Source organism: Primulina eburnea, chromosome 9 (genome assembly GCF_022965805.1).
Source record: "Primulina eburnea isolate SZY01 chromosome 9, ASM2296580v1, whole genome shotgun sequence".
Classification (NCBI taxonomy): Eukaryota; Viridiplantae; Streptophyta; class Magnoliopsida; order Lamiales; family Gesneriaceae; genus Primulina; species Primulina eburnea.
In genome coordinates, this window is record NC_133109.1 from 31,958,230 (window position 1) to 32,232,226 (window position 273,997).

General features: G+C 34.5%; 34 protein-coding genes and 2 long non-coding RNA genes across 61 annotated transcripts; 21 read left to right on the forward strand and 15 right to left on the reverse strand.

Moving 5' to 3' along the window:
- The first annotated feature begins 2,115 nt into the window (after positions 1 to 2,115).
- Positions 2,116 to 15,713, forward strand: LOC140841719 (callose synthase 5-like). Its single transcript, XM_073209357.1, is given in 43 exon segments — positions 2,116 to 2,264; positions 2,399 to 2,684; positions 3,147 to 3,247; positions 3,624 to 3,745; positions 3,839 to 3,935; positions 4,026 to 4,136; positions 4,247 to 4,375; positions 4,466 to 4,558; positions 4,837 to 4,928; positions 5,030 to 5,156; positions 5,310 to 5,447; positions 5,520 to 5,596; positions 5,682 to 5,760; positions 5,835 to 5,960; positions 6,051 to 6,165; positions 6,331 to 6,668; positions 7,419 to 7,471; positions 7,562 to 7,622; positions 7,709 to 7,790; positions 7,863 to 7,912; positions 8,040 to 8,126; positions 8,640 to 8,762; positions 8,857 to 8,951; positions 9,062 to 9,146; positions 9,208 to 9,368; positions 9,778 to 9,901; positions 9,983 to 10,077; positions 10,174 to 10,273; positions 10,351 to 10,502; positions 10,963 to 11,072; positions 11,185 to 11,307; positions 11,381 to 11,449; positions 11,747 to 11,936; positions 12,030 to 12,141; positions 12,219 to 12,338; positions 12,417 to 12,532; positions 12,617 to 12,700; positions 13,158 to 13,270; positions 13,336 to 13,565; positions 14,075 to 14,872; positions 15,078 to 15,128; positions 15,217 to 15,430; positions 15,433 to 15,713. Coding segments are annotated over 42 exon segments (5,736 nt in total). The 5' UTR covers positions 2,116 to 2,264; positions 2,399 to 2,491; the 3' UTR covers positions 15,633 to 15,713.
- Positions 15,714 to 16,284: 571 nt separating this feature from the next.
- LOC140841720 (NAC domain-containing protein 82-like) lies at positions 16,285 to 21,217 on the reverse strand. Of its 3 annotated transcripts, XR_012120260.1 has the most exons (7): positions 21,092 to 21,217; positions 19,927 to 20,406; positions 19,002 to 19,276; positions 18,293 to 18,676; positions 17,325 to 17,732; positions 16,757 to 17,216; positions 16,285 to 16,673 (listed from the first exon to the last, which is right to left on the reverse strand). XR_012120260.1 is itself a non-coding variant. In XM_073209358.1 (5 exons), exons 1-5 carry the CDS (start codon positions 20,081 to 20,083, stop codon positions 17,097 to 17,099), a joined length of 1,344 nt encoding a protein of 447 aa, XP_073065459.1. In that variant the 5' UTR covers positions 20,084 to 20,157; the 3' UTR covers positions 16,285 to 17,096. The 3 variants fall into 3 exon arrangements, 1 of the variants encoding a protein (XP_073065459.1); XR_012120261.1 differs by lacking the exon at positions 21,092 to 21,217 and having other exon boundaries at positions 17,325 to 17,723; positions 19,927 to 20,157; XM_073209358.1 differs by lacking the exon at positions 21,092 to 21,217 and having other exon boundaries at positions 16,285 to 17,216; positions 19,927 to 20,157.
- A 5,649-nt stretch (positions 21,218 to 26,866) lies between these two features.
- Positions 26,867 to 28,733, forward strand: LOC140840576 (probable pectinesterase/pectinesterase inhibitor 51). Its single transcript, XM_073207757.1, has 2 exons — positions 26,867 to 27,837; positions 27,931 to 28,733. Exons 1-2 carry the CDS (start codon positions 26,898 to 26,900, stop codon positions 28,614 to 28,616), a joined length of 1,626 nt encoding a protein of 541 aa, XP_073063858.1. The 5' UTR covers positions 26,867 to 26,897; the 3' UTR covers positions 28,617 to 28,733.
- Positions 28,734 to 32,415: 3,682 nt separating this feature from the next.
- On the forward strand, positions 32,416 to 36,908 carry LOC140841721 (pentatricopeptide repeat-containing protein At1g03100, mitochondrial). 3 transcript variants are annotated; one of them, XM_073209359.1, is made up of 5 exons: positions 32,416 to 35,040; positions 35,597 to 35,753; positions 35,835 to 36,005; positions 36,424 to 36,623; positions 36,879 to 36,908. In XM_073209359.1, the coding sequence occupies exon 1, from the start codon at positions 32,627 to 32,629 to the stop codon at positions 34,952 to 34,954; it is 2,328 nt and encodes a 775-aa protein (XP_073065460.1). In that variant the 5' UTR covers positions 32,416 to 32,626; the 3' UTR covers positions 34,955 to 35,040; positions 35,597 to 35,753; positions 35,835 to 36,005; positions 36,424 to 36,623; positions 36,879 to 36,908. The 3 variants fall into 3 exon arrangements, with proteins under 3 accessions (XP_073065460.1, XP_073065462.1, XP_073065461.1); XM_073209361.1 differs by lacking the exons at positions 35,597 to 35,753; positions 35,835 to 36,005; positions 36,879 to 36,908 and having other exon boundaries at positions 36,424 to 36,501; XM_073209360.1 differs by lacking the exons at positions 35,597 to 35,753; positions 35,835 to 36,005; positions 36,424 to 36,623; positions 36,879 to 36,908 and adding an exon at positions 35,231 to 35,588 and having other exon boundaries at positions 32,416 to 35,173.
- On the reverse strand, positions 35,583 to 37,464 carry LOC140840900 (UDP-glucuronate:xylan alpha-glucuronosyltransferase 1-like). The gene is made up of 3 exons (XM_073208052.1): positions 37,452 to 37,464; positions 36,746 to 37,369; positions 35,583 to 36,610 (listed from the first exon to the last, which is right to left on the reverse strand). Exons 1-3 carry the CDS (start codon positions 37,462 to 37,464, stop codon positions 35,583 to 35,585), a joined length of 1,665 nt encoding a protein of 554 aa, XP_073064153.1.
- A 4,534-nt stretch (positions 37,465 to 41,998) lies between these two features.
- Positions 41,999 to 45,915, reverse strand: LOC140841723 (uncharacterized). The gene is made up of 9 exons (XM_073209362.1): positions 45,891 to 45,915; positions 45,213 to 45,695; positions 43,929 to 44,884; positions 43,752 to 43,842; positions 43,486 to 43,643; positions 43,343 to 43,394; positions 43,174 to 43,250; positions 42,985 to 43,078; positions 41,999 to 42,897 (listed from the first exon to the last, which is right to left on the reverse strand). The coding sequence occupies exons 3-9, from the start codon at positions 44,841 to 44,843 to the stop codon at positions 42,356 to 42,358; spliced, it is 1,929 nt and encodes a 642-aa protein (XP_073065463.1). The 5' UTR covers positions 44,844 to 44,884; positions 45,213 to 45,695; positions 45,891 to 45,915; the 3' UTR covers positions 41,999 to 42,355.
- Positions 45,916 to 63,276: 17,361 nt separating this feature from the next.
- On the forward strand, positions 63,277 to 67,609 carry LOC140841724 (probable nucleolar protein 5-1). Its single transcript, XM_073209363.1, is given in 10 exon segments — positions 63,277 to 63,364; positions 63,489 to 63,614; positions 63,715 to 63,756; positions 64,207 to 64,386; positions 64,494 to 64,658; positions 65,434 to 65,634; positions 66,250 to 66,747; positions 66,835 to 66,969; positions 67,048 to 67,393; positions 67,396 to 67,609. Coding segments are annotated over 9 exon segments (1,710 nt in total). The 5' UTR covers positions 63,277 to 63,364; positions 63,489 to 63,536; the 3' UTR covers positions 67,461 to 67,609.
- Positions 67,610 to 70,146: 2,537 nt separating this feature from the next.
- LOC140841725 (uncharacterized) lies at positions 70,147 to 74,614 on the forward strand. The gene is made up of 11 exons (XM_073209366.1): positions 70,147 to 70,372; positions 70,699 to 70,742; positions 71,027 to 71,108; positions 71,989 to 72,096; positions 72,534 to 72,625; positions 72,737 to 72,811; positions 72,902 to 72,971; positions 73,152 to 73,253; positions 73,442 to 73,550; positions 73,841 to 73,903; positions 74,286 to 74,614. The coding sequence occupies exons 1-11, from the start codon at positions 70,355 to 70,357 to the stop codon at positions 74,372 to 74,374; spliced, it is 852 nt and encodes a 283-aa protein (XP_073065467.1). The 5' UTR covers positions 70,147 to 70,354; the 3' UTR covers positions 74,375 to 74,614.
- A 707-nt stretch (positions 74,615 to 75,321) lies between these two features.
- LOC140840901 (uncharacterized) lies at positions 75,322 to 77,392 on the reverse strand. The gene is made up of 5 exons (XM_073208053.1): positions 77,347 to 77,392; positions 76,912 to 77,139; positions 76,726 to 76,814; positions 76,320 to 76,397; positions 75,322 to 75,905 (listed from the first exon to the last, which is right to left on the reverse strand). Exons 1-5 carry the CDS (start codon positions 77,390 to 77,392, stop codon positions 75,834 to 75,836), a joined length of 513 nt encoding a protein of 170 aa, XP_073064154.1. The 3' UTR covers positions 75,322 to 75,833.
- Positions 77,393 to 78,338: 946 nt separating this feature from the next.
- LOC140841727 (acetylglutamate kinase, chloroplastic) lies at positions 78,339 to 80,131 on the forward strand. Of its 4 annotated transcripts, none has more exons than XM_073209368.1 (2): positions 78,339 to 78,499; positions 78,945 to 80,131. In XM_073209368.1, the coding sequence occupies exon 2, from the start codon at positions 78,975 to 78,977 to the stop codon at positions 80,013 to 80,015; it is 1,041 nt and encodes a 346-aa protein (XP_073065469.1). In that variant the 5' UTR covers positions 78,339 to 78,499; positions 78,945 to 78,974; the 3' UTR covers positions 80,016 to 80,131. The 4 variants fall into 4 exon arrangements, with proteins under 4 accessions (XP_073065469.1, XP_073065470.1, XP_073065472.1 ...); XM_073209369.1 differs by having other exon boundaries at positions 78,948 to 80,131; XM_073209371.1 differs by having other exon boundaries at positions 78,356 to 78,538.
- Positions 80,132 to 80,810: 679 nt separating this feature from the next.
- LOC140841726 (autophagy-related protein 13b-like) lies at positions 80,811 to 84,977 on the reverse strand. The gene is made up of 3 exons (XM_073209367.1): positions 83,092 to 84,977; positions 82,835 to 83,019; positions 80,811 to 81,586 (listed from the first exon to the last, which is right to left on the reverse strand). The coding sequence occupies exons 1-3, from the start codon at positions 84,472 to 84,474 to the stop codon at positions 81,214 to 81,216; spliced, it is 1,941 nt and encodes a 646-aa protein (XP_073065468.1). The 5' UTR covers positions 84,475 to 84,977; the 3' UTR covers positions 80,811 to 81,213.
- Positions 84,978 to 88,121: 3,144 nt separating this feature from the next.
- LOC140841728 (ubiquitin carboxyl-terminal hydrolase 26) lies at positions 88,122 to 101,987 on the forward strand. 4 transcript variants are annotated; one of them, XM_073209372.1, is made up of 14 exons: positions 88,122 to 88,392; positions 88,876 to 89,472; positions 91,416 to 91,671; positions 91,995 to 92,752; positions 93,131 to 93,239; positions 94,423 to 94,625; positions 95,492 to 95,776; positions 95,850 to 96,054; positions 96,414 to 96,485; positions 96,740 to 96,967; positions 97,438 to 97,701; positions 99,150 to 99,291; positions 100,311 to 100,490; positions 101,660 to 101,987. In XM_073209372.1, the coding sequence occupies exons 1-13, from the start codon at positions 88,307 to 88,309 to the stop codon at positions 100,424 to 100,426; spliced, it is 3,321 nt and encodes a 1,106-aa protein (XP_073065473.1). In that variant the 5' UTR covers positions 88,122 to 88,306; the 3' UTR covers positions 100,427 to 100,490; positions 101,660 to 101,987. The 4 variants fall into 4 exon arrangements, with proteins under 4 accessions (XP_073065473.1, XP_073065474.1, XP_073065475.1 ...); XM_073209373.1 differs by having other exon boundaries at positions 100,311 to 100,480; XM_073209374.1 differs by having other exon boundaries at positions 88,123 to 88,392; positions 94,444 to 94,625.
- Positions 101,988 to 102,610: 623 nt separating this feature from the next.
- LOC140841729 (uncharacterized) lies at positions 102,611 to 113,932 on the reverse strand. The gene is made up of 15 exons (XM_073209377.1): positions 113,684 to 113,932; positions 113,141 to 113,371; positions 111,776 to 112,090; positions 110,723 to 110,830; positions 110,177 to 110,366; positions 108,865 to 109,127; positions 108,405 to 108,534; positions 107,676 to 107,755; positions 106,032 to 106,280; positions 105,892 to 105,968; positions 104,988 to 105,079; positions 104,177 to 104,259; positions 103,771 to 103,842; positions 102,984 to 103,109; positions 102,611 to 102,892 (listed from the first exon to the last, which is right to left on the reverse strand). Exons 1-15 carry the CDS (start codon positions 113,822 to 113,824, stop codon positions 102,860 to 102,862), a joined length of 2,190 nt encoding a protein of 729 aa, XP_073065478.1. The 5' UTR covers positions 113,825 to 113,932; the 3' UTR covers positions 102,611 to 102,859.
- Positions 113,933 to 115,099: 1,167 nt separating this feature from the next.
- LOC140841730 (fibrillin protein 5 homolog) lies at positions 115,100 to 117,156 on the reverse strand. Its single transcript, XM_073209378.1, has 7 exons — positions 116,556 to 117,156; positions 116,345 to 116,460; positions 116,129 to 116,251; positions 115,901 to 115,999; positions 115,785 to 115,829; positions 115,433 to 115,506; positions 115,100 to 115,345 (listed from the first exon to the last, which is right to left on the reverse strand). Exons 1-7 carry the CDS (start codon positions 116,827 to 116,829, stop codon positions 115,273 to 115,275), a joined length of 804 nt encoding a protein of 267 aa, XP_073065479.1. The 5' UTR covers positions 116,830 to 117,156; the 3' UTR covers positions 115,100 to 115,272.
- Positions 117,157 to 122,276: 5,120 nt separating this feature from the next.
- Positions 122,277 to 124,799, forward strand: LOC140841731 (uncharacterized). The gene is made up of 2 exons (XR_012120262.1): positions 122,277 to 122,373; positions 122,464 to 124,799. It is a non-coding gene; the product is annotated as an uncharacterized lncRNA (long non-coding RNA).
- A 4,875-nt stretch (positions 124,800 to 129,674) lies between these two features.
- Positions 129,675 to 133,535, forward strand: LOC140841732 (uncharacterized). Of its 2 annotated transcripts, none has more exons than XM_073209380.1 (2): positions 129,675 to 133,244; positions 133,339 to 133,535. In XM_073209380.1, the coding sequence occupies exon 1, from the start codon at positions 129,869 to 129,871 to the stop codon at positions 133,190 to 133,192; it is 3,324 nt and encodes a 1,107-aa protein (XP_073065481.1). In that variant the 5' UTR covers positions 129,675 to 129,868; the 3' UTR covers positions 133,193 to 133,244; positions 133,339 to 133,535. The 2 variants fall into 2 exon arrangements, with proteins under 2 accessions (XP_073065481.1, XP_073065480.1); XM_073209379.1 differs by having other exon boundaries at positions 133,343 to 133,535.
- A 1,544-nt stretch (positions 133,536 to 135,079) lies between these two features.
- On the forward strand, positions 135,080 to 137,382 carry LOC140841733 (pentatricopeptide repeat-containing protein At1g62260, mitochondrial). Of its 2 annotated transcripts, none has more exons than XM_073209381.1 (2): positions 135,080 to 137,215; positions 137,325 to 137,382. In XM_073209381.1, the coding sequence occupies exon 1, from the start codon at positions 135,104 to 135,106 to the stop codon at positions 137,090 to 137,092; it is 1,989 nt and encodes a 662-aa protein (XP_073065482.1). In that variant the 5' UTR covers positions 135,080 to 135,103; the 3' UTR covers positions 137,093 to 137,215; positions 137,325 to 137,382. The 2 variants fall into 2 exon arrangements, with proteins under 2 accessions (XP_073065482.1, XP_073065483.1); XM_073209382.1 differs by having other exon boundaries at positions 137,329 to 137,376.
- A 4,208-nt stretch (positions 137,383 to 141,590) lies between these two features.
- Positions 141,591 to 143,817, reverse strand: LOC140840902 (protein FAR1-RELATED SEQUENCE 5-like). The gene is made up of 4 exons (XM_073208054.1): positions 143,719 to 143,817; positions 143,416 to 143,509; positions 142,744 to 142,802; positions 141,591 to 142,628 (listed from the first exon to the last, which is right to left on the reverse strand). Exons 1-4 carry the CDS (start codon positions 143,815 to 143,817, stop codon positions 141,591 to 141,593), a joined length of 1,290 nt encoding a protein of 429 aa, XP_073064155.1.
- Positions 143,818 to 144,074: 257 nt separating this feature from the next.
- Positions 144,075 to 145,098, reverse strand: LOC140841735 (histone H1). The gene is made up of 2 exons (XM_073209383.1): positions 144,737 to 145,098; positions 144,075 to 144,640 (listed from the first exon to the last, which is right to left on the reverse strand). Exons 1-2 carry the CDS (start codon positions 144,845 to 144,847, stop codon positions 144,170 to 144,172), a joined length of 582 nt encoding a protein of 193 aa, XP_073065484.1. The 5' UTR covers positions 144,848 to 145,098; the 3' UTR covers positions 144,075 to 144,169.
- Positions 145,099 to 149,051: 3,953 nt separating this feature from the next.
- On the forward strand, positions 149,052 to 152,368 carry LOC140841736 (uncharacterized). 2 transcript variants are annotated; one of them, XM_073209384.1, is made up of 6 exons: positions 149,052 to 149,144; positions 149,307 to 149,396; positions 149,498 to 149,585; positions 150,937 to 151,025; positions 151,484 to 151,595; positions 152,013 to 152,368. In XM_073209384.1, exons 1-6 carry the CDS (start codon positions 149,109 to 149,111, stop codon positions 152,225 to 152,227), a joined length of 630 nt encoding a protein of 209 aa, XP_073065485.1. In that variant the 5' UTR covers positions 149,052 to 149,108; the 3' UTR covers positions 152,228 to 152,368. The 2 variants fall into 2 exon arrangements, with proteins under 2 accessions (XP_073065485.1, XP_073065486.1); XM_073209385.1 differs by having other exon boundaries at positions 152,031 to 152,368.
- Positions 152,369 to 155,429: 3,061 nt separating this feature from the next.
- LOC140841737 (RNA demethylase ALKBH9B-like) lies at positions 155,430 to 162,526 on the forward strand. Of its 3 annotated transcripts, XR_012120264.1 has the most exons (8): positions 155,430 to 155,770; positions 156,754 to 157,416; positions 160,649 to 160,734; positions 160,826 to 161,136; positions 161,235 to 161,306; positions 161,385 to 161,620; positions 161,652 to 161,813; positions 162,196 to 162,526. XR_012120264.1 is itself a non-coding variant. In XM_073209387.1 (6 exons), exons 1-6 carry the CDS (start codon positions 155,626 to 155,628, stop codon positions 161,662 to 161,664), a joined length of 1,557 nt encoding a protein of 518 aa, XP_073065488.1. In that variant the 5' UTR covers positions 155,430 to 155,625; the 3' UTR covers positions 161,665 to 162,526. The 3 variants fall into 3 exon arrangements, 1 of the variants encoding a protein (XP_073065488.1); XR_012120263.1 differs by having other exon boundaries at positions 161,385 to 161,813; XM_073209387.1 differs by having other exon boundaries at positions 161,385 to 162,526.
- A 676-nt stretch (positions 162,527 to 163,202) lies between these two features.
- On the reverse strand, positions 163,203 to 168,214 carry LOC140841738 (protein ANTHESIS POMOTING FACTOR 1). 6 transcript variants are annotated; one of them, XR_012120266.1, is made up of 12 exons: positions 168,144 to 168,214; positions 167,936 to 168,027; positions 167,512 to 167,612; positions 166,803 to 166,903; positions 166,663 to 166,729; positions 166,474 to 166,573; positions 166,280 to 166,393; positions 166,044 to 166,181; positions 165,860 to 165,944; positions 164,553 to 164,602; positions 163,782 to 164,093; positions 163,203 to 163,403 (listed from the first exon to the last, which is right to left on the reverse strand). XR_012120266.1 is itself a non-coding variant. In XM_073209389.1 (12 exons), exons 1-11 carry the CDS (start codon positions 168,148 to 168,150, stop codon positions 163,950 to 163,952), a joined length of 999 nt encoding a protein of 332 aa, XP_073065490.1. In that variant the 5' UTR covers positions 168,151 to 168,214; the 3' UTR covers positions 163,203 to 163,403; positions 163,925 to 163,949. The 6 variants fall into 6 exon arrangements, 4 of the variants coding, with proteins under 4 accessions (XP_073065490.1, XP_073065489.1, XP_073065491.1 ...); XM_073209389.1 differs by having other exon boundaries at positions 163,925 to 164,093; XR_012120265.1 differs by having other exon boundaries at positions 163,319 to 163,659.
- Positions 168,215 to 169,353: 1,139 nt separating this feature from the next.
- Positions 169,354 to 171,769, forward strand: LOC140841739 (uncharacterized). The gene has a single exon (XM_073209392.1). It carries the CDS (start codon positions 169,635 to 169,637, stop codon positions 171,579 to 171,581), a length of 1,947 nt encoding a protein of 648 aa, XP_073065493.1. The 5' UTR covers positions 169,354 to 169,634; the 3' UTR covers positions 171,582 to 171,769.
- Positions 171,770 to 172,549: 780 nt separating this feature from the next.
- LOC140841740 (uncharacterized) lies at positions 172,550 to 175,493 on the reverse strand. The gene is made up of 3 exons (XR_012120267.1): positions 175,324 to 175,493; positions 172,802 to 174,471; positions 172,550 to 172,671 (listed from the first exon to the last, which is right to left on the reverse strand). It is a non-coding gene; the product is annotated as an uncharacterized lncRNA (long non-coding RNA).
- A 761-nt stretch (positions 175,494 to 176,254) lies between these two features.
- LOC140841742 (ferredoxin--NADP reductase, leaf-type isozyme, chloroplastic-like) lies at positions 176,255 to 179,620 on the forward strand. The gene is made up of 9 exons (XM_073209393.1): positions 176,255 to 176,502; positions 176,591 to 176,825; positions 177,405 to 177,538; positions 177,642 to 177,720; positions 177,814 to 177,905; positions 178,002 to 178,079; positions 178,269 to 178,331; positions 178,947 to 179,181; positions 179,411 to 179,620. The coding sequence occupies exons 1-9, from the start codon at positions 176,395 to 176,397 to the stop codon at positions 179,476 to 179,478; spliced, it is 1,092 nt and encodes a 363-aa protein (XP_073065494.1). The 5' UTR covers positions 176,255 to 176,394; the 3' UTR covers positions 179,479 to 179,620.
- Positions 179,621 to 180,319: 699 nt separating this feature from the next.
- LOC140841743 (uncharacterized) lies at positions 180,320 to 184,076 on the forward strand. Its single transcript, XM_073209394.1, has one exon. It carries the CDS (start codon positions 180,377 to 180,379, stop codon positions 181,340 to 181,342), a length of 966 nt encoding a protein of 321 aa, XP_073065495.1. The 5' UTR covers positions 180,320 to 180,376; the 3' UTR covers positions 181,343 to 184,076.
- LOC140841744 (thiosulfate sulfurtransferase 16, chloroplastic-like) lies at positions 183,998 to 189,105 on the reverse strand. Its single transcript, XM_073209395.1, has 6 exons — positions 188,816 to 189,105; positions 185,909 to 186,028; positions 185,051 to 185,124; positions 184,866 to 184,936; positions 184,609 to 184,662; positions 183,998 to 184,254 (listed from the first exon to the last, which is right to left on the reverse strand). Exons 1-6 carry the CDS (start codon positions 188,968 to 188,970, stop codon positions 184,180 to 184,182), a joined length of 549 nt encoding a protein of 182 aa, XP_073065496.1. The 5' UTR covers positions 188,971 to 189,105; the 3' UTR covers positions 183,998 to 184,179.
- Positions 189,106 to 197,505: 8,400 nt separating this feature from the next.
- On the forward strand, positions 197,506 to 199,366 carry LOC140841745 (2-methylpropanoate--CoA ligase CCL4-like). The gene has a single exon (XM_073209397.1). The coding sequence runs from the start codon at positions 197,547 to 197,549 to the stop codon at positions 199,209 to 199,211; it is 1,665 nt and encodes a 554-aa protein (XP_073065498.1). The 5' UTR covers positions 197,506 to 197,546; the 3' UTR covers positions 199,212 to 199,366.
- Positions 199,367 to 215,558: 16,192 nt separating this feature from the next.
- Positions 215,559 to 217,850, reverse strand: LOC140841746 (2-methylpropanoate--CoA ligase CCL4-like). The gene has a single exon (XM_073209398.1). The coding sequence runs from the start codon at positions 217,693 to 217,695 to the stop codon at positions 215,794 to 215,796; it is 1,902 nt and encodes a 633-aa protein (XP_073065499.1). The 5' UTR covers positions 217,696 to 217,850; the 3' UTR covers positions 215,559 to 215,793.
- A 7,140-nt stretch (positions 217,851 to 224,990) lies between these two features.
- LOC140841747 (protein LEAD-SENSITIVE 1) lies at positions 224,991 to 227,816 on the forward strand. Its single transcript, XM_073209399.1, has 2 exons — positions 224,991 to 225,282; positions 226,928 to 227,816. The coding sequence occupies exons 1-2, from the start codon at positions 225,111 to 225,113 to the stop codon at positions 227,647 to 227,649; spliced, it is 894 nt and encodes a 297-aa protein (XP_073065500.1). The 5' UTR covers positions 224,991 to 225,110; the 3' UTR covers positions 227,650 to 227,816.
- A 1,975-nt stretch (positions 227,817 to 229,791) lies between these two features.
- On the forward strand, positions 229,792 to 230,685 carry LOC140840903 (uncharacterized). The gene has a single exon (XM_073208055.1). It carries the CDS (start codon positions 229,792 to 229,794, stop codon positions 230,683 to 230,685), a length of 894 nt encoding a protein of 297 aa, XP_073064156.1.
- Positions 230,686 to 230,722: 37 nt separating this feature from the next.
- Positions 230,723 to 235,593, reverse strand: LOC140841749 (subtilisin-like serine-protease S). The gene is made up of 11 exons (XM_073209402.1): positions 234,962 to 235,593; positions 234,774 to 234,868; positions 234,569 to 234,666; positions 234,262 to 234,420; positions 233,261 to 233,372; positions 232,638 to 233,166; positions 232,452 to 232,546; positions 232,113 to 232,355; positions 231,924 to 232,038; positions 231,544 to 231,730; positions 230,723 to 231,443 (listed from the first exon to the last, which is right to left on the reverse strand). Exons 1-11 carry the CDS (start codon positions 235,055 to 235,057, stop codon positions 230,881 to 230,883), a joined length of 2,292 nt encoding a protein of 763 aa, XP_073065503.1. The 5' UTR covers positions 235,058 to 235,593; the 3' UTR covers positions 230,723 to 230,880.
- A 2,254-nt stretch (positions 235,594 to 237,847) lies between these two features.
- On the forward strand, positions 237,848 to 239,345 carry LOC140841748 (HMG1/2-like protein). 2 transcript variants are annotated; one of them, XM_073209400.1, is made up of 8 exons: positions 237,848 to 238,010; positions 238,101 to 238,154; positions 238,235 to 238,351; positions 238,445 to 238,502; positions 238,585 to 238,629; positions 238,716 to 238,796; positions 238,887 to 238,976; positions 239,094 to 239,345. In XM_073209400.1, exons 2-8 carry the CDS (start codon positions 238,108 to 238,110, stop codon positions 239,115 to 239,117), a joined length of 462 nt encoding a protein of 153 aa, XP_073065501.1. In that variant the 5' UTR covers positions 237,848 to 238,010; positions 238,101 to 238,107; the 3' UTR covers positions 239,118 to 239,345. The 2 variants fall into 2 exon arrangements, with proteins under 2 accessions (XP_073065501.1, XP_073065502.1); XM_073209401.1 differs by having other exon boundaries at positions 237,886 to 238,016; positions 238,107 to 238,154.
- A 3,773-nt stretch (positions 239,346 to 243,118) lies between these two features.
- LOC140841750 (2-methylpropanoate--CoA ligase CCL4-like) lies at positions 243,119 to 245,413 on the forward strand. The gene has a single exon (XM_073209403.1). It carries the CDS (start codon positions 243,400 to 243,402, stop codon positions 245,050 to 245,052), a length of 1,653 nt encoding a protein of 550 aa, XP_073065504.1. The 5' UTR covers positions 243,119 to 243,399; the 3' UTR covers positions 245,053 to 245,413.
- A 10,864-nt stretch (positions 245,414 to 256,277) lies between these two features.
- On the forward strand, positions 256,278 to 266,557 carry LOC140841751 (uncharacterized). 3 transcript variants are annotated; one of them, XM_073209404.1, is made up of 16 exons: positions 256,278 to 256,518; positions 256,610 to 256,693; positions 259,345 to 259,485; positions 259,600 to 259,670; positions 260,932 to 261,025; positions 261,736 to 261,848; positions 262,007 to 262,056; positions 263,179 to 263,264; positions 263,370 to 263,420; positions 264,025 to 264,072; positions 264,312 to 264,432; positions 264,510 to 264,690; positions 265,562 to 265,699; positions 265,785 to 265,897; positions 266,033 to 266,101; positions 266,199 to 266,557. In XM_073209404.1, exons 1-16 carry the CDS (start codon positions 256,336 to 256,338, stop codon positions 266,309 to 266,311), a joined length of 1,656 nt encoding a protein of 551 aa, XP_073065505.1. In that variant the 5' UTR covers positions 256,278 to 256,335; the 3' UTR covers positions 266,312 to 266,557. The 3 variants fall into 3 exon arrangements, with proteins under 3 accessions (XP_073065505.1, XP_073065506.1, XP_073065507.1); XM_073209405.1 differs by having other exon boundaries at positions 261,736 to 261,813; positions 261,990 to 262,056; XM_073209406.1 differs by lacking the exon at positions 261,736 to 261,848 and having other exon boundaries at positions 261,990 to 262,056.
- Positions 266,558 to 268,133: 1,576 nt separating this feature from the next.
- Positions 268,134 to 272,863, reverse strand: LOC140841753 (protein ALTERED XYLOGLUCAN 9-like). Of its 3 annotated transcripts, none has more exons than XM_073209410.1 (2): positions 270,328 to 272,863; positions 268,134 to 269,593 (listed from the first exon to the last, which is right to left on the reverse strand). In XM_073209410.1, exon 1 carries the CDS (start codon positions 272,522 to 272,524, stop codon positions 271,421 to 271,423), a length of 1,104 nt encoding a protein of 367 aa, XP_073065511.1. In that variant the 5' UTR covers positions 272,525 to 272,863; the 3' UTR covers positions 268,134 to 269,593; positions 270,328 to 271,420. The 3 variants fall into 3 exon arrangements, with proteins under 3 accessions (XP_073065511.1, XP_073065508.1, XP_073065509.1); XM_073209407.1 differs by having other exon boundaries at positions 268,134 to 269,677; XM_073209408.1 differs by having other exon boundaries at positions 268,134 to 269,715.
- Positions 272,864 to 273,997: the final 1,134 nt, after the last annotated feature.

Consider the following 273,997-nt stretch of genomic DNA (forward strand, 5'->3'; position numbering starts at 1 on the left):
AACATTTTAATATATAAAAAGTGTTTTTTAGTTTAATATATTTATCTATTTGTGATTTTGGTCGTTTATGATGTCAAATTTTCATTCCAGTCTTATATTTTTTTTTTTGTAATTTTAGTCATTTTTCATTGACAATGTTGATGTGACACTGCATATAACAGTGTCATATCAGCACCACATCATCTCTATATTACCGTCATGTCCAAAAAAACTAAAATTGCAACAAAAATAAGGTAGCGGACTAAAATTGAAATTTGACAACGAAAAATATAGATGATCAAAATCGAAAGTAAATAAATATACATGACTAAAACAATTTATAATTTTATTTTTTTAAAATATTTCAAATATATTATTTTTAAAGTAGAAAAATCTTAATAAACTGAATTTGATAGAGTATTCAATTATCCATATTCTACTTATAAGTTTGTAAATCTAATTGAAAACAATTAAAAGTTGGGATTTTAAAAAAATATCACATTAGCAATTTAAAATGTTTTTAAATAATAAAATATATTGAAAAGTATCTCAAAACAATCTAAAAAACTAATAAAAGATACACACTTTGCATTTGTTATTATTATTATTATTTTGATCAAATAATACTAAACAATTAACAAGAAATTATTTTCAATTTAAAAGAGTTTTTCGATTTAAAAAGAAAGCTTTGTTTATATTTTTTCTATGTAAAATATAGAGTGGTTTGAGAATGTTTTTAGTAGGGTCAGAAAGATAATTATGAAATTAAATATTTTGGTATCTTCTATAGTAGTTAACCTAAAAGTCTAGCATTTAATAAGATAAAAACTTGTGTGAGACGGTCTCACGGGTCGTATTTTGTGAGACGGATATCTATTTGGGTCATTCATGAAAAAGTGTTACATTTTATGCTACAAGTATTTATTTTTATTGTAAATATGAGTAGGGTTGACCCGTCTCACAGATAAAGATCCGTGAGACCGTCTTACAAAAGACCTACTCAATGAGACAAAAACTTGTATGAGACGATCTCACAGATCGTATTTTATTAGACGAATCTCTTATTTGGGTTATCATGAAGGAGTATTACTTTTTATGTTAAGAATATTACTTTTTATTGTGACTATCAGTAGGGTTGATCCGTATCATATATAAAAATTCGTGAGACCGTCTCACAAGAGACCTACTCAATAAATGTCCACATAAATTTAAATATGAAGAATTAAATCCTTATTAATATCATATTTATACTATTAACAAAGCAAAATTCCCCTAATTACAAAAGGTGAAGCTTATTTTATTATCCAAAATTCTCATTCCCACGTTTAGCTTTAATAAATATTTTTTTTTTATTAAACTCGATCTTAAAAAGGAAAAAAAACGTCATTTTTTCTAAGATCTTATCATATTTAAATTTTATATATCAACATTTTATTTATCGAATTTTCATTGATTTACACCTTTATTTATTGCAGTAGAATGTGCTTGGATTTTCATTATTTTATGATTAAAATAAAATCTTACTAAATCTCATGTCTCATTTCATTTAATTTGTAAAATATTACAATTAAATCAACAAGTTTAAAAACAAAATCTTTATAATTAATACATAGTATTCATGTGATTACATTACATATATATAATGTATGTACATAATCACTATAAGTATAATAATATTTTTTGCCATATAACTCGCACATTTTCATAGTTTGTCATGTTATCAGTCATTTTTTTATTTTAGTACATTAACTTGCACTATTTTATCACGTGTAGTTTTTTTTTATCAGAACTCTGACTTAACACTAGAAAATGCTAACGTATTTCCGGTGAAAGATGACAAAAAACGAGAGGGAAAAAAGTTATAAGTTAGTGAACTAAAGTGGTGAATCGATCCATAATAAGATCAAAGATTAAAAAAAAAATATTGGTAAAAAAATGTTATTTTCCCTTATTATCATGATCTATATAGTGGAAAGCATATTTAATATCGTAATCCTTGAATTAATCTGCTTAAAGCAAAATAAAAATTGTCAAAATGGAATAGACTGTATGGAGAGGGAAGCAATAAATAACGGATTGCCATTGATGTTCACGAGCTTCTTCTAACCGTCAATTCACTCCACCAACAGAGCCAACCAGCTTCAAAAATGGCGCGATCCATGTATAACCAATCCCTTCTCTCGTTTCTTCCTTCTACCATTGAAAATGCTTCGAATTCCAGGCTCATCCGCGTAGACTAGTTCCTCTTCTTCTCCGATTTCAACTCCAAATCCATTTTGATTCATGTAAGTATCGATCATTCATCACTCCGATCTCAATTCCTCATGCATGCATGCATTTTTCACTTTTTTTGGTTGGATTAATCAATGATGTTGATTTTGTTGTTGTTGATTGATTGGTGTGCGTGGTGATCGATCAGACGAAGGGAGTGGAAGAGATAGAGAGTGGAGGAGAGGGAGGGTTTCTAATCGAGGCGGTGTTGCAGCTCGGCTAAGCTGAGCAGGCGGAAAAGATGGCCTCCGCGGCGGGGAATCATGATCCGTCGGCGCTGACTCGGCGGCCGTCGCGCAGCGCGGCGACCACGACGTTCTCCATGGAGGTGTTCGACAATGAGGTGGTTCCATCCTCGCTACAGTCGTCCATTGCCCCCATCCTCCGCGTCGCCACGGAAATCCAAAACGAACGCCCCCGTGTTGCTTACCTTTGTACGTTCCCATTCATTTCTCGCACTTTTGGCTTTCTTCTTCGATTATGATTTTATCTCGAAAGGACGTAGACTTTTGATCATGAAATATAAAAAAATTTACAGAATTATATTTTTTTAAATAATGTAAAATAATAATATATTTTTTAAAACCATCAATAAATTTCTTCAGTTATAAATTGGCTCGTACAGTCAATCGATCAAATATTTATTATTTAAAAAAAAGAATTAAATTTCATATGACGTCATTTGAAAAGGTATACTTCTTTACAATTTCTTAACATATGTTTTGACTTATGTAAATATTTTCAAAAAATGAAACTTTAAATTAAGAACATTCTAAACCTTGTAAATTTTTTAAGATTTGTATCTATTTCTTATGTATTCATTTTTATAGAACGCTTACTAGTATTGATTCAAAATATCCAAATCGAAATTTCTTATCGTTTGGATAAATTTACAGGTCGGTTTTATGCGTTTGAGAAGGCACACAGATTGGACCCAAATTCTAGTGGACGTGGTGTGCGACAATTTAAAACCAGTCTCCATCAAAGGCTAGAAAGGGTGCTGACACTAATTGACTTGCTTCAAACTACTGTTTACATCTTGATTGTTCGAACGAAATAATCTTTAAGAATTTAATTCTTCATCGTCAAAAAACTTTGGGTGATCCCCTGTCAGAAAGTTTAATTTAATCCTTCGAACGAAAATTTTCCAGTTGTGCGTGTCCCTGAATCAAGAATCAATAATTGGTACTGTGAATGGTTTTCTTGGATTTGAATGTATAGTATGAGTGTTTGAGAAGTTTGATCAAACTCCTTTTTTGCTGGCATTTCCTGCAAGACCGGGTGACGAAACCGTGGAGTTATCTGATATATGTTCATGCTATTTATAACAGAAATTAATAGAACAGGCTGTTTACATTTTTCATGCTATTCAGGACAATGCATCAACTCTTGCATCTCGGGTCAAGAAGACCGATGCTCGGGAAATTGAGAGCTTTTACAAACAATTTTATGAGCACTATGTTGTGGCACTTAACAAGGGAGAGCAAGCTGATAGGTATCACATTCTTCTGAGTTCTGTGGAGAGTTATGTTTGAAATTTACTTGTTTCTAGGCTCGCTAATGTTTCATTTGGCTGTTGATTTGGTAGAGCTCAGCTTGGAAAAGCCTACCAGACAGCAGGGGTGCTCTTTGAAGTCCTTTGTGCAGTTAATAAGACAGAAAAAGTCGAGGAAGTTGCACCAGAGGTTGGTTTATTAAATTGATGATTAACAAATAGCAACACCTTCTTTATGATTTATGCATTTGACTAGAAATTGATTCTGTAAATTGAACAGATTATGGCTGCAGCTAATGATGTCCAGGCAAAGAAGGAAATTTATGCTCCATATAACATTCTCCCCCTGGATTCTGCTGGTGCATCACAATCCATAATGCAGCTGGAAGAGGTGATTTGTTCTTAGAATCTGAGCACTGACATGCGTACTTAAAGATATATTTCTAAACATATGTAGCGAGTCAAAATTTATTAAGACATTCCACTCTTTAATGCTGGCAGGTTAAAGCTTCGGTGGCTGCCTTACATAATACTAATGGCTTAACTTGGCCATCCTCATTTGAGCAGCAAAAGCAAAAAAAAGGGGAGTTGGACCTCCTTGATTGGCTGCGAGCCATGTTTGGGTTTCAGGTATGTTTTGCTGATTGTTATGTCAAAGAATGAGATAGTCAAATCATACTCTCACATAAACAATTTTCAAACACTGGATTCTATCTACAGAGGGACAATGTCAGGAACCAGAGGGAGCATTTGATTTTGTTGCTCGCAAACATTCATATAAGGCTAATCCCCAAGCCCGAACCACAAAACATAGTATGTCTTCTCATTTATTTCTTCTTGGATATATTGGAATCTAGGGTATTTATCTTATGTACACTCTGGACCTCTGTTGTCACAGAAAAACTAAATATCACATGTTTACCGCTGTAAATTAACTCTATTGAAGTATGTTTCTTTACTAGCCTTGTATTTGTTTTCAACACATATAAGCTGGATATAATAATGGGTTGTAACTCCCATAGTTTATTTTGTGGTTGAATGCAATCAAATTTAGGCTGCATATGTAACCTGTATCAAAAATTTTCTCGTAGCTTGACAATCGAGCAGTTGATGCTCTCCTCAACAAACTCTTCAAGAACTACAAGACATGGTGTAAATACTTGGGGAGAAAGCACAGTTTAAGGTGAGATGATGGGGTTTTGTGGTATACTTTCAATATAACTGATAACATTCAAGGATCGGCCTGATAGTTGATAATCAATATTTTCACCTTAATATCCATAGGCTCCCTCAAGGGCAGCAGGAAGTGCAACAGAGGAAGATGCTTTACATGGGCCTTTATCTTCTTATCTGGGGTGAAGCTGCTAACCTGCGGTTCATGCCAGAGTGTCTATGCTACATTTTCCATAATGTTAGTGGTTTGTTTTTCCTTTTTATTTTCAGCGAAACAGTGTCATGAAATTGATTAGATATTTATCAGAGGAGTATCACGTCCATCAAATGAAGGAATTATATGTACTTTATTTTATAGAAATAAATTTTTAATTTATGAATTTATGTTCAGATGGCATATGAACTGCATGGACTCTTAGCTGGAAACGTTAGCATTGTCACTGGAGAAAACATCAAGCCCTCTTATGGTGGGGACGACGAATCTTTTTTACGAAAAGTTATAACCCCCATTTATCGAGTGATTGAAAAGGTACCATATCGCACCGCCGAAAGCTTAAATATAGCTTATTGTTTTTGCTTCATGGTGTTAATTGTGCAATAGGAATCCAAGAAAGCGAAAAATGGGAGAGCCCCCCACTCAGCTTGGTGCAATTATGATGATCTAAATGAGTATTTCTGGTAAAAAGTGAAATAAAAGATAAATATTTTATGATACATATTAACTTCTTTATTTTTTCCAGTATGATGTGGTAAACTTTTGTAGGTCATTGGATTGCTTTTCTTTGGGTTGGCCTATGCGTGATGATGGTGAATTTTTCAAATCAATACGAGAGGTACCACAGGTAAGATCAAGTTTATTTGGGTTGTTTACCTAATTGGAATGAGGATTCTTATCATTACATTATTTGTGTCTCAGGGAAAACACGCTCCTCGAAGAAAGCCTGGAAAATTGGGAAAATCTTTCTTTGCTGAAACCCGGTCATTTTGGCATATTTTTCGAAGTTTTGATCGTATGTGGACATTTCTCATTCTTGGTTTGCAGGTATCTCATGAAAATTGATATATTGATTAATCCTGGTTTCCTTCACTACTTTAGGTGTTTATGCTAAAGTTCGAAATGGTTGAAATGCAGATCATGATTGTCATTGCTTGGAGTAATGTCTCGGTGTTTGATATCTTCCAGAAAAATGTCTTATATAAAATGTCCAGTATTTTCATCACAGCAGCCTTTCTTCGCTTCATCCAGAGTATGTATTTCTTATCCTTCTAGCTGGTATAATGACATCCAGGATTAAACTTTAAATATGGAATTATTTTTGCATTCGTGATTACAATAAACTCTTTTAAATTTGAATTTTGGTCTAGAAATTTATTCCTCATTTAATTAAAAATTGATAAAATTGCTTTTTTAGGTATGTTGGACCTCATATTGAACTTCCCGGGGTATCTTAGATGGAAGTTTACTCATGTCTCAAGGAACATTCTCAAGATTATTGTCAGCCTTGCGTGGTCAATAATCCTTCCCGTATGCTATATGCACCAAAACAATTCATTTTCGCTTGGAAAGTTCAAGGATGTCCTCTCATTCCTTGATAAAATTAAGGGTGTGCCTCCTTTATACATCATGGCGGTGGCTGTATACCTGCTACCAAATTTATTGGCAACAATGTTCTTTATTTTCCCAATGTTGCGTCGCTGGATCGAGAACTCTGATTGGCTTATTGTTAGATTTCTTCTATGGTGGTCCCAGGTGTATATTTTGCCTCATCTACTTTTGAGCTAACATAGTTTTTTGTCCAAGACTCCTGGTAAAAGCGTTCTTTGTCAAAATAGCTTGATTTTTCCCTATCTGCTAAATGTCTTATATAGGAAACTAAACTTTGATATTCGATGATCAAGTGAGTACACCAAGTATTAGTTTCCACACTTAGTAATCATAAGATGGAAAACGGTGCAGTTAATTTGTTTTATCATCTAATTTTTTTGATGTATCAATATGAAGACATCTCAAGAAAAGATCAGAAACATCAGATAACACGTAGGCTCATGAACAAAGGGAGCTCAATTCTAACTAGTACAAGCTTAGCTCGGATTTTTGCATGAGAAAATTTTCCTCAAAAACCCCAGTCTTCCCCGTTTCGATAAGCACATTTTTAGTTGACTAGAGTGTTAGAATATGTACTTCTCTGCATGTAAAAATGAGGCTTTGAAGCTTTCAGACTTTCATGCGAGTTACTATTGCTGGTCTAGCAATTGGGTAATGTTTAGAGAATATTTTTTATCCCTCCGGAACTATTCTTTTAAAATAGTAGGAAAAAGAGCTGATAGTGGAAGCGAGATTGATAAAGACAAATATTTGAACAGTTGATCTTTTTTTCTTTTTCTTTTCTCTTGAAGAACAATCATCTTTCTCCATGCACCTTACCGTCCTTGATCATACTCCCTTGTCTTGAACTTTGATCGTATAATTTATCATAAGAGCTTGCCTATCATTTTGCAGCCTAGAATCTATGTCGGGAGGGGAATGCATGAAAGTCAACTTACACTCATCAAGTATGTTTTAAACCAACTTTTCTATTCCTTCGTTCTATTCCATCATTAATATTTACTGAACTTTCCCTTTGTTATCACCCTCAATAACAGATACACTTTATTCTGGGTGATGCTTCTGTGTTCAAAGTTCGCCTTTAACTATTTTCTGATGGTACTTTCATATCCTCTTCCATTGGTTTATAAACTAGTAGATGTTGTGGTGGTTTTTCCATAAATTCATTTTGTCATTTGATCCAGATTAAACCTTTGGTGAAGCCCACTAAAGATATAATGGACATTCACCGAGTTGAATATGCTTGGCACGAGTTTTTCCCAGATGGTATGTGTCCATTTCTACAAATTCTTTACAATTTCTTTGTTTGAACATGTGACAACATGTACTAAAATACAGCTAAGCACAACTATGGAGCTATTGTTGCCCTATGGGTACCCGTCATCATGGTATGGTTTATGATTCCTTGCAATATTTCTCATTATTTGTTCCTATCCAATTTTGCTTCTATTATCTTCATTCAATTTTATACTTTTTGTATCGAAATTTTACCTTTTTGCCATTATTTTCGTGCAGGTTTACTTCATGGACCTCCAAATTTGGTATGCTATATACTCAACCTTGTATGGAGGCTTCATTGGTGCTTTTGATCGTCTTGGAGAGGTAATTTCCAGTAGTGAACTCACTCATTGTTGTTTCATATCTCTATTTTTCTCTGGCCATGGTGCCTTTGATCGTCTTGGAGAGGTTTCAAATTATTTAATTGATTCTCCTTTTATCACCATACCCACGGTAAAATATGAGTTCATAAACACAATGTTTTTCAGCTGCAAACTAGGCTGAGGAGTAAACTTATGGAAAAGAAACAACTTTATTATATGACAGTTGTCTGGAACAAGCCATGGTTAATTATGTCTTCGAAATTATAAAATATTTTTTTATTCTTATTTTGAGTTGTGTTGTCGTGCAAGATGTCATTCAGTTACGGAGAGTTCTTGAGCACTTATGAAAGTCAAGCTTTTTTTTCTTTTTGATTGTTGTGGGTGTATTAATTATTTGTTAATGGAAACCCTCCATGGAGGCGGTGTTGATTTAATTTAATGATTTGATAGTTTTACTATTTGTTCACACGTACTCGCTATTTTGGGTCACTAAACTACCACCTTGTCTCCACAGATTCGAACTCTCAGCATGCTCCGGTCACGTTTCCAGTCCTTACCTGGTGCATTCAACACTTACTTGGTGCCTTCTGATAAAACTAGGAAAAGAGGGTTCTCTCTGTCTAAGCGCTTTAATGAGGTTTTATTCACCCCTTAGCAATAGATTAAATTTGTTGTAGCGGTGGTGAGTTTTCTCCCCAGTCTTTGACTGATGCATTTCCTGATTTACGTAGGTTACTGCAAGTAGAAGAAGTGAAGCTGCTAAATTTGCTCAACTGTGGAACGAAATCATATGTAGCTTCCGCGAAGAAGATCTCATAAGTGACAGGTAAATCTCACATAAATAAGTTGATTCTTTTCATCCTATCATGTTTCTATTTCACAATTCAACTTTTCGGTTATAATAGAGTTATCTGATATGTTTTTATTTACCTCCAGGGAGATGGATCTGCTATTAGTTCCTTATTCCTCAGATCCGAGCCTGAAATTGATTCAGTGGCCCCCTTTTTTACTGGCTAGCAAGGTACAGTCACAATTGCGTTCTATATTTCTCTGAGCTGTCCTTTTACTGCCTGCATTTGCAGATCCCAATTGTGTTGGATATGGCAGCTCAATTTCGATCAAAAGATGCTGACCTTTGGAAGCGTATTTGTGCCGATGAGTATATGAAATGCTCTGTCATAGAATGCTACGAGTCATTTAAACTCATTCTTAATGCCTTGATTGTTGGAGAAACTGAGAAAAGGTTGTATTTAGTTTTATTCATGGAGCTTATAGGCTACTCATTCATATTATTTTGTCCTCTAAAAAATTCTGGCAAGTCTATTTGCCTTTATTTCCTATCATGGTTAATAATATATGGTTTATTGGTCCTCTTGAGAATTTATGATCAATTCTTCTATTTATATTCTTTGAAAGAGCCTTTCTTCCCCTTATTTCATGCACGATGTTATTTTAGCTAAAATATTTACTGAGGTGTCCACCTAATATTCTTACACATGTATATTCTCCAACAGATTCATTGTTTGAATACCAATTTATAGTAGAGCTTTTTACTTCTGGAATTAACTGACAAATTAGTTGTTTAATATATTGTTTGATTGTAGATCACTGCTGGCTTCAACAAAGTTCTGACTTCTGTGTCCGTGTAACAGGATAATCGGAGTCATTATAAAAGAAGTTGAAAGTAACATTTCAAAGAGCACATTCCTTGCAAATTTTAGAATGAAACCTTTACCGGATCTTTGTAAAAAGTTCGTGGAACTTGTTGAGATATTGGTAAGAAGTTCATGATATAGTATTTCATGCTTTGATGTCACGACTAAGTCTCTAAATTTCTACCTTTTGGCTTATTTGCAGAAGGATGTTGATCCATCCAAGAAAGATAGTGTTGTTTTGTTGCTTCAAGATATGTTAGAAGTAGTTACCCGTGACATGATGGTGAACGAGATCCGGTTGGTATAATTTGTAGTCACTATTTAGAGATAGGGAATTTTGATGTATCATTATCTGGTGAGCCTTGTGAAATTTATCATCTTTGTCGGATGCAGCGAATTGGCCGAACTTGTTCATAACAGCAAAGATACAGGAAAACAACTTTTTGCCAATATTGTGTTCCCTCCCCCAAATACAGCTCAATGGGAAGAGCAGGTGCACATAAATTCAGTCTTACCAAGTTCTAGTTCTTATACATAAATTGAGCACGGTCTCGTGTGTTTCTTTAATAGATTCGACGTCTCTATCTTCTCCTAACTGTAAAAGAATCTGCAATGGATGTGCCGACAAACCTTGAAGCACGCCGGAGGATAGCATTTTTCTCAAATTCACTTTTTATGAACATGCCACGTGCGCCTCGAGTTCGCAAAATGCTGTCATTCAGGTCCAATTTAAGAGCCATGGTGTATGCATGCACACACAGTTTGTTCATGACCTATTCTTTTTGCTGATGCTGAGCAACAGTTATAACTTCTCAAGTTATGTTATTTTTCTAGTATAATTGTCTTTTCTTTTGAAAAACACAATTAATCCACTGTCAGGTGAGCAAATATAGGTTTGGTGTTACGAAAAGTATTGACTGTTAGTTAATAATATCAATGCATGGTTGATCTCAGCTCTCAACCATTTCATTATATCATTGTCGTCGTCTTAAAGGGAGTTTGAACTTCTATTTGTGAGACAATATTTCGTCAAGAAATATTGGGTATTATATTTTTGCTGTTTAGATTGATGAAGGAGCGTATTTGAGTCTCTTTATAGTTTGTAGGCTTCGATGAATCTTCTGTTGATTCAATGAAATGTCTTCTGCTGGAAGTTGTTAACCTTAACAATTTACATGGCAGTGTTATGACTCCGTACTACAGTGAGGAGACTGTCTATTCCAAGAGTGACCTTGATATGGACAATGAAGATGGTGTGTCGATCATATATTACCTTCAAAAAATTTATCCAGGTTTGCAAATTTCTAGGTCCAACTCTGACACAAATTAACTCTTGGCAATGTTATTCGGTCTGGTGTTTTTCAGTTTTTAATCATCAATTTTAAATATTAACTCTTCATTTAGATGAATGGAATAATTTCATGGAGCGTATAAATTGCAAAGGATATGAAATTTGGGAAAATGAAGAAAATGTCCTTCAATTACGCCATTGGGCTTCTTTGAGAGGACAGACCCTATGCCGAACAAGTTAGTGTCCCTCCCCTCACTGGTCTTCTTTTTTGCTTTAAGCTTTAGTGTGACAATAATTATTTTTACGCAGTCAGAGGAATGATGTATTATAGAAGGGCCTTGAAACTTCAAGCGTTTCTTGACATGGCAACAGAAGATGGTAAGATGAAGTACTTATCAAATTTGCAAGGGGGTCACACTGTCGAATTTTAGTTTATATAAACCTGAAAATAGTAAAAAATGATTTTCTTATTTGTTGGACTCTGAGTACTTAAAGTAACTACTACTTATTTATACTTTTCAAGAAACAAATAGCATGAGCAAGATTCAGTTCTTTGTTTATTTTGTTTCTTTTTTGAGTTTTCTTTGATAATAAGTATCTTCAATTCATTTTTAACTATAGCAGCGCTATGGTGTTTCAGGACAGTTTCTAACCGTTCTTTCCTAAAATCAACAGAGATACTTGAAGGCTATAAAACTATCACAGAACCATCAGAGGAAGATAAAAAGAGTCAAAGATCTGTCTACACTCAATTAGAGGCTGTTGCTGACATGAAATTTACTTATGTTGCCACTTGCCAGAACTACGGAAACCAGAAGCGAAGTGGAGATCGTCGTGCCACTGATATTTTAAATCTCATGGTTAAGTAAGTGGTAGAAAGAAAAAATTCCGTATTAAAAAATTTCATTATACTTAGGCCGAACTCATTCGATTGCAAACTTGTCCTCTATTATTGCAGTAATCCATCTCTGCGTGTAGCATATATAGATGAAGTTGAAGAAAGAGAAGGTGGAAATAACCAAAAGGTTTACTATTCTGTGTTGGTAAAAGCTGTTGAGAATCTTGATCAGGTGAGATTGTTTTCTGCTCTAAATTTAACCCTATTGATTTAGTTTGGACTTTAGAGTTAAGTTATTTCCTTCTGTAGGAAATCTATCGAATAAAGTTGCCTGGGTCGGCAAAGATAGGAGAAGGGAAGCCTGAAAATCAAAATCATGCTATCATTTTCACTCGTGGAGAAGCTCTTCAGACCATTGATATGAACCAGGTAAACTTGGAAGTCTGAATTGATTAATTTACCAACAGGTCTTCCCATTCTAAAACTGTTTATTGTCTTCGTTTTTAGGACAACTATTTGGAAGAAGCCTTCAAGATGCGCAATTTGCTTGAGGAATTTAATGAGGATCATGGAGTGCGACCGCCAACCATCCTGGGTGTTCGCGAGCATATTTTCACTGGAAGGTTGGATATTAATTAAAGTTCCTATCAGTTTTGGTTCTGTTTCAGATTTTTGCCCTCTCAGACCCTTCACATATTTATTTTCAGTGTGTCGTCTCTGGCTTGGTTTATGTCGAATCAAGAAACAAGCTTCGTCACCATTGGTCAGAGAGTTCTTGCAAGACCTTTGAAGTACGTGATATTCTTTTCACACCCTTCAGAAAATGCGAAATTTTTTTTGTCTATGATTCTGTGGATAGGCTGAGAAATTATGTACCTTGTGTCATTTCAATGGGGGCATCACTCATTGTCTTCAACTCAGTAGTGCAAATATCTTACGACTGCTGCTGAATTTAGAATTCACTCTATAAATTTATTGGCACAATCTGATACTAACAACTTGCATCGTAAAGGAAAAGGTGTGAGTTCCTTCTGTAATGCGAGAAAAAAATTATTGCTCCCTTCCCACTAATGCTTCTGTTAACTTATGTGATAACACATCACTTATATTAGATACTTTTTGCTTCCATAACATTAATTCTTGCTCCTGTTACTTCATTTCAAATACAACCATGTATCATATTTTTTTAGTGTTCTTCTTGGGGGTTGGCTTTATATGATACCCTTTTCTCTAATTGGTTTTTTGTAGGGTGCGATTCCATTACGGACATCCAGATGTTTTTGACAGAATTTTTCACCTTACTCGTGGGGGGATCAGCAAGGCTTCCAAGGGCATTAATCTTAGTGAGGATATATTTGCTGGTGAGTTTTTAAAACCACAATCAACTTGTTCATTTCCATGCAATCTGAAATTTTTCTCTTTGAAGGTTTTAATTCAACTTTAAGACGCGGAAATGTTACTCATCATGAATATATCCAAGTCGGCAAGGGGAGAGATGTTGGCCTAAACCAAATCTCACTTTTTGAAGCCAAGGTTGCTTGTGGTAATGGGGAGCAGACACTCAGCCGTGATCTCTACAGATTGGGTCATCGTTTTGATTTCTTCCGTATGTTGTCATGTTACTATACTACCACTGGGTTTTATGTGAGCTCAATGGTAATAGTTTTCTCTTTCAGATCTCATACATAAATATTTTTGAAAAAGTGACTTATAAAAAGCAAACTCAATTTCTTTGAATCTCTCATTGGGAGTAAACATCTGTTGAATTGTTAGAGAAGGGCTCAACTTGGAAATTTAATCTTCTTTGTTCTTTTTTATATTGGTTAATTCATGGATTTTATTCTGACAAATCCAAAAGGCATTTTGAATTTGTTATGATTCATTGTTTATTAAGATTTTTGTCAGCTTAAATATTGATTGATTTACACTAATATTGTCCATCGCTAACAGTGTACTAGGTTGAATCTTCAATCGATAATGCTTTATGAAAATCTTCCTCTGTGACTTCTGATACAGCTAGAAAGAACAGTTTATGTGAATACTGTTAGGTTACTGCATGACATTTTGATGTTCATCGTACAATCTCAATAGTTGAGAACATGTTCTGGTAATATCCATCCTAGAATAATTTGTAGTAAAACTTTAGTGTTTTTTACGCCATGCAGCTGGTGGTCCTTACAGTGTATGCGTACTTGTATGGCAAGCTCTATCTTTCACTGAGTGGACTCGAGAAGACCTTAGTCAGATTTGCAAGATCCAAGGGAGATGGTGCTCTGAAGGCTGTCATTGCATCACAATCTGTTGTGCAACTTGGTATACTGATGACACTGCCAATGCTCATGGAAATTGGACTTGAGAGAGGTTTCAGAACTGCGGCTGGAGACATAATAATCATGCAGCTCCAGCTGGCATCTGTTTTCTTTACTTTCTCTCTTGGGACAAAGCTTCATTACTTTGGGCGAACGCTATTGCATGGTGGAGCTAAATACAGAGCCACAGGGCGTGGTTTTGTCGTGAGACATGAGAAGTTTGCTGAGAACTACCGAATGTACTCGCGAAGCCATTTTACTAAAGCGCTGGAACTGTTGATTTTGCTCGTATCTTATCAAGCTTATGGCTCAGCAGCTCCTGACTCAAAATTTTACTTAGTCCTCACCTTCTCCATGTGGTTTCTCGTTGGTTCTTGGTTGTTTGCTCCTTTTCTTTTCAATCCCTCCGGATTTGAATGGCAGAAGATAGTGGATGATTTTGACGATTGGACCAAGTGGATGAGTAACCGAGGTGGTATTGGTGTTCCTGCAAACAAGAGTTGGGAATCCTGGTGGGAAGAGGAACAAGAACATCTCCAATCCACGGGTCTGTCGGGACGGTTCTGGGAAATCATCCTCACTCTTCGCTTTTTCTTATACCAATATGGGATCGTTTATCAGTTGAATGTCACCCAACATAACAAAAGTTTTATGGTGAGCATTTGAACTAAATATATACATATGGTTGAGCTTTAATAATTTTAAAATCATTTATTTATAGAAGCTGAAGTCAAGAAGCCAAAAAAAAAAATTTAAGGCTTCTACTTCAGCTTCGCTTTCAAGTAAACATTTTTAACTATCATATCCACAAAAATATTTGCATTTACATTTGTCTTCTAACTTCATGTCATGGTTGCAGGTTTATGGTTTATCTTGGCTAGTCATTGTTGCTGCTATGCTCATCTTAAAGGTCAGTGATGAAACAGACAATCGATCTTTCTATCCGTCTTTTCTTTCAGCTTAGTACTAATGTGACGGTAAATGTTTTTCTTGTTCAGATCGTGTCGTTGGGGAGGAAGAAATTCAGCGCAGATTTCCAGCTTATGTTCAGACTACTAAAGCTATTCCTATTCTTCGGTTTAGTTGCCACACTTGTGATAATGATAAAATTCCTTGAGCTCACGCTTGGAGATATATTTGCCAGTTTCGTAGCCTTTTTGCCAACAGGCTGGGCCCTTCTGCAGTTATCGCAAGCTTGCAGGCCTTTAGTGAAGGGTTAGGAATGTGGGTTTCTGTTAAAGCTCTAGCAAGAGGGTATGAATATCTAATGGGATTGGTAATATTCACTCCGGTGGCTGTCTTGGCTTGGTTCCCCTTTGTGTCCGAGTTCCAAACGAGGCTGCTTTTCAACCAGGCCTTCAGCAGGGGGCTACAGATTCAACGTATTCTGGCTGGTGGAAAGAAGCATAAATGATGTAGTCTCAAATGTATCTTCATTAATTTAGGTAAAAGTTCAAACCATGTCATTACTTTACTATAACAGTCATTCTTGAGGTGATGTTGTCACGAAGATACTTGCCTGCCCTCTATTGTTCACTGGGCACATTGTATAATTTCACCATGTCAATGGATTTGACACTCAGCTTCTGTCAAATTGTTATTATCACTAAGAACATTGCTTTGTCTCATAATTCTGAAAGAGATTCGCATGAGATAACGTCCAACGGAATGTTATGCTAATAAAAAAATTGCATTTGAGAATCGGGCAAATTGAAGCAAAGGCTTTTCTTGAGGTAAGGAGATGCTTTATTCATTACCAACAATACTTGTCTCCTATGAGACTTGATGCATTTATGCTCACGTCTATGTTCAGGTTGGTAAGTACACAAACTTTTAAATGTAAAACAAGAATGATGATCTATTTATAGTAGCTGAGCATATCTACAACTTTGCAACAAAAAAACTTATTTTTTAATATTTTAAAATGTAAACTAGAAACGAATTCGAAGCTTCTTCAGAAGAAAGCCTCTAAAAATAAAGGGAAGAGACGAAAATTTGAAGTTGAAAGGAGCAGATGAATTATGGCAACTGAGATTTGCCTTTGCCCTGAACTTTAAGCAACTAGATCACAAGAATCGGATCGTTTATTGTAAAACAGAACAAGAATCCTTTACAATCATGATTCATGATCCAATGTTTCTACACAATGAATCTAAGAGTCGGCAAATAACTGAAATAAAGTTGCAAATTAACATGTCTTACTTGCTACTCACCCCATGATAAAACAAACATAATATCAGTACAACAGATCAATCCGGGGAATTCTCAACCCACAACCACCTCGTTTGATATCTGTCCAACAACAATCTAATCATGTGTCTGACTTGAATGTGATATGTAAAGAAAAGACACTAAGAGCATTAACAACGAGGGCGTGACTGCAGTCGATAGTCAGCAAGCTGGATGGACTCCACCTTGTGGCATAAGGACACATGAAATATTTTCTTATGTCTTCCTGGAATCGTTAAGACAAAATAAACGTAAGAGCAGATTGGTGATTTGGAAAGTACCACAAAAAAGCCTAGCAGAAGCACTCACCGAATAAAAAGGAGAGCCAACCTCGCCAGATGACTCCACAGATTTCACATAAAACAAGAGGCAAGTAAATTCGAATTTCTTTAATTTTCTTTTGAATGTTTTTTTTCCATTTCTTGATGATCACGAAATGAGATTAATACAATGACTAAACTACAAAGATTAAGAAAAATGATCATCCCATGCATTTTGCAAATAGAATCCCGAATTTTAGCAAAGGTATGTTATGTTCTGGAAATATTTGCAAGATGCAATTTATTCCTTCCACATCGTCCAAGTTCCAACCATTTAAATGAACGCAGAAGTCAAAACCTTTCCAAACTTCCGAGGGTCAACACCATGATTATATACCATCACTTCTACCACTTCCCAAATCTTGAGTGAAATCTCCCACATTCTCTGGTTGTCCGTAAGTGGAGTTGAAACCTATTGAAGTATACCTCCCATAAAACTGATCATTCACCTGCAATTCCAAGTTTAAACAATAAATGCTACAGAAAAACACGAGAAGATCAATAAAATCCATATATAATACTTAAAATTTGAAAAATAAAAATATTATAGGACTCACCATTTGATTTCCATCCGAACTTAAATATTCCACATTAGCTCCTTCTGGTAGCACAGGAAGCTGACTTACAGAAGAATCATAATGAGCCATACCCGCAAAAGTGCCTTCAGGCATATTTTCATGGGTGAAGGATCCAAATATGTCTGGACAAATCGACTGCTCAGACACATTAGGATCAACAGAGCAGTTCAATGGGACCATAAAATCATCAAGTTCTATATAGAATAAATCATTTAGCGGAGGCATGCTATTCAGAGCGTAGCTATCCATCCCTGCCACCGGACCAAAATTGCCTTCATTGATTTGAGCCCAACAATCCAATTCACCAAGACTGTTATACATCTCATTCCCATCAGAGTTCAGCAAATCTATATATTTTCCATTGCCAATAAGATCATCCTGACGATCCTAAATCAAGAAAAAATATACTCGAGTTAAAGCATGGCAAGGAAAATTACAAGACAGTAACAAAACTTATCGAAGTATGTGTCGACCAATCCCAAAAACCTGGTTAGATTTAATTAAAAAAATATATAATAGATAACAATAAATATATCGATTGGATTGCAAAAGGAAAATATGCATTTCTACACATAATTTCTCAAATGCTCAGAGTTCCTAGACATAGACCAAATAATAAGATGCAAGCAAAAATTCCAAACTAAGTTGCCTCAACTCAACATTCACTCACCAAGTGGTAAATGTGATAAAGAGGAGATGACATAAAACATAAATCTGGAGTGAAGAGGAATAAACAAACCTCATATCTTAAATACAAGGAGAGCATTAAAGTAAGATACAGAAAAACAGTGGAAAGCCCTCATTCACATTTGCCATTGTTAAAAATTGGCATATAAAAGTAGTTAAGAATATCCATATGTTTTCAACATTGGGCTTGTTTCATGATTTCATCCAAAATAAAGGTATAATCAGGGTAGAAAACAGAATTGACTATTAAGGACACTTACCCTGTGATTTCCATTCTCATTGGAAGTCAATGAATGGTCATCTGTAAATGGCGCCAATAAACGAGAAATTTCATCCATGGAATCATTAACAGGCACCTCATTATTTGACGGACCAGATGAGAACGATGGACCTGCCTCGGTAGACGTCAACCTAGGTGTACTTCCAAGATGAACCATTCGAGTTATGGCAGAACTACTCTGCACATCAGGTAAAACTGATGCAGTACCCAAATCATTGGCTGATGGAAAGGTCATCACATGATTTTGAGCACCGTCAATATCATCATCAGCCCAATCATCCTCGTTAAATGGTGCTCCATACTGCGCACCATTTTTGGGCCCTAGACCACTCTTCTTGAAGACTTTACATAAGACATACAGGTCCTGCCAAAAAAATCGAGAACATAAATACGATATAGAACATTCGCGGTCACTCAAAAAAAGAGAAGCATTAAAAGTATTAAGCACCAACATCATCTTAAAGAATTGCTTATTAACCAAAGCAACCAAAGAACAAGGTTGAATAAGTGTACTAACTGTACGAGTTCATACCATCTCCGTCTTATGATCAAAGGTATATAAATGAAGGGCAACTTGATCTCAAATAAATTTGACCTACTATTTCGAATGATAACAGCATAGCTCAAATATCTCAAGAAAGTTCAAAATATAATACAAATGGGAAAAAAGATCTTATCTGTGGATATACCTGAACAACTGCAGCAGCCAACTGGTCATCTAGAATTCTGTATTCATGTATCACCCAGTCTGTTCTCTCCCCTTGAGGTGCATGTCCTATGTGGAAAACCAAGGTTTTCACCATTCCGACGGTTCTGCCGTTATAACGGACAGGCCTGTCTTTTCCTGTGGTTTTCCAGAATCCATTTTCAGTGGCACGTTTCACTCGAGCTCCACTTGCATACTTCTTTTCCCTTGGGCAAAAGAAGAACCACTCCAAATCCTTACTTTTCAAGCAAGATTTATCTAAAATTAAACAAAGACTGCTTAATGCCCTTGCAATAAACGAAGAGGTAACAATTGGAAACAGTAAATAAAATTCAAAGATTCCTCTCAAGAGAAGGCCCCCTGGATCCAACAAGGGATGTAAACGAACCGAGCCGATTCGCGAGCTTTTTTGAGCCGGCTCGAAATTTTTTTGAATCATATTCGAGTTTACCGAATTCGAGCCAAACTCGAACATGCTCAAACTTTTTTATAGCCGAACTCGAGCCCAAATTATTTAGTTTCATAGTTCGCGAGTTGCTCGCGCTTCAGTATTTTATAAAAATAATATAATTATATATTATAAATAAATTTTGATCCTCTCGAGTACTTATTTTCGGGCAATAATTCAAATAGTTCGCGAACATATTTGAATCTTTCGAGCCGAACTCGAAATTGTGCTTTAATTCGAACTGAATTCGTGCCAAAAGTTTTAAAATTCTCGAATTTCAAATCGAGCTCAAACTCGAATAGAAGTGTATAACTAATTCGAGTCTTCAAATTTTCATCATTTTCAGCTCGATTAGGCTCGTTTACACCCCTAGTTCCAACATATCAGTTAGCTCATACTTAACAAAGAACTAAATGCCGCAAATAAATAAATGTAGAAAAAACCATGCATAAATACCAACCAGGGAGATCCCATGGAGAAAATTTGTAGATGTTGACCTCTGCAATAGCTTCAACATGAAGCCTCTTTCCCATTACCTTTCTCTTCAGAAAATACATAACCAGCTCCACATCAGTAGGATGAAATCGAAATCCTGGAAGGAGGGACGCCTTCGCCATCAAAGAATGACAATAGATCGCCCCACGTTCAAGTATTGAAAGGCCCACCAACAATGTTTGTGAACACCAATACTCCAGCCGACCACACTGTACTTCAAAAGCAATAGCCAACAGATTCAAAAATAAAGAAGAAAATTGATGACGACGAGTATATACACCACCTCCCACTCAAAGCTACAAGCGACTGTTGTCAAGTCCAATGCCGAAATAAAACCTTTCGAGAGCACCAAAGCCTCCCCCGGTTCATCAAACAGAAAGTAAACCAGACAAGCCAATGATACTTCTTGCTAGAACCAAAAGACATCTGGTGGGCAATACAGAACCTAGCATGTTGACCATATAAAGTTATTGTATCAAGACCATTCCGGACTGCAAATCACGGCTTTAGAGAGAAAACACAACACATAACAAAAAATGAAGTAATAATCCGCCTGAGATCCCAAAGAATCTTTCGTGGCCCTTTCCGCAGATCAGACCGAAATACAGACAGAAGGGCAATCTGTAACACACTTGTAATATCAATGTAACATAAAAAACCAGAGAAAAAAGTAGGTTTACTGAAGATCAGAACAGATTGAACAACCCAATACAATTACGACCCTAAACCAAAAGCCCACAAAAATCAATTTTCTTGGATTTCGAGCAATATTAAACACAAAGTCACAAACTACTCAAAGAAACCGAAAATCAAAACCAACCCTATAATCAAGAACCAACAAAAACCCCCCACTAACCCTATAATCGACCCAAGGAAAGATCTAAAACAGAAAGAAGAAATTAATCATTTTTCATATATTAAACAGCACCAAACAACAGCAGACTAGTCAAGAAACAGGAAAATGAAAGCAACCCAGGAATCAAAAACAAGAAACAATAAACAAAATAAACATTCCCAGCTCATCCGACAACCAATCCAATAAAAAAAACACACTCACAAAACCAATTCATCGCAAACCTTTAAAAAAAAACCCCAACACACCTTAATAGGAAAGGCACAGACGAGCAGACCTGGAGGAGAGAATCGACCAAGAAAGAGAGAGATGAATTCTAGAGAATGAAAATGGAGGCGCAAATGGCGAAGGGAGTAGGGGTTTTATAGAAAGAACAGTGTTGTGGGAGAGTGTTGAAGGAAGCTTGTTTGGAAAGTAAGACACGCTTCCCATTGGTTCATTGACGCGTTTCATCGTATTTACAATTACAACCTTAATTTAAGGTTAAAAAAGGAAATAAAAAACATTCGTAACAGATTATTTTCTCTTTTTTCTTTACAATTTTTTTTCCATAATCTAAAATCATTTATTTAAATATTTAAAATTATTTATTACATTTTATTTTTAAAAGAAAATCTTCGTTTTAAATTTGTTTTAGTTCCATTATATAAAATAAATAAATAAATAAATACTACTCCATAAATGATACATTTATTCAAGTAAACCATGTCATGGAAAATATCAAGCAAGAAATCCTAGAAAACTGAATAAATGTAAAATCCATAAAACATCCAAATCAAATCAAATCCATCAAAAAATATTTTTAAAAATTTATAAGATGAATTGGTCATTGAATTCTTATGACATCTCCAACCCGGTGAGTCCCGTTTTTAGGTTGATTTCATCCTACATATAGGGGCACTACTCCATGATAGAATCAAGGCCCAAATTTAACCACACATACACGGGATCCATTAATTTTTTTAAAATCACATATGTGTATGAATCTTGTTCATCCAAATCATGTAGAGGTAATGCTCCCATATGTAACATCGAAGCAACTCATTTTGGTTCTATGCGCCAATGCCCCATTTTCTCTACGTCAAATTGGCACATAGCTTCTATTTTTTATTTTTAAAATTTCTTATTATAAATAATTTAATATAAATATAAAAAATTAATATAACAATATAATTCATAATTAAAAATATATTAAATAAAAATAATAATTAATATATGTAAAATAAAATGAATATTTCGATAATAGTCTTTTTTTTGTAAAATTTGAAATAAATGTATTGAAGATGAATGTTGTATTTCGTGCAAACATTACACTATTTTAATATAAGGGTGTATTCAACGTGGGAAATTTATTGACTTTTAATGACTTTTGTAGATTTTAAAAATCTAGAGGTATTCAATCAAGACTTTTGCATACTCTATAGAAGTCTTGTGGTATTCAAAATAGACTTTCATGGAGTTTTAAAAAGTCAAGTGGTATTCAACATTTACTTTTATAAACTCTATAAAAGTCTACAGGTATTCAAATTTTCCATGGACTTTTAATAACTTCATGGAATTCATTGACATACAAACATTAAAGCCTAAGGTACAACTACAAATTGTAAAAAAATGTATTTGGTTCACCCCAAAGATTTGAATGGATTTTTAAAACTTCTAACTCTCTCTCTGTCGCTTCACGTCACATATCTTCATATCTTCTCTCCTCTCATCTATTTCTATTACTCTCTCAAAGTTTCGAAGTGTATTTCTATATATATTTTCATCTTTCTTTTTCAAATTTTTCATTTTTTGGCTGATTGTTCATTTAATAATTTTTTATTTTAATAACACGGGGAAATTTTGAATTATAGAATTGATTTTGTGACTTTTAATTTATGATTTATACAAATTAATGTAATATTCAATAATATTAAAAGATGATCAAAAAAAATGTTGTTTAATTCTTAATATTGAATAGTTTCGTACAACAATGATTTTTTAAATTCATTTCGTATTTTAATTATTATGTAAGCTATGATATTTTTATACAAAATTATATCACACAATAATAAATAATATTATTTTTACATTTATATTATCAATTTAAAATAAGATTACATGTTAATCAATTGATGTATTTTAAAAAATTTACAAACATGCATATAAACCCACATATATATACATGTAAGGATTAAACGATTTAACTTTTAATAAGTAAATGTATTTATTAATATAAATATTAAAAATAATTTCAAATTGAATATGTTATATATGTCAATTAATTATTGGTTCAAAGAAATTAATAAAAAAAACACATGTTATAGTTAAGTACAAAATTTATAAAATTCTATAAAAAAGAATCTACAAAAGTCTATAAAAATCTTGCAAAAAAGTCTACATAAATCTGTTTATAAATTTGTGAGATTCCATAAAAGTCAATAAAAATTTATCAAATCCATAAAAGTCTATCATTTAAAAAAGTCATTAAAAGTCATCAAAACTCTGAATTGAATACACGTTTATAAAACTCTATATATATATATATATATATATATATATATATATATATATATATATATATAAGCAGAGTTTTTGCCAAAAATAGTATTTTCCCGTCAAAATGTCATTTCTAAAAAAAAAAAGATTTATCATGAATATTGACATATGTGTACTGCAAAGATTTATCATGAATAAAAAAAACACATATGTCAATATTCATGATAAATCTTTCTTTTTTTAGAAATGACATTTTGGTGGGAAAATACTATTTTTGGCAAAAACTCTGCTTTTATATATATATAAATTTACATCAAAATAGATTTTGTGGTTGAAGATCCTCTTAAAATCGCATTATTTCATCTAGGTCAAATCGTTTTATCCAAATATAAAAACTTAAAATCGCATTATTTATCTAGACATATACGTCAAATCGTTTTATCTAATTATAGAAACTTATATCGATTGAATTGATTGCTGAACTTCTTGAAATGGAATTGTTCCAACCAAAGAAGTCCATTTCCAAAATTACAATCAATCGAATTCTGGAAAACAAGAATGATTGCATGTCTTTTGAATCAAATCATTCCATCTATTTGTCCAAATCAAACCACAAATAATTCCTTTGCAAACAAAAATAGAAAATCCACAAATCCTTAAACGAATTCTCGAAGCACTTGTATGGGCGGGTGTGAGGTTGGTTGGTGGAATATTTTTAAAAATTCTTTAAATATCATATTTTTTATAGGTTAAAAATATATTATAAATTTAATTAAATATCATCTCATATCTTATTTCCATCCAATTTAAATTACAGCATCCCTTTTAATTTTTTTGCCCAAATAAAATAATCAACATCCCAAATATCTACATCTTGGATTTATCGTTAACTTTAATGTATACATGTCACATAAACTCTCAAATTTATATCCAAATGATATCTCAAATTATTTTCTTAGACACTTCTCAATTAATATTTCCAAAGCTTGGTATATGGAAACATGGTCTTTTAATATATATATATATATATATATATATATATATATATATATATATATATATATATATATATATATATATATATTTATATATATATATATATATATATATAGTATGTGTCTTATGAGACGGTCTCACGAATCTTTATATGTGAGACATGTCAATCCTACCGATATTCACAATAAAAAGTAATACTTTTAGCATAAAAAGTAATATTTTTTTATGGATGACCAAAATAAGATATCCGACTCACAAAACACGACCCGTGAGATCGTCTCATATAAATTTTTGTCATATATATATATATATAATATATATATATATATATATATATATATATATATATATATATGGAAACATCATGTATAAAACATATTAAATATTTTTCTTCCAAAAAATTAATATTAAATTAAATTGGTTTAAAAGCCCAAATAATAACTAAATTATTTTTTACTAAAACAAAAAATATCTCTATTTTTTTTGTTGTAAATGAACATTATTTTATAGTTTACTATAAAATAAAATTATGTTTGCAAATAAATTTCTTTCATCTACTAAAAAAATAAATTTATTTCATTTAAGAAAAAAGTGTTTTTAACTTTTGAGTACGTTTAATGGGCTTTGTGCTTTTATGTAGCAAGATTGGTAAGAATTAGGTGATTTTAGGCCCACTAGAACTAGATAAATGGGTAATAGCATTGGGCTGTGTGTTATTAAAAAAAACAAGTAAACAAACTCAAAACTCCATGAAATATAGTAGTTTTCAACTGAAGAGTTACAGTCCTTCCATGATGATTGATACTTACTGAAAATTTAGTGTTCAATTTTTGTAGATAATGTTAATTTAAGAGTAGACTTCGAATTTACTCTAGGCCTGAAATCACGAAAAAGACCGTGAGAAGGGAGTCAGGAGGGTTTTGCATATAATGAGATATCAACTAAAGGTGCTGATTAAAGTCAATATAGTGAATGAATGAATTGAATGCTCAAACCTGATATTTATAGGAGGATAATGGGCATGTCATGAGCCTTCTACTTTGGCTAGGGATGGGCCAAGGGTCCAAAATCCGGTTTCGGCCTGATTTTGATACCAACATTTTAAGAATCTAAGTACTTAAATTTGGAGGTTCTGGGTTCAAGTATTGGAGGAGACGAAAAAACCACTTTCCAGTTGTGGGATGTTATATGAGTGACGGTGCATGCAAATGGGCTATGGTTCATGTTTGACCATCCTGACGATCCATGATCAGTAGTGGTGCATGAGTATAGGCCAAAACCCATGTTAGTTCAACCTAATGATCCGTGGTTGTTACAAAAAAATGTTGTTCGTTCGTGATAATTAGTTATGCTAACAATTTGAGTCTCTAATTATCGTACGGACAACAAATTATCTTTTTATATATTTGTTTGGCAAAAACTTGTGTGAGACGGTCTCACGGGTCGTATTTGTGAGACAGATCTTTTATTTGGATCATCCATGAATAAGTATTACTTTTTATGCAAAGAGTATTACATTTTATTGTAAATATGAGTAGTGTTGACCCGTCTCACAGATTAAGATCTGTGAAACGGTCTCACATAAGACTCACTCTATTTGTTTGTAGCCATGAATCGGTTGTTTGTTTGTAGCCATCAATCGGGATAACTTTTTTCCATATATAAATTTTCCATAAATTATCAAATGAGCATATGAAATTATTAAAACTGGCCTAGCTAAAAAATAAATAAATTATAATTTACCTAATCAATGCATCTTAATTTGAAAATTGAATAAAAGATTCGATATTATTTTAGTGTCAGAATTTGTCATTTAATATCAGATTTGGAGATTTATATTTATAGATTTGTTTCTAAGTACATCGACTTATTATCTCGACACACATCACATGTTTGTACAATTTTTTTTTGAATAATTATTTTTGCAATTAAGTTGATTTTATATAAAACAATGAACTATTAGATTGAAAATTTTTGTAATAATTTTTGTAGTTAGTAATTATTGTGTTGGATGATTTGTGATTATTTTTTAAATAATAATCATGCAATTATACTAAAAATATATTAAAATTGCGTAAACAATGTCTGAAGTTTTTTTTATAAATAATTTACCAATTGTTTTTATTTTATTAAATAAATGTATAACGTGTCACTCACATAATAGATGTGATAAAACATAAAAAAAATTGTTCATCTAATATATGAACAATGAGTGAGTCTCATGTGAGACCGTCTCACGGATACTAATCTGTTATACGGATCAGCCTTACTTATATTCACAATAAAAAGTAATATTCTTAGTATAAAAAATAATATTTTTTCATGAATGACTCAAATAAGATATCCGTATTATAAATTCGACCCTGCGAGACCTGTCTTATACAAATTTTTGCCATAAACAACATATTATCGATGTTCATATAAGTATATGCTATAGATATACAGTATTTCAAAATTATATAATTTATTATGGTCCAATTTTATATAGTGCCATATATGCAATAAATTTTGACTTTATTTTTACAAGATTACGTATCTCCTTGAATTCGATTTACTGTCACACAAATAAAACCAGTAAACTAAAATTTAAAAACGATAATTCCATTTCAATGGCGTCTGCTCTTTTTGCCATCACACTCCTCGCTCTTCTACTTTGTTCCTCTACCGCTCGTCACCACAAACAGCCGCCCTCCGCCGGAAATCCAGGCCATGACACCATCCATGAAGCCTGCAAGGGGTCAGGTGATCCGGTGACATGCGAGTCCTTCTTGTCCAAATCCATCCACCTGCCTCCAAACGCCACCGTTTCCCAAGTGATCCAATCCATACTGGTGGTTTCCTCCGAGGATCTCGAGAAGGCTAAAGGAATGGCGAAGAATATCTTGGACGCGTCCGGAGGGAATCTGAACCGCTCCGCCGCGGCGAGGACTTGCCTGGAGGTGTTGCATTACTCGGATTACCGAATCAATCTGACGAAGGACGCGTTGCCAAGAGGCGAGATCAAGGACGCGCGTGCATGGGCGGGCGCGGCTTTGGCGTACCAGTACGACTGCTGGTCGGCGCTCAAGTACGTGAACGGCACAGATCTGGTGGACGATGCGATGTCGTTTCTGAACTCCACCGTCATCTTTCTCAGCAGCAACGCGTTGAGTATGATGCAGAATTATGACGTTTACGGGGAAAAAACCGGGTCATGGGGTCCGCCGAGGACGGAGCGAGACGGGTTCTGGGAACCAGTGTCGGACCATTCCGGGTCGGGTTTCAATCTCAGAGTGCCGGCGGGGCTGAAGGCAGACGTTACCGTGTGTAAAAGTGGAGGGTGTACTTATAAGACGGTACAGGAGGCGGTTAATGCTGCCCCGGATGATATCGACTCCGGTAAGCTGTTTGTGGTACATATCAAAGCCGGAGTTTACGAGGAGACGGTTCGGGTCGGGTTGGAGAAAAGGAACGTGGTGTTCTTGGGGGATGGCATGGGCAAAACGGTCATCACAGGATCCATGAACGTCGGCCAACCCGGCATGTCAACGTTTAACTCTGCAACCGTGGGTAAGTGTTATTCATTGTTCGAAGAAATAATCTGTTTCACTTTGTGTTACACGGTTTAAGCTAGAGCTTAACGAATATAAATCTGGTTTACAGGAGTTGTAGGAGATGGATTCATGGCAAGTGATCTCACAATCAAGAATACAGCAGGTCCTGATGCTCATCAAGCAGTAGCATTCCGCTGCGACAGCGATCATTCGATCATACAAAACTGCGAATTCGTAGGCAATCAAGACACTCTCTACTCCCACAGCTTACGCCAGTACTACAAATCCTGCCGTATTCAAGGCAACGTGGACTTCATATTCGGAAACTCGGCAGCAATCTTCCAAGATTGCTTGATACTCGTCGCCCCTCGACAGATCAACCCCGAAAAAGGCGAGAAGAACGCCGTGACAGCACACGGCAGAATCCACCCCGGACAACCAACGGGCTTTGTCTTTCAAAACTGTTTGGTAAATGGCACCGATGCATACATGGCTCTATACCATAGCAATCCTAAAGCACATAGGAGTTATTTGGGCAGGCCCTGGAAAGAGTATTCGAGGACGGTTTTCATTCGTTGTAGGTTGGAGTCCCTGATAAATTCAGATGGATGGATGCCTTGGCAAGAAGATTTTGCTTTGAAAACTCTGTATTACGGCGAGTTTGCTAATTCAGGGCTTGGTTCCGATTCGTCGAAACGAGTGGATTGGAGTAGCTTGATTCCGGCCAAGCATGTTGAATCGTACTCGGCTCGGAATTTCATCCAAGGGGACCAGTGGACTCGTGCATTTTCTTGATTCTTGGTGCTCAACTTTGAGCAAGTAGAAGCTAACAATCTCCATTAGAACAAGATTAGCTTATATTTTTGGTTTCAAGGAATGAAATTAATCATATAATAAAATTTATAATTAATTCTTAACTTTTTCACAAATATAATTCTCATCCAAGCTTTGCTGATGAATAATTGAAGTAAAAATATTGTTATTTTTCATGAAATATGGGTGAGTGTATTATTATATACAAAGGCTGCGGTAGCGTCTGTTCACCTACTCTGATACCAGCGCACGCCCCACTCGTGATAGTTCGTTTTAGTTTCTTTTGGATCAATTCAAGGAGTTGGTCTCGAGGTCCTTTCAAATTAAAAGTTTGCATTTGCATCCAAATATTTGAATTCGAAGAAATATTTTAAACGACTTTGTATTGTAATATATTTGAAAATATTTTAACTATCAATATATTTAAACAAATAATTAGTTGAGGTTTTTGTTGGTATTTATTCTTTTTTTTCTTGGAAAATCTTATCTTATGATAGAAATGAGTGAACCAAAAGTCTACGAGAAAATAGTAAACGATATTGCCAACGATATTTAAGCAAGACTCAAGAGTTCGACTATTTTCCTTAAACGATATTTCCTCTCCCCAATGCTCATAATTGTTGGCAATTCGTTTCCCAAGCTATAACGACTATGATTTTAAAATAGTAGCACTACAAATTTTAAAGTCACTCGAACTTGAAATATTTAGAACGCTATGAAGATGATATACAAACTTTCTAATTTCGAAATCTAAGCGTTAAGCTTAAAAATCCAATTCTAAGAGTTTAAATATTGCAAAACTTGGATTTAAGCGCAAATGCTTAAAAAACTCAAAACTAGAAGACAACTCTCGAATTTAATTTTAAAGTTCTAGTTTAAACGTAAAATCAAGATTTTATATCTTAAAAATTTGAACTTTAAGCGCTAATACTTAAAAATTCACATATAAAACTAAACCTTTATAGAAGATAAAAAGCCTTGAATCAAGAGATATGTCTCTGTTGGGATCGGTTGGGGGATCATTGTTGAACTATAATAGCTCGGTTCTTGAAATATTGAACACCGATGAATTAATCGAGTTTGGTGTTCAAACCAAGCGGAAAATACTCGAAATAATCCTTCGTAGAAACCGATTAAATATTTTGTAAACCATTTAAAATATATGCAAGTTGAATGAATAAACATATTTCAGTTGAAGCATTTTATCAAACACTTGGTATACAATATTTTGGTATTTGAAGAACACATAAAATGCTTCAACAATACTTCTTTAAAACTATGGAAATGATAAGTAAATACAATAAACAAATAGACACGAATTTGTTTATGGATGTTCGGAGATTTCAACACTCCTACGTCATTCATTAGAAGACTTTGATTTATACAACACCTTGTACAAACTCATTCAGCTAGGACTTACTCCTACTGCCTAAACTGAACTCCTAGCACTCAAGATTGTAGGCAGCACCTCACAATCAGCATATTGTTTAATGTCTCATATGCAAAGACTACATACACAAGTTTTACGTCTTTGTGCAAGACTCACTCAACTAATCTTTGAACTTCAACTCTCTCGTATATGTGTGAGTGATCGTGTGTGACGAATATATTAGTTACAGTGTACATCTCAAATGTATCCTCACACAAGGGCTTGTGCTCTCAACTAGCTGATTTCTTCATGCTAACTGCCTGTCTGCCCATGCTTTGAATCTACTTCAAAAGCTCTTGTTTGATCTTCAATATGTTGTATTTATAGGCTCCAATACTGATATATACGTTAGACACAAGAAATATGATCGTTGGAAAGTTTCTGTACTGTTTCTGGAATTGCAACGGTCAAATTCGTCTTGCTGGACATTTTCTCGACTGGTCAACTCTGGTCAACTCAACTGGTCGTTCAGTTCAACTGATCAGCAGCTGGTTCAGTTCAGTTGGTCAGCAGCTGGCTTCAGTTTCAGTTCAGCTAGGTCAGTAGCTAGTTCAGTTGGTTCAGTTTCAGCTGGTGTGCTGAAATCAGCCTAGCTGATTTCAGTTTGTGCAGAACCAGTAGCTTCATCGTCATTTATCAGTATCGTAAGCTTCGATTCAGACTTTGACTTCTAAGAATGATTTGTAGATCTTTGTATTATCTTTACAACGCATACTGAATTGCTTCGTTTCAATAATCGAACTGAGAGATATGACCAAAATACCACAGCTGCTCAAACCCAACTGATTGCTGTTTTCGTGTGATAATTGAGCGATCAGTTGGACCACGATAATATCCGATTTTGCCCAACTGGCGTGAAATACGATTTGTTCCAAATTGAGTTTTCTAATCAGTCCAATTGGAGGATTGTCATTTGAATCCTCCAGCTGGGAGATATCATCAAAACACCGAAGCTCGCCAGAAATTTAGTTTGTGCAAAATTCAGTTTCAGCTTGCTTCTTGTGTTTGCAACTTCACACTTGAGTAAATATGTTAGAAACACAATAACAAGTTTTGTTAACATCAAAATCAAGATTGCGAACTTAAAAAGTTCCAACAATCTCTTCATGAAATGATGCACTCTTTCACTAATAAAATGACATATTGTTTGGATCAAATTATGGCACCTCTTCGGCCACGTCCATTGATGTGCCAACTTCATTTTATATATATATATATATATATATATATATATATATATATAAAATTTATATTCAATTTTTTTGTTCGATAAAATTCGAGCTAAATTAATTTCTCATTCACTCTAATTAATATTCGTCATCTAGCTTGTTCGAATTATTTTATCGATTTTAAATGAGTACAAATCTCATTTTTTCTAACAGTTTGAAATTTATTGTCATATGCATTATCCAAACAAATCAATGGATTTGTCAATTCAAATATAATTTTACAATTATGTCGGACCTCATGTTTAAATTGAAAATCATGCCCTAGATTCCTAAGGTAAAAAATTACAAACCTCAAAAGTAACATTGTTATAGATTGCGCGAACAAGAAATGTTATTGAACTAGTATGATGTTAAATAAATGTCACATAGAATGGTAGATTTTATTACGACTCACATATACTACTAGCATGTGGATGGTAATTTTTCCGATTATATAGCTAAGAATTTTAAATGAGCTGAACTATTAACAAGTTGTTTGAACCGAGCTGGGTTTGTCGCGAATCCAAACTGGGTTTTGCATGAGTTTGAGTGAGTTCGAATACTCTTTTGAGTGATAAAAACTTGTGTGAGACGGTTTCACGTGTCTTATTTTGTTACAAAGATCTCTTATTTGGGTCATCCATGAAAAAATATTACTTTTTATGCTAGAGTATTACTTTTTATTGTGCATATCGGTAGAATTGACTCGTCTCACAGATAAAGATTCATGAGACCGTCTCATAAGAGACATACACCTCTTTAGTTAGGCTAAAGCTTTGATGTCTCAATCCAACATCGAATATTAAGTTTTCGTATTAAATTTGTTAAAAATAATAATTTTTTATTATAAGTTACATTGTTTGATATTTAATTTGTAACCCAAAAACTTTTGTGAGATCATTTTAAGATCAATTTTGTGATATAGATTTCTAACTCAAACTAACTCATGAAAAAAAAAATATTATTTTTTCATGATAATTATGCATGAGATCAATGCATATAATGAGCACAAATCCTTAATTTACAAAAAATATCTTATGAAGTTGAAACTTTAAATACCCCAACTTTGATTTCAAAAAACAGTGTGTATATATATATATATATTAAATATATGTATCAAAACTATATATATATAATTTTTTTTTTTAAATCTTTCAGCCCAATTCACTGTTCAGTTTGGCCTACGTTACCTGGTGAACTTTGATTTCATCAGATTCCGACAATCAGCCAGTTGTTTTGGCAGACGAGGACGAGTAACGATCAAGATTCTTTCAAAAATTCAATCTTCAGTGATAAATTATATTATAATACATTTGTTGCACTTATGGTGTTTGACGAATAGTCCGATTGAGGAAATGGCAATTCTAAGAGGAGTAAGCCACATAATAACGAATTATTCCTCGAAGTTTTTGCTTAGTTTCATTGGAAGAATTTCTATTTGGGGTAAGGAGGCAGGAAGTGGGCACAAGTGTTTTACTTGTTCATACAGGCGAACGAGCTACTCAAAGATGTATCATGGCTTGATGCATTTGTCGTGCCATTTTTCAACTGTCGCTGGGACCGTTTTAGTCCAGGCTCGTGACTTGGGTAAACTTCATGAGGAGTTGGAGAATGCAATTGTTGAGCGAAGACTTAATGATGCATGGGACTTGCATGAGAAGCACATGCGGGTTGAAGGGTTTGCCAGGAAATCTACCGTGACCAAGTTAATTTCAAGTTTGACTGAGAGTTTAGAACTTCAATGGGTTGAAAGAGCTTATGGTTTGGTGGAGAAAGCTTTTGGAGAGAACAAGCACACATTATTTGACAGGGAGATTTTGATGTTTCTCTCTTTGGGTCTTGCTAAATGTGGATTATCGGTTCCTTCATCGATCCTTTTGAGAAAGCTGATTGAAATGGAACACTTCCCCCCTGTGGCAGCTTGGTCTGCGATTATAGCTTATATGGCAGAAAAATCATCTGGGGCTTACCTGGCAGCTGAGTTGACTCTTGAAATAAGTTACTTGTTTCAGGACAATAGGATTGATCCTCGAAAAAAGACTAATGGACCATTGATTGCTATGAAACCAAATGTAACCGCATTCAACATTGCTTTGGTGGGGTCCCTTCTGTTTGGCACTACTCGAAAAGCTGAACAACTACTTGAGATGATGCCTCGGATAAATATGAAACCTGATGCAACACTGTTGATCGTCATGGCACATGTTTATGAAAGAAATGGTCGAAGAGACGATCTCAAAAAGATTAAGAGACATATTGAAGAAGCTCATAATGTAACTGATATTCAGATTCGGCAGTTCTACAACTTCCTGCTTTCTTGTCACTTGAAATTTGGGGATCTAGATTCTGCATCAGGCTTGGTACTGGAGATGCTTCAAAAGGCAAAGAAAGCTCAAAATTCTCTTGGTGTGGCTAATTTGATATTTGAAACTCGTAAAAATGGCAGTATGCAATCTCATCGAGATTCTTCTGATGGGGATTTGAATCAAATAAAATCTGATCAAGCTGAAAAACCTGTATTACTTGGACACCATTTCTTATCTTTTGAAGATCTTTTAAGGGACAGAAAATTTTTGAGTCTTGAAGCTGAGACGAAAGGCATTCTCAATATGTTGATTGCCAAGTTACAAAAGCATGTTGAATTAATTACTAGTGAAAAAGGTATTCTCAGACCTACTGAACAAACTTATGCGAAGTTAGTTAAAGCTTTTTTACAAGCTGGTAAACTTAAGGATTTGGCAGATTTTTTAATTAAGGCAGAGAGAGAAGATGCACCCGTGTCTGTTGATAATTCAGCTTTGGTTACTGTTATCAACTCGTGCATTGCCCTTGGATGGCTAGATCAAGCGCATGACCTTCTCGATGAATTGCGATTGGCTGGCATTAGAACTAGTTCCTCGGTGTATGGATCCCTTCTAACAGCATACTGTAAAGAAAATCGAATGGGGGAAGTAACATCATTGATAAGAGATGCTCGTAAGGCTGGTGTGCAGCTAGATGCCAGTTCTTATGAGGCAATGATTCGGTCCCAGGTGCTTGAAAGGAATACAGAAGAGGCCCTTCATCTGTTCAAGGAAATGAAAGAGGCTAAAATACCCAGAGGTGGTCATCGAACATTTGATGAGTTAGTCAAAGGTTCTACTAAGGTCAGAGAAAGTGGTTTAATGGGAACGCTATTACAGGAAATAAAGGAAGGGCAAATGGTGGAATCTGGAGTTCACGAATGGAATAATGTGATTCACTTTTTCTGCAAGAAACGGCTAATGCAAGATGCTGAGAAGGCTCTGAAGAAGATGATGAGTTTAGGACATTCCCCCAATGCACATACATTCCATTCTCTAGTAACTGGGTATTCTGCTATAGGTGGGAAATATATTGAGGTGACCGAATTATGGGGTGAGATGAAAGCTTTTGCTTTTTCCAGTGGAATGAGATTTGATCAGGAACTCTTGGATGCTGTACTTTACACATTTGTGAGAGGTGGATTCTTTGTTCGAGCGAATGAAGTAGTGGAAATCATGGAGAAAGGAAATATTTTTGTAGACAAATACAAATATCGCACTCTTTTCTTGAAGTACCATAAAACACTCTATAAGAGCAAAGCACCACAATTCCAGACTGAATCTCAGTTAAAAAAGAGAGAAGCAGCATTGTCATTTAAGAAATGGGTGGGTTTATGTTGAAGAGGCTGCTTCTCACTTCTGGCCACTTTATTCAATCAACCACTATCCAACTCAGCACTAGCAAACATCTCTTCGTCTCATCTCATGTAAGAGCAGAAGCCTATGAAGCTCACCCTCCTACTTTTAAAGAGTACCAACTCGACTCGTGCGTAAAATCATGCTCAGAAGTTTAGGAACAACTTAATAGATCATAGACTCTTGTAATGCAGTTAGATACCGGTGAAAGATTATTAATAGTTGTGGACATATGCAATTTAGATTTTTCAAGGAATTTAGTCTTTCAGCTATACAATCTTGATTGCTCCAGGAATTTAGTCTCGAGCCTGTGGCTTAATTTCTCAACTTTCTTAATGAATGTTTTTGTGTATTGGATATGTTGAAGAAGTAAATACTCAAGTATTCTATTCTTCTAATCTTGTTTGTGCTGAAAAATATCTTAATGTGAAGTACTATTTTAACAATAAGTTTGGTTTCGCCTCAATAGTTATCATATGCCGCAGCCATGTTTATCAGTTATCAACTTTTCTTTTTGAAGTATAAGATGTTTTAAGAAGCACACAGTAGAATTTACTAAGATCAGATGCCGAACAGCTTCTATAGTCACTTATGTGTTGATAAAATGATCTAATCATAAAATTGCAGAGCCCATTTGCATTGCTGGTGGTGTAGGAACTTGGAATTCACTATCAGTCGAATTTATCTCCCCCCAATGCCGCAACATTCCCTCCCAATTGCAGTGATCATCAATACATCTCTTCATTCGAGTATCTTGTATTTTGATCTTCCAATGTCCATCGGAGTAATTTCCTTTCTCTGCCTGCCGTCTATCCCATTCTATCTGTGCCTTCTGTCTTGATCTCAATAGACAAAAATCTTGCAGGTTTTCAGACATGGCATCATGCACTTTCCACCACCTTTGATGGGCAACATCACTGGCAAATTCTTGTAATATCTCAACATTCCAGTTGCAGTCATAGTCCTTGTAGCACAACCATGGCTTATAACCCAAGTAGTGAATACCATAAAGAATAGGTGGTTCTGCCTCAAAGAGGTGAGTTTTTTTCTGCTTTGCTTCTTCATCATCATGAACCCAGAAATGTTTGAGGAAGTTCACGTGCCTGGGTATGCGGTGCCACCATGTAAATATTTCATTCAAGTAACCCTGGTCTCCACCATTATAGGATTCTATTTCGTTTATATGATCAATTAAAAGCATGAATGTTTTATTTGATGGTTCTATCACCATTACTCCTGAGTTGAAGAGGGTTCCAGCGTTGCCTGTCGCAGAAATTTCTGGCAGTCTGAACAAGAAATCAATGTTTTTGAGAATAAGCAAATCAGCATCGATAAAAATTATCTTATCATAATCTGTTAGCTGCCATAATCTGAACTTGCTGTAATTCCACTCATTGTACGCGTCCTTTTCTGCTCTAGGATTTCTTATTCTTTGTATTGTGCGAATTTGCCAGCCTGCCGATGCAAGACCACTTCTGTGGTGATCACTGATTGTCTCATCAACGAGAATGACAAGATCTTTGCTGGATCCTGCCATTCTGATGCTCTGAGCTGCAACTATGGCCCCACAAACATAGATATGATCTGAATGCAAGATCGTGGCATATGCCTCTCGTTGCCTTTTGCCAGAGTAATCTTGTTCTGTTTTCATGAGGTTGCATTAGCAGCTTGTCAAGCACTTGTTATGAACCGCATAAATTTCAATTTCATTTATAATATACATCATACTATATGTCTTGCTTACTGAGAAATAAGTAAAGCTTGGTTTGAGTTTACCTATGGCTCCAGGAGGTATAGCAATTTCACATGATCCTACTGGAAGCCGAAGCTTTTCTCTCAGTCCATTCAGCTTTGGTGTGTATAACCATGACGTTCCTTCATGTGCGACAAGATCTTTTCCTGTAAACAGATTGGGCACTGGAAAGCCGGTCGACAAAAAGAGAAAATGCACGGGGTAGTTGCCTTTGCTAGAGACAGCTAAAGCAGCAGCAGAGATCTGTATGTGCAGTCGAGCAACATCTCTAGACCAATTTGCATCATTTCTACCCGGAAGTTTAACAGCAATGAGGTCAAGTCGTTGTCTTGGAACTACGAGTTTTGGTAGAGAAGGGCAATCTGGAACATCAATTTCTTGTCCTTCATCGATCCATTCAGGGTACAAGGACTCCCATGTAACGTTTTCCCCAGCAGGTTGCAGGTGCAGAACTGTGTGATTGGCAGTGGGAATAAACTGTCTCCATCGGCGAATTTCGTTCTCATTAAAACTAAGAAGACCAAGTCCTTGGATTCTGCTATCTTCAGGTAATTGCTCCAACACTTTCAAAATATCCTCCCAGTTGATATCTAACTCTGATATGTAGCGAGGATCTGGCCCACCCCATATCCACCTGTTCACAAGGACTGGCTTGCATTATATTTGTCCATTTAGAAAAACTGACAGTTGTTTCTTAAAATGTTGTATCAGACTGCAAACTATAAATACTGTAAGAATCCATAATCGGTGCTGGGTGGAACCAGGATTTTGATGTAATGAAAACAAAACATGTTTCTATGCAAGTTTCCTGATTGAAATAGAAAATTGTGATGAAGTTACATATCTAAATGAATCGCTGATAAAAACTGTTGGCCTAGACTAATCTTTTTCAATAAAAAATAAATGACGAGGAACACCAAAGAGCTTGTTTAATTAAAAGTTCACGTGTTTGGTAGAGGCTAAGTACAAGGGCCGAGTTTCGTTATGCCTTGGGCTTAGATATACATCTCGGGGGCTTTCAGTAAGTATGAATGAAAGACTTACTGGGAAAGTGTGCGAGATAAAGTCTTGTGATGACAAACTGTTGGAGAAGAAAGAAGGATGAGAATAGTGGCAATTAGAAGGATAAGCAGCACCAATTTTGGTTCAAGGAACTTAGATCTACTGGTCTTTCCTGCAGTAGATAATTTCAGCCTCTGCCACTTCTTTTTGTGTGTGTCGTCCCTGCTAACAAGAAACAGGAATATAGAGTCAGAGTTTGATTGATTGCATTCTCACTTCAGAGGTCTTAATAACTAATCTAGTCCATTTAGAGCACAAGAATGAAGCCCTTCACAAATCTAGTCTAGCCTCCGATTCTTCGACTTTGTTTAGCTAGGTGATTTATTGTGTGGTAAAACAATAGTGGGACAACAAGAGCTATTCTCAATTCGTGAATTAAATTATTCTTAAGATTATTGTTTGATTTTTTTGGAGAGGTATTAATCTTGTTCCATAAACTTATTCATCTAGAGTCTAGACTCATGAAAATTCTCGAGACTTGCCATACTGAAGATCAAATTACATAATAAAAATGTATCTCAAGTAATACAGCTATAAATCAAACAAATAAATGTTCTTACATTCGTTTTCTGGTATCCATAAACTTTAGAAACAATGGATCAATAATTTGTATCCTGTTAGTAAAGAATGAGAGAACAAAATAGAATAGATTTTCCTGAGATACAAGCCCAAATGTGATCTGCCTGAATTGACAGATTCTCAGGAAATGATCAACTTTGTAGAATTCTGCTTTAATGTTTTTCAGTACCTTGAGATGAAAAAGGGGTATCCCAAGATTGTTTGTCAAATATCAACTTATAAGCACAGAATTATTTCGAAGAAAACGTGCAATAAATAGCTTTGGTAAGCATTAAAAATATTGGATGTAAGTGTACGTCTTGCCATTCTGTGCTTATGATTACTGTCACACAAACAAACCAATGTATAACAGGGCAAATCTTCTGCAATATTTGGTGCTATATCATTTGATATACTACCTTAAGAAGCAGGAAGAGTGATCAATTTTTCGATTAAAAAAAATAATTGTTGAAACCAATTTAATTTGGAAGTTGGTTCGGTTGGTTCGTTCAGTCAGTCAGTTTTTTTTTGGAGAAATATATATTTAATTGTCTCGGTGTCGATTTTTTTTTACTAAAATTGGTATTTGGAACCTTTTCAAGAATGTTTTTTATATTTATCTGTTATTACATCAGTATGATAGTTTGAATATGATTATACATTTTCGTGATTAATTTCTTAGACAAATTGTACTAAAAGATAAATATGTCATTATTTTCTAAAAAAATATTTATTGTATTCTTATATATTGTTAATTTTTTTAATACAAAAATATCAATTACTCGGTTAATCAATCGAAATAATCGATTTTAAATTATTTTGTTTTATTCGGCTCTTTTTTTGAAAAAAAATAATCTATTCCGTTTGGTAAACTAAATTCAATGTAATCACTTTTAGTAATTCGGATCGGTTGATCACTAAACCGATCAATTGCACATCCCTTATCATTGATTAGAAAATATTTATTATCTCATCTTTATTTATTCATTATTTATAATGATTTTCTTCCTATTTATGCTGTTTTTCTTCACCAATTTGAAAATATAATTCTTCACTTAAACGTGGGTTTTAGCTGATATTGTATCGCCTTAAAGGAAAGAAGTTGATCAAGGAAACTTTTTTGTGGGTTAGGGAAGTCGAGCCTAATCTCTGGCAGTGACTAGTGTGAGGGTCTTTTCAAGAGGAGTAGGTCTCTTGTGAGACGGTCTTACGAATCTTTATCTATTAGACGGGTCAGCTCTACCGACATTCACAATAAAAAGTAATATTCTTAGCATAAAAAGTAATAATTTTTTTATAGATAACCCAAATAAAATATCTGTATCACAAAATATGATCAGTAAGCCTGTCTCACACAAGTTTTTGTCTTTCGAGAGATATTGGAAAATTAAATAAGGAATTAGTAAAGATTATGGTGAAATTCCTAACTTCCAATTAAGTTCGTTTATTAGTGGTAAACTTTTATTTCTTTCTTTGTAGATAGGTAATTATAATTTATATTCAATTATCCATATTTACTTTTATTATGAATGTTCATGTGTACTTTAGGTGATTAATAATGAAAAACATAGTTATAAGATTTAGATAATGTTTAAATTCGTTTGAATAATATCTTGTTTATGCGTATTTATCAATATAAATATATCAAAATATAGTAGATAAAAATATATCATGACAATAAATCATATATATTCACTTATTCATATGTCATTTGTCAATCCACATGTGATTATAATATAATGACAGTTCTCTCAAATTAGCAAAGATATTTTTCATCCAAATATAATTCACAATGAAAAAAATAAAAATAGATAATAGTGAACAAAACCACAAATGTATTTAAATGGATTACACAAAAGCAGAAGATTGTCAAATAAAATTATTTTAATTAACTAAATTATCATAATAATGTTAAAATAAAGCCGCTAAGCTTGGTATTAAGTTATATATCAATTGTGATTTTTCTAATTTTCAACCACCTGCAGTCACAATGGAAAATAATAAAAATAAAAATAACAAAATAGTGAATTCTACCAAAACTAAAACCACAATGTGTTTAATGGATTACACATAGACAAACAATTGTCAAATAAAATTATCTTAATTAATTAAATTATTATAATAATAATATTAAAATAAAATCACTAAACTTGTTTTTAAGTTAAATTATTGGAAACTAATATAATATCATAATTTTGTGAATATGATAAGTATATTATATAGATTAACCGAGGTGTAAAAAATAATTAAGAAAAAGAAATGAAAACAAAACACGAACTATTGATAAATTTAACTAATTAAATTACAGAGACCAACGTAGCGTCGAATAATTAAGTAAAAAAACTCATAGAAAAAGGAAAATAGATAATCAATAAAATAAAATGAAATCATAAAAGATCTAATGCGTTAAACAAATTAATGTAATAAACTTTATGTAATCTTCAAATTTTGTAAAAAGTGACAAATATATTTTATTAATTAATTAACCAAACTTTAAAAAAAAAAAGACAAGAAGATGCCATGTAGAATCACAAATGGGAGAAAAATAGGATAAATCCAATGTATTCAATGAATATTAATGCTCATAATAAATCTCAAAATAACTATCAAAATAAATTCTTGGAGACTAATATAGTCTAGCATAATTTTGTGAAAATGATAAGTATTAACCAAACCGTAAAAAATATTAAGAAAAAAATGAAAACAAAACAAGAACCATAAATAAATTAAATTAATTAAATCAATGAAACCAATGTAGTGTCAAATAATTAAGTAAAAAAATAATAGAAGGAGAAAAATAGATAATCATTAAATAAAATGAAACTCTGAAAAATCCAAGACGTTAAAAAATTAATGTAATAAAACTAAAATAAATATAGATTAATATATATTTTGGATGGTGGGAGCTCAAAAAAACCATCAAAATAAATCCTTGAAACTGAGATGTAATCTTCAATTTTTGTGAAAAGTGACAAATATATTTTACTGATTAATTAACCGAACTCTGAAAAAACATGAAGAAGCCATGTGTAACGAAGGGAAAAGTAGGAAAAAATTCAATATATTCGATAAATATTAATGTTCATATTTTAATAATTAGTTATTTAAGATAAACAAAGAAATTATAAGTTAACTTATACAAGAAAACAAATTGCTAAACTAAATAGAGAAGAACAAACATGAAAATTCATAATTGAAAATGATATATTTGTATGTAAGTAAATTGGCAGTCGTTAGTTATTTAAGATAAACAAATTACAAATTAACTTATATTAGGAAACAATTTACTAAACTAAATAAATAGACGGGGAAAGACAAATATGAAATTCGCAATTGAAATTGGTATATTTATATGTAATAAATTCAATTGGTATATTTATATGTAATAAAAATATATAACAATAATAAGTAGATACGTGAAGGTTTAAGATTTTTTTGGACCTCAAATGCGAGGATGGAAGTGAACAATTAGATGAATTTTTAGGATGACAACAACTTGTGTGAGACGATCTCACGGATCGTGTTTGTGAGACGGATCTCTTATTTGAGTCATTTATGAAAAAATATTACTTTTTATGCTACGAATATTAATTTTTATTGTGAATATCAAATGGTTGACCCGTCTGCTTGTGCTCTATTTCTCTGTGGTTAAATCATACATGTACAACAAACCAAGAACCATTTATATCTGCTTGTTAACTTTAACAGGGGAGCTGTCATTTTTGCAAATGATGTAATTTACACTCAGAAAGAATTTGTGATTTGTTGAATCTATGAATTGAACCACATACACAATAGTTTGTTGCTGACCTAAACTAAGACTAACAGATTTACTATGGCATTGAATGAAAGCCGAGATTCTTGAAATTCTTGCTGAAATAGAAACCAAACTCAGTCATCTCCTTCAACAAATTTCCAACGTGGAAGCAGGCACCGTGCTTTTGAAGCTTGAATGCAAACATGTCTGCTGTGTTACAACTCCGTCGAGCAAACAATGTACATAACTTGGCATTCTAATTTTGAACAGGCAATCCATAATTATGAAACGTTCTGATTGTTCCATCCCAACCAGCAGTCACGAACACGAGGCCCCACGTAGCTGATGCAATTCTGGAGTTGTTCTTGTGCTGCAGTTTTTGATGAAAATGACCGCCACATTCTTTACAGGGATGACAATCATTTTCTGAAGATGGTGAATCCCATAAAGGAAGTTTCTCTTCCGGCCATGTGGCAGAACCCCTAGAGGAACTGTCCATTGAAAACCAGTTTGGTAGGGTGAAGCGTTCCAAATCCCAGGCCCTTGGCGAGGCCTCTAGACAGTTGTGCAACGGAAACATATTGCAGTCCATATCTAAATCTGTCCAAGGTGTTGCTAGTGACACACCCTCAATGAAGAAGTGCTCGCAAGAACGTATAGATTTGGTGTGTTTTGTTTTTTGGATGGATGGATCATCATAGTTCCACAGGTAAACACGAGAATCGTCGCCAACTGATACAATGTGCCTTCCGTTTGAAGTAAACGAAGCCGACATTTGACAACCTGATTTTGCTAGACCTGTTTGTGGAAAACAGGTTCAGAAAGGTAAACTAACAAATCTTGACTGGTATTGTTTGGAGAACTAGAATCAATTCATTTGTGCACCTCTGTATTTGCAGACAACCTCTAGCCCATCAAGTACTCGGATTTTCGAATCCTCAGCCGTTATCATCACCCTTTGAGTGTTGTCCTTAAGAAACTGGAAGAGACAAAATTCTATTTAGACTTCATCTACGCTTGACAAGGATAAAGTATTAAGTACTACAATTTCAGCAGTTTGGGAATGTTGTATACCTTAATGCCAGTAATTTTGTTGCCAGATGACTTCTTTCCCCGAAAGTTTATCATTGCTTTTAGCAGTAGTTCGGCTTCTGTAAAACGACAAAAATCAGGTTTAAAATCTTCTCGTAACAGCATATTGCAACATTATGCAAAAATCTATTAACAGGGAGGAAATGTGCACCTGATCTTTCAAAGAAATGACAGGTGCCGGAAACGGAACCAACAACAAAACCCTGGGAATATTTGAAATGGGAAAGATACTAAGAAATTTCATAGTTGGTAGAATCGGTTTCAACTCAGTAACAATATCATTGTAAATCATACTTTTCCATTTGGCTGGTAGCATACTGCTGTCACTAAATCTCGAATGTTCGCCCATTCCTCTACTCTCTTCTTGTGGACTCCCCAAATTCGAACTTTACCATCAATGGAGCCACTGATGAAGTAATTCTCGTCCACGGGATTGAATTGAACACACGTTACTGAATCCACAGGAAAACCAAGATAAGTTTAGTTTCTTTTTTATTTTGTGAACGACACAAAACATTTACAAATGCCAAAGAATCATCGGTAAGTTTTCTGATGCTCACCATAGTTGCAGTGATGGAAAACACCAAGACATTTGTCCGATCCTACTTGCCATAAACGCGCGGTTTCATCTGTGGATGCTGATAGAAGATGCTGCAACCAAAAATATAAAACAGAATTCAGATATATACAAGGTTAAATGGGATAGCTATAGCTTAAGTTTAGCTAGCTTGACTAACATTAGAAGAGGACCATGCAAGATCCAAAATTTCGCCAGAATGTCCCTTCCACTTCTGCAATGGCTCTTCCTCGATATGGAATATCTTTTCAGGGATGACAGGAGCGTGGCACACTATTTTTCTTTGAGGACCAGACTTATCCATCGATCCTTGGAGGCCAAAATTGCATTTCACAGTCTCGCAAGAGGAATCCACCATGCTCACACGCCATATGCAGATAACACCATCTTCACCGCCACTAGCAAGAAATTGGCCATCGGAACTAAACTTCATAGTCCAAATAAGGCCATTATGAGCATTGATTTGTTGTCCGGTATAGACTGCGGAACATTCCGTACACTTCTTCCTACTCTGTTCCGTCCTCATTTGAGTCATCTTCCCCATGTTGCAAGCCGGAATATGGGATCTTTGCCTTTTCATCTTCCCCACCAAGTGTTTCCACCATCTAGTCACATTCTTGTTTTTCTTGTCCGCATCGAGGCTTTCACCAACAGAGACCCGACCATTTCCATGACCTCCGTCAATCTCTGGCTCCCGATTGATGCATATGTCGTCCAACCAATCCTGATCCGAATAATCAACAGAGCTACATGCTTCGCTATTAGATTGCCGTCTCTCACGTAAAAAAGTTTCATCCACACTGGCACTAGATGATCCACTAGATTTTACAGCCCTTTCCATTTCTATTCTTTCAAACCCACCAGAAGTTGAATCCTCAAAGAATTTGCTCAAAAAAATTTCCCTTCTTTCCTTGACACTAAGTGGCTTGTTCAACCAAATACCATACTCCATGTGTCTACAAACCGAATCTTCGTTCACAATGAAAAACTCGTCGGCCGTCAATCGATCTTTCGTATCAAAGAAAACCTCTTCTCCTTCAACGACACTCGGCATTTCTTGAAATGCACTTTGCATCAGAATTCCACATCAAAACAGTAGATACCTCAAATCAGTCCCTGTTTCAAATTCAACAGAGAAATTTACACAGTCAAGCTTTTTACACGAATCCAAAAACCGAAATTAACAAAGTTTTGCTCCCTAAACAAGGGATAAACCCACAGCATGCCCATACATTAGATACCCAAAACTCCTCGCCAGAAGAAATTAAATCAAGATAACATACTCACACAACACATTATAGAAGTATTAAATAATGCAACACCAATTGAAAACAGAGAGACCCAGAGGCAAATCAAGATAATTTTCGATCCCAAAACACACGAAAAATATAAAATAATGCCAGTAACCCAAAGGCCGAAAGTATTTGAAATGATTATGATGTACCTTAAATCCCTTCAAAAGCAAACAGCAAATCCCAGCTACATCACAAAAACCTCCTTCCCTTGAAACTGAAGCAAAGGTAAAAATCCGATCTTTGGTTTAAATAAGAATCAATGTTGACAATAAACAACCAACCAAATCTTGATCTTCATTAATGGGTCACGAGATCTGTGAATCACAGAGATGGGTTCTCGGGGATATCGACGGTGCACGAGCGGGAGCGGCGCAGCGCAGAATTGCAACAGGCGATACAGATGCCTATACAGTTTGTATGTATGCAGATAGATAGATAGATAGATAGATACAGATATGTACGTACGTACGTGTGTATGTATAGGTTTGTGTTTTCTGCAATTTGCTGCTCTTTTCACAAAAAGCTCGCACCCTTTTTGTACCCTCCAAAGGCAACACCATCCAAAGTCAATTTCCACACAAAGTCCAAGACTCCACCCCCACTTGAGCAACAAGCTGTTGAAAATATGAACACTGCAGCACTGAGGAAATAAAAAAGAACCCACTTTTCACAATCCGAACACTAATCAAGATTTGCAATAAATAATTTATCTAAAATGGAAGCAACCCAATAATCTTTTTCTTATATGAAAAATGGGTTTTGACTTTTGGCCAAGAATAGAGGTAGTAAATATTGCACGCACAAGAGCATAATTGTGCAAAGATTACCTTTTTAAAAGCGATGCTGATCAATTATTTTTCTGCCTAATTATTGGTGGTTTCAAGATTATCATGTCATAATTATAATAAAAATGGGGAATGCATAATATTTTAGCGTAGGCATGGGCGTGGAGAGATTCAACACAGGCTGTGAATTAGTTGTGTCCGTATTCATCCCAGCAACCATTGTCGTAACAGAGAGAGAAGATTTTTTACTTATCTATTTTGTGCACAATTTATGTGCTTTTTATAATATTTAAATTTAATTTAAATTAAATTCTAAATTTGCTTTAAAAAAAACTAAATTTAAATTTTATCATCATCAAATAGGAAAGAAATTTGCTTATTATAATTAGGAATAATATTCGGAATCAGAAATCTTTTAATATTACACACACTCTAAATTAAGTGTATTCAATTCAGAGTTTTGATAACTTTTCATGATTTTTTCAAATGATAAAGTTTTATGGATTTGATATATTTTTATTGACATTTATATAATCTCACATATTTATAAACAGATTTATGTGGATTCATATAGATTTTTTTGCAAGTTTTTTTATAGATTTTTGTGACATATATAACATATTCAGTTTGAAATGGTTTTTCAATATTTATATTAATAAATAAATTTACTTATTTCAAATTTAAATCAATTCATCCTTACATGTGTATATATGTGGGTTTGTATGCATGTTTGTAAATTTTTTAAAATACATCAATTGATTAATATGTAACCTTGTTTTTTAATTGATAATATAAATGTGAAAAGAACATTATTTAGCATTGTGTGGATATAGTTTTGTATAAAAATATCATAAATTACATATTAATTGAAAATGCTAAAAAGAATTTAAAAAATCATGGTTGTTGCGAGTCTATTCAATTATTAAGAACTAAACGACATTTTTTTGGATCATTTTTTATTATTATTAAATAACATTAATTTGTATAAATCATAAATTAAAAATCACAAAATCAATTATAGAATTCAAAATTTTTTATGATATTAAAATAAAAAATTATTAAATGAACAATCAGTCAAAAAATGAAAAATTTGAAAAAGAAAGATGGAAATATATATATATTATTATTATTATTATTATTATTATTATTATTAAAGTGGTGTTTTAAGGAGCTAGAGATTCTCACCAAATAACTAAATGATATTATTTTATTGAGTAGGTCTCATGTGAGACCGTCTCACGGATCTCAATCTGTGAGACGGATCAACCCTACCTATATTCACCATAAAAAGCAATATTATTTCATGGATTACCCAAATAAAGATCCGTCTCACAAAATTTGACTCGTGAGACCGTCTCACACAAGTTTTTACCTATTTTATATCCTTTTGCCTATTTTATATCCTTGCTTATATAAATCATTTATTTTAGTATCCGAATTTTGTATTGCATATAATTATTTAACTAAAAAATTAAAACTTTTAAATTCATGAGTAAATTATAGATCATGACCTAATCGGTCTTTATCTCACGAATCAACGTGGCATTATAGATATCAGTGTTACGTGACATGTAATGGATGTCATATTAAAATTTAAAGTTTTTATGTAAGATAATTTTTTGTACAAAAAAAAAATATTTTACTAAGACGTGATACTTATATAAACTTGTGTGAGACGGTCTCACAGGTCATATTTGTGAGACAAATCTCTTATTTTGATCATCAATGAACAAATATTACTTATTATGCTAAGAGTAATGCTTTTTATTGTGAATATTGGTAGTGTTGACTCGTCTCACAGATTAAGATCCGTGAAACGATCTCACATGAAACGCACTCTAGATTATACGAGATTTATTGATATAATTTGAACTTTTAAATAATTTAGACATGAGTTTGAGAAAAATTGAAAAAAGTTTTTCTCAAAAAGATAGAGAGATATGTACAAAATACTAACAAATACACAACAACTAAATTAGCTAACAAATATCGTGAAGGTTAAAATCGTATGAAAAACTTTGATGTAGTATTGACATACCAAAATTAGTTAATAAAATGTACTCGAGTTTAATAATATATATACCAATAAACTATATACAAACGTGTGTGTAAAATTATAACCATGCTTTATATTAAAAAATTAAAATTGATTAAATATTTAATTTAATAAAATTGATAGAAGTTAGTGAGAAATTATAGCGCAATTTGATAGCGATAATATTGAAAATAAAAACAATGATAATATTGGGAAAAATGTCGGTATAAGTATAATTTGGAAAATAAAATATGATGTCTTATATACGACATATTATTTACATAAGTATAATAGTATAGATATAATATAAAATATTTATATAATTTGAAAATAGAAAACGAGAATTTTTAATTAATTCATGAAATTCAATAATTGAAAATTAAAATTTCCCAACGTTTTGGTAACGGGTTTAGTTATTTAGATGCCTAATTTTTCCCATTATTATTGTCATGTAAGCCGAAAATCATGGAGACATTACTGCACACATGTGGAAAACTGGAAATCACATTGCCTTTTAAATGTGAATTTATAGTTTTTCTTTTCCAAGCATTTACATTATTTATTTATTATCTACCATATCCTAATAGATTAAAAAAAATTATATATTTTCAAATAAAAAATGATATTAAATAATTATCTCGATATTGTGATTTATTTCATAAAATAATCATATAACGTTAACTTTTTTTAAAAAAATTTATCATAAAGGGGCGTGCATTAAAAAAGCAATCAAAAAATTTACTTCCACTGAAATAGTTATTTTTATTGATTATCAAAAATTTCAGGGAAAAAAACCACTTTTGATTACTTAATTTTAATAAAAACACCTTTTTTTTACACAAATGTTACTATTATAATACATTACACACAAAAAACTAATTCAAAGTAGAAAATCTGATTATTAATAAAATAAAAATTGATAAACGACGTAGTATCGAACGCTTGTCGTTTTTCTAAAAGTTATACCTAATGGTAAAGATACAACTCGAATATTTTAATGGTACAACAGCTCCATATCAAATTTCGATTTATCTATTCATCCCGAACAATTATTAAACCCAAAAAATGATATATGTTTTTATTGCTCAAAAAGGTGAAATCGCTCACCTTAGGTGTCCCTCATCTCCGGCCCGACAAGAATGTGAGATGGGTATTTTATGGTTTCCATTATCTCATCTTAGTTTTCCAATGAATATCCAAATAAAATATTATTAATGAATAATAAGTCCAAATATGTAATAATAATAATTAATAAAATATTTACATGCAATGCATATATACCTATCAATTGTAATAATGATAGGATAGTACAACAGCTTGATATGACAATGGGAAAGTGGGAATTTCAATTTTACCATTTAGGATCATGTATAGCTTTCACACACCCAATACCTTTTTACACTTTTTTCTTTTGCAGAAAATTAAACATTACACAGAGATTTATGTACAATTATGTTATGATTAAATTTCTTATGAGACGATCTCACGAATCTTTATATGTGAGATGAGTCAACTCTATCGATAATCATAATAAGAAGTAATATTTTAAGCATAAAAAATAATATTTTTTGATGAATGATCCAAATAAGAGATCTGATTTGTATACGATCATAAGATATCTGTATCACAAACTATGCTCTGATTCTGGTTATATAATTTGTATGTGTTTTTTTTTATGTTGTCCGTCGATTTACAATCATAGCTCACAAACTTACATTTTTTTTTTGTTTTATTCATTTTTCATCATAATACTGGCATTATACATGAAAATACTGACATGATTATGTATTTTTTTCTACATTTTTTATGTCACGTCAACACTTATTACACGTGTTTACAAATTTTTCTACATTATATATATATATATATATATATATATATATATATATATATATATATATATATATATATATATACACACAATATATTTTTATTTGTGGTTGATTTAGTGTTTTAGGTCACAAAGATTTTGTGATTTGATGTTGTTGCTTTTTATCATGATCAATAATATTATAAAGTGTGTGATGTAAACATTATCTTATAAAGAGAAATATATAGTTGAAAAGTGTAAATTTGAAGCCCCCACATATCTTATGCAGAGGATAAGCCTTCCTACGGTCCAAACTCAACGTCGTGGTGGAAATTTAATTTTATTTTTATTAATTAAAGCCATTTATTATTTTACTATATATATATATATATATACACACACAGAATTCAATTTCGACGTATACATTGAAAATGGTAAATAAATTAATTGGTGAATAATTCAACACAAAATCTTATGAGATCGTCTTATGAGTCAATTTTGTGAGACAGATCTCAAACCCGACTCGATTTTATGAATTTTTTAATTTTTATACCAAAAATTATAATTTTTTATTCTAAAAATGATTGGTAAATATGTCTCACATATGGACTTAACCTTAAATTAAATATATGAATGTTTGTATTTGACTAATTCCCGATACAACCTGTAAACCAAGTGTTTAATTAAATGCGAAATTAATAATAAGAAAAAAAAATAATGCAATCTTATTGGTTTCCAAAGTTACAAGGACGTATCAACTACCGAATCTAAAAGTACTTTTTCTATTAATTGTGATATAATATCAACTAGACATGGTCAGTTAGTTGTCTCTAAAACAAAAAACTTGTAAGATAATTTCACGAATCATATTTTGTAAAATTAATATTTTATTTTGGTCATTTACGAAAAAATATTACTTTTTATTCTAATAATATTATTTTTTATTGTGAATATCAATAGGATTGACTCGTCTTACAGACAAAATTTCTTTACACCGTACTATGTCCCTATTTGGATTATTCAACACTAAATCGAAAGTATTTTTTTATGATATGGTCAAATTTTACTTCTTGGATCATCAATATATATGTCAACTTTCACAAAAATTCGAGAAACTCACGTGATTACTGATATTGGAATAAAGAAAAAATATTTGACAAAAACTTGTGTGAGACGGTTTCACGGGTAATATTTGTGAGACATATTTCTTATTTGGGTCATTCATGAAAAAATATTATTTTTTATGTTAAGAGTATTACTTTTTATAGTGAATATCGGTATGGTTGACCCGTCTCAAAGATTAAGATTCGTGAGACGGTCTCACATGAGACCCACTCAAAATATTTTAGTGTATCATATATCCGTGTTAGGAATCAAGTTAAATTGCCTTTAAATATTTTACTTAAAGAATTGCCATTTGTAATATCTTTAAATTTATAAGTGATTTTTAAAATAACATATCTGATTTTCAAAATATATCATGTTGTATTATTCTTCAATTTTTTGAAATTAAGTCACAAATTGACAAATATGATACTCTTAAATTGGGTCGTGAATAATATAAAATCACTCTCGAAAATTGGGGAATAAAATAGAGTGGTCCAGGAAATATTACGGGTCCATTAATGTTTGCAAGTGAGAGGAATAAAACAATTAAACAATTTAAAATATAATTTTCCAACGAACGAATTAATTTATTTGGTAAAATTATTATTTCATGAATAGAAATTTTTTTTATAAAAAAATATTTGACGGTTTTTTGCACATATAAAATGTGTATGAAATTACTTTTGTATTTTAATTATTATTTTTTTAGTAATCTATGTGGTTTTTTTAAATAAAAAAAATGGAAAAAAGCTATTTATTATGTGATTCTTCTTTTCCAAAATAATTGGCGGAAGGATCGAAGAAGAACGAGGAATGCTTAGTAATTCACCAATGAAAATTCTATTATACTCCCGGAGGTTAAGGCAAAAACTTGTGTGAGATGGTCTCACATGTCGTATTTTGTGATACAGATATCTTATTTAGATTATCCATGAAAAATTATTACTTTTTTATACTAAGCATATTATTTTTTTTGTCAATATCGGTAGGGTTGACTCGTCTCACATATAAAACTTCGTGAGACCGTCTCATAAGAGACCTTTCGAAGTTAATTATTTATTATGTCTCTTTCTTTGTTTTTCGAAAATATTGCAAATGTCACTCATTCAAATTATGAGATATGAAGCCCTTGGAGTATTATGGAGTTAGCCAGTCATCGAAGTAGTTGTTTTTTAGTTATTTGAATATTTTATACACAAAAGCAATTATAAAATGGTCTCACGGTCAAATTTATGAGATATATATTCATTTTGACTCGATTTATAAAAACCATTCAAAAAATTATTTTTCGTTACAGATATAGATCGGTTAACCAATCTAATTTAGATCTGTGAGATCATCTCACGAGAGAGTTATTCATGTATTTATATATCAATTTTTTAAAATATAATTATAATAATGAAACATAATAGTACGTGATTGGTTAGCCAAAATTTGATTCTGATTCCTACTGATATTATTTAGTGACTTAAAAAAATAAATTATTTGCGTTTTCAATGAATTTATTGATGGTCCAATCGCCATATGTGTGGAGTAAGAAGAGGGATATATTAATCTTTATGTGGTGAGAAGTCATGCATGAAATCATCCTTTCTTGATATTCAATATATGATTTTTATTCTAAAATTGATATATAAACAAAGTTGAGAAATGTAACTTATTTTGCTTTATATTTATCATCAAAGATAATCATCGTATAGATATGAGTTAGCACTAACATATTTCTAAACCGTAAAAGATTTCTCACAAATGTTGTTGCTAGTAGCTTAGAAAAGTTTTGTTCATATCACTCGTATGTGTAATATTCTTATTCATTCAGTATGTGACACATGTGCTGAATTGACAAATCATGGCAACTCATTCAACTATGATGTATGGATAATGATATGAGTAGCCGCGTAGCAATGAGATTTAGAACAACATTAGAAACCTTATTCGTAACGATTGCCAATTTTTTACGAATTTCAAATACATCTTATAACATGTTCAATAGCCACATTCATTTTACTTTTATACCTCGAACTCAGTGATTCTATATGTATTAACTCAAAAACAGAAATATGTAGATATAGCTCACCTTAACAATTATGCACATTAGTCACACACATAAACATAAACATATTGAATCCAAGGCATGCGTGCACATAAAATTTGCATTGGAAAAAAACCAATGACAAAAGGGTTGGAATTTGAAGTTTGAACCAACCTCGCCCGATTGCGGCCTTGCCCGGTTATCGAGAAAATCAACCTCACCCTACGGTTTTAAACCACAAGCATACGAGCACCATTAATATTTCACGATATTTTTTCCACTAATATTTCATATTATTTGAAAATAAAAAATTACTGTTAAAACCCAGAAACTAAAAAAATATCTATCAAAATATAGGATTTTAAAATATTATAGATTTTATATAAGAAGTTTGATGTTCTTAAACTTTTTCCAATGGTGGCGAATGCAACTCGACTCCATTTGATATGTAACTGAAAACGGGGAAGAAATATTATTAATAATATTTAAATAATAATAAAAATATCTCAATTTTTCCACTATTTATTTAGAGTAGGTCTCTTATGAGACGATCTCACGAGTCTTTATCTGTGAGACAGATCAACCTACCGATATTCACAATAACAAAGTAATACTCTTAGCATAAAAAATAATATTTTTTCATGGATGACCTGAATGAGAGATCTGTCTCACAAAATACGACCCGTGAGACCATCTCACACAAGTTTTTACTTTCTTTTATCCAAAAAAACTAATTCGTGGTATTTGTTGATTGGCATAAAGAGATGAATATAAGTTATATAACTGAAACGGGGAAGAAATATTAATAATAATATTAATAAAGAATTTCAATAATAATAAAAATATCTCAATTTTCCCACTATTTTTTAAATCCAAAAAACTAATTCGTGATATGTTGATGATTAGATTTCTTGTGAGACAGTCTCACCAATCTTTATCTCTGATACGGGTCAACTCTACCGATATTCATAATAAAAAATAATACTCTTATCATAAAAAGTAATATTTTTCTATGGATGAACCAAATAAGAGTTCTGTATCACAAAATACGATCCGTAAGACCGTCTTACTCTAATTTTTGACTTTGTTGATTGACATAAAGAGAGTAATATAACTGAAAACATGGAAGAAATATTAATAATAATATTAATAAACAATTTAAATAACAATAAAAATATCTCAATTTTCCCACAATTTTTTTTATTCAAAAAACTAATTCGTGGTATTTGTTGATTGGCACAAAGAGATGAATATTGCCTTTTTGGCATAGCTGTATTTTACAATTATTTAATATGATTCACGATCTTTAATTTTCTATGCAATCTGTATGGTTTTAGGTTACATTTAATTTGGACCTATTTTAAAGGAAACCACATATTGATTACATTATTCCACGTTGTTCCATATTCGTTTCATTTCAAATGTGGAATCATTAAAATAATTGAAATCGACTTGATTTTTGTGGTTGAAGATGTGTGTGTCATTGAGAACTAATACTTTATTGGTGCATTGTGAATTATCCCCACTTTACCGATGAAGACTGGAAAATTCGACCCTGCCCCTGCAGGCAGTGCCTGCAGGGGCAGATCAAGGGCCAGAATTTTTCTGGCCCTTGGTTTTTTTTTTTTTAAAAAAAATTCCTCCCCCCATGAAATGATCTGGACCGTTGATTGGGTGTGGGGCACTGCCCCCACACCCAGTATCGACCAAACCATGAAGACTTTGCATCGTTCAGTGTCACGTCAGCTTTACGGATGAAAATAAGTTAGACAAGAATTTCGGAATACACATTATTGAAACTGAAATTTAATAAGATAAATGATCAAAATCTCAAAAAATTATCTGAACAACGCTGGTCATTGATCCAATTGCTTGGCTTTTAACTTCAATCTTAGCTAAGTTGGAAAGAGAACTCAGGGTTTAAATTGTATATTCTTGAAAATACGACACACGCTTTGATTTGTGATTTGTCGTCGTCGTCAGGTTCAATAACATACTTGTGAGCTCTAAGTGGGGTGCTCGCGGATGCTACAAATAAAATTATTTTGAGATTTTTCTTATTATTTTTTAAAGATTATAAGATCGATCGAAGTTTTCGGAAATTTATTCAGTCTGAGTAGACGAATATTCCAAGAATCGACCCGATTCTCTTGGTCAAGAAAGGCAAATATTGATATAGAATTTGTCTGAATAACTAAGTTGTAAAGGCGTAATTCACGATTGCCAAGATATGATCAAGGCGCATATGATATCATATCTTTTCATAATTTCTTCTCATTGAAACCAAAAAGGTATTTCAACGACTATATATGTTTCAATATAATATTATATATATTAATTAATAAGAGTGAAATACAAAAAAAAATAAAAATCATACTCTTGGGAGCTTGAAAGTTGAAACACCCTTTTCATGCAACCACTTTACAGTTCACAGGATCAAATAAGATACATTAAATACATACATACATATACATACATATATATATATATATATATATATATATATATATATATATATATATGAAGAAGAAGTCTCCTGTAAGATGATTGGTAAGACTGATATATTTGAAGCGAAAATAATACTTTTGGTGTAAAAAGAAATGATTATTCATGAGTGGAATCAGTTATGATACAGGTCTTTCACAAAATTGATATGTGACGACGGTGTTATGTGAGTTTTGTTATACATAAATATGTGTGTTATTAAATGATAAAGGTCGTGAATGACATATTTCTACATAAAAATATCGAATTAAATGGACATCGAGTATGGGAATCTATGTTTGCTGAGATTGGGGTGCCCTTTCAAAAAGGGTAAAATTGTTTTTTCATTGTATATTGTATTCTAAACCCTAAAACCCTAAAAAACCTTCTGATATTATTTTTAATCTCTGATGCTTACAGTTGGTAATGAATTGATTTCTTTTATACTTTTTGCGAATGAACGAATCCGAGAATAATTTTACTTCATGTTATTCTTTTATTTGAATTACCAATCAAGAGAACGAGGATAGTTTGAGTTTTATAAGATTATAAATATCTATATATATATATATATATATATATATAAGATAAATTATGTAGAGACATATATTACTTGTAGATACAAACTCTATATTTTATATTTCTCTCAATCGCGTTAGGTATAATTTTAATTTTTTCAATCTTAAATTTATTCAAAAATATATATGATAATGTTTGGTGGGTTTTTTAGTGTGTGAGTTTTTTTTTTTAAAAAAATAAAGACAATGACTTTATTGAAAAATATATATCACCAAAACTTAAGATAATTTTAATTATATAAAGGCAAATACTTGTGTGAGATAGTCTCACGAGTCGTATTTTGTGATACAGATATCTTATTTGGGTCATCAAGGAAAAAATATTATTTTTTATGCTAAGAGTATTACTTTTTATTGTGAATATCGGTAGAGTTTACCGGTCTCACAGATAAAGATTCGTGAGACCGTCTCACAAGAGACCTACTCTTATATAAATATACACCAAATTTATCGTTGTCGTCTTATTAACTTTGATCTACTGATAACTAGTTTCGATGTCATTATGAATTTTTAAAAATAAGAGCAATATCTTTAAAATTATAAATATACTATTTTTATTGAATAAAAATGTTATAAAAATAAATTTAATAAAATTATTTTTATTTTATCACTATTATCTATTTTAAAAAAATGTAAAATTATTAAAATATTTTCTTTAATCTTTATTAAAAATTTTGAATTTTACATATTATATATGAAAAATTAGCGCAAGAAAATATTAATTTAAAATAATAAACAAAAAATTAACAAAAAAATGTCACGCTGCGTGAATAAAACGCTAGCAGTCTCTATTTTTAAAACAACAAGCGAATCAAACTCAATGTGTGTGTGTGTGATAGAAATCTCAATTATCATTTATAATAATAATAATAATAATAATAATAATAATAATAATAATAATAATAATAATAATATAATGTAGATTGAATGAAAAGAAAAGTGATGTAAAACAGAAAAATATCAATAAAAGAAAAGGAATAACAAAATATATTAGTTCGTAAAGAAAATAAATAAAATTGTCCAAAAATTAAAAATATGTGGTGCTCGATCTAGTTCTCTTATCACTCGGTTTTTTCTGCTATTATTTCTCTAAAAAATTAGATATAAATTTTCAATATCTATGTAGTTTTTGGAAGAAAATAAAATTTTCTTTGTTCTTTCGAATAGAATAAATATATTATATTTTGTTTCCAATAATTGAGTGAAAAAACTTACAACTTTCCTTAAACATGATTGATTGTGGAAGCAACACAATTAAGGGGGTGTGGTCTTTTGAATGCTTGGACACCAAATTTTCACTATTAAAATTTAGTCAAAATGGTACTTTAAAAAAATGAAACACAAAATATGCATTCAAACGAGGAAAAAGAATTTGTTTTTGAGTGGGTCTCATGTGAGACCGTCTCACGGAACATAATCTGTGAGACGGGTCAACAATACCCATATTCACAATAAAAAATAGTAACTCTTAGTAAAACAAAAGTAGTCCAAAATGGTTATTTAAAAAACATTGTGAAACGCACACATGCATTCAAGAGGAAAAACACTTTGTTTTTAGACAAGAAATTACATCTATAAATAGATGCATTCATTCATAAATTTATTAATTTCTCAATTTTTTTCTCTCATAACATTTGAATGTTAGTTTATAATATCTATTATGTGTTTATTCTTCTGTATTCAGAGATTATATGTTCTATTTGGAAATACGATAAATGATTTTTACTATAATAATTTTTTTAAAAAAAATCACATAATTCTCCATGTTTAATTTTTTTTTATTTTTAAAATTTATTTCGATATAGGGCAACATAAAAAAAAAAAAAAAACTATAAACTTAACGACCAATCAAGAGTAAGTCCAATCACTTGAACTTTTGACATTAACATCTTTTGCACGTAGTCACCAAATCTTGGTCCCAAAATGTCTTTATATGTTGAATTATAATATTTAATTTCAAATCATACCGGACCTTTTTTAAATATATTTTACAATATACAAAAATTAATGCACCATGGTTTCACTGACCCATATTTATATATCAATTGGATTAAATCTTTATGAATTATATGTACGAATTTGGATAATTTTTTTCATTAAATTAGCTTTTTAGGTCGAGTTAAATTCAAATCTCATTCCTAACATGATTTCATGACATAAGTCTACTGTTATCTGTTGGACTATTCTATAGATCACCGATAATGTTTTGTAAATTCACACTCAAGATGTTCATTAATGTGTGTGAGGGTAAATTAGATGTCCCACATCGGTTGGATTGAGTCTTCGGAGATTGTATATACATACTTTGATATTTTTTTCTTCTTTTAGCTAGCTTTGAGAATGAATTATATTTAAGTCTCATTCTTTAACAGATACTTTTGTGAGACTGATTTTCAACCGAACCGATTCCTAAAAAGTTATTCTATGCTAAAATATTATTTTTCGCTTTAAGTATCAATCAGATTTGACATGTCTCACAGAAATAGATCCGTGAGGATGTCTCACGATAATAATTTATTATTTTTTTAACTTCTCACAATTACATAACTATGCTAACATTAAGATTTCCTAGTCGAGATCTTATCACCTTTTTTCATTTATAATTCGCACTAGTTGGCATGATCAATGGACCAAGTACTTGGGAAATGATCCAATTAGATAGTAAGAAAACGAGTTATAATTATTATATTATTTTATTATTAAAATTGAGAGATTAGACTATAAAATCTCCAAACCATGTGATGCTAGATTTATTGGATATATTTTTTATTTAATTAATCTCGATTACAGCCTTTATTGATTAAATAATCCTTAGTTATGTAGTTAATCATGATTATTTGGAGCTTGTGGAACCTGATACTGTTCATTTGGCATTTTCTACAACTAAATAAGCTAAGCAATGACGTAACAAATACAATATATATATATATATATATATATATATATATATATATATATATATATATATATATATATATATATATAAAGAAATAAATTAAAAATAAAACAGATAGAAAATGTGGGAGTTTATATAAATTGTTATATGGTTTTTATATATAAAAATATTTTATAATCTGAAAAAATATAAATTTGTAAGTGTTGAAATATATAGGATCAAGCGCTTGACGTTTCTTAAAAAATATAGTTGTTGTCAGTCAGATATTTTAAACTGTACAATATGTAAAATGTCACGTTTTGATTATCCTACCAGCAAACATAATTATTGTACCCAAATGATCTCATTCTCAATAATTACACTCATTCCGATCAATATGAATAGAATCTCGTGACCTTGACCCTAATATCAATTGTAAAACAGAACACTTGCTGCTTTACTGAAACTTATAGTTTGTGGTAATAGTGCAACTCGAATCTTTTAAATCATACAACGACTCAAACGATCTGTTTCGATTCCTCTAATATGAACAATAATTCAATCAAAAATCATATATAAACATAAATTTTGCGGAAAAACATGAAAATAATAAATTATATGACTTGATGGATAATTTTATTTAATCGATGTCCAAGAAAGAGTGATCGTGGCTCATTGTAGTTCATATTTTCTTTCAATAAAATTCATTATTCGTTGGAAATATTGTTTGAGTACATATTTGCAAGCCAACAGTTGGTTAGAGAATTTATTGACTCAAGAGTAATAAATAATCTTTATTTTAATATAATTTAACTTTTTATGGTTTCATTTGCTTTATATGTATACTCGTGCAATCAGCATAGATAAAGTCCACGATATACTTTAATACGAATGTATCATAATTCGATCTTGAAACTCAATTGTAAACACTGTATATTCTAAATTCGTTCATAGTTGATTCAGCCGCCTAAAAACAAGGATCAAGGTCGCTTGAGGTTGAGACTAGCATATGTGATGTTGTGTACCGTGTTTTGTGGTAAGGGTATAGAGACGTTCGATCATGCAGATAAGTAATCATATGATGATTGTAACGAATAACCCACCATCGGACTTTCCAAGTAGTTATCATTCATCGAGAGGAAAATTCTGTGGTTGTGATTGTACGTAATTAGTCATTACGACCAGGGACAACACCGAGACTCTACATACAAGGATTGTGCTTTGCGAATGTGGTGAGGTTGGGTACAATTGCGAATGTATATGAGCCAGTGCATTGTAGTTGTGAATTCACTGCTCACCTACATGTGTTGATATCCTATGTGATCTAACAAAATAGTAGTGCATGAAATCTCTAGCCAAAATGTAATATGTACATTAGAGAAAAATTTATCTATTTGTGCATGCGACGACACTATGAATATTTCATTATTGTCTCACATAGCTATCGAATCTAATATGCAACCTCGATGAACCAATAGTTGCAGATTCGATTGGGATATATGAGATGAAGGAACTGTACTGTACGTTAATCATAACTGACTTGTTCTTAAATGCACTATCAGTGATACATAAAGAATCATGAGGCGATGCTACTAGACGGTATTACCATGATTCGATGGGTTTAATCAGAAAAATGATTTCTGACATCCCTGTGACCAAATGTTGATGCATGAAATGGGGCAAATTGGGGTAAACCCCAATAAAAGAAAATGTCCTGAATCACAAAGAGTTGTGAATCTATGGCTAGATGTATCCCTGAACCATTGAGGGTCACACAAGCACTTGATAGTTTTGTTCCTGTTAGGAAGAATAAAATTCAAATATTTGAATTTATATAAAATTATTATATAGTAAATTCAAGAAGTTGAATTTATGATAATTAAATTTTGAGAGAATACATTCAAAGAGATGAATTTATGAGATAGTAAATTCAAGAAGTTGAATTTATGATATTTAAAATTTGGAGAGAATGAATTCAAGGAGTTAAATTTATAAAATATGAGAATTTAATTTATTAAACTCAAAATTTGATTTTATTAAATATTAAATTAAATATATAGTGAGAGGTATATTTGATGGGCTTGGAGGAGTACAAGTCCAACATATTAAATAATTAAATTTTTTAATGGACTTTGATTAATTAATTAAACTAATTGGACTAGTCCAATGAATTAATCAAGCTCATTAAAATTAATTTTGGAACCTAAATCTTATATTATGGAAATTAGGTCACTAAGACATGATTTAAGTAGGAGACTTGAAATCCTAGCCTCTATTCATTTCCAAGGGTTTCAAAATTCTCTCACCCCTCTCATCCAAGATTTCGGCCACCCCTAAAGAAAGTTTAGGATTTGAGTCGTTTATCGAGTTTTTGATTTCCACGAAAACTTTTCTAAATATTCTCATGCTATTTATAAGAACTAATATTCTAGTCGTGGACTGGATTGGAGATTGGAGAAATGAGACTTGATGAACGTACATAGGTATTTACAACAAGAGCTATGTATGCTTATACTGGCACAGTTGGAGTCAAGTGAAAATTACTAAAGTTATATTATTAAGCATCCTATATATGTTTATTCTATTTAAATTATACGAGTGTCCAACTATTTTGATTGTCAAAATAAAATTTTAAAACTTCCGCTGTGATTTGGACACGAGAAAAACGATAACCCAACAATATTATTAGAGCCATGTTTCCTTTATCATATGGTTTAAATCACGCGGAATAATTTATTTCTAACTACACAAGAATATTATTCATAAAATTGATGTACAGTTAAAATTTTGATTTTTATCAGAAAAAAAATTCGGGTCTGCCCGGAACTTCGCACATCGTTCGCGCAGCATGCGCGTGGCATGCCCGCCATGATCGGGCAGAATATCAAACCACAAAAAATATTGCAAGATAGTTTCACAATTTAATTTTGTGAAATAGATATCTAACTTGCCGAATTAATGAAAAATATTATTTTTATAACCAAAGTATTACTTTTAACATTATATATAGGTTGAGTTAATTCATCTCAAAGATATTAACCCGTAAGACCGTACCATAATAGATCTCCTGATACTAGATTATCAATATTATAATAAAGATCACTATTCATGTTGAACAATTTTGATATATTGCTAACTCATTATGTCCATCTCTGTGCTCATGGTGACACTCATGACTCACCTATTAGATGTCACGAAACGTTTCAAATTATACATCTAATAGATGACTGTCACCTCATTAATTGGTAAGAAAGTGAGCCATGGGACGCGGCAGCATAAAAAATTTGTTGTACTGAAATGGACAAATATGATAACCAAGTTAAAATGAAAGGCTCAACTAAGAAACGAGCACAAGTTGGGCTTGGGAAATAAGAAAGCCCAAACCTAAAGCCCAATAAACACCTACTCTTATTTAGCGGATCAACTGTATGTATCGTTAACAACAAAGTGAACACTTATCTCTTGCTTGCTTCAGGCAACAACACAATGACACAAATATGTTCAAATATTGAAGCACAATGTATTTTCAATAAGAGATAATTATACACTCGTATAAATAAAGAAGTGATCTGTTGTGACACGGTCTCACTGATTTTTTTATAAGACTGATCAACTATATATTTTTTTATAATAAAAAACAATATTTTTTATATGAAAAATATTTTTTCCCATGAGCGAGACAAATAGGATATTTATCTCACGAAATTGACACGTGAGATCGTCTAATGAGAGTTTTTGTGATAAATAAATAATTTTTTTATATTATCATATTTGAAGACTGAAATTTAAACCGTGTTATATAGTGAAAGACCTTAAATATAGTTGACCTTAAATAACCTTCATTTCTATTTTTCTAGAATATTCAATAAAAATTAAAATTTAATTAAAACATATAAATATCTTACAACATATTAATAATAGTAATAGTAGATAAAATATATAATATATATACCCAAATCTCCAATAAGTATAATTATTTTTTAAAATTGTTTGATTTTCTTTTTTAAAAATTTGTTTTTATTATTCAGAAATGAAAACAACACATTTTACCTCATTTTTTTATTTATATTTTCAAAATATTTCCACTCTTTTTACTATATATATATTTCCGTGTACTCATTATTGTTTTAACTTTTAATAATACCAAGAAATAACTTTTTTTTTAACCACAGTGAAATAAATTATTTTATTAACCCAATATGTTAAAAGAAAATTTGATTTTTATAGTAAAAAAAATTATTTTAGAATATAAAACCGAAAATAATAAAATAAAAAATTAAAACTAGTTTTTTAGAAAATAGACAACTAAAAATATTGAAAGTATTCGGTTATTGTTTTTTGGATGAACAATTTTGACAAATAAATAATAAATAAAACAATAATACATATAATATAATAATAATAATAATAATAATAATAATAATAATAATATTATTATTATTATTAAATAATTTAAAAATAAAAAATTTAAAAATAAAAATTAAAAATAATAAAAATAGATAGCTCACTCACACAGACCAACTAAAACCCAAGAACTACTCCTTAAAAACCCTAATAGGTGCCCGCCGCGTCTTCGGCTCTCGGGCGAGTTTCAGGTGAGTCTAGAACGCTGCGATACTCCGGAAATGGATACTATTTGTAGTAAAATTCACTATTTTTTTTGTAAAAAATCTACTTCATTTTGTTTCACGAAGTGTAAGCTTATGCTGTTTTCGCCAGGTTTATTGTTTATTTTGGGGAGAATTTTTTTGCTGGTGGTCAAGTACAATGTTGCTTTTGTTTGAAACCCCGGCGGGTTTTGCTCTCTTCAAAGTTTTGGATGAAGGAAAACTCTCCAAAGTCGAGGTATATTTTCTTGTATCTTCGTATAATTGCCCATGTTTTACATTCTTTTGATGTTCTTATTTGTCCACTTTGTATTATATTCCTCTTTCGGGTATTTCAGGATTTAGGGAAGGAGTTCTCCACTTCCGAGTCTGCTAGAAAGGTTGTGATTCTAAGCTCGTGGTCTTTTGTTTTTACTGAATTTGCGTTATACTTTGTTGACTTAACCTCAGATTGATGTTGGATACGTGTTAGTTTCCATTATTCCACAATGTGCAGGAATGTGAACTTGGTTTAGGTTTTGACTGTTGTGTGAAATGTGATTATACATGGAACTCATCATTATTTTGGCATGAAGAAGATCTAGGTACTTCAATCTTTAGACATCTAATGATCCACTGCGCCTGAAAATGGAACTCTTTTTATGGTAGTAGTTTCTGATGCTCATCATGAAGGGATACAATAGTTGATGAGAAATATGCTCCATGGTGATTCTTCTGTGTGTTTTTGTGATTTTCATGTTAATTTTCTGTATTTCACAAGTTGCTTCATGGTGATATTTAATTTAAATCCTATATATATACCGTTCTGTTTCTTTGATTTTCAACGTTAGGTTGTCAAGCTAAAAGCCTTTTCTAAGTTTGAGAACACATCAGAGGCTCTATCAGCAGCTACATTGCTGATTGACAGTAAGCCCAGCAAAGGTCTTCGCAATTTTTTGCGTAACCATTGTGAAGGTGACATTCTAGCTGTAGCTGATTCCAAACTCGGGAATACCATTAAAGAGAAGATGGTGAGTCATTTCTACGCCGTACTAGATATATCATATTGCATGTTGCCGACGACTTATACCAAAATGGTGTGATTTCTGGCTATTCATGGTTCTATTTTATGCCTCAGAAAATTGAATGTATCCACAATAATGCTGTCATGGAACTGATGAGAGGAGTAAGAAGTCAACTGACTGAACTCATATCTGGTCTAGCTGTGCAAGATTTAGCTCCAATGAGTCTGGGCTTATCTCACAGCCTGTCCAGATACAAATTGAAATTCAGTCCAGATAAGGTGAAATGTTAACTAGTTAATTTATGTTGTTTATACGTGCCTTGGAATTGGTTTACAATTCTCACAACTGACACGATATTATATGTCCTACGAGCTTTCTTTTTAGAGTTATGTATGAGCTACTTATACTCGAAGCTGTATCTTGTTTCTGCTGCCACACAGCTGCGAAATTTATGGTTTTTCTTATTCTGATGACAATGAAGCTCGATTCTTGAAAGTTAAAACGGGCTTTTGATTGGCTAATACAACTAATTGCTTGATGTTTTATATCAGAAAATTTCTGCTTCAAAGATGGAAATGTGTCCTATTAAGGCATAGAGCCTTTGTTTGGAGAATTGGATTATTGAGCTATCACAACATCCATGTGTTGATAACTGTTTGTTAGGTATATGGTATTCCATGATGCTTCAATGGGAGTATGGATTTAACCAGTATGGTCTTATTATTCCCAGGATATATACCTCACAAAAATTCAAACTTTTATAGTATTAAGCTATTAAACCGCTCTAATCAGTGGAGGAAGGAACTTCTGCAACTACTTGGCCGAGATTTATGATAGCATAAATTTGATTATTAATTTTCTGAAGTAAAGTATATTTTTCCCTTTCTTGGAACCTCGTTTTGGAATCAGTCCCACTTCTTGGGGGGTCGAAATGGATTTATATCATGTTAATGTCTGTAAAAAATGAAAAAACCATGGGCATCAATCGATGTATCATGTTATCATAATTCCCAAAGTTTTACTTCTGATAGTTTTTGGCTATTGCTATTTTAGGTTGATACAATGATAATACAAGCCATTAGCTTGCTGGATGATTTGGACAAAGAGCTAAATACATATGCAATGAGAGTTAGGGAATGGTATGGTTGGCATTTTCCCGAACTTGCAAAGATTGTTCAGGATAATATCCTTTATGCAAAGGCAGTGAAGTTGATGGGTAACCGAACGAATGCCGCCAAGCTTGATTTCTCTGAGGTAGAGGTGGTTTTAGATTCTGTTCCTTCTACCCACCATGCATGCAAGTGAATAATTTTGCTGATGCAATAGTGATAAATATATTATAATTATAATCATAACTATATAAATGTATTATTGAATAGGAATGGCAAGTACCAAAACTTACAGAAATGGCATGCTGTGTGCCTTGGTATTTTGTGCAAATAAAAGTAAATTGATTGCAAGAAAGTGTAACTGTGTAGTTATCTTGTTTTGCATATAAAAACCCTTTGTGAAAGTCTAGTAGTCTACCAACACACGTATAATTTTAACCAAATACTGCAGAAGCTATACGTATCAGGATTCTGATTTTTCCTTTGCTTACATGTTTGATGATATTTGACTTTCATTCAGTTTCTTTTAGAACCTAATGAGAATGTTCTGCATCTTAAATATATATCAAGGCTATTGATTAGCTAATGGGTCCACCCGCTTAAAATGTGCTTGTCACCTTTTGATTTTTAACAAGCTTCTAGAGTTGCATGGTTTTTTTTAAAAAAAAATTGAATTGCTTATCCAAATTGCATTGCATTTCTCTGAAGTGTATCCCTATTTTATTTGTTGGTGCTTATACATGCTCTACATTGATCACAGATCCTTGCAGAAGAGGTTGAGGCAGAGCTGAAAGAGGCTGCGATGATATCTATGGGAACTGAAGTTAGCGACCTTGATCTAGAGAACATCAAGGATTTGTGCAACCAAGTTCTTTCACTTTCTGAGTACAGAGCTCAATTGTATGACTATTTGAAGAGCAGAATGAACACAGTCGCCCCGAATCTTACTGCCCTTGTTGGAGAACTCGTAGGTGCTCGCTTGATTGCTCATGGAGGAAGCTTAATAAATCTTGCTAAGCAGCCTGGAAGTACAGTTCAAATACTTGGAGCAGAAAAGGCCCTATTCAGAGCTTTGAAAACAAAGCATGCAACTCCAAAATATGGGCTCATTTACCATGCATCTTTGATTGGTCAAGCAGCACCAAAGCACAAAGGTAAAATTTCAAGATCCCTCGCTGCAAAAGCTGCTTTGGCGATTCGATGTGATGCTCTTGGAGAGGGGCAAGATAATTCCATGGGACTGGAAAATAGAGCCAAGGTACCTCTTTCAGTTGATACATGCTTTATGTCTGCAGTTTTATACTAATAATTGTGATCATGATTTGTCGACCTCATTATTTTACAGCTTGAAGCTCGGTTAAGGAACTTAGAAGGCAAAGAACTCATTCGTTCTGCAGGATCAGTGAAAGGAAAGCCGAAGATTGAATTTTATGACAAGGACAGGAAGAAGGGGTCTGGTGGATTAATCACACCAGCCAAGGTCGACAACAAATTCCAATTTTTACTATGTTTTTGTTTTGTTGTTTTATGTCTATATTCTTATTTTATTTTTCCGCAGACTTACAATCCGGCATCAGATTCAATTCTTGGTATACTTGAGCCATTATCCAAGAAAGAGTTGGAAGCGGTAGCATCTCCCACAGAGCAAGCTGGCGATGATATTCATGTTATCGATGGAGAGCAAAAGAAGAAGAAAAGGAAGAAAAAACCAGCAGATGCTGAAGAAACCGTTGCTCCAAATGGAGTTGAGGGTGTTGAACCTGAAGATGAAGCAGTTGGGAAGAAGGAAAAGAAGAAAAAGGGGAAGCATTTATCTGATGATTCTGAGTTACAGAATCAAAACGAACAGGATAGTGCAGTAGACAAGAAGAGGAAAAAGAAGAGAAAGCACGAGGATTTTGAAGAAGTCGAAACCCCGAGCAAGAAGGAGAGAAGAAGAAGAAGAAGAAGAAAAGGACGATTGAACTGTAACATTCTAGAGGCATGCAAGAACACCAGATCTTACAGTTTTGCTTTTCTTGTGTTTGATTTGGTATTTGGCTTTGTAAGATTATGCCGTTCTTGAGTCTGGAATATTTACCTAAACATAATGCAATCGAACGAGACATTTATAGCTTCTACGAGTGTGAATCTTGATAAATTTGAAGGTTGTGCGTGCTTTTTGCTCAATAATTTTCGTGAAAATGGGGCCTGGGCCTTCCATTGCATTGCCATTCATTTGATACATAAATATTAATGGGGGATAAATTTAGATTTTTACGCAATGGTTGGTTATGTCGGGATGAGTAAAATATGAGATTTGGAAATTGAACTCGTGTATTTTGAATTTCAATTTCGGTATTTAAACAAAACTTCAAATATAATTTACGAATTTGATTTAACAATTAAAAATATTTGAGAATTAAAAAAATTATATAACTTAATTTTTAAAATATTTTGTTTACTAATAATATGACATAGAAGGAAAAATAACATTTTTAAAAAATAACAAGAAAAAACCATATTTTTAATATATATATATATATATATATATATATATATATATATATATATATATATATATATATATATATATATATATTTGATTTTACACAACTCTCAAAATATATAATAAAGTGTGAATTTACTCTACATGATTTCAAGAGTATCATATTTTATTAAATTTGAAAAGAGCATATAAAATTATGATGTAGATATACAAAATTAATATTAAAAATAATTTTTATTATTTCCATGGTACAAAATCTCGTGTAATTCCGTAAAATCACTATAATTTTATATTAAAAAATTTCATTAAATTTTATGAAATCCCATCAAATACCAATTTAGTTTTGAAATGCCCTTGTTACAAACACTTAAAACAATATTCCTAATTCCAACTACACCATTTAATTGGGTGAATGGTGAGTTTCCAACTTGGTTGACTAAGCTTGTAAACTCGTAAACATTTCTCTCATTTGATTTGAATAAATTACAAGCTCTTATCAAAAAACAATATTCCTAATTCCAACACCTATCAAATTTCATTTTTCACTGGATTCCAAACACAATATTAAAATCTATGGTATTCTTATTAAATTTTAACTTTTTGTAGATTATGAATGCCAAGCTAAGAAATTTTATATTTTAGTCTCATTTAACATATGAACATATTGTATCTTACCATTATTCTGTGATAGTTATTTTATGCCACACATTTAACATATTACATGTACGAGCTCTTGTGTGGACGCATATCATGGCAGCACAATGAGACGATCTCAAAGAGTAATTTTATAAAACATATATTATATTTTGGTTATTCATAAAAAATTTATTTTTTTTATTATAAATATGAACATGGTTGACTCGTCTTACAAATAAAATATGTGATATCGTTTCACAAGAGACCTAATCATCATGAAAGTTATTTTATGCACTCATTTAATTTAACATATACATAATTGGTAGTTATTTTATGCCACTAATTTAATATATTATTATATTATATTATATATAGTAGCCTTTTGTCGAATTTTTTTATTAATACTCTTGTTAAAAAATTACAAATAAAATTAAACATTGTTTGATTAAAATTATGTTCAAACAATGTTCTTTTTTTTTTCTAAAAATTTATTACTCTATTCTATTTTATTAAGGGTGAAGATATGATAGTAATAATGTAGGAAAGACAACAACTTTTTCTTTCAGTTTTACCCTTATACGATACTAATATTAAATTTTTGTTTTTTGTTTTTTTTTTTAAATTCAACACACATTTATTTTTATTTCTTTTATTTCAACCATTCAAATATCAATTTAGTCTCTTCATAATTTGTCAAATTTTAGTTTAGTCAATCGATAATGATAAAAAAATATTGTACACGAATACATAGCGTAAATAGAGTAATTAGTATCAATTAAGACACAAAATGTAACCAAGTTTAGGTTTGGCGTGTCTATCTACAATACAAATCACGTGGAGCAGTTGCTCTCACAATTTGTTTGTGGACTTCGAGGCTTCGTAACCACTTGAATTTAATTTTATTTTATTGAGGAAAGCAACCACTTGATTTGTATGGCTTTTTCAAATATTTTTTACGATACTAAATCTTGTCTGAAAAATAAAGTATTTCTTTTTATATTACCTTCTTAAATTTTTGAAATTATTTTTTATATAATAATAAAGAATTTTAATTTCTTTACTCACAAAAATAACATTTGCCAGTGAAATTTGAATATGATATTAATTTTGTGAAAAGGAGAGTCAATTAAAGTAAAGGGTATTCAACAACCACAAATGATAAAAATTGTGAGAAACGGTTTCGCATGTCATATTTTGTGAGATAAATCTCTTATTTGAGTTATTTATGAAAAAATGTTACTTTTTATTGTGAATATCGGTAAGAGACCGATTAAGAAAAAGATCTCTTACATAAAAAATAATAATTTTCATGTGAGATCCAAATAAAAATACTGTCTCACAATATGATATTCTATAATCATTCACTCGATTTTTTGCAAAGTTGATATTACGATTAAATCAAATATAATTCACATTGAATGTGAGATGTCTATCGGCATGAGTTTTTATTTAATCTATTATCCTCTTTGTTATCAAATCATCAAACAAAGCTGATTAGCTGCGAATTATAGAATATTATAATATATGATCGCGGTGGGAGTCCGGTGGATGCGACGGAGATGGCGACATCTCACCGCTGCTTGAAGTCCCTGCTTTACATTCCAAATTCCAGAAATCGACAGCAAAGTTCACTACTCCAACTTCAAGTTAAGATATCGATCAGCGCCTATTAGAGCTTCTTCTTCTACTCCTGCTCCTGCTGATTCGAAGAAAAGAAAAATCAGGCGTCCTCATAACGTCGATGGAGATTTCTTCGTCGGTACCGTTTCGTTTATCTCTTCGGTAGATTATTTCACATCTGGATACGAAATTTATCGTCGCAGTGCGTCGATTATCACGCTAATAGAAATCACAGTTCGCCGATTGAGTAGTTAATTCACCGAGACTATCGGATTGATTCATGAAGATCTGAAATTACTTGAATCGGTTAACTTGGTGATCCTATTGGTGTTGGGTGGCCACTGAGGCTAAATATTGCTTTATTATTTATTTGATCAGTATTTTTATCTCAAATCATCCATTGTAATTTATTGTAAATGTTCTGTTATAATCTCCAACATGAAGTACTGTTGAAATTGCTTGCAGATAACACATGCATCGATTGTGATGTTTGTCGCTGGATGGCTCCGGTTGGTAACAGTTTCAGCTTAACATGAAATTTCTATTGTACTGTATATTTTAGTTATTTCTTAAATTAGGCTTCATAGATTTTCTCCATTAACGTGCGCACAATCATCATATGTCTCAAGTAGTGAGTAAACACTATATTGCAGCAACCTTATCAGACCTGTAGTTCCAATTATCATAGACTTAATTGTATCTCTTCATCCATAGAGTACATTTTGTTTTATGGATCAAGAAAGAAAAATGGAGTCGTCTTAATGTCTACAACTTCGTTTCCCTTGGCTTTCAGGAAACATTCAGACGATCTGATGGAAAATCAGCAGTGTTCAAACAGCCAACATGTGATGAACATCGAAACAAAAGCGCTTCAGGTACTTTTCTCCCAATGTTTTTAAGCAATTGAAAAATTATAAACTACTGAGGCCTTTAAGTCAAAGCTCTCAGATCCTATTAAAGAATCTACACTTTAGTGGCTAGGGTTAGCATAATAAGCTTAGGGATGGCAATGGAACAGGGGTAGGTTCAGAGCAAACCCGAGACCCGCCCAACTCACATCGGACCTGCCTGCCCTCGTGAACCCGGCGGGTCCGGGGCAGGTTGAATACATAAACCCAACTTTTTAAAAAAAAAATTTAATACAAAATAAAAATGTTAAAAATTAATTAATCATTAAAAGTATTTTCAACTTTATATTAATAATATCAATTTTTATTCAATTAATAATTAATAAGAAAAAAATATATAATTATATATTTACATCTTAAATGTATCATAATAGAAAAAAATTTATTTCAATCTTAAAATATTATAAAATAAAATTATGGATAAGATATTTATTTTTCAATATAAAAAAATAATTATATTATTATTAACATGTATATATATATATATATATATATATAGGCACACACTTGTGGGATGGGTCCGACTAAACCTTGGACCCCCTGGACTCGCTTGGGACCAGTTTTACCGGGCCTAAACCTGACCCGGCGAGGAGGGTTTAATTCGGGGCTACCCAAGACCCGGCTCATTGCATCCGTTAGCTCTCGATATGAGCAACATAGATAAGTAAGCTCTAGGCTAGAGATATGTTGGATTATCCAACGCTTGAAAAAAAACCACCACCATCATTTCAAAGTGCATGTTGTGAATTGCACCTGGGTGATTTAACTTTGGGAAGAAGGGAGTATCGCACAGATTCAACGCGCAAGTAAAAAATTTCACTATTTATGTTTATTGTCTGTGTTCAAGGCATTGCTTTCATGTCCAACAAACTCGATCCACACGGAACAACCACCTTCTGAAATTTTAGATGTTCAGATGTCGTTTCCTATTCCCATTGATGATCAGAAAATTCAGGTACTTCTTTGTCTTGGCATATGTTAACTTTGGTACTACATTATTATCAATTCATTCAAGAAAAATCAGCATGTATGATCAAGTGTACTAGAGCAAAGTTCTTAATGAAGTGCTTTTCATGCAAACTTTATCGGCATAAATTTTGATGCTCTATGAAGTTGGAATGCGCAAATCTCCTCACTGATCAAAGTGTACATGCTATGCCATCGATGAGTCGGTGGCTTTCAACTCCTTGAAAGTTGAGGATGATAAACTTTGTGGCGCTTTGTTAAATTTATTTAATACATAACAGTTGATAGTTCGAGGATGATAAACGTTGTGGTACTTTGTTAAATGAACTTTTTACTTGACACCTGATTTCTTTCTATCTCCATCGATACTTGCATGTGCGCATTTGATATAAGCAACTTCCTGGACTGAGTACAAATTTCTCTCAGGGAGTATACCACTGCGGTTACCACTCCGAAAAATCATATGGAGCAGCATCCTATTTTATTACTCGACCTGAAGGGAATATATTGATAGACAGGTTGTTATCAGTAGATCCTGAAAGAAAATTGCAAATGGGAAACCAAATTTCATCTACTTTCAGAATCATTAGTTCAGGTATATGATTTTACATATTAATATTAATTTGCAGCCCTAGATACACGAAGAGACTTCCGTCTATAATCAAAAAGATGGGTGGAGCCCGTTTCATGTTTCTTACTCACAGGCAAGAAAAGTTTGCACATTTTTATACACACGAGTAACGGAGTGTCTTCACTTCTCTGGATTTCGGCAGTTATTTTCTTATATATTTCAGGGATGATGTTGCAGATCATGAGAAGTGGTCAGAGGAGTTGGGTTGTCCGAGGATTCTTCATTCTAAAGAGGTAACATAATTTACCACTCCTCCTTGGACGATGCATGACTTATGTCTCTCAGTATGTTTGGGGATCGTGGACTAAGTCTTTTTAGTGGAAAGTATATACTCGGTAATAATGATGATCGTGAATCCATGATGTTTTCGTGCAATTTTCTGAGATTAATGTGTCTGTGATATCACGTGGCAGGTAAATTCTTCTACAGCTAACGTGGAGATTAAGCTGGAAGGAAATGGACCGTGGACGCTTGGCAGTGACGTCGTACTTATAAGCACCCCTGGCCATACAGAAGTGAGAACTCTTTTTCTCTTCTTATCAACCTGTTTTCGAGTTACTTATTGTAGGAAGAGTTATTGGGACATCAAAGTGATGGGATCTACAATACTCCTCATTTGTTGGCTTCCATGGTTCTCTGTCCTAAATATGGCCCATGCCAGCGATAATTCTCATGACAATAATTGTTTGGTTCATAATTGCAGGGATCAGTATGCTTGCTTTACAAAACTAAGAAGGTGCTTTTTACCGGAGATCATTTAATGGTGACCGAATTTGGATTGTCCATAAGTGAGAGATACAACTGGTTTTCAGGTGCGTTAACTTTCAATACCCTTTTGGTAATTCTACTTTCTTTTTGTTGGATTTGTTATTCAGGAATGGATTTTATTTGTGAATGTGAAAGATTAGAGTTGTCAACTAAATCTCTCTTAAAATTCACTCAACTGTACACCAATATAGGGAGAAAAACTCAAGCCAACTACTAAAGCCAACTCGGTGGATCTGAGTGATTCGTGATTTGACTAATTGTTTTCTCATACATTATTGATTCAGAAAGAAATAAATAATCACCTCCTTTTTTCCCTCTTGGTTATTTTTTGCAGTACCCATACAATTGCAAAGTGTTCAAAAGTTGCTTGAGTTGGAATTTGAATGGATACTGCCAGGTGATTGATTATTCATGGTTATATAATATTAATAAGTTGGAATATTTCCAGGATTATTTTATAAAGACATATCATTCATTAAATTGATTATGCCTTATGTTTTTCAGAACATTAACAGTAACTTTCATTTCCTCGAGTATCATCAGTGGAAGTGGATATAGATGGTTAAAAAATGTAAGCTCGATATAGAGAAAACGAACTGTTCTGAACTCTGATGGGGGAAAATGAAACAATAATAGCTCTTAGAGAATGCTTCAATATCTAAATTTTCATTTGTAACACAAGCTCTAGTTTGCAACCTCTATTTATTGATTTGCTGGCATACAGCACCCTGCTTCCATTTGGGTAAAACTCATCCACAATGTTTTGAAAACAATTGTAGGTCACGGAAGGAGAGCAAGATTTAAAGATGCCGAAGACAAGAATTTGGCTTTGAAAGCTTTCTTGGCTGGCAAAGGAGTGCAAACTTAGACCCCCTTTGGTATTTCCTGTGTCGATATACATATTTCAGATATGTATGTGTGTAGGAGACTGATGAGTGTCGTTTTTCTTTTTTTGATGAAAAGTGTGGTTTTGTTGGTGTGCACAAGTGTTCCTGTAAATATGTTAAGAAATATGAATTTTCATATATAGTGAATTTGTTTGTTTTAACTCTGCAATATGAAATAGGCATTTCAAAGTACCATTTATAACATTTAATTTTGAGTGATAGAGACCAATCTACGTGTTTTTGTTGATTGATTTTTCTGTCTACACCATACTTGCAATTTGGTTTTATTAAGAATTGGAAGGAGATTGCGTAATACAAACTAAGGTGTTCTTGTCGAAGAGAAGACACCTGCACCAGATGACAGACAAAACAAAGAAGTTAAGAAAGAGTTATATTCCTGGTCATTAGCCGTTCTTGTCGTAGTGGCAGTCATAATCTTGGCAATTTCTTGGATTTATCTCCGAAGAAAACATGCAGCAGCTTACAAGATATCTGGGCATAGTAAATTTAGATTGGTCGAGGATTTTGGTCTGCGTGAATTTACCTATGCAAAGCAGATGTTGCCCGAGTAACAAATGATTTAACAGAAGAGCTTGATAAAGGAGCATCAAGCACTGTCCAGAATATTATAAAATTGCTGGAAAGTAGGGGCAGCGAAGAGGCCAGAGAAGGAACTTGAAGATGGAGAGAGAATCCCAAACTGAGAAGATGGTGATTGAGAAGATGTACCATCATAAGCTAGTCCGACTGCTGGTATAGTGCCTCGAGTGGTCTATGAGGCTTCTAAACTTTGAGCATATGAACAATGGATCACTTGGCAGCATGCGACACAAATCATCCACTGCAACATAGAATCTCCAAATTGCTCCAGGGGTGAGAAAGGGTGTGCGAAGATTTCAGATTTTGACCTATCAAATCTCTTGAAACAAGATCTAGTAGTATCCTCACATGCATCAGAGGAACCAAAGGATCAAACACACATGACAAAACTGGCGCAAGATAAAAAAATATTAAGCAAGAATCTAAATTTTTGAAAAATTATAATCTACGATAAATGAATTACTATCATCCTGCATTCCTCTTCAAATTCACCACCTCTACACTGAAGGCATGTCTAATGTGCCTTAGGCGTTTAAAGTACACCGAGTCTTTTCTTGAAGGGAGGCCCCTAGTCTTTTGTCTAGGACTCTTGGGTAAACGGCAGAGCCTTGTCTCTAAGCGCCTGTCTTGTGGCTTTTAATAACTAAGATTGTAAAATTTTGTTATATCTACTGAGGGTGACCAAGACTAATTTCCTCAACCCATATTCGAGGTGACTCAAATACATAGCCATTAAAGTTGTACACGCTGACTCGTGGTTCATAACCTTATATAATTTTCTGCTAAGCAGATGCACTTCTTTCGCATTTATCCCTATATCAAACTCGTTTAAGTCCCACTCTAGCAGAAAGTAAAAGATCTTGACCAAATAGGTACCCTGGCTGTGAAGTTGCTGGCCATGATGCAGTGATACTATATAAGCAGCAAAAACAAGTGAGGTTTGGAGCTCGATACATTATATACAATTTCACATTTTTCCTTGTTTTTTCTTGTTTCTATATCCTTTTTTTCAGAACATGGACTGAAGGCAATTCGTTATTTGTAATTCTATATAATCTGAATCAACTGGCAGCATATTTTTATAGAGGGAGATGATTTGCATTGAGTTGAAACCTTACAACTCCAGAATTGGTTAAAAAGGCATTGTCACCAGCAAATCACAAGAACATCTTTTCAAGCATAATCTAATGAGGATCAAAACTGCAGATGTACAAGGGATAGTTTTTCGTGTGTACTATCGATCTATACATAATTCACAACTACCGTATCTCATAAGTGGCTCTTTAAAACTCCATCTAGAGCATTGAATACGTTATGTAAAGTTACCTCCTCTACAATCACAACCTTGTCCCTCGATTTTGATCCAGATCCTATGGAAACTTGTCTTCTTTTCACCCCAATCACCTGTTCGCGACGAAACACAATTTTGATTCCATGGCATTAATCAATGATGATATGGAAACACTTAACGTGGAAACTAAAGTAAAAATGTTGATACATAATTCCTAAAAGAAGTACAATAAAACTCCATATTTCAACTAACTCAATGAGCCCTGCTTTTGTCACATATTTCAGTAAACAAGAAATCCAAGTTATTGATCAAACCAGATATTCATGAAAAAAATTATAAATATATTTTGGTCCCTTTATTAGCACGAATCAAACTGGCTAAAATCGAGTGCTTAATGGAAATTCTCAAAGATAGGCAATTCAACATAAAGCAAGAACTTACTGAACTAATATAATCCAAGAGTGCAGCATTAGCTTCGCCATCTTTCGCCGGTGCATCGATCTGCACTCCTAAAGCCTCGTCATTGAAATCTGATGATTTCATAAAAACAAGTGTTTAAACTTTTTCCTATAAAAAAATTAATTCAATTACAGACTAAGCGGAATAAGTTCAGTAATGATTCATCACCAGTGATGGTGGCGAGTTTGGAACCCGGCTTGGCGTGAATGGTGATGGCGACGGAGGATGGCGAAATAGAGCGTAAGCACGCGGGGTACTTGGCGGCGGCGAGTGGCGGCGACTGAGATGTCTCGCCGGAGATTCCCTTCGATTTGCCTTTCTTACCTGGGCCATTTGGATCCGTGATTTCCAATTGCAAAATGAATCGACTTTGTGTTATAACTCTCACCACTTTTTCTTTATATTTTTAAAATAGTACTTTAATAAGTTATGTTTGTTTTTCTATATCGTCGGCTTGTAAAAGTTATATTTAGTCATGTATTTTTTTTTTAATTGCATTGTAGTTTTATTCTTTCGGAATATTGACATGATATCAAAGACATCATAAACGTTCCAAAATTAACCCAATAACCTATAAGCATCTCAATGTATTTATAAAATCACTTGCAGATTTTGAAGCGAAAAAGAGTCTGGCTCCTGCCAAGGTCATTTTTCCTGAATGATAAAAACTTGTGTGAGACGGTTTTTTCACGGATCGTATTTTTGAGACATATCTTTTATTTAGGTCATCCATGAAAAATATTATTTTTTATGCTAGAGTATTACTTTTTATTGTGAATATCAGTAGGGTTGATCCGTCTCACAGATTAGGATCCGTAAACGGTCTCACATGAAACCTACTCTTCCTGAATATATGTGTGTGTGTGTGTGTATATATGTGTGTGTAATTTTTTATATATGACAAAAGTTATTTAAATTAGCTCTCCTATGTCTGCCAATTTTTTGTGGTAAATTAACCTTTCCCCATATAGTGGGTCTCATGTGAGACTGTCTCACGGATCGTAATCTGTGAGACTGTCTCACGGATCATAATCTGTGAGACGGGTCAACCCTATCCATATTCACAATAAAAAGTAATATTCTTAGCATAAAAAGTAATATTTTTTCATGGGTGACCCAAATAAAAGATCTGTCTCACAAATACGACCCGTGAGACCATCTCACATATTTATCCCAACATTTACTCGTGTATTATTCAAAATATAATACAATACAATACACATTTTCAATAATTTTATTCAATATATTGTAAATGTTTTCCTTGGTGAAATTTACTTAACTAATATGATTTGATGTTATTTTATTAACCTAGAATTTTATATAATATACATGGAAAATATCGACTATGCGTTCGGAGTTACTTAAAAAAAATAAATATATGTATATATAATTAGAGCAAGTCTCATGTGAGACCGTCTCACGGATCATAATCTATGAGACGGGTCAATCCTACTCATATTCACAATAAAAAATAATATTTTTAGCATAAAAAGTAATACTTTTTCATGGGTGACCCAAATAAGAGATCCGTCTCACAAATACGACCCGTGAAACCGTCTCACATAAATTTTTGCCATATAAATATAACGTAGTAAGGAAAGTAGAAAATTAACAAAGATTTATTAGGCCAGCAGCAGTAGACAACACTGCCACTCGAGCTCCAAGAAAAAAATCCCATTTCCCCACTCCGCCGGGCCGCCTGTTGTAAACCCCTAGCAGAGAAGGGGAACAATCGCCAGCTCTATCGGAAATTAGGGTTAGTTAAATTTTCCAGTCTGCGGTGGCTCATGATGATGTATGTCTTTTAGATTTGAATCATTTGGGTTTTGGTTTACTTTTTAACTTCTGCAATATATTTGTTCCCTTTTCCATTGGTGTTTAGGACGTCTTTCATTGAAGTTAAACGCGGGTTTTTTTGATAAATTTCTGAGCTTTTTTTGCCTTTACTTTGTCTTCTATGTGATTAATGAAGAAATTTTTTTGTTTACTTGAATTGGCACTTCGCTGCATCATTTTGTTTATTCTTGATCTGATAAGGTTATGAGATGAAAACTTGAGATACTGATTTGCATTTCAAATAGGAGAGGAAACTGAAGAAAGAGTGAATTACTCTGCTCACTTCATGTTCATTTATGGTTTTGATTTGTTATTCATTGCAAATATGTATATCGATAAAAAAAATTGCTTATCTTGACTTGTAGCAGGCTCTTCTGTAAACATTCCAAGAAGCAATGTTGGCTGTCAAAACGACCCTCCCTCTCAAGTCTCCTCATTTTTTCTTCTCTGAGAATTCTAATGGTTCTGCTCTCCTGTTCCACAACTCGGTTCCTGTCAATAAATTTGATACCATTAAGAGATGTCCACGCATCAAATCATCGGCACAGTCAATAATAGCACCGGAGATTCTAAAAGATTCCACCTCTGCGCAAATCCGAGTCGAGATTTTATCTGAAGCATTGCCGTACATTCAAAAATTCCGGGGCAAAACTATTGTCGTAAAGTATGGGGGAGCAGCAATGACATCCGAGTCCCTTCAGGCATCTGTCATTGCTGATATTGTGCTCCTTTCTTGTGTCGGCATTCGAATAGTCTTTGTACATGGAGGCGGGCCTGAGATTAACCAATGGCTTGGCAAACTAGGCATAAAACCAAACTTTCTCAATGGCCTCCGTGTCACTGATGCATCCACCATGGAAATTGTTTCAATGGTTTTGATTGGTAAAGTGAATAAAAATCTTGTGGCGCTGATTAACAAAGCCGGTGGCACTGCCGTTGGGTTATCAGGGATAGATGGCCGACTTTTAACTGCTCGGCCATCTCCCAACGCGTCACAGCTCGGGTTTGTAGGGGACATAGCTAGTATTGATCCAACTTCTCTCCGATCACTTGTCGAAAATAACCATATCCCAGTGATTGCCTCTGTGGCAGCTGATGTGACAGGACAGCCATATAATATTAACGCTGACACAGCTGCTGGAGAATTGGCAGCAGCTTTGTCTGCCGAGAAGTTGATACTGTTGACTGATGTCGCTGGAATATTAGAAAATCGGGATGATCCCGGGAGTTTGGTCAAGGAAGTTGACATTAAAGGGGTGAAGAAGATGATGGAAGATGGCAAGATTGTGGGTGGGATGATCCCCAAGGTTAGTTGTTGCGTGAGGTCTTTGGCTCAAGGGGTTCGAACTGCAAGTATAATCGACGGCAGGTTGAAGCATTCTTTGCTTCTTGAGATTCTCACTGGTGAAGGAGCTGGAACGATGATCACCGGCTAGCTAATGCCGGTAAAAAGTTATTTATAGCTCGTCTTAAAAGATTTTTGGTCATGTTTTCAAACAATTATGGTTGATAATTTATGTTTCGTGACATGGTTTTGAATGATTCCCACTTACGGTGTACCTGGGGGTCGCAAATCTGAGCAAACAAATGATAAAATGTATATCGTAATGATATTTTGAGTTTTTTGTCTGTACGTACCATTTCAACACCAAGGAATACTGAAAGTGCATCTGAATGCGAGACTAGGAAAGAATATCACCCCTTTCAAATGAAGAAACATTCTATCTTTTTGCATAAAAGTTCATGTCGTGTACCCCTCAAGTCCAATTTCCCCCCATCCTTATGTTATTTTACACAGTCCCCTGCCTTTGTTCCGTTTTGCCCCTTGTCCAAATTTCTGGATCCACGCCTTCCTATTCCGCTGTCCATCTAGAGCAACAACAGATGTAATATTTGACAAACGTGAAATATTTTTATTGATGGATAGCTGGAGAGTTTCCAAGGTGTTTTTTTTTCACTTGAAACTTTGAAGATTGTGATGTTTGAGTATTTATCCGTTGCCTCTAAAAAGAAGAGTACAAGAACAGATTTTTTTAATTATTTTCAGAACGGTGAGTGCAACAACTGTTTTTTCACTAAGTATGCCATGTATGTGGTAAACAAATTCCTTCGAGAACCGAGTGAGCCAGATGGGATATTAACAATTGAAAATTAGAGTAAGGCAAGTAATTATTTACCACTATTACACATTTCTGCACATTATTCATACCAAATCGAATGAAGCCAAGAGCTACACGGAATAAAACTTTTGATTGTATGATAAAATATCATCATAATGTTGTTTTATATGACTGTATATGTATACAACTATTATATACATCAGAGTATTACAAATGCCTTGGCCCACATTAGGAGTTCTGTACACCTCACACAACCACATGTTTATTTGCTCGACTCAAACTCTTACAGCAACTCATTAGATTAGATAACAAACAGGCATCACTCCAAAAGCACAAACATATTTACTAAAAACGAACAAATAGAAATGGGGATGGGACAAACGAAATCTACTGCAATTTGAAAGAACCTTGGCACCGCAAAGAAAATGCTACACATATGTTCAATATATAGCAAGAGAACCTTGGAAACTTCCTTTATTCTTGTGCACACATCCTCTTTGGTAAAAGCGACTGCCTATTGCTGAGAAATTTTACCTTGCTTCAACAGCATGTCTTTCAACTCTCTGTACCCACGAAGCTCGTCTAATGCATCAGACGTGGTCTTTGACGAAATAAGTCCAGAAGATGCAAGATTTGTAGAAGCACATTGCAGTATATTGGACTTTTCAGAAATTTCATTTGAATCTTGATTGCAGTTCGTTGGTGTCTTAAGCTTGGAATCACGCAGCAACTCTGCTGTAAAAGAGACGTCTTGGCGAAGAGGTGGCGCTTTCTTCAGCATCTGAACTAGAGCACCAACTGCAGCATCTTGTGATTTTCTAGCCAGGAGAAGTCCACCAGGCTCATGGGGCACCATTGGATGGTGCGGCTGATCAAATGAGCCAGGCCTGGAATCATCGCACCACGGTTTATTTTCAAATAGTTGCAGTTGAAATAACAAAAAACAATTGGGTTATTCAAACTAAATTTGATTTCAAATCTAGCTCCTATATATGACACAAAATAAATTGCAACTATAGAGGTGCTCATATGCTTGTAGCATGACATTCAGATAATCTGTATCATAAGATCAGCAGGAACAACACAAAAATTTCAAAGAATGACACCAGAACCTTCTGGTTTCAACAAAACTTAAAAACAAAGCAAGCATTATAACTTGATTTTGTCCACTACATGTAGCTCCACCTACAGAACAATCAAGCCATCAAGTGTTGCAACCTCCATTCATGTAAGAGAAATTCGGCAGTCACCACAACCACAAAGTGCCGACAAGGCAATAAAAAGGTGCCTGACAGATGTTAGCACGCTGATAATGAGAAAGATGCACCAGACAGATGCTGAACAAAATGGGAAGATAGGTTGTCCAAATGAAACATAATACATATCCAAATTTGCACGTGATAAATATAATCACCCAAGTGAATGGCTAAACTTTATACCTCAAAGAATGGGAGACAAAACGAGATTTTAAGTTCTGTCATGTTAAGTAGGAGTCATAGCAATGATTTCAATATGCTATATATTTCCATAGAGTATCTTACAATTATCATTCCGTATATCCCACTCAAAAACAAACGCCTGCCATAAAATCTCAAGTGGTCCATTATGCCTTTCCAGGTAAGAACTCCCAAGTGTATGATGCTGATTGCAACAATGACTTGACATTATTAAAATAGAAAACATGGACTTCATCATGGGAAATTAATAGCAGCTTTGGAAGCACTCTCCAACAGTCATTTGAAGGAGCTACTAAAGACTGGTGTGGCACAGTTTATAGAAGGAACACAAAAGGGTTTCTGCCTCTTACATATAATTCTCTGAAAAATGGGATTAGTTGAAAATTATTTCCATACATCTTCACGGAAGTATTTCTTCTCTGGGAACATTAGGTTCATTTTACGGCTAGGTGGAAAGTGGAAACAATACATGTAATTTCAAAAATATTTTATTTCAAGTGCAGCTGCTTTGAAGCTCAAATCACTTATTTTCTCTGTACCCTAATAAACTTGATTCCACTATCATAAACACAACATCAGGACAGTACAGGTGCACCTAAAATCATCAAACATAGATGAACAACGCATGTTTTTGCACCTAGAAGTAACAGAATCGAATAAAAAATGTTGTATCATAACCTGGAAAGTGGATCTATCATGTCCTCGTCGTCTACAAAAAATGGCCCAGAAAACTCAGAATCGTCATAATCATCCTGAAAGGATAACCTACTGGAACTTCTAGAGAATGATTTTGAAGGAGAGCTATTTATAGATGGTTTCACTGCAGACATCTTTCCAGGCTCATCCTTGCTGAACGAGGACAACTGCAGAAGAAATGGCACCGCTGGTTAATCTGTTCGGTGATATTTTAAAAGAACAAAAACACATCATCATACCTTGTCAACTGTTGAATTGGCCGTATGAAGGCCTGTATGTGCAACCTGCTTAATAATAGCGACTCGAGTAGCTTTCATGGGAGGAGAATGAGGCATCATTTGATTGCTGAGGACCGAAGGGAAACTAGAAAGTCTTGATGCAGGTATACTAACTGGGGCACTTTCAGACCGTAAAAGAGCTTTTGATAAATGACTGCCAGGAATGTAGGCTGGTGGTGATGGAGATGGTGAAAATATGAGGGAAGGCCAATACTCGTCATAACTTGGATTTTTCAAATGAATGGCAGTTGTTTCACTGGGTAAATTACGAGGTAAGCTTGCAGGAGGAAGACGGCAGGTATGCTTTTTAGACGTTGAAGCATGGGATTCAGAATATGTGGGTGAAGGTGTAGGGTTTACTGAAGGTGGTGATGCTCTATATATGTCATAACTCCAGCTATGCCGCCTACCAAATGGGGACGGAGATGGGGAGCTTTGTGATATGGGATACGTTGGGAACCTTTTAAGTGGTTCTGCCATTGGGCTTCCAACATATTCAGGTATGAATTGAGGGGATATAGGAGTTGATGACTCGGAACTTACATCAAATACTGATGAACGATATGCAACTGAGAGGCAAAGCCTACCACAAGAAGTATCAACTGGAGAGAACACAAAATGCTGCATATCTTCCTCCTCCTTAGGGGTAAATGGTTCCGCGAAAGATGAAACCTGGTGGCCAAGATTATACAATCGAATTTGTGCCGATGAAATAAGATCGCGAAACAACTTGTAAGCTGGCAAGAGCCTGATGGTTGCATACAGAGACCGTAACAACAATATTGACTTCTTGTATAGAGCATGAGAGCTTGTACAAGTTGATCTCTTACTACCCGATGAGCCAGCCCCGTTAGCACCAGTCTTCTTACTCTCATACTGCAAAACCCACCTCTCGATTATCTTTTCATTATTCGACTCACACCCAAAATCATCATTATCGGAACCATAATAATACCTCTCTTTCCCCCATGTATTCTGCACGAGCATTCTTTTAGGGGAACAATTCAAGGGGTCCCAATCTCTTGGTCTCTGCACTAAAAAGACATCGACTATCATGGGCTCAAGATTACTCTGCCGCCAAAAATCTATATTTTCTAATGCAGCAGGACAATCCCGAAGGGCTAAATTAAACCATTTATCCCTCGGCCTAAAACTCGATGATGAAGAGGATGATGACGACGGTGACGGGGAGGATAGAACTTGTTCACCGCTGTAATTCCGTGAAGAAACATATGGGCACCGTGATTCCAGTATTATGTGTAGGCTTTTAGCAAAGAATTCAGTGATTATTTGCTCCATTCTCGCGGGTTCTGAATTGGCACTGTTTCCATGATATGCAGCCATAGATTCTATCGAAATAAACAAACACAAAAGGAACTTTGGCAATCGAAATCCTCAACGAGAATCCGAATTCAAAACAAGTAAACAACCCAAATCTAAAACTTCAAAATCAGATCACAAGCAGAAACTTGAACTCCAAAACACCTCCAAAAAACTGCCCCCAAAACAAAGAAAGCTTCAAATCACTGAAGGGTGGTCGAAAAACAAGATGAAGATAGAAAAACTCACAGACTCAAGAAATTCCAAAATAATGGGTATTCTCGCTTCTGCACGTCCTATACCTAGCTCTGCTACATTTGTGGTTTCTACGCGTCCAGTAATCAAGAACAGGCACATATAGTCACAGTTCTGCAACAAATACTCCTCAGCGGGTAAAAATTGGTGGCTTTTGTACTTTCCGAATAACATGAAATTTGGCGCAAGTTTTTGGGGTTTCTAGACATAGAAAACGAGTGAGAGCACGATGTTCGTTCTCCTTTTATATGGAGATTATCAGCCCAGTGATGATTCAGGTCTGAGGATAACTGTTACCACTTTAAGAAGTTGTACTTTACGTAGTTGTACATTTCGGACATGTTTGACACCCCTGGAACCTGGTGAGCGGAGCCCCAATAATGGCAAGCTACTTACTACCATTGAACTGTATTGACATTAATTATATAGAAGAGTCTTATTTCCTCCCCATTTATTATATTACTTAAACTCGATTTCACAAATAACATGATTTCCTAGCTATTTATATTAGGTTAAATGTGTATAAGTGATTGTAGTATTATAGTTGATAATCTTCTGAAAAAATATTGTACGTTTTGATTCGGTTGGCTAGGTGAGTCTAAAAAGAGTGCTTTCGTATCTCAAATGTTTTATTATCTCTATTAGAGACGTACTAACGGTAGAGAATTATGAGATTTGTCTATAAGAGATATGAGACATCACCAACAGATAGACATGCATCTTATCAGACTCATGAGCCTGACAGACATATTAACACCCAAGTAGGAGCATTCTTCGATGTCAATGGTATACAAAAATAAAGTTGTGCATTAGTTACAACTATATGTTTTGAACTGTGGTAAGCGCTTAATCTTTACAATTGATATCAGAGCAAGATCGTAAGTTCAAATCTCCCAAACCGTATGTTTATATACTTATTTGGAGAGATTTTGGGCTATACATATATGAATGAGCATATTATTGAGATAATTGACCTCAGGCGCTACCACGAGTATAAGAAAAAAAGTTGTCTTATCTAACAACTATATCTTTTGTTCTGATGGTAAATGTTTGATCATAAAAATCTATATTGTACTCGATTATTATTTTTATTCATCATATGAGTGAGTTATACAATAAAATTTTATATCAATTATTTCTCAACTGTGTTCATTATATAAAACACTTAACTCAAATTGTTATAAGAGTATCTTACTATCACATGACCTCTAATAAATTATATAAGTTTTCTTTTTAAAAACGGTTTGAGATATGAATATAGAGATAATTAACATATTTTGAGTCTACTTGATTTTTTAAAATTTATTCAATTGAGAATTCAAGATATTAAATATACATGTATTTAGATTTTTAGGACGTTTTGAGTTTTCGAACCTTCATTCTTCGAACTTTATCATCCGATAGTGGTTCGAATAGCTCGCAAATAGGTTCAAGATTTCTAACTTGAGATATGAATATAGAGATAATTAACATATTTTGAGTCTAGGACGTTTTGAGTTTTCGAACCTTCATTGTCGAACATATCATCCGATAGTAGTTCGAATAGCTCGCAAATAGGTTCAAGATTTCTAACAATATTCTATAAATTGAAATATATAATCATGAGAGAAATGATCTAATAAGTTTGAGAATTTAGGACAGCAACAAAATATTACATGGTAGTTTTATACGTTATGAATTTATTATAATATATTTTACAAGTATTTTTATAATATTAGCGTTTTTTGTGATGATTCTTGTTGAATGAAATGATGAATGTTTTTATTATAAAATTATTCAAGATTATCAATAATCACGACTCTTAAATCTCAATAATAGTGAATATTATGGACATGACACGTTAAGCATCAGAATATGAAACACGACTACTATAACACATTAAATTATTACGTAAAACTCAAAAACGTTCCCATCAAATTAAATTGTTGTCGAAATAAGAGTAATATTACTTCTACAGACACGTGATAAAGTTTCAAAGATATATATAATCTAAATCTAAATTGAGAAAATTTGGGCATCAACTACTAACATCATCACTTATTATTTAACAAAAGTCGCCTCCAATTAAATATGAGTAGGTCTCTTGTGAGACGGTTTCACGAATTTTTTATCTATGAGACGGTTCAACTCTATTGATATCCACAATAAAAAGTAATACTTTTAGCATAAAAAGTAATATTTTTTCATAAATGACCCAAATAAAAGATCCGTCTCACAAAATACGACCATTCACACAAGTTTTTGCCATTAAATATATGTTAAGTTGCACCACCAATCCCCAACATAGAACCTAGGTTTTGTTCATGTTACTTGTGTGGAGAGTGTTCTGATAAGCTCAACATGATACATGTGTTGATTGTTGAGTAGATAAATCATGATCACTTGTTTGTGTTGAGTGGATGATGACACTATCCATATTAATAACATATACCAAACCACATACGTGATATTTCATCCTAAACTTTGGACCTCGATTGGTGAGTTTTATGTAAGAGCGAGTCTCATGTGAGATCGTCTCACGGATTTTAATGTGTGAGATGGGTCAACCCTACCGATATTCACAATAAAAGATAATACTTTTAGCATAAAAATTCATATTTTTTCGTGGATGACCCAAATAAGAGATCCGTCTCATAAATACGATCCTTAAGACCGTCTCACACAAGTTTTTACCTTTATATAATGCTCTTCCGGTGCAAGCCTAATTTTCATTCAATTATGTGTTTTGTCGATGGTTATTCTTGAAACATATGGTACACAATAGAAAATTGCATTGAACTTATGATTGAATACAAACTCATCAAAATATTATTAGTTGTGCACTTGCTAGATTAGTAACATATGGACAATTCGATTTTGAAATTTTAAATGAATCTTGTATTACATAATATCCAAAATCATGATTAAAAAATGGAGAAAAGTTAATTTACCCGATTAATAGTAAAAAGAATTTTATTTTTTATAAAAAAAACTTTGGAACTCTTCTTCATTTTCTCATTTATTTATAGAGTGGGTCTCATGTGAGACAGTCTCACGATCATAATCTGTGAGACTCTACCCATATTCAAAATAAAAAGTAATACTCTTAGCATAAAAATAATACTTTTTCATAAGTGACCCAAATAAAATATCCGTCTAACAAATACGACTCGTGAGACCGTTTCACACAAGTTTTTGTCTTATTTATATTATGAAATGTTTAGAGACCGGGTAGGATTATATGCACCGAAAACACTTGATCCAAGCTCCTCGTTCCCTCGCTTTTTTTCCCTCCATTCGTCAACAGCAAAAGAAAAGAGGGAAAATCAAAAAACACCGAATAATAAAGAAAAGGAGAATTGAGAAAATCATTTTTCCATAAAAATATTAATTATTAATATTACAAACAAAAAAATATTATATATAGATACACGTACATACATATATATAGCCCTAAATACTTGTAATCCCAAAACCTCTACTTTCGATCGCTCCGACGATTTGGTTTCTGATCGCGAGTCATCACGGAGGAAGATTTTATCAGAAGAAATTTGAGAAGAATTATTAAGAAAACCTGGGAATTTTTTCCCTGAAATTTTCGGTGATCAATATTAAAAAAAAGATGGGGCATCATCGGCCGACGACGAGGAGTAAGAATAAGAGGAGCAGGCCGGACGAAACTGCTGAGGCGACCACTGAAAGCTTTAGGTATAGAAGAATCTCTTTTGATAAAGAAACGTATCTTGCTGACTATTTATTTATTTTGTTCGTCATCGTTTCTGTTAACGTCGAATGCGTTCGTAAATTGTTGCTGCAATATATGCTAGCGTTATGCTGGAAACACCGCGAGAATTTTTAGCGAAGGTTTGATTTATGTGATCTGAAATTTTGTGCAGTTTAGTTTATATTTTCACATTGGTATTGAAGAGGCTGCATTTAACTCAGGCACTGTAATTTCCTGCCTGATTTAAACTTTTGTGTGAAAGTCTACCGATGAAGAATGAAAAAAATGAGAACTTTAGTCTGACCAGTGCAAGAAACAGAATTTGACGTCTGTGTTATACCGAGGAAGAGATTTGAGGCGCGTTGAAGCTGAAAAGAAGATTTGTCGACTAGTAGCTTTTTGCATCTAAAGAATTCAGTTTGTTGCAAATCTTTATATTGAGTGTGAACTGTTTTATATTTGTGTAGGAAAATTATTTTAACTAAAACGGTGACAGAGGATGATGTGCATCAGTTATATAATGTATGGAGGCCTGTTTGTCAAGGGTGTCGTGTGAACTCCAAGGATAACCCTAATTGTTTCTGTGGATTGATTCCACCTCCCAATGGAAGTCGGAAATCTGGGTTGTGGCAGAAGACATCGGAAATAGTAAATTCTCTTGGTTCCGACCCATCCAAAGACCTTCGTTCATCATCCAGTACACCTGCAGGCCTCACAAATCTTGGTGCCACTTGCTATGCTAACAGCATACTCCAATGCCTGTTCATGAATAAATCCTTCAGGGAAGGTGTTTTCTCTGTCGAACCACAAATTCTGGAAGAAGAGCCTGTGTTAAATAACCTTGTTCGGCTTTTTGCGAAGCTCCATTCTAGTAAGATGGCTTTTGTGGATTCAGCACCATTTATCCAGACTTTAGAACTGGATAATAGCATTCAACAGGATAGCCATGAGTTTCTCACCTTGCTTTTTTCTTTGCTCGAGAGATGCCTGAGCCAGTCCAAGGTTTCCAAAGCTAGAACCATTGTACAAGACCTTTTCCGGGGCGGCGTTTCTCATGTGACCAGGTTAGATGATGTATTATCCTGTTTTTTTGTTTTATTTTATTTTTTGTACTTTAACATACACAATGCCAAGATCTTTCTTCTTGATATTGGCATATACAGGTTCATAGAAGTGGCTCATAAACAGAAGATTTATATAGCGCGAAGCTGAAAAAAAAGAAAGGTTGGCATCAGTTGAGTATGCCTAGAAAGGATTTTGTTGTTTTTGCTTTAGAATTTCTGACCTAAGCTTTAGCAGTTACAAAGGAAATGGAGTGCGAGCATAGTTATTAAAAGCCTACACCTGGCTGCGCCTAGGTGACTAGCGCGGCCAAGCTCATCCATTGTGCCTGGGTAATATACCCAGGCGCAAAACTTGAAACAAACGTGCTTAATGTGCACGCCTCTACCCAAATGCGAGTTATTCGAGAGGTGCAGAAGCGTGCACTTTAAAGAAGTTGACTGATATTTTGTAGGTAAATAAAATTAACTTAAACCTAACCAATTTTGAAGCCCAATCAGCAAAACTTATGGTTATTTAATGATATAAAAACCCTACTGTCACTCATTTATGCAAGAATTTTTTTTATGAGAAAGTTCAAATCTCCTTTTATTGTAATCTCCCTCTGTTGTCACTCATTTTATTGAATACGATTAGCTACAATATTTCAGCTTCTTACACTATCATCATTATAGATTAAATGATGTTTTTTAGTTAAATAAAAAAAGAAAAAAAACTAAAACAAAAAAACAAAAAGATATATTTGAAGAGAGATACGAGTCACTGTGACACAAATATGTTTTTCAGCACAAGGTAAGTCCTTGTCATTCAATGATCTAATTTCTTCTACGATCATGACTCACCATTGTTTTGAAAAAAGAAAATTATGTAGTTGAGAAAGATGAAGATGAATTTGATAATTTAGATATTTGTAGTATTTTTCCCATAATATATTATAAATTTATGACGTACTAATGAATTTCAGACGATTTTTTTTTTCTGGTTATAATTTACGATATATTATCTATTTATGAATTTTTTTTATATTGTTTGTGAAAAATATTTAATTTATGTAATATTATAGTATAAGTCACTTTATACATATTGAATTTTAAAATTTATGCCAAATGCGCTTTACTTCGATAAAGCTTGCGTCTCGCCTTTCGCCTCCGGCTCCAAGATATGCTAGCGCTTACTGCGTCTTGTGCCTTAAGTAACTATGAGTGCGATAGAGAAACATCTTGTTAACACAAGGATATGATATGTACTCGCATTTGATGTGCTGTTGGAACTAATAACTTTGCCAAAGCCTGAGACTAGATTGTTGTCACACTCTGAAGTCCTTTACGACTACACGTTTCTTAACTCACCTACCTGGTCTGAATAATGGCCATCATTAAAAGTATCTACTCATCACAGAATAAACTTGTAGGCTAATAGTACTTTCGGTCCTCAAAGTAACCCCTCTACCACATTTTATTCTTCTTATTGCTCTCTTTACTTTGCTGAGTATAATTTGCCTACACACACCAATAAAGTAGTGCTTGCAAATTTTAAGAAGAGGGACGGAGGAATCTGCATAGAGACTTTTTGCCATTTGACTTCGCAATAACGCAGTGTCCCTCATGTCAGGATTTCCTAGATTTTGTAGTGTTCTTATTTTTTTCTTTGATTTTTGTTAATAATTGCATAAGATGAAAATTCTTACATCAAATGTTCTCTAGAATAGTTTGCTTATGCACCAATTATCTTCCATTTTTTCCATGATTGTATCATTTCAGATAGTTATTATTTTATTTATTAAAGTCTTGGAAAAATTTCTATTTTATTGTAATTGGCTGTGTAGTTCACAGTGGAGTATTGGCTTGTCCATGTTTTTTTTTGTTTTTTTGTTTTTCCAATAGTTGCATTTGTTTGTAGTGAAATGACCAAGCCTTTCTTTCTTTTTCGCTCTTGTTAAATTTAGGTGCTCAAAATGTGGGAATGAGTCTGAAGCTTCATCAAAAATTGAAGATTTTTATGGACTGGAGTTAAATGTTAAAGGTTTGAAGAGTTTAGATGAGAGCTTGGACGATTACTTCAGCATAGAAGAGCTTCATGGGGACAATCAGTTTTACTGTGATGCATGTGCTACTCGAGCTGATGCTACCCGCAGCATCAAGTTGCGTTCGCTGCCTGCTGTTCTAAATTTTCAGCTCAAGCGTTGTGTATTCCTTCCAAATGTAATAGATATTGCTCACTTATGCTGTTCCTTTTCAATAAACTTTCAGTCATGTTGGTCACTATTCTCTGAAACCGTCTGCTCGTTTTTTGTTGAATTCTAATTGGCGACGTCAAACCTTAATCTGGCTTTTCGTTATGTTCAATAACAGTTGTCTCATAACACAAACCTTATATTTACTATAAGGCTCATTCTAGTCTTAATATTTAGGTTGATAAGGACTCATATGGCACTTGATGGTTAAGTTTCTGTTGCTAATGAAACACATGTTCTAAATTATTTGATAATCTTTATTTATGCATCATTTCGATTTTTTCTTTGCAGACAACAGCAAAGAAAAAGATCACCTCTCTGTTTCATTTTCCTGGAGAACTTAACATGGCCCAAAGGCTATCAGACTGTTCGGAATTGAATTTGGTATATGATTTGTCAGCTGTCTTGATACACAAGGGTTCTGCTGTCAATAGTGGCCACTATACAGCTCATGTTAAAGATGATAACACTGATGAATGGTGGGAATTTGATGATGAAATCGTCTCAAACTTAGGTCAAGAACCATTTGGGCCCACTTCTTCAATTTCTACTGTTAACATTGGACAAAATGATCCAGTTGACTACTCATCTTCTGTGAAAGAAAAGGACACTCTTGTAGATGATAGTAATATGAATGTCAATCAGCCGCACCCTTTAGAATCAAATGGTATTCATCATTCAAAAACATTCTCATCTGTTGATGCATACATGCTAATGTATGCTCTCAAGGCTTCTAAGATTAACAGTCAAAGAACTGCTGCACAGTCTCTCGAACACAAAATAGAGAGTGATAGTTCTCTAGTTTCACAAGAAACTGATGTTTCTCTTCCGTCCCATATTTTAGAGGACATCGAGCAGTCGAATGCAGCATATCTTGATTCTTGTGAACAATACAAGTCAAAGAAGGAATTCATGTTAAATCACATTATGGTACGGCGGCAAGAGGTGCGTTTAGTTCTTTCTAAGGCTCCAGTTCAACCACTTGAAACACCTTACTTCTGGATTTCCTCCGACTGGCTTCGTCATTGGGCTGACAGTGCGATGCCTTCGTAAGTTGTTATCTCTTTGTCCTGATATTTTGTTTGGAAGCACGCCTTTTCATTAAAGTTTCCATCCTTTAAGTTGGATGAAAAACTGAGTGCTAGTTTAATTTTTATGCGAACACCCTTTGAATCATTTAACTTCACTTATGTTGCTAATGGTGTCAAAATGGAAGGAAACTGAAATAGCTCTGTAGCTACAGCCTATTTAATTTTTGGGTCTTTTGTGATTTATAGAATGGGGTTCTTTCCTTTCAAACTCTTAGCTTCTGCAATATAATTTTCATTCGTAAGTATGGTAACACTTACGGTATCACCTCCAGGGACTTCGTTATGACTTTTTAATTGGAGAGGATAAACATTGATCCCGAAGTTTAATGCTTGCAGGATTATTGACAACACCTCTATTCTATGCTTGCATGGAAAGTTGCCACTATCAAGTATCAGCTGTGCGAAGCGATTGTCAACTGAAGCTTGGACCAATTTATATTCTCAGGTATCATCGTGTGGCCCCCTCTTCATGATCAACTGTGCGATGCTATTTTAAATGCCAGATAATTCACTTGGAATATTTATCTGAAGCAAATGCAACTCTCGTCAGTAAATCTAATTTGTTGCTCTTGCATTAGCTCCTTTCTATGAGTCCAGCATTCTTTTGTAGTCTTTAAACTTCCATCTAGTGTATCCATTGCCATAATATTCTCTAAAGCTTTTGAATTTTTGTTTTGTTCCTTCACTAACAAATTTAATATTTTTGGCACTTGTAGCGAACAGGGTTTATCTACTTATTAACTTATACAAACCAGTTTGAGAGCGTTGTCACTTTCCTAATAAGACAATGAAAAATACATGAATCTTGTGATGCCAATTAGTTATAATCGGTTACTTTGCATTTTGTTGACTCCAATTTTTTTAGCTTTCATGAGGTCAAATAATGTAGGGCAAGAAATGCATATTGTCTTTTATTCTGAGATTTTGTTTGGATAATTGCATAAACATTGGGATGCATACTTTTTGGTATTGACTCTTCTTTTCCAATTAATAGACTCCTTAATTATTCTTCATTAAGTTCATTTGGTCCCTTCAGTCACTTTCCTTCTAAACACTAGCAAGAAATCATGAGTGCTGTGTATGTATAATTTTAGGACCTAAAACATGAATTCAGATCAGGACTAATGTAGTTTCTGATTCACATGCACACACTTCAATCCTCGCCTCTTTGGGGAGACAATATCACAAGTTATGTTGAAAATTGGAGTCATGCCGGGGCAATGTTGGGTGTTTGATTTACATGACAGTTACAAGAGTAGTGTTGAAAAGTTGTGGTTTTACCTCATTTTTATGCAGTCAATTTGCTGATTTATATTTATGGAAAATGTAGAATCTTGAACGTTGATAAGATTATTTTGAATAAAATGTTGGGAATTTATGTATTATTCTTGATTATCTTGCAAAAATGAAATTCTCACTATTCTGGAAGTTTCAAATGATTTTATCACGTCGTCTTATTCAAGATTGCAAAATATGTATTTACCACTGCTTCAAAGTTCTATCACTAGGTAACTAGTTATTTGTATGATTATGTGTGTTGCATGAGAATTATAGAATTGTTAAAGATTGCATCATCTTTCAGGTTTAGTATTTTTTATTCTTGTGCATGTCTCTCTTCCTAAACATAGTTCTCTGATTGTTGTGACAAGTATGGTGGGGGTCCAACATTGACCAAGGATGACTACTGCACTGACTGTATTTTTGAGATGGGGCGCAATATGGCACGCGCAAATGTCTACAGGGATCAGAGATTATTAATGAAAGAGCTTGCAGAGGCAGCGCTTTCTGGGGAGCATTTAGATGGCAAGTTATATTATATCTCCAAGTCATGGTATGTCCTATATATAGAGAAGGGTTAACTTGGCCGTCCACTCAGTATGTCATCCTATATCTGTTCTTTTGTTTTTTGTTACTATTATAAGGGTATATATGTGGGTTTGGGCTACTTGTCCGCCTGAATTGTGACTCAGATTTTGATGTTTTACATGTGTTTTAAGTACCTGCATGTATTATTTTCCGAATTGTGTTTAAGGAACTGTTAAAGTGTAAGAATCAAAAGTGAATTGATATTGGTTAGTGAACAAAAAAATGCCAAACTAGAGAAACACATATAGAACTCAACTCTTCCCTAAAAAGAGAAGAAGCATACCTAACTTTATTGCATCTTTATAAACAACTGTGAAGTTGATAATTTTAGACTACCTACCTGATTCCGATTATTGTTTAGACTTAGGAAAAGTGAAATATTACTATTTTAGGATATGTCATATTCCATGACTGTTACCTGATTTATGTTGGATGAAATAATCTAGGATCCTGTCGCAATAATAAGGGAGATGACTTAAATGAGAAAAAACGAAATAAAATGATTTTACAGTTGAGCCACAAGTCTTCTTAAATAAGAACCATAGTTGGTTGCAAGAGCCCATCACTTTTTTTGCATGCTAAGCCAATAGTAATTGAAATCATATTATGCAAGGGAGGATATCTTGGTATTCGCTGATATGCTGAAGTCTAAGGAACTTTCCTAACTCAGTTGTTTGCTCCATTTTGCAAGCATCCTCTAGGCGTTCCTTTCTTTATTACCAGTGTGTTTTGCCATTCGACATGAGCTGATAACATTAGCTAATTTTTTGGTAATGAATCTTGGCCTCTGTTTTTTATTTGCAGTTTCCTTTTTGTTGTTGTACTTTTCAGGTTGCAGCAATGGCTACGAAGGAAAAACATAGACTTGCCTTGTGATGCAGATTCTGGACCGACAGCTTCGATTAGGTGTCCCCATGGTGAACTTATGCCTGAAATAGCTGCTGGTGCTAAACGCATACTGGTGCCCGAGAGTCTCTGGATGTTTTTTCAAGAGACTGCTATGGAAGTGAAGCCTGATGATTCTGTGGGTCGTTCTACTTTCTCTTCTGAATCTGAACCATGTGCCACATGTGGCATTGAATTAACAGAAGCAGCGTATTCGGAAGACAGTTTAAGGTCACCCAAAGTATTCTTTTATGTTGGAAGGTGTAAATGTGTATATTTAGCTTACTTGTTACTGATGCTGCAGAGAGTTCAAGTTGAAGCAGAGGCTGAATCATGAAAAATTATGCATGAATAAAAACATAGCACTATGTCCGCAAATAAAATACTATTTAGTTCCCTCATCTTGGCTGTCAAAATGGAGAAGTTATGTTAATGCTGGTGGGAAGAATGCTTCTTCTGCAGAACTTGATGCACTCAACAGTGTTGTTGATATGCTGCTATGTGAAAAGGTTATCCATGACTCTGTATTGATGATTTTTGTAAAAAAACAGTACCCGACTAGGTTAACGGAACTTTATTATGTTTCTTTTTCTTTTTGCACATTTCTCTATTATAATTAAAGAGATTTATAAGCCTCGAGTGAAGAACCTTTGGGATTATTTAAGTTGGTCAACCCTCTTGTGATTATCTTCAATAATTTCCTTATGCATGCATCTATTGATACTTAAAAAATATGTTCCTAGTAGTTTTGCTGTTGTGAGTTAAACTAGAGATTGGCAAATCGATTCTTGACTTATTTCTTTCTATCTGATCATTGGTAGTATGCGTACTGACTTCTGTCTCTTACTCTTTTATTTATGTGAATCAGCACAGTAAACTTCTCGGAAGACCACCTGAACTCCTCTGGAAGCGGGACCTTATTTTCCAAAAACCATCTGTTGTAAGTCTAAGCTGCAGTTACCATAAAATTCTTCTACTTTGAATACCGTCCCCATCTTTCATTTATTTTCCTACTTCTGCTACTCATGAGCTAATATATTTAAAGTTTAACGTTTTTTAGAAATTCGCATTTCAAATCTGTCATCTCATTCAGATATGATTTCGTGTGTTGGTATCTTTTTTTTAACTTGTCTAAGTTGCCGACACCTTCAATAGTCTAGTGCTACATTTCCTATTTTTGATCTTCTATTTTAGACAGATGGAATGACAATCATTGCGGAGGATGATTGGAGATTATTCTGTGAAGATTGGGATGGTACGGAGTCGAAAGGTATTTCGGCCAAAATCGAGATTGACAGTGATATGGGGGATGATAATATTGGGACTTGCATCGATATGTCAATTCCGGAGGAGCATCTACATATAAATGATGGAATACATAATGGATCATCTCGAAGGCTTCTTGTTAAGACTTCGCCACAGGTGAAATTAAAATCCCATCCTTCATTTGTATTCTTAACATGAAAGAGAGAAATTATTTAGCTTGTGGGCCCCTCCTTAATATCCAGCCTCATCCCTCAAGTTTCCTACCTGATAATGTACATAATAGATGCAATATTTGTCATATTTTACCCTTAGTTTCCCAATAAAGCCAATTACATATGTGCACTGCATATAACAAAGCCAATGCCACATACCGGGCTGCCATAATTTTCGCATATATATGTTTGAATGTTCATTTGTGGGATATGCGGAGAAGTAAAACAAAACTCATTATGTTGTTCTTTCTATGTATTCCTTATTTTTCTTGTCAAAGTATTGGTAATTTAATTAATGTATGCGTTAAAAATAGTATGTTCGTTTTGAAGGTTTGAACTGAGCCTTCCGCGACATATATATTCAACTCAGCTGTGGAATATTTCATTTTATCAAGCATCTTTCTTTTTATGTAGGTTTGCGAGGAGTGCATTGGCGAGAGGGAATGTTCTGAATTGATGAGAAAACTTCATTATTCCAATGAAGATATATGTGTTTGTTTAATTAGTGGCAAGGAACCTCCAAAATCAATCTTAGAAGCATCAGGGAGCATTTCAGAACCTACTCGCCGAACTTCCAAGCGCTCAAGGAAGTCAACATATGGAAACTCTGTAAATTTGAATGTTTCTGGAACCACATCGGTTTACCAGCTGAAGATGATGATCTGGGAAACTTTTGGGGTACGATGTTTATAAACTTTTGTTGTTCTTTCTGAAGTTAGATTTTCCCCCCTCAAATTATAAAGATGCGTTGGTGTACCAATGCTTCAATAGCTAGAATTGTTTGAATTAAAGATGCATCTGTCATAATGGTTAAGTTTCCCTATCCGTAGTTGTGAGATGCGAGGTGAACAAGTTGGTATGGAAGGATGTGAGCGAAATACAAATCATAGAAATTGAATTTTCATGTAGGTGAAAGGTTTTTGAAGTTTTAGTGCTTGTTCTGACAAATATTGATAATTCAAGGTAAGTAAAAAAGTTGGGAAGTAACAAAATAATTCATTTTCCTGGGTGGTGGGAATAAATCCGCGAGGAACTAGTGCTGATGACAGAGGTGGAAACATAATGTTTGCTCTATTGATCAAGAGGGAAACTGAAATTGGCCACATATTATGCATTTTGCACACTTCTGGAAGAATTATAGAAGATAGTTTTCTGCAAGCTACATTACTTGAGCTCACGGTATGATGTGTGAGCTTTGTAGTTATAGTTTTACTATGTTTTGAGGTTTAGTAAACAGAATTGGAGGAGAAATCGCTTGATCTGGTTTCAATAATATGAAAGATTAGCCAGCCTATGGAGATGGTTTGCAACTGGCCATATTAGGGAAAATTGCGTTGGAGTACAAGAAGCAAGGTCTTCGTGTGAAACAGCTTGTTTTTTGTTAACGAATTCACAGTTGTCAGTATTCGTGATAGTTGTGGTGAGTTGCAATTAAGTAGAAGATGTTGACAGGAAGATCATATGGAACCCAGTGGAAGAGATCACGATGAACTAACTATTTTCTAGGTAGAAAAGTTGAGAGTTGCTAGACGATAATTTCATTAAAGCTTCAAGATAGCTGAAGTGAACCTTAAAGTTCAAGGTCTGAATAGTCGTTTGGATTATTGGAGAAGTTTGGCTGATTTAAAGAAGCAGCTGTTTTACATATCACTTCAAACATGTCGAGAGGCTCATGAGATTTCCAAAAGTTGGATCAAATTTTCTTTTGCTAGTGCATTTTAATCTTAATTATTATGATGAATTCATATAACTAAGCTGACAAAACTTGTACCTCTTGTCAGCTTTAATATTTTACTGGTTGCAATCAAGTCCCTAGGTTTTATAGGCAGGTGGTGAAATAAGATTGGTTTAGGAATTTCAGAAAAGTTATGTTTTGCATTTCCTTTTATTGGTTTGCTAAACCCCTTAACACTGATCTCACTTTCTATTATTTTGTTGGTGTTGAAAAAACATGAAAGAGCAGGTGATAATCTTAATTCTCTAAATTTTTATGATGTTATGTATCTTTAAGTCATGTATGCGAATTTATATTTCAACAGAATCTGAAATAATTGATGGTGAAAGGTCCATTTTATTTGTTTATACCACAATTATCTTCTAATATACAATTTTTTTTTTCACTGCAGGTTGTTAAGGAAAACCAAATACTCCACAAAGGTTCCAGGGTAATCGACGGGGAAACAGCTTCTCTTGCTGACATGAATATTTTTCCTGGAGACATTCTATGGGTGACTGATTCAAAGATTCATGAGAATCGGGATATTGCCGGTAAGATGTTGAAATTGGTGAAATGAACCGTATTATAATTTTTTTGAGAGCTAGAAGTTTAAGTTACTTGCAACACTTTTCAGACACCTCAGCACAGCCATATTTTACTCAACTCAGCGTCGTCACTATCTTAGTATATTGCATTGGCTCACTTCATTTTTCAAGGCATGCCGTTGTTTCATGTGCAAGTTTCCTTCAGATGTTAACTTTCCAAGTGTTGATTTTTTCCAAACTTAAGTTGGATGAGATTGCATTTAAATTAATTTCTTTAAACGAATAAAGGCTAAATAAATGAGTTGAAACAAATATTATACTTTGACCATCGTGTAATTAGACTTTTGAATTGCCTGCAACTTAATGCTTATCTAGCAAATCATAATATATGGGTTTAATCTATGCTACATTGGAAAAAAAACACTCTTCTTGTAGCATACACAGCGGTATATGCGTTATACACAGTTGTGTATGTTATACTTAGCGTTTCTTACTTTCTTCTGATGTAGTATGGGTTATAAGATATATCCTATACTTGTCATCCATCTGTGAAGCATTCCAAATTGTTTTTTTAAATTATTTTTGCATCCACTTGAAAAAAATTCCAGTCCATAATTTTTAAGATCTGATTTTGGAGGGCCACTTCGTTCTATCAACTTATGTTTCTTCACCTAGTTAAATGCATCCAATTGTCTGATTACTTCTACTATTTCTTCTGGTTTATCTATTTTCAGGATGATCATTCTTTCTGTTTGACCCATGGATTTACATTTTACTCTTTTATTTTTTCTTTATTTTTACCTTTAATCAAAAGGTATAAATAATTGATTGTTACAGCACTAGAATGTTAAATGATGTTGGGTGAAAGTGAATTGAATGATTCTATGTTTTAGACTTTAGGCTCCTTCTTCAGTTTCCTTTGGACTGTTAAAGATTGGACCAGTTGGCTCAATTAATGAATTGTCCTGTTCCTTTTAAAAAAATTAAATTTAGTGCTTTTGATGACCTAGTTTTCTTATATTCAGATGAGCTTTCCAACACAAATTTGGAGGTGCACGTTGCAGAAGAAGGTTTTCGTGGTACACTTCTCACATCAGCTATTTCTTCTCAAGCTGTCTCCGAAGCATACTTGAACTATTGAACCTTCCTTTGGATTGTGAGGGGCATTATCATGAAATTTTTTCTATCATTTCAGGTTGGATCCTGTAATTTTTATTTACATTTTCTATCTCTTCTTTTTTCATGTACTTGTCATCAAAGTGTTACTTATTGTCTATTGAGTAGCTCTCTTAATAGAATGAAAGGGAAAAACCATTATTCTTGACTCACTAAACAATATAGTACGGTAGTATTACAATCTTTTGCCACTGTTATTGCACGATTAATTCTGTTAGTGTTACCTTAGCCAAATCCCGATTTTAAGTTGACATGCTCTAGGAAATGTGGAATTTACTGCTTTAAGCTATTTCATATGAATCGACTGTGGCATTCTCTTCACTTGATGTCTGAATGTGAGCCATCAAGATCAATAGACATTATGTTGATATTACTTCATTCTTGATTTCTTGCACAACAGCATGTCATCCAAAATATCAAATACTATACATAATTTCTTACAATATTACAAACTTTTGAATGCTCTCTAAATTATAAAATAAAAATTGTAGTTTGTGCTTATTTTCTTTTAAAATAAATTTGGCTTCTTAAATTATTGTTGTACGCTTTGTTGTATTTGGTTTTGAGAAGTTGATTACCGTACCTCTATGCTTCATTAAAGCGTTTGTTTTGATGTTTTACACTATCTTTTTCCCTTGATAATTTGCTTCTAAAGTTGGCAGAGCATCCATTTCTCTTTAAATTAAGAACATATTTTTTGGTTGGACTGCCTTGTATCCTATTGGACTGGAGATTTTATGTTTCAATGTACTGGACAATCTCGAGCCTCATCATTACTGGAAACCTTGTCAGCTGAATTAAAATTGTTCTTCCAATAAAAACAAGCAAATTCTCAATTATAGCATAATCGCCAAGTTCATAAATCAGATTCAAATGTGATAATGCCTACGATGGCCTTAGCTGCTGTTAACATGGGGCTGAAATCCTCTCTGGAACTTGAATTGTTGAAAAAACCAGTAGTTGAAGGAGCAGGAGCACGAAAAGTACTGTAGCTTATTGTTTGATTCGTCAATCACGGTTTGACTGGAAAGATTGAGGATTATGAAGCTTTATATTTCATGTCAGAAAAATGGCGAAGTTTAAACATAATAACCATGAATCTGTTGTGCATGTTATGTCTATTTACTTTATGTTGCTACCATAGTTATCCACCTGTACGACTTTCTTATTTCATGTTTGGTTTTCAATATTTGTTCAGCTGCCATTTCGACTGAAGAAACAGCAAGCAAAGCCCTGTGTACGCAAAGCGCAAGATTGATCTATGCGTTTGGATGTAGGTTTCCTCGTGTAATATTTTTTTGATGTCTTTGCCCCTTGTGTGTTCATCCTTCTCCCACTCTTGGCTGCCTTTTCTAGCCTGTAAAACAGAGGGGTTTGTTTAAGGTCCCATTGATGACGGGGAAATTTTGTATATTTAACAATTATCAAGGGCCTAAAATTGAAGAAAATGATCCGTTGGGAAGTTGAATTTGATGTTTAATTCGTGTGTTATTAGAGTCGAGAAATTGTAATAGATGATGAGTGTTGAACGAAATTGAGTGTTACACAAGAACCGCTCCATTTCATATCTACTTTTCGAAACGGTTTTCAAATTTGTATTTATTTTAATATCCCTCGTATTAAGGAAATCTATGGATCATTTGGATCGTGACATAAAAATAAAAGTCCTCTTGCAAAGTGTAGACTGATTGTATTTCTTTAAATAGTCTATTTTTCTTTCTCCGATTTGAGTTAAAATCGTAATTCATGTGTGAAAAAGTTATTGTTCAAAGTAAATATGGGATATGACAACATATTTTTTATATCAGCTGCAAATATAAAATTACAAAATCTAACACTGTTTTAGAATACTTGAACCATGAAATGATTGGCGTATGAAAGTTTGGTTGCTCTAAACTAGGTCGGCCTCAAATGTGTCGGTGTCTGAATCAACATGCGTTCACCTCACGTGTGTTCATAAATTGAGAAATGGGATATTTTTCGCTGGGGTATTTTTTGGGTTCTTTGATTGTTAAAATAATATGGTAAAATCTCTCTTTCAAGAAAGCAAAAAAGGTAAAAACTACAAGTATAAACTGGTCGATGCTTAATATTACAAAGCAAATTGAGAGCACAAATTTTGTATACATTTATGACGTCAATCTATGACTTGAAGCTAAATTCTTCACTAAACATTAGAATCAAAGCCTTCTATATTGCAAAGTGTATTACATACAACAGCAGCATTGTGTTTGTGCCCGAGAATACCAGTGATGCAACTAAACTAAGATAAGCCAAAAAAGGAAAATGTTCAAATATTTAACTTGGTTCCTGATCCTCAGTATGAAAAGCAGACGAATAATAGGCTATAAATCCAAGGAATTTAACAAAAGAAGTCGTGATTGTACGAAATCTTCCTTCACTCCTCTTCTTCGGATGCTTCATTCAACCACTGCATAGGAAAAATTTACCATGAAAAATGACGACATTCCCGCATCGCGAAATGGAGGAAAAAGAAAAAAGAGAAGCTATAGCCCGCCAACCTGGATGAATTTTTCAGCCTGCTTCAGGAGAACTTTATCCGACTCGTCTGCCTCTTCCTTTTCAGCTGCCCAATTAAGTATAGCCTCCTCTTGCAATATATCTTTGTCGTATAAAATTGGCAAAATCTATCAAGTTTTGTTAAATAGTCAGGCGGTGCACATCATACATACATGATACACACAAACAGCTTATATGAATTTCAAGGGAAAAAAATTGAAGAAAGAAATCTATCTCCTTCATGTATCTTGTCCAAACACAAACTCAACTGAGCCACTGAGGTAAGTTCTGATTACACATCTCATTTGAAAGTCATTCTCAGATGGACCTTCCTAAAGTTTATAAAAAGTTACATTCTTTAACATCTACTTACCCAGACATCTATTTTTCCTCAAGGGAGACGAGCACAATTATGATTATCAGGGAGGTGTGTGTACTTTAGACATTACACAGCAATTTTACCTAGTTCACAAGCAAGATAAATCTTTTTTTTTGAGAGAGTATTTAGAAAATATCACAATACACAGCAATTTCACCAAGTTTACAAGCAAGATAGATCTTTTCTTATTTTCCGCTTTCTGTGAACGTCAAGGTTACCACGCAATTACACATTGTTCATTTCCATTTTCTTCTAAATCTTCAAAGAGCAGAGGTTCATTAGAAATAATACACGAGAAGCATGGTGCCACGAAGAAAATAGCATTTCCAACATCAGCAATACACTGTAATTTGACAAGGACGGATGATACAACTCATAAAAAAACACAAACTTTGATAGAAATAGGTCACCTGCTCAAAAACTGGAGCGTACTCCTTTGTGGACTCTAAACACATTTCTTCAAATTTCAGAATCACCTCAATCTGTAGACATTTGAGACAGAACAAGTGCAACAACAAGTAAGGAATAATTCGATACAAACCTAAACAAACCAAGTTTTATGGAGTTGTGCATAATTAAAGCAAGAACAATCAAATTCCTTAACAGACTACTGAACTAGTTTTATGGAGTTTATGCATATGATGGTGAACCGTCTCGTTCTCAAAACAAAACAATATCACCACTGGTGGGCCAAAATTGGATTTGATTGAAAAAGCTACTAACACAATTGACCTGTAAGCAATACTTCAGGGAGGAATCGAGCTAACAAAACGCCTAGAACAAGGGATAAAAGAAGTTCTTTGTCCATAAACCAACCTCTTCATCTAAGCTAGGTAGGTAATACTTCAAAAGCCTATTCCATTTTGTAATCACACTAGCAACATTTTTAACAAGTTCGCCTGCAACAAAGCATTAGATCCCATTATAATACGAGAAAGTCGAGTGTATATAACATTAAACATAATACAATATTAAACATGTACTATTGAGCAGGGAAATTGCAAATGCGGCCCTAGATCCTCATCTTTTGAAGATTTCTATGAAGTGATTTCTACAGAATGCTTTCGTCCAAGCAATTACTCTCAAAGAGTTGTGTACACAGTCCATTGCACATCTAGATTTTCCTTCGAGCAGCGTGTTAGGTAGAAAATCAATAAGAAAGATATGGTATGAGAGGAGGGAGGGCATATTCAAAAGAAGTATTACAATGATGGTTAACTATCACGAGCTCCAATCCAGTCTGGTGGATACATGATAGTAAATAATAACAGGGGGAGAGTTCTTGATTTTCTACAGAGTAATTCAACCATAGATAAAATTTCAAAGACTGGATGTTTATAAGATTAAGCATCTTTAATTTTTGGCATAGAATGAAAGATTTTGTCTGTAAGAAATCGACCTTGAAGCATATGCCGTTGAGTTCTTTGACATTGCTAAGTGAGCAAAAAAAAAAAAAAAGATAATTTGTTTCACAGCAACTTCAATGCATTCACCGTGTAGTTGAATAAAAGTCACACTTATATTATTTCAGTGAAACAAAATGAGAAGCAAAGCAAACAAGAACTACAAAGTTAATATATTTCGAAAGGCATAAGAAAAAATGAATCCAATGAGAAAGGAAACTCACCAAGTGAATTGTGAGGAGTATCCAATGCTAGTTTCATCATACCATAGAATAATGCCCCAGCACAATCACTAGAAGTCAGATTGTATGACAACCTGAATCATTAAAGAAATGGTACATAACAAATTTAAATCAGGGAGAACATAAGACCTTATACAAACACATCAAAGGTCACAGTCACAAAACCTGCAAGAAAGATGAGGTAGTTTTGTGGAGCATCTAAAACAAGAATTTTTAAGATTAGGATGTGGGCCTAGTTTTATGGAGACCTATACAAGAATTGTTAAGATTAGGACTTGGGCCTAACTTTACTTTAAAAGCTAGGTCCAAGTCACAATTTTAACAAGAATATTGTCATAACTTATGAGGATACCATCTGAATCCAAAAGGTATTATTTGGACTGACCAAAGAAAACCAAGAGAGGAAAACTAAATTATTTTATTTCATCTAGCTTCTTTATACAACTTAACAACCTTATAAAGAGAAAATAACGCAATAAAAGGAAAGAATACTATCCCATATGTTAGGGGATTTAAATCAGTCAATCTCTTGAATCATGAGATCATAATTTTCTTTATTAACAGTGGTCCACGAGAAGGGATTTGACGAATGGAGCAAAGGACCAAAATACACGAAGAGAAAGTCTATATCAACCGAGGAAAACAAATAAAGAAATTGAGATCCACGCCCTGATTAGAGGAATATGAAGGAATAGAGTTTGCGAGTATCCTATGATTATCCATCTTTCTCCTGTCTGGCTTTCCTGTTGTCATGGCCAGGAAGCTTTTTCTTTACATTACATGTACTTCGCGATCGTGAGCCTAAAATAGTAAAACTTACTACAAAAAGCGCGCTTATATCATATGCTTAGACAGCAAACGCGGGAGAGTAACTTTCACATCATACCGCAGAGAGTTCACTTCTAAAATTACATGATCTTCTTTGACGTGTTCGTGTACAGCCCTTAAAAAAGTTGCTTCAACCTGCAAGAAAAATGGCATAAGATTCGAAAAAATCCACGCCTTAAAAACAACACCAGCATGTACCTCTTTCTCAAAATGGACAGAATCACCTCTGACATCTCCATCAAAGTCACTGTCAATTGAATCAGGCTCCAGCTCTCCTGAATGTGGAAGAACGTCGCCATCAAGATTTGATACCTCCAGTTTGTCAGTAGCACTTTTGATCATTTCAACTAGTCTATCTGCAGGTATTGGGGCAACTGAATGCCTCCATTCTTCTTCATGCGCTCCCTCACTAGCCAACCAAATGAAACCAACCCCACCGTTACCAACCTGGTAAATCAATTATAGATTAGAATCTTGTCTTCCTTTAATGAATTAAAAGGACATTTTCAAGATGTTTTCAGCTGCAAAAATGTTGACGGCATTATCAGTGGAAATAAAATTACAAAAAACCCTGTTGTTGCAGAAAATTACGAGAAAACTCATTAAATTTTTAACTACTAGTCTGAAGAAGTTATTCACGTGGAAGGTTAACAAATGGATAAAAGTTGTCCCAAATACTCATACAAAGTAACTTAACGTGGTATTCATGAGACCACTTAGCATAACAGGCCTATGAGAAAAATAAAATTTAGTTCCCATTTCTGGAACATTGAAGACCACATCCCAGATGATATTAGTATGAAAGTTTTGTTATTATTATATATTTAAAGATACATTTTCTAGAACAATGTGAATGTTGTTGATTGAGAATCTGGCTCGTGGGCTTTTGAGACTTTTTAGCCCCCCACATCATTGTTATGAAAGGTGACTGCCTGGCTGCGCCTAGGCGACAGGCGCACGACATAAATCAAGTGCACACCTTAGGTGCGCCTCGGCCCAGGCGCGCCTCTGTAGAAAGGGGTACACCTGTGTGCTATTACGTTATATGATGCGATTAGATATATATATGCTACATTATCTGTTAATGAATTTTTATTTATATTATTTGTTATCTTTGTGAAACTATGTAATTTAAATAGTATAAAATACTTTATATATGCTGAATTTTAAAATTTATGTCAAATGCGCTTTAGTTCACGCCTCAAGCCCCAAGGCACCCTAGCGCTTTGCTGCGCCTTGCGCTCCAAATAACTATAACCCACATTATGTGGAACCATCTTGCCCTTTCTCTACTAGGTAAGAAGCATAATCTGAATTTCCCATAGTTAAATCTCATATTAGATATGAATAATACATCGAAACAGCCTTATTATGAAAAAAACCAAAAAATGTCTCCCACTTTTTGTGATAATGTTAGCCAGATGAATCCAACAAATGGATGTAGAGCCCTACTGTTTAAAAGCACCAGATATTGCATACCGGGAGACCAAAAAGGCTACCTTGTCTAAGCCTTAATGAGATAGGACACTTCAATAACCTAAGTGGGATAGCCAGGTAACTAATGAATAGATATTAAGTTGTTTACTTGAACACTGTCTCGGTCTACATTTCACAGGGCAATGCAGTTTTTCACCTTCATTTAAATTTTAAGGCACAACGGATGGATCCATAAGTGAGTATCACGAATAATATTCACAAAGCAATAGGGAAAGAAAGAAAATAGTTTAAAAAATTAGTTCCCATTTGAAGAAGACTAAAAGATGAGAAGAACTTAAGGCCAGCAACTACTAATGCTTGTTCAACTGGTACTTGAAGAAGAAAACTAATGAGGAAAAAAATGACCTCGGATGCGGCCTTTGTTTGTGGATCGACTAACTTCTCCCTCAATTCCTCATCCAACTGTTTAGGTATACTTGATAATGCTGAATACCAAAGAACAAACAATAAGTTTTCATTTATAAAAATAATCAAAGAATATGTTCTCCATCAATAAGAATGTTGCGCAGCCTTGTCACTTATGGAGGGCTTGCAAAATTGTCGGATACGTGCATGAACACGCACTTTGTCTTTTGCCATAAGTTTCCATTAATTATCTATCAAACATGATATAATGCTGAAAAGAAGCACGTACAATTTATAAGGGATTTGCAAGGAATTATTCATCCATTGGAATAACTTCATTATACCATGTTACAAATAATGAATATATGTCTATATGCATTTCACTAAGATCCAGGCATCAGTTGTCAATAGGAATGCTTGGCTTGATTTAATATTATGTACATACTGCTGATTATACAGCTGAAAGCTAACTCCCGTAGCATAAGCAGAGAATCATCAATAAGAACAAGCTAGTCATAACTAATCAGTATTTTTCCCATAAGTACACAAAAGAGGGATTTTTGATACTTTCATTGCACATACATCTCAGAAACCATAATTCAAAATTGAAGTACAAGAGACAAAAGAAGGATATTTAATGCACAGTTTCCTCCAATTGATCAATGAGATTCAATATAACTATTTCATACCACGGCAAAGCATATGATAGTCAATAGGATAATAAATTACATGATATTTCGATGTTCACACTGCTATTATCAGCATATTCCAGCTCTTCATCACTATCTTGTTTGACAGGTTGTTGAAGTAAAGACACTTTTGAATAAGCAGGAACAATAAATTGTTCTCCAATTATGACCTGCACAAGTTGAAAGCATGACTCACAAAATTCGATCCAACAGAAAAACCAGCTGTGATAACATCTCCATTAACATTTTACTCATTTTTATTGTGCAATTGTAGGCACAAAAGAACTGCCGGTACAATTGAATCGATTAATTACAACAGGTAAATAAGATTATAAATTTGTTCATTCTGGATTCACACCAAATTTTGATAATCATAAGCAAAACTCCCAAGCAGGTGGGAAAAAACTCATCTGAGTACTACTGGATAAGCAAGATTTTGGAAATGAATATGGAGTCAAAAGAAAAAGGTTGTTGCTCTTTAGCCACTTAGATGATGATACCTTGAAAGACAAAACAACACCAGGTTCCAAAACAGCTCCAGATCTCATGATCACGCCATCACACACTATTGCATGTTTTAGTTTACAGCCATCTTCAATTGTAACTTTATCCCAAATATAACAACCATCAATTGAAACATTTGATCCAATTACACAACCTTCCCCGATCACAGAATTTGATACGTAAGTGTAGTTTCCAACTGTGGTGCCATTTCCAATCACAGCAAATGGGCCAATATGTGCAGAATGTGATAACCCAACATCTGTGAAGTATATTCAACACAATGTGAAGATGATACAAAGGAAGCAATGCAATTGAGATTGTACTGGAAATAGAGTAGAGATCATGTGTAATTAAGACACCACCACCAAAGAGAAACAAAAATGCTCAATGATAAAATGATAAAGGTATGTCACCAACATAAAGAATCACATCTAGAAGTAGAAAGTAAAGGCTAAAAGAATAACACACAAAAGTTACACTTACAGATGAATGGCTTTAAAGTAAAATCTAAATATAATTAGAAAACCAGTATGATTATTCCTCGTTGATTGCGAAAAGACAAATCATTTAGATCAGAAACATTTTCTGTTAGATCCTCCAGTGATCGGCCGAATTCCAGAAAGAATATTTCCATTTTTTAGCTTCACAAAAGGATGGAGGAAATAAGTCTGTAAGAGAGTTTTCTTGGGGAAAAGAAGTAACTTAGAAAATGAGCGTGCACATCCTTTATTGGTTGCAGAAAACAAAAATCATCCAGATCAAAATCATTTTCTACCAGAACCTCTATTGACGAGCCAAATTCCAGAAACAAGACTGACATATTTTGAGCTTCAGAAAAGGATACACGACTGTGGCTGGAAAAAAAATCATTGATCCATCTTTAGTTTTCTCAACAATGTGAGAGCATAAACTCAGACTATCAAATGTTTATCTAGCTGCTGTTATAGAAATTAAAAAGTATTACAGGGTCCAAACTAGTTATAATTATGCCAACACCCAAGACTGGAATTATGTCAGTATAACAAACTGCTGAAAGTTTTGAAGTTCTATCAACTATTCATGAATCCTCCAACTCACAATTTTACTGCAGTTTCTGACATATTTAAAGTAAAGCTGACAAATTTGAACACAAGTAACATATTGGGTAACACCATTAAAAGGTTGTAACATCATTTATTTTTTGAGAAAACAAATAATTATTGCAACTGCACTCCACCCTACTTTAATCCAAAAACAGATGCAAACCATATAGACCTGTACACATATTACAAAAATATAACAATTTGACGGGATTACTTTTTTTTTCACCTGATGCTCTATATGTTCCTTGTCTTTCAAGCCTGGTCACACAATTGCCAGAAAACTGGACATCAGGCACAAAAGGATAGGTCCATCTCTGGATTATATCTTTACTAATGGTGCCATAGCTCCGATAATTATCAACCCTAGTCGCATAACTTGCACGAATTTCATGGGTAAAAATTTTGTAACCCATTATCTGGGGAAAAAAAAGTAGGATCAGATATGCAGTATAAATGGCCAAATGCTACAAATCTGTGGAATAGTTCAAGATCATTGAAACTGCTGGCCAAGCAACAGAGGAGTGTCACAACATTTCTAAAACCTCAGATCAACTACTTTTCTTATGAACCCATTTACATACATGTCATTTACATACATGCTGAAGAATGAACAATGTTACCAAATGATTATCGTGTTCATTTAGGAAGAAGATAAACCATTCCATTTTAATGTTCTGAAATAGCTTGATCCGAAGTTTGAGTTTGGTCCACTGGATAACAAAACAGGTTTCTCCAAATAACCTAAAAAGATTTTCTGCTCAATCAGACATACATCATCAACGAGCAACCCCTTGACAAAGTGACGACGTAAATGTTGATAATCAAAATTGTCTGTGAAAAGACTCAGCACTTCTGGAGAGCATACATCAATATAGCAATCCTGCAAAAAATCATTTCAAAGAGTGGAATATCAAGAGATCCAATTTTAGAAAAGATTTCATAAGCAACAAGAGTCGATTATGCCATCATGAAGTTCATAATAGTGACCTAACTTCGTGAGCGAACATGAGCTTAGCTCTGAAACTCTAAGAAAAACAATGTTGGTTTAATGCACAGAACATGGCATTGACATCCAAGATATGCTAATAGTCGCTAAGAACCATCTCACATAAAAAGGTTCAATCAGACGCCTAAAATGATAGATGAGTTGATATGATAAGAAAATGAGGAGGGATAAAGCAAATGCCAGTTTCATCTGTTATTTTTGTAATTCTCTGCTTTTGTTAATGTCTATATCATATCTAAAAGGGAGGCAATCATCATGCAATAATGAAAGTAAGGTGAATACTCTGAAAACTAAGTGCCAGCACTGTATACACGATCATGATTAAGTTCACAATGCTTGTGTAATTTCTTATCTATTAGCGACATAAATGTTTAAGGTAACTCAACAAACACGATTTAATAAATATTTTGTGGATAAGAATCCTTACGATGACTTGAACTACAATGGTATTGCAAGATTTAAATGAGAAACATTGCAGTATTGGGAAGGGCAAGAGAGTCGAAAGATGAAGCTATAGCAAAAATACAGAGCGAGAATAATGCTTAAACTTACCCTTCCTCACTGGTCTAATAGTCTACAATAGCAAGGGATCGAGAGTCAAAACTTGACTTTTGCAGAGTAAATAATTTTTTCCTTAGAAATTACTGGACAGAACAAGTCTTTTTTTCAGATTTATGGATAATCAAATTACGATGAGGTGGGGGCGAGGGTCAGGGTAAGGGTCAGGGATAGAGGGGCTTCAGCAAGTGGTTCATAGGTTGAACTGTAGAAAGACAGATCATAACTCATAAGCTTAGAATAAGTTAAAGGATCTGGAACCTGTTTGTCATTGTGGAGAGATATAGAGGAGTTATCAATCAGCAACCCCTTGTCAAGATTGACTGTCCCTTTCATATCCTCAGACTTATCCTCATAATGCAAGAGCTGCTTCGTATCAGGATCAATAGCCAGAAACAGCTCCTCGGTTCCAAGACGAGATTGACGAGTTACTGCAGAAGGCTTTGACTGTTTAATCACCATTGTCATTACAGCATTGCTATCCTTTCTTCTTCTTTCCTTGTGTTCTTTGAGTACCTGTGTAAGTGACATGTTGCTCACTGTATCTCCAGTAACAAGGACAAAATCTCCTTGTATCTGACAAGAGAAACAAATATCAGTTATCTAATTATAATCTCAAAGAAGGAAAAATAGTATGTTTTACAGTTTGAACACTGCACCTCTTTAAAAGAAACTTAAACATATATCAAAATGCTTATCTGTGCTAAACCTGTAAAGGATAAAGTGAAGGAAGAATTTCTTATTTTGTTCAATTTTTCATTGGATCGACACAACCTTTTGTGGTGGATACTTTCTAACCTATAAACTACGCAATCAATTGATAAGTCTCTCTGACATGCATCGAACTCACAAAAGCGAGGTAAAAGAATAAGGTTATTACACTTCATAGTGCCAGTAAATTGTCATTGCTGTAATTCAAAAGGTGAATAGCTATCATTGCAAGTTGTTTCTGACTATGAGAAAAAATCAACCAAAAGGAGAAATAACACCCTATAATTGCTTCTATGGCACACTTCCTCATTGATATGGTTCCAATATGACCAAAAGTCTTAAAAAAAATAAATAAATATGACCAAAAGTAGACAATGCCTACAACCCATGCTCAATATGCTCCTCTCTGCGAGTATAAACGAAAATAATATGCATTTCCCTAGCATCATTGCCTGCTTCAGCAGCATTTTTATCTTGACACATGCGAACCTTAGGCAAACTTACTTTCAACAAGATATAAGCTTTGCAAAAGTCTACAATCCGCTAATTTCACATGTTATTACTGCAGTCTCACAAACTTGTGAAGTCACTAGAATAAATGACAAACATTTTGCGATTGTCTGAGCCACGTGTATACCCTTCATTTTCCAAACTAAGTTGAATGAAAAATGTTTAGTTTTGCATTTACACGTACCAATCAAGGCTCCATGGAAAGATTTGCAAATAAAATTTTTGCCAGACATTCTTCTTAAAGGAAAACCCAACTTTCAGAAAATATGTGAAGCTGACTATTTTCTGTCACAGGAGTAACTATAGAAAGAAGAAATACAAATGCGTATGAAAAAAATTCTGACGCAGAAATAAAAAAATCTCTAAAAACCCAAAGATAAACTAGAAGCAATAATGACAACATACCACATGCCTTTCATATATCAATCTTAAGGCATCTCCGGCACTGATGGCATTGTGCGATTCTATCGTGGTGACTAAAAAATTTGGTTTGCCAAACCACTTAGAGTTTTCCAAATACTGGATCACTTGCTTGGAATGTGCACAGCAGAACACAAAAACTTCTTCAACTCCAGCAGATTCAAGCCATGCTAAGGTATAGTCGATCATGGGAGCATTGACAAGCGGCAGCAGTACCTTCAAATAACAAACGAATCAACTTTCGCCAAAAGAGGTCAATTAACCTTCCAGCTGACAGCTACACCACAACACTTCCATTCATAGTGAAAATGAATAAAGATATCACCATTCGATTTGCTCCATGAAGAAAAACAAGAGAGCGATATACATTAGTCATCTTATACAGATTTGCATAAACTAATCAGCTCTCCAATTAATTATGCAATGAAATACAGCCCGCCGCAAAAGATTACAAGCGTTAATCTCTTACTAATTCTAGCAAACAATTTTTTGTGGGCCTTATGGCTTGATAAACAGCAAATCACATACTTTGGGGCGCTCGAGAGTGATGGGGCGAAAGAGCGTGGCAAAGCTATCGGCCAGTAAGATTGCCTGCAAGGGAACACGCGTCAGCTCATCCTCGGCATCTTCTCCTCCCGCTCCTCCTTTGCTTCCCTTCTTCGCCGCCATTATCCTCCTCACGCCGCCGCAGACAGTAGACTACTCCAGGTGAAACTCAGTGGCGATTATTTTATTTAGTATGTAATTGTTTATTTTTAGGGGAGGAAAACTGCAAATAATCATTGGGGGAAAAGTTCCGCAGGAACCTTTCTCTAATAAAATTATTTTAAAATAAAAATATTATGTTTTGAATTAAAAATTTTAATTAATTGAAAAAAAAAGAGTAATCCATAGCCTTATTTATTTTCATTTTAAAAGCATTTTCTGAAAACAAAGATTATTAAGTTTCCTCTTTTCACTAATTTATTTAAACATCCCTCAATTGAAGGGAATCTCACTCTCGCCCCTTATTTTAAGATAAATTATACTTTCACCATATATTTCGTGAAATTTGCAGACCAATTGCCGAACAAAGCCAACCCACGGCTCGGAAAAGCAATTTCTTCTATATATTTTGTTTGTTTGTTAAATCAACAGTTCTTTTTGCTTTAAAAAATCAAGTATTTTTAATAATTGTCCAATTTTATATTATTTAAAATTTTAAAATCAAAACCTTGCATTCGAGATATTAAATTACTTGCATTAACATAATTAATTAAATTATTACGTTTCAAATCAATATGATTTTTTTTATTAAATTCGATTTTATATGAAATTTCTGGTTTTAAGAAAATTTATGGCAATTTAATTATTTCGGATACAAAAAATAACTAATTCATTCCGATTGGATTCGTTTTTTTTTTTTTTAAATAACATATGAACCAATCAGAGTTTACATTAAAAAAACAAAAAAAACAATCCAACAGAACTAAAAAAATTTCAGTTAGTATTCGAAATAACCAAATTATCAAAAATTATGTAAAAGTATATTTTTTTTTCGAAAATCTACTAAATTTTAAAAAAACTAAACATCAAAAATAAATATATTTGGTTTAACTAAAGTCCTAATAAAAACAGCCCCAACCTATTTGAACAAACACAAAATATAATTAAATTATGTAAACAATAATATTATTTTGGTGTCATCGTATCAAACATAATATTGTAATAAAATGATAAATGATAGACTTTTGTGAGATCGTCTTATAGATTAATTATGCGAGATGGATCTTCAACCCAATCCGACTCATGAAAAATATCACTTTTTATGCAAAAAATATTACTTTTATTATAATGATATATCAAATCAACCCGTTTATCCGTGAGACTGTTTCACGAGAACGGTTTCATCCGAAATTCGTATGTTCAATTCTTTATAAATCGGGAAAAAAAAATTAGAGAAGATTGGAAATCGAGCGAGGATGCTTGTATTTGTTTTGTAGAAGCTTTGGGTACAAAACAAAGTGAAAGCTTCAAGTGATGAGATTGAAGCCACTTTTCACTAACATAAAAAGAAGAAAGATCAAGTAGTTTGTAAGAAATATCAGATTTACATATCTTGAGGGATTATCCTCCTCTTACTCAACTCTTTCCAAGATGAAGATATTTCCTTTGTCATCTCTCCCTATCCTCAATGAATCGTCGACATATCTGTTGTTGTGACCAAAATTATTCGTCGAGTCGCGAGGAACGAAAAAATACTCTATATATTTTTAGAGGAAAACTTGATGAACATACGTGATCTCAAGCCAGCCCTCGGGGTTGAAGATGCCAAGAAGGAGGTCATAATTTTTGCGGAAGACATTCAACAACTGTCAAATTGCATCAACAACATGTATCAGCTGTCAAAAATAAACAATCACACGGTTGGAACCTAATGGGGAATAAAGAATCTTGACTTCAGGAGGGGACTCAAAAATCATAAGCAAAATTCAAGGCTTCTATGTTTTGCAGTCATATGAATGAATGGGCGGCGAAATCTGATAAAGGGCGTGATCATGTAGAATCAGGGGGTCGAAATCCGACGAGGGGAGCGAGTGTATCTTACAAACCATACAAAGCTTGATTCTTTAGTCCGTTTGCAATTTACCTGGTCTGGAGTGATCATGGACTTGTTGTATCTAATGTCAACTCTCTGCAAAAGGAATATATGCCATCAAAAGATTAGACTACGTCGAACACCGATTTCAACGGCCTAAAACTCACTGATTTCGAAGTACACTTGAACGAGGCTTCAATGGTAAGCTGTCCACTCAACAGAGTCAGACCTCTAGCGCTAAACTTGATCACATTAACTGCTTTACCCTCCATTGCCATCACAAATCCTGGAAATGTTAGTACACATTTTCGGGGAATATATATTTTCACCTTTTAGTTATATTTTGTTGTGATACTTTGGATTGTTCTCGCGTTGTAGAACAGAGTAATGCATACCTCAGCAAGATCGATAGATTGGAAGAAATCTCCCAAATTGATGAAATCTCTCAATCCCAGTTTGGTTCTTCTTGAACCCAGAATTGTAATGGAGCTAAAGATGAGCTTCCACACTCCAGCAACCTGTAATATTTTTTACAGAAAATGATTACAAGTTGTAGCAAAATGATGAGTTCACAAGTAAAAAAAAAACAAAAACAAAACAAAAGAGAGCACCTTTTCTAGGCAAAGAGTGGGTTCAGGAGTGGGATTTTGAGACTCTAAAAGCTCGACCAATTTTCCGATTTCACTTTTCTTGGCAGATGGGACCCCAAAAATGCCTCTGTTAATGCCTATCATAACGCATTAGTTCCTTTTACTTCTGCGACAAAGAGTATTTGAGAAATGGTACCATAAGCACAAATGCCTCTGTTAGATGATTTCTTACCTTGTAGTGCAGCATAAAGGTCTCGTTTAATCTCGGCAGGAGTCCCATAATCTGAAAGCTCTTCTTCATCTGTGGAAGACAATTGAGGTGCCTGCTCTGCATCTTTGATGGAATAGTGGTGCCAAAATCGATAAGTGTTATCTCGGAATCTGATGAAGTTGTGTTGGGCCGCCATTAATGGCAGCTTCATCGTCATCTTGGTGGAACTGGGCGGGAACAAGTTGGTAGCATGCGCGATCTTTGTGGCCATCAGTCTGACCTCGTGGGCTGACATTATAGAAGCAAACGAGAGATCTGGTTCGGCAGATCCAGTCTAGACGGACTCGCAAGTGCTACCATATCCAGATGATAATAAGAACCAGCAGGGAAGATGAGATTGTAATGAAAAGTTTACGATAATTATGTAAATCAAACAAGAATTGATTATTGTTTTTTTGTGGTTGATGGAATGGATAGAAGTGAAATATGTATGGCAGAAAATGGTTCTTGGAGGCAAGCCACTCGATACATGGTTAGTTCCATCATCGGATCATACCTCGAGTGAATTGACATAAACAAATCCTCGTTCCACGTTGAGATGGTCATATTTAATTCGAGTGAAGTGATAGAAACGTAATCTTCGAACACAGACATGAATACTTTCTACCCTCGCGCCGTCCCGACTCCCGAGGTTGTAATAAAAGTAGAGTAAGTCTCTCATAAGACGGCCTGAGAGACGGTATCACGAATCTTTATCTGTCTCGATTATCAAAAAAGAGTTTATCGTACATTATATTGTTTTTTTAAAAAATTGAATATAACGACAATAAAAAAAAACACACACACACATACAAATATGACATAATATTGGTTGTTACATTTATGATGTATTCCAGCTAAAACAAGATTACAAGAAGTTGTCTTTAAAAGATATCTAAATTGGTGGAGCATGTGAATGTTCGATTTTTCTTGCAAACACATTTTCAAAGGAGTATGTCGCACATGACTTGTAAAGTATGGTTTATTTGTCTAGCATGGTTTGTAGGTTATTGTGTTAGTCCGAAAATTTATCTAATGCACACCAAATGATAGCTGCCACGGGTTTTTACGTCATAAAAAAATAAGATTACAAGAAATTGCACAATTTAGCTTCTTTTATGATTAAAAAGTTAATTTGTTATCACTATTTCCTTTTATTTTTATTTTTTTGTATTGAATTTCCAAACTGTAGAAACATTTAACACTATAAATTTTCTAATGATAATATTATTAAAAATGTACACATATGTTAATGGTATTTTAGAACAAAAGCAATTTAATTCTATGTTTTTTTTCTAACCACCTTGATTCAAGCTTGACTATCAAGTTTTTAGATAAAATAAATTTATGCATATATCAGTACAAATATGATTTTAATAAACTCGTATTGGTTGTTTCTTGAATCGTTATTTTTTAAATAATTTGTAAAACTCTCATGAAGTTACCTCCAAGTACAACAATCTTCTCACCAAATAGTTTTCGAATTTTGGTTATTTTTTTAAAGCTTTTATCGATGACTTTAACTGCTAAGTGTTTGGTCATTGGTGTTTCTTCTTTTATAATCAATCGTGTTTTATGCAACAACTTAACAAAACCGTTTTGTTTTGAAATTTTACGATACCTTTCTTCATGCAATAAGTTTCATCGATGCATATGTCATATGAAATATACAATTTCATTTAAACATTTAAAAAAAATATAATATGATTCTAATAGACTTCTTCTATGTACATCATCCTTGAAAATTGAAAAAAATTCAACAAATAACAAATAATCAAATAGTATGTCTTTTGTGAGACGGTCTCACGAATTTTTATCTGTGAGACGAGTCAGCCATACCGATATTCACAATAAAAAGTAATACTTTTAGCATAAAAAATAAAAAAAAATTCATGGATGACCCAAATAAGAGGTACGTCTCACAAAATACGACACGTGAGACCGTCTCACACAAATTTTTGTCATAATCAAATGGAGTAAGTCATCTGACATGTTTTAGCAGTAATATTAAGTAATATATTTCACCTTACGTCGGATTTGTGAAATTTAACCAGCCAATAATCTTTCTTTTTTTCTTCACACAATTGTTTTTTTTTTTTTTGTTTCACACATATTGTAGAGGAAATTAAATAGTATACAAATAAATTCTTGTTTTCTAGCTTACTGAACACATATGAAAAATTCTATTATCTAAAAAATATAAATGAATTGGCATGTCTTTTTATCAGACTTCAAAGGTGAAAATGGTGTAAAATAAATGTTTTGATACTCTGCGTGTATAAATTACAAGGCTAGAAGATTTCAATGTTTTATCAATTTTAGCACCGAATAAAATTAAATAAAATATGTTGTTATAAACTCAAATTCTCTCCTATATTAAATGGACTCTACATATTCAGTATAGTAAATGGACAAATCTGTTCTTAAGGTCCATGCATTTTATTTGAGTAAGTAAAAACTTGTATGAGACGATTCATGGATCGTATTTTGTGAGACATGTCTTTTATTAGGTCATCCATAAAAAAGTATTACTTTTTATACTAAGACATAGTTTGATACATATGATAGGATAAGCATGTGATATATAATATAAGATTAAGTTAATGATAAATAAGATGTAGATATTATATTTAATGTTTGATATGATTTTAATAAGAGTGATTAAATTTATATATTAGATTATAATAACAAAATTAATCTTATCATAATAAATTTTATAATTTCAAAGTTGTTGCTTGAGTTCATATTTTATATTTGTTCATACGACGATAGTGCTTGGATGATTTATTTATTTTTACCTAATTATGTATATTATATAATATGATAATTGAGCTCTTGATTTTGTGAGTCAAGTCAAATATCAATTTTTAATATTAATCGGATGATACTAATAATTTTATTAAAATTTATAAAAATTATTTATATAATTATCTCGAATTTATTTATATAATTATCATATTATATAATATATAAAAATAAATAAAAATATTTATTTGATTTTAAATTCTACCTACTAGCATAGATTTATAAAAATCATTTATGAGTTGAGGGTAATTAAGTCATTCGTAGTGTATTTATCCTTAAATAAAAATTATCACACCTAATAGGAGTGATATTTTATCCTTCTAAAAAACTATACAAAGACCTGAACATGAGCTTTTTAAAATTTACCAAACGATAAGGATGATTATTTCAAATCCCCCATTATCCATGTACCAAACTATACCCCAATAATGTTACTCCTTATGTGTAATCGATTGGGTTGACCACTCTCATATAAAAATTCGTGAAACGTCTCACAGATATAACTCTTGAGTAGTTACTTTCGTGTGGTCTTGTGTCACAAGAATCAAATGACATTTTCACGAAAAAGAGTCATAAGCATTAATGTCTAGTTCATCAGTAAATGGGATAAGGGAGGGATTGATAAATAATATACATTATCTATTCTGGAATCAAATATGAATTTTATTTTAATCATTAATTTTTATAAATTGGTGGATAATGATATTTCATATTTCAAATATTAAGAAACATATATATATATTATATATATATAATATATATATTATATATATTTATTTATTATTAGTTGAAACATTATTATATATTACGATATGCTCTAGTTGTTTGGTAATATATTAAATTTTTATGAATGATTTGTTTTTTTATAAAATAAAGTGTAGAATTATTTTTTTTATATATATATTTATTATAGTTGAAACATTATTATATATTACGATATGCTCTATTTGTTTGTTAATATATTAAATTTTTAGAATGATTTTGTTTTTTATAAAATAAAGTGGTAGAATTATATTTTTTTATACTACAGGAAGATAAATTCTTAGGCCTACCTCTTGTTGCATATGTCTATATGTTTGTTTACTAATGAGTATTTTCAAAGTTAATTTGTATATCATGTACATTCAAATTTTGTTTATCTTAGTAGGCATTAAAATTGCAATTTTTTAGTTTTTTTAGAAATGAAACTTTAAATTTGAATTCAAATAGTCAGTTATTTGCAAGAAAGAACAATATGAATTTTTTTTTGGGCCAACGAGCGCTACATGGGGAGTATTAATTTTTTTGAAAAAAACTATTGTTTCTCGTCTCATATCGAACTTGTTTATATGTCATCCATATCCTTGAAAACATTTCATTCATATTGACTCAACCATAAGAATAGGTCTCTTAAGTGACGGTCTCACGAATCTTTATCTGTGAGACGGGTCAACCCTACCGATATTCACAATAAAAATTAATACTCTTTCAAATAAGATATCCGTCTCACAAAATACGACCCGTGAGACCATCTCACACAAGTTTTTGCCCAACCATAATAGAAAAGTTAAGATATATACTAAATAATGTCACCCACTATCATCAATACCAATTAAATAACAGAGCGCAAGTTGTTTGAATTTGCAGCTCAGCCTTTGCAATTCAAAGCACATTTTAATTTGTCAGTCTGTTCAACCATATTCAAGAAACTGCTGCTTGGGATTTTTGGATCTCTTGTTGTTTCTCCTGCTCATCAGTCAGAGCTTTTGTTATGGAAAGGGCGTCAATTTCTTTCATATCTTCCACTATTCGATGCCTCTCCAGAAATCTTTTGCCCACAAATTGTTCAGAAACAATCTCGATTGTGAAGCTTGCACCGCATCTGATAGAGAAACAGATGTTGATTGTTTATACAATGAACTCGTCAAGAATCAAAGTAAACATAAAAAGTAAACAGTGACCTCATCCACTCAGCATATGACACGTGTGAGTGACGAATGATAATCGTGAATAGTAGTAGACATAGAAAGGAGGAGAGAATTCAACATAGTGTCCGACAGACATAGATCAATCGCTTGTATACCATTTACATCACACCTACATTAAGTGAGATTATATTTCAGGGGTCCTCTTTCTCCAAAAAACACTCAGATTTCTTGCTTGATTATAATCGTCGACAGAAGGATTCATCCATTGTTAATAAAACCATAACGCGGACTTAAGGGCGTGGGTATCACAGTTTACACAAGGCACAATTTTGTACATTGACAAAATACCATAAAACAAACAAACACAAGATCTATGTAACACATATACTTCTAATTTTTTTTGTCTGAGGTATCAGACTCAGATACGACACGGATACGGACATAGATATGACACATTGATACACGTCTCAAATACAGAAAAATATGTGACGTTGATTTTTTGTAGATTTGACCAATCGGATACGTTCAAGAAAAGCTTTTTACAACCTTATTTGAAGGATACAAGCAAAGCAATCAACTTTATAATTAATAGCTGTCACGAATAAAATACTACTAACAAATCCCACTTCACTAATTAATTATACCGATAGACTAGTGATTCAGATCACTCCTATCTTTCCCACAGGAAAAAAACGCAGACCAAACAGAATACAATTAAAACACGTTTTTTTTAAAAAAATTTAAAAAAAAAATTGCAAAAAAGGAGAATCAATGCTAATTATTTTCGTTGGAATTCAATCTACTATGAATATTTCAAACATTTTAATAATTCCAAAATCTAAAACCCACAAAATAAATATCTATAAAACACGTACAACGAGAAGCAATACTAAAGAATAGCAAATCTTTACTATTTTATTAAAGCTGAGGGGCTTATAAAAACCGTCCAATGAGGACACCAATTTCCCTTCCGATTTTACCCTTTTTTAATGTTGTATTTTATATTTTTCTTAACCAATAATAATTTTCTCACTCCACGACGTAAGGAAACTGCTCACGTTCTCTCTTCTCTGCCCAACCCACGATTGGTTGACAATTTTTGTTTCTCTTCTTCTTCTTCAACCCAAATTGAATCCGAAAAAACACAAATTGATTTTTGATATCTCTGAATTCGACAGAGCATACAAAATTAGGCTGGAACCATGAGCAAGGGACCCGGTCTGTTCTCGGATTTCGGCAATAAAGAGAAAGGTTTGCTTTATCTGTTCCAACTTTATTTTTTCAAAATTGAGTTTTTGATATGTTGGATTCGACATAGCCTCCTTTAATTAGAGTTGTGACCAAATTTGTTATCTGGAACATAGAAATGTTTACTTCAATTTGCAGAAGACATGGTTTTAAATTCAAAGGTTGGTACCATCTGTGAGACATATTTTTCTGTTTTCGGTTGGGGTTTTGATGAAATGCACTAATGGTCAGTAATAGTAATATCCCAAGAAGCACAAAGGAAAACACAAATTCACGTCTGCATAATTCGACAACGAATTTCGAAGAATTTTGAGGTTCACGTATTTACGTCAGTCAAGGTATACCATTGCTACTGTTTCTTTATTTGTTGGTTAGCGAATTCATCCTCTTCGAAATGTTGTTTCGGTGTTTATATTTTGGTTGGTCATTCATCAAATTTACTCGCACTGTCATTAAATTTATTTCAATTTTGTGTAAGATTTAATGTTGGGGTTTTGATGAAATGCACTAATGGTCAGTAATAGTAATATCCCAAGAAGCACAAAGGAAAACACAAATTCACGTCTGCATAATTCGACAACGAATTTCGAAGAATTTTGAGGTTCACGTATTTACGTCAGTCAAGGTATACCATTGCTACTGTTTCTTTATTTGTTGGTTAGCGAATTCATCCTCTTCGAAATGTTGTTTCGGTGTTTATATTTTGGTTGGTCATTCATCAAATTTACTCGCACTGTCATTAAATTTATTTCAATTTTGTGTAAGATTTAATGTTATCAATAGTTATGTCGTTTCAATTGTTTGACAAGATACACTTACTATTTTAAACATTCTTCAATCTTTGCATAATGTTACCTCTTAGCATACCACCCGAGTGCTTATTTCAGAAATTCAAGACAAAAAATTGGGTGATTTCATTAGATTTTATTCGTTGAAAACTTTTTGAGCTTAAATATTTATGCATGAGATATGCGATTTACGTATTTTAATGCCCGTTATATAGTATTGATATTGCCCATATTTGTTTTGAGATATATTTGAGCATACTGACGAGTCTGTATGAATTGAGGGTGAATTTAGATTAGTCTACAACTTGCCTGAATATCCTTCGAGGTGATATGGATGATACGTGGCTTAGAAATGAGTTAGGAAATTTGTTTATATGTTTGATCCTTTTGAACCAAAAAATAGCATCATTTTTATGGCCCGTCACCCCCTTGATCTTATTGATAAATCGAATCGCGTATACACAAGTAAATGAATGTATTGTACACACTCATTTTTCCGCATTTCTCACTCATTATCTTTCATTCTTTCAACTGCCTATATATCATTTATCTTTCCATCTCTCTACCTCCAATATTTTGCTTGAATTATTCGTTCTCTGATATTTCTCTTGCAATTTCGAAATATTGGTTGCAAAGACTTCATACCAAATGACCCTAAGTGAAAATGTTAATTTTCACTTCTTCTTTCTTTCTCCTTTGAGTATTTATTTCAGTAAACATTGAAATTTTATGACATTTTTTTAAATTTTTGTTACTACCAGTCTGGTCCTTGGTTTGACATGAGTGAAATATTTGGATTCAATCATGTTTAATTTATGCTAATAAGCCATCAGTAGTCTTGCGTTTTTATATTGTACTGCTCCCCCCTATCTTCACTGGTATCAATAGCAATGATACTGAAGATACAGAGATATCATGATTTTGCTATCTTGGCTATAAAGATTGTACTAAAGTCACAGTATGTGGCTATTGTCAAATTTTTCAAGAGGAGCACTTCATTAACGGCCTACAAGCATTTAAACTTAGAGAAAGTTACAAAGAATCATAAAGCAAGCCACTTTATTGACAACTATCTTCACGAAATTTGCTGTTTTAATTACTTACATTTTTATGATGACATAGCTTTCTCATGAGGGACAGGTATGTGTTGGCTGAGATAAAATCTAATGTTAAAGACAAAAAACTGAAAGACACATTTCTTCTGAAATGTTTAGCTCTGAATGTGAATGTCCTGATTATTTATATTCCACTAAGAGTTATTTGAATGTGAATGTCCTGATTTTTGTATTCAGAATTTACCAATATCTTGATTAATTGTTGATTTTTGATATGGGTCTCTCTTTGTTCTAAATAGGATGTCTGTGTTTGCTTATGTTCATATCATCTTTCAATTTTTATTCTCTGAAAATTGAGCGTACAATTGGAGATTGTAGTTCTGTATTCTATGTTTCAACTTCACCGCACTACCCTTTCTCTTATCACACTTCCACCACCCTACTACATTTTCATCATAAAATCCAGTTTCCTATCTTATCTGTACACATCAGTTTTCTTTCTCATGTTTTTTTTTCCAAAAGAATATCTTCTTCTCAAATTGTGCCTATACGTCAGTGACGGTAATGTTCTATGAAAAAATGAGAATTCTAATGTTCTAAAACATGGTTGCTCGTGACTTAGATGGTTGCATTTTAGTCGTTACTTCATGTAATGGTCTTACTGTAAATATAGATGGCCGTGTCATAGAGCTCTTCTCTGTGTTGCAATTTTGATGAATATAGTCACAAGTCATAAAAGACTCACCAGGCATAACATTTACTACCGAAGATTGATAGTTGATTGATAAATATTCTCTTTTCTTCATTTAAAAGTGGTAATCAAATTGCATATCGACTATTACTCGAATTTATATCGCACTCCAACCAGGTCGGTAACTTTTCTCTATTCATCGAATTTTATATCAACTATTAATTGAATTTTGTATTTTATTTCATATTTTTAGAGTGTGAAAGAATTAATCGAAATTTATATCAAATTAATTTGTTCGTTTTTATCTTGCAGGTGATAATGTATTTATTACGAGTTTCGAGGTTCTATGATCTAATCTTTCACATATTTTCAACAGAGTCACTAAATCATTATATTATGTCTTCTTAGAAATTGTTTTATTATAATGTTTAAAGACAAATTTAGATTTTGGTTTATAGGTTTTAAATTCAAATGTTTCAAGATCTAGAGTTGCGATAACAAAAATCCAAACTTCCATCTGACACAATTGCATATATATTGATATGGTGTATTTGAATATTTGATGCATATTCTGATTTTTTTTGGACAATCTTTTGACTATTTGTTTACTTCTTTTACATTGAAGTTTAACATTATTGTATTTCAATAATATATTTATGATACAAAATATTTTTGTGTCATGATGTTGTGATATCATGAATGTTTAATATATCAGGCTCATATATTCATGACACACGCAACGCGTGTGCCTCGGTTGCTAGTTACCAATTAAAGATGAGATGGATTCATCTTTGACTTTAGGTTGAGTTTGGTTAATGGGTTTAAAATATGCATGAATTTCAATTACAGTTAATAAAATGAAATAATATATGAAGCCGTAGACTCGTACATAATTTATTTACACATTAGTTACGCAAAGTAGAATGTATTTCAAATATTTTAATTATTGAAAGAACTTAAAATTCATCTTATTTATCATGAAACACTGTATAAACATACATGAATTGAATTTGAAGTTTATGAAATTGTTTCTCAAAAACTACAAAAATATATTTGAATCAATGAATTTGAAATATGAGGTTGCGTTTGGATTGATGTATTTTAAATCTATAGATTTCAAATGTATTTTGTTGTGCAGATGAGTAAGACTATAAATTTCAAATCCACTCTTTGTATGTTTACACGGTATTTTATGTTAATTAATATAAATTTTAAGGCTGCGTTTGGATTGATGGATTCCATAATCATAAATTTCAAATATATTTTTGTTTTTTTAGAAGAGTAAGACTATAAACTTCAAATTCATTTTTTACATTTATATAGTATTTTTTATTTTAATTAAGATGAATTTCAAGTTCATCAAATAACAATGTTATTTGAAATGTATTATGTTTTGTCTTATTAATATATAAATAAGTAATGTGTTAACTAAGATTTGATCAGTTGTTTTATAATCTAAATTTATAGATTTCAATCCCCGAACACAATTTAAAAGTGAGACGAAAATTTTAATTTTATCTATGATCTGTACTCAAAAACTTTATAGAACGTGTAAAATAATTAATATTTTTAATAAATAATAAAATAAAATAACTAACTTGAAACGAATATTTTCATTCCATTTAATCACTTACGTGCCCTTTATCATCTGTTTCTTTAAACATTGAGACTCAAACCAAGTCGATCTTTGAGATTCCCTATATTATCCTCGATCCCATAACCCAAAGATTTTTTATAATAAAATTCTATATTATATGAATTTCGCTATGTGACTAACGAATAGCTACAAGGTCTATTCAGTCCACAATTAAGTTGACTCGATCTAGAATCTACTTTGAATATAAAATCTTGGGCAAAAATTTTACGTGAGATGATCTCACATGTCGTATTTTGTGAGACATATATTTTATTTGGATCATCCATGAAAAAATATTATTTTTTATTGTGAATATCGGTGAGGTTGACTTGTTTCACAGATAAAGATTCGTGAGACCGTCTCACAAAAGACCTACTCAAAATCTTGATTTCTTTTCTCGTATATCTGATAACGCAAAAATTCTTGTAAGAGTGTTTATGGGTCAATTTTGTGAGACGAATATTTTATTTGAATCAATCATAAAATATTTTTTTTTATATCAAATATGTAGGACCGAGTGCTTACCGCTTTACCAAAAGCTATAGCTAGTAGTAATGGTGCAACTCAAATCTTTTAAACCGCACAACAACACAAGCACCACGGTTCGATCGCTCTACCAAGCAGGGACAATTATTGCATCCAACAATCTCCCTCCCAATAATTGCACTCCTTGCAATCAATGGGAATCGAACCCATGACCTTGGCTCTGATACCAATTGTAGGACCGAGTGCTTACCGCTTTACCAAAAGCTATAGCTAGTAGTAATGGTGCAACTCAAATCTTTTAAACCGCACAACAACACAAGCACCACGGTTCGATCGCTCTACCAAGCAGGGACAATTATTGCATCCAACAAAATATATTATTTTTTATTATAAATATGATCAGAGTTTACTCGTCTCACAAATAAAAATATATGAAATCATCTCACAAAAGACTGCGTATAGTAATGTTGTCATTATTTTATGGATGAACAATTTGATTTGTATTTTGGTCTTCATGGAAAAAATAATACATGTTCACCTTCTCTTTCTAAAACCCCCATAAGTCATATTTTAATATGTATCATTGTTATACAGATGCAAACCTGCAACAATCAATAGAATGTAACAAGTAATTAACAAAACCGAATGCAGTTTCCCATAAAATTAGATGAACAGGTGTAATTGGGTATATGCCACAAACAAATACACGTATAAAATGGGTTTTAAAAATATACACGTAAACCGTATTAAGTGGATTTTTTATTTATTAAAAACATGGAATAAATCGAGGGAGACTTACTTTTAAATCCATGACAACATAGTTAAATATGTGTTCAGTCTTTAACAGATCGAAACTTCTTTTCTTGAAGTCCCTGATTCCTACAAAAGATGTTTTTGTACACCCTGGGTCGACAATTATTTTTCGGATAAAATTCGCTATAAAACACTGGAAATATGGAACAATATACATGATATTGTATAACAAATTGTTTTAGTTCTCATACAAAAAAATATAATTTTTATAACTAAAACAACTATATTAATATCAATACTTACTATACTTATTTATGTGCTCAAATATTATATATAAATACCCGATCTGAAAGAGTTTATACTGAAATATCATATATTAGTATCATATATTTAATGTTGTATAAATTTTCATCCGAAAAAACATGTGTAATTAATATCGAAATTTGTCATACGTGTATGGATACTCAAAAATGACATATTAGTATCATATTTGAAAATTTTAATACTCAAATGTTATATATCAATGTCAAAGTTTCAAAGTTTTGTACCGATTTTTCATCGGAAAAGATGTGTCATTAACATTAGAACTTGTTAATATTTGGGTACTAAAAAACATGTTAGTGTCATATCTAAAACATTAAGTTATAAAATATCAGAATTTTGTTCCAAATTTTCCATATTTTGTATCGAATTTCATTTTAAAAAGCACATATGAGTTCATATAGTACATTAAACATTTTTTGGGTTAGTAAAAAACAGGAGAAAAATAATATCCGACAAATCTAAACATAAGTTTAAACTATTGGTACGATTATCAATTTGCTACGTCAACAAATTTTAATATTTCGAGTTTTTCGACCCATACTTTTTTAAATATTTAAAATAAAAGCATTGAATGACATTGTGAAGTTTTTTTTTTAAATAAAACTCTTAAATGATACGACAAATAACATAATGTGAAATTCAATACAATGAGTTGGCGAAAAAGAGAACCACTTTCACTGTTATGTTACACATTCAAAAACATTCTTACATGCTATGTTTAGTTTTTTATACTATATATAAATTTCTGCGTTGCTTAAAAAACTATTTCGATTTTAACAACGGATATTTCTGTTATCGATTCAACCGATTGCATAACCGATGGTAGATATGCATATAAGTCGAGCTCAATGGAAGTGAAAAAGATCGACGCGAGTTGTCGGAATCATCATCTGTTGTTTATTTCAAAGAAATATCATTTAATCATTCTTGCATTCAATTTGCATAATCGGATTTAAAATTTTCAAATATTTGAAAATGATTAAAACACCAATTATTATTATTATGATTATTATTTAAAGTATTAATGATATTTTAATGTGATTTTGAATAGTAAGTCTAAATAAACTCACGTGTATATACAATCATATCGATATTCACAATAAAAAATAATATTTTTAGCATCATAAAAATTAATATTTTTCATGGATAACTCAAATAAGAAATTTGATCCATGAGACTGTCTCACTACAGTTTTTGTGATGATATAAATTGAAATGATTCATATTTATTATAAAAAATATTTTTATGTAAAAAATAATATTATCACTAAATTTATTAGTGAAATTTGAAATATAAAAACACTAAAAAAAAATTAAAGGGGTCCAATCCAAATAATTAAACCCATGAAAGGAAAAGGTGTGCCATCAGACTTTACACCTCACCAAATATAACCCAAAACAGTAGTAATAAAAGAGGAACTGTGAAATTGGGAGTGATGCATGCGCATACTGGCGTAACATATGGCAATCCCCCTTTCCTCCATTTCTCTGCCAATAGTCGCCGCGGGCGCTTACTAATTTACGCCCACGTCGTGGATTCCGATATCCTCAACCTACGACCCAAACCGAAGACAAACTCAGAGATTGTTTTTTGGCTCTTTCCATGGCCGCCGCTGCTATCTTCTTCATGGTGGTTATCTACACCCCACTCTTAACCTACGCCGAGTTGAATGCCGACACTCGAGCCGAGATCCAGGCTTTGACTTCGATCAAGCTCAGCCTCCAAGACCCCCTCGGCGCGCTCGGTGACTGGGACCCATCAACTCCGGCGGCACCCTGCGATTGGCGCGGTGTGTCATGCGACGGCCGTCGGGTTACGGAGCTGCGCCTCCCCAACCTCCAGCTCGGGGGTACTCTTTCCCCGGGAATCTCTAACCTGCGCATGCTGCGGAAGCTCAGCCTTCGCTCCAACACAATCAATGGCAGCATTCCTTTGTCTGTCTTCCAGTGCACGCTCCTCCGCTCAATCTTCCTCCAAGACAACTCATTCATCGGCCCTATCCCGCCGGAGATCTCGAATCTCACTAGCCTTTTGATCCTCAACGTTGCAGGCAATCAACTTTCCGGTGAAATCCCCGGCGAGCTTCCAGGAAACCTCCGGTTGTTGGACCTTTCATCGAACGCATTATCGGGTGAGATTCCCGGAAATATTTCGAGCGGGTCTCAGCTTCAGCTCATCAATTTGTCGCACAACAAGATTTCCGGTGAGATTCCTTCCAGTTTTGGGGAGCTTCAGAATCTTCAATATCTTTGGTTGGACTTCAACAGTTTGCAAGGTAAGTTACCTTCGACTCTGACGAACTGTTCGGCGCTCGTTCATTTCAGCGCCGAGGGTAATGCAATCGGCGGTGTCGTGCCGTCGCCGGTAGGAGAACTACCGAAGCTTCAAGTCATATCCTTGTCGCATAATAATTTATCTGGTCCAATACCGGCTTCTTTTTTGTGTAAGGAGTCTGGTTCTTCCTCATCAATACGGATAGTGAAGCTTGGATTCAATGGGTTTACTGAGATTGGTAAGCCAGCATCTGCTGCGTGTTTCAGTGCTCTTCAAGTTTTGGATCTCCAAAAGAATAAGGTCAATGGGAAATTTCCGCAGTTTCTGACCAATGTTTCGACACTAACTTCGTTGGATTTGTCTGGGAATTTATTTTCTGGTTCATTAGTGGATGAAATAGGTAATTTGGAGAAATTGGAAGAGTTGAAATTAGCATATAACTCGTTTAGTGGAGTTATTCCCGCTGGCATTAAAAAATGCGTGAATTTAAAAGTTCTTGATCTTGAAGGGAACTTATTTGTTGGAGTGGTCCCGGCATTCTTGGGCGAGTTGAAAAGTTTGAATGCTTTAAGTCTTGGAGGGAGTAACTTTTCGGGTTCAATCCCTTCCAGTTTTGGTAATTTATCGGCCCTGGAAGGACTGAATTTAAGCAATGCTGGGCTAACAGGAGAATTGCCTGATGAAATAATGGTGTGGAGCAATTTAAGTTCTTTGGATTTGAGCTGGAACATGTTGTCTGGGGATATTCCTACAAGCATTGGTAATTTAAAGAAGCTTACGGTTTTAAATCTTAGCAACAATGGTTTTTCGGGTTCTATCCCAGAAAGTATTGGGACTTTGTTCAAGTTGACAGTTCTTGATTTGAGCAAACAGAATTTATCTGGGATATTGCCTAATAATCTTGTTGGTTTGCCTAATCTGCAAGTGATTGCATTTCAAGAGAATATGTTTTCGGGGGAAGTTCCTGAAGGTTTAAGTAGCTTGTTGGGGTTGCAGTATTTAAATCTTTCTTTCAATTCATTTTCCGGTCAAATTTCTCCCACATTTGGTTTCTTGAAGTCATTAGTTGTTCTGTCGTTGGCCAATAATCACATTTCGGGATCTATTCCTTCGGAACTGGGTAATTGTTCAGCTCTCGAAGTTATTGATCTCCGTTCAAATGCTTTGAGTGGTTCGATTCCGACTGATTTTTCTCGTCTCTCGCTGTTGAGTGTGCTTGATTTGGGAAAGAACAATCTTACAGGAGAAATTCCAGAAGAACTCTCTAATTGCTCTTCGCTGACATCTCTTTTGCTTGACTCAAATCATTTGACCGGATATATTCCAGGCAATCTCACATTAATTGCTAGCCTTTCCAATTTCAATGTGTCCAACAATGACTTATCCGGTGAAATCCCAGTGATCTTAGGTTCTAGGTTCAACAATCAGTCAGCTTTTGTGGGTAACCAGGGGCTATGTGGGATGCCATTGGATAAGAAATGTGAGCAAAGTAGTAACGGCAACAAGAAAAACAGGCTGATCTTGTTCATTGCTGTTGCTGCCAGTGGAATCCTTCTGATGTTATCTTGTTGCTGCTTCTACATTTACAGTTTCTTGCGGTGGCGCGAGAGGGTTCAAAAAGGCAACGCCGGGGAAAAGAAGCCGAGCCCGCCTACTGCCAGTTCAAGAACAAGTGGTGGTCGTGGAAGCAGCGAAAGCAGTGGACCCAAGCTTATTATCTTCAATAACAAGATAACATTAGCAGAAACAATAGAAGCAACAAGGCAGTTTGACGAAGAAAATGTCCTCAGCAGAACTCGACAGGGTGTAGTTTTCAAGGCTTGCTTCAACGATGGAATGGTGCTCGCTATTCGTAGACTGCCAAATGGATCCCTTGACATGAACACATTTAGGAAAGAAGCTGAATCGCTAGGCAGAGTGAAGCATCGAAACTTAACCGTTTTACGTGGATACTATGCTGGATCACCTGACATTAGACTCCTCGTTTACGACTACATGCCTAATGGAAACCTCGGAACCTTGCTTCAAGAAGCATCACACCAAGATGGCCATGTCCTCAACTGGCCAATGAGGCACCTCATTGCCCTTGGCATATCCCGTGGCCTTGCCTTCCTCCACACAAACTCAATGGTTCACGGAGATGTGAAGCCACAAAACGTGCTGTTTGATGCCGATTTCGAAGCCCATTTATCCGATTTTGGATTAGACAAGCTCACACTCGCTCCATCATCCGAACCATCCACCTCAACATCAGTTGGAACACTAGGTTATGTAGCACCAGAATCATCACTTACAAATGAAGTGACTAAAGAATCAGATGTCTATAGTTTCGGGATTGTTTTGTTAGAACTATTGACCGGCAAAAGGCCCATAATGTTCACTGAAGATGAAGATATAGTGAAATGGGTGAAAAGGCAACTCCAGAGAGGTCAAATTTCAGAGCTTTTAGAACCAGGATTGCTTGAATTAGACCCTGAATCATCAGAATGGGAGGAGTTCTTGCTAGGAATAAAAGTCGGATTGCTTTGCACTGGATCCGATCCATCCGAACGACCCACAATGACAGACATCGTGTTCATGCTCGAAGGATGCCGGGTTGGACCCGACATCCACTCATCAGCTGACCCAACTTCCATGCCTTCTCCGGCTTGACCCACCCGTTATCCCGGACCCAGTAAACCCGAGCTCGTTTACATCCATTTGTGTTAGTAATTATGTTTTTCTTTAGAGTAAAAGATCCTTGCTTTTGGGATTCTTTTCTTTTGCCTGCCGCCATCAGCATCTCTTTTTTCATGTAGGCAGGACCACACTTGAATGGGGGAAAGTGAAGTACTTGGAAGTTAACATGTTATATTCATAGGATGTTTGAAAGTCAAATGATTTGGACAAAAGGAAACGACTATGTTTGTTGCTGTCACGTGGGTAGTTTCCTCTATTTGTTGTGGGCTTCTCATATGATCTGTTTCTGTTTTTAATTTAATTTATGGATTTCTTTTATCTGTAAAGATTTTGAAAGCTTCTTTTGTGGGCCGACACGAAAAATATAGCCGTTAATTCTACATATAAATAAATATATAATTGCCAAAGCTTTGTAGTATCCAGATTCCAGAGTGTACCAAGATTGTGGAGTGTGTCAAATGGGAAAAGAGGATAATCTTAGTGGGTGGTAAAATTTTAAAATTTCCATTTTCTTAAAAAATATTCGAGGAAGAATGATGGTGCCCAGTTGGATCCACCTTTGGTTTTGTGCTTTCTCATTACACGCTTAAAATAAAAATCATACCTGATTTTCTTGTTACAAGTGGTTCGTACCGGTGACAACGTTCTCGTCCGTTTATATGTTTATTTTAGTGTAAGAGTAGGTCTCTTATGAGACGGTCTCACGAATCTTTAATTGTGAGACGAATCAACTCTACTGATATTCACAATAAAAACTAATACTCTTAGCATAAAAAACAATGTTTTTTCATGGATGACTCAAATAAGAGATTCATTTCACAAAATACGATCTATGAGATCGTTTAACATAAATAGTTGAGGGAATCAAATATGGATATGCGATAAGTGGAATTGGAACTCAAGATCATGAGCCTCACGTAATAAAGTAAACATAATAATCATTAAAAAATTCAGAAAAGTTGTATTTGTACGTGACATAAAGCAATAAATTGGATATTTATGGTGGATGGTGCATGCCTAAGGGTTGGACTAAAAGAGTTTTTGCTCAATTTGACTTAGTAATAATAACCATATTTCAATAAATAATTAATTAATTAATTTAAATTAAGCCTATAAGAATTGAATATCAAAACCCTTTTCCTTCATTTTTTTTACTGTCGAATGAAAATAGCAATATTAATATATTTTTCCCATAAAAAGAATTTTTCCCTTCCATTTTGTAAAAAAATATTTCCATGAATTTGAATGTACTGCATGTCATCATTTTATGTCTACATCACTTTCATATTTGTGATTGCACATTATTATTTTTGGAATGAAATTTCATGGCAAAATGCGTACCTCATTTCATGAATGTACACAATATTAAAAATAAATCTATAGTTATTTTTTTAAAAAAGAATATTTACATTTAAATTTAGAGTAGGTCTCTTATGAGACGTTCTCACGAATCTTAATTTGTGAGACATGTCAACTCTACCGATAGTCGCAATAAAAAGTAATACTCATAGTATAAAAAGTAATATTTTTTCATGGATAACCTGAATAAGAGATATGTCTCATAAAATATAACCCGTGAGAACGTCTCACACAAGTTTTTGTCTTAAATTTATCGTTAAGAAATCTTTATGCTAAAATTAAAAATAGTATATTAAATATTTTTTTTTGAATTCAATTAATGGTTTTAACTTTTCAAAATAAGTTTTTATAAAGTATAGAAGCCGAAATGGCATAAACTTTCGACTTTTAAAAAATACTTAAATAAATTATTTTTTAAAATAATTTTTGTAACCAAACAATATAAAAATATATATTTAATATGTTTGTTAAACATCTCCATATTTTTAAGTAGATAATATTTCATTGTTCGAGGCATGCAATTTCATGGGGTTGGGAAATTTGACCTGTTCTTCGTCTTCGTTTTCGCAAATATTCAACTTCCGGACCGTGCAATGGTGGCGATTTAGTACCGATCGAGTATTCTCAACACAAAAAACCAACCCCTCTCGTTTCCCTCCACAACTTTTAAAAGAGAATAAGAAAATCACGCAGATGATCCAAAGCGGCAAGATCCAAGATGCAAGAATGTTGTTTGATAAATTACCTCAGAGAAACACAGTGACTTGGAACTCCATGCTCACTGGGTATGTTCAAAATCGGGATATTGCGAGAGCGCGGAAATTTTTTGATGCAATGCCGGAAAGGGACGTTATCTCATGGAATTTGATGATTTCAGGGTACATGTCATGTTACAGAAGGGGCTATGTAGATGAAGGTAGGCTCTTGTTTGATGAAATGCCTGCGAGGGATTCCGTTTCTTGGAACACTATGATTAGTGGGTACGCAAAGAATGGTAGGATGGATGATGCTCTGATGCTGTTCAATAGTATGCCGGAGAAGAATGTGGTTTCTTGGAATGCAATGATCACGGGGTTTTTGAATAATGGCGATGTTGAGAGCGCTACTGATTTATTTAAGAGAATGCCGAAGCGAGATGCTGCGTCTCTGAGTGCATTTGTGTCTGGCTTGATTCAGAACGATGAATTGGACGAGGCAGCAAAAGTTTTAATTGGATATGAAGAAATAGGCGATGAGAAAAAAGACTTGGTTCATGCTTATAATACTTTAATTGCAGGATATGGTCAGAAAGGAAGGGTGGGGGATGCTCTTTTTCTTTTTAACCTGATACCTCCTTGTAGTAGCAAGGAGAATGGGAGACATGCGAGGTTTGGAAAGAATGTAGTGTCATGGAACTCAATGATCATGTGTTATGTGAAAGCAGGGGATATGACGCGTGCCAAGGACTTATTCGATCAGATGGAAGACCGAGATACTTTTACATGGAACACGATGATTAGTGGATATGTTCATGTTTCGGCCATGGAAGAGGCTACAGATCTCTTCTCTAAGATGCCAGCTCCTGATGCATTATCATGGAATTCAATATTATCGGGTTTCGCTCAGCTAGGAAAGATGGAGCTCGCTCTTGATTTCTTTGAGAGAATGCCTAACAAAAACAAGGTTTCTTGGAATACCATAATAGCTGGATTCGAGAAAAATGCAGATTACAAAGAAGCAATTGATCATTTTGTTCAGATGCAGTCTGCAGGAGAGAAACCTGATCGATTCACTCTCTCTTCTCTTCTTAGTGTTTGTGCGGAATCTGTTGCTCAAACACTTGGAATCCAGATTCATCAGCTGGTAACAAAATTTGTCATACCCGACGTACCGTTGAATAACTCTTTGATTACCATGTATGCAAGATGTGGGGCAATATTTGAAGCAAAGAAGGTTTTCAACGAGATTGAATTTCAGAGGAATGTAATCTCTTGGAACGCCATGATTGGAGGATATGCATCTCATGGATTCGCTGAGGAGGCCATCGAACTTTTCGAGTCAATGAAGTTGTTGAAAGTACGGCCAACTTATATCACGTTTATATCGGTTTTGAATGCATGTGCTCATGCTGGCCTAGTGGAACAAGGCAAGTCATATTTTAAATCCATGGTTCAAGATTTTGGTATTGAACGTAGAGTGGAACACTATGCCTCCCTTGTGGATGTTATTGGCAGGCATGGACAGGTTGAGGAGGCCATGGATATTATTAACTGGATGAATCTTCAGCCAGACAAGGCTGTGTGGGGGGCCTTGTTGGGTGCTTGTCGTGTGCACAATAATGTCGAGTTCGCAAGAGTAGCGGCTGAAGCATTAATGAAACTTGAACCAGAAAGCTCTGGGCCCTATGTCTTGCTATACAACATGTATGCCGATGCTGGAAGATGGAATGATGCTGATGAAATCAGGATCTTGATGGAGAGAAACAATATTAAAAAGGAACGAGGTTATAGTAGTGTGAATTCGAGTTATCCATAAAATTGTATCGGAAAGTTCAAGATAACTCTCAGGCTAAGTTATGATGGAGCTAACTCCATAGGATGTTGAAATGTGGTCTGCAAGTATGGGTGTCTCCATCGGTCAAAACATGGTTTTCAACTGGTAAGACTTAATTTCTTCTTCTTTTTTTTTCCCATAATTCAAGTGCTGTTGTGAGTTGACATTAATTTAATTTCTCTTGCATTTATTGTCCATGCTTTTGGTCGCGCAGAAAGATGATTTGCTTCCATCAATTGGGAGATACAAATCCAGTCTTTGGGATGCAGGCTGGTTAATTCGATGCTGGCCTTAGGGCACAGCCCTAACCCATTGGGAAGATGACACGTGGCACTTGGTTTTTAAAAAAAAAAATCAGCTAATCGACTTTGAAAAATTGACTCTTCTTTGACCATGGTTAAACATTGAACCCTTTCAACGTTTTTTCAATAAAAAAAGAAAATAGGTCAACAGAGCATTTCCCCAATTCATTTCCCCAATAATCTTCACCTTTGAAAAGCTGCCTCTCACCACCACGACTGTCGTCACCACTCCGCCACCGCCGAAAAGTCGCTACCTCCGAAAAGCTACCTGCGTTCATTGGTTGGTTTGGAGGTTTGCTGAAAAAAAATGACCATCTGCTGTCAACTTTTGCATATTTGTTGTTTTAATCGGTAGTAGTAACTCATGAACTTTGGTTGGTTTGTAGGTTTGATGAAAAAAATTGACCATCTGTTGTCAACTTTTGCATATTTGTTGTTTTAATCAGTAGTAGTAACTCATGAACTTGTCGAGCACTGAACCTTCGATTCTTGCACGATTTCATGGCCTAGTATGAGGACTTGAAATATTTTGTAATTAAATGGTAGAGACATTTGTTGTATAGTTGGTTATGCTTTTTGTGTTTTCCATTTGATAATATCTTAGGCATTTGATCAATCAGATTCGGATGATACTTTCAGAAATCTTTGGACTAGAACTTATATTTAGTTATTGTCTTTATATTTCAGAAATCTTTGGACTAGAACTTATATTTAGTTATTGTCTTTATATTTCAGAAATCTTTGGACTAGAACTTATATCTCTTGGTTTTTTGTTTTTATATCGTCTTAAATTTAATGTCACTTTTTGGTTCTCACTTGTATTGCAAACTTGCGTGGATTTTTGTACTCCACTATGGCAATGCTTTAAATTGTTCTCTACAAAATCTTTTATGTCACTCATTAGTTGTATAATATTCGTAAATCATTTTTATTCCTTGATATAACAGCCCTGCTCCAAAAGAGGCAATGTTCAATGATTGTTTAACTTCATTTCAAGTATTGCTTCATTTTGGATCAACTTCCTTTACATTAATCATTTTCGTAACCTTACAAGAATGAGTTCTGTTGTAGTAAAAACGGTTTGAACAGTATAATGTAGTTCTAAAATCAACACTAATAGGTTGGATTGTGGAGAAATATTAGGAATTGAACAAGAGTTTTATTAGTGTGGTGGTACTGCTGAAATAGGTTTGGCTTCTACTGGCTGTTCTAATTCAGTAAAGACTTGGACTATTGGACCTTCTCAGCATCTGCTGACTTCATAGTGCTAAAATGGTGAGCCGTTTAATTTGAAGTTGCTATTTTTTGTTTTATTTATTGCATTTAGTAAACTAATTATTTTTTTTTTGGAAATTTTGTGTAACTATAAGGCAAAACATATGTTGTGTTTGTTGGACGCAATCCCGGCGTATATACGTCTTGGGAAGAAACGCATATGCAAGTCAACAAATTTAGTGGAGCTGTACACAAGTCTTATAAAACTAATGAAGAAGCAGTAGAAGCATTTACGACGTACAAGGAAAAACAATCTTGTTCGAGATCGAGTTCAAGGTCCGCTTCAGCGCCCGCTTCAAGTTCTACTACAGCTTCAAGTTGCAACACATCTGCCGACCAATATGAGAAACTAGCTAAACTAATAGATGTCCAGGTAGAGTTAGCACGTGATCAACGGGAGCAATGCTTGAAGGCTGCACAAATATTTGAAGAGATAGAACGACAATTGAAATCTCTTCGTGTTAAAGAAGATTAAAAGTAGTATTTGTATTATTACAATGAATCTTTTTTAATTATTTTGTTTCGTCATGTAAGATTAGTGGATTAATGACTTTTGTAAAGCAGCATCTTGTTTTGTTTTGTCATGGGACTCTTAGGCAGCATGGTTTTCGTGAATGTGCTTTGTGTTTTGCTGTTGGGTAATGGAGCATAATGTTGGTTTTCGTGACTCTCATCAAGATTGTGTCTTGTCATGGTATCCTTCTTCAATTTTGTAATGGAGCAAAAAAAATCCATAGCAAACTTCCCCAAGCAGATTTTTGTTTTGAAGTTTGTTGACAACAGTTATGCTAGATCTCATTTACTTATTGTTGGTGACATTGACTCGTCTACGAGATTTTGTGATAGACCAATTCTATCGCCGATGTCTTCTAGTCGTAAAAAATGACACCACCTCCTTGCATTGATTTCTATTAATCAACGAGTTTTTGGAAAAATGATTTGTGTTTTATGATTACTTATTTGAATTCAAGTTACCATGTCAAAAGAGCACAAGAAAGAATTGAACTCAGAAACAGAGAATGCTTTGTAAAGATGGTCCAGAAAGTGAAGACGCAGACTGATGAACTAGAATTGGATGTTGAATAAAGTCATTATCAGCAAGTGAGGGAAAAATAAGTGGCTGAATACATAGAAAATCAACAGCAAACACTTGGCTGCTTTACAAGATGACTTTAACTACTAATTCTGGACGCTGTTTCCTTTTCGATGCAGCAGACAGTTACTTGTAAATGCAACAAACCAGACACTATCTGCAACAAACCAGACACTACTAATTCTGGACGCTGTTTCCACCATTGCTGTGGCAGACCAGAACATAGTATCACAGTGCAAGCAACAAACCAAGAAACATTGATGAAAATTGGGACTATCACAAAAAATGGAAGCGAAGCATACACCATATCTGTTTTGTGTAGCGTTTAAGCAACAAAAGCACTACCAACACAAAGGGAAAGCACTACCAACACTACCAACAAAAGCACTACCAACACACGACCCTACGGAGTTATCAAGCTATTACAACAGTCCATATCAAGCTATTCAAAATGAGGGTGATTACAACAGTCCATCAGCTTTGTTGTCTTCGGGTTTATCTACCTCTGCATGATATAAGATAGGCATAATAAACAAAACAAATCAATCATTAGCGCACAACCAGAAGACTAATAACAAAGAAAAACCAAGTATAATGCAAGGCAACAGATGCGGAAACTTACAGATAAATCCATGCCACTCAAATTGATTGACTTCAAATTGAGATGTCCATGATGGTGGGACATTAGGATTTTGTAGTTGTTGGGCATGATCTACTTGTTGGCTATTCATGCATTGGGAAGTCTGTGAGCTTTGTCCTTTTCTTTTGCCACATCTTGCATCTCCTCCATCAAAAAATGAGAAAAAGTTATTAAAGATTGAAATAACTATTAACAATTAACAATTAACAAAAAAAATTACGACTTACTTGAACTGTCTACTTTTCCTTTTCCTTTTCTTTTCTTACTTTTATCATCCCAATGACGTTGTATGTTTTTATTTGTAATTCCTCTTGACTTGACTTGAGGAGGATTACGTACAACCATTTCATCTACCATGTTTTCTTCCTGAATCCCGTTTTCATCCAACTTAAGTTTTTCGAAGAACTCATCTATTTGTTCTCTCGCACCTTCAACAATTTCTGTCAATTTCTTTCTTGCATCTCCATTAGATTTACATCGCATTGTAAGATTATATGTCGATCTCATAAGTTGGTTTACAAAAACCATCTCAGATTCCTGGCCACTTCCACTTTCTTGCTGACAAAAATCATCCACCAAAACTCTATTTTTTGCATTTTTCATCCAGCGGTTCTTCAAGTAGGGTTTGGGAATATAATTCACATTCATAAAATTGAAGACCATCAAAATGTGTTTGCACAATATTCCCATTGACTCGAATTTCTGACAACTGCAATTTACTTCAGTAGTCTCCTTATTAAATAGCACGTGCCGAACCCTTGAGTTCTCATCATGAGATTTCACTTTAAAATAGAGGATAACCGCACTGAAATCCAAAGGCATCTCAATAAACCGCATATTCAAAGAATTAATAAACTCTAACTCGAATAGCTTGTACACGGTGAGTGTATAAACATCAGCTGCAGAATTCAACATTGGATTGTTTTTCAACATTGTCGGGGCGTTCTTGTGATGACAACGCGTATCTTCGGCCTTCTCTTTCTCTCGCCAACTTTGTTGGATTTTTTCGTAATTAACCACAAAATCATACAATGAAATTGCACTGTTACTTGATCTCTTCAACACAGCATTTGTCACCTCGCTTCTAGAAGTTGCCAATAGCCCGGCACTAAACTTGTGATTGCTAAACGCAGTAGCCCATTTGTATCTCAATGTGTACATACCATTTAACTATTTGTGGCCACTCAGATCGTATTTATCAATCATAGTACTCCATGTGGATTCAAATTCTTCTTCAGATTCACAATGAGTCATGCATTTATTCCACAATCTTTTAAAACTAGAATCACCATTCAAACTACCAAAGTGTGATGGAGCATTTTGGTTTATGTGCCATTGACATAACCGATGGTGTGAATGTGGAAAAATTGTTTCAATTGCATTCATCATTGCTTGGCATTGATCTGTAAAAATTGTTTCAGGTTGTTTCCCATTCATAGAATCAAGAAAAGTTTTGAACAACCATTCAAATGAACTCTCGGTTTCATCTGACATAAATGCCAAGCCAAACAGAACATTTTGTCTGTGCTGATTAATTCCAACGAAAGGAGCACATATCAAATTGTACCGATTTGTGCGATAAGTCGTGTCAACTGATAATATATCACCAAAAAACTCATAATCAACTTCACATCTGGAATCCCTAAGGAAGAAGTTCATGACTCTATTGTCATCATCTAATTGCACATTCCAATAAAAATTTGACTCTTTATTTGACTTGTTTATGAAATGATGAAGTAATGCAGAAGCATCTCCGTTCTCAACTTTCGTTTGTTTTTTTATGCGACCAAGATGATCATATGCATCTTTTCGAATAAAGCTCAAATTCTGTGGTCCTTGTGCTTCATTTATCATATAAGAGACAGCATTAGACACTGTTATCCCAGAATTTACCATGGACTCCAAAATAGATTTTTGAGCATATGAAATATTGCGTGATGATCTCAACAAATGTCTTTGATCAACCGCAAGCATTTCGTGATTATGTTCCATGACAAATCTACCGACCGTCCATTCTCCACCACGTTGCCTAGTTATTCTGAGCTTCGCTTTACATTTACTTCTACTTGTCGGCTTCAAGTAAACAGGTATTTGCGCATTAGAACGTTTTTCATCTTTACTAACCCTCACAAGAACATTCAAACTCTTTAGCTTGAAGTTCGTTAGTGCCAGGAAAGTAGCGTTGATCACCTTTTTTAACACTAAAACCTTTTGCATTACCATAATTACAATATAGTATATAAGCATCTTCAACACTTTTCACCACTTCACCAACAAATAGTTTACTCTCCAATTGATCTACAATAGAATTTGTAGATAGTACCTCAACATCTCTATGTATCACAGATTCCAAATTTGAAACTCCAACCTCTTCAACATTATCTACCACAAAGTTTATAAGAACAAAAAATCAGTTTGGATAGTATTTGGTTATATTATAAAAGGAAATTTATAACTATGGAAAAATATTACAAGAGTCAATATATCTACCATCGCAATTCAGATCCATTCGTCGTGTTTCAGGTCTCGGTTCAGTCAATGGGATGTATGTAGATGTGTAGCAACCACAGATGGACCAGGATCTAATCTTGTGATGAACTCAGGAACAACAACAACAATACTCCAGTAAATTCTATGAGACAATAACAAAAAAAATATTAGTAGTACCAAAGAGCATCGTATGCCAAATAAGAAATATGAGTTAGTTTATCAGTGATTTCGTCCAAATTACAATATAAACTTATAGTTAACATCTAAAACTCTGAAACCAAATAAAATTTACCAAAAACCATCGTAAAGAAAGTTTTCCCCAATTTCTATCACTGCAAACAGAAATTCCCAAATATATCACAAAAGTTGAAACTTGAAATTATTGTAATGTACCTAAAAATCACTTCAAAAGCAAACAGAAATTCCAAAATATATCACAAAACACACATTTCCCTTCAACGGGAAATCTACCAACTTAATCCTTGAAAAAGTTTGTATCTTCAACCTAGTGCTCTGGACGATGTACGCCGGTGCTTAGCAGCACCGCTGGCTTTTTGGTGGAGGTATGGAATGAATTTTAACAATGGAGATGGCAAAACCTGAAAGAAGAGGGAAAATAGCTTTTAGAAATTTTTGACGGGAATTTGAGATGCTCTGTTGAGCTGTTTTCTTTTTTTTAAAAAAAGAAAGAAAGGGTTCAATGTTTAACCATGGTCAAAGAAGAGTCAATTTTTCAAAGTCGATTAGCTGATTTTTTTTAAAAAAACCAAGTGCCACGTGTCATCTTCCCAATGGGTTAGGGCTGTGCCCTAAGGCCAGCATCGAAATATCCGCTTGGGCTTGATGGGAAAGAAGGAGCTGGGTAGTCTTTTGCGAGTGTGGGGTGAATTGCGCTGCTTATTGCCATTACTGAGAAAGCTGCGTGTCCATTGGATTTGAAACAATGTAATCTTGCGTCGGCATTTATTAACTAAGCTTCGTCCCTAGAGAAGAAACAATATCTCCAGGAAATGCAAACCCATTTTTACAAGAACTAATTCAAAATTATTATTATTTTTAGTTTAAATATTGTTTTCTCAAATCTTAATTAATTATAGATGCAAAAAATAAGTTAGATGAAATTTTTCCAAACCAAAGTTGAAACTAGATATCGTTTAAAAAAAATACATTAAAATTTAAAACCAGAAAACATCCCATCATGATCGTGATCCCTATTCATAAACCTACAAATTTACTATTATATCGATCATTCACAGCGCCTAAGCTTTAACCCTCTTGGTTTTCTTTGCAGCCGGCGATTTAATGCTCTTCGGTTGCTTCGGCTTGGCTGCAGCTGCCTTCTTCGGAGCCACCTTCTTCACACCCTCCGCTTTCTTCGTCACCGCTTTCCTTTTTGTACCCACGGAGGTAACTGTGGCTTTCTTTGCTGCTGGTGCTGCTTTAGGTTTCTTTGCGGTGGCCTTTGTGGCGGCGGCGGCTTTCTTGCTAACAGCGGCAGGTTTCTTGGCGGCGGGCTTGGGGTTATTCTTCTTTCCGGCGTCGGATAGCTTGAATGAAGCCTTGATTTTGATGAGCTTTCCTTTCAGAGTGGAGTTCTTCAACTGAAGGCCTAGAATTTTCCTGAAATTCGCCGGTAGAACAGATTTGTGCTTCTCTTCCATGTACTTTGCGATTGCGTAGGGACTCGATCCACCCTTCTCATTCAATGCTAACAAAGCCTCCTTGATCATCTGCATATAAAATCGAAACCCATACTCAGAATTCCAACTCCAATGGCATGAATCACAAAAAAAATTCAAATATGGAGATATATATTATCATCATACCTCGAAGTATGGAGGGTGAGAAGAAGTTTTAGCCGCCTTGGGTTTTTTCTCTTTCACGGCCGGAGTCTTCTTCTCCGCCTTTGGCTTCGTGGCTTCTGCGGTGGCCAACATCGCGCCGGAATGCGGTTTCAAGAGCTGGAACGGAAAAATATGGAAGTCTGAGAAAACCGCTTTAGCTTCTGCAATGGCAGGGAATTTCCCTTCCAGAATATATAAACGGGGAGCGATCCTTCTGAAGTGGGTTGCTGAAATCTGATTGGTCCCTTTGAATTGACAAGGACTGATACTTTGGGCTGGGGATTTGTGAATCGTACACGTGGCGATTCTCTGAGTCGTTGATAATGGTTTGAATTGGATCGAGTGGTGCCATTCTTATCCGGAAAGATTACAGGGAACGTGTGTGTTTTCTTGGTAAAAATGGGGACTGATTTTTTTTTTTTTGCGGAATTTTATTTGATTTCGGTTTAGAAATTTGATGACATTAAAGTTTAGAGATTTGTATTAACAATGTGGTTTGAATTTGGGATAATGGGGCTGAGATGGCAGAATAAAATCAATTTTGTAATGTTTTGTTACTAATGATTTGTTGTGTTTAAACATTTTCTAATTTCTAATTTACAACATTCTATAGATTTATTTTGATATTGTATATTTGGGGAAAAAACTAGATTTAATCAATAATGTTTAAACAAACTTCAATTCGATCTTTTTTCTTTGGAAATTCTCGATTTAGTCATTTATCTTTTAGAAGATTTGCATAATTTAGAAGATGGAAACATAGGTCTAAATAAGAATAGAGAAAACAACCCCAACTAGAGGAAATGAAATTCCACCATAAAGATGGAAAACGTGGACAAAAAATATCTTTAAAAGATGTCCAGAGATCGATCAAAGAAAATTACAATGAACATCTTTTGTAATGTTGGGAAAGTAACCAAAATAATATTTGATCCCAACGAAGATATTTGATCAAAAGAATATGCAGATTATTCTAAAGAACATTTGAACATATGCTTAATCAAAACATAAACGTCACTATACAACAATCCATGTTTTCTGGTAAAAAATAATGGTGAAATCAAAAGGAAAAAAACCCAAATTATTGATTAATTATCAGAAAATTAATAAAATTATGGAGTTTGATGAGTATTTTATACATAGTATAGATCATTTTATCAGTTGTATACACAACACTTAATTTTTTCTTAATTTATTGTAAACCTGGATTCTATCAGATTTGGGTGAATAAAATCAAGAAATTCTCATTTTTCTCCACAACACAATGTTATTATGTTTGAGAACTATTACCAATGTCATGGGCTAATACTCATCCGATATTTCAAAAAAAGATGAATGGTACATTTAAAGATTGAATTGATTTTATGTTTGTCAATATTGATGATATAATAGAATCTAAAAACATGGATGCACGTGTTAAATATCATGATATAGATTTAAAAACATGGATACACATATTAAACATTTAAATATTTTCTCTAAAGTTTGTAAACATTAATGATTGATTCTTCATGAAAAGAAGACAATTATAGCTACAAGGATACAGAATTATTTGTAGTTGAAATCGACGAGTTATGAATAATTCTACAGAAATACATTATGGAAAAAGTGCAAAATCTTCTATATAAACTCGAAGATAAAATATAACTACGAAGTTTCTGAGTGGTTTTTAATTTTGCTGGAATGTTAATGAAGAATGTAGCAAAAGATATAAATGATTTACATTTCATCGCTAAAAAATTGCAAGATTATGGACATAGAATACAAAAAAGGACTTGGGCAACTAAAAACAATTTATAAGAAAATTTCAAATATGGTTACTCTCCAAAATAAAGATGATCTGATATTATCCATATGTCATTGATCAATGGTGAGCGACAGTTATTACAAAGCTCATACCAGAAATAGACAACTATACAGATATTGTAGTGAACTATTCTTATACGCAAATGCCATACAATGACAAATCAACAAAAAAATTAATATGTAGTAAAAAAAACTGTTGAAAAATGATGATTATTTTTACATGTTAAAGTTGATAATGCACATCTTAAAACTTTCTTGAAAAAAATGAATCTAAATTCGAGAAGTTTAGATCATTAAAATGACAAGCTTTATGTCAAAATATATTTTTGATAATGTTAATATTAAATCTCATTAAAATAATATAACTTAGTGTAAGACTGAAAACAACATGTAATGAAATCTGAGACATCGCTCTTGTACTCACAACTTTTGCATTGCAAAAGTATGTCATCCAAGCTATCAAGAAACCACTAGATTATCAAAAGGTGAGTTTTCGAATACAAAGTTCTATACATTGAGCAGGAGATTCGAGTACACATAGCACAAATGCTAAGTCGAGATAATCTTTAAATGAGTCAGCTCTGCAAAATATGAGGCTCCAAATTCTTATATCGAGTCATCAAGTCACCCATTCACATTGGGAATTGAAGAAAGAGATATTAATCTTAAACCACAAATAAACAATGGAAAATCTAAGGTTGATATTTATGAGTCTATAGTTTCTCAATTTCAGTTATAATCGCAGAACTGTGAGACATTAAAAACTAGAGCATGAATCAACTTAGTCGCAGGTCGTCTTGACATATCAAGAAAATACATAAGAATGTGGATGAAACTCACTTCATATCTTAAGGAGCTCAAGTTATTGTATTAATTTTGGGCTCTTGCCTCGGTCTATACCATAAAACCCAGTTTCTCATATATATCTGCACTACCAAAATAGATCTAAGAAGCTGTTCATTAAACATGAACAAATAAAGACTATTTGTCGATATGTGTCATTCTGGAGATACACCTATTCAGTTCAGCACTAGAACCAGCCGGGAAAGACTCACACGAGACTTTCTGTTTTATGAAGCTCGGGAGCTCGGACGCCAATGCTCGGAAATTTTTCGAAGATCCTTCGGTAGATGAAGTGCACCTTATTGCCGCACTAAGTGAATATGATGTTTCCACTATGAAAGCATGCTGATTATGGGTATGTTTCACAGAAATGGATAAAATCAAGTTTCTGTTCAAATTATATCAGAATCCAGTTAGCAGATTTTGCCTGTTGAGCATAATGACAAGAAAAATTACATGATTTGTAGAATAAAAATTTGAAAAGAAACTGAATCTACTACAAACAGCAAGCTGCTAAGGGAGTAAAGAAGCTCGCTATAAATTTTGAAATATGAATCACATCGGAATATGGGCGAAAAAGATATTCCCAGACTGCCCAAGCCAGAATGATCCAGAATTTGGGAAATATTTTCGGCCAATATTTTATCAAAGTTATCTTGCAGAGACAATTCTAACTGGTAAAGGACCACATAAGACACACTTTCATCTGGAACCACAAAAAGTAAAAGATTCCCCAACAAATTTTTAAAAACATGTGATTCAACCGCTCAATTAGTAGAAGATAATGGCCGCTCAAACATTACCCATAGTGGCATAAATAATAGAAAAAAAAATGCACTTTACAAGTTTAGTTGTATGCAATAATTCACAACAACTGACGATCAATTACGTAAAGTTAACAATCAAGTCTGAACTCTGCTTTTCAAATCCACAAAAAAACCTCTATATATATATATATCAAGACATAAGAAAGTTGGATGAATCGACCATTCTTCTTTTTAAATAAAATTTGTAATATTATCTTTCAATTTATGTGTATACTATTTGGCAAAAACTTGTGTGAGACGGTCTCACGGGTCGTATTTGTGAGACAGATATCTTATTTGGGTTATCCATGAAAAATTATTATTTTTTATGCTAAGAGTACTACTTTTTATTGTGAATATGAGTAGGGTTGACCTGTCTCACAGATTAAAATCCGTGAGACGGTCTCACATGAGACTCACTCATTCTATGTTTAGCTACAATTAATACATAGAAAAGTTATTTCATCATCTACAAAAGTTTATTAATGGTAGATGTAGTTGAAGAAATTTGTGAGAAGAACCATCTGTTACAATTGTATGGTTAAGCTGTGAGGAATAATCTCTAAAATCCAAAATCTAACGATATTTTGGCCAAAATATATAATGTTTAATTTATTTTACGAAAACACGATGAATTAGGAAAGTTTATAAAAAAAATAAAATTAGATGATAAAAAAAAAATTCAAACTAAAATAGTCAAATGTCTAAAATAGGAAAGGACTATTTCAGACTACTAAAGAAAGATGACTGGATTAATAATTTCTTTAAATATTGAGGACCAAAATGAGATTTACCCGGTACATTTAGGTATTACAAAAAACCTCAAAGTAAATAAAATTGGGCTACAAGTACTGGTACTTGTGATTCTTTGATCAGCTGAATTATTTCTTCGAATCTCGATGGGCGGTTCCGAATCAACTCTCACCAGCTCTCAGGTAGATTCTTCAACTTTAATGTGTGTTTCTGTTTAATTCCTCAACTACGAAGCCCTAATCTCAATTACTGTCCCCAATGCTAAAAATTTCTCGTCATTATTCCGCCAATCATCTCCTTATGCGGTGATTGTTGCAATGATTTTTCTCATTATGCATGTGCAGGGGAAGAATCTGGATGATGAGATCACCACTGTCTCGGAGCGTACGGAGGTCAGGGACCCAATCTTGGAGAAGCTGGAATCCCTAAAAATCGTGAGCCCTTTAAAAATCAAACCTATGTCAGGACGTATTAACTTCATGAATGTATGGTTAATGATTATCTCTTTCTATTTGGGTGGGGGTGATTGTAACAGACGGCGCCAATACTGACGTCAGCTCCTCCGGGGGAGAGTAGTTTGACAGATATCCTTGTGAGGAAACCATCTTCTTCTTCCACTTCGGGTGTGCCTCTTTATTATCTTTTTATTTTTCTACTTGATTTTTGTGTCTGCTTTTGTTTTTTATTTTGTCGCCCGGACTTTGTTTTCAACATTATTAATTGTTTTCTGTTTACGTCTGCACGCGAATGGCAGAAGAAAAAACTTGAAACAAACCGGAATGGGTAGGCAAGAAATTGATATAATTAGCAGGAAACTCGTACATTAAACTTATGTAACGTTAAGTGGAACTTACTTTCTAGGAAGTGAAAGAATGCTAAAAAGTTTGACAAGAGTGATATCTTCAATTCCGTCCCCAAATAACTCGTGAATTCCATCTTAAATATGGCTTTCTAAAACTTTGTTGATTACGGCAAGAAGTGATGGCAATGGCGGTTTCTATTTAAGCTTGGTTTTTTTTAGTATATTAGTTTTAAACTCCACATTCGAGCATTAAAGCACTTGGTTGAATTCGAGAATACATAATTTTGGCTGCAAACACTAGCAGAAAGTTAGAGCTCAACTCCACATCAGGAGGTTTTTTCACGTTAAATACGCTCTTAACTTCAGTTTAAAGGCATAATGATTCCGTTATTGGTGCTAATGATGTCATTCAATCATGTTTCACTTTAGCGCTTAACCTTCTCTTTAAACAGTCTGCAATATTAAGCGCTGCTTCGACAACTTTGCAAAGTCTAGTGACACAACTGACATGAAGAGTTGCTTAATTCCTCAAGGTTTCATGTAGAGTCTCATGAGATGGTATTATTATTGCCTATCAACAGTTCACAAGGAGGCAGCACCTGGCGGTGCATTCATATCTCATATCATGATTTAATTTGGCTTGAATTATCATTGCGGTGAAGGTTTTAGCTACCAAATTTATGATCTTTAACATTAAGTAAGAAAATGGAAGCTTTTCAAAATCCTCACGCGATTTACGCACACATGCGTGTATATATCATTTATCAACTATCATTGCAATATTTATCCACCATACGATTATCTACAAGCAATAACCCCTGTAACTGCTGTCCTCTATTGGTTATTCACAAGCTAGCAGATTACATTCCATTATGGAGTTTAGCAGTTACCCTTGGTGGAATGCTGTATAGAATTTCACTTCTTATGTTAATCTAGAAGTTGGTACTACAATTAAATGGTATCCTGTTGTATTTTGGAAGCTTCGTAATAATATAATTTTGAAATTCTATATTGCAGTTCAATAGAAAGTCTGAGTTGTACCTTTTGTTTGACAAAGGCATTCTATAACATTGTTAGTTTCTTTTACAGTCTCGTTACTTTCTTGTGATTTTTAAATCCAAATGGTCTAATTAATTGCCAATCTTTTTGTTTTTATGTTATTTTTGAACTAGGTATTGTAAATCCTAATGTGCTACTGGAGCTCTTCTCAATGTATCGGGATTGGCAAGAAAAGAAGGCAGACAATATTAGTAAAAGACAGGTTGGAACAGGTCGCTGCAAATATTCCATTGATGTATCTGTTGTGATTCTTAAATGTTCATTGTTCTTCATTGTGGCTCCACTTATAATTATGTAAGAAAACCATATCAAAAATTGAAAAAAAATTTAGAAGTTGGCGAATACAGCATATGTCCAAGATGCATGCAGCATGTTAGAATCTGGAGCTTCATTCCCCTGATTGGGTTTGTGCCATATCTCAGTTGCTCGACCATACTTCTGATTTGGCTTTGATTCTGTGAGAACTTGGGTACCCGCTAATCAATTGCCAGCGAAGCTTGCGGATTTAAATGTCTTAATTGGTTTCTTGCTTATCTGCATCCATGTCATATCTTTGGAATCGGAAACATGTTTAGTTCGCTTATAATTTTTTTGTTGGAAAAAGTTTGATGAGTTCAATTGTTCGAAAGTAGTTATTTTCTTTTCTTTTCTTTTCGACAGGAAGATATTGAAAACAAGATAGAAGTTGCAGATGCTTTGGCAGTTAAGCTTCTCAAACGTTTTAATTACTCGGTATCAGCAATGAAGACTACCTCTCATAATCTTTCTGAAGGTACCTAATCCACTCATCTAAAGCAATGGAAATTGTTGGCGTGGTTGATTAAAAAAGATATTTCTTGACTACTTCGGTGTGTGTGTGGGTAATTAGTAGATATGAGAATTGTAGCTTACAAATGCAATGTAAAATCCATAAGCTGACAGCCACATGGTTTTCATACAATTCTTAAAGCATAGAGGAAGCATAAATAAACATATTTTTAGTTCCAGCGGACGCCTGCGTACCGCATAAAATCTGATGATCTAAAATAGTGGCATTACGGAAGAAACTTCCATTTTATCATGTCATACTTTTTATGATAAAAAAATCTTTATAGCAAGATCGTAATCAAGTTTTTGTAATACTTTATGCGCTGTGGAGCCTCCGCAGTAATTATCACGGTTATCATAATTTTATTCAAACATCACACAGTTCATGCCTTGCAAGTAGAACTTGGAGAGTTGAAAGGCAGATTAACCGAAGTCATCAGCAATTGCGATGCATTATGCAAGAGAATAGCTATCGAAGGACCAGAAACGCTGCGATCTTCTATCTCGCCGATCACAGTAGCCTCTACGGGCCAAAAGAACCACCCTGTGTCGACACCCTTGCCGCTAACATCACAAGGGGAGGATCATTTACGATAGCAAGCTAGTTGGTTCCTTTTCCCCCTCTAGAATTTGGTTTTTACAGTTTCTTTTTATAGAATTGCAATTAGATAGATTCGGAAGCTTGGATTGTTTGACAAAATATGATCATTGCAGCGTAAATGAATCACATTGAAGTAATCCCCCGACAGTCGAACCCATAATTGATTTTTTTTTTTTCCGTTCTGTATTTCTCGGATCCGAACGAATGATTAAATTTACATAACAATTGTATATATTTTCAAAAGTACCCCACCCAAAATATGGACTATATATTGGTACTACATATATAAAAAGATCAAGAAATAATGTAACTTAATAGTACAATGTTACTAGAATCTTCTATTAATTTTAATTTTAAATTCATTTTATGATAAATTAGTTTTCCAGATTTCCTCATTTTTATAAATTAGTTTTCTAATTCAGACACTTGGTGGAGATATTATAGCGAATGATTAAATCGGAGGTGACACATCTATGGTTCGCGGTCGTGGTCGCGGAGATCGTCACGAAAGTCACCGTTCCAGTTATCATGACATTTTACAGAAAGGTCAAAGCAATGATATTTTTTAAAAATTAATATAAATTGAATTTTTTTAAAAATATTTAAATCAAAATAAATATAATTTAAATAGATTATTTGATAAAAACAAGATAATAAATATATTATTTAAATTTTATTTATGAAATCTTATTGAATCATAAATCATATCTTTGTTATATATCGAGATTTATTAGCATGTTTACTTGACCATCAATTTCTTGAGTCGGTCTCATGTGAAATCGTCTCACGGATCTTAATATGTGAGACGGATCGACATTACCCATATTCACAATAAAAAGTAATACTCTTAGCATAAAAAGTAATACTTTTTCATAAATGACCCAAATAAGAGATCCATCTCACAAATACGACCCGTGAGACCGTCTCACACAAATTTTTGCCCAATTTCTTAGCATGTTTGAAACACATTTTTCACCATCAATTTACTTGAAACACATTTTTCACTGGCCAATAATTTCTTAGCATGTTTACTTGACCATCAACTTGTCTATATTTTGGATTAGGAGCAAAAAGATTTGGTTAGCCAGTAACCATCCTCGTGGTATCTGTTAAGATTGGAACTTGGACTTAACTCATCTCCAAAAGCTAACTCAAGAGCGGAGGATTATCCAAGCCAATATATACAACTCACAGGTATCTGTTAAGATTGGAACTTGGATTTAACTCATCTCCAAAAGCTAACTCAAGAGCGGAGGATTATCCAAGCCAATATATACAACTCACAGGTTATCTATCCTACCGATGTGTGACAATTAACACACCCCTCTCACGCACAAAAATGAACATTTGGAGCATGAAGTTTACAAATGACCCAATTATGGGCAGAACGAGTGGCCTAATTATAGACAGTCCAACACATAATGGTAGAACCCGGGCTCTGATACCATGTTAAGATTGGAACTTGGACCTAACTCATCTCCAAAAGCTAGCTCAAGGGGGGAGGATTATCCAAGCCAATATATACAACTCCCAGGTTATCTATCCAACCGATGTGGGACAATTAACAATATTAACGTAGTCAAAAAGGTGAAAAACGTAACGAAGCTGGGTCAAGATCATATTTAATTGCTTGTGTTATTTTTCAAATTTCTGGGCATTTTTCTTTTGTGAATTGAGAACTCATAATTTTTCTGAGCAAAATAAGAGCTACATCCTATTCAGTGTGATACTTTAAACTAAGCTCCATTATTTCTTGCTTTGAATTTGCAGGTGCAAAACTGGGAGAGATGATGAAATTGCTGAGGCAGCGAGTGTTGCATAAATCAAAAGTTATGAAGGGAAAATATCATTTGTGTACTATATTAGTATGTTGTTCTTGTTTTTTTTAAAAAAAAGAAAAGAAATTAAATTGTTTTGTTTTTTGAAACCATGGTGTGCGTTATGTTAAATATGTTTATATATATATATATATATATATATATATATATATATATATATATATATAGTGAGTCTCATATGAGATCGTTTCACGGATCTTAATATGTGACACGGGTCAACCTTATCGATATTCACAATAAAAAATAATAATATTAGTATAAAAGTAATATTTTTTCATAGATGATCTAAATAAGATATTCGTCTCACAAATACGATCCGTGAGATCGTCTCGAACAAGTTTTTGCCATATATATATAAAAAAAATTCTAATTCAAGGATGGATTTTCGTCGGGTAGGTAAAGACCGATTTTAGTTGAGTCATAACCCATTTGATATTAAACCCAAATTTGAAACGTTTTTTTCGTTTGATATACTTGAAAAAAATATAATAGATTTCAAATATTTTTTCGTTGGATATACTTGAAATCTATCTAAATATTATATAAATATAAAATTAGTGAATTTTAAATATTTTTATTATTAGATGAACTTGAAATCTATCTTAATTAACATGAAACACTATATAAATATAAAATTAGTGAATTTGAAATTATTGTTTCTTTAAAATTCTTAAATATATTTAAAAATCTATCAATCCAAATGCCTAATCAATAGAATAAAATTTCGCAAACCAAACCGACGCACTCATGATAAGAGTAGGTTTTTTGTGAGACGGTCTCGTGAATATTTATCTGTGAGACGGATTAATCCTACCAATGTTCATAATAAAAAATAATATTTTTTCATAAATGAACCAAATAAGAGATCCGTATCATAAAATACGATCCGTGAGACCGTCTAACATAAGTTTTTGCTCTCATGATAATTAGACAACAAAATCGGAATATTAACGAAAACAAAACTTTTCAATAATTTTGTTTGTATGATTTTGATAAAATTTGTTCTATGTTGATAAATCAAAAACTAATTTATTAAGACAATTAAGTCATATCATATTTTTAAATTTTATTTGAATTATTAGATTATTAGTACTGCTAAATAAAGTTTCTTATTTGAATTATCCATGAAAATGTATTACTTTTTATGCTAAGAGTATTATTTTTTATTGTGAATATCGGTAGGTTGACCCGTCACACAGATAAAAATTCGTGAGACCGTCTCACCAGATACTTATTCTATATATATATATATATCCAAAATTTATATATATATTCAAATTTTAAATTTTATTTATATAGAAATCATTATCATTAATAATAATGAAAATATTATATATAGAAGTAAATCTATATGCAGAATCCATAAAGTCGAATTTAAGTGGGAAATTTTCCTTTTCCTTGCAAGACTCCGTCGTAGACTCGTATGTATTTAAAGCTCATCTCAGGGTAAAAATCTACAAAAAATCGGATTTCAAACAAAGTCCATCTCGACTTGTTCATCGTTTTCAGATTTTTCTCCGACCTAATTTGTTAGCTTTTCATCGACGGGTACGGAGATGGACGAATTTCTGCTTAAATACAACGCTGAAGAACTCCGAATTGCCGCTGAATTCTTGTCCAACTGGCTGCCTTTTCTGTCCCCGGGCCTCTGTAAAACCTGCACGGTAACGCTTTCCGATCGCATCCGTTCTCTCGATTCAGGTTTGCGTTCTCCCTTCATGCAATCTTCCAACTTATGGGGTATATGCACGCGTTTAAGTTGTAATTTTCTCTGCCTGTTTACTGAATTACAGCGTTAATATTGTCTTTAATTGTACTAGTTGAAGTTTTTTTTTTTGGGTCGCAACTAATGGAATTGGAAGATGTTTGATGCGACCCTTTTCGGGAATCAAAGTTTCTTACAATTTTTTTTTTTGTGTGGCTTTTTTTTAAAATAAAATAAATAAATGTTGTTTCGTTTTAGTTTTTACTTCCGTCGTCAGGGGAATATTTTTCTTGGGGTTTAATTGGGTTTCAACAGTAGATCTGCGGTGCACGGTTTTTTGGTGTGAAGAGTCTATAAATGTTAAAATTTTAGTCTTTCTTCCTGTCGTTTAAGATGAATTTGTTTTTTTTTTTTTTACTTTCAAATTACGGGAATGGTACGATGCACTTTCCAGGTGAAGCGTGTTGGTTGTGAGGATTTAAATTCTTTTCATTTATGTATTTAGTTTTAAGCTTTACTGTTGTAGATTTATGACTTGACAAGCCTACTCAAAGGAGATATGGATGTGGAGTTGAAAACAAAATCCAAGTGCCTATCTTTTAGAATTTTAAGTAATGGTATGATATAAAATGGGAGGATAAAATGATAAAAAATTGAAATAGTAATTGAAAAATAGAAGAAAAATAAAGGTCTGGTTATATCCCTCGTTTCTGGTGAATCAATCTAGATCATCCTTCAGATTGGCTACCGATCTTTGAATAGCTGCTCCACTTTATCGGCAGAGTAATTATTCCCTATTCCTGTTTCCAATGATCCTGTCATTGCTTAATTCCACTTCACAGTTTGATTTGTTCATTTATTTAATTAGTTTTGTTCATTGTTCAGTTTTTCCGCTCGTGTTCATTTACTAATTTTGAATTATCTGATCGAATGCTTACAATAAATGCATTATCTGATCATTTTGAGCTCTTGCAAACAGGAGCTAATGTCACTGTTTCAACTCCTGTTGTGGATCATCATCAGTGTGTGGAATATCAGGGTAATTGTAGTACCCATTCCACTGGAAGTAGGAAAGATAGCACGGATGATATTGATTGCGCAGAAACATTTTCATTGGGCAGTTGGAAAGATGAGGCAGATGGGTTGTCAGAACATGCAGTGGAAGAGTCATCGAATAGTGACTTTATCCAGTCAGCACATATTACGAGCACTCCAGCGAAGAAGTCTTGGGCTGATGTGGCTAAAAGCCCTGGGATGAAAAAGTCTTGGGATGATGTGGCTCGAAGCTCCCAGGTGAAGAAGTCTTGGGCTGATATGGCTCAGGAAGATGAGCTTGAGGAAGACGAAGAGGATAAACTGATCAATAAGTTTGTCATTGCCAATGATTTTAGAGGGGATGGAACATCACCGAAGAACGCAAAACCAAAGGTGGAATTGTCAAGGGATCAGAGAGAGTGCATTCGTTTCGGCAGTGTGAAGAGGAAGAAGGATTTCATATGTCTGGAAAGGGTCGATGGGAGATTAGTAAATATAGTAGATGGGCTGGAGTTACATACTGGTGTCTTCAGTGCTGCAGAACAGAAACGGATTGTTAGGTATGTTGAACAGCTTCAGGAGATGGGAAGGAATGATCAGTTGAAAGGTGAGTTTTTGACATATAGTTCATCAACATTTTAGAAGTTTGGTGATGCAAAATAGTATATGTTTTTTCGTATCCTTCATCCTTGTGGTTTTTTTTATTGGCTGTTGGTTTTTATGGCTGGTTGGGTTTAATGACTTCAGTTTGTCTGGAGAAAAAAGAAATTTTTTTTGTCAGTCTAAATTTTATGGATGTCTGTCTAAATAGCTATTTAAGCTACATAAAGTTCGAAGTTATTTTTGTCTGGAAGGAGCGGTTAACTTGCTGAGTTTGACCAATTTTATGTCTTCTTTTCTGATTTTGTATGTTTGTTTGCGCCTGAGAGTAAATGATTGTTTCCATTTTTTTGTTTTTTTATGGTGTTATTGATATTTGTATTTTGTCCTTTGAGAAGAGATTAGAGGTGTGGCCACAGTCAATTATGTGACCCTCGTTGATGTTGCACGGTCCTTTGTTATTCCACCGCCAAAGCTTTAGGTCTCTTGAAATCCTAGCTCTATATGATAATCAGAATCAGAAATTTGAGAACTTATAGTTATTCTATTGATTTTGGCCATCAGGAAAAATCATTCTAGTTGCGCGGACTTAATCATGTTTCTAGATGCAAAGAATTGGATGAATTATCTTTGGTGAAACACAGATTGCTTTGTTTTCACAAACTTGCAATTTAGCTCTTGAATTATGAAAATATAGGCACCTTAGTCCTACTCATGATTGTCAGGATCTAGATTAATCTCACAATCTAAAAGGTAAACCTACCTGGATCACATACTGTAATTCTTTTAAGGTAAGGTAATAAAGTTCTTTCAAATATTGTGTTGTAGCAAAATCTTGGTTAAGCCGTAGCATCACTATTCTACTCTAGATCATACCAATCCAGGTTTATTGAACTTATCCAGCCAACTTGCCCGGAATCACGTAAAAATGATAATGATTGTAATTGAATTTTCATTTTCTTTTTTTTTTTGTTTTGAGGAAAAATTCAATCACTTTCTTAAATCTATATATTGATTTCACTTTATTCTTTTCAAATAGATATTTTTATGGTATGTGTTACAATGGATAATGGTGGAGTTTTTTCGAAAATAAAGTAAACAATTATGAAGATTTATATTTTTTATGTTAAACTTATAATGCTTTACAATTCATTATTAAACGTGTTAGATCTTCTTATATATATCGATATTTATATTTACAATAATTAGATCTTTGTATATGTGGATTTTCGTATATTTATAATAGTTAGATTAGATTAGATTAGACATTTTAAATTATATTCAACAATAACTAAAATATCTAATTTGAAAATATTTAGAAATAGAATATTCGATCATCTGAATCAAATCAAATCAAATCAAAATCTTAGTTTATTTTGGATATTATTAAATCATGTTTTGGCTCGTTTGTTATTCAATAAAATGATAATCTTCGCATTGAACTTTATAAAAACGAACAAACCCATACTTGAACACCCTAGATGGAAGCATGTAGTTGAGAGGGCTCAAAATGGTGAATTTGGATTGCTGGAATTTTTATTTTCAATTCCATGTGATGATTTCTTTCTATTTCATTTTTCATTTCATATGAAGCCTTTGTTCGAACTTTCGTGAAAAACCAACCAAAGTGTACTTGAACACTTCCATAATTGAGAGGGCTCAAAATGGAAAATTTGGATTGCTGAAACTTGTGTTTGCTATTCCATGTGATAATTTCTTTTTATCCCGTTTTTCATTTCATATGAAGCTTTTGTTCGAACTTTTATAAAAAATCGTACCAAACCATTCTTGAACACCCCTAGATGGAATGATGTAATCGAGAGGGCTCAAAATGGCGAATTTGGATTGCTGAAATGTTTATTTGCAATTCCATGTTATAATTTCTTTTATTTCGTTTTTCATTTTATATGAAGCCTTTATTCGGACTTTTATAAAAATTGAACCAAACTATACTTGAACTCCCCTAGATGGAAGGATATAATTGAAAGGGTTCAAAATAGTGAATTTGGATTGCTGATATTTGTATCTGCAATTCCATGTTATATATTTTTTTATATTTCGTTTTTCACATCATATGAAGCCTTTGTTCGAACTTTTATGGAAGACCGAACCAAATCATATTTGAGCACCCTTAGATGGAAGGATGTGTAATTGAGAGGGCTTAAAATGGCGAAGTTGGTGCTGAAATTTGTATTTGCAATTCCATGTAATAATTTCTTTTTATTTCATTTTTCGTTTCATATGAAGCCTTTGTTCGAACTTCTAATTGCACTAAACCGTACTTGAACACCCCTTAATGGAAGGATGTAATAGAGAAGCTCAAAATGGCGAATTCGGATTGCTGAAATTTGTGTTTGCAATTCCATGTGATGATTTATTTTTATTTCATTTTTCGTTTCATATGAAGCCTTTGTTCGTTTTGGCATTAAACAAAAATGCTACCGAGATGAAATCAATTTTGTTGCTCTTCAAAGCTGTAAACTAAAATAAAATATTTTTTCACATTTGGTTATTGAGATGATAAATAGGGAATGACTCGGTATTACAAAAACCATGCATCTATACCAAATTTCATGGTAAAAATCAAAGACCAGCCTATTTATAACCTCCTTGGTTGTTATAAAGAAAAAAAGGAACGTTTTTTAATGGCTGAAACTGAATTTTTTGAACCAACTCTATGAGTTTATTCACTTAATTAAGATTATGTTTATCATTAATATCGTGTTTTTTCTATTATTTTACTGTCCCATTTTTTTTATTTTTTATTTCGTCAATGGAGTTTTCCATATTATATCTGATGCTTGCTATTTATGATGAGTCTAACCTAGTTTTTTGCTATTGAAAGTAAAAGTGATAAATGGTATAAGAGTTTTATCAATTGTTTTTGGCTAGTATTGTGACATGAAATTTGTTAATATATTTTCTTAAACATTGTTGTCGTCACCATCAAAGAGGATGATAAATATGGACAGGAGGGGGATGGCACAGTTTGAACCAAAGGATAAAATTTCTTCTTCCTGTCTTATCTTGGCTTAGTCAATAAAATTTGTTCAATCGTTAAAGTAACTACATGGATCTTATTTATTAGGACACTGATATTAAGTTATAATGTAAAAGTTGCAATTCCGCACTTAAATTGCTATTCTCTTATTTTTACTGTGGGCCCCAACCCCAGGAGTTATTTGCACTATTTTCAAAGTTATAACGAATTTGTACTGCTTTCTCCTTTCTATTTTTAGATCGCACCTATTCTGAGCCTCGAAAGTGGATGAGGGGAAAGGGACGTGTAACACTCCAATTTGGTTGCTGTTATAATTATGCCACTGTAAGTTTCTTGTTGCTTTGGCTGTAGATTTTTTTTTTGTTTTCGCATGCGACAACTTTATCAGTCCTCAATTTAACTCTGCTGGTGACAGGATAAAGTTGGCAATCCACCAGGTATCCTCAGGAATGAAATTGTAGATCCTTTACCTCCGCTATTCAAGGTTATGATAAAAAGGCTTGTTAGGTGGCATGTCCTACCTCCATCTTGTGTTCCTGACAGCTGTATCGTCAATATTTATGAAGAGGGGGACTGTATACCACCTCATATTGATAATCATGATTTTGTGAGACCATTTTGTACTGTGTCGTTTCTCAGTGAGTGTGAAATAATATTCGGATCAAACTTGAAAATAGTTGGTCCCGGTGAGTTTGCTGGTTCATTTTCTATACCCTTACCAGTCGGGTAAGTCTTTATTTTATATAAATGGTAAGTCTTTATCTTATATAAACAAAATTGTTTGGTTTTGTCCTAAACTGATCAGGTGTTTTAAACCTCTCTAGATCTGTTCTTGTTCTCAACGGAAATGGGGCTGATGTGGCTAAACACTCTGTGCCTGCAGTTCCCACGAAAAGGTTCCATCTTTAAACCTGTATTTTTTCTTCTGTCACACCTTTTCCAATCATTCTTAATCTTATTTGTTTTTCTGCTAGGATATCAATTACCTTTAGGAAAATGGATAAATCTAAATGGCCTGCCGGTTATGTCCCTGAAACTGATCTGCAAGGGCTACAACCGCTGCCAGATGAAGTTGATAAATCAAGGAAATATAGTTCAAGATCCCGAAGTTCTTTGAGTAAGTCATCTGGCGGAAGAGAGCAAATAGACAGAGGTAAGGGATCGAATAGTGTACATCCGGAAGCTCGTCATTCAGGTCAAAACCAACAAGGTCCAGTCAGTAGGCGGTCAAATCCAACAAGGTCCAGTCAGTAGTCGAAGATTTGAGTGATGTGGAAAATGATGAAAGCAAATATTATTAAACTCTAACAAGTGTGACTTCTATCATTTTTTTTTTGGTGAAAAAAAGAGAGGCAGTTTGCATACAGTTGTACCGAATATGCTGGTTATCCAGGGATCATCAGGTATCACTTTGGTCATCACTGTTTTGCTTGGCATATAGTTGCAGTCGTATGAGTTTTGCTTGTTTTTTAACTTCAAGTGTGTGGTTTAATGTTGAAAATGATTTGGGGAAGTTCATATTAGTCGATTTCAGCAGTGGATCTCACGGGGGGTGGTGTGTGGGTTGGGGGCAATGTCATTTAATAGAAAAAAACTGAGAGAATTTGGAGGATGACTATCCTGTTTGCTTCCTTTGATCCACACTTCAGTGGCTTGCTTCTTTGTTTTGATAGATTCATATGATATATATATTTTTTTATCTTCTTTTCCGATTAGAAAAGCTTTGATTTTCTTGTCGTTCATGTATTGTCAGCTTGGTTGAACTTGAACTTATCAAATTTGCAGAAAATGATTACCAGAAAACAGGATTCCTGTTGGTCGCCATCAAATGTTTTCTGAGGCAAAATGCAAGAAACTATTTTCTTCATTTCTACACCTGGATTCAACATTAGGCCTCACTTGTACATTATATTCTTTTTTTCTTTTCTTTTTGGGTATTCAAAACAAGATTTATGGAACTTCCTACTTATTTAAGTTGATTTCTTGTGCTATTTTGCCTCTTTTTTATGACCGAAGCTGATCAAATTGAATGATCCTATTTGTTAAATCTCATATTAGGTTTTGAATGTTAAACTTAATCATGACTATTTGAGATATAATTTATTTAAGAAAAATACTAGAACCCTCCTCTCTGTCGATATCCGATTTATTCCCTTTTCACAGTTGATATACGATTTGAATGTTGACGCCTTTTCTTTTTCCCTATAATCTTAAAAGTCGTCTCACGGAGACACGGAGACCAAGCTTGTAGCTTAATGGTGTCACCCGCTGTCGGATTAGTCGGTTCCCCGACTTCGATCTCCCCTCTTCGCGTGAGTTGTAATAAAAAAAAAAAGTCGTCTCAAGGAGGGGACACTTGGCGATAACCTGTTTGAGATTAAGATATATCTTATGCAACACTCAATTTTTTTCACAATACAGATGTTAAATTGAACATCTTATATATTAAAACATAGGAAGAACGCTATTCTATGTTAGTAAAATCATATTGTTCTTTTTAATTAATTCCATGTGTTCATTTTTCTTTCTCAAATATTAGTTCAATCCTTGCGTGAGGAAGTTTTATCAGAAAAAGGTGTGTTATTTAAAAAGTTGAAAATATAATCAGCCATGAATCAACACAAATAAAGATACTTAATTGTTAAATACATTTTTAAGCTTTAGTTGGTGAACTCGTCTTCCAAACATCAATTTGTCCATACATAGACTGGCAAACACGTTAAATGACGTGCTAGTCGTGCATTAAATTCGAAGAAGTGTAGAACCATCACCCCAAGCCTCAAATCAAGAAATTCCAAAACAAGAGCCTCATAAAATCACCCCGTTGAAACCTCTTGAATACAAAAATTTGTTCAATAAAATCGAAGAAGCGTTATACTAAATTTTTAAAAACTTACAAGAAATCACAGCTTTAAAGCATGCAAAATTTGTACTGTAGTCCTAAAATGCTTATTACCACAAGGACGATGTTCATTAGCTTCGGACCTAGGAATCTGAAAAACAATGAGGAAAGAGTGAGAATAAGTAGTTTAAAGTCTTCTACTACCGCAGATGAAAACATACAATACAGCATATAAAAACACAATTCTTAAATTCAAGTTTTTTCACTCTTTAAAAACTATGTAGCAAAGGACCTCTCATGTTTCAAGCCCAAAAAATTTTATATGTGACGTATACGTGCAGTACCTATGCGGAGCAGCTATGTGATCATCGACAATCAAATGCTCTAACAAATCAAGCAAGAACAAGCTGAATAGAAGAACAAAACAATCTGCTGAAAATTATAGGCTACACGAGCGATTCCTAGGGGGAGTGAGGAGCAATCAAATAAAACTAGCAACCATAGTAGGAAAATATAATGGAAAAGTTACCATTCAAAATCTTATAACCGGTTAAAGAGATGCTAGCATGAGCACATTATTCAAGTGACCAAAATTTATATCGCCAAGCGGAGCCACTTTTTCCTGTGGACCCCACATGATCAAATAAATTTTGGACCCTTGTATTTTAGTACCTTCTTGCTAGCACCAATTAAACCCTTATTTCCTTCCAACATAAGCTGCTAATTTAGATAAGTCTGGAATCCAAAATGATAACTCTGAGGACCCTGTTGCAAACATTAAGCCTCCAGGAGCCCATTTTATTACCGGTGGTTCAGCTTCAGTACTCATCCAACTGGCTACCTGAAAACTTTCAATGTCAAAATATAATGATAGTCCGGAATCACAATGGCAGGTCAAGATACTTTCTGTTAGAACTCTAACAAGGGTACCGGGTGAGCAACGGAGATTTCAATTTCACTAAGAATATCATCATTATTAAAAGGTTACAGTGCTTTGTCAAGCTTCTTAGCAATTTAAGGCACATTTGATGGCATATTGTGTTTGCTACTTGATAATTGAAGGAGCTCAACTGCCTACAGCACATCAGAAAGGTGTAACTTTGTAACATCAATTCAAAACTAAATCAAGCATTTGCTTCCTCTGTACATAGAAAGAATAGTTTAGGAAAAAAGTATCATAACGCGATTGCAAATTGATCTAATATGAATATTCAAATCTATTAATATAGATGCTGAAAATGAAATCCAAGAAAGACGTTTAAACATAATCTAGGATGAGAACAAAGAAAAATATTCATACTTCTTTACCGCTTCGAACACTCCAAGCATTAACACTACCATCACCAGAACCTGCCAATAGCAAAAAGCAACAACATCAGTGATCCTTTAGAAGTCCAGACACATCTGCTAATATTTTAATAAAAAAAGATTACGTGCTTCTGCAAAATTGACTAGAGATGAAAAGTTATAAAAGGAAATCAATATTATGCAGTTGCTAATAGGCATACCATAAGAGCCTTAGACTGTAAAACAGTACAAGGTGTACAAATTTGGAAAGTACAATGTTATTCGCAAGAGGTATTATCCATTTTCTGTACATGGTCCGTTCATTCGTTGGGAAGCAATAGATTAAGAACAACTACCTAGGTCGATTAAATTTCACGAGAAATCTCGTAAATAATTCCCTTTAATTTTAGTTATTCTCAACTTTCTTTATTCTTATGGTACTTATTTGCCACAATAAATTCACAGGATATTAATTTACTATTTACTATGCTATGGTAACCAATTTGGGCCGTTGGTACGGGTACGGCCACTTAAAATTAGATATACCGCTATTTTCAAACAAACTAATCCAAATTAATTTATTATGTAGTGTTAAAAACTTATGAAAAAAGTATATTATTTTATAGGTAAAAAGTAGTATGCTGCACGATGCTTGAGTGTTGACAGCAAGTCTAAATGAAATGTCCAGCGTATTCTATCTAGAATTTATAAAAGTTGAACAAAGAAAAATCAAAGTAGCTTTTAGGCTGCCTATTTGAGTAGCAAAGAGTAGGGACAAAAATAAAAATATCAGTTTTCGAGATGTATGTCTCGTATATATATATTGCACCAGAACCAGACATTGAAGCTAATGATTTTCATAAAACAATAGTTTGGCCCAAATGTTGACCCAAATATGAGTATTTAGGTCTTGGACGATGACATATCATAGAAATAACTGAAATTTACTTAAAAAACGATAACTTTTTTTAAAGCAAAAAAAAAAAAAAAAAGAAGACAGATTCACATAAATATCCTGAATAAACTAAAAGTATGAACACATTATGCAACCGATGAATTAAACAAAACATCTCTAGAGTAAACTATAGAATGACTAAAATTGTTTTATTTGTACTATGTATTGTTGATTTTTATTTTTTGATTTGTTTGTGCATTTGGTTAAAATAATATTCATTATGATATGTTAGATTGATTATGTATCTTGTTACATTATTTTTTAACAATGAATTTTCATATAAAAGTTTATGGTTTGTATTTAGTTCAGCCCATTTGAATATAGAATCCTGATTAAACCTCGGCAGAGAAGCAAAAAACTCTTACCTGATATGACAAACATTCCTTCAGGGCTGAAAGATGCCTCCAAAGTAGATTTACTTGAAACTGGCTTGACATTATATGTTGATAACTACAAGAAAATCCACATATAAATTTAAAAAGGAAACTCTTGTTCAGTGCAAACCACATAACCATGATTAAGATTGGTAAAGAACTAAAAATGGCTCACAAGGGTTCCACGGAAGGAATCAAGCACATGAATATGTCCATTTGAGGACGTCAGAAGCATAAGTCTTCCATCATTACTGAACTTCACAACATTTGCTTCTGAAACATCTCCTCCGAGAGAATAAATGTCAAAAGGGCCCTTCAATCATACAAAGTCGACATCTTCAAAAGCTACAAATCGGAGGACCTGACTATCAACCTTGAGATCATTATTCATTACAAATACTTAATTCCAACCTTTTCATATTTTCGAGCATCAAACATCCTTATATAGCCTCCAAATGCAATAGCAAATACAAGTCCCTGGTCATCATAAGCTGCAGCCGGTCTTCCTTGAACACGTAGAAGACCCTAGACCAGAAAAATAGTTTTAACAAAGAGTACATTAAAATAGTGCGAAAACAAAATATTTGACAGAATGAGATGGCTACCTGACATTTCTCTGATCTTTGATCCCAAAGTAAAACAGTTCGATCAAGAGATCCCGATATAAAACAATCTTTTTGAGAGCAAAAGCTCAGGGAAACGACCCTGTAAACCCAAAAAAATAAATCTTGAGAGTCCTCGATTGTCTCTTAATGTGAAAAAAATAAGTGGTAATTGAAGGTTTAAAATCATACCTGTCATGATGACCTTTGAAATACCTCAAGTATTTGTTGTCATGCAATGACAGAAGCCTCAGCGATTCTGCCATCATTAAACACATACATTAATGAATGCATATGTTTCTAAACAATTCATTTAGGCACAACAGCAATACCATCCCATCCATTCTTTGAGGAATAGATCACGGAAGTTGGATGAGAGGTGAAGCTAACTAAATCAACTCCATATTTTTTGCTGTTGATTGTCTTCAGACAACTGCAAGTAAAAAGTAAGCTCTATCAGAACTTATAACTAAGCATCACCATTAATTCCAAATACACGTAATAGCTGACCCAGAGGCCATCAGAAATTGAAGGAACCTTGTTCCAGAAAGACACGTCACTTCTGTCCTATAGGTGAACTAGTGATGCCTAAAAAGCTAGATCGAATTGGTGTTTTTATTTAAAGCTAACAGGACTAACATCTCAAATAGATAAGGAGTGGTGAAGTATCCAGCTTTAGTTATGTAAATCAGGTTCACTTTAAGTAGATCCAAGGGTATTCATAAAAAGGAGTCCTTTTAGTGCAAGTAAAAGACATAAAAACGACGGTTCAAAGAAAAAAGTTGACATTTTCAGTCCTGTAATGCAAGTCGGAGCAAATTATTTCTCTCAGATATGACTAATTTGAGTGTTAAGATGAAAAATTTACAGCTGCGAACTTCAACGGGTCAAAACAGACCGCATAAAAGATAGAGAATAATAAAATTTCTGAAGGGAGAAAAAAAATTTAATGCTCCAATCAAAACTGTCATCTTTAGAAAAATAAATAAAAATTCACCAGAAAGAATGATCCGCAAACAGAATTCAGAAGAAGATACTTACGTTGCGCTAGAGACATCGTACAGGCGAATTGATTCATCATCACTAGCAGTTACCAAATAATTTGAAGTCCTATGAAAGTCCATTGAACTGATTCTACCATTCTGCGGAATGTCATATAATAATATAAGAGTTCATCTGTACGATACTTCACATAGGGACATTAAGCTTAGCAAAAATGAGAAATTCAAGCCCGGTATAAAAAGTTGTAGTATTACAACAACTAATTGCGGGAAAAATATAATCCGCTGAACCTCTTAATGCAAATTCTACGTCAAAAACCAATTTAAGCTAATAAATTACGCCCCTTTTCAATAAACCACTCAGAAAAATATCAGCAAAGGTCAATTTCACAATAGCGAACTTTTTCCATTTTCAATTTTCATGGTTAATAGAAATAGAAAAGAACTAAAAGCGTAAGGCGTACATAATCCCGAAAGGCCATCCCAACTTCCATGCTCTGAAGGATTTCTTCAGTGAGTTCCAATGAAACATTGTCTTCTCTGTCCGATTGGCCTCCTTTTTCCATGGAAAAATAATCGAAAAGTACCGCCATTTCATTAAGGGTAAAAAAATTTGCACAAAAGCAAGCACGTTGAACTGAAAATAAATAGTTCGGATTCATTTCACCTTACCCGCCATTGGAGTTCTTGGAAGAACTCTGAGACGAAACCGACCACAGAGGAGAGAAAAAACAAAAAAATTCTTATTAATAATATGTAATATTCTTTATATATGATATAAAAAATTGATTTATAAATATAAAAAAATATTTGTTATTAAATAAATTTTTTAATCATAAATTTCACACACACACACACACACACACACACACACATATATATATATTTTGAATTTTAATCTTAGGCATTTTTATATGCAAAACTCATCATGTTTTATATGAAAAAGGTTGTTCTAATTTATAAACCATCAAAACAAATACAACAAATGTAATAAAAAATGAAGATAAGATATTCCCCACTTGGATCTTAAGACCTCCCCAGCAGGGAAGTTGCAAATGGCCGATTCCGAAGACCAATGGTCTGCAATAATTAATGAATCAGGCCCAAGCTTATTGATTGGACAAATAATGTTAATATTCATCTTTTATTTATACAAATATTATGATATTATTTTCATCTCTTATATATTATTTATTATCTCATGTTACGAATTATGGATATGATCAGAAGAGTGATCATATATAGACTGAGATAAATAGATGGTTGATTGTTTTTTATTTTCTTTAGAATAAATGTTTAACATGATTCAATGATAAGTATTCGATCTTATGATTGGTATTATAAACTAGACAAAAACTTGTGTAAGATGGTCTCGTATTTTGTGAAACAGATCTCTTATATGAGTCATCCATGAAAAATTATTACTTTCTATGCTAAGAGTATTACTTTTTATTATGAATATCGGTAGGATTGACTCGTCTCACAGATAAAGATTCGTGAGATCGTCTCACAAAAGACCTTGTAAGAATATTATGCTAAGAGTATTATTTTATATTAGCTCAACTGAATTAAGTGATTGAACCAAATTTTCGTATTATGTTTTGTTGGGAAAGTGATTCAAACATTGTCATTAGTTATTGTATATTTTAAAATATTTGAGGTACTATGTCATCAATAATAAATTTTATATATTAAAAAAGATTGTTTATTAATTATTTTCAGAATCCTCATGTTATGATATTTATAGGGAACGAACGATTCCATTAGTAGAATTAAAAAATATTATATTTTATTAAGAAAATTATATAAATATGAAACGAAGGGATCGACAAGTTCCCAAAAAAACGTACTCTAAGATAAAATATTAAAACACAGAAAGAACGCTTTTGACCTTGTAAACAGTCAACGTCTTCAGTTTTAATCTCAAATTGACGCGAAGGCGAAGACGAAGACTAGAGAGCTGTCTTCCACATATGTACATTGAGTCATTGACAGCTCAAAAACTTGGCTTATTTTCTCACCTCAAAATCTGATTGTGATCCAGGTTTCCAATCTTGAATTAGGTTTCACTTGAAACCCAGAAGGTGAAGAGAAAAAGTATTTGATTCTGTCGGTTTCATTGAAGAATTTGCAGAAAATCTGAAGATTTGGTTGTGGTGTTTGATGGGGGATTTAGTGAAGCAGATCTTAGCGAAACCGATTCAGCTAGCGGATCAAGTGATTAAAGTTGCGGAAAATGCGGGGTCGTTCAAGCAAGAATGCTCGGAACTCAAGTCCAAGACCGAGAAGCTAGCTGGGCTCCTCCGGCAGGTGGCGCGTGCCAGCAACGAACTGTACGACCGCCCCGCGCGCCGCATAATCGAGGATACCCAGCAGGCGCTGGACAAGACCTTGTCCCTTGTTCTGAAATGCAACGGCAATGGCCTGATAAAACGCGTTTTCACCATCATACCCACCGCCGCCTTCCGCAAGATTTCAGCCCAACTGGAAAACTCCATCGGTGACGTGTCTTGGTTCCTCCGCGTCTCCGCTCCGGCAGACGATCGCCTCGACGAGTACCTTGGTCTCCCTCCCATCGCCGCCAACGAACCGATCCTATACCTCATATGGGAGCAGATCGCCATGCTGTACACAGGCTCCATCGACGATCGAGCAGACGCCGCGGCTTCACTGGTTTCCTTGGCCCGAGACAACGATCGCTACGGAAAATTGATAATCGAGGAAGGAGGAATCGGACCCTTGTTGAAATTGCTAAAAGATGGAAAAGAAGAAGGCCAGGAGAATGCTGCAAAGGCCATTGGGCTCCTAGGGAAAGATCCAGAAAGCGTGGAACACTTGATACACGCTGGCGTTTGCTCAGTGTTTGTGAAAATCCTCAAAGAAGGTCCCATGAAAGTGCAGGCGGTAGTCGCCTGGGCTACATCGGAACTCGCAGCCCATTACCCCAAATGTCAAGATCTTTTCGCGCAGCACAATATAATACGTTTACTCGTTAGCCATCTAGCTTTCGAGACGGTGGAGGAGCATAGCAAGTATGCGGTCGTCAGCAAGGCCACGTCCGTCCACGCCGCGGTTGTTCTTGCTAGTGGTAATAACAAGAATAGTAATATTACCAGCACTAGTTTTGATGGCAAAGATGGTTTACTGAAGGGGAATCACGTGGAAGATGAAAAGAGTTTGATTCCTCACCCTTCAGGGAACAAACATCCTAATCAAATGCATAATGTGGTTGCGAGTACTATGTCTCTTAAAGCTGGCCATGGGAAGCACAATAATCAACATCATCCCCCGACTCTTTTTTCGGTTTCTGTTTCGAGTAATAAAGCTAGAGAAATGGAGGATCCTGGCACTAAATCTGATATGAAAGAAATGGCAGCAAGAGCCCTCTGGAAACTGGCGAGAGGAAACTCGCCGATTTGTCGAAGCATAACCGAATCAAGAGCTTTATTGTGCTTTGCGGTTCTTTTGGATAAAGGGACTAAAAACGTTCAGTACAATTCGGCTATGGCTTTGATGGAGATCACAGCCGTGGCGGAAGAAGATGCAGACTTGAGAAAAACTGCATTCAAACCCAATTCGACGGCTTGTAAAGCCGTGGTTGATCAACTGTTTAGAATCATCGAGAAAGCAGATTCTGAATCTGAACTACTCGTTCCATGTATCAAATCTATTGGGAATTTGGCCAGGACTTTCAGGGCCACTGAAACGAGAATGATAAGCCCTTTAGTGAGTCTTCTCGATGATCCTGGAATCGAGGTTTCTAAGGAAACTTGTGTTGCTCTTACAAAGTTTGCTTGTTCCGATAATTATCTGCATGTTGATCATTCTAAAGCGATAATCAGGGCAGGAGGGGCCAAGAATCTGGTTCAGCTTGTGTACTTGGGAGAACAGATCGTGCAGAAACAGGCATTGATTCTGCTTAGTTATACTGCATTGCATGTGCCAGACAGTGAAGAATTGGCACAAACAGAGGTGTTGACTGTGCTCGAATGGGCGTCGAAACAAGCGGTTTCGATGCAAGATGGACACGTTGAGGGGTTGTTGATGGAGGCTATTGGGAAGCTGGAGCTTTATCAGTCAAGAGGAACAAGGGGATTCAATAAAGTCTAATCGATATGTTTGTAGACATTTTTCATGTGATGATGATGATGATGTTCTCTTGATTAATTTCTTTTTTTTTTTTTTTTGGCTTTTCATTTTGTTTTCTTCTTTGATTCATCTGGACTGTATATAGCATTTTTTTGTTGGTGTTCTTTTTAGTACTCTTTGATATATAAATAGCCTTAGTTTGTGGATAACTTGGGGTGCGTCCACCAAACCTTAACGTGTCTTCATTTTTTTGCATCTATCATTCTTTAGTCATTTCGTGAGATATAGCTTTCATGGAAATTTACCTAAATAAACTAGCATCAACAAAAGCTATATATGTGATTTATTTGACCCTACTTTAAGGATAAAGTTCAAATATTTGATTCAATGATCCTAATAGAGTCGTCTATGTTTTTTTTTTTACGTGTGATTATTCATTGTATCACATGAAAAAATTATAAAATGAAGCGATACTTCCCCGAGGCTAGTATCAACTTAACTCTATATACGGATCAATTTCCTGCGGATTGACACTCACCTAGTATCATAGCTTGTGATTAGTTTCTGTATATGGATGGCTAAAATATTAGTAATTTTCAACCCCAACTAATTTATTCTTAGTAACTTCGAGTTAGTTAATTTTAGACTCCTTTATCCTAGATTCTAAGAGTTGACATTGAACCCAATCAAACCATTTTGAATATTTAAATTAAATTTAATCTTATGTAAATTATTGCCACCCAAAATTATGTCAGATTTTCATTTGTAAGCAATCTAATCTTCATATAAATGACAGTCACCACTCAATCTCGATTGCACCAACGCTTTGGCCAAAAATAAAGTATTTTAATTGATGGAAATTACAACGTACGCCAAACATCCAATCACACTTCATCGCCACCCGCAACTTTTGTCAATTTGGGTATTTTATACTTCATCGACAATAAAACGAATCAGTTTATTACAACTAGTTCATAATAATTTTTAAATTCAAATTAGTTGGTTACACATCAAGAGACTAGTCACAATATGTATATAGATATATAGATAAATTAAAAGAAAGAAAAGAAAAAAACGGGTTAAAATGATTTAAGGTGTAAATCTTCCGAATCTAACTCCATGAAAAAGGGGATAAAACATCACACTCAAATGATTAAAAAAAAATCAAATTTCGGGCACTTTTTTTGAAGAAGAGAACTTAAGTTGGATTTTCGGCAGTTCGGCGCCAGGGAGCAGCAAACGTTCACCCCCTTCATATATCTTTTTCTCGTCTTCCCGGGACGGAATTGAACTCTTGAATCTCGAAATAGCACCACAATGACTATAGGTAGAGATTGATATCTCTACCGCCAGCTAGATGCAATAGATCATAAGAACTGAAAAGGAACATCAACACCAATAATCCACTAAAGTTTCGTACTCCCCATTGAGCAGTTCTGAGGTCTGAGCACTGGGAAAATGTTTTGGTCGAGCAAGAGTGTTGAATGCTCTTGTGGGCCGTTCGTAAATGTCCAGTTGCACCTTCGAGCTGCTGTCCAAACTCGACAGTAGCTACCAAATGACAAGTCCTCAGTAGGAGAGCTGGAATCAAGGCTGAATCTACCTATTAGCATGGGAGAGAGCTATACATGAACCAACTGCATTGTTCTGGTAACTCCCTCAAACCTGTCTACGCTCAGACACGTGATGTAACAGCCTATTTGATTCAAATCTTTGTTAAGATTCATAACGGCTTGAATTCTTGGAGAGATTTGAGCGGCTTTCAGATTGAATCATCACTCAGCACTGCAAAACAAACAAACTTTGCATCTTACTTGTCCAAATCACCACAAACTCCTGTGCTTTTACAATATTTGATCTAGATCAATCAAGGCTCATCAGCAGCTCATCAAGGAGCATAAACGCAGGTAATAGCTTTCTCTCTCTGAAAACCAAATCAATTCAGCACTCTCCATGTATCAGGCTATGGCCCGAACACCATTTCCAACAATCCAGACAATTGTATCGCAGCATCGTTTACTTTTCCAGCCTTACAAAGATGAACTATTAACTCATTTGATGTACCAAAGTGGGGCAGAAAACCTCTGTGCAACATCAGATCCAGCAACTCCACCGCTTTCTCCGATTCACCTTCCTTGCACGAGCAATTTAAAACAATTCGATAGCTAGCCTTATTAGATAAATACCACCAACAGGTAATCTTATAAGCATGGTGATAGCGTCATTCAATCTTTTCTTCACACAATCCCTGGAGACTTACATTCATTGTAACCACATCTGGCCGGCATTCATTTCTTTTCATCTCTTCAAGCAGCTCAATAGCTTCATCAGTTCTCCTAGCCCTGCAAAAGTAGGTACTTAAGGTAGTATAAACAACAATATCAGGTTTCAGACCAGTACTTTTCAGCTCAACTAAAGTTTCTTTGGCCTCCTTAAGTCTTCCCTCCTGACAAAACCCATTCTTCGAACTTGAATAATTGAATAAATTGGGGCTGCATCAATTTTTCTTCATGAATTTCATTATTTTCAAGGCTCCGACAGTGGTTATGATCAAAGCCCTTCTGATTTGTAACTTAGATAAAAAATTGTAGAGCTCGTTGTGGATCTTTCTCACGCCTTATCAAGTTGATGACAGATTCATGACAATGATGCTTTCTATTCTGTGGGAATTCTTGAAACACAGGGGTAGTTTCAGATGGCACATTCGCTCGACATGATATGTTCTCGAGAAGTTGGAGAGGAGAGTGGAATTAACTAAAGATGGGAGTGTTTCAACACTGATTGGGATGCAACGAACTTTTCTGGCAATCACGTCCATAGCATCAACATAGCATACTCCTATTAAGGTACATCACCAGCAGGAATTGCTATCTGCTACCTAGCAAAGCCATTCACTGGCACGCACACAAACCTATCATTGGTTTAAAAAAACCAAATGATAATAAATCACCATATGTTTTAAAAAAAAAAATTGGGTAGCAGAGACCACATAAACATTTCTATTCAGAACTAGTACCAGTAACCTCTAATTGACAGGAATCAACGCAGTCTAAAGCAACCGAAATTCATATAATATTGGTTACTTGCATATCAAATCAAAATAACAAGGCATGACGCTTTGCAGCCAATAGAGAATAATTTCAGAAGTTAATTTTCTCACAAACAAGAACATCATTCTTCCTTATCAGTAAAGTGGGAAAAAAATAAACATTCTTCTATGGATACGCCGTTCTATGAGTTGTCTACGAGAAACTATCATTACATTAAAATATACAACACATGTCATCCCAAGTCATTTGGTATTACACAAAAGTAAAACTCCTCATTTCGATCTCAAATCATCTCACTTTCATTTAGTGCAGCGCTAGCAAGTCCAATTCTTATTACTGATGATGACAACTCGTTATTAGGTCGACAATGGATTAGATAATTAGATGCCCGATGCCCGGGAGGTGAATGTAGATAGGAAACACGAACACTGTAGATGACGGGCACAATGTACATGCAGAAGTTATTGAACAACAATTTTCATTTAAAACATGAAATTTATTTGGTCGAAAATGAACAATAAATAAGAAATTGTACAACATCAACCTTACATGAAGCTCCAATTCTGCATATAGCAATTACTTGTAACTCTTCTTCTAAAATTATGGCAAAAAGTCACACGAAAACGAATTTTTTTCATTCAAGCAATTTGTCAGATATCTCAAGTGTATTTAGTTTTGTGAATCCATTTCCGTAGACTCCAGACAAATCTTACCTTCCATTTCCACCTCTTTGTTCATCAATTTTGCAGTGTCTTTTGCGAGAAACCAACCTTCTCCACTTTGAAGAATCAGTAGACAACAGTTATAAATGTTCGTTTTTATTTTTTGAGTAGATAATTCATATCTTTCGAATAATAAGATTCATTTTGGCGAATGTCTTTGCTACAATAAGTTTTTGTCTAGATGATTTTACAGATCTTATTTTATAAGACAAATCTTTTATTTGACTCATCTATAAAAAAAATTATTTTTTATACTAAGAGTATTACTTTTTATTGTGAATATTGGTAGGATTAACACGTCTCACAGACAAAAATTTATGAGAATTTCTCACAAAAAACCTACTCATAATGAAAACAAAAAAATTTAAACATATTCTATTAGAGTAATTTTGACGTTAGACAACTTTATAGATTTATATATTCAAATTGATTGATCTGATTTATATTTATTATGAAAATTAATTTTTTTGACTCATGGTCAAAAAATTTGTCTAACAAAATTAACCCGTAATATCATTTTATTAGAGTTTTTGTAATTTTATTATATAAAAGATGAGACCATTATAAAAGCTACGTCGAAAAACACCTTAATATTATATTTCGCATTTTAACTTCCCTATTCACTAAAAATCTTTCACCATGTTACATTAAAAAAATTGTTTTTCCTTCTAAATTGAAAACAATTTGATGTTAATGGTTTATTATCAATTATCAACTTAAAAATTAATGATTTAGTAGTTTGTGTTGATTTATATTTTATTTATATATATATTGTGTTATTGTAAAGAATATTATTTAAAGGATATAAAATAAACTGGGGATGAAAACCATGTGATTATATATATTTAATTTATTAAATATTTGATTCAAATTTTATAAAATATTTAAATTATAATGATGACTAATATTTGGAGTCATACATTTAAATTATTTCTTATCCTAACTTTTGCCACTGCGTTCACTCCCACTCATCCATTCAATATACAATCCAATTCTCAGTTCTTGGCCATTTTTCTTGCTTCACTTTTCAAGATCACTTTCTCCACCGATTGGATTTCTACCATGGCTGCGGCGGTAAGCTCTGCAGTCTCCTTGCCATCATCGAAGTCCGTTTCTCTTCCTCCCGCAACCTCCGTCATTATTTCTTCAGAAAGAATTCATTTCAGAAAGGTGTGGCAATGATGATCCTTGTAATTTTTGCGTTGTACGATGTTTATTGTGACTAGAAGTAAAAAAAAAAACGGTTCTTTTTATGCAGGTTCCATTTTACTACAGGAATGCGCCTACTTGTGCAAAAGGAGTGACCATCAGAGCTCAGGTCACCACAGAGGCTCCGGCGAAAGCAGAGAAAATTTCCAAGAAGCAGGAAGAAGGGGTGATTGTAAACAAGTTTAAACCTAAAGAACCGTACGTTGGCCGGTGCCTTCTCAACACCAAGATCACGGGAGACGACGCCCCCGGCGAAACGTGGCACATGGTTTTCAGCACTGAGGGTATTTCTCACCTATAAGGAATTATTCATTGTGTGATGATTAATAGGATTAAGTTGAGTCCATGAACTTGGAAGTGTTCAGGTTTTGGAATATATGGTGGGTTTCGTGAGCTTGACCAGGAATTGTATGCATTGTTTTGTGGAGTGATAATTGCTTTAGCTATCTGGTGCTTCTTGATGAACACCACAAAACTCAAAACAGAGTGTCCGGAGAGTTTTACGATTTAAAAAATTTAAGTTTCATCATGATGACAATTGTATTAAATTCAAGATCAATTATTTGCATAATCTAAGTTGCGATTTTTGGCAATTGGCTCGATTGCTAGAGAATGTTGAAGAGTATCAACATCGTTGTTCACTTGCATGATTAACTGTAGAAATTTAGTGTTTGGATTGCTGTACAGTTAAAATATTTTGAGTCGCATTGCTACCATCAGTTACAATATTTGGAACCTTGGCGAACATTCGGTTCTACATTGTCTATATCTGCACAATGAAGTGCTCTGTGTGTGATGGGGCCCCATGATCCAACTGAGATGGTTGGATCTGATCTAACATAGAGGTTTGCCTTTTGGAGCAGGGGAGGTCCCCTATAGAGAGGGCCAATCCATTGGCGTGATTCCGGAAGGTGTGGACAAGAATGGCAAGCCTCACAAGCTAAGGTTGTACTCGATAGCAAGTAGCGCCCTTGGTGACTTCGGAGACTCCAAGACTGTAGGTTTTCTGCTAAATGAATTATGGGACCATTATGATTACGATCTTTGTCTGAAGTATTTTCATTGTATTAATATCGGTGTTTCAATTCAATGGTATGCAGGTCTCTTTGTGTGTTAAAAGGCTTGTTTATACCAATGAACAGGGGGAAATAGTTAAAGGAGTATGCTCAAACTTCTTGTGTAAGGGTTTGATTAAGAAATAATTTTGTCTACGATTCGAATTTGTAAGTTTCAGATCATCTGATGTATGAAATCAAAATCTTCTCGACTTAGGTGACTTGAAACCTGGATCTGAAGTGAAGATAACAGGGCCTGTTGGTAAAGAGATGCTCATGCCTAAAGATCCTAATGCTAACATAATCATGGTATATTGCACGTCACTGCTCTTTGTATACCAGATTCTTCATTTCATAATGTCAACTTTTTGCTGAAAATGTTGAACTTGGACATTCCTTGGTTAGCTTGGAACGGGAACTGGGATCGCTCCTTTTCGTGCATTCTTGTGGAAAATGTTCTTTGAGAAGCACGAAGATTACAAGGTAGACACTATTCCAAATCCAGAAGATTCATCTTTCTAGATGCATTTTCGTTTCATATTTAAAAACTCGAATATCAGCAAACTTGAAACAAAAAATAAAAAAAGAACATCAAGTAAACAATCTTTGATCGCAACCATTGCAAACTGATCTTTCATGATATTGTTGGTCACCTTTCTTCTATCATTGCAGTTCAACGGTTTGGCATGGTTGTTTTTGGGTGTTCCCACGAGCAGCTCATTGCTCTACAAAGAGGTAATTTATATTCGTACACACATCCATACTAACTTGTACAAAAGAATTTTCTACGTTGGATCTGTCACAAAATACATCTTTTTTCTTATTTATGACGTGGGAACCTACACCCGCTATCTTTCTGTGTGCACTGGGTAATCTCTCGTACTAACGCAATAACTTGTAAAGGATGTTAGCAAGATAAATCATAATTAACGAATTCTTTATGACAAACTCGTCTGATAAGGTGTTGGTAGATGAAATCGACGTCCTGACCATTTACCAATCGCTCACCTAATCGACCAACTCGGACACCCTTGGGATGTCACAAAATACAAATTTTGACTACAAATAGTGCATGTCAACAGTAGTGGAGCCAGGGGAGGTTATCTGGACATGGCCTTAGTTGTTAATGATTGAAGTTTACATTTCGAGTCCATATTATTGATTGTTTCATGAACATAAAATCTAAAATGGAAAATGAAGATATGGTCGACCAAGAAAAAAGGTTTCCAATCATCGAGCTAAAGTGGAAACCAACTATTTGATAGAGAACAAGTTAGTTGGATATGAATCTCAGACTTGTGATATAAACTTCTTGTTATTCCTAAAGACCAAACATTTACTGGTGTGCAGGAATTTGAGAAGATGCAGGAGAAATTCCCAGATTACTTCCGGTTGGATTTTGCCGTTAGCAGAGAACAAACAAATTCGAAAGGGGAGAAAATGTACATCCAAACTCGCATGGCTGAATATGCAGAAGAACTATGGGAACTGCTTAAGAAAGACAACACCTATGTCTACATGTGTGGGCTCAAGGGCATGGAAAAGGGAATTGATGATATTATGTTTTCTTTAGCAGCTAGAGACGGTAATCTTACAGAAAATCTCCGTTGCGCATTTTGCTCGGATCTTGTCACCGTAAGGGACAGGACCTGAATTTTGTTTAACAACAGGCCATCGGTGTCAACATTTCTGAAAAAAACTTGTGCATTTTCATTCTTGGACGAGGGGCTCGCTAAAGAACCTCGAATTCGCCCCTGCCTGTGTTCAATGCACACTATTCCTGTCTAATCTAATATATTTGATCTTTTGTCAAGGTATCGACTGGATCGACTACAAAAAGCAGTTGAAGAAAGCAGAGCAGTGGAATGTGGAAGTTTACTAATTCTTGGTTTTCTTGTACAAATATGAGCAATCCTCTTGTCTCTGTGGGCTTGATTTGTCTCTAACTTGTAAATAGAAAAATTGTTTTGTAACAAATTTCAATCATTTTATAGAGATTCACACGAGCTTTCTTTGCAATGATATTTATCCATTGCACAAGGGATTGTGCTCATAAATTTTATTTTCTAAATATCCATATAATAATATCATATTTATAATTTTAAATTATTTTTTTTGTAAGAACGTGTTATTTTCTCATGGTATTATATTTAATTAAATATTTTCTTGCTTCAAACAATATTCTCTAATTTATTATTTATGTATGTCCATGCAACGCAAGTATTAACTAATTTCAAAATTTAATCTTTTTTCTATTTTAATTTATGTTATCCACGCTTCATTGATTTAATATACAAAGAGTGGATATCTTGTGAGACGGTCTTATGAATCTTTATCGGTGAGACGTGTCAATCCTATCGATATTTATAATAAAAAGTAATATTTTAGCATAGAAAGTAATATTTTTTCATGTATGACTCAAATAAGAGATATGTCTCACAAAATACGACTCATGAGATCATTTCACACAAGTTTTTGTTATATATGAAACGTATTCTTTTATTATTTTCTATATTAAATACGAAAAGTTCCAAATCAATTTTATTTTTGGAAAAAAAATAGTCGTTCGTATCAATGATATGGTAAGATGATATAGTGTAATATGAAAATCCAATAAACCACATATTTTTAGATTTTCTTCTAAAAAAAGTTGGGGTTACTTTCAGAATTATGGAATTTGAGGGGTTATTTTGAAATTAGGTGAAGTTTTCTAAGATTGTGCCTTTATATACGGTGGGACAGAGGGCTTTAGGGTTTGAGGTTTTGGTCATCTCTTGGTTATGGCGGACGAGAAGGTTACTCGATCGAAAGGAGTTGTGACAAGATTCAATGATCAAAAAGGGTACGGCTTTATCCAGCCCGATGAAGGTGGCGAAGATTTGTTCGTTCATCAAACCGCTGTCAAGTCCGATGGCTTTCGCACGCTGTACGAGGGTGAAACCGTTGAGTTCACTATAATTCTGGATGGAGATAAGACCAAAGCTGTTGACGTCACCGCCCCTGGAGGTGGCCCCGTCGATTCCAATTCCCGGAGGCGGGACGAAAGAGATAGCCGTGGCGGATATGGGTTTAGTGGTCGGAGGACTAATGGAAATGGTCCTGGAGATCGCGGCGGCGGTTGTTATAACTGTGGACAGTTGGGGCATATGGCTAGGGATTGCAATGGCGGGAGCAGCGGTGGGAATGGTGACGGTTGTTATACCTGCGGTGGGTACGGGCACATAGCGAGGGAGTGTCCTACTGGGAACCGTCGTGGAAACGGAAGTAATGGGGTTTGTTTTACTTGTGGTGAGCCCGGGCATTTAGCAAGGGAGTGTGTGGGTGGTGGGAACAGCAGAGGGGGTGGCGGCTTTGGGAACGGAAGTAGTGGGGTTTGTTTTACTTGTGGTGAGCCTGGGCATTTAGCAAGGGAGTGTGTGGGTGGTGGGAACAGTAGAGCGGGCGGCGGCTTTGGGAACGGAAGTAATGGGGTTTGTTTTACTTGTGGTGAGCCCGGGCATAGAGCAAAAGAGTGTTTGGGTGGTGGGAACAGTAGAGGGGGCGGCGGCTTTGGGAACAGAAGTGGTGGGGTTTGTTTTACTTGTGGCGAGCCCGGGCATATAGCAAGGGAGTGTGTGGGTGGTGGGAACAGTAGAGGGCGTGATGCCTTTGGGAGGTCTAGAGGTGGCCCTGATGGAGGAAAGTGCTTCAATTGTGGGAAATTTGGTCACTTTTCTAAGGAATGCACAGAAGCACCTCGTGGATAAGGTGATTTGGCTATGTTGTCTTCTATTTGACTCTTTTTGTAATTTCCATTGAGATATTTTTATGTTCCTTCATTATAATCTGAAGGGTTATCTTATAGGATGGTAAGTTGGTAATTTATATAACTCGGATTATTGTTTGGTAATCAGTAACAACATCATAATTGTAACTAAATATTCCGCTTAGAAAATAGAATTAACAAAGTCTAAATCTACCCTATATCATGATATTACCAAACATTCACCATCAAACGTGAGCAGGAGAAACTTCCTTCATCTAGCATCTACCACCAGAAAAAGAAAAAAGGTCAAGAGAAGACCATCTAACCTGTATGCTTGCTGCAGTCACCATGTCCAGAATAATGTTTGTGGTATAACTACTTGATTTCAGTCTGATCCGTTTTAATTTTGGATCAGCAGTGGTATTGGCCCAAAAAGCATAGATATATGAATCTAATACCTACACAGACACATACAAAGAAAGATGAGCCACATCCCAACACAATCCCAGAGACCCAGACTATCATACCTGAACACCTCAAATTTTGTTCATAGGAGAGCTTGCCTCCCATTTGGAGACATTATAAAGTGGATATATTTTCAAGGTTCGGCTAGTCCTGGATCAAGAATCCTTACTCCATCAAGACCAATCTAAGTTCCAGTGTCACAAACACGATTCCAAATCACCATAAATAATCATTAAAGAATAAAAGAAATTTTAAAGCTATCACAGACACAATCACAACAACATACATGCGTTTTCCTATCCATAAATGCACAAAGGATACAGAAACAATCAAAACATGACAGTTGGTGTGCAGTGCTGTCAAACCATCTACTTCACAGTACAACACAAACAACAATAAGTAAGCAAACTTCACCAAACTAAATAAAGTAACTACTGAACAACCAAAAGAAACAAAAACGATAAGCATCATGCGAACCTAACACATTACGTCCATGTAACTCTGACCAAAACCTTCAGACAACAGCTTGACCCGGAACTTCTGGGCACCACCGCTTTTAACATCCTCAAAATCCTCAGATTTGGGAACCGCCTTGACTACCTTATGATAAGAATTTCCAGAAATAGTCATCTTCATCTCTCCAGTATTGTAGGAGATTGGCCACCCATAATCATAAAACAACATCCCACCACCAGTTCTTACCTCAGAGGATCGGCCCCTATCCACCTGACCACCATTATATTTATAAATCCCACCATCATACTATCCTAGATCTCCATAATTACCGTTCGTTTTGCAAACGAATTCGCGTGATCGCAGTAAGATGAAGACCCCTCTGAATAAGAATTTGAAAAGGTCGAGGGATTGTAATCGGGAACAAGATTAGGGTTTGTGTAGGTGGCATAATAATCGTAATTCACAGGGGCGTTACGGTTTGGATGATATGGATTCTGATCGTGAGTAGAAGAGCTATGGAGGTAGGGAAAGAGTACGTAACAGAGGGTTGTGGATGTTGAATAGGTACACGATCAGGATTGGCGGGGAGGGAGTGCTAAAATGAATTGTCCGTGGAGGACACGGGCGGGGAGGAGGAGGAGTATTGATAATAGGAATTGCTTTTTAAATAAGAAGAGAACGGCGTGTAGATTTGCTGCTGCTTTTTTTTTTTAACGACTAGTTTGATTTTGTTGTATTTGCTCGTCCAGATTGCATTTTTTTGGGTAAATTCAAGTTCAGGACCTAAACTAAAATGGTTTTGGTCCCAACTCTGAGAGAAAAATACTTTATAAATGTCACAAATACCCATATGCCCTATTGATTTTTTAATTGATAATTGTGCCTCAGAAAATGATATCAGAGCCTAAGGTTAATTTATGGGCAACTTTGGATTCAGACCCTTTAATGTTTCATTTTTATCTCAACTCCCCCTTTTCCCAAAATACCCCTCAACCTTATTTTTAAATAGTTGATTTTCTTTTATATTTAAAAGCTCATCATACTTCCTTAATATATATTAAATCTTTTACGTCTTCGACCGGAGTGCTATCGGGTTATATCCACCGAATTTTACAGGCTGCTCTTCATAGTCCAACCACACAATTGCAACCGATGCTTTTTGACGTAGATTCCTTCAGTAGCACTTAGCACAATCATGTTTCGTTTCCTACCTCAAGGTGTAGAGTAAAAGCTCAATTTGAAAATAATACATGCGAGGGGCTAGAACAAAGGATTTCTTTATTCAAAGACAAACATTTATTATTACATAGTAACCTCCTGTAGAGGAGGAGAAACTTGTTTAGCTACTACAAAACACATAAATTAGAGAAATATTACAATTTATTTCTAAAAGAAATTGAGGTAATGTTCGATCATCTCAACGGCGGTCCTGTGCACGAAGGATTGGACCCTAAATCTGCCACCATAATATCGTAGTGTTTAAAGTATCTAGCTTTAAGAATTGGGAAAGTGGATGATTCTCCACGCTTGCTGAGCTAACAAAGCTTTGTTGAAAGCTATCAGATTACTAGAACTTCGGTTTGCAAAGGTCATCCCACTTCAACCAATGCATGGATCGGTGTATTTAAATGGTAAGAATCCGAAGGTTAATTTGTTCTATATGGAACAAACATTTCCTATGTAAACACCAGTTGATACAAAAGCTAAGACAGTAACTTGATGTACATATTGGATAATTAAAATTCTAAATCATTATGTTTTATATATAAAGATTCATTGTCCATATATTATATCATCACTAATTAAGAAATGATTTAACTTACATTTCCATTTTAAATTAACATATACATGTTAAATGCTCTCTGCATTAGAGTTTTTTTTTTCACTAATTATTGTTGTAAATGGAAATAAGCATCGTTAAGGCTCCGTTGGCAGTCCATTTTGCACCCAAGCTGCATATCCTCCTGCCATGTCAGTTACTCCACTAAAGCCCTACAATTAATTTTTACATTTTAAATTATTTTCATGAATAAATACAACAAAAAATGGGTACTAAAACAAAATAAATACAAGCAGGGCAGTCGACCAAACTCAAATAAAAAATTAAAATATATCGCAAGTGATTTTCTCATTTCGATAGTAAAATTAAACTTTTATATACACTTTCTTTTTGTATATGAAAAATTTTTCTCATTTCGATAGTAAAATAATACTTGAAGTCATACGACATCAAATTTTCAAATCAAAAACGAAAAATCGTTTTTTTACAAATTATAAACGCAGATAATTTATTTTCAAAGATTGCACACACTCTCTTATGTTAAGAGATTCAATATTGTGACTTACAGCAGATAATAGCTCAGTTGCAGCCATGAGAGACCTTTTCCCTAATTGGCACCCCTGTCAATGGACATAATATGGAGTAAAAGTCTGAATAGGGGATTTTAACAAAAGAAGCGTAGGTTACAAATATTACGGATAATGAATTTAAAATCTATCTATATGGAATAACCATCTAAACAATTAGATTAATAGATTTACAATCTAGGATTTAAGATTCTGGATTTCAAATGATTCGATCCAAACACAATAAGAGTACTTACGACGATAATTTCATCGTCTTTTCTGTAATGAGACAACACCTCGTCCAAAAATTTGGGATTATGGGTCATACCTATTATAGCGATGATTCGAGCAAGTTAGTCGAGGAACTTTACCGGATCAAATAAACGTTTGACCACCTTATCCAGCATTTCAAACATGTAGTAGCTCAAATATGTTAGTTAACCTGGTCCAACTCTCAGCAAGAAAGGAACATTGATAGCGCCAGCAACATGCCCAGTACTAAATTCATCGGCGGTCCTGTGCACGAATGCGAGCCATTAATTTTACAATTTTATTAATAAAACACGAAACATTGATTGAAATATTGTTCTTTAGCATGTACGAATGTGTGGCGAAGGTGGTTGCAGAAGTTGGTAACTTCATCTCGTGTTTCTTCGGCGATTAGATGATATTGTAAACATGATGTTGAAATATCGATTTTTTATTCAATTCAGTAATTTTTTAAAAACATAAATATAATAAATTATAATACACATAATTAAAATTTAAACGAAACAAAAAAATTTACAACAAATTAAAAATTATTGATTGAATCTTTTACCAGAAATCTTCAGATTTTGAATTAAAATTGAAGAAATTGTGATTTTTTTTAAGTGCAAGGAGGTCCATTTATGGAAGTGTGCTTGGAATAAAAAAAAAAACGGTCATTCGTACTTTTTCAGAATTTCTGGAAGAAAAAAAAAATCAGATTTCTTTCTCATTTTTTCGATTATTTATTTATAAAAAAATAATATTTTATAATTATTAAGGCTGAGATTGATCTTGGCCTTTGACATGCTACATACAGATCATCTTAGGCATTCTATATAATTCTTTTTTTTAATTTTTTTATAATTAAGAACGAACAGATTTTCTCTGACCGTTTGAAAAAAAAAATGGGTGAGCTTCACCACACGAGCCCACCCACATCCTCGCGTGTGAGGTTCTCGCCCCTCTACGCGGGTGGGGAAGGGCGGGTGTGGAAGACACGCGCTTCCCCACCCGCTGTACATGCTCTAAGGGCGGATTGATTGAAGCTCACCTGACATCAAGATAACGATGACCTGCTAGGAGAAGCTCGTGCGCCACACGAACCGGAACAGAAGTTGGAACACCTGCCGACTGCTCCTGCACGCTCCTGTTTCCATTTGCTATGCCAACACTGAAAAATATTTAACGATTTAACATATCACCATCGTATATCTTTCATTACACTCGAAGCACCGATTTTTGTTTCGGCTTATATTGCATAAGACAATGCAAAAATACAGTCAATGTAATAATATAAGATTAATTAGAAATCAGTTGCTTCATAAATATGAAAATTGTCCCTTTCCTTTTATGCTAGCAAACGGTGTTGGTACAAGAGATTTGATTCCTATATCATGAGCCTTGGATACAACAGATTGAGTGCAGATCCTTGTACGTATTTCAAGAGTTCTGGTGATGATTATATCATTTTGCTGTTGTATGTGGACGACATGTTGGTAGCAGGCCCCAACAAAGATCAGGTCCAAGGATTGAAGGCACAATTGGCTAGAGAATTTGATATGAAGGACTTGGGACCAGCAAACAAGATTCTAGGGATGCAAGTTCACCGAGACAGAAGTAACAGAAAGATTTGGCTTTCCCAGAAAAATTATTTGAAGAAAGTCTTGCAACGCTTCAACATGCAAGATAGTAAGCCAATATCGACCCCTCTTCCTGTTAACTTCAAGTTATCCTCCGAGATGTGTCCTAGCAGTGAAGCAGAGAGGATGGAGATGTCTCGAGTACCATATGCATCAGCAGTGGGAAGTTTGATGTTCGCCATGATCTGTACAAGACCGGACATTGCTCAAGCAGTGGGAGCAGTTAGTCGGTATATGGCGAATCCTGGAAGAGAGCATTGGAGCACTGTTAAGAGGATCCTTAGATACATTAAGGGTACCTCGAATGCTGCATTATGTTATGGAGGTTCGGATTTTACACTCAGGGGCTATGTCGATTCAGATTATGCAGGTGATCCTGATAAGAGAAAATCTACTACTGGTTATGTGTTTACGCTTGTAGGAGGAGCAGTAAGCTGGGTTTCAAAACTGCAGACAGTTGTGGCGTTATCTACAACAGAGGCAGAATACATGGCAGCTACTCAAGGTTGCAAGGAGGCAATATGGACTAAAAGGTTATTGGAGGAGATCGGGCACAAACAAGAGAATGTTTCTTTGTTTTGTGACAGTCAGAGTGCCTTGCACATCGCAAGGAATCCAGCCTTTCATTCCAGGACGAAACACATTGGAGTACAATTTCATTTTGTGCGAGAAGTAGTAGAAGAAGGAAGCGTGGATATGCAGAAGATTCATACGAAGGATAACATAGCTGATTTTCTGACCAAGCCAGTGAACACTGATAAGTTTGAGTGGTGTAGATCCTCAAGTGGCCTAGAGGAAACGTAAGCAGCAGGAAATGGCAAGATTGAAAGGATGTGTGGAGATGTGTTTGATTCTCAATCAAATCTCCAAGTGGGAGAAATGTCGGCAAATAATGGGAGGGGGGACCAGTCAACAAAAATAAGGAAAACGTGGTTGGCATTATCTGACTTAGGAAGTTGCGTGAGAAGATGGAAGACGCGTTTTATACGCGTCTTCACACTGTCAGGGGGCTCTATAAATAGAGCTCCCCCCTTCATTTGGAAATCATCCATTCTTCGAGTTTTCTCTAATCTTATAAGCATTTGAGTGCTTAGTTCTATAATATTTGTGAGGTGTTTTGTTCTCCTGTATTAAGAGAGTGTGTGTTCTCTTTGGAAACACAGTGAGTGAGTTGTACACCTCACAAATATTATAGAACTAAGCACTCAAATGCTTATAAGATGAGAGAAAACTCGAAGAAGGGATGATTTCCAAATGAAGGGGGGAGCTCTATTTATAGAGCCCCCTGACCGTGTGAAGACGCGTATAAAACGCGTCTTCCATCTTCTCACGCAACTTCCTAAGTCAGATAATGCCAACCACGTTTTCCTTATTTTTGTTGACTGGTCTCCCCTCCCATTATTTGCCGACAAACGGTTCTATTTTAAATTCCAACTTCAACGATCACTCAAGTACCAAACATTTATATAAAACAAATTAAAATTATTATAAGAAGGACTATTTATTATTGTGTAATTAAATACATACATTTCAACTAAAATTATTAGACAACGCAATTTATAAAATCAACTAATTGAAATAATTTTCATTTAATAAGCATTATCCACTCCACTTATTAAGAGCGGGTATCCTATAAAATTTTATTTACACCTTCAACATTAAAATATAGACTTGAAGGGGGGTCCTTTGAAAAGCTCCAATCTTTTCTATTTGCTAAGAAAAATAGTGGTAAAAGAAAAAAAGACTCAAGTGGAAAGGGAAAGCAAAGTTATTAACAATTCGTTTGAATCAAGTAATATCTCATGAGGAGGTCTCTTGTGAAACGGTCTCACGAATCTTTATCTGTGAGACGGTCAATCCTACCGATATTCATAATAAAAAATAATATTCTTAGCATAAAAAATAAGATTTTTCATAGATGACTCAAATAAGAGCTATGTCTCACAAAATACGACTCGTGAAACTGACTAATACAAGTTTTTGTCCTATCTCGGAATTAAAGCGACAAAATAAATTCAATCCTAATACTAGGGAAAAATAATTCTAACCGGACACTCCAATCCAACGGATACAACAATTGATAGTGTCCGATTAGCATAGATAATGTCCGAATTAGTATAACCGTCCTAAATTATGACAGATGAAGGTATAATAATTATACTTAAAAACATATAAATACAACACATTCAATTTCAAAACTCAATTACTTCGAAATATTAAAAAGTTTTGATTCTCAGTATCTCGTAGCAATCCTTAAAATCTTCAGACTGTTCCCAGACAAGATCAAAAACATGAAATTCTGCCAAATATATAATTACCCGAATCTGGGAAGCCTATTGATAGAGGTGGAGCCATTACGATAATTTACTCCGTTCGCCCAATTCTGAGAATGGTGCTTGCCCGGATACCTGTAATTTGAATCCTCCGCCATTGATGAGGCGGGAAAGGAGACGGAGATTACTGGCCTCAACATCGATAATGGCTTCTCGATTTCTGGGTTTCTTAGTTCTTCTTCGGAGATGAACCTTCCGGGAACATAATATAGTAAGAGAAATCTGCTGATTTTGTCGCTGTCCGACACTCATGTGGATAGAATTCAAGTTTCGAAAAAACAAAGACGAATGAATTAATGCTAAAAATATGATTTTTAGTTATTTTATCTACGAGTAGGTCTCATGTGAGACCGTCTCACGGATATCAATCTGTGAGACGGGTCAACCCTACCCATATTCACCACAAAAAATAATACTCTTAGCATAAAAAGCAATACTATTTCATGGATTACCCAAATAAAGATCCGTCTCACAAAATTTGACCCGTGAGACCGTCTCACACAAGTTTTTGCCTTTATCTACAGACTTCTTCTATCATGCTACAACTATTAAATATCCAATTTTTATTGTAAATATTATGAGTAGTTTTATTGTTAGATGATATCACGAATCTTTATGTGTGATACGGATCAACCTTATTGATATTCGCAATAAAAAATAATACTCTTAAGAGTAAGTCTCATGTGAGACCGTCTCACGGATCATAATCTGTGAGACGGGTCAACTCTACCCATATTCACAATAAAAAGTAATACTTTTAGCATAAAAAAGAATACTTTTTCATGGGTGACCCAAATAAAAGATCCGTCTCACAAATATGACCCGTGAGACCGTCTCATATAAGTTTTGCCTACTCTTAACAAAAAAATTACTTTTTTTTGTGGATGACTCAAAAAAGATATCAGTTTCACAAAATACGACACGTGAGATCGACTCACACAAGTTTTTGGCAAATATTATAGCAATGAAAATGATTACGAGTGATTATCTACTTGGGAAAATATTATCAACGATATTTTAAATAAATGTTTACTATATTGATTATGTTTTGTATAAAAATTTTATTGTATATTTAAACTTTGTATCCGACTGGTAAGAATTATTATTTTTTATGTTAAATATATATTTTTTCCGAATTTTTTTTTTAAAAAAGTTTATCTTTTCAAACTGGAAAATCTGGAAAACGTGATGGGATGAATGGATTGGCACATTTTACGAAGATCAGCATAAATAAATAAATAAATAAATAATATTTATATGTGCATTATTATTATTATTGGGCCATGGATAGGATAGAGTACGTGTCGATGGTGGGCAGATACGTACACCGCTTGCACATGATCGATATTATTTAAATTTGCCAAAAATTGTTATTTTATCCCGTGGAGAAATATTTTCAACTATTTTTAAAATACTTTATTATTTATTAATTATTTATTTATAATTATAATTATAAGATAATAAAATAGTCAGCGATTTGAAAGTGCAAACTCGAATCATCGATGTTTTGCATAATATTCTGCAGAATCATCGAATTATATATATACTTCACATGTATGATTTAGATTCTATATAAGCTCGGATTTGTATAATTTGGGGAAAAACTATATTTTCAGTCATTTAATTTATATATTATTATTTTGTTATATTATCAGTCGATTTACTATTTTATATCGTCAGCGTGAATTACATTTTTTATTAGAGTGCTGACGTATTATGTCAAAAATGGGAGATAGATTTCATTGAAGTGTGTTTGAACTTTGATGTATTGAATATTGAAGCAGTAAGTATCGCCAAGTTCGGTTATTTGTTTTAAGACTATAGAGATTTTACTATTATCGTATCAATCATGTTGAAAAAAAAAACATGTATCATCTTATCAAAAATGTCCTTGTATCTTATTCTAATACACCCTGGTTGCATTATTTTGGTAAATTGTTTGATGTTATATTTGGATCGAATTATTTGGATTTGAAATAAAATGAGGTATATTCAATTCAGAGTTTTGATTAATTTTTTAAATGATAGATTTTTATTGACTTTTATGGAAGCTCACATATTTATAAGCATGTTTGTGTGGATTCATGTAGACTTTTTTGCAAATTTTTTTTAGACTTATGTGAATTTTTTTATAGAATTTTATAAATTTTGTACTAGATTATAACATATTATTTTTTATTAATTTCTTTGAACTAATAGTTAATGGACATATATAACATATTCAGTTTTGAAATAGTTTTTCAATATTTATATTAATAAACAAATTTGCTTATTTAAAATTTAAATCATTTAATCTTTACATGTGTATATATATGAGTTTGTATGCATGTTAGTAAATTTTTTAAAATACATCAATTGATTAATCTGTATCCTTGTTTTTAATCGATAATATACACTTGAAAAGAATATTATTTAGTATTGTGTGAATTTAGTAATGTGTGAATATAATTTTGTATAAAAATATCAAAACTTGCATATTAATTGAAAATGCTAAAAAAAATTAAAAAATTATGGTTGTTGTGAGGCTATTCAATTATTAAAAATTTAGTAACATTTTTTGGATCATCTTTTATTATTACTGAATATTACATTAATTTGTATAAATTATAAATTAAAAATCACAAAATCAATTCTATAATTCAAAATTTCCTATGATATTAAAATAAAAAATTATTAAATAATAATCAGCCAAAAAATGAAAATTTTGAAAAGTTAAAAATGAAAACATATATATAGATACATTTCGAAAATTTGAGAGAGTGATATAAATAGATGAGAGTAGAGAATATAAGAAAAGATGTGATGTAAAGCGACGGAAAGATAAATAAATAGTTTGTGTATGAGTTTGAAGTTTTAAAAATCCATTCAAATTTTTATATTGAACCAAATACAATTTTGGATAATTTACAATTTTAACCTAGACTTTAATGTCGATATGCTAATGAATTATATGAAGTTATTATATAGAAAATATGAATACATATAGATTTTTATAGAGTTTTTAAAAGTCAATATTGAATATCACTTGACTTTTTAAAACTCTAAGAAAGTTTATTTTGAAACTCTTAATTGAATACATCTAAACTTTTAAAATTTACCAAAGTCATTAAAAGCCAATAAATCTCCTACAGGCTACATTGAATACATCCCCAAATATTCCATTTATGGACTTTAAATCGCTCCATTTCATGAGAATTTGAAATCCAAATCTTTGTTAATACATTAAGGCATAGTTTGGTACACATTATATGATAAGTATGAAATATATAATATATGGATAAATCAAAGATAAGTATGATGGTATGATAATATATTGAATGTTTGATATGATTTTAACAAGAGTGATTCAATTTATATATTAAATTGTAATGACAAAATTAACCTTATCATAAAAACTTTATTTTTCATTGTTATCGAGATCATGCACTTGCATATCTCAATTCTCAAAGAGTGAGTCTCATGTGAGACCGTCTCACGGATTTTAATCTGTGAGACGGGTCAACCCTACCCATATTATAATAAAAGGTAATACTCTTAGCATAAAAAGTAATACTTTTTCATGGATGACTCAAATAAGAGACCGTCTCACACATACGACTCGTGAGACCGTCTCACACAAGTTTTTACCATTATCAAATTAGGATATATATGCATTCATAAAACAATAATAAATAAAGTATGCATCAAATAATCTTATATATTTTAAAATTTTAATTTGTTGTGTGCAATACGCTAGTTCGTTTTTCAATTTTTTATATATTTATTTTATTTATGTTTTACGTTTTAATATTTTTTTTATTGTTTCATGAGTTTATAACTTGATTATTGATATTTTAAAATAAATTATTGACGAAATTTCGAAATATCTCAAGTTTAATAAATATTATAGATTAATTTTAATACTTAGTTTTAAATTTTAATAACAAAAATATATTTTTAATATTTAATGAATTATGTATGCCCTAATACCATATCCGTAGCAATTTTTTTTCGAAAGAATATCTAAAACTAATTTAAATCTCAATGCTTCAGAAATAAGAGCAATAATGTCATTTCACAGAATTTATTATTTATCATGTAGATATCCCTACACATTAGAAGGATGTCTACTCCATAGTGATCAGCATTATCACGGGCCTATCCAAATTTTATGAGCTGTTAAAAAATGAACCAAACATAAAATAAAAAATGATAATTTATTAATCATTTAGTTATCAAATATAACAAACTATGCTTAATAGGTTAAAAGTTTGAGGGAAGGGATTTCAAAAAGCATCCAATCAAAGTATGATAAATCAAGATAATGAATTTCATATCACTCAATTCAAATCCACTCTCACGTTTTATAATTATCGATGAAAAGACTTATGTGGGGTGAGGTTTGGGGAGGTGATTAGGACCATAGACGAATCAAATATATTTGCGAATTTTTCGAGTTGACTTATAAAATATTTGATTTATATTATAAAATTATTTTGTTCAGAATTTGACATGTGGACAACTATATTATTTCATTTTATTCCCTAGAAATGCTAAAAGTAAATAAGAGGATTGGAATGGAATATAAACCTTACCTTTTTTTTTTTTTTGCCTTTACTTCGTTATTATATGTTCATCTTTTCGATTATTCGTCTGAAAACTTTTTTACGATATTGATCGTCTATAGCAAGCTATTGTCATGTTGCCTTTTCCCTCGCAAACTTATGATCCACGATAAAATATGTTATTTTAACTTAGATAACGGAAATGTATATAACAAAAATATATTAAAGTACTTAAGTCTTAGTCAACACTTTTCAAAATATTTAAACTTATTAATGATGAAATACATATAAACTTTTTTTATCACTCCCTAAATCAACAACCTTCAATTAAATAATAAAATTAATCAAATAAATATAATGGATAATTGAAATATAATGGTGCAATTACTTCTCCTAAATTCAAATATGTTTTTTTGCCACATTGTATTGTAAGTAGTTTCACTATTTGTTATATTGTTCCAAGTCAGCCACATAAAAGAAACAACCAAAACCTAAATTCAAATTTAGGTTTTGAATTGAACAAATTAGATTTCGATCGAGTGGGCTAAAAGGGACGTGGATCTTCTGTTGTGTGATAAGCACATCATGTCTTGCCATGTATCTTTTTTTTAATAGGTCTTTTGTGAGACGATCTCACGAATCTTTATTTGTGAGACTGGTCAACTCTACCGATATTCACAATAAAAAGTAATATTTTTCATGGATGACCCAAATAAAAGATCTATCTCACAAAATACGATCTGTGAGACCGTCTCACACAAGTTTTTGCAGATTTGTTTTACCTAAGATGATTAATTGATCGTCTCAATTCATATGTGTTTACCCACGACAGATGATCCAAATCCGATTAAAGTACCTTATTCCTTCTCCTATTGCTCAATACATTTGAATGAATAAATATTTTTTTGAAAGCTTAAATTAATTTATATATATTCTTAATTTGGCCGAAAAATTTGTAGTGGGATATTGCCCCCCCAACTATCCTTGCATACGTTACATCTAACCTGACATTTTTGTCTTCTTTTAATGAACATTTCATATATAATTGGAGATTCTTGCTTTTGATATGTTATGTTTATAAATTTAATGTGAAATATCATTTTTTTTATATACAATGTTATCGTATTGGCATAAATTTTTCTTTATTGAAAATTTTCCTTTTTCCTCATAAAAAAATATATATATATAAATAACATACTTTTTTAAAAAAAATTAAAAATGAAAAAAAAATATGTGTATTATTAATATTACATGAAACAAGTGTTATAGAAAATTGGGAAAAAAATTGAAGGTGGGCTATTTATGCAGGGGTGTTTTAGGAAGAATAACAGGAAAACAGATCAAGCCATCAATGTCATTATTACGTGTGATCATTCCTAATCATAATAGTGTCATTCGTATTAACAATAAAAATTAATATATTAGATATAAAAAATAATATTTTATCATGAATTAAATTAGATTAAATAATTATTTCATAAAATTAATCTGTGAGATAATTCACAAGACTATATATTATATATATTGACTTTTAACATTCAAAATAAGGAATGATAGATATTTTAAATTAAAAAACCCAAATTAAATATATATGAATTATAAACACGGTTTTTTTTTTAAAAAAACACACTCCCTTCAAAATTAGTTATATGTACTTTAAATATCTATCACTTATATTATTTCATAAATTCTAAAATAATTAGTTTTTATATGAAATTTTTTTTTTCTGTATATATCACAATCTTATCGTTTGGTTTAAGATGATAAAATCTTGAATTTATATTAGGAGACGAATAGACTTGATTTATCGTACAATGAAAAAAATGTTTTTAATATAAAAATGATGTGTGCAAACTTTCAATTATAATAAGAAGACGAATCTCGATAAACGGGACAATAAAAAATATATGATTCTTTTTAAATTTAATTAAATAAAAGGGATTTTGACTTCTTTAAATCAAAGAAAGGGAGTTGACTGTTGTTAGTTAGGTGAGTTCATTTATTAAGTTAAGTGAGATCATTTATTAGTTCATTAATTAATTAGTTATTTATATTTTATTTTTTTAAAAATATTTTTTTATTGATATCGACGATTTCATGTTTCATTTATATATTCTTCCCAGCAAAATAATCGATTCAGGTTTAAGTTATTTTTGTGTTCCTGACGTAAAAAATCATTTGAATTAAATGTAATTTGTTTGAATTTAAAGGCTATCGATTTGATTTTACTAATATGTAATGTGTTTGAGTTGAATTTTTAATTTTGGGTCGAGGGGATGGTGAGTGGGTGGAGTGGACAAGATTGTTCTTTAAATTTTAAGTTTGGGTCGAGTGGGTGGTAAATTGTTGGGTCGAGTGGGTCGAGTGGTGGTGTTTGGGGTTTGGTTTAGGGTTTAGGGTTTGGGTCGAGTTTGGGTCGAGTTTGGGTCGAGTGGTAGAGAGATTTTGAATTTTGATCATTTCATAATACATAAGTCATTCTATATATGATTAGAACGTAAATATATATAAAAAATTTATTTGTGTAAACATTTTAATATGAGTTATATATTATAATTTAAGTGTGTTGGTTAAAATTTCATAACAATATTAGACGAATGTATCTCTTATCGGGTTGAATTTATGCTCGACTAAAATTCTTAACAAATTTTTAATTCCAATAAAATTTTTAACAAATTTCATAATAATAGAACCTAAAAAACTCATAACATGTAAGACTCGATTCAAATTAAACTACTCTACCCAAAAATTGAGTATATTGTGTGGCGCGACCCACTCAACCCAATTTTGGGTTGAGTGGGTCGTACCACACATATATTGTGTGGCGCCACCCACTCAACACAATTTTGGGTTGAGTGGGTTGCGCCTATTTGTGTGGCGCAACCCACTCAACCCAAAATGCAACCCACTCAACACAATTTTGGGTTGAGTGGGTTGCGTCTATATGTGTGGGTTGTGTGGCGCAACCCACTCAACCCAAGTGCCACACAATATATATGTGTGGCACGACCCACTCAACCCAAATTGGGTAGAGTGGGTCGAGTCAAAGAGCTACAATTTGTGTGATTAGAAACAATAATCCTAATACAATTCAAATCACAACTTGCTTTCATTTTTTATGATGTTATATAATTGATCAATTCATGAATCATTCTCTAAATATATTTTTTGTATGAGATCGTTGTTAGATTGAATGTAGTAAAAAAATTTCACATAAATTAACTAAAAATCAATGTAAAATATCATATAAATGTTTTAATCCAACTATCATATAAATGTTTTAATCCAATGACCATAATTTATCACAAATACAACAACAACAATAATGCCTAGATTCTTCAATCTTCTGATCGTTCAATTGATAGGCATTTTCCCTAAACATGGTATAACTTGCTGTCGCTAAACAGTAAACTTCACATTCACCGCTGCAATGAAAAAACAAACATAAATTATACATTGATATACATTAAACAATAATGAAATAATAATTTTTTAAGAAAATTAACTTGATTTTTTTAGTAAAAAAATTATTTGGCCTAGTTATTGGGTCGTGCTCTTCTTGGGTCAGCACGACCCAAGCACAACCCAATTGGGTTTGGGTCGTGCTCTTGGGGAAGAGCTTTCCCGAGAGCAGCAGCTAAGCTGCTGCTCACGGTCGAGCTCTTCCTCTTCACGAAGAGCTCGACCCAGGGCTCGACCCAAATCTAACTTCGATAACAAATTCAAATTTCAAAATAAATTTCTTATTAATACGTGATTTTCTCGTTGGATTTCTTGCAGATGAATATTTTTTAGACTCATCGTTAATTCTTAGCAAAAAACCAGAACAATGATGCAAGATGGAAGATGGTTTGAGTGTGCAGCAACAGCAGATGAGGAAAAAAAAAATCTTGGGTTGAGATGAGAAAGAGTGGGTCGCGGAAAAAAGATGGGATTATAAATTATTTTTATTTAATTAAATTATAAATTAAATTATATTATATAAAAAAATAAAATAAATATTTAAATATTCTAATCACAAAATTAGTTTTTAAACAAATTTAAAATAAAGGATAAAAAAGTAAAATTACATTCAATCCCTTTTTCTTAATAAATACTTCCATCACTCCCGTTTTCCTCATTTTCCCCTCGATAAACTCTAATCTCTATCATAATCTCCAGTTTCAACGCACATGAACCAGAGATTCATGGATCGGCTGAAGCCCAGCACTGCGAATTCCAGCCCCCTGACGCCGATTGGCTTCCTTGAGAGAGCCGCCATAGTTTATGCTGATTGCCCTTCAATCGTTTACGACTCCATCTCCTATACATGGTCTCAAACTTACCGCCGATGCTTGAAAATGGCGTCCTCGATTTGTTCTTTAGGCATCGTCCCGGGGGAAGTGGTGTCTGTGTTGGCTCCGAACATTCCGGCCATGTATGAGCTTCATTTCGCCGTACCTATGGCCGGCGCGGTGCTCAATACCATCAACCTGCGTCTTGATTCACGTACGATCTCTGTCCTGTTTCGCCATGCTCAACCAAAGCTTGTTTTCGTCGATCATCAATCGGTGTCGTTGGTTCTCGAAGCGTTGTCTCTGTTGCCCAGTGGTTTTCGGCGTCCTTTGCTTGTGATTATCACAGAAGGAGACTCGGGATATCCGGCGGAGAAAGGGGATTTTCAAGGTAGTTATGAACAGATGGTGTCGATGGGTAGTTCGGATTTCAATTGGGTTCTTCCAAAATCTGAATATGATCCATTGACTTTGAATTACACGTCTGGAACAACCTCTTCGCCGAAAGGGGTAGTCCACAGTCATCGGGGAGCATTCATCGTTGCTCTGGATTCATTGCTTGAGTGGTCCGTTCCGAAAGAGCCTGTTTACATGTGGACTCTGCCAATGTTTCATGCCAACGGGTGGAGCTACACCTGGGGCATGGCTGCAGTCGGTGGAATCAACATCTGCCTTCGGAAATTCGACGCTTCCGTTATCTACGCCAACATCCGCCTACACAAGGTGACCCACATGTGCGGCGCGCCGGTGGTGCTCAACATGCTGTCGAATGTTCCAGATGGAAAGCCACTGGAAAGGCCCGTTCATATTCTGACCGCTGGCGCGCCTCCTCCTGCGGCAGTGCTTTTTAAAACAGAATCACTCGGCTTTGTTGTATCTCATGGATACGGCCTGACGGAGACTGGAGGGCTGGTCGTTTGCTGCTCGTGGAAGCAGAACTGGAACAAATTTCCAGCGGCAGAGCGAGCCCGGCTGAAGGCTAGACAGGGAGTGAGGACCATAGGAATGGCGGAGGTGGATGTAATCGACCCGGAATCAGGAAAGAGCGTGGCTCGAGATGGAAAAACTCTTGGAGAAATTGTATTGAGAGGTGGATGCATAATGCTGGGATACCTTAAAGATCCCGAAAGCACATCGAAATCCATGAAAAACGGCTGGTTCTTCACCGGCGATGTTGGCGTGATGCACCCAGACGGGTACTTGGAAGTCAAAGACCGATCAAAGGACGTAATCATAAGCGGTGGAGAAAATCTGAGCAGCGTAGAGGTAGAGTCCATCTTGTACACGCACCCGGCGGTGAACGAAGCGGCGGTGGTGGCACGGCCGGACGAGTTCTGGGGTGAGACGCCGTGTGCGTTTGTCAGCTTCAAGGAGGGCATCAAACAAAAGCCGACGGAGAGCGACGTCATAGCTTTTTGCCGGGAGAAACTGCCGCGCTACATGGTGCCGAAGACGGTGGTCTTCAAGGATGAGCTGCCTAAAACCTCCACCGGAAAAATACAGAAATTCTTGCTAAGGAATATGGCGGCGGAGATGGGGGCGTCGAAGATGAGTAGGCTTTAGTGGATCATCTCGGTCCGTAGAATCGGAATCGTATAGGACAAAGTCAACTTCTTGAAAATTTATCCGTCATCAAACGAGTGTTAAACGTACACAGATTTAAGGTTTGGTCTCCATCGAAAATAAATGTTAATGAAGATTATTATTTTGTGAATTAATTTATTTGTGAATTGATAGATTTTAAAGAGAATATAATAAAATCTAAGATCAAACCGAATCTTTTCAGTTTCAATATCAGCTATTCTAAGATACGAGTAAGATAATAATTTATTTAGGCTGCGTTTGGTTGGAAGGATAGGATAAACTAATGATTAGTACCTAAATTATAAAGAAAATGATTTTGGTAGGATTGTAATATATGGTGTAAAATAATATTATGTTTGGTAAGATTTTTAAGTGTAGGATAATTTTGAATTTTTGGATGAAAAGACGAAATTGCCCTTCCCCTTCGCGACGGTGGCGGCCGGTCGGAAATGGTGGCAGTTTCCGGAAAATTAGCGACGGATTTTAAAAACCGTCGCTATTAGCGACGGTTTTTGAGAAACCGTCGTCGATCTGGTTTTGAATTATTTTAGTTACTAAAAAATTTGACATTTAGCGACCGTTTGAAAACAAACCGTCGCTATTTGCGACGGTTGTTTACAAACCGTCGCTAAACAGTTGTCGGCCGGCGGTCCATCGCCTGTCGGTCGGTGCTCGGCCGCGGTTGGCGGTCCGTCGGCGGTCGACCGGTGGTAGGCCGGCGGCGGTTGTGGAGGCGGCAGTCGGTGGCGGGAAGTGGTGGTAAGTTTGATTTTAGGCGGGAAGTGGTGGTGAGTTTGAATTTAGGAGAAGGGTAAAATTGGAAAAATAGGAGGTATTAAAAGTGGGATAAATAATCCTAGGGGGTGAGGAGGTATTATTTTAACCTACCTAATATAACTTAATCATTCATAGGAGGGATTGACTTGGTTAAATAATCACCCCAACCAAACGCCGGATAGAGTAGGATAAAATTATCTATCCTACCCAATCACCCCAACCAAACGTTACCTTAGAGTTAAATGTTGTAAAGGATCGGAAAGATTGACTATCAAAGTCAGGTACATTAGGTTCAAAACATGATTTAGATGTAAGCAAAAACTTGTGTGAGACGGTCTCACGGGTCGTATTTGTGAGACGGATCTCTTATTTGGGTCACCCATGAAAAAGTATTAATTTTTATGCTAAGAGTATTACTTTCTATTGCGAATATGGGTAGAAACGGATCATATGAGACTCACTCAGATATAAACGATTCAAATACAGTCAAACATTATTATATTTGAGTTTATATCGTTCAAGATTGATATAAGCTCGAGCTCGATTTGAGCTTTTATCATTTTGCTCGAGTTCGACTTGTCTTGAAATTATTAAACTCACGAAAAGCTCGAGCTCGGCTCGTTAAAAACTAATTTATCATGTTAATCAAATCGGGCTCGAGATTGGTTGATTAATAGCTCGTTTATCAAGTTTAACAAGCATGGCTGGAGCTCGGCTCATTTTCGAGCTCGTAAAATATAAAATTGAACTCAAGTTTGAACTTGATTTGAGTTTGTTAAAAATTAAATATATCTATGAACTACTTTTAAATCATATATAAAAGTATAAATTCATTCTAAATAATCAAAACAACTAACATAACACCTAAAAAAAAACATAAATGAGCCGAGATCGAGCTCCAGCTTACAAGCCATCTAAATAAGCTGAGTTCAAACTCGCGAGCTTATTAACGAACATGTTTGTGGGCTCACGAGTTGAATATCCTTACGATTGAGCTTGATTTATTTAAATCGTCGAGCTCGACTTGGCTAGATATGATTAACAAACAAACTCAAACATGATTTTTATCGAGCCGAGTTCCGAATAGCTCGCGAATGATTTGATTCATTTATATCCCTAAATACATGCATTCAAAGACAATGGTTAAAGAATTTCACGTGTTCAAACAATAAATTAATTAATGTTCACACAATGAAATTTACCTATAAATAGATGTATTCATCACTCATTTCAATAATCACATCCAAGCTTTCTAAGCATCCCGAATTCAAAGAGCAAAAAGAAAATGGTTTTTTCTTTAGTGTTGAGATGTTCTCTTGTGTGAGTTAGAGAAATTGTTTTCTCAATTATACCCGGGGTTGGGAATGTAGTAGCCCGAATTCTAAATTGGGTAATTAATGGATTAATGGTGATTAAGAAGGTTTAATGTGTAATTTTGACCGTGGTCATGATCGGACGGACCGAAGATGGTTCGGTAGCACCGAAGAGTTCGGACGATCCGAAGTGGGTTCGGTGGATCCGATCATGAGGTGTCAAGAGTTGATCGACACGTCAGTTTGCATGCAAGTTCGGATGATCCGAAGTGTAGGTTCGGTGGATCCGATCATGAGGTGTCAAGAGCCGATGGACACGTAGGAGTTCGGACGTTCCGAAGTGTGTTCGGTGGATCCGAACATAGCCTATAAATAGTGCTCGGAATTCCTCATTTTGGATTGCAAATTCTTGAAGTTGTGTCTCCTAGTTGAGAGGTTTGGAAGGTTTCTAGGGTTAGTTGTTGGTCGAGCGATAGCCAAGAGCTGCCAGGATTGGTAGCGTAGCGACGCCTGAGTTACGAGGCAATTGACATCAAAGGGCTGTCGACGGACGAAGGTAAACCCTAAACCTTTGGTATTACTGGTTTTGCTAGTCGAGCATGGTAGTATTGTTCATTGGGTATGCTTTTGATGCGTAGGCTTGTTCTAGACCTGATTAGCGGTGTTGCGTAAGGCTAGGCTTGCTGTGATAGAGGTACGAAAGTACTATCCGAGATATCCTGGTCGAGTATACATTCTTATATGTGTTGCATGATTATGTGGTGCATTGATATATGTCATATAATGCATGCTATTATGTCACGCTGTATGATGCATGTTGCATTTCATGTTGAGCCGTATCTCCTTCGAGATAGCCTTTACTGTTGAGCTGTATCTCTTTCAAGATAAGCTATATCTTGTGGGGCCGCTCAGCCCTGTCTTGTCTTGTGGACGCATGGACACCGAGAGTACACAGTGGCCGACGGGTCGGGAGGGCTTCGGTGATCCGGGACATTTTTGGTCCACGTCTGTTCTTGTAGTGGATGCAGTGACCCAGAGGAGTACCGCGCGGCACTATCCACTTGGCGCCTCTAGACTGAGCATTTTGAGATCCTTTGTTACTCCTGTTTCTTGACTACCTTGGTATCATATCATAGCATGTGCATTTCATATAGGCTTGTATACTCATGCTTTTGTACTGGGCGTTCTTATCGCTCACGTCCTCGGTTTTGTTTATCTTGGACACCCCATTCCCACGGGGCAGGCCTCAGGTTGGACAGCTCAGGAGGAGGAGGAGGAGGACGTTGAGTAGCTGGTTGATTTAGTTCTTCGGTATCTTTTTGATTCGATATGGTTGTACCGTATATTTTCCTTTTAGTTTAGTGTCCTGGATTTTCGATTGGGTTGTATAACTATCTTTTGGTGACAGTTTTCCGCCTTTATTTCTGATTGTTTTTAATTAAGTTAATCGCATGCTTAGTTCTTGATTAGTAGGTGATTCTGGAACGGGTCACTACATTTATGGTATCAGAGCATGCTTACGATTTTGGGATATAGATTCTGTTTTGGGATTTTCGTTGACCATTTTACCATTTTCCCCATTCTATCTTGTAGCGATGGCTGACCACTTTGGTGATGAGAGTAGTCAGGGAAGTGTAGTTCGTTGGGGTGACCAGGACGATCGTAGGCGTCATCGTGAACATCGTCATCGTCGGGATGGTCCTAGGCGTTTTGATTTGCACCGTTTCATTCAGATGGGGCCTAAGCCTTTAGTTGGCGGGGAGACTCCCGATGATGCTGAGGATTGGTTAGAGCGCATGGAGAGTTGTTTCCGAGCATTCCAGTGCACCGAGGAGCAGAAGATGGAGACCCTTAGTTTTCTTCTCGAGGGCCGTGCGCGCAAGTGGTGGCGATCGACTTCTGCGCCGATAGTCCAGTCCCAGGGTAGGGTGACTTGGGCCGATTTCCGTGCGGCTTTCATGCAGCTGTATTTTCCTCCAGCCCTTCGTCAGGCAAAGACGATTGAACTTCTGAATCTTAAGCAGAGGTGTATGTCTGTTGATGAATATCAGCAGAAGTTCTTCGAGTTGTTACCCTTTGCCCCTCATATCAGTGGCAGTTCTGAGGCCAAGTATGACCATTTTCTCCAGGGTCTTAACCAGGAGATCTTTGACCGAGTCACTGTCTGTGATAATCCTACTTCTTATGATGGGTTAGTGAACCGGTGTCGCCAGGCAGAGATCAGTCTCCAGCGTGGTAGGGCTATTCTTTCTTCTAGACCTCCGAGTACTTTGAGCCCTCGATCTCAGTCTTTCAAGAAATCTGGTTCTTCTTCTTCTGGATCTGGATCACGGTCTAGCGGTGTTTTCCGCTTTGGTAAGAAGAAGGTTTCTTGTGTGCATTGTGGGAAGAACCATCCATCGGAGCAATGCCGATCAGCCGCGGGAGCTTGTTTTCAGTGCGGAGAGATGGGTCATCTCAAGAAGAATTGTCCTCAGTTGCGAGGTGGAGCAGGATCTGGTTCCGGATCTCAGACGACTGTACAGCAGAGGAGGCAGGGTCAGGCAGTGGGTAGTTCAAATCTTCGACCTCGTGCCCAAGGTCAGGTTTTTGCGCTGAACCAGGATCAGGCTGCAGATGAAACGGAGAGAGTCATAGCAGGTACTTTTCGTTTATGCGGTATTCCTGCTTTTGTTCTTATTGATACCGGAGCATCTCATTCATTCATTTCTGCACGATTTGTTAAGCGTCATAAGTTACCGTATGTTTCTCTAGACGTCATTCTTTCCGTTTCTACCCCGATGGGTCATTCGGTGTTAGCAAAGCGTCTAGTGATGGGTTGTCCCTTAGATTTTGAGGGTAACAAATTGATTGCGAATCTTATGATCTTGGAGATGGAAGATTTTGATTGTATTCTAGGTATAGACCTATTGACTACCTACCGAGCTACCGTGGATTGTTACCAGAAGCTTGTTCAGTTTCGTACGACTGAGAGCTCTAGTTGGTTTTTCTATGGTGAGGGAGCGCGACCTCCGATGCCAGTGGTATCTGCTCTGAAAGCCTGTCGTGCTTTAGAGTCGGGCGGGGAAGGCTACCTCATCTATGCGATTGATTCGTCCACAGGTAGTGTTGGTATAGAGGATATTCCAGTGGTTTGTGAATTTCCTGATGTCTTCCCAGATGAGATTCCTGGTTTTCCTCCGGTTAGAGAGGTGGAATTTGGCATTGAGTTAATGCCAGGAACTGCACCGATTTCTCGTGCCCCCTATCGTCTTGCTCCGTCAGAGATGAGAGAATTGAAGCAGCAATTGCAGGATCTTCTTGATAAAGGTTATATTCGCCCAAGTGTTTCACCTTGGGGAGCTCCAGTCTTGTTTGTCAAGAAGAAAGATGGATCTATGCGATTGTGCATTGATTATCGCCAGCTGAATCGTGTGACGATCAAAAACAAGTATCCATTACCTCGTATCGATGATTTGTTCGATCAGCTTCAGGGTACCTCTGTTTACTCCAAGATTGACTTGCGATCGGGTTATCATCAGATGAGAGTTAGAGATGATGATATTTCCAAGACTGCATTTCGTACTCGATATGGGCATTACGAGTTTCTAGTTATGCCATTTGTATTGACGAATGCGCCAGCAGTGTTCATGGATCTGATGAATCGAGTCTTTCGGGATTTTCTAGATCAGTTTGTTGTGGTTTTTATCGACGATATCTTGATTTATTCTCACAGTGTGGAAGAGCATATTCAGCACTTGAAGATTGTGTTGCAGATTCTTCGCGAGAAGCAATTGTATGCTAAGCTGAGTAAGTGCGAGTTCTGGATTGATCGTGTAGTATTCCTTGGTCATGTGATTTCCAAGGAAGGAATTTCTGTGGATCCTAGCAAGATTGAGGCAGTGCTGAATTGGTCACGTCCGACGACGGTGGCTGAGATCCGTAGTTTTCTAGGTCTGGCAGGGTATTATCGTCGCTTCATCGTGAATTTCTCTCAGGTAGCTAGACCATTGACGCAACTTACTCGGAAGGATGTTCCATTTGAGTGGTCATCTGAGTGTGAAGATAGTTTCAGAGAACTTCGTCGACTTCTGACTTCTGCACCTGTTTTGGCGTTACCGTCAGGATCTGATGGTTTCAGTGTTTACACCGATGCCTCTTTTCAAGGCTTAGGGTGTGTGTTGACGCAGAATGATCATGTGATCGCTTACGCATCCAGGCAGTTGAAACCTCACGAAGAAAAGTACCCTATTCATGATTTAGAGTTGGCAGCTATAGTGTTCGCACTGAAGATCTGGCGTCATTACTTGTACGGGGTTAAGTTTGAAATCTTTACTGATCACAAGAGTCTGAAGTATCTGTTCACTCAGGCTGAGTTGAACATGAGACAACGTCGTTGGATGGATCTACTGAAAGATTATGACTGCGAGATCAAGTACCATCCAGGCTCTGCGAATCTCACAGCCGATGCTCTTAGTCGTAAGGTGAGAGCCTCTGCACTTCAGACCAGTGCTATGATTAGTACTATTCAGGATTGTTGTTCGTTGGGATTTAACTTCAAACATCGGAAAGGTATGGAGAGCATTCGTGTTGCTACCATTTTATCTGAGCCAGTTTTGTTCGCTCAGATTCGAGATGCTCAGATGTCTGATCTGAAGACTCAGAGATTAGCTCGGTTAGCGGGTGGAGATAGCGGTTTCCATTATCAGTCTAATGGTCTTCTATGTTTGTTTAATCGGGTTGTAGTACCAGAGGATGATAATTTGAGGGAAAAGATCTTGTCTCAGGCTCATCGAAGCAAGTTGAGTGTCCATCCAGGAAGCAATAAGATGTATAAAGACTTGAGGACACGATTTTGGTGGAAAGGGATGAAGCGCAGTGTTTATCAGTTTGTTTCCAAGTGTCTTGTTTGTCAGCAGGTTAAGGCAGAGCACCGTCGACCTGGAGGATTATTGTTGAATCTACCTATTCCCGAATGGAAGTGGGAGCATATCACGATGGACTTCATTACTCACTTGCCATTGTCTTCGAGGAATAGTGATGCTATTTGGGTAGTGGTGGATCGACTCACCAAGTCTGCTCATTTTCTGCCTTATAACCGTGACTTCACTTTCGATCGTATGGCTCGATTGTACATTCAAGAGATTGTACGTTTACATGGGGTGCCAGTTAGTATTGTCAGTGACAGAGATCCTCGTTTTACCTCACGATTTTGGGGTAGTTTCCAGGCAGTATTGGGTACGTCCCTAAGTTTAAGTACAGCTTATCATCCAGAGACCGACGGTCAGACGGAGAGGACTATCCGTACACTTGAGGATATGATGCGAGCTTGTGTGATGGATTTCGGAACCGCTTGGCAGGATCATTTGCCTTTGATTGAGTTCGCGTACAACAACAGCTATCATCGTAGTATTGGTATGGCACCATTTGAGGCGTTGTATGGGCGACGTTGTCGTACTCCATTATTCTGGGACGAAGTTGGGGAACGACATGTTGAGGGACCAGAGTTAGTCCAGCAGGCTATTGATAAGGTTGCAGTAATCAAGAAGCGGATTAAGACTGCTCAGGATCGACAGGCTAGTTATGCGAACATCAAGCGTCGACCTCTTCAATTTCAGCCAGGTGAGAAAGTGTTTCTCCGAGTTTCGCCTTTTCGCAGGATTTTGAGATTTGGTCTCAAGGGTAAGCTGTCTCCGAGATTTATTGGTCCATTTGAAATATTGGAAAGCGTGGGAGATTTGGCTTACAGACTTGCATTGCCGCCGTACCTATCAAGTATTCATGATGTGTTCCACGTATCTTTGTTGAGACGATACGTAGCAGATGAGTCTCACATCTTGCATCCCTCTGAAGTTCAACTAAATTCGGATTTGTCTTACGTGGAACGACCAGTGCGGATCCTCGATCGCAAAGACAAGGTGTTGCGGAATAAGATCATTCCTCTTGTCTTAGTTCAGTGGCAGCGCAGAGGCACTGAAGAAGCCACTTGGGAGCTAGAGAGTCGTATGCGTTCGGAGCATCCAGAGCTCTTTTGAGTTATACTTTGTTTATGTTTGTGTTTTCAGTTGTAATCGAAATATCAGTTGTATTCAACAACAATTGAGATGTAATAACGATGTTGTTACTTCGTTTTGTTCATCCTCTAAGCCTGATTTCGAGGACGAAATCTTTTAAGGGGGGGAGAATGTAGTAGCCCGAATTCCAAATTGGGTAATTAACGGATTAATGGTGATTAAGAAGGTTTAATGTGTAATTTTGACCGTGGTCATGATCGGACGGACCGAAGATGGTTCTGTAGCACCGAAGAGTTCGGACGATCCGAAGTGGGTTCGGTGGATCCGATCATGAGGTGTCAAGAGTTGATCGACACGTCAGTTTGCATGCAAGTTCGGATGATCCGAAGTGTAGGTTCGGTGGATCCGATCATGAGGTGTCAAGAGCCGATGGACACGTAGGAGTTCGGACGTTCCGAAGTGTGTTCGGTGGATCCGAACATAGCCTATAAATAGTGCTCGGAATTCCTCATTTTGGATTGCAAATTCTTGAAGTTGTGTCTCCTAGTTGAGAGGTTTGGAAGGTTTCTAGGGTTAGTTGTTGGTCGAGCGATAGCCAAGAGCTGACAGGATTGGTAGCGTAGCGACGCCTGAGTTACGAGGCAATTGACATCAAAGGGCTGTCGACGGACGAAGGTAAACCCTAAACCTTTGGTATTACTGGTTTTGCTAGTCGAGCATGGTAGTATTGTTCATTGGGTATGCTTTTGATGCGTAGGCTTGTTCTAGACCTGATTAGCGGTGTTGCGTAAGGCTAGGCTTGCTGTGATAGAGGTACGAAAGTACTATCCGAGATATCCTGGTCGAGTATACATTCTTATATGTGTTGCATGATTATGTGGTGCATTGATATATGTCATATAATGCATGCTATTATGTCACGCTGTATGATGCATGTTGCATTTCATGTTGAGCCGTATCTCCTTCGAGATAGCCTTTACTGTTGAGCTGTATCTCTTTCGAGATAAGCTATATCTTGTGGGGCCGCTCAGCCCTGTCTTGTCTTGTGGACGCATGGACACCGAGAGTACACAGTGGCCGACGGGTCGGGAGGGCTTCGGTGATCCGGGACATTTTTGGTCCACGTCTGTTCTTGTAGTGGATGCAGTGACCCAGAGGAGTACCGCGCGGCACTATCCACTTGGCGCCTCTAGACTGAGCATTTTGAGATCCTTTGTTACTCCTGTTTCTTGACTACCTTGGTATCATATCATAGCATGTGCATTTCATATAGGCTTGTATACTCATGCTTTTGTACTGGGCGTTCTTATCGCTCACGTCCTCGGTTTTGTTTATCTTGGACACCCCATTCCCACGGGGCAGGCCTCAGGTTGGACAGCTCAGGAGGAGGAGGAGGAGGACGTTGAGTAGCTGGTTGATTTAGTTCTTCGGTATCTTTTTGATTCGATATGGTTGTACCGTATATTTTCCTTTTAGTTTAGTATCCTGGATTTTCGATTGGGTTGTATAACTATCTTTTGGTGACAGTTTTCCGCCTTTATTTCTGATTGTTTTTAATTAAGTTAATCGCATGCTTAGTTCTTGATTAGTAGGTGATTCTGGAACGGGTCACTACAGGGAATGTGAGGTATTGACCTGTTTTTGTATACAAATGTAATAATTATTCAAATAAATATTTGAATTAGTTATGTGGACGTAATCTATATTGGGTGGAATACGTAAATCTTTATATTATTATTGATTGTTTTAATTCCTCATTTTTTATAATATATTATCGTCATCACTTCAATGTATTACCCACAATTGTTATCATAGTCTTGTTGTAAAATTTATTATAATTATGAGTATTTTTTGTTGTTGTGGTTTTGTCTGATCTTTCACATCAAAAAAGCTTTTTTGAGATTTTTTTCTAAGGCTAAAGAAGCAATGCTCGGAGATGATGGTTTGGGAACGAGAATCAACATGTTCGACGGAATAGATTTTGTTCGTTTTAGCGGTTACAGACTATAAATTATTTGTATAGCAAGAAGTTGTATCAACATCTGTTATGAAAGAAGCCGGAAAATATGGACGATGATGACTGAGAGCTCTTTGACCGATAGGTGTCAGGTGTAATACGATTGACTTTAACGAAAAACGCGACACATAACATAGTGAATGCACAAACCATAGAAGAAATGATGTTCATTTTATCGGACCTATATGAGAAGGCATCAACAAACAACAAAGTACATCTCATGAAAAAATTATTCAACTTGAAAATGAGAGAACGTGCTTCAGTGACTAAACACATCAATGAGTTCAACGCGATTGTTTCTCAGCTAACATCAATTGAAATTAATTTTGATGATTCTTTTGGAGTCTTTACCAAATGTTTGGGAACCAATGTAAGCAACGGTTAGCAACTCTGTTGAAAAAAAAAAACTATAATTCAATGATATTAGAGTTCAAATTCTTGTTGAAGAGGTTCGCATGATGGATTCTCGTGAAAGAACGTCATTGAGATCTAGTCCAAATCTCAAGAACAGAGGCAGGGACAATAGTTTCTAAAACAGTTTTAACCGATGACGTGGTTAATCCAAGTCAAGAAATGGAAAAGTTAAAAACACGTGGGAAAATAATCTAAAGTGCATGAGTTGTGGTGAGATTGGTCGCTTAAAAAAACTGCAAATCAACAAAGAATAATACAAATGAAAAAAATAATAATAATGCAAATGTTGTTAATGAGGAGGTACATAATACTCTACTACTATCCATGGAAAACCGTTGATAATTGGATTATGGACTCAGGAGATTCATTTCGTACCACTGATAATCGTGATATATTCGATAATTATATTACTGGCAATTACGTAAAAGTTTTCCTGGCTGATAGAAAACATTTGGAAATAGTTGGTGGTATGGGTGATGTCCATGTAAAGATGTCAAATGGACCTGTCTGGAAAATCAACTAAGTCAGACATATAGCAAAATTTACAAACAGTCTGATCTCAGTGAGACAGCTCAATGACGAATGTCATAATGTGAAATTTGGTGATGTATCTTGAAAAATGAACAAATGAGCCATGATTGTTGCTCCATTAAAGAAATCTCGAACATTTTATATGACTTCCAGTTATAGACATACATTAGCATATGTGGATGCTGAAGCTAATTCAAGTCTATGACATTGTATACTTGGACATATGAATGAGAAGAGAATGAAGGTGCTTGTATTAAACGAGAAACTACCGGAATTAAAAACTGTTGAACATAAGCTATGTGAAAGATGTATATTTGGAAAACAGATACAGATCAGCTTTTCAAAAGGTTGTAGAGAACCAAGAGTAGCAAAGTTGGAGCCGGTTCATCCTGATGTATGTGGACCATCTCATGTGACATCCTTGTCGACTCGATTTATTATGTCACATTTATTGATGATTCCACCCGGAAAGTTTGAGTTTATTTTCTGAAAAATAAATATGATGTTTATGAGACCTTCAAAAACAGAAAAAATGTCAGCTTTTCAAAAGGTTGTAGATAACCGAAAGAAGTAAAGTTGGAGCTGGTCCATTCTGATGTATGTGGACCATTTCATATGACCTTCTTGTAGACTCGATATATTATGTCACATTTGTTGATGATTCTATCCAGAAAGTTTGGGTTTTTTTTTTTGAAAAAGTAACCTAATGTTTATGAGACCTCTAAACGATAAAAAACCATGGTTGAGAATGAGGCCAAATTGAAGGTGAAGTGCTTACGGTCGGATAATGGTTGTGAATATGAAAAGTTCAAGAAATATTGTGTGCATAACAGGATCAGGATGTAGAAAACCATTCCTGGTATACCTAAATAGAAATGTGTAGCTAAAAAAATGAATATGACTTTGAATGAACGTGCTAGGAGTATGACATTGGATTACCGAAATCATTATGAGTTGATGTTGTTAACAATGCATCATATTTGATCAACAGAGGACTTCAGTATCGCTTGACTGCAGAATACACGAAGAGGTATGGAGCAACAAAGAAGTAAATCTTTCTTTCTTGAAAGTGTTTGGATGTTTATCCTATATTCATATTGATTCAGCTAGCAGAACAAAACTCGATCCAAAATCAAAGAAGTGTTTCTTTATTGGCTATGAAGATAATGACTTTGGTTATCGTTTATAGGATTACCAAAATTGAAAGATCATTCAAATCAGAAATAGAATCTTCAGTGAACAAGTATTTTACAAGTACAAGTTTAGCCATTGAGATGGAGATGAATGTCCTGGAGTCAATAATACTGATGAACCATTGGCAGATATTCTTTGAATGAATCAAAAATCAATAACCAGGAAGATGAAGAAGCAACTGTACAAGGTGATGATGACTCATAAGCTCCGATGATTGAACTCAAAAGATCTTCGAAAACAATTAGACCATTTGAGATATACTCCGCTACATTTCACTATATTTTGCTGACAGAAAAAGGTGAACTGGAGACCTATGAAGAGGCAACGCAAAATTATGATTCAACCTAGTGAGAGTTAGCAATGGAATATGAGATGGATTTACTGTCATCCAACCAGAAGTAGGAGTTGACAGAACTTTCATAAGACAAAAAGCATTACATAACAAGTGGGTGTACCGGTTAAAAGAAAAACATGATGGTAGCAAGCGGTACAAAGTAAGACTTGTTGTAAAATGTTTTCAACAAAAAGAAGACATTAATTACACTAAGATTTTCTCTCTAGTGGTTAAGTTAACCACCATTAGGACTGTGCTCAGTGGAAAAAAATGATTTGTATCTGGAGCAGTTAGATGTAAAAATGATGTTTTTTCATGGTGATCTAGATAAAGAAATTTATATAAAGCAACCACAAGACAAGGCTTTGAAATACGAGAGAAATAAAAAAAATGACGTGCAAACTTGAGAAGAGCTTGTATGGTCTCAAACAAGCTCCAAGATAGTGATACAATAAATTTTATGGATTCATGAGTAATAATGGTTTTTGATGTGTCAGGCTGATCACTGTTGTTATGTGAAGAACCTTGATGGTTCTTATATCGTTATACTAATATATGTAGATAATATGTTGGTAACAGAGCTTGTCTGGAGGAGATTGTATTTGCTATGAATGATTTACGCTCTGCAAAACAAATATTTGGAATGAGGATCTTTGGAGATCGAGTGAATGAAATCTTGAATTTATCTCAGGAAGAGTACGTGAAAAATGTGATTAACATATTTAATATGGATGAAGCTATAATAGTGAGTACTCCTTTGATAGTCATTTTAAACTAATCGAAGCACAATGACCATCGACGGAGTAGGAGCTGACTCATACGAATAAGTTTCCTTATGCTTCTATTGTCGGAATCCTCATGAATACAATTGTATTCACAAGACCTGACATATCACATGCAGTGGGAGTTATGAACATGTTTATGAGCAATCCGAAAAAACAACACTGTGAAGCAATTAAATTGATTATAAGGTACTGTCTGTTTATCTTTATGCTTCAAGAACTCAAAATTGGTTTTACAAGGTTTTGTTGATGCCGACATAGGTGGTGACCCTAATGCCAGGAAAAATACCACTGCATATGTGTTCACATTAAGTAGTATGATAGTAAGCTGGGTGTCCACGCTGCAAAATATAGTCGTGCTTTCGACTACTGAAGCCTGAGTATGTTGCAGTTATAGAAGCTAGCGTTGATATCATTTCTAGACGAATTGAGTTAGAATCTTAAGAATAGCACGTTAAATTGTGATAATCAAAGTGTTATTAATATAATAAAAAATCTGGTTTATCATGTTAGGATAAAGCATATAAGGTTCGATACTCTTTCATAAGATCAGTTTTGGAAGATAAAATCTTGATGCTTGAGAAAACTAAACGTAAAAATCCAGCTAATATGCTTGTCGAAGATAGTAACCATTGACAAACTAAAGTTGTGTTCAACTTCAGTCCGACTACAAGTATAAGAAAGGAGATATGAGCTGCTCAATTTGTGGTGTAAAAACATGATCGAAATCAAGTCATCAAGTGAGAAAATATAAAGGATTGAAAGGACATTGACAATCAAAGTTAGGCAAATTAGGTGGGAAACTTAACTTGGTTCATGTTCACACAATATAATTGGCCCATAAATATATGCACTCATCTCTTATTTCAATCATCTCATCCAAGCTTTCTAAACATCTCGAATTGAGAGAGCAAAAAGAAAAAGGTTTTTTTATAGTGTGGAGAGATTTTTTTGTCCGAGGTAGATAAATTATTTTCTCGATTATACTAGGGGTTGAGATTGTGAGAGATCCACTGTTTTTGTGTACTCTTATAATATTTCTTGCAATAAATATTCGCAGTAGTTCTGTGAACGTAATAACCTATATTGAGTGAACTAAGTAAATCCTTATATTCTTATTCATTATTTTAATTTTATATTTTTGGTATTATATTATCATCGTTGTTTCGGTGTATTGACCACCACATGTGACAATGAAACTCGGTGCTTATTTGTCATTGTAGAAATAATCCTTGGAAGAGTATTGATATTTCTTCGATGTATGGTTTTAATTGAACTAACCAAACCTGCAAATTTCACAGCTACAAGCGTCACATATTTTTGATAGACTAATTTTGATCATTTGGAATACGTAAATGGTCTCTCTCTAAACTTTATGACCACAATTGATATATTGGAATAGAATAAGATAAGAATTAAATAAAAAAATAATGAAAATAATTTATCTACTTCATTCCAATAATTGATAAGGAAAGAATAAAAAAATAATGAAAATAATTTATCTACTTCATTCCAATAATTGATAAGGAAAGAAGTGTTAAATGAATATAATAAAATTATTATTAATAAAATTCTTTTTAACTAGAAAATCAAAATAATAGCTATGCATATATAGCAAGACTATTCTTTTTTATTCTATATTATATATATATATTATATGGAGTAGGTCTCTTGTGAGACGGTCTCACGAATCTTTATCTGTGAGACGGGTCAACCTACTGATATTCACAATAAAAAGTAATACTTTTAACAAAAAATGTTTAATATTTTTTCATAGATGACCAAAATAAGAGATCAGTTTCACAAAATACGATTCGTGAGAGCGTCTCACAAAAGTTTTTACCTATTATATGAAGCTTGTATTTTACATTTTTACATAAATATAGGATGATGGAAGTTGGATTAATTCTGATAATTTGCTCTCTCTAAGATTAGGCTGAGATTTAAATAAGCTTTTGAGTTTGGGTCGATCGGGTTGGTTAACTTGTCAAAATTTTCGGGTTTGGGTCAAAAAACGCGAAATCTTTTGTTTTTTGAATCCACGAGAGAAATGGATTTTGAGCCCATTTCATGATTGATATTTATACAACAGTAGGGTCATTATCTGGTTATTGGACAACAGGCAAAATGTACGATGGGAATAGTCCAATTTTACAAAATGGCATATCCTTAAAAATGAAGAAAGTCGATAAAATCTGAACTAGAGTAAGAAAAAAAAATAATAATAGCGGCTATAATGCGCATTGAAAACTAACGACTTCGAGTTCTCATATCATGAAAAGAAAATGTCATGCTAAATTTTATTAGCTTATGGTACATTTCGACATCCAAATTGATTCGAAATCATGGATTTCAAGAGATCAAGATCCGGGTGATATTTATTTAAAAAAATAATATTTTTTTAAAAAAATTATATTTTTATATTTTAATTATTTCAAAATCAAAATTATATTTTTTATATTAAAATATGTGATTAATAATTAATTTAAAGTTACAATTTTATTTTTGATTACAAATATATATTGTGGGGGTAAATTACGGCTATTTTATTATTTTTTCTTTTATAATTTTTTCAACTTTTTTTTTTTTAAATGCTAATAAAAATTTAATTTTTTTGTTATAAATATGTAATTTCGAACGAAAAAAAAATGATAGTACATGTAATTTTTTTAAATATTATAATTTTTAAAAAAAACTATTTTCTTTTTATTTTTATCTTTTTAATTTTTTATTTAGAAGATAAAATTTTATTAATCACATATTTGTAACAAAAATAAAATTAATGTCTAAATACAGAAAATATATATATATATATTTTAGAGATATAAAAAATAATCTAATTTAAAAAATTACAAAATATTTAAAAAAGTTAAACACATCGAACAATTAATAATAATACCAAAAAATCAATTTCCTCCCTTCAAATCAAATCTTTGGAGCAAATGCGAGAAATCCATGTCTACCCAAAACGTAAATGAATGGCCGGACGGCGATTTTTCTTATTCCGGTAAACTGCCTTCATTCTTCTTCTTTTTTTTTCAAGCACAACAAACAACACAATTTTTTTTATAATAAATTGAAGCTAGAGGAGTTGCATTTTACTCGAACATAATCATCGGGAGTTGATAAACATAAGATTATATATTCGAGGTTTGAATAAATATTCCCATAATAATTTATTTTATGGCATAGCACCTTCGACTCCATTAATGGAGATTGTCGGATTCGCTTGCATTCGTCTTCAGGGACAAATCTTTCGCCATATCTCTGAGCAGAAATTTTTGAAGTTTTCCTGTGGAAGTCTTCGGAAGCTCCGCCCTGAAAACAACCATTCTCGGGACCATATAAAGCGGCATCCTCGCCTTGCAGAACTCCCTTATATCCTTCTCCGTTGGTTTATCTTTCACACCCTCCTTCAAACTCACGAATGCACACGGCGTTTCTCCCCAGAATGTGTCCGGACGCGCCACCACCGCCGCTTCGTTCACCGCCGGGTGGGAGTAGAGCACGGCCTCCACCTCCACACTGCTAAGATTCTCGCCGCCGCAGATGATGATATCCTTGGATCTGTCTTTCACTTCTAGGTATCCATCAGGGTGCATCACGCCAACATCTCCGGTGTAGAACCAGCCATTATCTTTCATGCAATACGAAGTTCCTTGTGGATCTTTGAGGTATCCAAGCATGACGGATCCACCTTTTAACACGATTTCGCCGATTGTTGTTCCGTCCCTTTTCACGCTAGCTCCGGTTTCGGGCGCGACTACGTCGGCCTCCGAGAATCCGATGGTTGCCACTCCTTGTCTTGATTTCAGCTGGGCCCTTTCCAGGGCTGATAGATTGTCCCATTCCTGCTTCCACGCGCATGTGACGACAAGCCCGCCGGTCTCCGTTAACCCATAGCCATGACTCACGATGAAACCCAATGACTCCGCGACCCCGAGAACCGCCGCGGGAGGTGGTGCACCGGCGGTCATGATTTGAACAGGTATATCGAGCGGTTTCCCGCCGAGGTAATTAGTTATCATGTTAAGCACCACCGGTGCACCACACATATGGGTTACTCTATGCTTGCGTATTGCTTCACAAATGGAGGGTCCATCTACACGGCGGAGGCACACATTAACGCCGCCAACGGCGGCCATTCCCCAGGCGTAGGACCACCCGTTGGCGTGGAACATAGGAAGCGTCCACAGGTACACCGGCTGCTTCGGAACCGACCAATCAAGCAAGGAATCCATTGCAATCAAGAAAGCTCCTCGGTGGCTGTGCAGCACTCCTTTCGGAGCAGAGGTGGTGCCGGAGGTGTAATTCAACGTAATCGGTTCCCACTCGCTGTCTGGACGAATCCATTTGAACCACGGATCACCAGTTTCGACCATTTTCTCGTAAATCATTTGGTAATGATCACCACTCCCATTGATCTTATTATCATCTTCATCTTCTGCGATCAGAACTAAAACCGGGCGCTGCAGAGTCGGAGGAAGCAAAGAAACCGCTTCCAGGACTGAAGAAGAAGCTTGATAATCAACAAATACAAGCTTAGACTGGCTGTGCTGGAGCAGATTGGAGATCGCTTTTGCATCCAGCCGAAGATTAACATTATTAAGAATCGCCCCAGACATAGGAACCGCAAAATGGAGCTCACACATCGCAGGGATATTGGGCGCCACTACAGAAACCACATCGCCTTTCTTGATGCCTAGCGACACAATCGAAGAAGCCAATCTCACACATCTGGCGTGAGTTTCAGACCATGTATAAGTTTTCTCCTTGTAAACAACAGAAGTGCAGTCTCCATAAACAACAGCAGCCCTTTCCAAGAACCCCACAGGACTGAGAGGAGTTGAATTTGCCGCGCAAGATCTTCGCTTCGTTTTGCTTTCTGTGAATTGTTCAGTTTCTTGAACTAAAGGTACAGATTTGTTATTCAAGAGAGGCACGGATTCCGAAGTTTGAATGATGCATTTTGTTGCAGCCCCGGAACTATACTTTTTACAACTCGGTTTCCATGATTTCTTCCACAGTGGGGTGTGTGTTTCTTGGAAATCTGGTAGCAAAAGAAGCCTAGAATTATAATTTGCAGGAGATTGCTTCAGTGGATACATGATTCTGGTTTGCTAGCTGCAATCTTGTTTCTTGATTTATGAAGAATATATGCTTCGTAAAAATATAAGATTAATGTAGCTGCTTAGTTGCATTAGTTGATGCTTGCATTTATTACGAGGCACACCGTTGGGGTGGGAGTTGCGCTGTTCAGGTGGGGACTTGCTCGAATAAATTCTGGCCAGTTTTTTTTTTAATATATATAGTTATGTCACGCTCAACTATTTGATATACAATTTTTTTTTATATTTTATCATATCCAACATGTGAGTGATATATCATCGATGTTCACGCTGTTTACTGGATTGATTCATTCGATTGGTATGCTTCAAAATTATTATTTGATATGTAATTAATTGTTATAGGTATTCAATTTTATCAATTGAGTTTATACACAAAATTGATACACATAGTGGAATGTGTATATAGTATATACAACAAAACCCTTTTTTTAAAAAACTAAATCAAGGAACGAGATAATCATGAATGTTTTTCAAGAATTTAAATATTATTTAATAATTACTAAGTAATTTTATAATATTTTAAACCTATATATAATGCTGAATTAAAATATACTATAAGGGTCCATTAATTACCTTTGGGACTGGTAGATATGAATTCGTACAAGGAATATATGTATGATAAATGTGACAACGCAGTTTTTTAGGGAAAAAAAATAGAAAATAATAATATATAATATTATTTGTTTTTCTAAAAAATTAATATTTTACTTTTAGAAATAAAAACAGGGAGTAAACTTTTGTACAAGTGATGTACAATATTAATGAATAATTTTTAATATAATTTTTTTTACGACATAACACTTGAAATGTCGAAAATATAGCTTTAATCAGTGGTTGGTAGAGCTTTCCCATATTTTTCCCAGACAAATAAGTAGACCAGAATGGGTCTTACCAGCTCTAGCAAACTAATTTTTTTAGCGACAAAGTATACAAATTAGATCTTCCTAGAACTCAATAAATTCATGGATGAAATTGGACCACTCCCTCTCTTGCACTTAATGCTATCTAAAATTTAGGTTTGAAGTTCATTCTTGCAGTTGATTAGATTTGATTTAGAATACGAGTCAAATATATGGATTTCAAATGATTATCCACTTTTAGGATGTATTTAGATATTGGATTATTATTGTAGCGAACATTTCTTTGTTGAGACAAAAACTTGTGTGAAACAGTATCATATGTCGTATTTTGTGATACTGATATCTTATTTGGGTCATCCATAAAAAATATTACTTTTTACGCTAAGTATATTACTTTTTATTGTGAATATCGGTAGAATTGACCCGTCTCAGAGATAAAGATTTGTAAGACTGTCTCACAAGAGACCTACTCATTTGACTTACTCATTTGTTGGTGAGAAATTTGTACACTCTAATAAACCAAAAAAAAGTTTAAAATTTTTTTTCGGATTTTGAAATTTGTAGCGTTACTATTTTAAAATTCTAGTCTTTATAACTTGCAAGAGAAATTTATGTTCTCCCAAATTTAATATACACCACAACTTTGTAAAACCAATCCATTTTTTTTTCATGACTAAGAAATCGACAGACGACAAATTATGCATGCAAGAATATTGTGATCATATATGTATCACGGGAATTGGCTGTGTAGAAGATGCAAAACACGATTTTAGTGATCGAGAATCGAGATAAAGGAAATTGGAGAGGAGAAAGTGTGAGTGCGTTTTTCATGTGACTTCCGAGCTAGAGGGGGGACAAACTCCGAAGTTAAAAAGTGTATATGGTTTGTCCTTTTTAATTACTTTTTATACTATAATATTTTTGGTTAAATAACTCTTTTTGTCCTGATATTAGTCAATCCAGGGTTTTTATTACGGGAAATTGACTTTCAGTCTTTAGCCGTCGTTTTTTTTTTTGTCTTAAGTCCTTAGGTACTTTTTTAGTACCACATTTCTACATGAAGTGTACCATATTTTGTATGATATAGTACCACAATTTTGTGGATAGAAATGAACACAAAGAAATATTTTGATTGAGGATTTTTCATCGATTTCTCTTTTTTATTACGCATATTTTAACATTTTTTTTCCTTCAAATTTTAGTATATTTTCATTAGAAGTTTGACATGGAATCGGATATGTCACAATGTACGTCGCTACATCAACTTTCTTCAGTGTCAGAACATCATTTTTTGGTTGCCACTCACAACTCAAATGAAAATAACTAAAATACTAATAAAGTATAAATTAAGTGAACTAAAATCGTAAAAATGTTGGAAAAAAATATAAATCATATGAAAAATATGTAATTATATATATATATATATATATATATATATATATATATATATATAACTTTGACATATTGTCCACCAACCGTGTTATTTTTTTGTTCACCGCTAAGGTGACCTTCACTTAATAGATATATAATTTTGATATACTAAAACATATTTATTAGATGAATATAACATTAACAGTGGTCACATAGATAGAAACTGTCTACATCAAAATTAGAGTGGGTCTCATGTGAGATCTTCTCACGGATCTTAATCTGTGAGACGGGTCAATCCTACTCATATTCACAATAAAGAGTAATGCTCTTAGCATAAAAAGTCATATTTTTTCATGAATGACCCAAATAAGAGACTCGTCTCACAAATATATATATATATATATATATATATATATATATATATATATATATATATATATATATATGATTCATTTATTAATTTGAATTCTCTGTTTATAATATCTTAGTTGGGGGTTGGGAGTTTGGTTGCAGCTAGGTCCGGAGAAAATTAATAAGGGGGAGCTCGATCCACGGTATGTAACGTACAAAATGGGTAATATATAATTTGTTTACAAGTGGAACATATATCAAAATAATTATTTTACTATCTGTGCAGAATCGTTGGTCTTCGTCAATGATTTATTGGCCTACTGACAAAGAAGAAACCCCAAAATACCAATGATCTTGCATTAGAGTCTCACTTATGTGTCTTAAAAATTATAACAAGAGATGTATAAATCCGTCAAACATACGAACAAACATGATAAAAGATTTTAAAATTAATGATGATACAACTTTTCAAAATTAAAATTATTCATTTTAGATAAAAATTCAAAATTTATATCAAGCACATGAAAGAAAAAATTAAATAAAGTTTGAATTTTCTTTGACTTCTATCAACTGTCGTTGCATGATGAATGTTACCCACAGTCAATGTCTGGTTTATATTATTGAGGAGACATAGACGACGGAAAACCGTGACTTCTGCTGACATTAGAACTCCACACGCCTACACCCCCGTCGTATTAAAACAAACTGTTGCTCTTCAGAAATATTCGTCTCCTGAAATTCGATCATTTGAAATTAAAATGAAATTTATAATAACGATACCGATACCTAAAATCATATAAACTAGTAAATTCGTAACAAATCTGTTTTGCGAAAGAATTATATCATATAATTAATTAAGAGTAGGTCTATTGTGAGGTGGTTTCACGAATCATTATCTGTGAGACGGGTCAATCTTATCAATATTCACAATAAAAAATAATATTTTTAACATAAAAATAATATTTTTTCATAGATGACCCAAATAATAGATCCGTCTCACAAAATACGACTTATTAAAACGTTTCAAATAAATTTTTGCCATGAGTGAAAGAAGTCAAATTTTGCCGAAAAGCCATTTGTGCAATCAAATCATTGATACGAATGCATTTATTTTGGACAAATGGCGGAGTGTAGGTGGCTAGGCAGATCAAATTAAAGTGTGTGCCTTAAATGCTTTCACCTCCCTCTCTATTTATTTAGTTGGACTCCACCATTCCTTCACCAGCGGTCATGCACTGGATTTATGCTACATCGAGATTAAAATTCTCGATTTTTATTTAAGGATCATTTCATTTGAAATCAAAAAATATAGATTTTATCAAAAAAATTAAATTTTGCAATGAGATGATCGATCAATCATTTTATATAAACACATTGAAAATAGAACTCTTAATACAACGGTTTGTTTCAACCTGTCCGTGCAGACAGTGAACGGCCCAGATCACTCCACATGAGTGATCCGGGCCCACTTCCATATAAAAAAAAAAAATTGACTCGAAAAAATCCAAACTGTTGGATCGATCCTTGCGGACAGTGCCCGCAGAGATAGGGTCGAATGAACCTAATACAACATAGACTCGCCTTAAAAATAGTTATAGTTATAAATAAGGTGTTGTAGATTAACAAACAATATTAAAGTCTTTTGCAAGTCACATGTGTTTGATCCTCCATATTTCGTTGTCTCATAAGGTAAAAATTTGTGTAAAACAGTCTCACGGATCATATTTTATGAGACGGATATCTTATTTAGGTCATCCATGCAAAAATATTACTTTTTATTGTGTATATCGGTAGGGTTGACCCATCTCACAGATAAAGATTCGTGAGACATAGTTTAAACAAAAATTATAATTTCTCCGTCTTACGTGTTTAGATTGCATTTTCTTTTTCATATGTCTCGATTAAGTATATATATTAGTTTTCATATTTGAAATTATTTTATCAACTTTTTACCAATCGGCGTCTATTTAATTTGTTTCCGACAATTTTTTTATTCAATTAAAACATTTTTTAAATAAGGGTCAAATATAAAATTATTTATCAAATTTATATTTTCAATAACTTTTTTAATATATATCTGACGGCACAAAAGTTTAAATATATAAGGAGGGATAGAGTTTACCTTCACAATTAATTGGAAGTCCTATTCATAACAGTTCAATCAATATAACATATGTTTTCAAACATTACTACTTCAGAAGTGGTGAGTACTTTCACATGTATTTTGATTTTTTTTTTTATTCCAATCTATATATTTGGAACTAAGAAAAACATGTCGATTATCGTTATTTGTCTCAAATCGTTTAGATAAAATATATGTGAATTGTATATATTATATTGGACAATCATCTCCTCTTGAACTAACTTTTGGGTTGAATTAGGTCTAAATCTCAATATTAATATGATATCAGAGCCTAAGTTCCACCATTATGTGTTGGACTGCCTATAGTTGGGTCATCTGTTCTGCCCATAGTTGTGTCATTTGTAAACTCCACGCTCTAAATGTTGATTCATGGGCTGAGGGTGTGTGTTAGTTGTCTCACATCGGTTAGATAAAATCATTGGAAGTTGCATATATGAGTTCGGACAATCCTCACCTCTTGAACTAGGTTTTAAAATTGAGTTAAGTCCAAGTTCTAACATTAACAATTATCATCCAAAAGGCTTTTAATTTCCTCTTTACATTTCATGCATAAGAAGAATGAAAGTTAATAATCTCTTTTTCTAGTTTTTTTTTCGTAACATAATACAAAAGGTTATCGTTTGCTGCATTGTTCCGAATCGAACAACTCGTGAACAAGGCGTGATCGATGTATGTTGGGAAGTATTTAGCGATCGGCACGAGCATTATCGAGTCCATGACCAAGATTCATCAATCAATTATACCACACTTCAGTTATGGAGTATTATTATCTCTAAAACTAGGAGCTCGTTGAAAGAGTGATGGAAGCTAAGATGTCTCCATCATTCTATAACATAAACCAATATCAAATTTATGAAAACATTGATTTATACATTCTTTCCCGTCCATATATATATTTTTCCCTGTCTTCTTTGGTAAACCACCTAAAATTTCTACAGAAAGTGAAATTATTTGTCGTATTCTCGTGATTTAAACTAGTCCCCACGTTAAATTCTAGAAGTACGGAAAGGGTAATAAATTTTTAATAATAATGCAGTTTGGTAGTGAGAAAAGGACATTGCAATAATTTATGATTTTGGAAGATGGTGAGTCAGATCAATTCTTTACTTTAGGATTTTTTGAGAAATTTCATCGATCAAATCTGTATTTCATCATGTAGGATTTTTGTTATTTTATTTATTTATATTTTTCCTTTACGAAAGTTAAAGTTGTTTTTGGATGCTAAGATTCGATGTATCTTCTGGATTGGTGACTTTAATAATATCCAATTTAACTTTTAATAATTTTAATTTATTAGATTCGATCCGATTCGATTTGATTTGATTAATGATTTCAAATTACTACAACATCCACATTTCAAGTTTAAAATTAAGATAAGATGAAACGTCTTGTTCTGAAACAAAAAAACAAAAAAAACCCAAATCAATTCGATTTGATTTGATTAATGATTTCGAATTACTACAACATCCACATTTCAAGTTTAAGATTAAGATAAGATGAAACGTCCTGTTGGAAAAAAAAACAAAAAAAAACCCAAATCGATTCGATTTGATTTGATTCATGATTTCGAATTACTACAACATCCACATTTCAAGTTTAAGATTAAGATAAGATGAAACGTCCTGTTGGAAAAAAAAACAAAAAAAAAAAAACCCAAATCGATTCGATTTGATTAATGATTTCGAATTACTACAACATCCACATATCAAGTTTAAGATTAAGATAAGATGAAACCTGTTCTGGAAAAAAAAAACCATATTTAAGGGTATTTTTAGATAGGAATATTTCTTGTCTTATTTTTTCAAAACATTTACATTTTTACTCTTATAACTTTTATTGAATAATTATGCTCATATAACCATATTCTCATAGAAATATTATTATTTTTTATTGTGAATATCGGTAGGATCGACCAATTTCATAGATAAAGATTCGTGAGACCGGCTCACAAGAGAACTACTCACTTGTTATTTGTACAGATTATGTGAGAAATTTTTTAAATTTCATCTGATATTATATTTATGAGCAAATTATAAATTTATTAAAATGAGTTTTATGATATTTTTATTTAGTGTAAAAAAAGTAAGATGACATAGATATTTTTATAAAACGTAATTGATATCACAAAATCAGACTATTGAAACTATCACGTGTTATATACTTAGCTTACTATTTAAATTAAAGACGAGATCTTTATATTAACTAATTTATAATTGATTTGATAAAATTTTAATTAAAACTACAATTATATCCTTATTATATAATTTTATTGACAATTTTGTTTTTGTTGTTTTATTTTCCTAAAATAGTCTTACTTTTTAAATTTCGATTTTATCTTAATTTATATATTTTAAATTTTAGATTAGATATATTCTATCATCCTAATATAAAATATGAAAAATAAATAATTTAAAAATAACAAAAATTATCATGTTTCAATTAATATTTCAAATGTATAAATATACAATAGATTAAAAAAAATTTGCAAGTGTAATTATATTATATAAATTAAAACTCTCAAACTTTGGCACATCATTACAATTTCGGGTTTCGAGTTTCGGGCCACGCAACTTTGAAGTCTTACGTTGGAGTGTTGTGTGGGAATCTCTGGCCCAGTATTCGAATATCTGTTCTTTGTCCTAAAAGCCCAACAAAACTCGTCGGATCGGATGTATCCTGTGGAAAATCGATTAGAATTCAAGGAAAAAGGTGGAGTTTGGTGCTTCGTTCGGAAGAAAACGGAAATGGTGGGAGTGCTATCCAACAGAATCCAGAGAGATGAAGTGAAGCCCGGCGATCATATCTATTCGTGGAGGCACTCGTATCTTTACGCCCACCATGGTGACGTACTGACGTATCTTTCTTTCGTTTCTCTTTTTTTATGGGTTGTATTTTATACTTGAATGGGGATTGTTTTTGAATGTCTGTTGCTTGTTAGATTGATGATCGATCGAATTTATGGATCGATTCTAGCTCTTTGTACGCTTTGAGGATTTTGTGATTTTATTGAAGGGGATGTTAAGGTTCGATCGCAAATCTAGGATCGGGTGAAGAAGATTTAAAACTTATTTTGCTAGATGAATCGTTTTTTTAAGTGGTGTTTTTTTTTGTCATTATTAGTGTCGGAAATCTATTGTTTTTAATTTGGTAAGAAAGGGAGAAATTTGAAGAAGAGGGCAGGGAAAAAGCCATTTTTTAATGCTGTGCTTATTCGGAATAGTCGCTTATTAAAGGGTTGTGCCTCTCTATAATTTGTGGAAGTTGGGAAAATTTGATGCACAATATGTATGATCGATGAATTCTTATTTGACGGCTTCTTGAATTGTTTGGAAATTTAAGAAAACATGCATTCTGCTTTTGATTGGACGAAATTTTAAATGAAAGCATTTGAAATCAATGGACTTTGAATGTTATGTTCTAATTGAAAATTTAAATGTACTCTTCAACAATGTACCGAAAACATATTCCATTTGAAGGATGATTTTCAAATTCTTAATTTTGAAGTTCTTGCCAAATGTTATGATGGATGTTAAATTTATGCAGCTTGAATCCGTCAATACGAGCACAGCATTTATGGAAACTGGTATACCTGAATTTGTATGGAACTAAACAATGTGACGTGAAAGTTTGAATCTGTTTATTTGTGATTGCAATGAGTTCAATTAGCAATTAAGTTAATCATTGATGAATGTGAGCTAGTTGTCTGCATATTACTTTTTGCATATGTTCTACCGTAAGTGTGAAATTTTGACCAGTTTTATGCTTGCGATGGTCTTCGATTGTGAAAAGGTACAACAAGAATAACTCGTTGTTATTTATAAACTCTGAACCTTGTTATATGGTGCAATGATGTTTTTACCAAGTGAGGACAAATTTGAAATTGTTGTTAAGTATATTGCTGAAGTGATTTTTGTGGTTGAACCTCAAAGGTGAAGTCTTAGAGCTAACCTTGTACAAGCTGTGAATCAAACTCAAAATTTAATGTAACTCGAGTAATGGCCTCCAGAGAAATCAAGAAAGGGGAGAGGAAACTGAATCATGAGACGATCTATCATTTTTTTACCCCATGCAGAGGTGTTACATACCAGTCATACACACAACTTTATAAGAAAACACGACAAAGCTATATTACCATAAGAAATTCCAAATCCCAGTTGACTTTTCTTTGTTTTGGTTATTTGGGACGTAACAATAAGATCACAATGCATCAATGGTGCTTAAAACTTGTAATTAGTTCCCAAAAACCTCTATATTATACGAAGTGTCAAAACAAGAACAGCTTATCATGGATATTCCTACACTGTCGGTTCTTTCATACCTTGCTATTCTATTTTTACCATAAATTATTTTTTTTTGAAAGCATGTATGTTCTTACTTTTTCTAGTTTGTTAAATTCATTGTTCTATCCTTGGACCACGTTGACATTTTTTTTTACTGTGATGCGATTTACCTTTTAATCTGCTATTTCTTCTCCTATAAACATCAGGATTATACGTTGGGAGTGGAAAAGTGATCCATTTTACTCGGGGAGAAGGGCATGAGATCGGCATTGGTACAGTGTTGGATCGCATTATTTTCAGCTCATCTCCTTCTAATCCATCCGGTTCCCATTGTCCAATATGTGGTGACCAATCCAGTGTCAGCGGTGTCATCTCTTCTTGCCTCGAATGTTTTCTTTCTGGTGGAGAACTTTACGTATTTCAATATGGTGTCTCACCATCATATTTCCTCGCCAAAGCTCGAGGTGGAACTTGTACCCTTGCTAATTCTGATCCTGCGGAGGATGTCCTTCACCGCGCTGAATACCTCCTTCAGAATGGTTTTGGCGTATACCACATTTTCAACAACAACTGTGAGGATTTCGCCATATACTGCAAGACAGGTTTGCTCATCTTCACGACTGTTAGTGTTGGACGAAGTGGGCAAGCTGCATCTTTTTTAGCAGCAGCGACCGTCATTGTCTCATCACCACTTCGCTTTTTGAGTACTGGATTTTCTGGTTTGGCACTCGTGGGTTGTGGCATATATTGTATAAGTCGAATTGTCTCTGATATTGGAATAAGACGCGATGTGATGAAAATACCCGTTGAGAGACTTGTGGCACGCCCTAGCTTGGATGCGCCTGCAGGAAACACACCGGATCTCAAGAAGGAGGAGGAGGAGGAAGAAGAAGAAGAAGAAGAAGAAGAATCATCAAAGGAGTTATAGAGAACGTGAATGGCTTATTATGTTGGCCAATGGTGACTTGTCTTCTTTAAAGCTTTATCTTTATTTGTTTGTATATAAAGGTTAATCTTTATACCCAGCAAGGAAGATGGCCATGCCAATTGCCATTACACTTGTTTCTTGAAATATTTGTGCGTAACCATTGAAGATGACGAAATGTGTTCATTCAAGTTTCTATGAAGTTGCTTACATACATGTATTGTATTTAATCAACAGATGTTATGAATAGATATAAGAAAGCTATTTGTAGGAACGACGGGTACTATCTGCACAAGACAGACATTTACTTCAAAATTTCCATGCTGTCGTATTTTTTTCCGGCCTGGTGCATTTTTTTTTCATGTTCACAACCACGGGTGGAGCTATGTGTTGCTCCACCCGGGTGGTATTTGTCAATATTAGCTCAACCATGGTTTAAAAAATTCTAGTCCGGGTAAAAAATGAAAACATGGTTCTGCCACTGCTCACAACTACTTTGAAAAAGCTGTTATATGATACTGAATCTGATTTTTTTTTTACAAACTTAAGCATAAATGGTTGAGCTTATTGAATCAAGAATCTGAACTTTGAAAATAAAGACTGGCCGAAGGGAATAAGAGGTTTGGGTTGAGGATGAATCTATCAAAACTTCCTGTGCTTATTCCAGATTATACTGGTGGTTGTCTGTGGTTGACACATACAAAATGGCTTTCGATAAACGATAGTCTTAAATTTTTAATGGCATATGTCCCTTATTTATTAATTTTTATTTATTAGGTTTCATAGTTTAAGACATTAATTACCATGCATGTTAAATTTGTATCGGACTTTGTCAATAACCTATTCTGCCAGAAACTTGAAATTAGACATGCAAGGTTGTTTCTGGTAGTAAAGTGTCTTGTTTAACTTGGGTCTAGTTTAGCTTTCAAATTTATAGAGGTCGGTGATTTTTAATTTTAATTTTTGTAATAAATGTTTGACAATAAGTCTTGATTCATTGCTTTAGGCAGGGGTGGGCACGAGTCGGGTTTTTTGGGTTTCGGGTAGTTCGAATCGGACACCCAATTTTTTCGGATAGCAATTTCATTACCTGAACACGATCCGATTTTGGACACTACTCGTCTTTTCGGATACCTGATAAGGTTGGGTTCGGGTTTTTTTGTGACAAAATAACATTTTCTCCCGGAACTGCCGCTCACAATCACCGACCCTCGTTCCAAGTAGAGGTCAGTAATTGCGGTACTTTGGAATGAGAAACGTATAGCGGTATAGGTACAGTTTTGGAAAAGAATGTAATAATTGATTAGCTATGAAGCAACATTTTCCAATTTATTAAATTGGACCGACCCAATTATAAGCCCATATTTTTTATTTTTATTTTTAAAAAACAATCGGTTACCCAAGGGTAGCAATTCTATATCTGAATCTTTTCCGACTAAAATATAGTCGGGTTCGGTAGTACCCAAACCCGACTAATTACCCGATTTTACCTGAAAATTACACTCGATCGAGTTCGGGTCTGATAGAACTCAAAAAACCCGATCCAATTGCCCACCCCTAGCTTTAAGTTCTCTGATTAACAATTAATTTATTTTTTTAGATTCAATCGTTGAGATAATATATTTTAATAGTTATATTTTAACAAATGTTTTTATATTTTATTGTTTGTAATAGTTTAACTGTTATATTTTTCATTTCTCTTTTAAAAATAATTATAGTTAATAAACTCATGGATACTGTTAAATTAGCCAACAATCTATGAGTTTTAAATCTAAAATAGGGAGTTTTTAATTATTAATGTTCGCATTAGCTTTAGTTATTATTATTATTATTATTATTATCTTTACTATTTATTAAGGCTGAGCACCTTATAAAAACTGCTGAGGAGGACATCATTTTTTTTTCCAGTTTTACCCTTATAGTTATAGTAATATTACACTTTTGTTTTTTTTTTTTTTATTTCAACACACTTTTTTATTTTTTTTTTTCAATCATTCAAATATCAATTTAGTCTCTCCATAATTTGTCAATTTTCACTTTAGTCCATCGATAATGATAAAAAAGATCGTACAACACGCTTAGAATAACTAGTTATTATTATTATTTAGGTGGTTGCTGAATTTGTGACTTGTGAGGAAGTTGGAGATGATGATAAGGTTGAGTAATGCAGACTCTGCTTCCACCCCAGCTCGTGTAGTTGCCTTCACCACACCACAAAACTACGCCGATAGGCTCTCTCGTCTCATTCATCTCCGAGGCTGGGCTCCTCTGTGGTGTCCTACGCTCACCATCCAATCCACCCCACAAACCATTTCTTGTATCCAAACCGCCATCTCCACCTCGCTACACCATTGCTCCGCCATTGCATTCACTTCACGATCCGGGATCACGGCCTTTGCCGATGTACTCTCCGGCGGTTTTGAAACACCCCCGTTGACTCCGGACGGCGAGGTATTCACCGTTTCTGCGCTTGGGAAAGATTCGGAGTTGCTGGACGCGTCTTTTGTCGACAAGTTGTGTGGAAATCCTGGGAGGATAAGGATCGTGGTTCCTCCGATTGCGACGCCTAGTGGGATGGTGGAGTCGATAGGATCGGGAGAGGGGAGAAGGGTCATGTGCCCGGTTCCGCTCGTCGTTGGGATCGAAGAGCCGCCGGTGGTGCCTAAATTCCTGGCGGATTTAGGTCGGAGGGGATGGGTGGCGTTGAGAGTGAACGCGTACGAGACGCGGTGGTACTGTGAAGAGGGCGGCGGTGTTGAGGAACTGGTGAAAAGGATAAAGGAGGGACGTGGAGTGGATGCCATTGTGTTCACGAGTACTGGAGAGGTTGAAGGGTTGCTGAAGAGCCTGGGCAAGGTGGGATTAGGTTGGGGTATGGTGAGACGGATGTGTCCGAGCATGGTGACGGCGGCGCATGGCCCTGTCACGGCGGCCGGGGCTGAGAGATTGGGTGTGTGCGTTGATGTGGTGAGTAGTAGATTTGATAGTTTTGATGGTCTTGTGGACGCACTTGATCTCTGCTGGAACTCTTTCCATTAGATAAATAATTTGAAGTCTTACTTTTGGCATTTTTGAAATATATATATATATATATAGCAACTCAACATGGACACAGTACCATTTCAAGAACTAGACTACTTGAAAATCTTGGAATCAATGAATCAAATAGATACAATAAAGTTTGAATTGGCAACCAGATTACCTCATTTCTCAGTTGTTTGAAAATGAGGTCGTTTATGCCATTAAACTAAACTTGGACCGTGTAACCCGAACAACCAAGGGACTGGTAACCCAGGATCTTTTGTTCCTCCATGACAAGGACCCGAAAACATAATCATCAACCGGACCTGTTACCTCAAACTTCACGCTGAAATTGATCTTCTGCAAATACCTTGTAAAGACCAATCTTTGGGGCACTACAGTAACGTTTATCCCTGCGGGAGGAAACACTACTGCTCTGTAGATACTTCTTGGGCTTCCCACATTAGTCACCGTTCGATTTATCGTAAACGTCTTTTTCAGATTGTGAAGCGTTATTGATGGGTAGTTAAGGCCAGATGGTGTTGTGAAGGTTGGATTGCAAATGCTGTTGTCTCCTGTGATCATACGAAGGGATCTCTTGCTATAGCCGATGGAGCAGAGGAACGCCTTGTAATCTGTGGGTGTGGAATCATAAATTAGACCTGGATCCAGAACCGTTCTTGGGTTTATAAAACCAGAGCCTAAATCAAATGCATTTGCCTTTCGTCCATCTGGGCCTGCTGTGATCGGTTTCCGATGCTTGTCCAGCATGGTAGCTGCAGCAAATTTTGTATACTTAGATTCTTCATTAAAAAATCGTGACATTAACACATGCAACTTTCAGGCAGAAATTTGCTTAAGCCTTTCTTGTTTTACCAGTAGTCATGAGTGCTGATTTGATGGCGGATGGAGACCAAGACTCGTGGACGGCTTTTATCAAGGCAACAATTCCGGTTACATGGGGACAAGCCATTGAAGTTCCAGAAAGTATGTTAAAATTCATTTTTGACATTGCAGGAGACCAGGATGCCAGAATGTTCAATCCAGGTGCCGCGATGTCAGGCAACAAATTTGACACACATGCGAGGCAGGAACAAGAGTTAAAGGGAAAGCATGGTATCGAAAATATGACACCGCGTGCATTTTAAAAATGCTATTTCTTGCTTCGTAAGTGACAAACCAAAGGGCAGTAAGTTGGTATTTCTTGTGATACAAAAAGAGAATCGAAAAAAAGAATCTTGAAGAATGACTATTACCTTAAGAATTTCAGGAGTTAATGAATTCGGACCCTTTGAAGAAAACGGTGCTACTTGTGGAGCAATATGGGATCCTAAAACAGTCTTGGCAGAAAGAATTATCGAGGTAGCATTTCTGTTTCCATCAATCAATCAGTGAAAAGCGACAGAGAAATTCAAGAAAACCATTAAAATTCTTTGAGAACAAACCGTGTTTTATTTATGTATGATAGGATCTTGTTTCCAGTTTCTTTTCCAACAATTGCTGCTGGAATGGCAAAAGGGATAGCAACATCTTTATCTTCTTCATCTATAAGAATCATTCCAACTCCTCCAGCTTCTTTGACTACCACACTTTTTGCCAGCTTCGACTCTGTTGAGCTTCCCGCATGTCGGCACACCAGAACTTTGTTTTTGGTCTTCGTGCTATTCAATGAGCTCTCTAAGCAGTAGCTAGTATGATGAACACGAAAGACTAAAATAACTTGAGATTTCAGATGAAGGTTTAATATTAAGATTGTACGTGAAACGAACTACCTTTTCATTCACCTGGATTGATAAGGAGTGAAGTATCCTGCATTAGCTTCAGAAGCAGAGATGATCCTTTTTGAGATATTCATTTTCGCTAGACTCAGACTTTCACCCTATTTGAGAATCAAAATGGTTGAAACCACTGTGGATCAAAGATTTAACTTTACTACTGCTTCAACCAATTAAGGGTTTTAATTAGATTACCAAGAAATGAGCTCCATTTCCAAAAAAGATATCCGATGCAAAATCCCTATCTGTTGAGCATGCTGCCACTGTGATCAGCCAAGGAGCCAGATTTGTTGCAGAACCTGGATTTCCTTTGTTTCCAACTGAGGCAACCACAGTTATTCCATGGCTAACAGCATGAAATGATCCCACAGAAATGGCGTCACTAAAATAATCCCTTGGAGGCTCATCTGAACCCAATGAAACCGATAGAATATGCACGCCGTCTCGTATTGCATCATCAAATGCAGCCAACAAATCAACATCATAGCAAGCCGAGCTCCAGCACGTCTTGTATATAGCAATTCGAGCCATTGGAGCACCACCTCTGGCTCCACCAGCTGCCAGCCCTTTGTAGTTCATGTTAGCAACATAACGACCAGCGGCAATTGAAGCTGTGTGGCTCCCATGGCCAGAGCTGTCCCTTGGAGATTTGTAAGACACGGTTTCATCCGATTCTTCTTCGGCTTCGTAGCCACTAAGGTAGTATTTGGCGCCTATCAATTTCCTTGAGGAAGACAAATTCATCAGACCTTCAAATCTAATTAATGAATACACAAAATCCAATAATCCGTCGATGGTAGGATTAAAATGATACAAACCTATTGCATGTAGAAATGTTGAATGCTTCCCCTGATTGGCATTGCCCCCTCCATCCATCCGGCACTGGAGGCATGTTAACATCACTAAAACTTGGGGACTCTGGCCAAATTCCTGAGATTCAAATGGCCTTGTGTAAATACCAAGATTTTATTTATAGATTACAAGAAAAGGAAAGAGTAATAGTGAAGTTTTTATTATCCAAGAAAAATTACTAGTTCTCTGTAAGCATCAATATGCACTTCTATTTGAAGTCATTCTGAAATTTTTCAGCAAGGCAAGACACTGTAGATTATGAGATCAGATGAAATAAAATAACTCTTTTTCCAACAATAGGGTGGGAAAATTTTATATGGTCTCACTTGTTCTCACGTCGAATATTAAAACTAATAAAAAAGTACTTATAAAATCAACGATGTTACATCACTAAATACGCAAGCATTTTGGGATGATTTCTCTCTTGGGTTTAAAACATAACATTGATACTCTTGTTGAGAGTCGGTGTAACGGAAGGGGAGATCTAGAAAAGAGCTACCAGCTACTATCGGATCAAAGTCGATAAAAAAATTTTAAGTTAGATTAAGGTACATTATACATGAACTAAACGGTGAAAGGTGATATAAAGCCATCTAAGATGGGTGGTGAGTTAGATTAAAGTACATTATACATGTACTAAACGGTGAAAGGTGATATAAAACCGTCTAAGGTGGGTCACCACGGATGTCGAAAGTCAAGTTTTTTGGGATGATACCCCTCTTGAAAATAAAACTTTTGAAATAAATATAATTTTAAAACTACATTTAATAGATTAAACATAATTTAACTGCGATCTCTAAGTTGCCTTAACTCACTCGATCATGGCAGCCACTCAAACAGACGAATGAAAATAAGAATAATAAAAACTGAAACCAAATTTGACAGAAGCTTTGAAACCACAAAACATAAAGCTTGAAAAGTAAGTTTATTGTTCGATGCTATTCTGATAATGCATTTAAGAACTCACCCGTATCGATCAATCCAATGATGACATTAACTTGGTTCTTGGTAGAGTAACCTGGGATCTCCATAGTTTCTTCACCATTGAGTCCCATGAAATCCCAAGAATGCGTAGTGTGAACACTCCTTTTTGTGTTCGGAAACACAGATACCACTCCGGGCATTTCTGAGGTGCAACATGAAGATTAGTACTGAATTGTGAAACACGTTCGGTTTAATCATTGTGACCCACCATATATATTCTGAATCATTGGTCAATCTTTTCACCTATAATTTAACAAAAGGTGTGTTTAATTGCAAAATAGAGCTCTTGCCTGCCACTTCAGAAGCTTGTTTATCAGTCAACTTGGCAGCAAAGCCCCTAAAACCGTATCTATAACTGTAAACATGAGAAGCCTTTGCATGCTCCACGCTGCATTTGCAGCAATTCATGTATTGGCATCAAGAACAAAAGGTGATAGATTAGTCCAAAGAAGAAAAAATAACCTAAAAATCGAGAGAGACGGTACAAAAACGAACCTTCCACCATGAACAGCAGAAAGAATTTGATGGTTCTGCCTTAAAATATCACCTGGGTCGGCACTACCTTTGCTGCCCATGTACACTACATACAACTGAAGAAAACAGGCACCACCATTTCTTTACATCTTCGATAACAATACAGATTGGAAGAACGAAGAAAAACACAATCAAAGAACATAAATTACCTTAGACGAACAAGATGAGCTAATCCCTGCAAGGAAAATGAATAGCAGAAGACATAGTTCAAAACCAGTCTGTTTAACATTTCTCGAAAAGCCCATTTCGTACGTCCTTGCTTATGATGAACGGATGGCGGCGGATGCGGGATACGGCACTCAAGGCAGGAAGAGAAAGACGCAGAGTAAATCAAAACAACATCAGAGCAAAGAGAGAAGAACGCAGGAAAATGGATGAGAGAGCAAATTTTTTTACAACAATAAAAAGCTGGATATGGGCATAATGATGGCGAATCATGATTGTAAAGGCGTATTCACAACTGAATTGTATGATTCGGAGTTGAAAGTTAGGAAGGCACTGAAAAAAGGGGAGATAACAAAACGTGAAAGAGTGGATGAAGAAGGTGGCCTTTGCTTTTAAGTAACTGAAACAATCCCACGCCGTTATCCGCACTCCACATCACGCCGTTTGAAAAACATCCCTTTTGCTTAGATTTCTGCCAACGTTACATTAATTTATCCTTGGCTTTTTCTCAAAATTCGCCATGCTTTCTGGTGAAAACCGCGGAATGTCGGGGTTCGTGTCTCTGTCTTCTTGGCCTTCATTTCTGGTGGTGGAAGATCGTTCTATGTTCCACTGGATTACTTTTTTCCTCTCGCCTGCGTTTGATCTATTTGATCAAAGAATATATTGTACGTGATACATTCTGACCGTGAAACAGTCTCATGAATCTTTATATTTGAGACGGATAAAATCACACTAAAAAATAATGATCTTAGCATAAAAAGTAATAATTTTTCATAAATGACCTAAATAAGATATCCGTCTCATAAAATACGACTCGTGAGACCATCTTACACAAGTTTTTGCTCATCTCAATTATATGTCTCGATCAATTTCGTGTTTATAAGAGTTTTTTTTATTAATGTGATGTATATTTAAATAAGAATAATATCATAGTTATAAAAAATAATAAATGATTATAATGGCATTTGAATTTTTCGTGTTTATATATGAAAATAATATCATAATTTTAAAATTTACCGGCATGCTAAGCTGCAATTTAAAATGTTGAAAAAAAAAAGCATATGCGTAGTATCTATATTATATAAAGCCAAATTTGGCAAAAAAAACTGGTGTTTATTTTTGTCTCTAACATGTACATTCTTTCCATATAGTATAGATATTTTGGGTGGTGACAGCCTAATTGTTTCTAATATTAAAGTTAATTAGTTCTTTTAATATAATCTAATGCATGATTCATAAAATACTATACATGATATGACAAAAGTGAATTACAAGTTGACATAAAATTACATACAAACAAACAAAAATTAGCGGATGATTTTACAAATATTTAATATTTCACTAAAAACAAATTCATTCGAAAATTTAAATTTACAATGATAGATACAATAATTACGAATTTTACATGTATTAACAAATTTTTTTGTAAGTCATTCGGTTAAATAAATAAATATTTTAAATGAAAGATTCTATCTTAAAATTCGTTATAATATATTTTAGAAAAAAAAAATAATACTAACAACACTAATATTATTTTATAATTATATGTTAGGCAAAAATTTGTGTGAGACGGTCTCACGGGTCGTATTTGTGAGACGGATCTCTTATTTGGGTCACCCATGAAAAAGTATTACTTTTTATGCTAAGAATATTACTTTTTATTGTGAATATGGGTAGGGTTGACCCGTCTCACGGATTATGACCCGTGAGACGGTCTCACATGAGACTCACTCTGTATGTTATGATAGTTAAAGAAATGTTAAAAATTAATAGCTTAATTAAACTGTTTGTCAAACATATTTACAATAAATTACTCCATTTAAACAAATTAAATTTACCTAAACTAGTTTGAGTAACTCTCATATTACATGGTCTCACGTATCTATATTCATGAAACGAGTCGACTCGGTTCATATCTCGAGTGAAAACAATAATTTGACACAATATGATATTTTTCATGAACTGATTCAGGTAGAAGATTTGTATCACATATTGACTAATGAGAGAGACTCATAAATGTTTTTTTGTGAATTATTTTTAATATTTTCTTATATCTGATAAAATAAAAAATATATAAAATACATTGTATGTTTATATCGATACTCAGAACATATTATAAAATATATAAAAAAATATATAAAATAATACTCTTAGCATAATAAGTAATACTTTTTCATGATCCGTCTTCATTGGACATGAGGCAATTCATTGATGACATAGTTTGCTTGTTCATTGTGCACAAATCCTTGTTTTTCTTAATGAAAATGAAATTGGAAATCCATAAGCCAAATTTAATGAAAAGAATTATATTTAATAAATGCCCTTTTTTTTTTTCCCAAAAATGATTTCCATCCAAATTCAAATTTACAGCTATTTTCAGAACTCAAATGTAAATTGTAAAGTATTTGAGTTAATAATAATATTATTATTGTTTAGTAAAATTACAAAACTAGCCTCACAAGTCATACAGCATATCCCAATCATATCATGAATAACGTTGAATTATTTAATGAAGGGACACCGAGCACCCCCGCTATGTGCCCTATGTCTTTAAAAGTAATAACGCAAAGGTTAAATCGGTCATTGCATCTCCAGAGTACCAAACTACGCGGCAATGACCTAAACTCAATGGTCTCCGAGATCCCGACACCTGTCCAGATTATCTACCTAGAGGCCATCTAACGGCACAAACCCCTTCACAAAGAAACACAGAGAAAACACAAAGGTGGACGGTTCGCTCGGACGATGAGGTGGCGAGCATTCATTCGTTCCTGGAGGAACCGACGGATCGATTACGTGGCGGGAGAAATTTGAATTCCCGCCCAAACCCGGGCTTCGTTTCGATATGTGTAGGGAATTTTTTACACTCTTTCCTTTGAAACCCCTAAAAATTCTCGTATCTCTCACACACTAACACACACTCTCCCGTATCATTCATTGCCTACGCTTCTTAAATCCCCCCACGCGCATCCACTGCATTGGATATCTCTTTCGTGTTTATCGCTATTATTTGTACTACTCCAGGCGAAGGTGAGTTGGAGGTTCGATCGCCGTTGACTCGACCGAGTCGCGCCGATTTTCGGCTGTTTTTACCGATTTTCTCTTTGTTTTTCTTATCAGGCGAGATATGAAGGGCGGAAGGTCGAAAACGGAATCCAAAAAGGCTGATGCGAAGTAAGTTTGTTGAGATTTTTTAGATCTGAGATTTTTGTTGTTTTTTATTTATTTATTTTTTGATTTTGAATTTCGAGAAGGTTATCGGTGAAGAAAGGAGCTCCATCCTCTGGAAAAAAGCCGGCGGCGAAGAAGGGAAAGGCAGCTAAGGATCCAAACGCTCCTAAGAGGCCTGCTAGTGCTTTCTTTGTTTTCATGTAATTCAGCGTTTTCGGGGTTTTTTTAGATGAATAGGTTGCATATTTATCTTTCTTTTGATTTTGAAATATCCGTCTTTCCATCAAATACAGGGAGGACTTCAGGAAGCAGTTCAAAGAAAAGCATCCGAACAACAAATCCGTTGCCGCTGTTAGTATTTAATTTATGTATCCGATTAAAAAGTTCATGAGAATATGGTTTGATTATGCTATGTCATTGAAACTTTGCGTAGGTCGGTAAAGCTGGAGGTGACAAATGGAAATCAATGTCTGATGCGGTATAAATTCGCTTGAAATTTGACTTGTTCTGTAGTTTCTTTCTCTTTTGCACAGTGTTATCATCATTCGTTCTAAATCGTTCCAGGAGAAAGCTCCCTTTGTGGCCAAGGCGGAGAAGAGGAAGGCTGAATACGAGAAAACTCTCCAAGCCTACAACAAGAAAAAGGCATTTCCTCGATTCTTAAATCTCGAAGGAACTATCAATCGAATCTTTGTTTTCATCCGTTAAAGTGCTTTTAAAAACATTTCCCAATAGGCCGAAGGAACTGATGCTGAAGAAGAGAGTGACAAGTCGAAGTCTGAAGTGCATGACGACGAAGACGATGACGATGAAGGCAGCGCAGAGGTATGATGGGTTGTTTTCCAATTGTTCCCCTGCCCACCCATGATTCTGAATTATTAATAAATGTATTGGGATTTATCAATTGTTTTTTTTTTTTTGTAATATTCTTCAAATATTCAGGACGACGACGACGACGAAGACTAATCCATCTGATCTCATGAAGTTTGGGTTTAGAATCATGCCATAAACAATTCCCTCTGAGCTAGGCGACTACTATGCATAAGTAAAACTGTATTTGGTAGGAAAAGAAGTGAATTTAGTTAAAACCTCGATCGAAAGGTCAGATGGGATTGTTTATTTTGTACTCGATTGTTTTCCTGTCCTCCCATCGCTGCTTGATTATAAATCCACTCTTTCGTTCTTAAGGTTTAAGCTGTCTTTGGATTACGTTTCTTTATTGGTGTTTGACTTTCGCATTTGAGGTGCCAATTAGTGTACACTTTAATTATCATATTCCCATGTTCTGTGTGGCTAAAATCGTTTGTGCAAAGAGTGCTCCACTTTTCTAAGTGGCCCGACATTTTATTTTAAAAAGTAGCGGTGGATTGGTTGTTGGCATTGCGTTTCGAGAAGAAATGCTTTGAGGTGTATTTCCATATGAAAGCTTTGAGGTGTCTTTCCATATGAAATTACAAGATTTATGGATTGGATAGAAGTTATTGTTTATTTGGCTGATATCTCCTGATGAAAACATGAAAATTTATTGTGAAGTGTTAGCAATCAAACTCATCTAACTTACGATTGGAAATGGCTGTTTTGTTACCTTTTTCCATAACTAAAATAATTTGCAAGTAATACTAACCAATAGAAAGAAATGGGCCAATTTTATCTTACTCCGGGAGATTTACTCTCTGTCACTAAATGATATATATATGTCTAGCATTTAAAAATAGCTACAATAATTTTATTAGTGTTTATAAATGGGTGGAACATATAATTTTTTATAATAATTAAATTTTAAAATATTTTTTTTTTACAATTTATATGATTCTAGCACAAAAATAAAAATAATAGAAATAACTTTTGATTGAATAAAATGTACTTTTGGTCGTTATTTTTCCTTGTTAAAATAGTCCAATATAGGCTGGGGATGGATATCTTCATTGACATTTTATTTTCGATGAGATACTTGAACTCTCACAATCCCGAAATAATAAGAGCAAGAAAATAAACGAGTGACTGATAGATCGGGATGAAGGGAAAGCAACAGAGCGCACGAAGCAGTGATGAAGTAGTTCTTTTCGATTATCCAAATCGTGAGTGATACTGAAAAATTGTAAACACTTAAACTGTGTTGAACTTCCATTGGTTCTTATGCATGGAAGGCGGACTGAACCAGATCCTCCTTTCGTGGATGTTGGATTTGTACATCCCTTTGTGGGGCTTTATTGAGGGAGGTCTTTTGTTCACCATTTTAGGCAGGCCTCCGTATAGAAAGAAGCACACATCGAAACATGATCATATATATTATATTGGGTTTTCTTTAAAGTCTTCTATAATGGGTATTTGGTGGGCCTATATTTACATAGATATCTTATGAGAACCAATGTTTCTATAATCGACTGTTGCTAAATCGATATTAAAACAATCATATCTATATATAAAATCATAAATACAATTTAAAAAATTTGAACCACACACACACACACACACACACAAATATATATATATATATATATATATATATATATATATATATATATATAACCAAAAAAAAAATTTTAAAAAATTGAACCAGTCCAAAATGAATTGGTTCAATACCGGTCCGATCAATTATGTGGGATTCGTGGTGGGTTTTTAGTCGAACTCGTAGGTCCGATTCTGAAAACAATGATCAGAACCATTAATTGATATTTTTTTAATGATGCACTCAATGATATTACCTTGATTTAGGAGACTTTAAAATATCTAGATATTATAAAAAAATTATTTTCATACGTAATCGTCTGGTAACAATAGTGTGATAACATTAAGTTTATCTGATGCTCGTGTTAGAGTTAATGTTGATGAGAGATTAGATTAGGTTAAAAATCCCAATCAATATGTATGCAATGACAAGACTTGGCCTATTTACAAATGGTTGATTTCATCATGTAGGGGCACTTCAAGGGCCCAAATTTAGTCATACATATATGAGATTTATTAATTTTTTAAAAATCATGTGTGTGAATTTTATCCATCCAAACCATATCACACATCATATGTAGTCAACCTTTACAAATACTGCAGATGCCTCACTTTAAATTTGGGAATCGAAATAATGTTTGCCAATTATGAGTTAATAATGTGTTTCCATGTTCTGCAACTCCGAAGAAGCGGAGCGAACTTCAAATACGGAGATATTTCGATTCATGTCATAGACTCCAATAGTCTAATTGCACAAGTTTCAAAAAATGATTATGTATTTTTTTTTTTAAAAAAATACAACTGCACAAATTATTATTAAAAAAATGAAGAAGCTAATAAAAAATTCTTAGGCAATAATTATCCTAGATTGTCCTGAGTTGACCGAGCCTATTTCCTATTGTATCAAAATGTTACAGAAATTGTTGCATAATTCAAATTCTATAAAATCTGAATATTTGTATCATTTATCATAAAGTTCTGCATTCTAAATTTGGAACAGCTGAGAAAATAACTCTGACAGTGGGTTCATTAGGAGGCCATCTTATTCACCCAGATCCATCGGGTCAGCTAGAGACTCATATTGGGTCTCATTTATTTATGTTCGCCTGAGAGTTCATCTTAGCTGACCTCCCATATATTTATTATCGATTCTTCAAGGACTTAGACAACCTCCAGAGCCGAGCTCCTAGCCGTACATATTATCACATCGATTAAAAAGGACTTTGTCGACCTCCCATAAAAACTTGTACATGATCACTACACGGCTTACGAGCTCATGCCTCAATGAGCTCCAAGTAAGATATACATCATCCACAAAGATAAGACTCGTAAAAGTTTAATCTATATTTATCTAAGATTATTAGAATCCAGAGTCCAACATGTGAAAGATTCCAACATAATTAGAATTCTACAAAGATTAGAGTTTTAATCATCAAAAAACTCTACTCACTTCTAGAAATATCATGTTTCGATGATTATTCATTCATACATATATTTACTCGTATTGAGTACACGCAATAATTTCGGAAGCTCTGCGTCGGAAGGTCTGCTTCCGGCCTCCTACTAACATTCTTGTTCGTGTTTCCCGATCCGCTGGTCCGACCAGAGCCCACAAAAAGAGACTCAATTTCTCGACAGGTCATTCATCGACTCGATATGATCTCCGATCAGATATCACGATTTTCACCAACATCATATTTAACGTTACATTAATAATTGATTGTTGTCACATGTTTAACTCGACATATTTAAAAAATAGTCACAAGGATAAAAAAAAATTCAACATGTAACGTAACATGAAATGTTGGAAAAATTGTTATGGTCGATACATGGCTAGATGTGTAGGGGATTTGCCAAATCAACCCTCTAAAGTAATTATACTTCATATATAATCCAAATATTGTCAATATTTTTATGTCAAACAAAATATACTAACATTTTTTTTTAAAAAAATGAAAGATTTCACAAGGCTAAAATAATACATCACAATTTTGGTATAGAAACAAGTTCTGCTCTCTTCACAGAACCTGGATGCAAATCAGGTTACCTTTTGCACCAAGATGGTCTCGAATGACTGCCTCAACACTGAAAGCATTCTTGGCCCATCAAAACCCGCGTCCACATCCACTCTAAACTGGTTGGGTAATGCCATCCTGTCTCTGTGGAGCGAAGAATGACACAATCTACTTACCTTCCTAAAAGCTTCTATATAAGCAAAATTCCCAGTCTATCATATCATATCAAGTTTGAAAAATGCTGTAGAATAATTCGTGATATTAGAATCTACCAGTTGGTTAAGTAAATCCGGAATCATAAACTGAATATGACGCAATGATGCGAATAAAATAAAATTATGACTTATGCCGTAAAGGGGTAAATGAAATTATATTAAAAATGATTTTTAGGCTCCTTAATAATAACAGAATGAGGTTTTTTTTTTCAAAAAAAAAAAAAAAAAAAACAGTTGTTTCAGAAGTTGGACGCGTAATCAATAAAGACACAAATGTCGCAATAAAATAATGGAGATTATGGAACCAATTATCAAACTAATTAAATTCGCCAGCGGCTTTTGTTGGCCAACAATTTGATGTTACTTATGCCTTGAATGTTGTTTACTTGCGTAAATCACCTTGAAACCGTGATCTTTTTCGATGTGATTTCATTAATGAGGCTAGAGAAAGAGCCCCTGGCGTCTGAGCATGATAAAACCAGACCTGTACAGCCAGAAGTTATGCATATCTAGAGAGAAGGATACACTGTGATTGTGTGTGAGAGAGGCCCATAATTGCTCATATTCTTCATGGAAGAGTTGAAGAAAAGCGACGCGAATTCATGTCCCCTTACCCCTTTGACGTTTCTTGAGAGGGCGGCAATTGTTTATGGAGACTGTACATCAGTTATCTACAATTCCATGTCCTACACGTGGTCTCAGACGCAAGAAAGGTGCTTGAGAATGGCGTCTTCTATTGCTTCTGTTGGAATCCAGAGAGGTCGCGTGGTCTCGGTTATGGCGCCGAACATTCCCGCCATGTACGAGCTCCAGTTTGCGGTGCCGATGGCGGGTTATGTAATCAACAACATCAACACTCGCCTGGATTCCAGGACGGTCTCCGTGATTCTCCGCCACAGTGAAGCGAAGCTTGTTTTTGTAGACTTCCAGCTCCTGGGTATAGTGATGGAAGCTATTTCTCTGTTTCCGCTCAAATTGCAGCCTCCATTGGTCATCCTCATCGAGAAAGATGAAAACTTGGTGTCAATGGTGGGAATTCATGATACCTACGAGTCTATGGTGCGGAAGGGTAATCCGAAATTCAAATGGGTTTCGCCGGAGAATGAATGGGAGCCCATGACCCTGAATTACACATCCGGCACAACTTCGTCGCCTAAGGGTGTGGTGCATTCTCACAGATCCATTTTCATTATCACCTTCGATTCTTTGATAAATTGGTCGGTTCCGAAGCAGCCGGTGTACCTCTGGACGCTGCCCATGTTCCATTCCAATGGCTGGAGCTACACTTGGGGAATGGCTGCCGTTGGTGGAACCAATGTCTGCCTCAGAAGGTTTGATGCCCGCGTGGTGTACGAGTCCATAAATCGTTACAATGTTACGCACATGTGCGGTGCGCCGGTGATACTCAACATGTTAGCAAACTATCCCGGTGCAAGGCCATTGAAGAGCCCAATTCAGTTCATGACTGGCGGCGCTCCACCGCCGGCGGCCGTGGTTCTGAGAACTGAATCATTGGGATTCGATGTGGCCCATGGATACGGGTTGACTGAGGTGGCGGGAGTGGTGATTTCTTGCGCGTGGAAGTCAAAGTGGAATGTATTCCCGGCGACTGAGAGAGCTAGGCTTAAAGCTAGACAAGGGGTGAGGACACTGGGGATCACGGCGGCGGATGTGGTGGACCCAGAAAGTGGAATTAGTGTGAAAAGGGACGGATCAACACTGGGGGAAATCGTGCTCAGAGGTGCCTGCTTGATGCTGGGTTACCTTAAAAACCCCGAAGCCACCTCCAAATGCATGCGGGGAGACGGATGGCTCTACACCGGAGATGTGGGGGTGATGCACCCAGATGGATACCTGGAAATAAAGGATCGTGCGAAAGACATCATCATCACCGGCGGGGAAAATGTGAGCAGTGTGGAGGTTGAGTCTGTCTTATATTCCAATCCGGTGGTGAATGAGGCAGCTGTGGTGGCTCGGCCCGATGATTACTGGGGCGAAACCCCGTGTGCATTCTTGAGCTTGAAGGAGGGGGTGAGCCCGAAGCCGGTGGCCGAAAATGAGATGATAGAATTCTGTCGAGCCAAGCTGCCACATTACATGGTGCCGAAGACGGTGGTTTTCATGGCCGAGCTCCCGAAAACCGCCACCGGAAAAGTCCAGAAATTCACTTTAAGAGACATTGCCAACAAAATGGGCTCCATGGCATCGGCAAGTCGATTATAACTCACTCTCTCATCTCATCTTTGAAGTTTAACGTTAACTTGTTCAACCGTATACATTGCCATATCTGTTATCTCAAGGTATAATTTTTTTTTACGGTAACGCTACATGCACAACAAAGGTTACACGTTATGTTACAAAGTGCATTTGAAATGACAAAAATACTATAAATATATTTTATTTTGTCATTTCAAATAATTTTGTATCTTAATTTGTTACCATCGTTGTACATATAACATTATCTTTTTTTTATACGTTCCATTCATGTAGAATAGTTTTAAATTCCCGATTGCGATTGTTGGAGCTTCCATGTATAATGTTCTTTCAAATTAGTTTGTACAACCACACAAATTTTACAAGTTTGTTTCAGTAATTCAACATGTTCATTGAATCCATCTAGTTCTACCTTTTTATAAATCATTTAATGAAAATATTTATTAAGATATAAATGATGGCATATCTTTTTTCTGAATTATTACAACTTGGTCAGGAGGAATTACTTCAAGATAGTTGCGCCTCGCTTTACTTTATTCGGTTCTTCTGCATGCCATCAATTCTGGGTCATTCTTGCATTTGCTAACGAGGGCCCTATTTAGCCTACTTTTCTATATATTACAACTTCGTACAAATTACTTCAAACAAACTCTTGCATTCAAATTCATTTATCTAACCGTAAATCTAACCATCTACGTTTATTCTTATATGTAAGGTCTATGATTTTTTCCGTTGACCTTGTATGTGACAATGGATGTCAGCGTCCTATCTATATTTACTATATTATTAAACTTGAATACTACGTACTAACTAACGTCAGTAACGTGACATCAAAGTTTTTTTTATTTAAAATTTTATCATTTATAATGTTTGTTAATTAACTTTACTGGTGTGAATTTACTTGTAATTTTTGTGCATCACTGTAACATTTTTCTCTAAATTATCTAAATGTTCAAACTATTTAAATGAATCTTATCTGATAGATTAGGTATCTTGTGAGACGGTCTCATGAATCTTTATCTCTGAGACGGCTCAACTCTACCGATATTCACAATAAAAAATAACACTCTTAGCATAAAAATTAATACTTTTTCATGGATGATCCAAATAAGATATTTGTCTCACAAAATATCAAGGTTCAAAAAAGCGTGAGTCGTCCCGAAGCACGGATGTCGAGCTCCAAGCTTTTCAAGCTTAAGCGAGATTAGCACGTGGTTAAACGTGAAAAAGCTTTTTTATCTTTTGTGCAATTGTAATTATCTCAAACTAATAAATAAATAAAATAATATATAAATATGATAAATTTAAGTCAGATGCATTAATTCTCATATTTATAAAAGCAAAAAAATCTCAAAATTACAATCTTTATTTGTTTTTGCAATCAACCAACATTAAAAAATGTGAAATGGTTAATCCTAATTAAAATTTAAAAATAAATATCTAAATTATAAATCTAATTTATTATTTTAAAATAAAAAGACATACCTTCAAAATAAAAAATTTAAAAATAAATAGATATGATTAATTGTACTCAACATACTTAATTAAACATCTGAATTACGCTTAACTCGATCAAACTAAAGTTTAACCGTTTTTTTCCTCTTTTCTCCGAAGCGGGGCGTTTTTGTCGAGCTTCTTTTTAGAACACTGCAAAATACGACCCGTGAGACCGTCTCACATAAATTTTAGTATGTCTAATAAATTAGTTTCATATTTTGATAAAGTAATATATAATTTTTACACGAAAATTATTAAACACAAAAAAATTAATATGATGTGATAATGAATAACGACTTTCATCGTAATACCTCATCAATGCAATTAGACTATTGTACACACGATTATTAACACGGTGACACTACGAGAAAAAGACTGGGAAGTTTTGATTGTCGAGAAAAAGGAATTGTCAACTTGGGCATTGAATTGGAAGTTGATTAAAAGTCAACAAGAAAGAGATTGCCCATTGGTATTTAATTTTTGTCCTCTTTTGGGAAAAAAAAATTGTGTTGCAGTTGATGCCTATTTATCGTAGTCTCACCATTCAATGAAAATGGTGGTTTTTATTCAATTCATTAGCTAATAATTCGACACATAAGTGTCGTTCGAGGGTTCAAAGGATCGAGCCAGCTCGAAAAATATTATATTCGAAATTATTAAATATGACTCGAGTCAACGTCGCATGGATCATCCATCACATACGTGTTCATGGCAGGATGTGCGTAGTTTGCCCGGTTACATTAATTGTGAAGCCAAGTTCCAGCTCAATTGTTTCCACGATGGCATTTATGTGAGGCATTGAAGCTTTAAGTGCCAACTCCCACCAATAAATAATCGGATAATGCTAAAAATACAGTCAACATCATGTATAACGATATTTATATCAAATAAATTGTGACATTTTGTATTCAATGTATCGTTATACGTTGATAAATTATTGTACAAATATTATTGTACACGTAGCATCACTCCGAATAATCAATCTCTTCCCCATAGTTGGTAAGCCAAAAGTCAAATGAACAATCAAAACAAATACTTACAAGTTTTGTAGATAAGCTTGTTAGTGTTTTCATGAAGAAAAATCATTTATCCATTAATTTGAAACATTCAATGTATTTAATAAAGAGTGAATCTCATGTGAGACCGTCTCACAGATCTTAATCTGTGAGATAAGTCAACCCTACCAATATTCATAATAAAAAGTAATACTCTTTAACATAAAAGTTCTATTTTTTCATGGATGACCCAAATAAAGATCCGTCTCAAAAAATACGACCTGTGAAACCGTCTCACATAAGTTTTTACCTTTAATAAATTGAGATAGATTGACAAAAAAATCTATCTATTGAATTATATATATATATACATATATAAATAGAGTTTTTGCAATATTTTAAAAGTTTTCGTAAAAAATAAAATATTTTATAAAAGAAAATATTTATCAATATTTATGTATTTACCTATCATATTAAATATTCGAAAATGAATAAGAAATAAATATGAGTTCTTTTGAATTTATTTTAAAAATCCAAATTTGAATTTGACTTATCTTGAAGTATAAACTACATTTAACTGTCTAAAATGATTATATCATTGCATTTGATTTCATTCGTGATTTTGAGTTTTATGTTACTTATATATTTAATTATCACAATTCTGTATCATATAAAATAATTCTTGTTGTATAATATTACATTTTGGAATTTTTTTTAAACATATCGTCGTGATTTTTTATGTTTGTTATCTGTAAATTGTTATTAAAATTATTAATATGCATATTAATTAGAAATTTAAAATATAATTTAACATATTATAAAATAATTAAAATTTTTAATCAACGTTTCTCATCTAACAAATGACAAAAAAATTGATTTTGTGAAAAATATTTTATTATTTAACATTATATATATTATATCAATAATTTTAAATATTCATTCAAGCACTAAAATTTATTAATTTTAATTGTTAATTATATAAAATAATACTATGTGCAATATTATTAATATTAAATAACATTACTCTTGTTAAAAAATAATTAATTAATTATTAAAAAATATTTTCTCACTGATTGATTAAAGATAAGGTTGAGAAAAATAAAGGTTGTTTAATGATAAGCAAGCAACAAGACAAACCTATCAATGATAGTTACTACGACTCACTTCTTAATAATATAATAATAAGGAATAGGTCTTTTGTGAGATGGTATCACGAATCTTTATCACTGAGACGGGTCAACCCTACCGATATTCACAATAAAAAGTAATGCTCTTAGCATAAAAAATAATTTTTTTCATAGATGACTCAAATAAGATATAAGTCTCACAAAATATAACATGTGAGACCGTTTCACATAAATTTTTGCCTAACGATAGATATAAACACTGAATTATATATATACTATTTGGGCATATTAAAATAATATAATTTTATGTTTGGGACCAAAGAATAATATATAAATTCCCCAATTTCCTAAAAACCCTCGAAATGTGGACAAGCTGTTAATGAATTAGCAGTAATCAAAATTTGGCACGTATTTTATTGGAAATGTTTTCTTTCTTTTTTGTGCTTGTTTTGAGAAATGTGATTTAATTAATGCCTGAATTAATGAGCGCACCGCCGAACTAGTTCGAATACGGTTGTTGCACATGAATAGATGGATGGGCTGTCGGACGCCTCAGAATTTATGTAGTTCCACAGGCATCCTCGTGCCATTGTTGGCGTAATCGGTCAATACCCGAAGACTAACGGTATCTCCCATTTACTCATCGGACATATGATGTGAGCAGCGTCGGAAAACCATTTTCTAAACCGTCCATAAAAAAATATATTACATTTTATGCTAAGAGTATTATTTTTTATTGTGAATATCAGTAGGATTGACCCGTCTCACAGATTAGGATCCGTGAGACGGTCTCACATGATACCACTCTTTCCTAATTATGATATAAGATCGTTTAAATATGATCAATTTAAACTGCGATATGTAATAATTTCAAATTATAGTACATACATTAATTAATTTTTGTAATTACGATATTATCTATATTTGAATATAAATCATATCAAGAAGATCAGCATCGGAAAACCATTTTCTAAACCATCCATTAAAAAATATATTACATTTTATGCTAAGAGTATTATTTTTTACTGTGAATATCGGTATGGTTGACCGTCTAACAGATTAGGATCCGTGAGACAGTCTCACATGATACCACTCTTTCATAATTATGATATAAGCTCATTTAAATATGATCAATTTAAACTGCCATATGTAATAATTTCAAATTATAGTACATACATTAATTAATTTTTGTAATTACGATATTATCTATATTTGAATATAAATCATATCAAAGAATAATAATAAAAAAAAAAAACTAAACAAATACACAATATATATATATCAAAGGTCACTGGTTATAATACTGGGAAAAAAAATGGAACATATTGTTGTTCTTATCTTATATTTATCGAAATATCATTTCTCTATCTGATGATTTCATGAACTTTCGCGATATTATCTCTCTATCCAAATTTTTGGGAACCGAATATTCGAGTACGAAATCGAGATTAAAAAAAAATCAGTTCTTATCGAGACAAGACAATAATTAAGTAGAAAGGTTCGATACGAGACCTAGAATATTCAAATCCAGATGATAATAAAAATTAAATCATTATTATCTTAGACAAGAACTAGATAGGAAGGTTCGACCCCACCCCTAAGTAGTTATCAGGAATTGATGAGAGAACTATCCAGCAGTTTGGACTTTGAAATACCGCAAAGCGCTGTTTAGTGCTTATTGGCTAAATTGTTGTAGGGAATATTTTTTGGAGCAAAACTTAAAGCAGGCTTGGCCTCAAGAGCTGGATTATATGGAGAACATTTCCCCACAATCTATAGGGAAAATTACAATTGAGATGCAATCGAAATTATTGGTGTTAAAAAAATAATATTATTAAGTAAATTTATCAAGATTTAACCAAATCGTCTTATTTTTATCGCTTTAAGAATTAAATTATTCAGGTTTTTCTTATATCAAATTTTGTGTAGTTTGTTCTTCTCTCAGTTTAGGAAAACGGAGGACTTATGTTAATTTTTCGATGACACGCAGTTATCAATTTACGTCGTATGATAAATACATTATAATAAAGTTTATCTTATAAAAACTATATTGGAACAAGTCGTGTTCGCATTTAAAGTTGTTAATATAAATAATTTTTGGGGAGATGAATTTGAAATTTATGAAATTGTTTATAATACAACCATAGATCAAAGTTTAAATTCATATTTACATGTTGATAAGGCAAAGTTTATTAGAAATGAAATCAAATGGAACTTGCAAGCAAAACTCCATTGAATGTGTGCAAGGTTTTGCAGAGAAGGTGAATTGAGATCTAAAAATCTAAATAGTAACTACCACTAGATTTAGACCAGAACAATAAGGAAGAAACATGTTTTTCTATTTTAACGTCTAGTATTCCCCCTCAAGATGGGGAATAAATGTTCTCAATTCCTATATTGACCAACAATGCTCGAAATCTAGATGGAAGAGTCTTTTAGTGAACAAATCTCCAACTTGTAACTGCGAGGCAACATGTAGAACTTTGATGATGCTCAACTGAATCCTCTTGCGCACAACGTGACGGTCAATTTCGATGTCCTTTGTGCGTTCATGGAACAAGGGGTTGAATGCTATATGAATGACGGCTTGATTGTGGCAAAATAGTGTCACAGATTTGCCATGGATTTGTACTCGTCTTCAGCAGACGATTTTGATACGATTTGTTACTTCTTTGATTTCCATGAAACTAACAAGTTTCCAAGCATCACACAAAATCCAAAAAACCGATCGATATGACTCTGGAGAAGCAGCCCAATCAGAATCCGAAAACACGTGTAATCCGACTTTGGACTTGGAGATGTAAAATAGGCCTTGTCCTGTCTTCCCTTGACATATCTCAAAACAGAATATAGAGATTGTAAATGAGCAGATCTTGAGGCAGAAACAAATTGGTTTAACTTGTTTACTTAAGCCAAATCTGGACGGGTGATGGTGAGATAAAGTAGCTGATACTCACTGAAAATTTAGTGTTTGATTCCAACAGGTGATACTAGTTCGAGTGCATACCTCGAATTTAATCTAAGCCTGAAATCCAACGTAGTCTCTTTGATGCTCAAGTCAGAGACTGAGTATATAATGAAAGAGCAGCTAAAGGTACTGCTGAAAGTCAATATAGTGAATGAATGAATTAGAGACTCAAAGCTTGTATTTATAGGAGAGTACCTGGGCCGGATGGACCGGGAGTCCAAAATCTGTATTGGGCCTAATCTTGATGGGCTTAGTCATGGGATTAGGTGAGTTTTTTAAATGATGTGGGGCCCACGCTGAATTTTATATTCAGAATTTAGAATCCCACATCGGAAATGTTTAAAAAACTGATCGTAGGAATTAGTTATAAATAGAGCTCAGTTCCTTCAGTTTTGTATCCCAAAATCAAAAGCTTTTCAGCTTTGATAAAAAGAGAATGCATAGAAAAAAAGAGTGTATTTTTTACTTGAGTGCGAGAATTCTCTTTTGTGAGTTAGAGAAAATATTTTCTCGGTATACTCGGGGTTGGGATCGTGAGATATTGAGTGTATTGGTGTATACACTTGTTGTAATATTTCTTCCGGTTATAAAAGTTGCAGTGCTCCGTGGACGTAGCCTATATTGGGTGAACCACGTAAATCTTTGTGTTTTTGTTGGTTGTTTTATTCCGCAATTTTTGGGTACTATTATCATCGTGATCGGCGTCGCTTCGGGGTAATTTCCCAACAACTGGTATCAGAGCCTTGTTGTGAAAATTCTTAAGAATTCTGAGTATGCTCTGTGGTTGCAGCTTTGTCTGATCTTCCACATCAGAAAAGATTTTTTTTGATTTTCTGTTAAGGCTAGAGAAGTGATGGCCGGAGATGATGGATCGGGACCGGGAATCAACAAGTTCGACGGAACAGATTTTTCGTTTTGGCGGTTACAGATTAGAGATTATCTGTATAGCAGGAAGTTGCATCAACCTCTATCTGGAAAGAAGCCGGAAAAGATGGAGGATGATGACTGGAAGCTTCTTGACCGACAAGTGTTAGGTGTAATACGATTGACCCTAACGAAGAACGTGGCACATAACGTGGCGGAGGCAAAAACAACAGAGGAGATGATGTCCATTTTATCGGACATGTACGAGAAGCCATCAGCAAGCAACAAAGTGCATCTCATGAAAAAGTTATTCAACTTGAAAATGGGAGAAGGTGCTTCGGTGGCTAAACACATCAATGAGTTCAACACGATTGTTTCTCAGCTAACATCGGTTGAAATTAATTTTGATGCTGAGATTCGTGCACTTATTCTTTTGGCGTCTTTACCAAATGTTTGGGAACCAATGCGGGCAGCGGTTAGCAACTCTGTTAGAAAAAGAAAGCTACAATTCAATGATGTCAGAGATCAAATTCTTGCTGAGGAAGTTCGCAAGATGGATTCTGGTGAAGGAACATCATCAAGTTCTGCTCTAAATCTCGATAATAGAGGAAGGGACAAGAGTGGCGAAAAGAGTTTTAACCAATGACATGGTAGATCCAAGTCAAGAAATGGAGAAGACAATAACACATTTGAAAAGAATGTGAAGTGCTGGAGCTGTGGTGAGACTGGTCACTTGAAAAGGAATTGCAAATCAACAAGGAACAACGCTAATGTTGTTACTGAGGAAGTACATGATGCTCTGTTATTATCCATGGAAAGCCCTGTTGATTCTTGGGTTATGGATTCGGGAGCTTCGTTTCATACCACTTGTGATCGCGATATGTTTGACAATTACATTGCTGGCGATTACGGAAAAGTTTTCCTGGCTGATGGAAAACTCTTGGAAATTGTTGGTATGGGTGATGTACGGATGAAAATGTCAAATGGATCTGTCTGGAAAATCAACAAAGTCAGGCATGTACCAAAATTGACACGCAATCTGATCTCGGTGGGACAGCTCGATGATGAAGGCCACAATGTGACTTTTGGTGATGGTTCCTGGAAAGTGAAAAAGGGAGCCATGATTGTTGCTCGAGGAAAGAAAACCGGAACACTTTATATGACTTCCAGTTTGAGAAAGAAATTAGCGGCTGTGAATGCTGGAGCTAATTCCAGTCTATGGCATAGTAGGCTTGGCGATACGAGTGAGAAAGGAATGAAGATGCTTGGTTCAAACGGAAAGCTACCGAAATTAAAGATCGTTGAACACAAGCTGTGTGAAGCTGTATTTTTTGGAAAGCAGAAAAAGGTGAGCTTTTCAAAAGAGGTCAGAGAACCAATATCGGCAGATTTGGAGCTGGAACATACTGATGTATGTGGACCATCTCCTGTGACATCCCTTGGAGATCACTCAAGATATTATGGCACTACTGTTGACGATTCGAGCAGGAAATTTTGGGTTTATTTTGTGAAAAATAAATCGGATGTTTATGAGACCTTTAAACAGTGGGAGTTAGCCATGGAAGATGTGATGGATTCACTGTCATCCAATCACATGTGGGAGTTGTCAGAACTTCCTGAAGGTAAAAAGGTTTTACAGAGCAAGTGGGAGTACCGATTAGAACATGACGGTAGCAAGCGGTACAAAGAAATACTTGTTGTAAAAGGTGAAAAGAAAGTCATTGGTTACACTGATATTTTCTCTGTGGTGGTAAAGTTAACTACTATCAGGACTGTACTTGGATTGATGATAAAAGAAGATTTACATCTTGAACTATTAGATGTAAAGATGATTTTTCTTCATGGTGAGCTAGATGAAGAAATGAATCAATCACATGGATTTGAAGTACGAGTGAAAGAGAAAATGATGTGCAAACTTCAGAAGAGCTTGTATGGTCTCAAACAAGCTCCAAGACAGAGGTACAAGAAGTTTGATGGTGTAATGAATAATGATGGTTTTTTGAGGTATCAAGCTGATCACTGTTGTCATGTGAAGCTTGATGGTTATTATATCATACTACTGATATATGTAGATGATATGTTGATAGCAGGAGCTTGTCTGGAGGAGATGGATAAACTCGAGAAAGAGTTATCAAAGGAATTTGCTTTGAAGGATTTGGATGCTGCAAAACAAATCCTTGGAATGGGGATCCTTAGAGATCGGGTGAATGGAGTCTTGAAGTTTGAGAAGATTCCTGAAAGCAATAATCCAGCTGATATGCTCACGAAGGCTGTTATCATTGAAAAACTGAAGTTGTGTTTGACTTCAGTTGGTCTCCTGGACTAACAAAGGAAGTATGAGCTGCTGCACTGATGGTGTGAAGACATGATTGGAATCAAGTCTTCAAGTGGGAGAATTGTTAGGTGAATTTTTTAAATGATGTGGGGCCCACGCTGAATTTTATATTCAGAATTTAGAATCCCACATCGGAAATGTTTAAAAAACTGATCGTATGAATTCGTTATAAATAGAGCTCAGTTCCTTTAGTTATTGTATCCCAAAATCAAAAGCTTTTCAGCTTTGATAAAAAGAGAGTGCATAGAAAAAAAGAGTGTATTTTTTTCTTGAGTGCGAGAATTCTCTTTTGTGAGTTAGAGAAAATATTTTCTCGGTATACTCGGGGTTGGGATCGTGAGATATTGATTGTATTGGTGTATACACTTGTTGTAATATTTCTTCCGGTTATAAAAGTTGCAGTGCTCCGTGGACGTAGCCTATATTGGGTGAACCACGTAAATCTTTGTGTTCTTGTTGGTTGTTTTATTCCGTAATTTTTGGGTACTATTATCATCGTGATCGGCATCGCTTCAGGGTAATTCCTCAACACTTACGGTACACGAATGGATCTGTTAACAACTCACCATCATCTTGACTAAGTTTTGAATTAGCATCCATGAGAGTAGTTCGTGGTTTACTCCCAAGAAGACCGGCTTCAATGAGCAATTGAAGAGCATATGATTCATTCAATCCCATCAAAAAATGCATAACACAATCTTAATTTTGGTACTTCACCCAATCCTTTGTAGAACCATAAATACACGCCGATATTGGCTGGAAATCCTTTAATTCATCCCACAGGGTCCTCAAACAAGAGTAGTAATTACTAACATCCATCGAACCTTGCTGGTGAGTGCCATAGACATTGCACGACTCCAGGTATTGTAGTTGTTTCCTGCGAGTGAGTGAGATACGAGTACGAGACAAGAATGATAGCCATTTTGGATTAAATATGGGTTGCTCAAATAGTCGAGAAAAACTCGTCCACTCTGAGAATTCGAAGCTTGGACATGTTATGCATTAGGTTTCACCATGGCAGAATTTTAATTCTCCGATACCATATTAGAAATGAAAGCAAATAGAACTTACAAGCAAAACTCGATTTAAAATGTTTAAGGTTTTATCGGGAAGGTGAAATGACACCTAAAAACCTAAATAGTAACTAACACTAGCTATCTATTTATACCAAAATAATAAGGAAGGAGCGTGTTTATCTATTTTAACGTTTAATAAAATAAAATGAATTTTAAATCATAATATTATTTGATAAATTGAAATCCATCATAATTTACATAAAAAAATACTATAAAACATTCAAAAAATAATGTCTTACTTCAAAATTCTCAATCCAAACTCAACTTAAACTTTTAAAATATATTTTTTAAGAATTAAAATCCGATTATTTTTATATAACTATATTAATATATGATAAATTCTAGTTATGTATACATAAATATAATATAATAATAAAAAATAAATAAATAAATTTCCTGTGCTCGGACCCGGCGCTCCAGTGCGCCTGAGATGAGGAAACATGGAACTTTCAGGTTCAGTGTGAAGACGTCAGCATACGTCATCACCGCATCTGGTGTCGCCTCTCTCATATACCAGTGCACCGATTCGCCAAGCCACCCTTCCACCCGCTCACTCGACTTCCCCTTCAACTTCCTAAACGGCGTCGTTCGCTCTTCTCGCGCCATCTTCAACGTACCTCACTCAGTACGCTTTGTCTCCATTTATCCGGTTTTATTCGATTTATTTTGAGTTTCGGCATGCTTTTGCTTCTTATTTTTCGCAGATTGCTTCTTGCGTGGTTGATTACAGGCGTTCTCTGTACGGCGTGCCCGCAAGTTCGGATGAGTACGGGCGTGTATTATCCGAGGTTTGGCAATCATTCCTTCATTGGTTTATTCGCTTCTTATTTACCTATCAATCATTCATGCTGCTTATTTCTCCTCTCGCTGCAATTATGGCCCTTCAGTCTGAGTGTTTTGCTAGTATTGTTAATTGTTAAACCCCGGCAATGTTCAAGTCTGCGGTAGGAGGAAAAAAGATAGTTTGTAAATATGAGACAGAAAGTAGCTCTTTTTACCTGTATCATATCTGGTTTATTTATAGAGTAGTCAGATGTGTACTTGTGCCGTACCTAGTTTATCTACAGAGGTGGTGGGTGGAATGAGGCCTTTTCTTCCTTTTGGGAGTTTAATGCTTGCCTGAGCTCTAGTACTACGATAATAACTTCCTAGGCATCATTCAGTGGTACATATACATTTTTCATGATCCGAGTGGACGGTTCCCTTATGTACACGGATTTGTCACCACCAGATTGTCCTTGGTTTGCAAAAAACCCAACTTTCGGCCGAGTTGAGGCATTTGCTCGGAAGGTTGGGTTTGGAGTTGCTGTATTCTCCATTTGTTCTATTACCAACTCGACAGTTTGGGTACTTTGCTATTCTGAGTTGTGGTTTTGGCTCAGGACATTTGGTTCTCAGGGAGTAAAGTTGGGCAATTTCATTATTGCCCAGCCATCACCCAAGTAGATAGTTGTCTTTAGTTGACGAGTACCAGCAGAGGCCAGGTGCATTAATATATCAACGTGTATGCATCATATTTTCATGTCTTAGATAGCATTTATCGATGTTATTCTTTTATTTACGTTGTGCTTGTGAATTTGGTGTCTTAAAATTGACACGACTCATTACTTTATATTACTTAATTATTAATTTGGTGGGAACGAAGGAGTATGCCTAGCTTTCCTACACTTGGTAATACACATCCATATAATATAATTTTTTGGTTCCATATACAATTCATACGGGACCATAATACATAATATTATGTGTTGCACATGTTTTGTTTCCCCAGTGTAGTTATGATATATACCAAATTAAATATGACGAAAGATTTAGTAAGATGAATTTTCTAAATTTAGAAAATATGAAAATTTAACAACACTTTATAATATGAAATAAAAATATAAACAAATAATAATTTAATAAGTAAAACATAATTATTTTTATTTTTTGAAAGAGTTAAATCGAAGAACAAAATTATATACGTTATAACTAAATGTGTGAGGGGTAATTTTGAAATTAAAAAAGGCTTCACCAAAAGTTGGTTAATTATCAGGGTTTCTCCCTAACTAATAGTGTATATTATTATATAATAAAAAAACTTTAACTGTAAGCATGTGTAGTTCTAGCTCGTAAGTAAGGGTGATGCCTCCTCCTCTAATCAAATTTGCCTTTATAAGTTTATATATATGCAAGTACAATCAAAATGTAAGGAAAAAAGGATTTAATCCCACTCAGATGAGGAAAAAAGCGGCATCATAAATTATTATAATAAAATAGTATCTAATTTGTAAAAGAATTATATCAGTTTTTAAAATTTTAGTAAAATAATTTTTTATTTATATTTAATTAACTAATATAATCTAGAAATATTATTTCTACTCTAAGCATATCTTGTTACGGATAATAATTTTTCTCTTTGTGATTTGAATGTGTACTATAAAAATGCTATATGTATATTAAAAATTAAAGTATTGTTGTCGTGATAAAAAAAATTTGTTTATCCTCTAATTTAAACCTGACCTCTATTACCGGGTAGTTACTATCAAAATACAGCATTTAATTCAATGAATATCAAGATAATTTTTTTTATTTTTTTAAGTTGGAAGTGAAATTTGAATAAATAAGCGCATGATCTCTAGCACTAAAAATGATATTTTCGACACTTTAGACAATAAAGAAATTTGTTAACATTTTTCAAAAAGTATTAGAAAGTTTTGTTGTAGCATTATGAGTTTTTTACTCCCCTCACTCTTGGGTCCTGGCTCCAGGCTCCATGCCTCCTACATGAAATGTGTTTTACCTGGTATATCATGGATTTAGTTACCTATTGTCATGTTATGCACTTTGTCCGAGGAACCAAAGTTACCTACCTGGACAAAAATGTAAGGAGTTTGGTAGTGGACGAACATGAGGAAATAAACACTTTTACAATTTCCAAGGTTCATGTTAGTTTCTTTCTATCATGTTAATTTTCTGTAGTTAGACATTACAGTACCAAAACTTGTAGGTATGACGTATGATGATATTGATGAAATGCCATAGCTGATAAGTTGCACATTGAAGCTTGAAGTGAAGAGTCAGTAAATCTTAATCTACTATATGTGTCTGTCTCCTCTTCTTATTTTCATTATTTTCATTATATGTTTGCTTCCCAAGTGATGGAGAACTAAATCTCAGACAGCCCGAGCTGGTTGATAGCCATAGTTTTTCACCTTTTCCCCGAATGCTAATAACCTCGTACTCGCATAGTCCAATTAAAAATATAAGCGATAATTGGTGAAAATGACGGCTGTTCGACAATGTCATTTAAAGATGTGTTATTTTTATGTTCTCGAAAACATATTTGGCTTTGAAGTCAAAGTTACGTATGATGGGTTAACTTGAATACTATTCATCGATGTTATCACATCTCTAACCTTCTTATTCTTTCATTTTTATGTCTTTTGACCTTGTCCAGATTCATCAACGGTCAGCAAGCAAAATATTAAAACTATGTGATGCCAACAGAGGTTTCTATGTCAAAGCTGGTCAGTTTGTTGCAGCTATGCGTCAAGTACCCAAAGAATACTCATCTACTCTTTCAGTGTTACAAGATCAGGTTTTTAGTTCAATCATCTTCACTGGTGTTATTTGTTGCGCGAATGCCTGTGCTGTATGTGTAACTAATGGATTGGTTATTGTTCATGTTTTATCATGCTGTATCACGCTTTAGGCAGTTCCTTGTAACTTTGAAGCCATCAGAGACGTTATAATCCGGAGTCTGGGGAAGGATTTATCAGAGATGTAAGTTGTTACACGTTAATTCAGCTTCAACACTGTACGTGAATCACTTTTGCATTAAAGCTACGTGCTTCCTGATTATACAAGCAGAAATATATCACTGATTTCACAACTTAAATTGCGGGTACTTCTTCGTCAAGTAATTTATTGGTCCAAATTTAGCATTTTCAAGTTTAAGACTTTTCGAAGAAAATTCAGTCATTGAGTTTATTGTGTCTTTGTCATGCCAGTGACCTATTTCCGTTCCAACCGATGAATTCTTTGAAATTTTCCGTGATAATGTTACTCAGTATCCAAATCTCAGCACTCAAGTTTCGAGGATACTTGCAAGTGCCAAAAGAAATAATATCGGATAGAAATGTTAATTATTTGAGTTGGAAAAGTTATCGACTTATATGGCATATCTATAAATTTTCAGGGAATGAATCTGAGGGGCATTTTCTTTAAAATTACTTTCTTCCTTAATTTCTCACTGGTTACAACTGAACTAGATGGAAGCGTACTCCATGCTTGTATATTATCTTGCTGAGTCTGAACATTTGTATACTTGATTTATGTGAGTTGCCTAACTAGTACAGTTTCATTGTTGTGCCATGCTACAATAATATTGAATATACGTCTCAGTCTCCTTTGATCCTCACACAACCACTAGTAGTTACTGGAATTCTCAGTTGTTTCTAGACACATTTGCTTGAAGCGATTCGACTTCTTTTCTTTCTGGGCATAGACATAAATATAATAAATGAATGGGTTGCAGATGGTACTTGAGCCTAGTTTCATGACCGAGTGCCCGTACCACCATCAATACCACCCGAAAATTATTAAGATTCAAACTCCTTATAGAATGACAACCAATTGTCCGATCCTCCTATATTTGAAAGTGCTTTCAAAACACTAAGTTGGTTTCTTTCAAAGAGTTAATATAAATGTCCCCCATCAGGAACTTGCAAGTACTTATTTATGCATTTGAAATTGCTTTCAAAAGATGCCTTTGGCATTATGCCTCCGGTAAAAGTTGTTTTTAGAATATAGGATTCCAAATAGTTTGGCATAAAAGGTGGAGAACCTATTGGAATTAATTGCTCTAGCTTTCTTGATTTGTGGTTGTTTACTACTGTAAATGTTTTCTCTAGGAATAGCTTTATTTCTCACTTCGACTTTCTTAGTTTGTCTCTATTCCATTATCTGTAAGTATAAATTTCTAATTAGTATATAGCTTCTTAGAATCTGAACCTTATGACTTTTTGATACTTGAATTTTTTAGATTCTTCTCATTCAATGAACAGCCAGTTGCTGCTGCTTCAATCGCTCAAGTACACCATGCTGTGCTGAAAGATTTGCAAGAAGTGGCAGTCAAGGTTCGGCCGTTGAATTATCCTGGTTCAAAGTTTTTATTTCTTCTTTACTATCATGTACTTCAATACCTTGGAACAATAATGATTTTGTGTTGCCTTTTCCCTCTGTATTGTTATTCCATGACTTTAAAATAATAAAAATGGCTTGCCGCGAGGAATTTTTATCCTTATCTGAATTTGGTGGATCTTGTGGTGACAGCTTGATTTAAGTAAATATAGTTGTCATAATTGTGCCTCCTTCGGTTATCTTCTGTCATTTTATTGACTTGGATTTGATTGCTATTCTACTGATTGACCAAAAAGCAAATTCGCTTCAAACTCACAAGGCTCTGCTTAGATAGGTATTTGTTCAATAAGAAAATTTTCGAATTGATTCAGTATGCCACTTCTTGCTCTTATTTTCTTCTATGTATGTGTGTGTGTGTGTATTACTTTGGTATACTTTAAATTAATCCCATATACATTATGAAAGCTTTTGTTTGCATTCAAATGCCGACTATCTCTTTGTGCTAATTAAAACCTTCTTATTTGTTTTTGGAACATCGAACGAACTTCTTGTATTGGGTTACAACAAATTCTTTGAACTATTAGATGTGGACCATATGTAATCAAATATTGACTTAGCAACAAACAATTCTGTTGTTCTAATGCCCAAGGAAACTCTAGCGGAGTAGAAGCCTGCTTCATTGTTTGTGACATTTTCTGAATCCCAGGTCCAATATCCAGGACTACAATATTTGATGAAATTTGACCTTGCTACCATGGATTTTCTCTCAAGATCAGTTGCATGGGTGAGATTTAAATGGCTCATTAGCTTAAAATTTTGGTTGGTCCTCTTTTGCTAAATTTGTGAAATTTTATCGCATATGAAATTTTTGTGCTTCCTTTTCGTATATGACCAATAAGTATACTGTCAAGACACATGACACTGCTTGCCTGTTAAGTTGTCTGTTTCTTCTTTCTCCAGCTTTATCCTGATTACAGGTTTCATTGGATGGTTTCAGAATTCGCAAAGAATATTGCTTTTGAACTTGGTAAGTTGTATCGACTTATATGCTGTAGATATGATTTTGTAAATAATTTTTTCTTGGTATTATTTCCGTATTGTATACGGTGTTGGTCACAATTCATTTTGATTCTACTGTTGTAGCTTGCGTTGATAATCTCATGAAGCTGACTGAAACATCTAATGACTCCTTGTTTTAGTTCCTCTTTTATCTGGACTGTAATTCTGTCTGCTGAAAACATATAAAAATATTCCTTTTGACACTCTCAAATCCATTTTAGTTTGAATTGGCCCTGATTGTTTTAGCAACCAGCTATTTTGATCAACATTTATAATGTATTCATCGAGTAAAATTTATGCCTATTTCTCTGTATAATTTATTGCAAATTCTAAAATACCGGTTTTCTTGGAATACACGAATGAAGTTATTGCTATTTGCTGATGTTGGTGTATTTTGGGGCATTTGCCAACTCAAAATTGTTGAAATCATTTTCTTGCTTTCTTTTTCATCAGATTTGATGTGTTTTACATATGGTGGAATTTCCTTCTGCAATTCCTTTGGTGGCGAATAATTTTCTTTATGTGATAGCATCATAAAGACTGAAGGGCACATGAGTGGTATATTATTTGGCCAATTAGCTGCGTAGACCTGTCTTATTCTTTTTGGTTGTTATTTAATCATCTTTCTTTGGAACATAAAGGTGAAGAAAGAACAAAAGTATACTTTTCCTTTCCTGTAAACAAACAAGTATTCCACATTGGAGAAGCTTAATATTTGTTTCTACTAGCATATTCACAGTTATTTGTCAATGGGATCATTTGCCATTAATTTGATATTTGCTCTTGATTCGGTCATTTATGCAAGCTAATTCATGCATGAGCGACTTCAGGCTGTCCGAGTTTGTTGTCAACCGAGATTTATTGTCTATACATAGTTATGCCTGTATGGAGTTCCATTATTTTTTGTGGGTATGTTTTAATCACCTTTTCATTTGTAAATATTTGGGTTGAATTGTTCAACTGTTAAATATTCATGGTATACATGCTGCTCCAAGTCAAAGCAAAAAGATGAACGAACAAACTCATCGCTGTTGCTTTTTATGAATATCATGCTTTGCTTCAACTGTTTTTACTTCTTATTTTCATTTAGATTTCATTCAAGAGGCTAAAAACTCAGAAAGAGCAGCAAAAAACTTTAAAAACAACAGCATGGTCAAGATTCCTTGTATTTATTGGGTAGGTATTATTTATATAATTGTTTCTTCAGCATTTTTTGTACCTCGATATTGAAATACTGGTTTTAGCTTGTCTTTAAGCTCATTGTCATGATAATGTCTCCAGGATTATACAAGCAGCCAGGTTCTGACTATGCAGTTTTCCTCAGGAAAAAAGGTGAGATTAACTGTGTGCTTTATTTGGAGTGCAAACCTGTGAACTGTGTTTATTTCAGCTTTAGCTGAATTCTCTTATAAATGCATATACTGCTCTTTTTCAAACTCTTGCGAATGTTTCAGATTGTAAAGCAGAGTTCACTCTTTTCTGAATTGTGGCACTGTTTGGTTTTTTGTATATAACCAACCAGTCACCAAATCACACTTATATATCTGTGGAGATGCCCAATTTTCATTATTATTTTTTTGGTATGTTTTAAATCTTTGTTTCCATTTAATTGCCTGCAATTTTTGCAGTGCGATTTCTCTTTTCTGTCTGCATAGTTCTTATGTCAACTTGATGATTGCTCCTGCCTTGCGTATGATCGATCAGTTGTTTGAAATTTGTGTGCATATCATTTTTACATCAATATTAGTTGGGGGCCCTGGTGGAGAGTTTCAGTGGTGAAATTTGATAAAAATGGATTCTCCGTAAGTTATGGAAAAGGGGTTGATGTCATAGTTATTGGGTGCCTTTGTGTTGATACTTTTGACATACATTTAAAATGTGATTTTATTTTAATTTTGACTTACATACCCTCAAACTGATATTCCGTAGCTTTCAGGTTGATGACTTGAAGTTTTTGAAGCAAACAGGAATTAGTCCTCTTGAGGTTAGCACGTTGGCATATTAGCGCATAATGTGTCATGTGATGTCATCATTTATGCTATTCTGAATGTAATAGGGTACATATGTGATTTCTTCCTATGTAAAAAGTTTGTGAAGCTTTCAGTATCTGATAATGTAGCCGGTGCGTGAATTAATATAAACTTAGTGGCTTCAAAACTTGAAGCTTTTCCCTCATCGTACATTCCTCTGTTCTATTTTTCCTTTTGGCTTGTATTTATATAGGTTGCAAAAGCCCTAGTGGAAGTGTTCGCTGAGATGATATTTGTCCATGGTTTCCTGCATGGAGACCCACATCCTGGGAATATATTAGTCTCTCCACATGGGCCCAAGGGCTTTTCATTAGGTATGTTCTGGTCACTTCTTGTTACCATTTATTTTTAACTGGAGAAGTTTTTATTTGTTTTTTATATTTGAATGTAGTCATTCTGGATCACGGGATCTACAAGTCATTGGATGAAGAATTTCGACAGAACTATTGCAAACTCTGGGAGGCTTTAATTTTAATGGACTCGCAAGCGATATTGCAGCTAGGTGATGCCTTTGGTGTTGGGAAGTTCTCAAGATACTTTCCTGTCATATTTACTGGAAGAACCATTGACAGGTAGTTGTTTTTGCTTGGGCTATCTATTTGTTCATTACATTTTGTGAATGAGAGAATGCCGAATCTTGAGGCATTTTTTCTGGAGAAAAATTCTTTTCTGAGTTATTTGTGGTATCTAATGGCAAACTGGTTAACAATCCTAGAGACCCGCATTACTCAATTTCCTATTTTGTAGATCGTTATGGAACAATTACTAATCCAGAGAAATGTTAGGTTAGTTTGTGTATGCTGGGTGCCTTTGGAAAGCACCATGCAGAGCAATACTGGGTTGATTGCTTGTTTCCTGTGATGTTAAGTTCAAGGTTATGTACCCATGTAAGTTATATGAGATCAACCACTGTGAAAAGAATTATTTCAATTTTATTGAGAAAAATTGAATTTAGCGAGACAGAATATTGGCGATGAAGAGAAAGAAGTCATTTTGCAAATGATTAAAGAATGTGTCAGTATTTTTAGATAGTTTTTTTCAAGTTAGTGCTCATGACCTCTTCGAACTATTTATGTGAATTAAAATTCCAGCAATTGAATATTCTAAGTGGATGGTTGTAAAACTAGCTGAGTATTGATTTGAAAATAATTTATCCGCTCAATTACCGATGCAATAAAACATGACCAGCATCTGTCTCCCACAATACCTATTTGAATTGGGTACTAACATCTCTTTGAAAACTGTGTGGTCAGAGAACAAAGAGTAGAACAATTCCGATCTTCTCTTTTGGTAGGTTAGGATTTTAACAATTACCCGAATAATTTTTATATTTTGAAGATTTAAACCAGGATACTTTGAAATCTGTAAGCAGTATACATGAATAATATTGAAATATTGATTTTGTTGATTTGAGTCTAACTAGTTATGACTTTTTCTGATAAGTAAATCTACACTTGGAAGTCAAATGCTACCTGAAGAGAGAAAAAATCTAAAGCAGGAGCTGAAGTCTCTAAAAATGGAGGACATATCTTCCTTTATGGAGTCATTACCTCCTCACTTTCTTGCCATCATGCGAACTGAGTAAGGAAAATTCTGTTTTTTCAATTCTAATTACAAGGAATTCAGGTTTGATTTGATTCTTTTAATAGTTTACTTGATTATTCAGCGGCCTACTAAGGTCTTTGGTCAGCAAGTTGGGTGCTCCTCAAACGATAAGACTACTGGCTTATGCTAAATTTGCAATACGTGGCCTCTCTCAAGATTCCAGTTCTGTACCAGGTGAAAAATCCTTGTTAGCTCGATTGATAGTGTATCTGCTTTGTTGTAAGATAAAAGTTCTTGAATAAAGTGAAAATATTAACTGTGTTTGGATGTTCTGTGCTCGTAACTTTACTGTCAATGTGCAATTTGCAGGCTCTGCTATGTTTCTTGTCTACAGATTTAAGACAGCCTTCAAATATATACAACTGAGGTTACTTTTAGGTAAGCAAATTTGCATAGTCTTTTTCGTCTATGCTTATTATTCAACTTGCTTAGCATCCGGAAGAAAATGTAAAATCATTGGCATCTTGATCTACAGAAATAATTGAGTTGGCGGCTTACATGGATAACATCAGGCACAAATTAGCTACGAGATTGGGACGTTTCATTTTGTCACTTGGAGATCTAGTTCATTGTTTACGTCCCTTCTGATGGTTGCCTCTCAAAAAATGTTGCTGGGGCGGGGGTGTACGGGGTAAGGGGGTGTTAAAAAGGGCTTTTCTTTTGAAAAAAACCTGTTGTGTAACTGTGGGTGATTGGTCTAGGTATGGTATACGATTTAGTTTATGTAAAGATTCTCTTCAAGTCACAAAGCAAACCTCAACATGATAATGGTGTAAGCACAGGGGTTTCTAACTCTGATAATAAAAAATAATATAGACGGGTTTGAGCTCGTTATTATTGTTCTTAAACTTCTTACCCGTTTTTACGAATTGTGTTTGATTTTTCAACTTCACTATCCCTTTTATGAACTGTTGCATTTGATGAGGAAGCTATTGTTGTACTAGTTTTCGTACCGAGCTTTGTTAACTAAAGGGTAAAAACTTAAATGCTTCCTCATTCCATGTCTCTAGATTTTTATAACAGTCCCCACTGCAATTTTTTTTTATGTTTGTTTGAACTCCACAATACCCTTCTTTTTAACCGATAACCTTGTATATTTATATTTTGATTCTTCATTCATAATCTCCATTGAAAAGTGTAATACTTGAAAATGTGGAACCCACAACGGCTAAAATCCAGAAGATATCGAGCGACAAAAAGAACCCCTTGAGCAAAGAAGTGCAGAAGGTGGGTATAATCGAAGTGAAATGCTCATTGTACTAAAGTAAAAATTTGAGGAAGCAAGTTTATGTCATTGAACCCCGTTTACTTGGGTACAATTTCTTGAGTTGTCACAGTGAATTGAAACTCATTATGTAGAGCTTTGTAAATATATGCCGGGATGTGGAGCAAGTGTTTTTATTCAATTCATATTCGTTTTTTACTATTTGGTTCAGAGTTTTTTTTGGGTTTTGTTGCCGGGTTCGATACGAAAGTTATAATTTTTTTAATTCAAAATTGAAGGAGAATTGAATACAACACAGCTGTGTTGGTTTTCTGTACACATTAGTAAGACTGGTACTTGCAAATTATCAGAGAAAGAACAAAAAGTTTGAACTGGTAAACACGGTTCGTGGAGCGGATGGATGATATGGAAGGCGTTTGTGTTCGAGGAAGGCAGATTTGTCAAATACACAATGCTGCTAATAATTGAGTTCAAACAAGTACAATGTAAACATGATATATCGGCCTAATCAAGCGACGCCAGCAGCTGCACCTTGTACCCTTGGCCCTCTCTCGCGTATGAAGACACGTGTGATACTCTCACGCTTGAGCTCTAGAAGAATATAGATCTTTCATCCGTTGTAAGATTGATTCGCTTTCGGTTTTATTTGATTCAGTATTTGTATATAAATCAGGGCACATCAATCAATTACGAGAAATATAGAAGAAATTTATCCAAATCTGAGTGTTATTCATTTCTCTAACTTGATATCGACTACTGATATGGAGTATGCTCCGTAAAATGCACAGGCGGAGCTACAACCTCTTGTACCCGGGCTTCGGGTGTCCATTTTTGTTTAAAAAAAATTATATGTAAATGTTTGTATAATTTTGGATAAATTTGATACTAGCCCGGATAGATCAAATTTAAAATATTAAAGGAAGTTATAGTATTCTAGTCCGAATAGCGTCAGATTCCTGGCTCCGCCACGATAAAATGCATAAAAACATGCGGGAGTGCCTACGCCTAGAGGGTTTCTCCCGGTGGTACCATAAACATGACAACAAACGTGCAGATTCACAGAAATGATCCCATACCAGTCGCCCCTAATTCCTCCTCTACCCCGTTTATTCCTAACATGATAGTATATAACTAACACAAACGCTGAGTTTCTTCCTAAATCTCATTTATAGATGCTCCGCATCATAATAATATTATATTTCAGTTCATTCACCATCATATTTCCAGAAGCATTTTTGCACGTTTCATCATTCTTCTCAGTAACTTCAGTAAATGTAAAACCACAACATCAATGCATTAGGCTATTTCACTTACAGTTGGACGCTTTGTTCGTCTATAGACATGCTCAAGAGTTTCTATTTGCGCTTTCTTCATCCTTTTAGGTAGACCAGTAGTTTCGCATTTCATGAACTGGTAATCTCACCTCAGCTTTAGGCTTTGTAGTTTGTGGTGTCTGCTTCAGTTTCCTCGATTTTCTCCTCTCGTTCCGTGCTTGTTGACAGGTTTATCAGGTAAAGCAGCACTCAGCGTGACGAGATTTGGAGGGTGTCACGAAGTAATTCAAGGACAACATATTCAGAAAAATCATAGTGAAACAAATACATGTCCATATCCACAAATTCAGCAAAGAGACGTGGACGGCTACAGTCAAAACGTGAGAAAAATCAAGAACAAAACCTCCATAAACTACCCACATTCGACTACCATAGAAAAGACGTTCTTTTTCTAGTAAGACAAGCAACTAAAAGGGCTGCTCCGTTGCTTCAACAAGCTCTCCAGCTATACAGATTAATCTTGACTATTCTTCATACATTTAGACAAACAAAACAAGAATCATTCTATAAAATTTACAATAACATACTAAGAACTAGAAACATGATACAAAGCGAGTAAGACTCGGACTTACACCAGTCTTCCACCGACCAGTTTTCAAAGCATAGGCCAATCTACTGGATTGCCAATTCTTGAGCTTTATCGGGCTTTCCTCCTCTTCATCCCCCGCTTAATCATCATCCACATTATCAGATTCTTCTTCGACATCTTCGTTATTGTTATCTCCATAGGCCATAGCCATGGAGCCTAATGCCCCAAGAAGCTCATCTTCCTCCAGAGCCTCGGCTAGTTCGTGCTCAAGTTTTGCAAGTTCTTCCTCACTTAAAAAGTCATCCTCAGCATCCCCACCAATCAAACCATCGTTTTTCAAATCTTCTTCGAGCTGACTAAATGGTGCCTCAAAAGCATCTTCATCTATATCATCATCTTCTTCCAGATTTTTATGACTCAAAAGTTTTCTGCATATAGCACAAAGCTTTAAAATCACAGCAACCAGATTCCCTATACGTATCAATTCAATGTAAATAAACCAACAACAATAACCCAGTTTCCCTTTAATGGTCTCTGATTTTTTCTCCTCGAATGTGAAAAAAATGCACAAAACGTATCTCAGTACCTTATGTATTTCCTTAGTAGGAGCCGAGTGTTGGTGCAGTTTCTCCGGGGTTCTCCGGAGGCTGGATAAACTAACGATGGCGGCTTGCGAAGAAGGAGACTGAATGTTTGGACGACCCAAAAAGATGGACTTTTTGCGGGAACTACTGCCCGGGATTGCAATGGATATCCCAAGAGTTGTCGCCACCATTTCGCTACTGTGTATATTCGCAGCATTATTTATTCTGCTTCCTTTTAATGTCTAACAAACAATAATATGCTTCACACACGCTTTTCCCAACCTTTAGAAGTTGTTTGACGATTTAGAAAGTACCGAACTCTGCCCAAATATTAAATTCGAATTAAATCTAAATAACCAACAAAAATTATATAATTTTAGTCACAAATATTGTGTTACCGTTTCTCTTGCTACAAAGAATTTACTATGTAAATCAATAATCGCAAATGTAAATACATCGCCATATTACTGGTAATTAACATAGGTTGTTAGTAATAGCAAAACACATCTAATATACATAACTTAGTGACATTTTATCATTAGGTTTTATGTTTACGCATGATTGATGTTGCTTCTTAATTTTGGAATGATGATTTTTGAATGGTCAAAGCGAATCTAAATGGCTAACATAGTGTTTGCAAATGCTTAAAAACGTGATCAAGAAAGTTTTCTTTTATAAAATCGCAACACTAACTAGATCGATTGCAAAATGACTATGTTCCACTCAATTCAGGAAGACATTGATATCGCCACCATGGCTGATTAAAAGTTGAAGTAAAACACTATACAATGCACAAGCATAAAAGACACCACTCTAGACCTTATAGATATCACAATTCTATACTTATACTGAACATCAGTTACAATTTCATGCAATAGGAATCTGTTGAGAGAAATAGATTTCTCTTTGCCCAAGTGAGACACAGAACATACCAAGAAAACTGCTCGTATGGTGACTGGAGGACAAAAGGCTCCTAGGAAGCAACTTGCTAGCACAATGGCCAACCACAAGCCTCAACCAAACAACTGGTGGAATTAAAGGCCTAACTGTCACCATCCTGTTCAATTTGCAAATAACAAAGGAATACCAATCTCTTTATCAGAACATTGCCTTTGCAGAGATTGTTCGTGAAATAGCTTAGGACTTCCAAACTAATCTGCATTTCTGTCCTACCTTTTGCTTTCTAGATATTTATAAATTTATCTTACCACTCATAACAAACAAGAAGCAGTAAAATTTATCCATTCATGTATAATACCACCTCTCCCAAGGCAGACGAGGGCATGATATCGAGTTCATCCTAAACCACCACACGTAGAATCGATGCATTTAAACATTTAGATATATAAGCACACATATGCATAGGTTCATGAACAAATGGCAATATTCAACACACCAACCAAGTCAAACCGTTCAATCAAGAGGCACATATTTTGTTCACCTAAGCACAAGCCATCTGTCTCTACAAAACAAATATAATAGCTAAAAGAGAGAAATGTAATGATAATCTCATGAATATAAAATGAAAGGATTATATACATTTATAAATATAACAAGTTAAGATAACTTATCAAGGATTTATAAAGAAAAGTGAATATTCCATTAAGAACCAACATAAGGAAACAAAAGTAAAAAATTTCGAAAGTCTACATGTAAATCAGACAACATATACAACTAATGCAGGAAAGGGAAACCCCGACTGATTGTTTTGGGCTGAAAAGGTGTAGTTAGGATACTAGTGCAGAATTACATTGATGTTCACGCCAAAATTGGATGTGAGGTACTAGCAGTTGCTCTGACTAACAGCAAAAGTTGCTTCTCATCGTGTATAAGTTTTTGTATGCCAAAAAACCAAAAAAATAAAAACCTCCATGTCTGCTGCGACAGCAGAACTTAACTGATGTCAAGTGCCAACTAAGAGAACACTAGAAAGATTCAGATTCAGAACTGAAAACACCAACGGATACGGAACTATTTCAACTTATAAACAATTCCTCGATTGTGCAACCGCGATTCAAAATTCCATTATTGTAGCTTCTGGTTAGATTCAATGAGCAATGCATTCAGCATTATTTGAACGGCGGCATCATAAACAAGTTGATCATAATGCATTCCGTCAACTGTACATTGAGGTCCACATAATTCACTTAACAATCGAATATCTAGATTCAAAAGTGGCCCACCCGATTGTCGCAGTAGCTCGCTTTCAATAAGTTTGTTATTATATAAATCACACACTGTATCAGTCATCCTCTCCCTCTTCTCCGCTGTGTTCAGAATTGAATTTATCAATGTTGGAATCCCGAGCCAAAAGAAATGCACCAGCTGGTTGGATGGAGCCTGGCTTAGCCCTCCATCGATAGCATCTAAATCCGATGAGACCGGCATAAGAGCCAAGCAAGAATCCTTGAATTGCGTTAATGAAACACCATAATCTGAGACATTGTTCAGATGCAGCATATCCCATAATCCAGCTCCCATCACAACAACATCAGGGTAATTGTTGTTTCCCTTAAAACGAACCATCAATTCAGTCAAATTTCTAACATATGGAGCCCAAAGAAAATCCAACTTCAGAGCAATCTCATCCACCACCACTGAATAATCAGTATGCCTCTTGAACAAATCCCCCCTCACTCTCTCCATTTCCTCGGATCCCATCACTAACTCTAACAAAGAAACCACCATTAACCTCGCCTGAGAATCACCGGCAACCACCACCCAAGACCCGTTTAACAAAATAGATGCATCCAACTTCTTCAACCTCTGAAACTGACATTCAGCAACCTTACCAGATTGAATCCACTCCCAAGATCTCTTTTTACAACCATTGTCATTCTCACATTCATCATCAGCACTATACACACCACTATGTAAAAAGAAGAGACACGAATCACGACGCAAAGAAGACTCACCAGTAGGGGACGTAATTATATCCGTCGGCGAAAGGAAATCGGAGACTGAAGGGAAATACGGCATCAGATGAACACCAACAGCTAGAGTAATGAAGAGGGCACAGCTAAAAAAAAGCATCTTGTTACGGCTCAAATGCCAACCCGCCATTCCCATAGGCACAAACAACACTACACAGGCCGCCAATAGCCCCAACTGGACGGCCCCGAACATCATTTTCCCTCTGCTTGCTCGATCCACACACTTTCCTACGCTTCTTTCTCACGTTTGCGAATTGGGATTTGATGGGAAAGAGTAAAAGGCCAATTCTTGGTAGCTTGTCTGTAGGCCGATGGCGACTGAACAACAATTTTGATGATTAGCAACGACAAATGAAATTGTTCTGGGAAATGGAGAAACGGTTATCCGGGATTTGATTGCAGTTTGCAGGTGGACCGGAGACAAGACAACCTTTTCGATCGAAGAGAGACGATTTGGAACTTGACGAAACAACTCGCTTGATTATCTTCAGCTCAAAAACTTTTGGAACAGTTTAACCGATGATTTGCGATAAAAATATTATTTTTTAATTATTAATATATGTAGATCTATTTCATAAATAAAAACGATATTATATTTTTTTCTGCTCAATCCAAAAACAAGATCGACGTTATTCCGGTTCTTCTCACATTTTCGTTTCAAGATCATCCGTTCATCTTCATTCTTCTTTTAACTTTTTTGGCATGGATCGTATTTTGTATTTTGTGAGACGAATCTTTTATTTGGGTCATCTATAAAAAAATATTATTTTTTATACTAAAAGTATTATTTTTTATTGTGAATATCGATAGAGTGTACGGAATCATTTCAATAATTACTGATTTGGATGTGGGGGAAAAGTTGATTGATGGGGTATATTTAATATTATATTATATTATTCCAAAAGATTGAGATTACCTTTTTGGATGAATCCAATCTCATTATTAAGGTTTGGTTTGAACGATTACTAACTTCTAATTATTTTGTAGATTTTGAAAAGATAATAATTATAAAATGTCAAAAATTATATTTAGTTCGTCAAAAATTTGGATGAATTTTTGAAATTTATCGCTCACACGTGATCTCTCTTTATTTCTCGCATATGTTTCTCTTTTCTCTGTGCTCTATCTTCCTCACTTTGTCTCCTCTTCAAAATATATTTTTATATAAATTTTCTATTTTTTCTCTTCAGATTTTTTGTTTTTCCTTCAGTTGCTTATTTACCTCTTTTTTTTTTTTTACAGTGATATAAAATCAAAATCAAAATTACTAATATCATATGAATTTTTTAATTTTGGAATTGATTTTGTGATTCTAAATTGGCAAAAACTTGTGTGAGACGGTCTCACGGGTATTATTTGTGAGACGGATCTCTTATATAGGTCACCCATGAAAAAGTATCACTTTTATGCTAAGAGTATTACTTTTTATTGTGAATATGGGTAGGGTTAACCCGTCTCACAGATTATGATCCGTGAGACGGTCTCACATGAGACTCACTCATCTAAATTTATGATGTTTGTAATATTCAATAACAATAAAAATGATCCAGAAATCATAACATTGCTTAATTATTAAATATTGGAATAATCACGAAACAAACCTGATAAATAAAATAAAATAAAATGAAAGAAAATAATTAAATCTATAATTTGTAAATAAATTTATGTT

Excerpts from the sequence above, each read along its gene's own strand:
- LOC140841720 (XM_073209358.1), bottom strand. The coding sequence starts at position 20,083 with ATGGCGAAGGCGTCCCTCCTTCCAGGATTTCGATTTCATCCTACTGAT. Across the intron at positions 19,277-19,926 it reads TTCTCCATGGGATCTCCCTG|ATAAATCTTGCTTGAAAAGT; the intron begins GTTGGTATTTAT and ends GTTTAATTTTAG. Across the intron at positions 17,733-18,292 it reads ATGAGAATGGAAATCACAGG|GATCGTCAGGATGATCTTAT; the intron begins GTAAGTGTCCTT and ends TTCTTGATTTAG.
- LOC140840576 (XM_073207757.1), top strand. The coding sequence starts at position 26,898 with ATGGCGTCTGCTCTTTTTGCCATCACACTCCTCGCTCTTCTACTTTGT. Across the intron at positions 27,838-27,930 it reads GTTTAACTCTGCAACCGTGG|GAGTTGTAGGAGATGGATTC; the intron begins GTAAGTGTTATT and ends TCTGGTTTACAG.
- LOC140841721 (XM_073209359.1), top strand. The coding sequence starts at position 32,627 with ATGGCAATTCTAAGAGGAGTAAGCCACATAATAACGAATTATTCCTCG.
- LOC140840900 (XM_073208052.1), bottom strand. Across the intron at positions 36,611-36,745 it reads TATACCTCCTGGAGCCATAG|AACAAGATTACTCTGGCAAA; the intron begins GTAAACTCAAAC and ends TCATGAAAACAG.
- LOC140841723 (XM_073209362.1), bottom strand. The coding sequence starts at position 44,843 with ATGCAAAGTGCATTTCAAGAAATGCCGAGTGTCGTTGAAGGAGAAGAG. Across the intron at positions 43,843-43,928 it reads TTGCATGGTCCTCTTCTAAT|CATCTTCTATCAGCATCCAC; the intron begins GTTAGTCAAGCT and ends TTTTGGTTGCAG. Across the intron at positions 43,395-43,485 it reads GCTACCAGCCAAATGGAAAA|GGTTTTGTTGTTGGTTCCGT; the intron begins GTATGATTTACA and ends AAATATTCCCAG.
- LOC140841725 (XM_073209366.1), top strand. Across the intron at positions 71,109-71,988 it reads TCGAAACAAAAGCGCTTCAG|GCATTGCTTTCATGTCCAAC; the intron begins GTACTTTTCTCC and ends TCTGTGTTCAAG. Across the intron at positions 72,097-72,533 it reads TTGATGATCAGAAAATTCAG|GGAGTATACCACTGCGGTTA; the intron begins GTACTTCTTTGT and ends AATTTCTCTCAG.
- LOC140840901 (XM_073208053.1), bottom strand. The coding sequence starts at position 77,392 with ATGACCTTGGCAGGAGCCAGACTCTTTTTCGCTTCAAAATCTGCAA. Across the intron at positions 76,815-76,911 it reads CAAACTCGCCACCATCACTG|ATTTCAATGACGAGGCTTTA; the intron begins GTGATGAATCAT and ends TGAAATCATCAG. Across the intron at positions 76,398-76,725 it reads TCTTGGATTATATTAGTTCA|GTGATTGGGGTGAAAAGAAG; the intron begins GTAAGTTCTTGC and ends CGTCGCGAACAG.
- LOC140841727 (XM_073209368.1), top strand. The coding sequence starts at position 78,975 with ATGTTGGCTGTCAAAACGACCCTCCCTCTCAAGTCTCCTCATTTTTTC.
- LOC140841726 (XM_073209367.1), bottom strand. The coding sequence starts at position 84,474 with ATGGCTGCATATCATGGAAACAGTGCCAATTCAGAACCCGCGAGAATG. Across the intron at positions 83,020-83,091 it reads CCAATTCAACAGTTGACAAG|TTGTCCTCGTTCAGCAAGGA; the intron begins GTATGATGATGT and ends TTTCTTCTGCAG. Across the intron at positions 81,587-82,834 it reads ATGATAGATCCACTTTCCAG|GCCTGGCTCATTTGATCAGC; the intron begins GTTATGATACAA and ends CGATGATTCCAG.
- LOC140841728 (XM_073209372.1), top strand. The coding sequence starts at position 88,307 with ATGGGGCATCATCGGCCGACGACGAGGAGTAAGAATAAGAGGAGCAGG. Across the intron at positions 94,626-95,491 it reads TATTATATCTCCAAGTCATG|GTTGCAGCAATGGCTACGAA; the intron begins GTATGTCCTATA and ends TGTACTTTTCAG. Across the intron at positions 99,292-100,310 it reads TGAGAATCGGGATATTGCCG|ATGAGCTTTCCAACACAAAT; the intron begins GTAAGATGTTGA and ends TCTTATATTCAG.
- LOC140841729 (XM_073209377.1), bottom strand. The coding sequence starts at position 113,824 with ATGGCGGCGAAGAAGGGAAGCAAAGGAGGAGCGGGAGGAGAAGATGCC. Across the intron at positions 112,091-113,140 it reads TGATATATGAAAGGCATGTG|ATACAAGGAGATTTTGTCCT; the intron begins GTATGTTGTCAT and ends TTCTCTTGTCAG. Across the intron at positions 103,843-104,176 it reads TACCTAGCTTAGATGAAGAG|ATTGAGGTGATTCTGAAATT; the intron begins GTTGGTTTATGG and ends AAATGTCTACAG.
- LOC140841730 (XM_073209378.1), bottom strand. The coding sequence starts at position 116,829 with ATGTCAGCCCACGAGGTCAGACTGATGGCCACAAAGATCGCGCATGCT. Across the intron at positions 116,461-116,555 it reads CCTTTATGCTGCACTACAAG|GCATTAACAGAGGCATTTTT; the intron begins GTAAGAAATCAT and ends GCGTTATGATAG. Across the intron at positions 116,000-116,128 it reads AATCTATCGATCTTGCTGAG|GGTAAAGCAGTTAATGTGAT; the intron begins GTATGCATTACT and ends ATGGCAATGGAG.
- LOC140841732 (XM_073209380.1), top strand. The coding sequence starts at position 129,869 with ATGGCCGCCGCTGCTATCTTCTTCATGGTGGTTATCTACACCCCACTC.
- LOC140841733 (XM_073209381.1), top strand. The coding sequence starts at position 135,104 with ATGGGGTTGGGAAATTTGACCTGTTCTTCGTCTTCGTTTTCGCAAATA.
- LOC140840902 (XM_073208054.1), bottom strand. The coding sequence starts at position 143,817 with ATGGCAATAAGCAGCGCAATTCACCCCACACTCGCAAAAGACTACCCA. Across the intron at positions 143,510-143,718 it reads ATTTCGATGCTGGCCTTAGG|GTTTTGCCATCTCCATTGTT; the intron begins GCACAGCCCTAA and ends CTCTTCTTTCAG. Across the intron at positions 142,803-143,415 it reads TACATCGTCCAGAGCACTAG|ATAATGTTGAAGAGGTTGGA; the intron begins GTTGAAGATACA and ends ACTTTGTGGTAG.
- LOC140841735 (XM_073209383.1), bottom strand. The coding sequence starts at position 144,847 with ATGTTGGCCACCGCAGAAGCCACGAAGCCAAAGGCGGAGAAGAAGACT. Across the intron at positions 144,641-144,736 it reads CTCACCCTCCATACTTCGAG|ATGATCAAGGAGGCTTTGTT; the intron begins GTATGATGATAA and ends TTTTATATGCAG.
- LOC140841736 (XM_073209384.1), top strand. The coding sequence starts at position 149,109 with ATGGGCGGTTCCGAATCAACTCTCACCAGCTCTCAG. Across the intron at positions 149,397-149,497 it reads AGCTGGAATCCCTAAAAATC|ACGGCGCCAATACTGACGTC; the intron begins GTGAGCCCTTTA and ends TGATTGTAACAG. Across the intron at positions 149,586-150,936 it reads ATCTTCTTCTTCCACTTCGG|GTATTGTAAATCCTAATGTG; the intron begins GTGTGCCTCTTT and ends TTTTTGAACTAG.
- LOC140841737 (XM_073209387.1), top strand. The coding sequence starts at position 155,626 with ATGGACGAATTTCTGCTTAAATACAACGCTGAAGAACTCCGAATTGCC. Across the intron at positions 155,771-156,753 it reads CATCCGTTCTCTCGATTCAG|GAGCTAATGTCACTGTTTCA; the intron begins GTTTGCGTTCTC and ends TCTTGCAAACAG. Across the intron at positions 160,735-160,825 it reads GCTGTTATAATTATGCCACT|GATAAAGTTGGCAATCCACC; the intron begins GTAAGTTTCTTG and ends TGCTGGTGACAG.
- LOC140841738 (XM_073209389.1), bottom strand. Across the intron at positions 167,613-167,935 it reads GGATGGCCTTTCGGGATTAT|AATGGTAGAATCAGTTCAAT; the intron begins GTACGCCTTACG and ends GACATTCCGCAG. Across the intron at positions 164,094-164,552 it reads GTGTTCGAAGCGGTAAAGAA|GTAGCCAGTTGGATGAGTAC; the intron begins GTATGAATATTT and ends GAAAGTTTTCAG.
- LOC140841739 (XM_073209392.1), top strand. The coding sequence starts at position 169,635 with ATGGGGGATTTAGTGAAGCAGATCTTAGCGAAACCGATTCAGCTAGCG.
- LOC140841742 (XM_073209393.1), top strand. The coding sequence starts at position 176,395 with ATGGCTGCGGCGGTAAGCTCTGCAGTCTCCTTGCCATCATCGAAGTCC. Across the intron at positions 176,503-176,590 it reads AAAGAATTCATTTCAGAAAG|GTTCCATTTTACTACAGGAA; the intron begins GTGTGGCAATGA and ends CTTTTTATGCAG. Across the intron at positions 177,721-177,813 it reads AGTATGCTCAAACTTCTTGT|GTGACTTGAAACCTGGATCT; the intron begins GTAAGGGTTTGA and ends TTCTCGACTTAG.
- LOC140841743 (XM_073209394.1), top strand. The coding sequence starts at position 180,377 with ATGGCGGACGAGAAGGTTACTCGATCGAAAGGAGTTGTGACAAGATTC.
- LOC140841744 (XM_073209395.1), bottom strand. The coding sequence starts at position 188,970 with ATGTTGAGGCCAGTAATCTCCGTCTCCTTTCCCGCCTCATCAATGGCG. Across the intron at positions 186,029-188,815 it reads AATAGGCTTCCCAGATTCGG|TGTTGGCATAGCAAATGGAA; the intron begins GTAATTATATAT and ends AATATTTTTCAG. Across the intron at positions 184,255-184,608 it reads CAACTGAGCTATTATCTGCT|GGCTTTAGTGGAGTAACTGA; the intron begins GTAAGTCACAAT and ends AATTAATTGTAG.
- LOC140841745 (XM_073209397.1), top strand. The coding sequence starts at position 197,547 with ATGAACCAGAGATTCATGGATCGGCTGAAGCCCAGCACTGCGAATTCC.
- LOC140841746 (XM_073209398.1), bottom strand. The coding sequence starts at position 217,695 with ATGTATCCACTGAAGCAATCTCCTGCAAATTATAATTCTAGGCTTCTT.
- LOC140841747 (XM_073209399.1), top strand. The coding sequence starts at position 225,111 with ATGTATCCTGTGGAAAATCGATTAGAATTCAAGGAAAAAGGTGGAGTT. Across the intron at positions 225,283-226,927 it reads GTATCTTTACGCCCACCATG|GATTATACGTTGGGAGTGGA; the intron begins GTGACGTACTGA and ends TATAAACATCAG.
- LOC140840903 (XM_073208055.1), top strand. The coding sequence starts at position 229,792 with ATGATGATAAGGTTGAGTAATGCAGACTCTGCTTCCACCCCAGCTCGT.
- LOC140841749 (XM_073209402.1), bottom strand. The coding sequence starts at position 235,057 with ATGGGCTTTTCGAGAAATGTTAAACAGACTGGTTTTGAACTATGTCTT. Across the intron at positions 233,167-233,260 it reads AACATTTCTACATGCAATAG|GAAATTGATAGGCGCCAAAT; the intron begins GTTTGTATCATT and ends GTCTTCCTCAAG. Across the intron at positions 231,444-231,543 it reads ATCAGCACTCATGACTACTG|CTACCATGCTGGACAAGCAT; the intron begins GTAAAACAAGAA and ends AATTTGCTGCAG.
- LOC140841748 (XM_073209400.1), top strand. The coding sequence starts at position 238,108 with ATGAAGGGCGGAAGGTCGAAAACGGAATCCAAAAAGGCTGATGCGAA. Across the intron at positions 238,797-238,886 it reads AAGCCTACAACAAGAAAAAG|GCCGAAGGAACTGATGCTGA; the intron begins GCATTTCCTCGA and ends ATTTCCCAATAG. Across the intron at positions 238,977-239,093 it reads ACGATGAAGGCAGCGCAGAG|GACGACGACGACGACGAAGA; the intron begins GTATGATGGGTT and ends TCAAATATTCAG.
- LOC140841750 (XM_073209403.1), top strand. The coding sequence starts at position 243,400 with ATGGAAGAGTTGAAGAAAAGCGACGCGAATTCATGTCCCCTTACCCCT.
- LOC140841751 (XM_073209404.1), top strand. The coding sequence starts at position 256,336 with ATGAGGAAACATGGAACTTTCAGGTTCAGTGTGAAGACGTCAGCATAC. Across the intron at positions 265,700-265,784 it reads CTTGCCATCATGCGAACTGA|CGGCCTACTAAGGTCTTTGG; the intron begins GTAAGGAAAATT and ends TTGATTATTCAG. Across the intron at positions 265,898-266,032 it reads AGATTCCAGTTCTGTACCAG|GCTCTGCTATGTTTCTTGTC; the intron begins GTGAAAAATCCT and ends TGCAATTTGCAG.
- LOC140841753 (XM_073209410.1), bottom strand. The coding sequence starts at position 272,524 with ATGATGTTCGGGGCCGTCCAGTTGGGGCTATTGGCGGCCTGTGTAGTG.